The sequence below is a fragment of the Gallinula chloropus genome, assembly GCF_964237585.1.
Source record: "Gallinula chloropus genome assembly, chromosome: 19".
Lineage (NCBI taxonomy): Eukaryota > Metazoa > Chordata > Aves > Gruiformes > Rallidae > Gallinula > Gallinula chloropus.
The window spans coordinates 2,498,953-2,702,308 of NC_140104.1; the positions used below are offsets into that span (position 1 = coordinate 2,498,953).

Consider the following 203,356-nt stretch of genomic DNA (forward strand, 5'->3'; position numbering starts at 1 on the left):
GTGGAGGGAGCATCTTTCTCTATGAGGCCAGCTATAAGTTTTACAGCCACTAACCCACGTGTGGTACCTTATTTAATCACTTTGTATAGTGTGAACTACCTGACTTCATAAAAATAGTATTTATTTTTGCATCTATATTAATTTATTAGAACAAGTAAACAGTAGTCATAAATGGTGCTGTGACAGTATGTGTCATCTTAAAAGTGCTCAGCAATGTTAAATGACAAGATAAAGTTAGATTCTGCACTTTTCTTATTCCATGACTTACTACTGGATTCTGGAGAGTGGAAATCCACTTTTTCTATGGAAGATCTATGGTGATGAGCTTTTAAGAAGTGTTCTGCTCTGAGCCTGATGATCTGATGTGTTTTGCAGTGAGTTTCACTTTTACTGTTTTTACAAAAGCTTGTTTCTTCTCGTAATAAGCAGCTTCGTTAATAAACGTTGGATAGACTGTACAGTCCCCTTTATATGTAATTGCTTCTCCATCAAGAGTCAGAAATAGAGGATCACCGTTGTTCAGTGGCTGCCAGTCCTGATCCTTAGGGAAGGAAAATAGAATATATTTACTTTCAAGCTTTTGTATGTTTCATGAGATTTCTGAGTTTGATCAATAACTATATTCTCTGCAGTTTAAGGCCAAAAGTTCTAAAACAAAACTCTTTTCCTTCAGTATGTGATTTCAGGCTTGTAGAGAATTCACTGGTAAAGGTGAACTAACAGGAAACTGCATATGCTCATAAATAATTTAAGCAGGCCCTTGTTTTAGAACTAAATGAGATTTGTATTTTAAAAAATAAGCTATCATGGAAGGGCTTTGGACAACCTGGGCTAGTGGAAGGTGTCCCTGCCCATGGCAGGGGGTTGAAACTAGATGAACTTTAAGGTCCCTTCCAACGCAAGCCACTCTGTGATCCTGTGATCTTTTTCTTTCCAGTTCTAGGTTCGAAATTGATTATAGATTCAGTGATTCCCAAGTCAGTTACCAAAATACTGTATGACCTTAGTGATAGAATTTAACATAGAGACAGTCTAAAGTATTCAGTAAAGCCATTGGCAGTATAGTAATTTTAAATATTTACTATGAAAGTGTACTAAAACAGAGCAGGAGCAATACAGGAATACTTATAAAATGTTGTAAATAGAAAACATTTCAGAATTTACCTGCAGTTTAGGGTGAATAATAGCAATAACTTCATCATTCTTATTTCTGGGGTAATCTACTTTCTCCATTATTTTAAAAACCTCAATTGTACATGGTGGAAATTCCTTTCCTAGAAAGAATAAATGTAATTTAATGTCAAAGTGAGCAACTGCCTGTTAAAAAGAATAATGCATTATTTATTCTTTTAAAAGTGGCTTAAATCATGAAGTTGTACCACATGAAAGTTTACACGCTAGTGATTAGCTCATATTTCATTAAAATGTCTAGCTCCACATTTTTTGTCACCTCAAAGCTAAGTTGCAGAAAGACAGTCTGGTTGTGTACTGCAGCATATGAAGCCCAGCTCAAAATTTGGAGCAGAAATTTGACACTTCACTGTGTTTTTAAGAAAATCTAGTCTGCAGATGAAAAAAAATCTCTGAAAGGCCTGTGTTTGATAGTGCTGCACAACACAGAAGGTATCAGGGCTATTTCATCTTTACCATTCCAGCACAATAATGGAGATTCTGACACACACAGCTATGTTCTCTTCCTTCTGCTTTTGAAATCAGGGCACTCACAAAATGCCCTCTAAAAGAATTTTAAACACCTACTGTTGTCAATATGTATTTTAGATAGCACATGGGTGTAATGAAGATCTTAAATTTATTTACTTCAACTTTAGAGAACAATGCACAGAAGACATGTAAATACTCCTTTCTTAGTATTAATTTATGTACAATCTCTATGTACATACTACTGTACAATGGTGTTAGCTAGTATTTCAGATTCTCAAAGCAGCTGTAAATTTAAGATCAAGTATACTTACTGAATCTTGAGAAAGAGGGAATATCCTTAAGGAGCTATAGAGGAATCTTTCTGACTTTCTGATGCCACACTTAGGTGGTCTAGAGAACAAACACCACCCACATTTTACCTCTTTGGATGTAAAATGTTGTAGCCCAACCTGTTGAGGTGTTTTAAAATATTCTCCTGAAATAGCCCACTGCTGTGACATGGGGGCTATATTCTCTCAGTACTTTACCTTCATTAAAAAGTTGCACAAAGTCAAGGCCATGTTTGACAATCTTCCTCATTTTGTCCAGAGTATCAGCTCTAACAACACCTTGTGGCTGCGGACCCACCTCCACGCCTGTTGGCAGAGGGAGATTAGTAACATAGTCATAATGTATCACGTGGATAGATGACACAGCAAAAATAGATGTATGTTTGGTTCAAGAGGTATTTTAAAGTACAGTTACGTGATTTTTCTAAGGCAAGAAAAAATCTAGCTCACTAGCCACAATCAGTGTAAAGAGCTGTGTGTACATATTTGACTTTGTTACCAGCCTAAGAGGAAGGGTCACAATATGTATGTTCACTTATGTTATTCTTTTCCTCATCCTATCTTTCTATACAGCATTTTAGAGAACTCCTTTTTTAATATGAAAAGCAAACAAATTACGCTCTTCATTTTGGGAATCAGTACTATAACCATCAGGACAAAAGCTTACCAGTTCCATACAGAACATCATTTTCCCCTTCCTTCATCACATCATCTCTCTTCCCTTTCTTGGCTAACAACCAGCATTTCAGCCAAGGCTTATTTAGTGGACGTAAACATTGCTTTTCTGAAGCTGTTGTTTTTCCCTTATCCTCATATATTCTAAATATTTTCTGCAAACAGTGGGTTAACTGAGCTGAAGAATTTCCATCTGGCTGCTTTACTTTGTCAGCAAAGTATAAATCAGAACTCTTCAGAAAAAGAGATAATCATACACGTTCAATTTGGTAAATATATTGTCAAACAAATAGCTACTGGTGATCAGAACACTCTGTGTAATATAACAAACAGATCTGGAAACAGGCATCTATTTAAATTTACAGTGAGTTTAAAATAGTCTTTATGTTTTTCATATTTACCAACAGGATGTTTTGCTACAGATCGAGTTGTTGCATATTTCAAGCTAGGATGTTCAATCAGCAAAACGGGACAGGGCTCCGGAGCCAGAGAGTTCTGTGGAGATTGTTTAAAAATGTCTTTGTTATGCAAATATTTTAAAATGTTGTGCCACAAAAGATTACTGATGCAGAAGTGATTTACACAATGTCTTCAATATGTTGCCTTTATTTCATGGCCCTCAAAGAAGTAGGACATCTTTTGAAACTGTACAAAGCTGTATTTGTTGGAGTCCTTTCCATTAACTCATGCCAGGCATGCTCTGCTGAGCTTTGCTGTGTCCTAATGGAGCTGAACACAGTTCTAGCATTAAACTGCAAACGTGAAGGAAAAAAATCTACTTGTTGGTGTTGCAAAACTTAGAATTAAAACACCATAAAGCAGATTTTAGAGTATTTTTATTAGGCATAAGATTCTCTTATGGGGACAGAGTAGGGGCGGGGGAAGCCTTTTGTTGATGTAAGCTTATTTCAGACCTCTTTCCTTATGACTGCCTACCACTGCTCTGCATTTAGCCCTAAGCTTTCTAGATCATTATGTATTTTATAAATATTTTAACAGGATACATGTAAGAAGGAAAAAACCTCCCAAATCTTAAAATATCCCTTGTCTCTAAGGAAAAAAAAAATACAATTTCACTCTGCTGGCCTAACCGTGATTTCATCAGTCAGTGTCGAGGTCACTGGTACTTCAACCAGCTTATGTTGTAGCCAGCACTTTTGCAAACCTCACTTTGCCAAGACTTATCAGCTTCAGAAACAGCAGAATCAAACAGCTTCCAAAGATATTGCTATTCCTATAAATACTGATGAAGGGAACATCTGTTATTCTCCAGGTTGATTATTTTTTCCATGTCTTTATTTCATAAAATTAATGCTTAACTATTTATCATGTGTGACCAAATTTATCCAACTTTCTGACAGATCAATGTGAAAGCAGATTAAATTACGATCATAGATGTTATTCTAAGCATTCCTCTCTGCCCATCAGTCTTATTCATTTTAACACATGAAGATTATGAGTTCAAATATTAATTACCTGATGTTATAATCAAGTTATTAATTATGTTTGATTTAAAAACTCCATCCTATGAGTGATTAAATATTTTCAACAGTTTTCCAGAATAAAAATTAGTATATTTAAAGAAGCTACAAAATAAGATATAGTAATACAGCATTACAACTAATAATCTATTTTAATAGTTCATTTAAATTAGTTTTACCTTGATATAATGAAACATTTGAATTGTAAAGTCATCCCTGGAGTTTTCAAGAATAAGGGTACCACCCATGTTAGAAGTGGTGTTGTGAAGGTCAAAAATAAGGTCATACGCATCATCACTACCTTTTGGACCAAATATATCATTGATTTCCTGAGCCCTTCTCACTTCATATGGAATATCTTCCACCACTGTCCTGCTGTTAATATCAGTACAAAGAAATTAGTAAACTTATTCCATGGCTTTACAGTCAACAAAATATGTATAACCCTTTTTTTACTTTAATTCCATAACTGACTGGGGTTGAAATCACCTATTTAATTACCAAACTGTTAAAATTTAATTAATTTGTCCTTGAAAAAATAAAGTATGGTTATTAAACAGGCCTTACTATTATGTATCTTGTACAGAGGTGTAGTAAGAATTGTTCAGTCTGATTTTAGCTGGAGACTATTTACTTCTCATTTCTTTACATCCCAAAATTTCTTCCTATGCAGAAGACTAACTCAAAATTTATCAACAATTTAAATTCCAAGACTGGATCCACCTCCACCTGAAGACCATTTTCAAATATTGGTCCATGCCCTTTTACCTTGGGGTATCAGTCGTAAGGTCTCTTGTAAGTTATTTCTTGTCTTTTTATATACTGATCAGACTTTTGCCATCTCTTGTTTTGAGCCCTCCTGACCCTCAAAGCTCACAGAAGTTTTTGCTACCTCAACTCTATTCCTCCAGAGTTCTAATATGCATAATCTCAGGTGACTGCCTCTACTACACTTTGAAAAAATGCCCTTAGCCTAAGGCAAGGTGTGAGATCCTTTACCTGTCTAAGGGGCTTAGAGAAAACTGGTGTATGACACAGAGTTCTGTCTCATGTATTAAGTATACGAAGCTGCTCTGGGTTCGGGCTTGTTCCACATAGATGGCAAATCTGGTTCTGGTGGCAGGCTCGGCGTACTACACAAGTACCATATAGAAACACTTAATATCTTTTGTGTTAAAGTCAGGGTTTTTTTTCTCAATATAGCTAAAGTTTGGTGATATTTTAATTTTGTAAGAACTACTGATACTAAGCTGCATAAAGAAAAGTTTGTTAAACACTAACAAAACACCTCACTATCTGCATGGGTATTTAAGGAGCATAAGTTGCTGAGAAAAATTATGGGATCACCAGTGCAGACACCACTGGCAAGAGATCTGTTAGGAATGTCTATGTGATCTATTGGTAGGACACGAGATGGATTATCACTTTATGTGAGCCCTTCAAGCTCCTTTTTCCTCTTTTTATGATTCTGTGATCACATAATCCACCTTTGTATTCTTGAATTCTGTCTTTGAAATTCAAGGTGTCTTCACGTAAGACTTACTTATTGAAACAAATGGGACTTCCACCATTATTACTTCAGTAGTATCAGGATTTCACTCTACTCTTATATTGTAACATCATCTGTAATCTTGGAAAGGGATCAGGTGAAGGTATTCAAACTGTCAGTAGTGTTGTAATAGAACTAGACACCTTAATAGGATTTCCTAACTACTATTAGTTAAAAAAATAAAGACAACCTGCAGGTGTCTTAATCTGCTATTTTTTTTTCAAGTGTTCTGTGTTCAAAGTGCCTGAAAACAAACCAGCCCACTTTTTTTCTAGACATTTGCCCTAAGTAAGCAATTAAAAGAGTGGCCTTAACACTTATGTGCTAAAGAGTCTGTTTATACAATAAACAACAAAATTCTAAGATGAAAAGCCAGATGAAAAGATATGCAGAGTGAGAATAATAACGCTTATGAAACATGTAATAGATATTTCTTGTAGAAATATTCACCGTTACCATTAAAACCTTTCTGAAAGATAATTACCTCTTTAGCATACAACTCTACCCAGCATAGGAATGTTTATACCACAAAGTACTCATCTGGAAAAGATGCCTCAGCAGCAGAGAAACATGAAACCCCATCAAAAATATAAAATTAATATTTTACCATAATCATAGATTATATTCTAAAATAATGAGTCAACTTTATTGAGACTTTTTGGCTATGACTTATGCAATGGAATGCACCCTAACTTAGTTAATTTCAAGTTTTCCTCTTTTACTGTATATAACTGAAATCAAAAGCACATCCCTAATTCATATGCCATTGTTTCAGATGCACCTTTAAAGTGCTTTTATCTGCTGTCTTCCTGCAGGTATAATTGTGTTCGGATCAACTCTAAAGCCAAGTTGCACAAGACGACGTGAGAAATAATTACTCTGCAGCTCAAAACAGCAATACTTCAGTTTACACAAATACAGCTATCTAATACTAATTTAAAATGCTGTGTTTATGTGTTGGTTTGAGACTTGTTTTACTAGCAACAGTTTTAGAATGAATCTGTTAACCACTCATGCAATTTGTCCTTTTTGGGTTAAAGGTCAATAATTTCAGTTATGTGACTGCACAGTTAAAACAGTAGTGGAACTTGTGGTAACTTTTTAATCTAGAAAGGAGGCTCCTCATAAAAACCCAACACCCAAACCAAAAACAACAGAAAGTACAACTATTCTTACCCAAGATTATCGGGGTCAAAAACACGGTTCAGATCACAGTCAATGTATCTAGTACACTTCTTCACAGCTCTTGGGTTGGTGAGAAATGGTTTCACTTCCAATCCTGGTCTTTGGATCTCATCTCCATTCTCTTGCCAGTGCTTGACCAAAAATACCCCTGATAACTCATTGCCATGTGTTCCCCCGAAGATAGCCACCCGTCTTACCGGAGGTTTATCAACAACAGAAGAGGAAGTCATGCTTTTCAGCAGCTCTAAGAATTGCTGAAAGCAAAACAGAAAATAATGATGAAGTAAAACTTTTGTCTCTGGAGAGAGGAAAAAAGAAAGAAAATCTTTTTACTCTCTTAAAAAGGAAATTCCTTATGCCTGTTTAGATCCAATGTGAATGAAAGTCAATTAAGATTTCTCTAACTTTTAGACTCCCGTTGTGAGGCGGGGAGTTGCCAACCTGACACTCCTCCCTCTCGAGGAGCCCTCCCCTTCACTTACCGTACATCTCCAAGTCTGTTAATGGTACTGTTACACAGTTCAAAAGTTAACTTCTGCAGGCAATCCCCAGTATTATATTGTATATAGGTACATCCTGTACTAATGACTGTGAAAATACTTCTTTAATGTAAACTTTAATAATGTACTTAAATATCGCTGATGTTTTTTTCATTGCAAACTAGGTGGAACAAGTTATACTCATGTATGTCTGAAGCTACATAAACATTACCGTATACAAGGGCAGAATGATTTGAAGTCAGCAAAAACAGAAGAATATGAATCATATCTTGGCTCTAGATCAACACATAATGCTGAAACATCAAGTACTTTCATCTAAAAAAACAAGAACAGCTGAGTTCCTCAAAGCATGTTGTTGCTTGTATAACCTTTTTTGTTTTATATTTGAAGAACAATGATTAGAAGGAACACTAGCTGAAATTGAAGTTGAGTTTATCCACTAATGACCTACCTAGCATTCCTGGCTCTAGTTCTATCTTGGGATCTGCTAGCACAGATCTCTAACACAGCGAAACAACTGTCAGTGACAACCCTTCTAACTTCTGCAATCTCTTATAAAAAAAGGAAATATATATAGACCACAATGCCACAATTTTTGTTTCCCCCCCCCCCCCCCCCGCCCCAAAAATTTAGTTACTAACTACTTCTATTTCCAAAAGTACACAGATGGGTTTCTGAGGGGGAAGTTAAGCCACCCTAACTCCCATTGTAGGATCCAAACATCAGAATAAAAAGTCTTAACAACAGGAAGTAAGTTTTACTGCTGTAAATGACAGAAATTTTTGTAATCACACAAATATAAAATAGGTTACATTGCAAGGGAATAAAGAATGTTTATTGATCAATTCCTTTTTATAAAGATGATACTTCAGTGACAGAGAATATTTGGCTAGTGCCTGGAAGAGACTTTATAATTGAGGCTGCTGGACTGTAGGTCTATGAAAAGAAAGCTAAACATAGGATTTATTGAGGCAAGTTCTGCCAGGAATATATTTCCTACAAAAGTTGCTCTCTGTTTCAGCTTATGCACACAGGTTTGCCTTACAGCAAGTTAATACAGAGAGACTGTTTAAACACTGAACTGTATCACTCCTGTACTTAGCAGCTGTCAGATATTTAATCATAGTAAGTAATTTATTAAACAAAGCAGTAAAGTTGTATTTTACAGCACTGGACAGTCTGTACTGTCCTTTGACCCCTGTTCTCTGCAGTGGTGGTGCCAACACAGCTATTTATACGCTGTCTGGAAAAATGACTCGCTCTGTGAATCTCAGTTTGCCGAATGTAAATACAGCAGCCTGAAGAGTACGCAACAGAATGAAACGTGCAGTGCTGGTAGACATAGTTTATCTTTCCTTGCTGGTGGTACTGAAACGGTTACAATTCCTTGCAAAACACTGAACGAAATGCAGATTTATCTGTGCACTTACCTCATTTAACATGCAAGTTGGTCTCTTAAGAAGAGCTTTCCTAGGAAGATACAGCGCATTTCCAATCATGAGTTTAGGAACTAAAGCCATGGAGGTTTCTTTTATACTCTTAGAACAACCTAACTTCCAACTGGCTTTTAACTCCTGGTCTCCCAGAACATTACAAGCACCCGTGAATTTGGGGTATAAATGCAGACACTTTAAAAGCTTTCACTTTTCTGAATGAAACTTTGGGACAGATCTCTTATTCCTCTGCTTTGCCAATGCTTACACTTTGAAAAATTACATAGCATCACATTTAGATCGTGAAGAATTTGTGTTGGTTTTAAATACTACATACAAATATCTGGTAGTGCATCTGAAAGCTTAGGGTGTGTGCCAGAGCTGAAGTGCATACGCAGTAGAATGTAAGCACAGCGAAGCCCAGCTATTAAAACCACAAAGGTGCATGTCAGAAGTGGGATCTGGTTCACTAAAGCCTTCCAAGGCTGAGGAAAATGGATTACAAGAAAAGGACAGGGTCCAGTCCTGCCAAGTGCTGAGGTTTTACACAGGAACCTGTCAGAAGTTACACGGTTGAAAACAGCAGTGTATAAAACCCAGCACAACAGCAGAGTTTTATTTACAGCCATGCTTGTGTCACACGTTTATGGGCTCTCAGTTTTATTTATACCCATGTTTCTGTCACGTTTCCGCGCTCTCAGCTCCTTCCCTGCGTTGAGGGCGGGCAGGTCCCAGCTCCGAGCTCCCCCTCCCTGACGAACTCTCGCGGCCCACTGCGCATGCGCCAGGCGCTGCCGCCTCTGACAGGAGGGCGGGGGTCTGCTCCTTCCCGCCTTTTTCTCACTCACACAGGCGCGAGGGCGTGGCAGTTTGGTCCGTTATTTTTGGCGGGCTTCGCGTCAGCAATCTTCTTCAGAGCCCGGCAAGGAATCCAGGCTCATTTAGCTGGCACTGCTGCTGTGGGAAGCACTGGAGAGGCTTACCCTGGTATCTTCCCTTCCCCATCCTCAGCTGACTTCATTTTCTACAGCTTTAGCTCTGGGTTTTGGCTTGCTTAGTATTAAGAGAGGACAGAAAGCAAAACCATACTGACTAAAATCCTATGCAACACCAAAACTGGCTTCATAAACTGAAGCATCAAGTTCATAAGCTTTTATTTTACAGGTTTATCATTTGCTGATGGCCATTAGATTCATAGTGCTGCCAATACAGTTTAAACTGTGTAACAGCTGCTGTAATGTCACACATGTAATTGATGCATCTTATAGAAAAAAAGAGGAAATTGATCTGTTAGTCCATCAGTGGCAGGTATTTGAACTTAATTCTTATCCACAGCTGCATGTGGTTAACTGCCCATTCAAAATAAATGTGGAGGTAATGCCTTATATTATTTATACACATAAGAAAGTGGTATTATTCAAATGCCACTAAAAGTTATATGTGCCAGTAAATAACCGAGAGAATAGCAACTAATGCTACACAATGGTCTGTTGTATCCTCAATGTATACAGCAGTATATAGACATTTACTATAGAATTAGATTTACTATAGAATTAGATTAATCAGAAAACAAATATAGCCACCTGAGCTGCGCATATGTGTCACTGGGAATACAGAGGGTTTAGAGAAACTGCTGTAAAACCACATAAAATTTGAATGTATTTGTCACATGAATTAGTTTATTTTGTCTGCTTATCTAACTTCCGTACAGCAAATTTGGAGAAATCAGTAGTATTACCTATTAAGATACAGCAAAGAAATGAAAAGGAGTCTAGCTGATGCTTCAACTCGCAGCACAGCAGGTACTGTTCATTCTTGTGCTTTACAATTCGTACCTTATTATGCCTTTATATTTGTATATACATACACACACACAAACATACAGTATTCATATGGGATATTCAGTCCATTTTCCAAGTGGAATTGTGGGGGTATTGCAGCACAGGGCAAGATTTTGGAGTCAGGTGATTGGTCCCTAAGGGCAATGTTGCATTCATGGGATTATTTGCAGGACAGAGAGCTGGCAATATAAATTCTGTGAGGTAATGTCTGGTCTGTTCCGTGTTTATGAAATGTAATTCCTATGGGTGCTGTAAAATAAGTAATTTTATTTACATATTTAAAGTGTAGATTGTGTATCCTTTTGTTATTAGTGTAGTATTATTCAAATTTCAATTTCAGGTTGTCTGCCTGTACCTCTGTTCAATCAGAAAAAAAGAAACAGACAGCCCCTAACTTCAAATCCACTGAAAAATGAGCCAGGTGCCAGTTCTGGGACTCGTACCTATGACTTTTCTCCCACATCATTCGGTAAATAAGATTTTTTTTTTACTGGTTCTAAATCCAAACAAATCTTAACTTTATGATTGTATTTTATTAAATTAGACATTGTCTTTATCGAGGACTATGTGCATCCTTTATGGTTATTTCTGAAAAGTTCATTATGTAAAAAATGTCCTCCAGGAAATTTCTTTCTCCTCTGTACAATTGAGCTTTTTATATTTTGTGCCTAGAGGGAGTTTGACTCTTTGTGTGTTAGAGAATGAAGTAGCACTGGCATTTAAATAGAGTCTCTTGAAACTCTGACCTTTTGTTTTCAGCTGATTTCAATCAACATTCAAGTCCTGTGTTACAAGAAGAAACACTTATAAGATGTCTTTCTTGTAATTCAGAAGGGAAGTTCTGTTCTTCAAATTGTGCTTGGAAAGAAAGATGCAGAATTCTGCCCTTAGTACTTTTTTTATGTTTTACTTAGAGTGAAAAAAGTTTACTTACAATAAAGTAGAAGTCTCTTTGCTATTAAGTTGAATGCCTGTAACTTAGTCATTGTCTAGAGAAGCAGCCTAGTTGTTAGAAGTTCCCTTATAATTACAGATATCAAAGAACATATCCACATTCAATCCTTTGTCTTTTGAGAATTAGGCTGGGGAACTGCAGACATGGAAGTGACTGAACTACAGAAAGCAGCAAACAATGGGTACGTAAAAGCAGTTTATTGGTTACTTACTGGTTTTTATTTGTGCGCTCATTGTTTCACAAACTACAATCCATGCATCTGTCCTACAGTAAAGCTGCTATTATGTCACTGATACTTTAACCTTATCTTTGAAAGCCAAACAGAATATCAGATGGCTCCTTCCCTTATGAAACCACCAAGTGCATTCAAGGCTAATTTAGCAAATATTGGAAAAAATATATATGCCTGCAGGTTGGTGAGGTCTTTAATTTTTATTTTTCTTTGACCAAAATTATTCTAGTGTGAAAGCATACCTTACATTTTTCCACATTCTTGTTGTATTCAGAAAGACTCTTTTAATTCTCAAATCATCACTGTCATCCTTGATAATTCCATTGTGCTTATGTGCCAAAATACTGAAATGAAGTATCTTTCTAGTGTACCTAATGGGGCCCATTAATTAGGCCTATAATCTAGCCTTATTACCAGGCCTAAAATTCACTCTTGTATTAAAAGTTGATTGAATTTTACTGGTATTAGATGTACTTTTCTGAGTTTCCAGGTTTCCCCTTCCCTTGAAGTTCTGCCCCCTTTCAAACCAAAATTGTCATTAGACTCAAGTAAGTCTCTGTCAGTGTACATTAGGATAATTTTACATCAAACCATTTAATCAAAACTGAATATAATTGTGAACTCTGTGCTTTTGTGAACCAAGGAAAAGATTGCAGATTCAGATGGCCAGAGCTGGCAGGAAAACAATGTTTATAATCACACTTTTTCTCTCTTCCCTTCCTTCTATTCCTTTCCAAAAGCAAAAGACAATGAATGTTTCAAACAAGTGCCTTCATAGGCATAGTGGAACGGAGGTGGAAAGAATTTCTTTATACAATGAAGGGTCAGCACTAAAGTTTGTGGTAAAATTACTTCTTTGGTGATGGTAGAAGAATTCAGAAATATCACTGTCAGAACAAACTTTGGTTATTTTATTTTAGAATTAGGAAAATATGTGAATTAGAAAGGATCCCTGGCAGGACAATAATTAAGCAAGATTTTAATGTCCATTGAATTCAGCTGCATTTAAGCACAGCTGTGATAGCTGCCCTGGTTGTGGATGTATTTACGTGCATACTAAAATGTTTTGAGTCAGAATATTTAACAGATATTTTTAAAGCTAAACCAGTGATACACAGATTACTTTTACATACTTTAATTACATATCTGAGTAATCAGAGTAGATATTGTGATACTGAACTATGTCTAACATTGTACTGCAGGGAAGAAGAGAAGTCTCCCAGTACTAAAGTTTGGAACAGAAATAAGTATACTCCTCTAAGTAACACAGCAGATTCAAGATCCAATAGGGGAATTATTCGAAACTCTGAGAGCCATTCAAACAGTGTGAAAACTGTTCAGCAGCACCAAAAAACCCCTGGTAACCATCATCCATCGCAGCATATCAAAACAGAAACCAGCCAAACATACACATCTAGAGAACAATGGCCAGTGAAACCTAACAATGTTTCAAGAAATCTGCAGGATTATAGTCTGGCATATAAATTTAACCACAATACTCAGGAAAATAAAATGAAGGAAAAACAATTTGATTGTGTTCCAGAAGACAAAAGTCAGGTAAATGTATAGAAAGAGAATTAATAGGAAGGTATAGTGAAGGAAACAGTATAGAAAAAGAAAGTGAGGAAAAATAAGGGTTTCATCAGTGCTATCTGCTTTAGTAAACACTTAAGTTTCTAATAATATAGAAATTAGATTTTTAAATTTTAATAACCTGCAATCCTCAACATTATCATATAAATTGACAGGGAATTGTTCATGTAGTCAGAACAAATACTCTAATTTTAACGTGAATTTTGGATATTTAACATAATTATATAAATGTCTGTGCCTTTTAATTGTGTGAGTGTGTATCTCTAACTTGAGTTTTCATCTTCCTCTGAAAGGAAGTTTCATCATCTCAGTTAAAAATTAAAGAAAAAAAGAATTCTTTGCGAATCATATCTGCAGTCATTGAAAGTATGAGGCACTGGAGTCAGTATGCTTATAAAACTGCACTATTATTTGAAGTTTTAGGTAAGCAAGATAGATTTTGCATAACTGATAATAATGGTAGGAAAACAGACAAGAAAATGTTATTAACTGTAGGAACAATAGCTGAAATACTTCAAACCACAAAACACTGGCTATCAGAGATGACTAAAATAGGTAGAAAATTAATAGTTCGGTCATCTTCCAACATTTAAGCTCTTTCTATCCTGTTTTCTTTTCTTGTTTTTGGAATGTGTTACAATAAATGTTCTTATTTAATAGCAACCTTCTGCAGAGAGGTAGAGTTTTACAGTAATTTTTAATACAATTAATCTAGGAACAAATTCAAGTCTGGAGTACTGTTAAATATAGATGACTTTTAATGTGTTGCACTTTGCATTTTAATTGATGTTATCTGAGAAATGAACATGACAAGAGAGTGAAGTGACTAAATTTTAAATCAAGGTGAATAAGAATATACAATGTAATTTCATCTCAGAAAACTAGTATTTCGACAGGGTTGCAAATTCTAAAAGTTGATTTGCATATGAAGATCAATAAAACTTAACAGAATTGTGTTGTGCTCTGTTTAGCAGTGACAGTTATGAAAACCAAATTGTGTCACTCAGTTTAGAGAGACAACATAAACAATTGTACTTTCCAAAGAAGCTGTAAAGCCCGTAACTGGTATTGGAACTTCCAGTGCTGTCAGCACAAGCTCTCACCAAATGCTGATGCTGACTTTGCATCTCTTACAGCTTCTGTGTAGGAAATGCTGTCATGGTATCTTTGTGTATCACGCTCAGTACTGCCCTGATCTTTACATTGTGGTTTATCTTTGCTAAATGGTATAGGCACACTTGATTCTGCAGTCACACCTGGAGCATATGGGGCAAAGAATTTTCTTTTGAGAGATGGAAAGGCGAGTCTACCTTGTGTGTTTTATGAGATTGTAAGTATTCTGTGTTCATACATGACATGGACACCACCAGCTATAATGCCTTCTATGGAGCTAATAATATGTTCTGATAAAACAGAAAATTACTGTGTGAAAGGAACACTGGATGCTTATACCATATTGTTCCCAAACTGGCCTAGGGCAATGATCCAGTCACTATTTAGGCATCCACAGAATTCTGTTTCAGAAAAAAAGGTGGGACTTGTGGTTCAGCTCCTAAGTAGTTAGTAAGAGCAAAAAAGCTGACGATCCTTCTGTGTTTGATGTAGTCTTCAGAAACTAGGCATTTTGAAAGCTTTGGTATTAAGTGATATAATTTCTTTATTTTTTATTATGCTTTTGATGAAGGACCGTGATCTTCCAAGACTAATTAGAGGTCGAGTGCACAGGTGCATGGGAAACTATGATGCAAAGAGGAACATTTTTAAGTGCTTCTCTGTAAGACCAGCAACTGTTCAAGAACAGAACACCTTCCAAGAATTTGTTAAAATTGCAGATATGGATATGACAGCATATGTAAAAACAATGAAAGAAATTTAAAAGTCAGAATGGATGTCCAGCTCTGATTTTCACTGATCATTGCCCATAAAGGCTGGACATCATAAAGCACTAAAACTAATACTGAAAATTGAGAATTAAAAATATCACTATGCTGTGTTAGCCAACAAGTGTTAGTAACAATGTTTTGTTTCCACTATTAATTTTCATAGGATATATTTCCCAGTTAAATATGGAATAACAGGGTTTTGTTATATAGTAGATTAGACTTTAGAAGAAAAATTCTGACTTAAAATATTGACCTTTTGCGGTAGTGCAAGTGTCTTAGAAAAAGATCAGCAGTACTAATTCAGATTCTGCTGCTTTTCATTATCTTCAATTTTTAGAAATTCCTTCAATACCTATTTCAAAACGTTGAGTGTATACTTCTTTTGAGGAGTATTTGGTCAAAGTTTCATAGCAAATAAACATCAACAAAGTTCTCTTTGGCTCTGTATGTTGCTCTTTGGTAGAAAGTAAGATGGTAGTCTTTATTCCACTTCAGTTCCAACAAACAGGTTCCCTTTTGTTTGCTGGGTTACAAGAACACGTGTAAAATCTTTTCTAGAAATGAATGTAGTAGATACTACAGAAAGATTTCACAGGATGCAGCTGTGTATATTAGGTATTCATATGGTTCCCATTGATATGATACCCGATTCATGGGGGTTTTTAAAATAAATAATCAGTATAACACCTGTATAGAACAGCAACAGACCCTGAAGCTGTAGGGAGATTGCTCAAGGCCACAGAGGAAGTTGGAGAGAAATAATTATTTGAACCTTTGCCATAGAAACATCTTTCATGAGGGATGGACCATGTACATGTTTATGTGTCTTTGGCTTCAAACATTAACTTTCATAGATTATTCCTGCTGTTTCTATTTCCTTTCCCCTTAGTTAGTTTCCCTACTTCAATAGATTTGCACCTGATCTGTTGGGAATTGTAAAACAAAAGAGTTACCAAGAAAATAGTAAACAGTGGGATTTTTTTTTTAAATTTATTTTATTATACAGTGTTGGCAATTGGAAATTTCACATTTAAAATAATTGAAATATTGTATCCAACAAGTCAAATACGGAAAACAGTTAATATTCTAAAAAGGAGCCAGCTAGTCAATGCAGAAACACATTAATGGAAAATACAGCTTTTAGTTACACTTAAAAAATTATAGATTTTGAATAAAACTCGAACCTGGTCCAGTAAATCGTTTGACTTGTAACAGGAAAACGTTTTTACACAGTTTAACGCGCAGACAGTCTTGGTTTAAAAAAGTGATCTGTCAGTGTTAGCACATGGATTGTTAGCAACACCCCCCTACTACTGCAGCTGAGGATCTAACGTGTATGCTTTACTAACTGTTGTGCAAATCACTTGCATTATCATCTCCACCTTCTGTACTAAGCTGGTTCTGAGCACGGGTGTTGCAAGGAGAGTTGTAGAGGTCATATACATATATTTGATCTCCTTCAGATATTATAAAATATTAAAGAAAGTTCCAAATGGAAGTGTTAGCTTAACTTACAAAGGATGTAGAGCTTGATGATGTTTGCAACAGGTGAAGCTGAGTTTTAAGTAAAGGTTTTGGTACAGCAGTGTTGTGTATTTTAAGACTCCACAGTAATGGTAATTTAAAACCACAAAGGAAGCTTGAACTGTGGGACCAGACCTGCAAGCTTCTGTGCGTGTCATCAACGTCACGCAAACCTCATAGTCCTGCTGATTTCAGTTGAGTGATTGATGGTTCCAGTTCTGCACATGCGGAGGAGATGTTAATAAGTGGTGACAGGAATAGGTCATTAGTGTTATGGCTGTTAATAAAAATCTAAAATAATTTCACTCTCAGTAAGTGTTTAGATCTTTGAGAAAAGAAAAATTTTTCTACTTTGCACTAACAAATCACTTTTTCTAGTGAAACATTAAGTGAACAGTAGTAAACATTACACAAAACAGAAAAAACCTTACGTAATACAGTTTATACACATTACTCAACGTTTTTCAGTTGTTGGTTGCTTGGTTTTAACCATATTGATCCTGTCTTGTATAATGGTTCTAGGGTAAAGGCACAGGTTGGTTAGGAAAGAAAAGCCTGCATCTCTGTCTCTCTACTTTGCAATGATGATTTTCTTTTTAACGTTGTTTGTTATTCCTCACTTTTCTGACTCTTATATGAAAATTATCAATTTCAGTCATTCATTAAAAAAAGTGTAAGACATTACTGAAAAGTACATTACAGAAGTGACTGAAATTTATTCTTCTCACTCCAGAGGCGTTCCTTCAACCTATTTTGTTAAATATTTGGAAGATTTAATTCCTTAGTCGCTGTGAGCAAAAATGCATAGCACGTTCTCTCTCTTTTTCAGTGTGCTTAATTCCTCGCTGAATTCTGCATTTTCAAAGATTAGTGATGGACCTTGCTAAGTTTACGTGCAGAATTTGCTTTTAGAGTGCAGAAAAATGTCAACAGCAGACAATTCTTTTGGAAAACAATGCAACGTTCCATTGAAGATTAGAAGGGTGAGGAATGTAAACAAGACTGCAGAAGTCTTTGACATTTATTAAAATAACACAGTGATTGTTCCATCTGTTTGCATTTTCTTATACATCCTCAACATGATTCTGTCTGTCCCTTCATGTACGCTTTCCAATTTAAAAAAAAAAAAAATTAAAATTCAGGAATCAATTGGACTCGGCTAAGTGAAGAACAATAAATTTGATCACTTGGTTTCTGCCAAAATACAAAACTAACAAGTACAGCTCTGAATTAAATATAATCTATGTGATTATTTCCTTTTTAATAAATAATAGAAAGATGACAATAGAATTAGAATTCAGTTTTTATTTTAAATGAAAAACAGAATGGTGGGGTGAGGTTAGAACCCAATGTTTCTTTTGCTTAAGGCAATCAAGTGCACTTACTTCGGTGCTTGATAATAATGAATTCAGTGCTGTTGTGGAAACCAGACTTCACAAATTTCACAGACAAACTCATGAAATATGGCCATTGGCTGGTTCTGACATGGCATCAGATTCTTGTTAGTTGTGGTCAGTAACATTTCATTTCATTTTTTTTTTTTGTCTTTCCACTAACGGGCTCTTACTGGTAATGGGAATACAAGAATCTAGTTTGTTCTGCCTAAAACGGTCATCGGGCACATACATTTTTGTAAACAGGGATTTTTTTTTTTCATTTTGGCCTTAAAAAACAAACAACAAAAGCCAAAATTTACACTCATAATAGTTCAAATAATATTGTAAAAATACCACCTAGAATTATAATTTAAGAAATACCAAAAACAATTTATTAGCTTTATTTTTTCCTGTTGTTAAACTATTAAATCAGCATGAAGCCTTTGGAAGTCGCTGGATCTTTCCCTTAAAAATAAGTAATCGAAAGTTTGTGCAAGTCTTCATGAAGAGGACTCTGAATCTTGGATCAGTATTACCAAGTGTGCCGACAACTTACACTATGCAGGTAGTACTAGTACATACAGGGTGAAAAGAAACTTGCATACAATTCTTTTTGAATATCAAGCTCAATTTTAAGCTGTGGCTACTAGTAGATGCTTTGTTCACAAATCAAAATAACTGTAACAAAATATCATTATGGATTTTTAAATTATTGGGTTCATAAAAGTTTTGATATTTAATAATATATAAAAAGTGAATTGAACCTTTTAAAAGACTTACAATTTTGAGACACGAAAGAAACTGGGAGGTAGACAGATGTTTTGAGGATTAACAGATTTTTTTTTCTCTAAGGCATTATGCCACTATATGTTTAGAGCAGTATAAAGGCTGCTGATTAATCTTATTTCAATTCCAGAGTGTTCGCTGCTCATACTTACGGAAGACTAGCAATGCACTTTTGGTCTTTGTGAATCTGACCTTCTCTTCCCCAGCTCCTCTCTTCTCTCTTAGCCATACAGCTAAACCGAAGTGCTATAGCAATTTCTGCCCATTGCCTGTAGACAGGAATGTTCTGTTCTTAACCAGTAATAAAATACTATAAAATAGTAGGTATTGGAGTTGGAGATATGTGCTCTTTTGGTGCATATTTTGCAAAGAATGGTAAAAAGACAGACAACATGACCCCAACAATTGCCAGCATATACCCCCAGCCAATCTGGCAGTCTCCTGCATAGTAGATGTCTGAATTCTCACAGAATCTCTTCACAGTAGCAGAGTTGAAACCAAAAGGGTAAACCAAAAGCCCAGAAGCCATTATGAACACTAGAGAGGAGAAAAAGAAACACAATTATTATTGAACACTTAATTACTTTGAAAAAAATTCCTTCTTTTAGAAAGGCAAATATGTTATATTTAAAATCAACAGGAAAAGTCAGAGCTCAAAACTTGTGACTGTCAGATCCTCTTCCTTTTCAGTGCTCTTAGGGACAGTGGTGTCATAACGGTAGCAAGTTGGCAGTGGGCTTTTTTTCAAGAGAACTGTTGCCCATTACATAACTTCAGCAACGTTGTTATCCAAATTATGTAGCCATTTAACAAGTAAGATGATTCAGCTACAGTGGAATCCAGAGAAGAATCCCTAGGCTTGCAGATTCCGAGCCAGCTTGATTTTCTTCCCAACAGCATTTTTATTCTTGAGGCAAACAATTACTCTGTTCTGCCAAGTAAAAACTTTCCATGGAAGCATTTAACTGGAGTTTCTCAGATTCTGCTCATTACCTTCTGATAATGTAAATGTTTTTTCATTATTCACATTTGACCCCAAGATTATGCGATGAAAACCAATACAATCTGTCTTCTTTTTATTTAGCTTCTAGCATTGGAGTCTTTCAGTATTTTTTGAGTTTCTTCTGTAAACTTGAGGATTAGAAAAACTTTCAACCTAAGGTTGGGACCTAAATTATTAAGAACTGAAATTCTCATATAACCTAGTATTGACAGCCTGGGCTCTAAAAACACTCAATGAATCTAACAGGATATGCTGTAGCAATCTAAAAATTGAGTAAATAAAGGCACAGACTTAAAGCAGCAGGAAATCTCTCCCAGCGAGTCATCTTCTATCTCCTTCTAGCCAACACACTAGCAAATTAACCCAGTGCATAAAGAAATATCTCTAAAATACAAAGCTTAAGCCACCTCTTGACACTGGAAAGCCAGACTTGCCTCCTGCAAATCCACTCTATTCACTGTTGGCTTTTAATAGAACTCCACAGATTTTTACTCTCTTATAAATTCATGTTACATTTAAATATCATGGCTTACCCAATTAATATAATGAGCAGCAGAACTACTTTTCCAGCTTTGAAAATACGACTGCCAAGGTATACATCGGGACTGTGATAAAGCTGTGGGGAAGTACTCTGGGTGCAGTTTTCAGAGCCAGTTCTTGCCCACCTGGGAGCCAGGAGGGGCTGAGCTAGGCCGAGACGAGGGGTTAACACCATCCCACCTCTTGTTTGAGAGAACACAGAGAAACCATTTTTTCTTTGCTATCCTTCCTGCTAATGAATTACTGTTGTCTTTAAAATCTGTGGGCTGTTTTAAAAGGCTATATTTTATGTACCAAATGACAGCGTGAAGCAGTCACTTTCCCTAACATTGCATTCTTCCAGGATAGTGTTTTGTTCAAACTCCAGGTGGATTGTTAATGATTCAAGAATAGTGGTAATCAGGATTAATGGCTATGTTTGAGCTGATAGATAATTCAGAACCAGCAAACATCTAATGAAACATTAAGATGAAAAACAAACACTGCATGCTAGTCTTGGTATTTGTAGTTGCCTTTCAGGTAGGATACGTGCATATTACTGCAATTATAATATTGGAGAGGCTTAATCTTAAAAGTATCCACTAAGGAAGGTCAATTACTCATTAACCATTTTTAATTAAAAAAAAAAAAGAAAAAAAATCTCTAATAAGCTTGAGGGCTAGGTGAAGCAAAAAAAAAATTAACACACTGAGGATGTAAAGTCCCAGAATAATTTGAATTAAACTTTTCCTTCTAGTCTAAATAGAACTGCTGAGATAATCCCTGGTACAAAACAGTAAGACCAAGAAAATGGAAATGAACAGGAGAGAAACTGGAACAAAAGAGACTTGCCAGTCTGTTCCTCTCTAGAGTAATTCATGGATGGGTATGAAGAGATCAAGGTGGTTTTACCTGCCCTTGCTCCCACAGCCACTCTCTCTTCCTTTAAGCCTTTATGAATTTGGGGGTTTCAGTGGTTCCCAAGGAAAGGACACCGTGACCTTTCCCTCCTTCCAGGGTCAAGGCGGGTGACAGTGATGCTGCAGGAGCCAATTAAGGGAATGGTCCTCCCCAATGTAGACAGTGACTTGAGGACATCACACACTCCCTGATGCACAGCCGTCTGCGCCCACTGTGGGTGCCCAGGGTGGGAGGGAGCTCGCAAAGCTCAGTGCTGAGTTCTTAGCAGCTGTGCTTGTGCATTTTGGCTCTAACATTAAACAAACGTACAGATGCTGAAGCTAAATGCCAAGAAGTGGTATTATGCAGATCTCCCTTACCTACACACATATGACAATGCTAAAAACAGTGCAACCTGAAAATATAATTAAACTTAAGCTAAAGTAGGGACACAAGCATCTCATCTAGCAAAGGTCCTTTCCCAAAAGAAGGAACAGAGCTAAGCACATGTCCTTTGTTCAGCAGCACAGACTGAAAGTCATGTCACACTCTTCACTGCCCAGGAAAATTCCCCGATCACCATCACTGTGGGCAGAAACCTAGGGAGGGATCTGAGAGAACAACTGGAAAACCACTAAACTGAGTGACAAACTAAACCATAGACCCGTTCAGGTTGTAGCATTCAGTCATGAGCTCACACAGCTTGCAAGTGGAACAATGCGCTACCTGAGAGACCGATGTAAAGTGGATACACAGCCCAGCCCCACTTGAAACCCAGGCTGCTCGACTGCATGAAGACTCAAAATAGCCCCTTCTGCAAACTGTTGGGCTGGTTTGCAAAGGAAAGCGAGCCAGCTTTAAGAGAAACTGCAACTGCTCCGAGCAAGAAACAGGTCTAAAATTAAAATTTCACTTCGCTCATCTTTTCAAAGCCAAAATAGTCCATGCATCTCGTTCAGCAAAAGAAAACATTATGCAGAACTGGAAGCTATCATTTTATCATAAAATCCTTTCAACTTTGCTAACTTAAAATTTGCTGTTTTTCTGACACACTCTCAACCCTTTCCCCACTTCCCTTAGCTGTCCATACATATGTTTTCTTTCTGTTTGGGTCACACAGAGTTATTTTGAAGGCTGTGCTTTACAATGCCACCAGTGTGTTGATTACCAGTTGGTGCTGATGCTGCATGGTGTGATTTAATGCAAGAAGCTTTTTGCTTTCTTCCTTTATTTTTTTCTTTTTTTCTTTTTTTTTTTTGAAGGCTAGAAATGATCTGTCACAGTCCAACTAATGTGTTCATGTATCAAACGGGCTAAAAAGTTACCCATGGTTTCATATCCTCAGGCATGTCATAGAATGACCTCATTATTCTCATTTAGGTGCCCTCTTTCTTACAGAGGCTCAAAATATTGAATAGCCTGTTATTATCAGCAGAAGCCAAGCTTTCAGAGGTGGTGCTAATGACTGCTTAATAGTGCTGTCTGTCAGCAGTGCAGTTAGCTGGGGGAGCACACAAAGAAGCAGTGGGGCTCCATTTAGGTTCCTCATGTAACACTTATGCCTCTGCACGGTTTTCTAACAACAAACATCACTTTAAAAGCTGTCAGAATACAGTGGTAAGTGCATCTTACCCTTACGTGTAGTGTAATCCCACTGTCATACAAGATGATGAGGAGACTCGACAACATATTCGGGCTTGTTCTATAGCATGAAGCACATGGAGCATAGAGGGGACTGGCTGCTAAAATGGATAGTTGGAGGTCTTTTATCAACATGGCTTGGGTGATCATTTGGTTCATTTCCCATCAGCTTATTGACTCTTGTTAAAAACATGTGGCTTTTATTATTATTACCTGACACACGGTGTTTTTTATTGCTAGGTCCTCATCCCTGGACTTCTCACCAGTAAGTCACAGTCACTGCTGACTGCAAGACAATTTAAAGTCAAGACCAGGCACACTGGTTCAACTGTAAGTCACTATTTCTGCTTTATAATCTTCCACCCTCCCAAACAGCTACAGTCGCTCCCTCATCCTCTTTACTTCACCAGTGTCCTACAGCCAGACAGTAAATGGCAGTTTGTCCTCTGAAGGGTTCTCAAGCTGAGGCAGGACCTCTTCCCTCTGCTCTTGCTCCATGCACAGGCCAAAAGGTTAAAAAATATGGTTTACCTATTTATTTTTTAAAAAGTAGAGTCCTGAATTTGTCAGTTTCTAAATAAAATTAATCAACAAGAGTAGGATATTATTAGAAAGGAGGACACTTCTTTTTTAGGGCATTTTTTGGAAAAAGCTGTAAATTGTTGGTGATGATAATGAATCAGTGACACTTCTAGGCAGGGAAAATAGCATTTTCTGCTAGTTTAAAAATCTAATAATCTGTGACTCTCTGTCACTGTGATGGTTCGTTCATTTCACTAAGCTCCTGAAATACTGTTTAATTATTTAAATCTGTCACATGCCATGTTCAAGTTTATTTTAAACAAGCCAAGCCAAAGTTAATGCAGTTCTCTAGAGAGTGTGTAGAGGGCACCAACGTACAGCGCTCTTAAATACCAGGCACAAAAAATGGCTATTTCCATTTCCACATCTTTCGGCAAGACTGATGGAGTTTTCAGTGAATGAAACAAAATAATCAAATAGCTTTCTGTATTGCAAAGCAGGAAAGTGAAAATTTGGCTAAGCTGATGTGTATCCTTCCAGGTGCAATGTTGAGAGGGATTGAAATCCAGAACTGCGTAGCAAATACTGTAGAGATCCAGGAAAAAAGCTGTTTTGTTTGACTGTATTTGTTAATATCTTGAGATGATGTGTGGTAGTGGTGCTGATCACCAGCAGCAGAATATGATGTGTGCACGAATTATCTTTCTGATAATTCTTACCTGCTGTAAGAAGATTAGTTTGTCTTAGAAGTTTAATTTGCTTATTTTAGGAGTATATAATATTCCTGATACTTGTGACAGTGATGGATTAATTGCAAGATTGTGGGACATATCAGACAATCATTGGAATTAGGGCTGAATTGTAGGCCAGCAAGAGTATTATTCCAACCCTATTACAGATTATCACAGTCTTATCTCTTCTTGGAACATTTTTATTGACAGAGCTTAATCTACCAAAGCAGTTTTTACGCATCTCATCAAGAAGTTTCCTCTCACATATAATCTGTTACCTCCCTTCCTAAAGCTGGCAGTTCTTCTTATGCACAATCAGTTGACTTTGAATAAGACATTTCCTCTCAAGTTTATACTTATAGTAAAATATATTTATTAGCTCCTCTTAAGCTTTTCTTTCTGTTTGTTTGATTTTACTTGCTTCATTCTAAATAAGAAAGCAGATGCTGACCCATAGCCACAGGCACTCTAACACAAAGCCAGACATACAGCTAACATCTGAGCAGCAATGAGAAAGCCTTCCAACCAGTAATGGAGACGGACATCTGCAAAAACACCATCTCTTGTCCTCCTGCACTGGCTAGCCTACACTTGCTACTCCCCAGCACTCTTCCCAAGCAAGTATTTTTGTAGCATGCCTGAAGGGTCGCTAAAGTTGGGTTATTTAGGACATAGACAGTGCAAGTTCCCTTGTACAAAAAGGAGACACCTATGTGTTTCTTCCAACCATCGGAAACCTAAAGACAGTGTTAAATAAGAGCCAGTGTCACAAGCTGTTGCTGGTGATAGCTGTGCCTGAGTGTACAAACAGAAACAAGATGGTATTTGGGGCTATGCACCAATTAGCGTCTTATTTTTGGCTATTTCAGAAGAGGAGGAATTACCTAGAGTAATTTTGGCGAGACTTGAAATACATCTAAAATCAGCAGACGTCATCTCAAATGCCAATTAAGTATAAATAAAATGAATAGGAAAGTAACCTGTCAAAGATAAACCAGACAAAACCCCACACTTATGGAAACAAAACTTTCAAGGGGTGAAGCAGAGAGGGATCACTGTTAAATACCGTTCTGCTCTGCCAAGCTCCTGGCAGGTGCATGTCACCTACCTACAGTTCAAACTCTTGAAAGCAGCCCTAGCAATTACTCCCTCCAAGGAAAGCAAAATGGAGAGCAGGCAAAAGGGATAATAACGCCCATATACTTGGTATAAAAATGTAGCTATCTTCCTTTGTAACTGAACAAAGAGCTGGGACTCGGAATAATGACACAGCCACTTCTAACATATTACAGTATATAGCTCTCCTCCTTTGTAAAGAATATTCCATTGGCTTCGTTTCAGTCAAACATGTTGTGATTTGAAGAGCGTGTATCAGTGCTGGACTGTTGCCAAATAAGTAGATTATACCAGTTCCTTTTCTAGCTTTTCTAAATGGCGTAACTCACAAGTTAGCACTTAGCAGCTATACTATAAATGTGGTTATAATGAAAGCTATGTAGCTTGTCAAACCCCTTTGTTAGCTAACAAAGGAAATGTATTCATTTGCACAATGTCTCCAAACTCTACATTTAAATAAATGCTGAGTTTGTGACTACAGCTCCCAAGCTAAGGAACTGCATCAGATAGAGTAACTTGTATTTTTATATATGTATGCAAAACTACTGGGAAATATATATATATAAAAAGCCTGACAATGTTTTCCATTTCAGTTTATTTGGATTTAGCTGAGGTAAACAAGGAACAGGTTATTTTAAGTCAAACTAGCACAGAACCAAGAGTGCCCATGCACCTTTTTTTGCACATGCCATTTTAGTACCAGTTAAATACCCTATTCAAGTTCTGTGGGCACAACTTCCTTATTCAGTCAGGTCTTTATTGCCCAAACAGCCTGTTTCAGAAACATATAACAATTGCACAAATAGCTGAATCTACCTCACTTTTTAAGTGAAGGGAGTGTAATCTAACCACACTTTGGAAGAGAAACCCTCTGAAGCCAAGGTAGAGGTAATTGGGCTGGGTAATTGCTGAATTAGCTGCAAGTTTATTAAGGGCCACAAAGGAAATGCCATCCCAGTGACCTTTGAGGTTGCATTTCACAGCATGTTTTCTACATGAGAACAAATGATGAAACTTCACTGTTTCTGCCAACTGAGTGGTAGCTATGGTGAAGATTTATAGATGTAATCTGGTAATCTATGGGCCTAATCATGCAGTTATAGACTTGCGTGTCATTTACTCAAAAAGGCTGAAATGATCTAGCACTGTGTGGACTGTGGTGAAGGAGTGTGTTTTGTCATCTGCAAGGTTAGAAGATATACAGCCTATTTAGCAGACTGTAAAAGGGAGAGACAAGAGCGAATGTTTCTCAAAATAGCAGGCTCCTACACAAAGTTTTCCAAGACTCAGCCAAGAAACAGGGACTGTCAGATGAACTCTAATTTGGAAACCATTATGCTTCTCCTTTTTTGCATGGCTTCAATAATTACATAGGGTTTTTTCTATTTATTCTTTTTGGAAATTATGTAAGTCATGCTGTCACTTCATCTCTTTCAGAACAGCAAACACCAAAACAGGCTAATAATATAATATTGACATATTTAAGTCTTGGATTCTTTAGATGAGAGCAGCGTGTTCGGAATGTGCCCGTAATGTGCCTGTATTCCCTTATCTCTGTTAGAGTTCATTCAACAGTTAAGAAGTGCTAATAGAAAGTGCATATAACAGTTCTTCTATTTTAGGTAAACATAGTATGGTACACATTTTCTAAGCAATGCACATTGGTTAGCTGCTCAACTCCACTTCTACAAATAGAAATAGAAGTGGCAAATGCTTCGCTTCTCTTCCTAATTAACCTATCCATGCCAGAGCCAGTACATTCTCCAAGACAGGCTGGGAATGAAATTGATGAAAGAAAATATAAATTCATATTTCTTCTTGTGATCTTTTGGCTAAGAAGAAGTGTGGCTTCAACTCACCATCTGATGCATTCCCTAGCGAGGAACAGTTTCAGCCTGGTCCACGTGCAGCTGGAAGTAGCGAGGGAGCGGACACATTTCCTTGCAGCATATTGTCTCTCCCTTGAAGCCAGCTCGCCTGGGAAGGGGAGATGCTGCCCAGCCTACAGCAGGTCTTGGCTCCTGCTCTGGCTGTCAAGTCCAAGTTCTTAAATAGCTATTTAGAGCAGGGGCTGAGGTCCAAAAGACAGGCAGCGATGTGTAGATCACCTGAAATGTCATGATTTGACATGACACATTTGCTCCCCTTCTCTTCCCCACCTGCTCACCTCACAGGTCTGTTTTAAATCAATCTTTTCACCTCTCCCAAGACTCACAATTTAAGCAGAGCAGACGCTCATGAAAACAGATTTATAATGAAGCTGGTGGCCATTAAATACTAGCCTTACATCAGAGGTGACCTTACTGTAAAGCGTTGTATGGTGAATTTATTTTGACTTTGCTCATTCTATACTTCGTCTCCCCCATCCTGATGTGGCAGCCGAGTCAGTGGCAGGAGGCCTGATGCCTGAGAATAATGCCGCTGTCTCACTTCGTTACAGTTGCACTTCACATCCCAGCAGTCTTCAAGCCTCAGGGATATCGCATTCATTACCTCTTTCAGAGACATGTATTTTACATAAATGGCTGAAAGGTGATTAGAATCCCTGACAGAACAGCATTTTATCTGGAATGCAACCATGAAAAATATGTGCCTAAAACAAAAAAGGCATCCTCCATCCTTCTCCTAATTGAGTTAAGCTACAAAGACCAGCCTCAGTTTTCCCAGGGCACAGAAACTACCAGGAAGACACAAATTACATGTTTTCATATCTCCTAATAAAAACTCCTTGACAGGGGGTTGAAACCAGAGTTCTGTGTTCCTCAGATGTCCTAGTCCTGTGAATGTCATCACTCAGCAGAAGTGCACACGCTGCCACCTGATCATAAAAAACAGTTCTGTAACAACCCTCATTTCACGCTACCGATTCCAGCCCGCCATAAATCAGCCACACCACGAGTAACGTTGGAAATAATTGCCCTTTCCTGAGCTCCCCCCCTTTTTACAGCCCAGGTGCCACACAGCTGTAACCATATGGTAGACTACGTCCTACTGAAGTATAGGGTTATAGCAGCACCTCCAACAGTGAATACTACCTGAGTACCTGGAAGCTCTTTAATGTGGTAAACTGGAAAAGTGCAGCTTGTACTCATGCTGTGGTGTGGCTAATCCTTACAAATGATACAAAAGGAATCAGCTCTGGCTTAAACCAAATGTTCTGCAAATAGGAAATGGGATAACAAGGGCTAATTCACTGAAAGCTGCCAAGCTAGCCAAGTCTTACAGAGCAGCTTTGAGGTACGTGTCCTCTTACAGCACAAGGTCAAAACAGCACTAGGCTGGGTCGTGATGGTCATGCCATGCACTCAGTTAGCAGCAGACACACAAGAGGCTGAGTTAGTCCAAGGCTGCTGGAAGAGCCAAGCCAAAACACACCTAGTATCTTGTTGCTGAGCACACTGTAGCCTGCCAGTGGACCAGCTCTGCTCCTCGTCTCCCACTGCAGACACCGTTTATAGGTACCTGAGCAAGTCATCCTTGCGATGGTCCCTGGCAACTGCACCTGTTTGTCATTCTAGTGCACTTCGAAAGGCAGGTTTTGGCTCATGTCCCTTCTCCACTGCAAGAAGCTCATCACTGATTGATGTGTGCTTCAGCTCCCACCTCGTAAACATACAAATGCAACTTCAGGCCATAGTAAAACAAAAGAAGGAATTGAGTTCTGAGGCAGAGCCACTTAGGTCAGAAAAATAATTCAGAAATCCAGAGTAGTGATAGAAATGGCCGGAGTTACTAGCTAAATAAAAGTGATTTGGGATATCTGATCATTTTTATCAGGTTGGCCCAGCTGCACAATTTCCCATCTCCAATTATAAGGGTCCACACTTCCTCCTTCATTAATGCATTTGAAGGATTTAATGAGTTACTTCATCAGGTTAATAAATCCCTTCAATAACTTTATTACACTTTGATACAATTATTCAAGTGGTGCAGCTAACAAATGATCATAATTTATATTTCTTGACAGAATATCTTAGTTAATATATTTGGACCGTGAAATACAAAATCCATAAACTATGGGGAAAATTGGATGTCTTTGTCAGGGAGGGTATTTTTCTGTCTCCAGTCAAGGTAGCACTGGAAGTCCTCTGTCTGGGCATGAAACTTGAGGCAAGTGCTAAGGAGAACTGCAGGAGGCAGGTGCCTCCCAGCAATGTTCTGCTTCCCACTGAGTGCTTAGGAAGGAGGTAAGCTGCTGGAGGACATGTACCACTGCCTTTAAGCAGATGCCTTAAAATGCATCAGGAGAGGAATAACCCATATTTGTTTGTTCCAGCACTTTATCATGTTTAAATTCCAGCTTCATAAAGCCTGTTCTGTTTCGTGAGGTTAAGATCTTTGACTGTTTTTGACAAGGTACAGTGACACCATCAGAAAATAACATTATATTGTGGAAATTATTTTAAAACTAAATTGAACCGGTTGCTATGCCATTTGTTTTTCCTGTGGCATCATTGTAAATGACATCATCAACAGAATAACCTTAGGGCCAAGGGTGTTTTCAGAATCTTAACCTTTGAATGGCCAGCAGTGTTACAGCTTCCTATTACCAGAGTAAAAATATTTATGGTAGGTAGGCTGCAAGAATGGAACCATACCATTTATTTACTTATACTTGATAGCCACCTCTGGCAAGAACAAATTTCCCATTAATCACCATCTTATCTCTCTAAGAAACAGTTACTCTCAAGGACATCTGTATTATTCGCTTTGTTTTATTAATACAGAGAATAGTGCTGCTATGGATCTTTTGGCACAGAACTTTATTTATTTTCTAGACTTTGTCTTTTAAAGGGAGCTGAGATGCTTAAATAAAATCTGATTATATTTCTTAATAACAAACTACTTAAGACCCAAACCATAGCAAGGGACACTGGAAATTTCTCTGAATATATATTTTAAGTAAAGAAAAAACAATTCATTCTCTCTTTCTTCTCTTTTTTATCTGCTGAAACTCCAGTTATAAATTCTGAGTTTCTCCTGAGAGTGGAGATGACCTTGTTAACATGTGAGAGTGCCAGGAAAGCACTGCCCTCCTGTCCAGGGGGTCAGGGAGGTGAAGCCAGTTTTAAGCTCAGATCTTGCAATAGAAGATGCATATTGCTCTACCCTTTCATATAGTCTTTAGCTGGTGTTTTAAAAATTACATATTATATTGAGCTCCAGGCTGATTTGTTTTTCTAATTTTTCAAAAGCACTGCATCATATATTTTTGTCTTTAAAAAAGAAATCAATATAGGCCCAGCAGGGGACAATATCAGGCAGCCAAATTCTCTTTCGTGTGAGAAAAGCATTAGTGGAAAGACTTCCAGAAGCTGAAACGTGTGGAGGTTTCTCACAGTCAGTGTGTCTGGTTCTGTTCAGTTCCCTAAACCAAAAGATGATCACAGAGAAGCACAGGTCTCAGGTCAGCTCGGAGGGACCAGGGCTCTTCCTGCCAGCAGCCAACTAACTTCTGTGCAATCTGCTTTGAAATAATGGAGCTGCAGTTTCCCATTTCCTTTCATTTTGGCTGCGAGCACCACTCGGAGCTCAGGGTGGCAGGGCCACTCCAGCCCTGTGATTGCAGAGGAGACGCGAGCAGCATTTAATGGCTGCTTTCCCGTGCAGCCGCCTCTCAGCTCTGCCTGGGTGAGCGATAGCTGTTGGCAGCGAGGACTGGGATGCTCCTGTGTTTCAGATAGATCAAAGGAAAAGGCTCTGACACCAGCCAAGCTCCGTGCCCTCTCTCTCCATCTGTCTCAGCCCTGGACACAGTCTGCACGTTGCCAGTCCTGATCAGCGCCTGCTGAAATGCTCCCATCCACCCTGCAGGTCTGAGTGTCCTTTCCATGGAAACCAGACCCTGAAGGTTTAGGAACAGAAAGGAAGAAGAGAACCAGTCCGTGCCCTCTCTGGCACAATGGCTGAGTCTTGGCAGGGAGATGTGTCCTGTTGTCCAAAAGTAAATAATTTATCTTGCAATAGTGCAAACCTTAGGCAGTACCAGAATGAGGTGGTTACACTCGTGGAAGGGGGATCTATTCATTTTCATTTGCTGTTTAATTAGGTGTCCAGTACCATACAACAGTGAGCTGCTTGCTTGCATAGGACAAGCCACCTAATTGTCAGGTGAACACACAGTCATGCCTGCCTCCTAAACTCAAGCACTACTCACATGGCAATTACTCTGGAGTCTGTCAAATGTGATTTAACCAGTAATTTGCGTGCAAAGTGAAAGCTGTGCTTTCAAATATAGTAAAGGACACTATCCACTGTCCTGCCCCTGTGCCACTGCTGGGTCCATGCTATGCTGTCCTGTGTGAGATGTCAGGTGTGGGCAGGGTTGGCTGAACCAGGAGAGCAGAGGGAGCCCAGCAAACCCTCCTGTGCTGGTTTGGCAGGTTACAGCGACTCAGTTGAGGAGTCTGTGTCAGTGAGGTGTAAGGATGCTGTCAGGAGGATAGCTGGGTTTCTCTCAGTCCAGCAGGTGAGCAGAGCCCAGCCTCAGGTACCCCTGGTCAGCTGTGCTTGCCCAGTACCCCACTGAGAGCTGGGACTCCCCTCTTTGCCACAAGCACCAGCACCAAGATTGCCCACCCCATAGCACAGCAGCAAGAAAAGCCCCAGGCAGGCTCTGTGTCAGGGCTGGTTAGTCCATGACAGGGGCTTCCTTCATGGCTGACAAAAATAACCCCAGAGCATCTCCATCTTCCTGCATTTAAATGTTTGAGTTAATAGCATTCATGGGGCAGCACAGCAAAATGAACTTAAATACATCATTTGTCATCTCAGGATACCGAATTACGCCATTACTGAAAGAGATACAGAGAAATGTGTCTAATAAACATAGTAATAGTATATTTTGCACAATTTGCTTTGCATTTTCCATATTCTGCAACAAGCAGAGGATAGCAAGGCTCCTTAATGATCATAATATATGTGCAGAAAGAGCAGTTCCCTGAGGGCTGCTGATTAATCAGGGAAATACTCGTTTGTTCTGGCAGAAGTGATGTGCATCTAGGCAGGGCAAATGATGAACCCTAAGTGCATACAGCAGCCATCAGGGGCCAAAAGTTTCCATTCATTTAACTGATTTTCCCTCTAAGAAAAGACATTTCAGCACAGCACCAGGACACAGCGGCACTTGTTCTCCGTCCCAGTTCCTTTAGGGTTTTGTCTGACAAAGGTATAAAGAGGCCCCACATTCATTTTCCAGACTATAAATGCACAAGAGTCAGCTTCCAAACTAAGACATCCCTGCTGCTTGCTTAGATACGCTGCTGAGGGGAGGACATAAGGTCTCAGCTGCTGTATCTGATTACTGTGCGAGGGACTTGGGAACAAGTTAGAAGATTTAAAGGCTTTTTCACCAGCTGATCTAAATCCCTGCCTGGGTTTTTAGTACCCAAGAAACCCTGCATGCCCACCGACTGTGGTCCTTCCACGCTCCATCACAGTCATCTTAATTTGGTGGCTCAGCACAGTTGTTGCCACTTACAAGTTTGTAGCCCTGTGTTGGCTAGTAACGACGTGCAACCCCTGTGCTATACATGTATTTCTCTAGTGTTCCTTTTCAAATCAGCCACAGAAAGGACAAACTAAAAGCAGATGTGTCATTTTTTTCTCTGCTTATTTGGAAGCTCAGTCATGGAAATATCTTTGTCAGATAAATGAATTCCAGGTCACTGGGATAAATGGATGCAATAAAATACTTGTGTGTAAAAGAAATCCATACAAAGATGTGATCCAATGACTCTTCAAGGAAATTGCCATGTAAGAGATCCAACTTTGAGGCTTACCTCAGGGTTTTGCATAACATGATCGTTAGTGCTTTAAATTAGAGAATATGTGATGGGATCTTCCAGGTTTTTTCCATGATCTTTTTCAATTTCATGGGATCAGCAGAAAGTGAAGGGAATCAAACCTGAACTAATGCTGTGCTTTTGACTCCACCACTACCTGAACACAGCAGGGATCGTTTGCTGGAGGAAGGAGTAGCTGTCACCCCTCTTATGGGTATTCCAAAATTGCCAGAAAATGTGGATTTTTTGAGTTGTTTTCAATGTAGCATGAGAAAGAGGAAAAACAGAAGTAAATGGGAAGGCTGACACATAATCAGAAAACAGTAGTTATTTAGTTTGGCTACTGGTTTATTAATGCATTGTAGTTATGCACTCAGCAGTAAACCCTCACTTAAAAATGTTCTTCAACCCTAGCTGGGATTATTTACAGGAAATAAAAACAGTTAAAGAATTAGAATGAAACCCTACCCATACTGAGTCAACAGAAATGTTGCCATTCGCCTCATTAGGCCAGGTTTTGCCCCCCAGATATCTACAAAGAGCCACAATTCTCTTGCAGAATGACTAGCAGATTAATATTCAACACCACCAGTTTATCTTCCCCCACAGAATCCTTCATTTTTATGCAGCTGGCCTAAAAACTTTGCTCTATAATTTGTGTTTCAGTGCAAGACAGGCAATGATCTGTCCTCCTTTTCAGCCTTTTTGCCCGACATTGCCATTCCCCTTTGGCATAAGCAACTTCTTAAATTATTATTTTGCCTCCATGTCCCTTATAACTGAGGTATCTGCTTTCTCAGCAGCAACTGTAAGGCATTTCAGGCATCAGAAGATCTACAAAATTAACACTGTGCTGATACATACCATAAAGAACGTGCTCCTTCAACCCTCTCCCTCAAAAGCCCATCAGCACTGACCATATTCCAGCAATTGGCCATATGCTTTTGCAAGGAACATTTTGCACCTGCCACCATAACGCAGGAAAAAAGCCAGCCTTGCAGGAGAAAACATTAACTAATTTACACAAAGCCTTAGGTGGTCTATTAGCCCTGCTAAAAACAGGGACATGTAATTACTGGATCCACAGACAGAATTAAATTTGATTGACTACAAAGAAGGAACAAGTAGAGCAATTAACAACAAAGCTCAAGTAAATTCCTCTGATTGGGAACCCAGGGCCCAGCAGAATGATGCTGACAGCACAGTATCTATCTCTGCTGTGCCAAGAGACATGTCCACACCAAGTCTTTAACTTAATGCAAACAGTTAAACTTCTGTCAACACCATCGTTCCGCTACCTGCTAAACTGCTGTGGATTGTGTAAGACCAAATCAATAACCCTATGACCAGTGTGTACCCAGATCAGCACAGTTCTGGTCTTCTAGCATTGTTAATTCTGTCAAATCATTCTTTCTCCCATGTTTCTGGACACAGATAGCAGCCACCTGAGGTGGCTGATGCCATTTTTAGGAGGATACAGCATCGCTCACCGGAGCACCATGTGTCCAACCGGGCAGTGCAGCAGATGCTGTCCTGCAAGTGTGATGGAACAGTTGCTCCATTGGCTTAAGTTCATTAAGATAATTGTGACTGGTCAGAGTCACAAGTACACAGTTACCTTTGGGATGGCAAAACTCATCCAAAAGAAAAACATCTCCTCTTCCCAGCTCCCCAGCCATGCAGTTTAATTGCAGTAAGGCAGGAACCTGGGGTGTTTCTGTCCCAGCTTCTGTCCACGATTTGATTTAATGCCCTCTATGAGAGATTGCATCTCAGTGCTTGTAATAAGAAAATGTCATAAAGCTACCTGCTGCCTGGTCCAACATCTTTTGGCTTTGACAGTTGAAATTTACAGCTTTAATTCAGGAGTCTGGAAGCCTGGTATTCTGTACACACTTAGTGAAGGGCTGAAGGAATGATATTTTATAAAATGAGCACCTGTGTTCAGTGACCCGTGGAGGATATAACCCCTCAGACCTTGCAGAATGACTTGCAGACAAATTCATAGTCCAGATTGTCCAGTGGCAAATTACAAAGCCCATCCCATGTTCTAACTTGAATTTTTTACCTTTGTACAGCAGAGTTGAACTTTCAGCAGCTTAATTGAACGAGGGCTGGGTTCTTTCAGGCCTTTATAAAACCCTCTCAAGTTTGATACCTCAATCATCTACACAACAAGCTGCATTTCAAAATTGTGTCCTGTTCTTACATTCGTACAACTTTTTTCCTAACAGAATTATTTTGCTGAGGGATGGAGTAACTGAAACACACAAACAGTTATCAATAAATTCACCACCAGCACCTGAATTGCTTTAGCTGTTTTTTGGGCAACTTCAGAGCAAGATGAGGCTCTTCTATGTCCATGGGATGTGAGTGCTGCACAGGGTGGCTGCACCTACGCCACGTGCTTGTGTGCCATGGGCTGAGTGTGTTTGGCATCCTCTTTAAAGCCTCAACCTGCCACTGAGCCCAAAAAATGAGCTTCCTCTCTCCAGAGTGAAACCAGCAGGATTTAGTTACATTCTGATGCGTGTTGACTGTTCCTTGCACCATTTCCCCTTGTCCACATTGGCACAAGCCCTTTTTCCAGGGCTCCTGCCTGTTTCAGCAGGCTCTGGTGCCATGGCAAGGTCAGCTCATGCACTGAGAGCAGGTGAGATTTGGTGGGCAGGAAAGATGTGGTGTGCTGGTTTTATCAAGCAGTTTCTGTAGCGATTGTGATTTGATTTTCCAGGTATTTATTTGTGTTTATCAAAACAGTTTATAAAATACTGTGGAGGTGTTACTGCATTAAGCACTGCTATAGATGTATAAAGCTGGTATACATATAGATGTATAAAGATGTATAAAGCAGGGCTGGATTCCTAAAGACTAGAAGAGACTGATGAGGAGAAATATATATATAATTTTACCAATCTTGGGCAAGATCAGATCCTTTCTCTCAGTTCCACAAAGTCTCAGGCCACAATACTTAGGGAGTAGCATCAATCAAGACACCACATGCCCTGAGCTTATTGGCACAAGACTGGCTCGGACACACTAGGGAACGTGAGGCAAGCCAGAGCGGTCACAGCCCACCCCGCACACCTCAACCAGTGAGGAAGAAGCTGGGAAGGAGGTTGGACATGCCGTGATAGCAGGAGCAGGGAAGTGCCTTTCAGAACCAGTGTGATCTTCCTCACCCTGATAACCAGGTGCCCCAGGCAGTCCATGCCACAGACACAGTGAGGACAGGCACGAATTGCATCTTTGCAGGTGGGGACTGCAGCATGCTTTCTGCAGGAGTCACAAGTGTATTCAGGGTAACTGAGACCCAGAGCTAAGTGTGCCCATCTGAAAGGCACTGACAAACACACACCCCAGTTGGGAGACTCTGGACAAAACAGCTACAGGATTTCCTTTAGGAAGAGAGGAGCTGTGCATGTGGCTGCCACGCACGGGACAATGTCACCCTGCTGAGCACCAGGGGTAACGAAGGAACTGAGTAACAAAGCGTTAAGCAGAGGTGAGGGGAGGCAACACCCCAGCTGTTACCCAGCCTGCTCCCCCATCACAGGGAGAGGCCAACTTTGACCCCCCTGTTCCTTTTGCAATCCAATTTACGCCCCATGTCCTGTCACCGCTGTGTTCCCAGGGGTCACGTTTGAGGCTGTTTGCAGGCACACTAGCATTGCAAACGTCCCCAGTCTGTGCCGTATATGCAGCTGTTTAATGAGGCCTGCTGTCATTACAGCAAAATGACTCAAGGACTTTCTTAAAAAAGCCTCTTATTTATAGTATCATAGATTACCTTAATGTCTTTTTACTGGGAGGTTCTTTGAAATACTGTGCAAACATTACAAGATGGTCCTGAAATAATGTGAATTTAAACATAATCTAACAAGGAAAACATAAATATCAGATGGAAGAAAAAGTATTTGTTGAAATTTTGCTGAAATCTTCAGCAAAGGAGTATTTTTATGAAAAGCTTGCAGGGCTGAACTGGAGTTTTACAGTGGATCTTGCACATGGGTGTCAGCGCAAATGTTACCCTGGCACAAATTCCTGATGGAGAGATCCAGGTGTGAAGTGCAAAGATTAGGAAGATGTTTCTCCTACCAGCAAAACTACCTAAAAACCCAACATTACAAAGCAGCAGTGCAGCTATTCACCCATAATAGTCAGAAAGCAAGAGTTACTTTTTCCAGGCAGCCGTCTCAGTTTTCAAAGAGACCATATAAACCTGTAGATATCTAGTCCTCTTCAAAGCTTACACATCATTTAATCTTTTGCTTGTGCCATCTCACTCCGAAGTTCTGCTTTTCACTGAGTTCCATGTGTTTTCTCTCTGCTGTTAGTTTTATACCTGCTGCTGTCCCATGACTCACACGGAATTGTTTCTGACTTCCAGTGGCACAGCAAACCTCACTCCCTCACATTTCAACAACTTTTTCTTTTTTAAACAGAGACTAAACTTTTGTATTGTGTCCATATTTGACTTTATGGCATTAGTTTGTGCTTTAGTCTCTGGGGGAGGGATGGAAAATGTTACTTGTACCAAGCTCTCCGTGTGTTAGTGAAAGCTTTCTCTTGCCAGATAAAGGCTGGGCGAGCCTTCCATGAACTCTAGATATGTGTCCCTGTTTGAACAAGCAAAATATTTGAAGTACCTATCTGATGAATAAAGGAGATATCCTGGGCATGCTGTGTTAAACCTGGCATAGTCCTTGTGTTCCTACAGCAGATAATTACAGGTGGAATCTTAAACAGAAACATACTAATCAGAGCAGGATCTGCTGCCAGTGCCCTTGCCATCAAAACTCAGCAGTGAGGAAATGACAGGGCTTCCGTTTAACCTCTAAATCTCTTTTTGTCTTTGGTGTCCATATTTTAATGAAATTTTTGTCCTTTTCAGTGTAGGAGGCATTTTGATGATCTTAAATACAGACTCCAAACATTCTGTAATTACACATTTTCGTTTATCTATGTAAAATGCCAAGGAATTGCCCCCGTGGAGCTGAGCAAAGGAAAGCCCATACCACTTGTGCTGTGTCAATGCCGGTGTGCTGGTACACTCCCAGCCCCACAGCCCACAGGCCTCTTGCTGTGGCTTGCTTGGAAACTCTTGCCTCACTTCACTATTCACTCATTTACTTTTTCCCCATCCTTTGATGAGCTTCCCATATGGGATGTGGCATTTGTGAGTTGTAAGATTACTTTAATCTGAAAAGAACGTTGTGGAAAACATGTAGAAGAGGCAAGTATACTGGGGTTTGAATGTCTTCATTCTCACATCCCATGTTTAACATATTATCCCAGAAAAACACATTTTCAATAATTATTTAAATTAATTTGTGGAGGGTCTGCCTCCTGTCTTACAGACAGATCTATGCCATACTCGCCTTTGTTTGCTACATCTGTGAAACATCCATTATTTTTCCATGGTGTAAACGATCTCATTTCTGTTGCCTTCCCTGCAAAGCAGTGCCACGTTCATGCCTCCTTCGAAAATCTCAGCAAGAGAAGCTATTTGTAAGAATGACAAGAAAATGGCTCCTCATTTGTGTACACCACAGCAGTCTGACACACAGAAAGAGGCTCTGGTGAGATTCACAAATCCCAATTCTCACTGAGTTTCAAGCAGTCCAAATGAAAAAAACAAAAAAACCCACCAAAAAAATCACATTGACCAATTTGATCCTCAAGATTTTAATTCAGCATGGGTTAATTGAGAAGTCAGATTTCCTGCTATCACTTCTGGAGAGGAGAGAGATAAGCGAACACAATGACTCTTTATCAACAATATGGGGACTTCATTTAAAGAGAGAGCATTAGGTTACAGGCTAGAAGATTAGTAGCAATCAGACTGCTCTCAGAAAAGAAAATGCACTGGGTAATAAAGATAGAAGGCATGGAGTGGGGTGCATAGAAATGAGGTTTGATGCCAAATATTACAGGTCAAATCTGAGCTATCTGTCAAGTTGGCACCGATCACTGCCGAAGCGCAATTATTATTCACCTGTGATCAGGTCATTTACCACTATCAAGTCAATGGCTCCTCCCACCCATTCCATTTGTTAATGGCATTTTAATTTAAAAACATAAGTCCATCTATTATTTCCTTGAGATCACTAACCATTGTATCATAGTACATAGTATATGCAGTACATTTACTTTATCCCAATCACCCATAAAAAGATATCAGCTGTTATTCTGTTCCTTAGCCACAACCCCATAAATCTGAGTGCAGTTCTGCATTTAAAGGTGGCAGGCTTATTTTTCCTTTTTTTTCTTTGTGTGCCATGTGTTTTCCATACCAAAAAGTGCCTGTTTTGTTGCAAGTGACAGAAGGAGAATTTAAAGGGATGCTAGAGGATCGTAAAGACTCCCCTCTACCCAATCCCAAGCATGCATTTGCCTTATTGTTCTGCTGACTAAAGAATTAGAAACTATTAATATTGTCTCTGCTGGCAGGTCAGAAAAATACTTATTCTGTAGTCGAGTAGATTAATCCGAAGGGGGAAATAACCCTGCAAAGCCCTGCAAAAGCTGGCTGCCTCACCAATCCATTTTCTAAACCCAGATGTTTTCAATCTGTTAAGCGTTAATCTCACGATACTTCTTTTTATGCCGAGCGAAATGATTTCAACATGTATTGAGCTATTAGAGAATTCGTATAATTAGCACCATTATTATTCTTTATGAAGGAGCCTTTTGAACAAAGCCCTGTCTGTGAGTTTGACAGTCGTATGCTCGCGTTAATTATCAAGGCATGCCAGGACCTCTTGCCATTAGCTTTTCTGATGGGCTCTGGATACTGCCCAACTTTGGTTGCTCTTTTCAATGAAACATACAGTGAAATCAAAGGCAGTATAATCCTAGGTAAGTCATAAATTAAATGCTGGCTGCCTTCTGTGATGAGAGCCTGAATAAACTGGGATTTCACCTTCAAAGAAGATAGTTCTAGGGTTTGGTCCAGGGAAGACACGAAACACTTGTTCCCTCTGCACAGGGAATTTCTGATGCTTGGCACCCTCCCTGGAGAGGTGATCTGAGTGAAACAGTTCAACTACAAAGCAGTTACCACAACATTATACCTAATGACTAATTGAGGTTCCTGGGCAGGCCAGGAGGAGTGTACAGAGGTTGAGGTCAGAGGTACTGTTTCTCAGATGTGTTGGTAGAATAGGTTTGCAAATGGAGGTGCTGAATCTAGTCCTTTGGATTTACTCCAGCAAAACCTGAGTAACTATGGAATGTAGTTGTAACTAGCTGTTTCTCCTGAAAACTGGAGAGAATTATTTTTCCTACTTACACACACCCCTCTTATGTCTTTTCTTGGCATGACTTTGGTCTCCTCTGATAAAGAGCTGATTTGAAATATGACAGCTAGACTGTGAGTTTTAAGCCAAGACCTCTTCTGTGACAGTTGCTGATGGGCTCTGCTATCTGGGCTCACTGTGTGAAGAATAATGGCTTGTGAAAGGAAGGTTACAAATAAGGTCAGGAAGCAGCTCAGGAAGCCTTGCATTTCATGTCAAAGATCTTAAAGGTTATAGGAGGGCTGCAGGAACTTTCCTCTGGGGCTGCTGACTGACAGATCAGTGTCATGATTATGATCTGATCTTGATAAATCATGTTGATCTACCGTTTGCAAAAGGCCTTAAGAGCACCACTGGCAAGTTGTGTGTTCCTGTGAAATACTAGATCAAATCCATAGGAGAAAAAGCAGCCTATGCCTTCCTGTATGTCCTGCTAGCCCACATGCTGTACAGTAGCTGGCCCGTGCCACCTGAGAGCGGGACTTTCCCCTGGGGAGCTGCCTAACCCTAAAGTGAAGCACTGAGGGAAGACTCTTCCACTTTTGTGAATCTTCATAGACATCCCCAGTGCCCTAAGGGCCATTTAGCCCCTGACACCTTGAGCAAAGTCCTTTCATGTTACAAGCAGCCATTAGGTTTTGTCTGTGGGAACTGGCTGACAGAGAATACGTGTGGCTGTAGATGGCTGTGCATACCCACACAGGGTGAGGGGTTTATCTTGGGGCTTAAGGATGCTTCTTTTATAAGTTCAGTATGAGATGAGGGAGAGGAATCGGTTTTAAATTAAAATAAGGATTTTTCAACCTGTCCTTAATATTTATAAGGCTCTTTTTGCCTTACAAACAAATCCTCAAAAAGAAGATGGAAAGCTGCTCGTCCATATTTCTTGTGCCTGTAGTTCAGCTTCTCTTTGTTTATACTACTCTAAGCAAAATAACTGTTGTGGAAATGCAGTCATTTACAAAATCCAGCCTCCGAAGCCTTAAACAGCAGAGACATGTCCTGCTATGTTTGTTCCTTTGTTGTTGCTATGGCATTACCACACATTTTTCCATGTGGGAAAGGAAATCCCATGGAGACCAGATAATAAAGCCTTGAATTTCCAGGGCACAGTGTCCGTCTCGCCTCTTGACCCATCTGACACCCTCTTTCACCAAACCTGCATTCGCTGAATCCAAATAAACAGCCAGCCATCAAAGGCACTATCTTAAAAGGATTGCTCATGGTTAGCCTTGATGAAATATACATTGGGAAAACCTGCATTTTAATCACATTCAGGGTTCTGCCTTTGGAAAATGGTTTTGTTTAACTCCATCAGACTTGTCATTCAGGGAAGTTTCCTTCCGTAGGATGCCTGCATTTAAAAGTCAAGTTAACCAAACCCAAACAAATTTCCCAGGGGGCTGTAACAAACCAGACAAGCCTCTCACAGGCTCGGTGTCTGACCTCTGTGCTGGACCAGGTGTATCTGCCTGCTGTATGCAAGAGTCTGAGCCGCTGCGTGCTTACACATCACCGATCCACACACAACAAGGTGTCATGAAGTTTCATCACAGTATCATCACTGTATGTTGCTTGTTGGGACAACCTTGGCTTAGATTCTCCACTTGGCTTGACACTAGTTACAAAGATTAATCCTGTGGCCCAGTCCAAGTCTGCTCTGCCTAAAGCCCCTGGTCACTCTAGGTTGCTCAGAATCATTGTGCCTTGGTTTATCTTAGAAATAGCTATTTTGTGGTGCTATCTGAAATTATTCTTTGCATATATGTTAAAATTAATACATTCATAAATGTTTGTAAAATGCTCTGGGACATAATTCCTATGGGATTTTTCATTCAGGCCAATATACAAGGTGGTTGTCATACGTGGTGCCACTGATCTTCAAGTTCAAATTATTTTAATATATATCTAGTTATGATTTAAGTGTCAGCTGTTGATGTAGTTATTAGGGAAGAATGAACAGTTCATGACTGACTAACGAGCAAATGTCTCAGACTCAGAATTGTTCTAAAGCAAAAGGGCGTGGTGTGCTTTGGGCCAAACTTCTTGGCCTTCATTTGTTGTCTGTCTTCCACTGCTGTCATTTTTGCCTAACACAATTCAAAGGCACTGGCCTGAGCCATCCAGGCTTATTAACAGTGCCTTGTATCCTCCCATCTTTCAAAACCACATACCCATCTTGCATATAGGATATTGCAGCCAGAAGACATAGACAGCCAGCACACAATAATCTTCCACAGGCAACATGCAGCTTGTGGCCTCCCAAATTCTTCAGACAGCACAGGAAAACAAACAGCAGCCTTATGGACTTAATGGGCTTTAAATGGATTTGATGGATTCTGCAGCAGCAGGTTCTAATGGAACATCTAAAGGGGAAGAATTTTCTTCCCATAGAGATTCCTGGGAGAACGTGCACTGACAGTGCACAGGCTGCTATCTGCAACACTGATGCTGTGCAAGAGAACTGAAGGCTTGAAGCCTTCATCCCTTCTGAAAAGTCACTGAGTTTTCAGGGGATAGTAAGTGAGCTGTGCCACAGGCTTGTCACATACCACAGCAGTGAGTAGTGGCAAAAGGCACCAGTAAACCCCATGAAGTCCATGACCTCCTTCACCAGGACCCTCTAACTCAATTCCCCAGAGCTGGTGATGAAGAGGCACAGAAACTGGGGCTAGACGTCTGCTGCCATGCCTACAGGGAGGCTGTATTTTCAGACAGGGAGTTGTTCTGTAGCAATCAGAAAGAAGGCAAAGCTTAAAATTCCTTTTTTAAATCCAGGTATGCAGCAGCAATAATACATTCTTTCTGGTCACATATCCTTGACTTTGCATAATCTTTTAACTTCAACTATTGATAAATAAATTGGTGTACAAACCAGAGAGTAAATCACCGTTCGCTGCTGAGCTACTATTGTGCCTCTCATTTGTAAGGCAGCTTTCAAGCTTGTTTTTTAATCAGTTTGCCCTGACATTTTGTTTTCCTACTATTATTTATGAGCTGTATCTTATGAATGGATTATGTAAAATAGTTTAATTCCAGTTGTTGCAATTTCTCAGATGCCATCACACAAAAGCTTGCTCCTAGGAGAATGCTCAGGTCCAGATTTTGTTCTCAGTTGTGCTGATACAAATCAGACCACCATCCACTGTGATCAAAAAGGCTTTCCTCAGATTTACAACCATTATGAGAATTTAGGGGAAAATCCAAGCAATGTTCTTCTCAGAGCAAGCAAAGGCACATCACTACCTCCCAGCAGCACGTTTCACAGCTGAATTCAACCCACTTATCCAGGGTCCTCACCTCAGTAAGGAGACCTGGTGATCCTCCTTGCAGGGAATTACCAACTGCTTTCAGCTGTGACTTGGCTGCTTCTGTGAGACTCTCTCAGAAATGTGGATGGGTGGATGTAAAACATTTGCTCTCTAAGATTTTGGATGCACTTAGTCACTTTCAAGCAACTAAAGCCTTGGTGGCTAATTAAAGCAAGTGCATTAGTCCCCTTTTCACTCTTCTCTGTGAGAGATCGGGCTGCTACTAAAGCAAACCAGCAGCTCTTAAGCCTTTTTCTTGCACAACCTAACTCCAGATGCCAAAAGTCTCACCAATTATTACTCTCCATTTGACAGGTTCCCCTGATCTCTCAGCATCTGACTTCACACCTGAGTGTGGAACAGGGAACGTGTGAAAACAAGAGCTTTGTTGCTAAGGAGGGTTTGGTATGTATTTTTGTGATTTATTTCCCTGTACTACACCAGAGTCCATTTTGCAGGGTGAAGCAGGTGGTCTGGCCTGCAGCACTGGCAGGTACACTCACGCAAAGGAGGGAGAAAGCAGAGTTAATTACAAAGTCCTGCTGCACGTTGGTTTGCTCAGGTTGGTGCTTTGTGGTTGCCTGGACTGGGGTCACTCAGTCAAGTGCCCAGTTCACAGAGCTGTAGGGGTTGGAAGGCACCTCCAGAGCTCATCAGGTCCAACCCCCTGCCAAAGCAGCTCCCTAGGACAGGTCACACAGGTTGGCATCCAGACGGGGCTGGAATATCTGCAGAGATGGAGACTCCACACTTCCCTGGGCAGCCTGTCCCAGGGCTCTGTCACCCTTACTGTTCCTGCTCTTGCCCAGTGTTTTGTGGGAGCCCAACCTGGTGTGAGAGTGGCAGCTGGCCCGTGGGAAGCCTGGCAAGGAGGCAGCCTGCGCTGTGCCACTTGCAAGCCAAGCTTGGAAATGGGGATGGTTAATTTGTGTGACACTGTTGTGACAGCACAGAGCCATGAAGATGAGGGATGTCACAAAAGCCATTACAGGGCAGTTTTTCAGAGATGACTGCAAACACAGCCGAGGCAAAAGGCACAGTTTTGCATGTGTAAATGAAGCAATTACAGGTTGTTCCTTTGCAAAAGCTCCCTCCTTTCAGGGCGTCCTGAGCTTGCCTGGCTTTGCATTCAGGCAAGGTGAGCAGGTGGGACCTGCCCAGCCCAAACTGGTGCCTGAGGCCTCACACTGCATGGCCAACGAGTTTTGCCAGTGCTCTACCGGACCCAGCACAACTCCTCCCTGTTTGAACTAAAAGGTCCCAAAGCTCAGCCTTTCCTGGAAGCAGGGAGTATTCCTGCACAAGGCCTTCAAGAGTAATTTATCCTTATTTAGAAAGGCATGTTATTCTAATGGCATGCCATGCTAGGCATGATGCAGTTTAAATGTTCTTCCCTGGTTACAAATGTGACCTTCATTAACTCGTTTTTGTGTGCTTAGATCTACAGGAACAGCTCATTGCATTTTCAATTTAATTTAATTTGAATGATAATTTAAAAGTTGTTTGATGCAAATGCGACCATCTGCATCCTTGCAGCTGACACAGTTTTTAAAGATGAGTTTGTTGGCAGGGGTGGGGGGAGCTTGGTGGAGAATAAGAGCCCTGGGCTTTGTAGGGTGGCTTACTGTGGGCTACCCCAGGATGGAGCTGTGAGTGCCTGGGGGTGGAGTGGGGAACAGGAGTGAAGCTGCCCCAAGCAACTGCTTCTTATCAAAGTTGTATGTGACCATTTAAGTATGGAGCAGCGATCCCAAGTCATCAGACCATCCCAGCTTGTGGTACTACTTGTCTGAAGTGTGATAACTGCCCCAGGTACGTGCTAGCCAGTCCTGCTGTGGCATGAAGTGGGTGGCAGCTTGATGTGACATGAGGGGCTGAGCCAGGACCTCTGCTGCCTTGTGTGTGTGTGTGGCACTCCAGTGGCTGTGGCTTTTGGTATGGTTTAATTGTCAGTCACAATGCTATCCTCGGGCTCACGGTGATTTTGGGGTGGGGAGATGTATAAGAGCTCTCCTGTTTTGCTATGACTAAACCTAAGCTGTAGGTTTCTGGGACCCAGTGCCTGCATATTCCTCCTCTCTGCCATGCACCATGAAGCACTGGATGCTTGAGGACAGTAAATAATAATAGCAATATCAGCACTAATGTCTGCTTGTTGACAGTCAGTACTTGGCTGCCAAACTTTGAAAATCTGAGCCCCTGAAATGTTGCACTGACTCCTCTACAGCTCAGTCTGGGTTGACCGCTGACTTCTGCCAAAAGTAAAATGATAAAATGGGCTCTGTGTCCAATTCAAACCCTTGAAGTGAAGCCAGAGGAACTGCTTTGCCCCTAATGCTTCCCTGCTGGCAGCCTCAGTCAGGAAGGATGGAAAGAGAGCTCCTTGCCAAGCTCTCACTCTGCAGCTACAGTGCTTCTACCTGCACCCCAGGGAGTCATGCTTGGAGATCAATGTCCCATGTGGCTCCAACAAAACCTGCCTGAACTCTGCAGGGAGGGCCAGCAAAGGGAAAGAGTTAAAACAAATCACTTTCTGTCCTGTACCCTGAGAACCTTCTGTATTTCAAATAATGCTTTTTCTTCTGGCCACCTGTGTGCAAGAGCCATTGCCCTGGTGCTCCAGGGAATGTGGCTGAAAGCTTTTACCTGAACTTGCAAGCATCATGTCCCTTGCCATTGCGAGTCTGGATGGGGGAATGAGAAAAATGATCCTGTCTAATAAGGAGGGGTGGTGGGGTTAGTTCTGTCTGTGGCTCAGGAGACCTGGCTTTAATTCTTAGTACAACCATATGCTCTCAAGAGGCTGAAATCTCTCTTCTAGTGAAACCCAAGCATTACCACTCCTGCAAGAGCAGCCCACACACATCTCTGCTCTATTCTGGGGTACACTGTGTGCTGCTGTCTCCTCAAAAGTGAAAAAACCCCAAACCCTTGTGCTGATTCAGCACAGTGGAGTTCCAAGTATGGGAAAGCAGTACTGAGGAAAAGAGATCCCTTCTTAAAACCAGTATATATGTTATGAACTGTAGGGACTATTGTCTTAGACCTAGGAACTGGGTGAGATATTATTGGAGAAACATCACAGGAGCTTTTTTTGTTGCAGAAGCTTAACTAGGGATGTATTTATTTAACATTTTTCTTGCCCTTCCTTTAAAGCCATGTTTTCTGCTATTTCTCTTGTGGTCCCCAAATCAGGACGTGAGAGATCACAACATCTTTGACAGAGCAATTGCCTAAAACTCCCCACATAGCTCAGCTGTCTTACTGTGTCGTGTTTCAGGTGCCTCTGAGAGCTGCCTTAGTGGTCACTCAGGAATATCAAAGCTTGAAGATACTTGTGTAGCTGCACCTCAGGTACCAGGACCCACAAATGACTTTGTAAAACTTGGTCCCACTTGAGTTCACCTTACAAGCATTCTGTCAGCAATCTGATTTCTAATGGGTGGCTCTTACACAGCAAATTGTATTTTACCATATTTATGGGCATTCCTTAGCTTTTAGAACAAGCAAAAGAGGTTTCTGGTTTTCTTGTGAGATATTAGACTGGGTGAATAAGGTGAACAGAGAAGCTGTGAAGGTGGTTGGGCACAGGAGCTTTACATTACAACTGTAAGGCTGACTCCTGATCCTTCTGCTTTATGTCAGTACTGCTCCTCACTGAACCCATTAGAGAAACACTTAACAGAAAAAGGCAACTCTCCCCCTCCCCAGGAGAGCCCTCCACCTCCTGTAGAGATTTGGAAGAAAGCTCACATCTACCCATTAGAAAAAAAGTACTTTTAGCTTTTAAGTTCAAACTATGGATCCAAACAACATATGCTGCAACTGAACACAAGCTTGCTGGGAGGGGATTTGCCAAATCTGAGGCTGCTCTAGCAATAAATAATAAACCTAATTAGGTTCCTTCCCTCTGGAGCACCCAATCTTGTGATACAACAGGGCATCAGAGCTTCTCATCTTACCAGATATTCAGAACAACACTGAAGTGTTTTAAAACAACCAAGAGTGCTTTTCTTGAGCGCTGCCCGTTATAGACAGTCACGTTGTTTGTGGTTGTATTTTCCTACCACTCTACATCAGCTGCTTCTGAAAAAAATTAAAGAAATAAAAAAACAACAGCAGCTGGTCTGACAACTCCACGTTGCTATGCAAGGCAGGGAAAGCAGATCTTTTTTACGAATACTGATTGCAATGTGAGAAAACTATGGACACTCTATTTTCCTCACAGTACTTGGTTTCCTGGTATCAAACATCTCTTTGATAGAAACCTTATAGTTTGGCTTTCAAGAGGCAAAAATCACTTTAACTGGTGTGTTAGAAGGACTGCAGATTTCATCTGTCACTGAAAATCCTTCTGTGCTTCCTCTACAAACACACAAACATCAAATGGTGGAGCTCTTCCAAGGCTGTCAGCTCAGATATCCTTTTCTGGCCTGGAAGATGCTCAAAATGGGAAGTTTTCAGAAACAGAGATGAGAGGACTCGTGTTTCACCTTGCTGCAAAAGCTCCCGCTCTGTGCATTGCCCCTTGCTGGCAGTTCAGCTGCAAGGCTGGGAATTCATCTAGTTATTTTCTTCTCCCTCTGAACCTCTAAGCTTTGGCTCTTCCCTATGGATAAACCTTGAAACCAGGGAGAGGAAACGTGTGGTGCTTGTCCACCCCCAGTTCTGCCAAGCCCCGTTGGCGAGCCGTGGCTGCCGTGCAACAGTTCAGTCCTGCCAACAGCCAGCAACACGGGTGCAAGGGGGGCTGTTAGTGCCTTTGTTGTAGGAGGAGAATTTTTGCACTGCTGGGGTAGGAGCCCCCCAACAGCTTGGTAGCTGAGCCCTTGCCCCCTCGTGTCCTCATAAATTAAACACAGTGGCTGCTGCCCGCTCCTGGAGACAGCCTGTTCCAATAAATCATGTAAATAGGGTCTCAGAGATTCACTGCCCTTTATTTCACTTGAGTCCCGTAACTCAGCTGTTAATTGGATCTGAGATAAAATCTATTTTACCTCATGTTCCCTAAGCAGGATCCTGGAAAGTCCTCTCCAGGGGAACACCCCATAGCACTGCCCTCTTTGGTTTGCTCCTCTCCAGCACCGTGGAGGAGAATAGTAAGGCAGGACAGCGAAGCCTGAGAGAAATTCCCTTGCTCGTGGCTCTCCCTGGCCGCTCCTGTTTGACCATCAGCTCCTGTTTGACCATCAGCTTCGAGCTGCTCATATCCTTGGGAAGCTTCACACCATTTCTTGTGATGGCAGCAGAGCTGCTCCTGCCTCCAGTCCCAAAGCAGCGGTCTCCAAGGGGCCTGGCGAAGCGTAACCCCTTTGGAGCAATTAGGTGAGGCTGCTTTAACCAGCAGATATTTTATCCTGACAGTCAGCTTGTTTTTCAGAAAGAATTTAGAAAGTTCTGGTGCTTTTATTGGTGCAATGCACTTTTTCAGCTGGGATTTTCATCAGTCACGGGAGGTTTGGGAGGAGGGTTTTTTTTTTCCTCTTAGGAAGGAGAACCCCAGATCTTCTGTTGGCTTTTTCCTTTCCACTAATTGCAACCCAGAAGACACTTCAGGCCTTTTTTAGGATAGCTTTTTTAAGAGATTAGTAAAACCTGCACCTACAGAACTGAGGGAAAGCAAGCTTTTTTCCTGCATTTTCTCTTACAAGTGAAATCCTAAAAATTTCAGCAAGTTTTCCTGCAGGGTGTCTCATCTGGAAATTGTCACCTGGTCCTGTCCTGGGCCAAGTGAGGGGCTTTGGTTCAGGGTGTAGCCCCTTTTCCCTGTAAAGCACCTGGCCTGGATGCACAGAAAGCATCGAGAGCACCTCAATGCCTTTAGCCAGCACCGTACCGAGCCAGGGCCTTGCACAGGTCCCATCAGCTAAACTGCAGCACTTTGACTACTGTTTTTATTGTTTATAGACCTAACCTGAACCGGTATCTAGGAGCAACAGCAACATAATTAGCTTTGGCAATTAACACAGCTTAACTGAAGCTGCTGCAGGACCAAAGGCACTTTTTCAGACGGCAGAAACGGCAATTAGCGTTTCATTAAAGTAACAAGCCTAGCTAGACTTCTGAGCCTGCCAGGGTCTGCTGATCTAATTTGGGGATCCATCAATAAACCCTAAGGGCATTAAAATGAGATGCACCGACTCCTTTCACCACCACCTTGGAAAAGGGTGGCTGGAAAGTGACAGGAAGGTTTTTGTCTTGGCTTGGCTAGTCGGTGGTCATCTCAGTGGGTGTGTGAGCTGTCACTGGGCAGCACCAACTGCTCCCCCAAGAAAAAGCAGATAGGTGCAATTGGGTCTGTACACCCAAAGATGGCAATCTGGGCCTTGTGGGAGGCAGAGGTGGTTCAGGGAGGCTCTTACATCTCCAGCTTTCAGGTTCTACCTCCAACCTAGTAGTAAAGAAAAGATAAATAATTTCCTGTCTCATCTGTATGCCCAAGTGAGCATCCTTTTTGTCAGCTTCCTGAAGGAGAATGTATTTCTGTCCCTGTTTCACATCCAGTTTTTTGGCTGCTTGCTGTTTGAAAAATAATGCCTGTGGTGGGAAGCACACTTGGGGTTTCTCTTTTTCTTTTATTTTTTTTAAGTCTTGCCTGTAGCTGGAGCTTCATGATTTGTTCCCCTTAAATCTGAGGTCAGCTCTGCCTTAGCACAAGGGGCTGACACTACCCAGCTGAGTGTCAGTGCTCGGGGCCAGAGGGCTCAGGTGTAGCCAGTCCCTGCTGTACCACTCCTGGGCATCAGGCAGTGAGGGTGGCACAGCCATGTTACACGTACGTACAGCCTTAAATCACACAATCACCAGTGCCAGGTTTTAAAGCCCATTAGCTACAGTATAGTGAGTCACAGCTTGTGAAACCATCTTTTGGATGCTTTTGCAACCAAGAGATGAGTTAGTGACCTTCAAAAACTTAAAGATGCTCCAGATCCTACAGAGAAGACAGTCTCACTTGCTTAATTGATGGCTGTTTTTCCTTATCTTTCTTCCTTGAAATACCCCAAATGTGAGAAGCACTGGCTGATTTATAATTTGCAGTGATTCTCATGGTGAAAACCACAATGTCACAGTTTAGTGGGTTCTCCCTCAGTTTCCAGTGCCCCACACTTCACAGTGGTGTTCGTGCCATGTCAGCCTCCCTTTGTGACAAACAATTTGTCCTTTGGCTTATCAATACATTTAAAACTGGGCTAGGTGAAGAAATGCACTGGAAAACAGTGCTGAAGAACACACTTTGCTGGAGGAATGAGATGTATCTTATAGGTATCCCTGGGTTTGAAGGTCCAGGATAGAAATTCACAGCGCACATCCCTCCCTGCCATCATTCATGCATATTAAACTCCAGCTAACATACCAAACAGCATTTAGTGGTTTTGCTAGGAAATACCACTACAGAATCAGCAGAACATACCTTTTTTTTTTTTTGACTGTTCTTTGGCATAACACAGGGACAAAAAAATCCTGCTATTAAGCTTTCTCGTATCCTAAGGGCTGTTACCCAACAGCAGCAGCCTCTCTTCCTTGCAACCTTCTTTGCTATTTTCTCTGCTTTCCTGTAACCAGTAATTTCCAATAACCTGGAACCTTGTTAAAAACAAATGGGCACTGAGCTGTACTCATACACAAGAGATAGGTGTGATAAAGTCAGGAGCTTTGTAAATAGCACCATTTTCTTGGAAAGCATTTCTGTTGCAGCCAGGATGGAGGGTTTTGGTGTCTCTCCTGAATCAGTGCTGCTGGGAGTTGATGGAACATTCCTCCAGGAAATGCACTTTGCATTCCCAGAAGGGCTTTCTCAAAAGAGCCTATTTTTGGACATGCCAGAAAAATAGGAATATCTGTCTCATCCAGAAGACGAGAACTTATTAAGGAGAAGTTCCCCCCACTCACTGTTTACATTGATTACATGTGAGAGTTTTATTTATGGAATATTTTATTTATTACTTTTGTGGTGGGAAAAATAAGACAAAAGTCTCTCATTTGGTTTCCATGAAGCTTCTGCCACTGAGCTGCGTGGAGGGGAAGTTTGGCAATGGGATACCTGTCTGCAAGCTGGGGACAGGCTCCCTCCCAGTGAGGATGGTGTTTAACACCCACTAAAACTCTCTGACCCCGGCACTGGTCACCATCAGCTGCGTTTATCACAGCCCATTACTCAGCAGGAATGTGGAAGCCCAGTGACCTTTCCCAGAGGGACAGGCAGAAAAGCAAGGAGACAAAGGAGGGAATAAAATGTTGTACACTCTGGAAGAGAAATAATTGAATGTTATTGTCATGGAAAACACTGGGCTGACTACAGGCAGGGACAAAGGTTTCCCTTTTAGGGAGTTGGTTGTGGGACATTTAGGGACGTCTATTCGATTGGGTGGGTTCAGCTTCCCCTCCTGCCCCCTCCTTTGCTACCAGGGAACTTCAGGCAGGCTGGGGAATGGGGAACCTGGGCACTTCAGTGATGCGTTGCAGCAGTGATCAGAGGTGGGAGAGCTGGGGCCACCCTTCAGTCTCCTTCAGCCAGGCAAGGGAAGCAAAAGGCCTTACTGACACTTCTAATCCTGTGAACAAATTCAAGGCAAACTTTCAGCCTTTCTCCCCAGAGCTCCCCATCTTCTCTAGAGGGGAACTAGAGTCCTTCCCAGCTGTGACTCCAGAGTCTCTCCTTCAAACAGGTCCAGGTTTCCAACTACCTTGCTCCCCCCTTCATTTCACTTCCAGTTTTTATTTAATCTGACTTCTCCAGTCTCCTGAGACAAACTGATTAATTCTTTTCCCCTGCGCACTCCCCCGAGTCCCTTGTTCAATCTTTCCCATCTCAGTGAGATCTTAATAAATGCTGTCTGTGGCTGGAAGTGGGATTGGGTCTCAGAACTGTAATTAATTCTTTACTTCCTCCATTGCTTCAATATGCTATTTACAGCTGTCAGCCCGTGCAGGAGCAGAGATTTGCAGGCTCCAACTTTTGCCTCTGATTAATGTGTTGTATCCACCTTTCTTTCTCCATGTTCTCTTGCATTTCTTGGTTTGCTTTGTATCCAGTTTACCTTCCACATAGGAAAACACCAAACTTCCAGTTAAAATGTAATCCCAGAGACAGCAATTGCCAGGCTTTGCTCTTTGCTCACGCTCTGGTATTTGAAAGCCTCTTAGTCCAGGCTGGTTGCTTGTGACAGGACATCCAGACCCATTGCAGCAGCATGACCGTGGTCGGTCTATAATCTCCCTAATTGCTTTCTGCAGTCTCCTCTCCAGTAGCAGCTTGAGGGAGTTTAGCTCCAGCACACTGTCAGCCTAGGGAGTGCTTTGGGGGCATGGCACAGGAGGAGGAGGGTGTAGGGGAGGCGGGTGAGATGCAGCCGAAATGATGAGGAGAGCTGGAAGGTCTGAATGAGAAAAAGCTATTTAAAGGGTTTGTGGTTGTTGGCAGATCAGCAGAGGGGAGTACAGCGAGTGCTTGAAGCCTGTAAACACTGCAGAATTACGCAGGGCGATGACACAGAATATAAGAGTGGATTGAAATTAAGCTAGGGATAATTGAGCTGAGTGGGGAGCTGCTCTGTGCCTCCTCAAGCAGGGATGGAAGCCTCCAATGCAGGCCCTGCTTTATATTGAGGGAAGTGCCCCATCCTTCTGTCTGAGACCCGCTCAGGGTTGCAGCAGTGAACTGGAAAGCTGCATTCAGTACACTGCTGAGGGAGCGAATGCAAATTTCCTCCTTCTCTCTCTTTTGGGTGAGATTTATGCCACCTCCACATGCACAGCCTCCTGGCAGCAATAAATCACAGAGGGGGGAGAGAATGCTGCGAGGAAACAGTTACCCTGGAGTTTCTGTGCAGGGAGATGGGATGTGTGGGGATCAGGCAGCTGCTCCCAGGCACACATCCCCAGCATCACAAACCTGGTCCAGCGCCCACTCCCACTCCTGCCCACTGCTACCCTGGAGTCCACCCACCCAGAGCCTGGGGAAACAGAGGCAGGGTTTATTTGTTTGTTTGGGGTTTTATTTTAGTCACCCACCTCCCCTTCCCTCCTGCATGAATGTTGTCTGTGTGCCCAGGTATTGGAGGCTGGGATGGAGCTGTCAACCTTATCTTGGCAGACAGGTTTATTAGAGAGATGAGCGCTTTGTCTGCTCTCTGCCAAAGTTCTCCCCAGTGTGTGAGGTGCTGGGCACCCCCCCAGGCATGGGCTGCATCACAGACCTGCAGCTAGTGCATCAGCAGTTGCCTCACCCGCTGGGACCCATGGAAAATACATGTGGGATGGAGGGCCTGGCTCAGCAGCCAGCACGGGAGGGATGCGCTCTGCCCCAGCAGGCAGGAACTCTGCTCACCCTGTGGGTCCAGCACAGCCTTGACCTCTGTCATCTGACAGACACATCTGGGCTCAGCCCAGGGAAAGCAGAAGAGCCACAGGGAGCAGCAGGGTCACTAAGCAAAATAAGCAACCATGCCCAAAGTGTTTCTCATTTTGGGACTGTAAAGCTCCAGCACACCCCTCTCCTTCAGTACTGCTGCCAGGTGTCTTCACCTCTGCTCTGCAGAGCAGAAAGAGAGGCAGAGCAAGGCTGTGGACAGGAACTGCAGGAAAGCTCTAGGTACTTGAACTAGCCCTGCAAGGCACCAGCTCAGTGTTCTGCTCCATTTTGCAACTCCCTGGCAGAAATGCTCAGCTGATCTCATAAAACCACCTTGTCTTTCTCTGGCAGCCTCTGGCCACCTCCTAGTCTTACCTTGCAGCCCCCCTGCTCCTGGGACTCTGGCCGGGCAGCTGTCAGGACTGGAGACACAAGAGATGCTGAGTCCCCTTCGCGCTGGCAGATGACACAAGGGGACAAGTTCCCTTCAGTGTGTCGTGCTCCGCTCCCCACTGCCCCTGCAGCTTGGCAGGGCTCAGCCAGGGGAATGAGCCCTGCCTGGGGGATCTGGGTTCAACCTCTGGGAAAGGCATTTGGCTGCTGCCTGAAAGCACCTGACTGTGGTTTAATCCACTTTCAGCACAGAGCTCTGACAAGCCCCCAGCAGAACTAGGACAGCTAAAAATAGTGCACAGGGAAAGTAGTAATTTGGGTAGGACAGAACCCAAGTGATTTATCTCAAAGGTGCAAAATGTGGTCTCATCAGGTGAAGCACCAGAAGAGGAGCACAGTTATAAACCAGTCCCAGGGCTTGGGAAAAACAGCAAAATACCAGCAATGCAGGGAGGTGCCTACTGATTTCCCCACCATACGCTGACTTTACCTTTACTGTCAGTCTAAATTCTGCCAATTATTAAATTATCCAACTTGCAGCAGGAACGCAGTTAGATGTGATCCAAATGGTGTCACTACAATTATGGTAATTATCTGAAAACAAGCCAATTACTTCCCTCCTCTTCGTGCCAGTTGGTACCAAGATAGCAGCTGTTCGAGGCAAATTTGTCACCACGTTACTGTACATTTGTTAAAGGTTGGGGTTATGGATTCTTCCCTTCTTTTAAATATTAAAAATGCTATAAAGTCATGGAGTGTATAACTTATTAGGGCTTTTTTTTAAATGTCAGGAAGGGAGAAATTTCTTTTATATGCCAAGAGAAGCGGTGGGAAAGTGATTTACTACTGATTGCTGGCTGGAAATGTGTACTTTGCAATCAGCATACAACTGAGCTATAAATTAACCTGTGTCAGCTTGTTACCTCTACCCATGTAAAATGAACTCACAGCAGAAGTTTGCTGGGGATCTTTTCCATTTCTCCACCTCTGGTTTTGGCATTCGGGCTGCTTAACGCATCAGGAGGCATCTTGTGGGATTGGCCCCTCCACTGGCTTCACTTTCAGCAGCTTGTTCAGTTTGTCAAGTGCTTTGGCTCACGTAGTCGTGTGAGAAGCAGCAACACTCACTTATGGAGAGCGAATGCAAAGGATGGCTCAGCTTTGCCTGCAGCCTCCAAGCACTGCCCCAGGCAAAGCAAGCTGGGCAAACACTGGGCAGAGCCATGGGAAGCTCTTCACCCACATGAGGAGGCTCCTGAAAAGTCATGTTATCAAGGCATCTTGTACTTTTAAACCTGTTCATGTTCAGGACAGCCTTGCTCAGATTGCAAAGCCCACCACTTGTAGCTAGTGTCAGAGGTGCAAATGAAATGCCCTCGGACCAGAGATCAGCGTGACCTCTCGAGTTTTGCACAGACCTTCCTTGTAGAAACTAGAGTCTTTCATCTCATCTTTGCTACCATATCCTCCCTTGGACTGACCTTAATTTTTTTTCATGTGATTTTTTTTTTAAGTCTTTGGCTTTGATGTGCATAAAATGCTGCTTTCAATAAATGTCAAGAGCCGATTAAAGGAAATTAAACGGCAGAAAGGAGAGAGACAATCTTTTGGCTTCAACAGCATCTTCCTAACAACTGAATGAATCAGCTGTGACAAATGTGTTTCCCTCTCCGTGCTCAAGGTACATGCCAGTAGGATCTGTTTATATCCATGGGCTTAACGTCCACCCCCATGTATCTATAATTCCCTGCAGCTTGTGTACAGCTACACAGCCCAGGCACAGGGCAGAGCTCAGTTCCCAGGAGCAGGTTAGTGGCATTAGCCTGCTGCTTTGCTTGAAATAATTAGCCTTGCTCACTGATGACCTTCACAGCAAGCCCTAAATACTGACAGATTCGGGTTATATTTGAGCAACAGACAGAAGCACGTTTGAGATTGCTCCTCCTGCAGAAATCTCTGCTGCTCACTCCACCGTCAGCCCCAGGAACAGAAGCTGGGCATCACAGTGCCCAGGCACCCGCAGCAAGGGGCTTTCTCCCTCCCACAGGCCACGGGGGACAGATGCAGCCACTGGGCTCTAACACCTCCCTGGGCATCCCTGGTACCTTCCTGCTATTCTTAAATGATCCCATCTGCTTTCCATTTTCCCTTACCAGAAGGTCCCAGTTGCTGTCAGGGTGACATGCCAGGACTCTGTCCACATTTGGGGTTGTGTCCAGTTCCTACTAATGTGGCAATTTATGAAATACCACCTTGCACAGGAGAGTGCAGACAGGCCTTTCCTTACTGATTGCTGCTCAATTCTTCCTTATTATCACTTCAGATTTACTATTACCCTTATCCTTTTGCTTCACATGAGTTATTTTCACATTTGTTACCCATTAAAACTGTTCAGTTCAGATATCTCCCTGTTAAGCAGCAGCAAGACATTCAGCCACAAGGATTACATTAGATAGTGTTTAAAAAAAAGCTAAAAAAAAAACCCCTAAATCCAGGCAGTCCCCTGCCCAATCATAGCATTAGATAGGAGTGAGTGTGTAAACAGGTTTCTGCTTATCAGTCCCACTGCTATCTGCTGCACACAAACTGCTCAGCCCTGCTAAATCCAATTTCCAAGAGGTTAGAAGAGGGAACTGTTTGCGGAAACACAGCAGTACAAATCTCCAAACCCACAGCCCTCGTTATGCTGACGTCGAAGGGAGAAATGCTGCTTGACTCCTCCTGGCACCCAAAGGTGACATTTACTTTTGAGACTTTGATGAGAATCAGCCTGGCTTTGCCAGGGGATTGTTTTCTCCTATTTTCTCCTGCTTGTGTGCTGGGTTGATGTAAGCTGCTGAGCCCACGCTTACAGCCAGTGTGCCCACAGCATGGGGTGTCTGCAGTGTACCCTGGCCCTGCAGCACAGCCATCACCTTTTAACCCCCAAAACAACTTGGAAATTGGGCACAGAAACAGCAGTCCCACACTGTCAGGAGAGAGAAGAACACAGCCTGCTGCCTCTCCTGGGATGCCCTGCCCTGGGCACGGAGCGAGCAGGTGAGGCCCTGCATTGAAGGCTACTCTGTTCAAGGTTTTTCCCAAGGCTTAGAAGCAGATAGATGCTGCAGCTGAGTCCTGGAGGAGCTGAGCCCTCCAAGTGCCCTCTAGCCCTGAGGAGGAAGGAACACAGCATGAGGATGCCATGGGCTGGACCCTCTGACCCTGCTGCTGTAGGAGACAGTGGGAAGATACAGCAGCATCCAGTGGCAGAGGGCCTGAGGTGCAAAAGGCAAACGTGCCTCAGCTCTGCCTTTGTTCCCAGATTGAGCGATCAGGCAGCGAGCAGCCCACCTCCGCTCCCAACGCCTCCCGTGAAGGGGCTGCTGCCCAGAAGTTCACCGCATCAGTGAAAATGCAAACTGTAAGCTGATTAGCTATTCATAGATACTCTTTCTTGATTAGCTTACTATTAATATTTCAATGTCAGAACTGGGTGCATACTGCCTCCCTGCTCTCTTCCTTCCTGCTTAATTAATTTTGACCAACACCAACAACAGTCTCCGACAGATAGTGGAAATTAAAGTGGGCTGTTCCGTGACTTGGCCTGCTGGAAACAGCTCCTTGCAATTCTTTTTCATACATCACCCACCCGCCACAAAGAGATCACGGCAGCAGAAAATGAGTCTCCCTCCTCAGGACTTCAGAGCTCCAAAAGAACATTTGCTTATTCGAGAAATACAATCAACAAGACAATGTGGTAGGCAGAGCTCAGCGACAAGATTTGTGTCTCACCTCGTAATCAGCTGGCTGTTACCCCATTAGGAAAAAGAGAAAGGGAGAGAATTGCTAATTTACCTTTAAAAAGAAAGGGCCTTTGATTTAGGGTAGCTCATAAAAGCCAGCATCACCCAGATGTGAGGGGATGTGATAATCCCTGCAACCCCAGCAGTGGTAGGAGCAGCTCACTTCATAAAACGCAGGCTGCATGGCTGCCTGATGCACAGCACACGCATCCACGGCCGATAGCATGACAGGCTGCTAATAGCCTGTTGGGCTTTATTGACGTGCTCAAGATAGATGGGGGCAGGAGGAGCAGCAAGGCAGAAATTATACGGCGGCGGTTGTTCCAGCCCAGAGGACCGTCTGCCTCCTGGGCCCAGAGGGATGGGGAGTTCTCCTGTGTGACAGGAGGGCTGTTTGTCACTTTCCAGGTCCACGGTGCTCTGACACAACACACAGTGGGGTTGCTGTCATGGTGTGCTTACCTGGGACTGAAGCAGAAACAACATTTTTGCCTTTCTTTGCTACAACTTAGGCAGCATGCTGCTGCTGCTGCAGAACCAGCCCTCTGCTACTGGACACGGTCCACATCTCCATCCATTGCTGCAAACTATCCTGTCCCATCCTCTAACCTCTCTTTTCCCAGGGAATACACCATGAAGGTGGTCCAGGACAAGGAGAAAGGCAGGAGCAGCGTGTTGCAGCCTCGCTCAGCTCCGTTCCCTCCACACAGTAAGTAACTCAGGCTGTTAAACGCCTGGCCAGAGCTCACCATCTGCTTCCAGTCTTCTAGGAATACCGCTGTGTAATTCAATCAAAAAGGAGAGGATCCTTGTTTCACTGAATCGTAAGTCACTCTTCAAGTAATTATATTTTTATACCCCTATCAGGAGCAACAGGGGCTGTTCATTTTATGGGCTTTAGCAGCCAAAGCCGTGCTTCTGCCAAGGTTATGACTGGGAGGGGAACACAATTTAACATTTCCTCAGCCACCCAAGGTTTATCCATGTTTTTAGCTTTTTGGTTAGGGAAGTGAATAAAGCCCTGCAGGTCCAGGGCCTTTGTCCAGCAGTGCTCTTGTTGTGGAGCACAGAAAAACACTCTGGCGTGGACCAGAAGAGCTGCCCAAACCATCAGCAATGAAGCTGATTCCCTGTGGCATGAACATGCCAGACCTGTCCTTCCAGGGCACTGCACAGAGCAGCTTCTGCTGCACAGCGATTGCTGCCGAACCGGGGAGCAGAACCCTGCTTATCCCACCAGCTGGAGGAGACGTGGGGCTGCATCCCTCGTGTGCTGCCTTGGAAAGGTCAGATGAGATTAGTTCAGGGGAAAAGCCTACAGTGCCTGAGATGTAACTGGAGTCTTGGATCCCAAGAGGTAGCCTTACTGGATCTTTCTGCTGCTTTTTTGGGGTAATTTCTCCACTTTAGACACTTCCACTACCCTGCAGTTTGCGCCCTCTCCCTTACAGCACCCTCAGCACCGCTGTCCCTTCTCAGGTTAGTTCTCCACCTGCTCTTTCACTGCCCCAGATGTTCAGTCTTTTAAACAGATTTATTCCCTTGACTTTGAAAAGGGCTTCACCATGTTTCCATCTGTGTTTACACTCAGCGCGGGGTAAATTTCTCCTCCTGGCAGATCTGCTCCTTTACCAGCAAAGAAAAACGACTCAGCATGGATTCAGACGGGAAGGCAGAGCAAAACACTTCCGAACCAGCGCTCACTTGGGAGCTGTGCTACGTGCCCGCGCGAGGACGGAGACCTCTGCCAGACTGCCTGCATTGTCAGACTGTGCAGAAAGGAAGCAGCATCTGGCCTGGAGCCACCACTGAGATGTCCAACTCTCAGGGCTGGCTCCCCAGCTCACCCAGCAGCCCAGATCACACAGAACCCACCTGCCAGTTATTCAGGATACTGAAGACAAATGGTCATCTACAGCAAGGAAAGCAGGACCGGAACATCCCGCATCCCACCATCCCAGGTAGGTGGAACCCTGCCAGCCAGCCAGGGCAGGAAAGACCCGTTTTTGTCAGACCTTCTCAGCTCCTTTCTCAGGGAAACCCCATTGCTGTGCATGCCTTCTCATAAAGCAACACTGGCTGATGCATTAACGACTGCCTGGGCAATCTGCGGCACAAAGGACAGTGAGCAGCTGCAGCCCAGATTTATCACCTTGCTCAGCAATGCTGGGCCAACACATCTTGCTGTACAACAGCAGCAAGTCCCCATAATGACTTCCCAGGCAGAGCTAGAAATAACACGAGCTTCACCTAATATTGGGAAAACAGATTTTGAGGCATCTGGGGACTCACTGCTTCACCCTAAACTGATACTGACCTTCAGGTCTCAGGGCAGAGTGTTGCTGCTGGCACACAGGTGCCCATGCTGCTCTCACTGCCCTGCTCTGTGTCCTGACAGCCACATGTTCAGATGCCAATGAAATTACAGGCAGGATCCAGCCAGCTCAGCAAACATTTATGTCTGACATCAAGGCCAGAGACTTTCTTCCATGCTGCTTCTGTGCTTCTATGGTTTAGCACATCATAACAGGCCAGAAAACTTCCAGCATCGACAGAAAGGGCTGGACACTGGGGTTGAAAAAAGCTCCCTGAAGTGCACACATCATTCTCTTGAGTGAACTGCCCATGACTGCCCCAAACTCCCTGTCAGCATCAGGGAGGATGGGGAGGTGTTTAGTTTTTGTCCCGTGTTCATTACACTCAGTGCAGATGGATGAGACAATAAAGATGATGTGACCTCTACACAGTTGCTGCAGGATGCAGAAAATTCAGCTAGGAGCTCCACTCCCTGCAGCACAGGAGGATATCCAGGTGGTCCTGGAGGGGGGTTGCAAGGGTCTGTCTCCATCTTCCCAGTAACAACAGATACAAACACGAGCCAAGCCAGGTAAGGGGAAGGGGAAAGTCATGTAATTTATGAAGAGAGACATCAGCAGAAACACATGATCATATAGCAAGGGGAGCCCTCTGGTAACGCTGCTGAGCTCCACTCTGGTACCTTGAAAACATCAGGATGGGAGTAACCATCCTGTGCTGTAGAAGAAAGAACAACTGCCTGCAAACCCAATGGAGTCACGGGCGAAGGGAAGCAAATTCCCTTTGAAATGGGAGCATGGGTGTACCCATGTGAAACATGGGGCTCTGGCATGGTGCTGGGGTCCTTGGGCTGGCTGGTATTTCCTCAGGGGCAGCAGCTTTGGAGCCCCAATGGGGCACTTGTTATTTGTTGTTTCCATTTATCACGAAGTGCTGTTATTGTTTAAAATATATATATACATTTTATGGGCTGTAACTGCATCCCAGTGCAATAACTGGTCTAAACTGATGAAAGAGAAGCAATTCGGCCACATATTAATATGACAAGGATTTCCCTGGGTTTAAGGGAACAGAAAATATGTTCTGTGCAAGTGAACTAGCTCTTTCTTGCTGTATAAAACCGCTCTTCTCCAGTGATAGCAATGAAAGGATATTGCTTCTGTCACTGATGCCACTGGAAATGTATTGCCCCTCTCCAAGAAACCAATGAAAGGACATGGCTGGTTTATTCTCTAAATGAGGCTTTGGAGAAGTAATGCTGCTCCCAGCATTAGCCTTGGCAAGCTGCTACTGCCATGTCCCTGGCCTCAAGGGAGGGCAAAGCCACCAAGCCAGCAGGTTTGTGCCACATGGCAAAGTCATGCCAGGATAAAAATCATAGTGGAGATGGAGAACTGAGCAGAAGAAAGAAAACTGTCCAAATGTCAGATGGAAGTGAATCCCTGAGGGTGAAGAAGGGCTCAGGTGCTGTCCAGTGCAACCAGGATCTGGCCCCTTCTTCTTCAGCAGCTCTGAACCTTGGATGAAATGAGCTTAAACCCCAGGGGAGGTTAATCTCCACTTAACCTGTGGCTGGGAGCCTGGCTGTTAGGAAAGCTGCCAGCCCCTCTCCCTTTAACCGCTCAGCTTAATGGTCTGGCTCTGTGCTGAAGATTTTAGGGTTTAAAAGTGAAATCACCAAATGGCTCTTGAACCAAGGTGATCTGTCACTCCAATGTATCCACCAAAGGGAGCGTGGAGAAGGTATTGGTTGGGTTTTTAACAGAAGTATTTCCATCAGAGTCCGTGTTTGTGGTTCCACTTTCATACCCATCATCTGCAGATCTGACAAGCTCATTTTGCTCCCCAGACATCCACCCAGGTGACACCTCCCAGGTGGGAGGCAGATGGAAAAACAGTTAATTGCTGCTTTTAACATGGGAGTTCATAAAGTTCTTAAACATGCAGAGAGAGGTGGAATAACATCATCTGGGCTTTGGAGCTTGTGCCCAGCATCTCTGCAGTGTTCAGAGCCATCCCTCCTCCAGGACACACCAGCTCAATGCCCAGGATGGTGATGGCTTTTACTGAGTAATTTGGCAAATTGGCAAAAAAAGCAGCAAAAAGAAGATTTGCAGCAGTGTGAGTGAAAAAAATGAGAGTGGGTGTAAGTCAGGCGTAAGCAACACTGGTGCTGGAGCGAAGCACCTCGGGCTGGGCTGCGACGGAGCCTCTTCGCCAGTGCCCAGCAGCAGGCTCCTACCATCAGATATTTATTAGTTGTGTCAGGAATTAGTGAGAGTTCACTGACTGAATAATAATGTGCCAAAGGCGGTTTTTTGACTTTGCTAATGTAATTAAAGAAAGCAGGAGGAAAAGGCCTCACACGGGGGAAGGAACCAGGGCTCCCGGTGCTGTCGGTTGTGGTCTGTCTTGCAAGGATGAGATGAGAAATGTGGAAGGGAGAGGATGAAGGTGGCAGTGAGGACCTGAGCAGCATTGAGGATCGTGCAATTACTCCTAGCTGTGATGGGACTGTTGCTTTTTCCAGGGAAGAGGAAAAGAGAAGAGCTGCCCATGTGACAGGAGCTGGACCCATCCCTGAGTTCAGGTTTGATGCTGATGTTTGATCCCAGCACTGTTTGATGCTGGTTTTTCTTCCATGATGCACCTTGCATCAAGACTGAATTTCACTTTATTTTTGGCACTTCTCCCCTTGCTTAGACAAATCTTGCAGTTTTGGGAGCTTTATATGAATGGCTGAAAACAGCTTCATGGCAACATGTCTTTACTGCTGCTCTGGTGATTGAACACAGTCGGCACTGTCACTGAGCACATTTTCCAAGCCCCACAAGAAGAGAGACCACAATGGGCTCTGTGACAAAAGCCCACGTGCTATTTTTAAAACAGGGATGGGGGGAGCTTTGGGTAACTTTAAATCAGATCAATGCCTGGACAATAGGGCACTGCTCCACCCACTCACCCCCTCTTCAAGTTCCTCTTCCAAATCCCAGCACTGTGTTCTGACAAACAACCCTTGGTGTCAACAGGATGGGGCTCCCGGGCGCCGCAGCCACGAAAACGCCCATCAGGAAACTGGCTGCGTGTCGGCCCCCAGCCCGGGCAGTGTGGGGAGGGGTGGGGCCAGCTCAGACCCTCCTCTCCTTGGACAGCCCCAGACATGTTTAGTGTCGGTTGCAGCATTGGCCACCCAACCCCAAACTGTCCCCTGCCTTGGGCAGATGATGTCTGCTCCATTTATGTCTCCTCAAAGAGGTGCTGCAAGGGCCATGCTGTGACACTGCCTGCCCACCCAGAGCAGTGGGCATGTCCCCATAGTCCAGCAGCCCCTGCAACATCCTTGGACATTGCTTTCCAGCATCCCCAAGAGCTGCTGGTGCCACAAGTCCTTAGTTCTTGGGAAGGTGCTGTTTGGCAGAGCTCCTTCCCAGGGCCATTATCTCAATCATGATTTCTTGGCAAGAGGCAGGACTGGAGGGATCTGAGATCCTCGCAGCTGCTCGGGGTGCAGACTGGCTGTGTGCACTGGCAGCAGTGAAGCTCTGTCAGCTCACAGACTCCTTTGGCTACAGAGCAAGACACAGGAAGGCAAGAGGAGCAGCTCCTTCCTGAGTCATGGCAACAGCTCCACTGGTTCCCGGCCATCAGAGACCCTGTGAGGCAGCACTCCGAAACCACCTTGCCTGGAAGTGATGGCAGCAACAATCCCAGAGGGTTCAATAGCAGGTCAGCAACTACCAGGCAGCCACAACCCCTCTATTTGCAGCCCCCATGGAGATGCTAGCAAAGGTCGGAGTGCCCAGGCAGCTTGGTTGTACACCCTCTTGGTGCTATTTTTATCCAAGTTTCTAATTACACATTATCTATATGTCACCAGGCTAATCAATACTAGTCTGAGGAATCAATACGGAGGTGGATGACGGTGCGGTTTGCCATGCAGAGCCTGCACAAGCTGGGAAAAACAGGGTGCCATCGATCCCAAGGGTGGGCTGAGAGTCAGGGTGGGATGGGAGACACGATGGGGGCAGTGACCACACACTGCTTTGCTAAATAACACTGTGACAATGGCACTGGGCCAGTGTCCTGGCCAGGGACCTGTCACCTCTGTGCTGCCCCCAGCACACGGCTGCATCCCAAGGCTGGGGCTTACTGCCCGCCCATCCCGCAGCCATTCCCAGGGGAACAGCACAGCCCATTTTAATCTGGGTTGCTTTTCAGTCCTTGGGATGCAATGCATTGATCTGAAGATGAACGCCCCCCCCCCTCGTTATGTGTTCTTAGCTGATGATCAGTGTTTGAAGTAATCACAACCTTCTTCAAAAAACACACCGTCTCCTGCGTTCTGCCCTGCTGCTTGACTAACCAAAAGCTGAGGCCACCTCTGGGATGCCACCACACCGCTTCTGCCAGCAAGGAGGAGGGAACTTGGCTGCAGAATGCAGTCGAATTTTGCAGGAAGAAGCTCTTGGGACTACGGTGAATTTGGGATTGACATGCAGCTAAGTAAGGGAATTGCATAACTGGGGGTTTCTGCCTGTCTTGATGGAGTCTTATGACTGTTCTGATTCTGTCATAGCGATGCTGGGAAATTGCTCTTTGAAACTAAAAGAGCCTTGGAAAGGCACAGGCAGGCCAGGATCATTTGCCCTCAGCGCTGGGTTGGTCTTCAGCAGCGAGTTGATGGTGGTAGGATGAGACAGAGAGCAGTGTGGGGTGAAAGCAAACCTCTCCCGAAGGCTTCCCTCACGCTCCACTGGGCCTGTGTCCTCAACAAGGTGCAAAGCCCTGCAGCCTCCTCCTGCCAAACTGTTTCACAGGCACATCTTGGAGACCAGGAAAAGGATCAGCAGCCGTGGGGTGGCTGGGGGTGCATCCAGTTACTACCCACTGATGGATCGGCCACTGCTCATCTCAGAGCAAGAGCCCTTTGCCTGGAACACTCGTGGTGAAAAGCTCCCAAAACCAACACAACCCTGGGTTTTACTGAGGCTTTTAGGGTAGAAAAGGAGCTGGGGAGGGAGGCTGCTAGTCCTTGCTGCCTGCTTATGAAGACCTAGAGCTTTTCCTAAGCAGCAGATGCAGTCTGCTTTGGTGCCAGGGCGCAGTCGCCAGCAGCTTAATCCAGCAGCAGACCATAATCCTTGCCTGAGTCCCACAGGCCCCAGAAGCAGAAAGCTGCCTGGATTTGCTGTTTGATGGGTTTACTCAGCCTCAGCTCAAATCTCAGTGGCAAACCCCCCTTCCCAGAAAGGCCGTTCCCATAGGAGCACAGGTGCTCCCAGGCTGGGGAGCCAAGATGGTCCATATCCAAAACCCAGTGACCCAGCCTTCAGGGCACTCCTGTAATGCAGTGACACTGCTGGGGACTGTGCAGGCTGCAACAGCTCAGAGCAGGGGCTCCCCAGGGCACCACTGATGGGTGCTGGTGGGTAAACTGGTGCTGGAGACACTGCAATAGCCCCACGCTCCTTCCAGCAGCTTCACCACTGGCAGTCACTCAAAAACTGGTCTGAGAGCTCTACAGCAATAAACTGTAACATCCAGCTACAAACCCCAGCACAGGACCTGGAAGCCTCCAGAGATGATGGACAGGCACAGCCAGCCCTGGAGAACACCCCTGCCCTCCCCTCACAGCCCTGTATGATGGGATACATCTCTCCTTGCTATTAACTCCTATTTTTAAAATACCAGTGAGGAGGCTTTAGCTGAAAGACTGTGACAGGATTGCAGGTGAGCCCCATCAGCACTCCCTCACCCTGGGGTTAGACCCAGGGCCCCTCTCCACCACCAGTGATGGGCTGCAGCTGGGGTTGGGGCCGCCCACTGACCCACACATAAATGGGGCCAGCTTGCCTGCTCTGTGTCTTTGGAGCTGTTGCTGTGTGGGTTTGGGAGCAGTTATCATAGCAGGAGCTTGATTTTAGTGAGTTGGTCCTGTGGTGAGGTCTGTCTCTAACCCTCAGGGGCAGCTTTGACTTTGCTTGTAGGGTGTCAGAGCTGAGCAAATGGGCTTTTGTCCTTTTTCCTTTTCCTGCTGCTCATTTAGCCTTTCATTAGGGTTCATCCTCTTGTCATTTGTGTGGGTATGTTACTTGTGGATTTTTTCTGAGAGGGGGATGCCAGGCATCAGGGATGATGTGTGCAGTGCATGGTGGTGATTAGCCCAGCTCTGAACCCTGATGGCATGTCTGCATCTGCAACTCTAACTGTGTGAGGTCTCCAGCTTCTTTCTGGGGCTGGAAAAGGCACAACTTAGATCTCTTTAAAAAAACCAAACCCAGTAGGACAGTGACAAAGGAGTCACTTGAGGATAAGTGCCCCTTGCTGTGGGGCTGCTCTCAGGATTGTGTCTGGTTCAGCTTGGCCTCTGCACCTGGATTGAAGTGAGTATGACTCAGGGCATCTGTCTGACACGGCGCAGAGCCTGCGGGGACCGATTCTGGCTTGGCTGGTGCCTCTGTTTGTGTGCTTTATGGCATGTTTCATGCTGCTGGCTGGATGCACCTGGCCCTTTATTGGGAAATTCGATTGCCTGGTTCAGTGTTTTATAGTATTAAGCTTATTTACTCGTGCCTTTGGTGCTCTGTGAAATACCTTGGGTTGGTTTTGTGAGATAAGGGGAAAAAAAAGGGAGCAAAACATCCAGCCAGGCAGAAGGAACATGCTGGTGGGACCTGCTGTGCCTCAGGGAAACTTGGGGTTTGGGAGAGTTGTGGTGCACACACCCCGCCTTCCTTCTCCCCACTGCTCTCCCAGCATCTTGTGGTGGTTTTATAGGGGTTCCCCTGCCAGAGCTGCTGCACCAAATCTTGTGGCCTTGCTCAGCTTTCCTTCTCTTCCACATGGATTCATCTACCCTAAAAGCCCTGCTTTTCTCTATGAGATAATGTGATTTTTGGGGAGGAGTTCTGCCATCACCCAGCTGCTTGGCTGGGCTGCAGCTGATTTCTAATGAAGAGCTTCCTCCTGGTGGGGGGAAGAACAGGGAGGAAAATGATGGGAGGGCAGCATTTCTGAATCCAAATACATTAAGCCATTTAATTCTGTTGACTCAGGGCTGCCTGGCTCTGAATAGGAATTAATCCACAGCAAACCAAAATTAAAAAGCACCATGCAAAATGCTTAGCAAGGCATCACCAGGGTTTAAAGCAGCCCATTAGCTTGCTTCAACCTACCCAGTAAATTTTCATTTGTCAATAGTGCTTAGAGCCTACAGTTTATTTACAGCCTGTTCAATATTACCAAACCCCCTCCGAGCACCTCATTTGTATTTATCTGCCACAATCCTGTTTCCTTTCCAGGGCTCTTCCTAATCCTTTGCCTTCCACCTGGTTGTCTCTTGTCGTGGAGCCAGATGCAGTAGGGACGTGCCACCCCCTTGAGCCAAGGTAATTCGGGGTTACCCCTTTGCATCCCACTTATCTCCAGCACAGCAGAGCACCCTCCAGCTGCTCAGAGTGATCTGCACTGTCCCCAGGCTGGGGCTGAGACAGGCTGGCACGGGGCTCTTCCAGCCTCTGCCCTGCACCCAGGGCACCTGTTGGCCACAGGCTCCATCTGACACAGCAGGGTGATGGGAGTGCTCAAATCATGGCCCTCAAGGGACATGTGGGTCACCAGCCATGGGGCATGGGCAGCTGCCTGTGCCCACCCACAGCCCAGCTGAGCTGGAGCAGCCGTGGCTAACTGGCCAGGCCCCTCCATCTGTTCCCAAATCGGCTCCCATGGGATGAGCCCTGGCAAGGACAGCACGTAACAGGATTTCCCCCCAAAGCTGCTTGGATGCTGCTGGGCAGATAACGAAGCCTGAGGATTTCTCCAAGGAGAGGAGTTTATTCTTGGGCACAGGCACAAAGGGGCGGTTTAATCTCTTGTTGTGGCTTGTGTCCAGTTGGAGCTGTTTGATCCAACACTTCAGCTCCTGGAGACATGGCTCCCCACAGCAGAGACTGGTCCTGGGTTGGGTTTGTGCCTCTGTGAGGAGGGCAGCATGAGGATGGACCTTCTCCCACCTGCATTAGCACATCTCCAAGGCAGGACTATAAACCATTTCAGTGGGAATCTAAGCAAGTGCAGCATCAAGAGTGCTGCTGGGGAAGATGCAGGACAGATCAGGCAACAGGCTGTCTCAGGTATAAAGTTCAGAGGGGAATCCCTCCAGAATCTGAACCACAAAGCCCAAAACGGGACTGCAAACTTCACAGGAGGCATCTACTAGATGCTGGAAGGTGCAGCAGCACCCTGCCAGCAGGCAGCCTGCTCTCTGCCACTCATCTGCCCTACACAAGAGCCTGAGCAGGTGGCAGTGAGCAGCACTTGCAGCCCAGGAGCTCTGCCCCAGACCTGTGTATTTAGGGAGAGGGGATTTTCAACAGATTTCATAAGGATGGATGCAGGAGGCAATTGCCAAAGCGAAGGGTACCTTGTTTCTCTCCCAGCATTGGTTGGGGTTTGCAAGTTCCTCATGCTGCTGAGAGCCAGGATGCTGGGCAGCACCCTGGGGATACCCCATCCTCCCACCCCAAAGAGGAAAGCCCCCATCACTTGCCTGCTGCTGTCTGCATGTAGCCAGCCAGGGTGCAGACTCGCCTCTCGCAGGCTCCGCCGGGCAGCAGGACGGCGACGATGGCCAGCAGGGAGCTGAGGGCCAGCAGGACACAGCCACCCGCACACAGCACGGCGCTGGTCTGGAAGGACAGGCAGGGCTGTCAGCAAGGTGATTCCCCTCCCACCGACCCCCACAAGACCTCCCCACAAATACCCCCTCCTGCAGTGAGCAGCAGCACCCCATCACAGGCAGCTTCTCGCACCTTTTCCCTTCTGCTGAAATTCACTGCCAAGCCTTGAGCCCACAGTTCACCCATCACTTGGTCCCAGGGGCTGTTAGTATTCAGGTTATGGGGATAACAGCACGTGCATTACATGCATGAAGGGCCATGTCACTAATACGTGTGCTATTAGATCCCTACAACATGTGTCAGTGCCTCCACTGAGAGCTGAAATGTATCTCATGCTGGTGCCCACCCCTGCAAACCTGGCAATTAGAAGGTACTTTGCCAATGATGCTCCACAGCAGGGAACCCACTGCTGCAAAGGTTTCACTGCAGCCCTCCTGCTGACACGGCAGGCTGCTCCCACCCCTGAGCCCAGCAGCCCCACCAGCCCTTCCTCACAGTGGCTGGGACTTTGATTTTTGCCTCTTGCAACAAAGCTGGGTCACTTGGGGCTGTTCCCCAGCCCCAGCTGGAGCTGTGCAGTGATGCTTTGGGGTGCTGGAGGCTGGAGCTGTGCCTGGTGGGCAGCGTTTTCCCCCAGGCTGGCACAGTGACAGGGGAAGCCAGCTCTGCAGCCTGTCCCCTGCTGTCACCTGGCTGGGTGGAAGCAGCTTTGCTGTTTAATATTCTGGCTGTATGATGCAGACTGCCTCAGCAGCTCAGACTGGGGAAAGCACTCCTCCATGGTGAAACAGCTCGTCACCGGTGTCTGATTGCTGATGCTTCTGTCCCCACTGCAGGTGACACATCTACCCCTGCCAACGGGATGGCACTGGCAGTGAGATGGTCCCCATACCCACAAGGACACGTGCCAGCCTGGCTGGGGACAGCGAGGGGACCTGTGGTGGATGCCTTCTCCTCCAGCGCTCGTGGCTGTCCTCACACAGCACCAGGGCCCCTGGCTCCCAGCATCGCAGCAGCCACAGCAAGTCCTGTCACTTCCCAGCAAACTCCAGGAAATGCTCCTGGCTGTGGTGAGTGTCCCTGCTGTACCACTGGCCTCTCAGCTCGCTAAAGCTGCCCTGCTGTAAGGCAGGGCTGGTCCCCATGTTCCTAATGAGTCTCATTTTCCTACCATCTGCAGGAGCTGCCCTGCAGAGCTCGGGTCCCACCTCCCCCCACCCTTGTCCATCCTTCTCACCCCACTGAGATGTTCTGGTTAGAAATGAACACTTTTTTAACCCTTCCCCCTCTCTCCAAGCTTTGGGGTAACCATGGTTACTGTAGGAACAAACCCAATACATGTTTCCCTTTGCTCCCCATCACCTAAGAGGTCACAAACCAGGAGTAAATGACCTGCTGAATGCCAGTAATGCTGCAGGAACCACGGGCAGGCTGAATGGGGAACGGGTGCTGGGCTCACCCTGTGAAGGGCTAAAAGCCCTCCCCGTGCTGCCCCAGGGGTCTGGCACTGCCCCACCTCAACCTGCTGAGCTGTGTCTTAGTAGCTGGACTGGCTGTGCTGCGGTGGCAGAGCTGGTGCCACTGCTCCAGAAAGGGGCACAGGGTGCTGGGAAGGGGTCACCCCGACCCCCCTAGTGTGAGTGAGGACAAAGGGGTGAGCCCAGGTGCCACCCTGACCCCTTGGTGTGAGTGCTTTGCCTGGTGCTGCACATTGAAAACATCAGCATCTTTCTTACACCCTGTTATCCACCACACAGGAAATGCAAGTGCCATCCCAGCAATCAATGAATTCCCAACCTCCATGTAAAAGCCAGGGCAGTGCAACCAGAGAAAGGGAGAGGGACTGGCAGCATCTGTATCTATCTGCTCCTTTCCAGTGCCTGCTGAGCCCCTGAGGCCCAGAGAGACCAGTGCTGCTTCAGGACAAGAGGTTGGGACACCCCTGGCAGGTAACAGCCCCTTGTCCCTTCTGTATCCCAGGAGGGATCTGTGATATTCTGGGTGGGATGGGTGACCCCATTGCATGGACACCCTCCTGCACAGGGCCCTGCACAGAGAAACCCCCACTCCCAGGACAGCAGTGAGGAAGTACAGACTCATTTAAAAAACTAATTAATATCATTATTTTCCTGCCCAGTATCTCACCTTCCACCTGGCAACACACAAACCATCCTCCTTCACAAGGACCATTAATTATTCAGAGCAATAAATTTTTCAGCAGAAAGGGGTCTTGGGAAGCAGGTTTGCTCCTCTCATGTGAAGCACATTATTTTTAATGATCTAAGTTCATCTTAATTACAGCAGCACAAATCCCCTAAAACCTCCCAGCTCCTGCTGGAAACAACCTGTGAGTCCCTCAGGCTGCTGATCCCTGAGGAAAGGTGTGAAGATGTTTTTTGGGATAGGGTGCCAAGAGAAAAGGCACAAACAGGATGGGTACAGGTGAAGGTCACGCTGAAGGGAGAGAACAAAAAGCTGTGAACTTCTTTCTCTGGTTGTAACCTTTCCAGGGCCTTCGCTGGGAATTAAACCTGAGTGCTCCTGGAGTACTGGAATTGCACCTGCACATCAAACAGCTGCTTCTGAAGAAAAATAAGGAGCCTTAAGTTTGGAAGTCCATGGAGCAAAGGTATGGAACAGCAGCAGCTCCTGCCAACTGTGCAGTGTGTCCCTGCTTGTGCCTGTTGCATCTTGGGCGGAAAGGAGAGGATGCAGGAAACAGGATGCAAAAGCTGAAACCCAAAAATAGATGGGGGGTGGGGGGGACAAATGTTATGTGTGGAGGCTGCCCAGCTTAGGAGGGGGCAGGGAAAAAACCCATCCACCACAGCAGAGAGCACAGCTCCCAGTGCCAGACCAGCCAGGGAGCAGCAGGACGCTCGCTGCCCTGTGGGCTGCCTCTCCCCTGGCACCCGTGTCCGTGCCTGGGCAGACCCTGCCTGGGAGCTGGGAACTGTCCTGGCTCTGCCACGCTGGGAAAGGCATAAAACCATGTCAGATCTTTTGCTCCCACTCCCAGGGAGATGAATTGTTTATCCCCAAACAAATTAATAGTCCCCTGGTGGGCCTGTAAATATGCCTTTACGCAGCGTAATAAATTCTGATTAACAACAATCCCCTGCCCATTATTTAAATATTTTAGAGGTCTGACACACACCATGGCTGGGCCATTCGCTGAGCAATAAATCTGCTGAAGATGATGGTTCATTCACATGCACACACAAAACAGTCAGGATTAAAATGTCACCTGACAACCGTCCCAGGAAGAATCACTTTGTGTCTTTAATGAAAGTTTTAAAAACCAGTAAACCCATCTTCTGCAATCAGCATCTGTGATCTTCACCGATTAAAGTGAAAAGGGCAAAGGGAGGAAGAGAAATTGATGTCTGATCCAATGAGTTAGAGGTGAGAAATAGGTGCCTGGTGTTGGCTTGATGGGGATAAGCCAACACAGCTCCTGCCATCGTGTCCTGTGTGCTGGCTCACACCACAATGCCTGTTAGTCTATTAATGCAATGTATTAATTGGGACTTGACCACCCCCAAGGTGGGCTACCCAGGGCAATAGGCTGAAGGCAATGTTACAGACTCCTTGGGTACTTCAGCCCTGCTCAAATCCTCAAGCACCTCTGCAAATGGGGACAGAAAATAAATGCCCTAAATAATTAGGAAATAAAGCTGTGGGCTAGAAGAAAGAGTGAAGATCACAGCATGTCTGGCTTGAGGCAGAGAGGTCTGAGAAGCCCCACACAAGCTGGGGGAAGCTGGCTGTGAAAGCAACAGCAAGAGGGAGCAAAATTAATCCATTTTCTGGTTTCTACATGCAGTGCCTTCCCAGCAGAGCTCTGTGCCACTAAATATTCATTTCCAGAAGATGTTTTGGGGTTAAACTGCATGGTGCTGTACCTGGAGAGGCAGAAACCCAACAGGCACCAAGGGCTTTAACCTTGTGAAGAAAATAGATCGGTGCTGGATGGAGTGGGGAGCTGAGAGAGGACCCGGGAGGCCACACCAGGGGCTGATGCTGGGAAGCAGATGTTGGCAGCTGGGACTGGCTCCGTTTGCTGTGGGCTCGAGATGCTCCTGGCAGAGGGGGAGTAGTCAGTATCACCTGTTGGAGGGCAAATAGTGCTGGAAAGGATCTCTACAAATCCTCAGACTGTTGTCTCTCTGCAGGGCAGCAGCAGCGCTGGAGCAGCAGAGCTGCCTCCTCTCCCCCCTCAGCACCAAAGAGGGTCCCCCTGCACCCCACGAGTCGCTGCCACCGGCGCCGCATGGTCACCAGCTCCTTCACTCCTCCCAAACCTTCCCTTGAGTTCTGCGTGGGACCCTAAACCCTGCTGCCATCCCCCACCACAGCAGGGAGAGCACCCCCCACCCAGACAGCAGTGCCTTCTCCTTGGGCGAAGGCGCCAGAGGAGATGTCGGAACAAGCCAGGAATGCCCACCTGGGCACAAGAGAGGTGCCTGCTGCTGCTGGAGAGGCTGTGTGTGCAGGGTGGGAGGCTGGAGCCTCGCAGCTTGCTGGTATTTCCCCCACAGAAGTCGCAGAAACAAACATCCGCCATCTGGTCGGCATTAAAGCGACGGCCAGGAAGAGGATCCCACACATCCTCGCCTTCTCTCTGGCAATTACCTTCCTCTCGGCGCCATCTGAGAGCTCTCTCCTTCCTTTCTGATCTTCCCTCTCCATCCTGTTCCCGTGCAGATGCTGTTCCCTGCTCAGCAGCACTGGGAAGTGCCCGGTGTCACCTGGCGGCAGCGGGTCCAACCTGCCCACACCAGAGCCGTGGGACTGACGCTGCTGGGAGGAGTTCCCTGAGCTGGTGCAGTTTGGGCTGGGACACGGGGACACAGAGGAGGTGAGGAGGCTCCAAACCCCATTTCTTCTTTTTGGTTCACGAGGACCTGCCTGTGTGGCAGCACACATGGGGGTATCTTCTCCCCAGCCCAGATTTATCTATTCTCACACAAAATTCAGCAAAACCAACTCCAAACCAGATAGAGTTGAGCCAGTCCTGCCCTTCCAGGTAACTCTCCCACTTAGAAGCTAATCAGGGCACTCAACACAAATGCCAGGGGGGTGGTTAATGCCCAAAGGGATTCGAGGAAAGGGGGGGGGGTGAAAAGGCATTTTTTTAATTAAGCAGAAAATAGGAGACAGATAATAAGTCTGATGAATAACGTCTGCCTTTCTTCCAGTGCCATTGCATCTGGGGACGCTGGAAAGCAGTTCCTAATGGCACTGCTTTATCTAAGAGGATGATGGATAGTGGTGAAAGAGGGGGGGGAAAAAAAGGGAAAAGTAAGACATTAGCACATCAATGGTGTGCCTGTGACCTCCATCAAGGGATGTGAACCAACTTAATGAAATTTTAATTAGGCAGCAAGCAGCGAGCTGTTGCTGTCGCTGGGGCTGGGTACCAGATCAGACCTCCTTGCCTTGGGATAAGCCCTTTGCCGTTGCTGGCAGCAAAGCTGGGCTCAGCATCTTGGGCCAGGGAACGCCCCACAGGTCACAAAGCTCTTTCCCATCTGGCTTTTCCTTACAAAGCCTGCGGAGAGGAGCCCAAAGGGAGTGGGACTTGCAGCCTCGAGAGGATGGAGGGGATGTCCCACCACCAAAGCCCCTGAGCCAGACTGCTCCAGGCTGTATAAAGGGGGAAATTCCATGTTCAGCCCCAAAACGTCTCTGATGGGTGCCAGCGATGCCCTTCCCAAGGCGCAGGGGTCAGGGCTCCCTGTCTGTTGAGCAGGTTTGTAGGCTGGCAACCCAGTGAGAAGTGGTCAAAGCCACAAGCTTCCAGGTCTCAGCTAAGCCCTCGCTGCTGCCCAGCCCCTGATGCTGGGGCTGATGCCCACCTCTGTGTCTTTGTTTAGCAAAGCAGCTTCTGTCTCCTGATGAGAGAGGAGTTGATCAAAATAATCCCAAAAGGAGCCTATTTTCAATCAACTTGGCCTTCTGAACCCTGCCCATAAACTGGTCCTGTCTCTGCACCCATTTCAGCCCAGTTTAGTGGTGAGCAGTTAACTGGCCAGGGAGTCCCAGTCAGGGTGTGCTGCTCTGGCATTGTGGCAGAGCCCAGGAATTACAGGTTCCCCCAACTCTGGGTGTTTTCTGTTCTGTTTAACATAGGTCAGAGAGCTCTGGGTGGCTAACAAAGGAGAGAACGCCTGCTGCACAGTGAGACTGCACAACAAGGAAGACAGTGGGAGCATTGCTGAGCCTCTTGCCAGGGTTGTGTAAGTGCAATTAAAAATCAGACTGGTAGACAGAGTAAGCCAGACAGGATCTGCTCTCTCGGGAAGCTCTTAGGATGAGGAGCTAAAAGTTGATTTCCTGATAATCCCAAATTAAGACACTGGCCTGAGGGGTGTCCCCAGAGGTAGAGCGGGCTCTGTCCAAGAGCCAGTCTCACACACAGATCCCTGCTTGGGTCACGTCGCTAGCCAGGGACTCCCAAAGCCCTCAGCTCTCCCCAGTGCTAGAAGAGGAGTGATGGATTCTCTAGATATCTCCCCATCTCCACAAACACCTCAGGAGCTTTTTCACTGGGAACGGGGCTGCTCATAGCTCAGCCAATCCAACCCCAACAGGCAAACATCAGGTGACATCAGGAACCCCGTGCTGAACTGACATGGTGAGAGACCAGCAATGAAGGATTACAAAGCCCTTCAGTGTTTTCTAATAACAGCAGGTTTACTGTGTGTTTTCATGAGGCTGAATCTCTTCACATCCACCTATGGGCAAAAAACCCAAGAAAGACCCACCCAGGGAACTCCTAGAGCCATGGCAAGCCTTCCCCCTGTGCTGGGTGGGTCATTTGGTGCTCTGTTCCAGGAGGACATCACTGCCTTGATAAGCAAATGGTCCTGAATTCCATGGGCTGCTCAGCTGCTTTGTTATTTTAGATTACATGCTTGGCAAAGCCTGAAAATAATTGGAGACTATCTGGAAAAAAATAAAAATAGAAATTCAGAACTTGAAGCAGCCCTGGCTTCCAACGTGCAGCACTGAGACAGGAACCCAGGAGCCAAATGCTCCCACTGAAAGAATAAATGAGCTGAGGATAAGGCTCTGCTTTGCACACACACACACACACACAGAGATCTGGCACCAAAAAGAAAGAGAAGTGAGAGGTGATGAAGCAGCTCAGAGCTCAAAGCTCACCTGTTTTTCCCAGCTCTAGCAGTTGGCCTCCCAAGAGCAATCCCCTCTCCCCACGGTGCCTGTGCCCCTTGGGATGCCCATCTCCAGCCCTGGCAGCTCCAGGACCTCCCACAAGGGATCTTCCTTTCCATTTACTGTCCATGTAAGGTCCTCACTCATAAATTGGCTGTGGGCAGCATCACCACCACCATCCTCTCTCCTCACCTGCCTCCAGCCAGACCTTCTCCAGCTTGCTGCAAGGTCTCAGCCTGGCCACAACATCTCCAGGTGTCAGGGATACTCTACTACGTTCCAGCCCAGCAAATCGCCATCATGATGCTGAGCATGGTGCAAAGCCCCAGCAGCCTGGGCACTGACAGGGTTAAATTAAAGGTACCCATGATATTAGAGAGCTGCAAAGTAATTATGAAAGGAAGCAGAAAAAAGCCAGCAACTCTAAGCAGACATGAAGGCCCTCTTAAGAGAAGAAAGGCATGTTAATTAACCTCTAGACATGATTCAAAGCATCATTTGTAGCATGATTAACATAATCCCCCAAGTGCAAACACACAACTGGCATTAACGATCATTTGCAGGGCTGAACTCCCCCACCCCTTCATCAAACCCGGCACATTGGAATGGAGAAGCTCTGAAACCCAGCAACGTGCACCTTCCAGGGAACAAAAAGAACACACTTCCCCTGGGATGGACATCCTAGCCACAGGCTGCTCCTACTCCTGTGTGCTGCAGGTGGGTATCCTCCCCAGATGTGCTCTCCTCGTCCTCACAGGTGAGCCACCAGCTTCATGCTAGAAGAGCTCCTGATCCCCATGTTGGCTTTTCCCTCCCTTACCCCCCCGCTCCGTAGCCACAACTTCTCACCAGCCTCTGCCACCTCAGCAAAAAGCTGGTGCCTGTTTTCAAAAGCTCCTACACTTCTCTCCACAAAGGAGACTCTCCTGCTTGAACTTGTGCTCAGAGCACTCAGTTCCCCCCCGTCCTGAGCACCGAGGCGTGTGGGTTTGGAGAGCTGCTCATGCAAGAAAGCCAAAGCTGTTGCCTGCCTTAGCAAAGCTGTCAGGAGGATTTTATTACATCCCACCCCATCCAATAACCATCACAACAGGTATTATCATCCTCATCATGGTGGAAAGCTGGTAGGGGAGCACTTTCCCCTGAAAGAGAGGGCTCTGCTCGTTGTTCATGAATTATTGGGGTGGAATTATTACAGGAGACAAGGCTGCATCACCAAAATCCACTCGGTACCGTGGTATTAACCACCCTGACCACAGCCCCAGCTCAGGAGCTCAGCGGCTTTGCCTTGTGTTATATTCTGGATCTAAAGTCTTTGCAGAGCTATTAGATGACTGAGGCTGTGTGTAGCTCCAGCTTGTTCCAATGAGTCACTGCTGAGCTCTGTTCTTATCTTTAAAGTTTGTTATTACTTGGAAGTGTTTATCCCAAGTAGGTTTGCAGAAACATCTGAACAAAGGCCAGCTCATGGAACCCACTGCGTTTTTACAGGGTTCTCTGTAAATAGGAAGGGGTTTATGCAGCCAGTTCTTTTCTCTGCAGTTCCAGGATTTGTCTTTAATGACAGTTTTAAGGAGCGTGACAGGATTTAAGCAATCGGACGCAGACCTGCTGTCCTGGGAGAGATAACAGCACAGCTTCACAGCAGCCTCAGCCACCGACACCCATTGTGCCCGGCACAGCCATGACCTCTCAGGGATTTTGCTGTTGTATGGGGTGTTTCTACAGTGTAGTGAGCTGGAGCAAATCAAAGCTCGTGTTCTGAGCGGTGGTAGTGAAACCACGCTCAGGGTAAGCAGCTAAGAATAGGAGGAAAGGAGAGGAGGAAGAAAGGGCAGGGGCAAGTGGGCAGTGGGATGCTGAGGACGAGCTTTGTGTGGTCCCTGCACACACCCAGCAGGGACAGGCAGCTCTTTGTCACCCCCCAGACACTGCAGCAACCCCAGGTCCCAGGGGGCAAGACAGAAGCCTTGGCCTCCTCCTTCCCAAAACCTGACACGAGCATCACGCCGGGCTGGTTGGGCAGGGGAACAGTCACTGTCCGCTTGCCCAGGCTCAGTTTCTGGAGCATCGTGTCCCAGGGGCAGCAGTTCCAGCCACCTCCCAGCTCCCTCCCGCTCAGCAAACTCAGCAGGCAAGCGGTACTCAGTGCCCTGCCGGGAAGCACCAAACCTCTCCCGTTTTCCCCCACCTCCCTCCCACACACCCAGGGAGGAGCTCGCCCGGGCAGGTCGGAGGGATTTGAGGTCCCGGCAGCGGGACACAGTCAGGAGCCCAGTGGGGCAGGGTGGCCAGGTCACACCGGCAGCACTGCCGGGACCACGGCTGGGACACGCACCATGGCCACGCTCGGGCTGCCCTGACTGTCACCCCGGCACGAAGGCAGCCGGGAGGTTTCCATGCAGCACTCCAAGTGCAGCCAAGCATCCCAAAGAGGGACAGCCGGGGGCTGCGGGGAGGGTTAGCGGTAGGATGGAGGGATGAAAGGGAGGAAGGGGGTGCTTGAGAGCAACATGCAGAGGATGCTTGGGGGCAGCGTGGGGGGATGCCAAGGATGCTTAGGGTGGGACAGGGATGCTGATGCTGGGGCAGGTCAGGGGGACATGATGAGCGGACGCTGGGGAACCTGTCTCAGAACAGAGGGGTGACGGGGAACTTAGGGATATGGGAGGACAGAGAGATACCAGAGAGCTTGGGAGGGATGATGGAGGGATTGCCCAAGAGCTCAGGGCACATCGTGGGATGCCGGGAGGTGATGGGAAGACAGCAGAGAGCCAGAGGCAGGTAGGGGGGGATGCCGGGCAGGTGACGGGGGATGCCGGCGAGCCATGGGAAGGGCAGGGGTGATGCCGGCGAGGAGATGGGGGATGCCGGGGAGAGCCCGGGGTAGGCGCGGCGGGCGGGGGTGGGTGGGGGGGCGCGCGGGCGGGGAAGCGCTCACCTGCCAGGAGCCGGAGGGGATGTCTCCGAAGCCGCCGGGACCGGCGGAGCCGTGGCAGCTTCGGGGCGGCCCGGCGCAGCGCCACAGCAAGCCGAAGCCGGCGGCGGCTCGGCCGGGCGGCAGGAGCCAGGCCGGGGAGAGGAAGGCGGCGGCGCAGGCGGCCAGGAGGCCGGCGGAGAGCAGCGCCCAGAAGCAACCGACGCCGCTGCACATGGTGCGCCGGCGGGGCAGGGAGCCCGCGCCCCGCGCCGCCCCCGCGCCCGCCACCGGCACCGGCACCGACAGCATCGGCGGCGCCGCAGCGCGGCCGCGCAGCCGCCGCGGCGCGGGGCGGCCGGCGGGGCCGGGCGCGGGGCCGGCGGCGCTGCCCGCGCCCCCTGCGCGCTCCCTGCGCGCTGCCTGCGCGCTGCCTGCACGCCGTGTCCCCCCCCACCACAAACCTCCTCCCTGTTCACACACACACCCCCCCCCGCGGGGCGCGGCTGAGGCCGGGCGCGGTTGCGACACCCGCGGCGGGCGGGGGTGCTGGGTGGGGGAGTCCCCGGAGCAGAGCGGGGGGGAGAGGGAGGGTAGAGGCGGGGGTAGCGGGACCCCCTCACCTGCGCACACGTTTTGGGGGCTTTTACCCCGATTTCCCTGCGCGGCTGCGGCTCCTAAAGGGTGGGTCTACTGCTGCCCTTACCGCTCTCACCGGTACCCCCCAATCCCCCCCCCTCGGTGCCCGCAGCCGGCGATGCTGTGGCTCGGCGGCTGCAGCCTTCCCGGGCAGGGACACGCGTGGGGGGGCTGCGGGTTTGGGGGGCATTTCTCGCAGCCCGGGTTGGTGGGAGGGGAGGGGGATTCTCACAGCCCAGGGGGGCACCAGGGGGGTCCACGGCGGGAGATCTCCTACTTGGGGTCCGCTCTCTCGAGCAGTGATTTCACCCTTTAATCTCGCAGGTTTCTGTTAAACACGGAGCGGCTGCCCGGGAATTGAACCTTTATACTTTAATTATAAAACCTGCGACTCCCACCAGCAGATGAGGGTGGGTTTTTTTAAATCCCAGTTATCCTGAAACTTCATGGATCAGCCAGGTTTCATTCCAGCTCCCACCTCCCGGCAGCTTCGCAGCGTGAATTGGTATCTGATGCTCCTGCCTCGCAGATCTTACAGGGGGTGTCCTCCATCTCCACAGATGCTCGGCTGAACCCTCCGAGTGGTACTCGCATCCACCCCCCTCCCGCAAGCCAAAAAGAGCCGGATCCTTATTTAAATAATCCCCTCAAAATAGATTTCTCCTGCCCTAATGTCCTCAAGGCGTTGCAGGCACTTACCGCCGAACCAGCTAAAGGTATCGGGCAGGCTTTGGTTAAAAAAAGGGGGGGAGGAGGGGCAGAAGAGCTTTCCCTGGAGCTCGGGGTGCGCTGGGTGATGTTCCATGCAGAGGATGGCTCCGAGACTGCCAGAGCTGGAGAGTGCCGGTGAAATCCTCGCACAACCCGGGGGCTTGGCACCCTCTCCTGGTGCGAGCCGAGACTGCTGGAGGGCAGGGCTTGGGTTGCTGAGCTCCCCGAGATTCCCCGGCCAGGAAAGGGATGGGGAAATAATTCCCATTTTACTGCTGAAAGGGAGATTTTTCTAGAAACACCCGGGATAAAATGGTGCGGGTACGTCTGGGGGGCAGAGGTTGAGCTGGGTTGGACCCCATGATCTCTCGAGGTCCCTTCCAACCCCTGTAACTCTGTGATTCTGTGATTTTTCTTGTGTTTAAAAGCAGTGGGGGTGCTCAGCCTGTAACTTCCAGGAAAGTTTGGAAGGCACAAAGTCAGGCTCTGCCTTGTCTCTTCCAGCATGGCAGGAATCAACTTTTTAAAAGGGTAGAGAATGGCAGGACAAGGTGGGGTGGGTTAAAGCTGAAGGAAGGTTTAGATTAGATATTAGGGGAAGTTCTTTGCAGAGAGAGTGGTGAGGGGCTGGAACAGGCTGCCCAGAGAGGGGGTGGATGCCCCGTCCCTGGGGATGTCCAAGGCCAGGTTGGATGGGGCCCTGGGCAACCTTGTGTAGCTCCAGGCCTGGAGGTTGGTGTCCCTGCCTGTGGCAGGGGGTTGGAGCTCTGTGATCCTTGGGGTCCCTTCCAACCCAGCCCAGGCTGGGATTCCATGATTCTATGAATACGTGACTGGTCCATGGGCTGCATCACTCCTCCTGTTCTTTGAAGCATTTCAAAAACAAAAGGGAAAGAGAGAATAAATGGAGAAACGTAGAAAACGGGTTTAAGCTGAGCTATTTTTATTTACTCAGGTTTATCCATGTATTTATGACACCACCAATGGCTGAGAATTCAGGAAACACGTTGGGAACTACAGAAAGGTCACCTGAGGTGAGTCCCACCCGACGCTGGCAATGCTGCCTGGATAGACCTGAGGTAGGAGTGAGCTGGTTTGGGTTTGGTAAATCAGAGTAATGATGGAGTGGGACCAAAACTCTGCAGAGAAGGCAGCGAGGAACAGCCTGCAGCAGGGTCAGGGCTGGGGAAATGCTGCAGGAACTGCTGCGAGGGCTGTTCTGCCGTGCTCCTGCGCAGTGCTCCTTCCCCAGGACGCTGAGATCAGCAGCAGCAGGTCACCAATGCAGCTTTTCCTGATGGGAGTGGGGTGTTTGGGGGGGTCCCCCTCCCCATTTTGCTCTACTTTGAGGCTCAGGATTTTACCCACCCACTGAGAGTCAGATAGAAACCCCTCGTCCCTTACTTGTGCCCAAGTACACAGAGGAACAAACCTTCCTCCTTGGGCACGTGCCCAGTGGAAGGAGACAAGGAGGGGGTGCAATGCCTTAATAAAAACCAGTCCTTTTTAATTTTTGCCAGGTTGGGACGTGGGATGATTCCCTTTGAAACCCTCAGCACAGCTAAGGAGCCCATACCAACCCTCCTGTTCCCACCGAGCTTAATGGACTGAGGTCAGCCACATCCAAATTCACAACGAATTTCCCCTGCACATGCAGCTGCTTGTCTCCCCATTAAAAAAAATAAAGAGGAGAGAGAAAAACACCATAACTGAAGCTGCTGTGATTGCAGTTTCAGTGCATCCCACCACAACAGCCTCAGTTGTGTCTTCCCAAGTTTACAGCCTCCCCAGCATCCCACTGTGCATCGTTACAGGTATGTGCTGCCTCCTTCCCCCTCACACCCAGTGATTCTCAGACTCCTATTTGTATTGCTGATTCTGCAAGTTCATCTAAGATGGCTAATTATTTGTTTGAAATAGTGTTTTTTAAAGGTGCTCATGACAGGATTTTGACTACAGGATTTTTAAGCTCCTGGTGGGTTTCTGTACAAAGGCATCTTTGGCTCCTCATGTATTTGGGGTGTTATTATTGATTCCAGAGTAAGATCTCAGCTGTCAAACCCACAGTCATTTAGATTTTATTATCTGTATTCCCCAAAAAGGCCAGGGGTCAATAAATCAGACAGAATTCCCAACATGATGTAAAGAAACAAGCGGATGGTCCCAGGGAGGTGGGAAGTGGCAATGGCCTGTTTCATTTTGTGTTTCTCTGAATGCTGTGATTGAGCCCAGCAGTTCCCTGAGATGAATTATCCCAGTCAAAGATGCCAAGCTACCAACCAAGTCTTGTTCTGCTTTATTAATTCTGTCCAAACAGGCCCATCCCAATTAGACCTTTCCAAATATTAAAGTTTGTTTCTTTTTCAGGCTATGGAGAAGGGGGGGGGATCACCAGGCAGTGAGGCTTTCTTGTTTTGTTATTTGAATACTTTAATTTAGGGAGGTGTCCCCCAGCTTCTCTGATGTTTGCCAACCTATGTCCTGAAGTCATATTTCAGCTGATGGCTCAGATAATTAAGCTGTCACGTTCGTTAAAAACTCCAGAACCTGATGTTACTCATGCTTCCAGTTCAGGTCTCCAGGGTCCAAGGCTGAGTGACTAACTGTGGATTGGAGCTTCAGCCCCCTGGCATATTCCAAAAAAAATAGACAAAGGGAGAAAAATTCAGTCCAGGAAATATAATTCATGCCAAAGATACTTGTAGCTTGAGGTTCCATCAATTATCTAGAATCTGATGCAAAGATAATTGAATTATCCCAAAGCCTTTGACAGGTGGGATGATGTTTTGGGGAAAGGAGCTGCTGTTTGAAAATTAATTGCAGGTTTTCCTCATTAAGCATGCTGCCTACAGTTTACCCACCCTGGAATCCCCTTGCCAGCCAGCCAGGCTGCTGGCAGCCTCACCTCACTGACAGTGGGAATTGTCCCTGTGCAGCAGGCAGTGTGGTCTCAGGAGATGGCATGGCCCAGCATGAGAGGGTCGGCTCTGCTCAAGGCAGATCTGCTTTGCTAAGAGAACGTGTGAGGAAACATCCCTGCTCCTACTGCTGTGAGCAACATCAGTCAGGATCTATGGGCTTAGCAGGAGAAAAAAAGGCCAGGAAAAGGGTGCAGAATACTGACTCCCTTGGGAATTCTACTGCCCGCGAGCAAGGACCCTGTCATACCTTGCATCCTGCTTCAAGCCCAACATATGCACTGCACCATGCAGCTGGATCTGCAGGACAGACCCTTTAACCACAGGAGTTACATGGAAATAAAGGGAAATCTGTGTGAGGCATCCTGGAGGACCAGGGGGGTGTGTTTGCGCTCCCTTCCCACTGTGTGTAAGTAGGGGACTGGGTGCAGAAGATAAATTTTGTGTTCCCTCAGTGAGTCACCACATTCCATCAGGTCTGTTCACCTGCTGAGTATTTTAGCCTATTACCCAGCTCCTAGGTGTCAATTAAATAACTCAGTTCATGATGCACAAGCCCTATATGATAGTTCATTATTTTCCAACCAGCCTCTGGGCACGTGTACAAAAGTGTATCACAGAGCATCAGTAAACAAAAAGAGTATCAAAGGAGAAAATGCAGTTGCTATAGGGCACCTATCAGCTGCAGCCACCTGCCTGAGAGATGGCTTCCTCTCAGCCCTGAAGAGATCCCTGGGTGCCTTCTATGCAATTTAACCATTTATGTCTCTTCATTGCCGAGCCTTTGTGAAGAGCTCTGCACCGCTCAGATGAATGACAGTGCAGGAATCCACGGAATGATTATTAATTACATCATCTTGTCATGGCTCAGGCACCGGCAGCAGGATGGTTACATCGCCCAGGGATGATGCTGCATCGAGCTGTTGTGACACAGGGGAGAACAAGGAAGAACTGCAGCTGGCTCCTGCAGTCCCTGCACCACCTGAAGGGCACGTTTCAGGACCTTCATGGGGTCTTGTTAACTGGGCCCCAACAGGCCAAGGTCCTTGGGATAAAGCCTGGAAATGTCGTGGCACAACAGAGCTTGAAGAGGACCTGGGCTGAGAGTTACGCATTTGGAAAGCTGATTCCTGGCTGTCGGTATGGAACGTGAAAGCCCACACGGAGGTGAAGGAGGCTTCTTTCTTCCATGCTCACCATCCCGTGGCTTCACTGCCCTCAGCTGGCTCTCCAGCATTCCTGGCCATGTCCAAGGTGTCAGGTTCTGTGGCTGGCTGCACGGAGCAGGCGTAGCTGTGGGCTTTGGGGAGAGCTGCTGTCTGGCACCGTGCCTCAGCTTCCTCAGGCGTAAACCAGAGTTTATACCCCCAGTCTCTCTCAAGAGCTTGTAAAGCACTCGTATCGTGTGCCGCCCTAATGAGCCCACCCTAAGCAACACGTTAGAGCCACACGGGTGCCTTTTGTAGCCAAGAAAAGGGCAGAGATTCTGCGGCAGGATAACCAGGAGGAATTTTGTGGCAGGATTCGGGGTGCTGACCCAACTCATCCCTCTGCTTCCCAGCCCCTGAGCAGCGTCCCCACACCCCGACCAGCGCTGTGCCGCTCCCCAGGCTCTAGCGGTGACGTGGTAGTTGGCAATGGGATGACGACAGAGCCGCGTGAGGCCCTGGCACATTCCTCCTACCTCAGGAACGCACCGCCCGGGGCCAGCACGTACCCCTCGTGTGGGGAGATGGCCTTTTGCCTGCGGGGACCGGAACAGGGCTGGGGCGGGGCCTGCGGCTTGCGGCAGGGGTGAGAGGCCCTGTCACCTCTCCTCTGCCCCAACTCCGGAGCCGAAGGGGCCATGTTGGGCCCATGTCCTGGGAGTCTTCGGGGAGCTCCGCACGGCTCCCCAGCCCTGTCTGGCCCCGCCATGCCGCCGCCTCCGGCCCGGGCAGGGTGTCACCCTTCGCTCCTCGCCGGAGCGTCCCCAAAACTCCTCCTCGAGCGTCTCCTGCCCTCACTCAAGATGGCACATCGCGCCTCACTGCGCCCGGCGCTCCCAGCCCTGACTAAAGATGGCTGCTCCCCCTTCCCACCCCGAGGGTGGGTTTCTCTGTCAGCTTCTTGCCCTCGCCTAGGATGGCCGCCCCGGCCCGCCGATTGGCTGGTCTGCCTGACGCCAGGGCGGCCATGTTGAGTGAGGCGGGGGCCGAGGCCACATCCCGTCATGCTTGGCGGGCCGCCGCCTGCCCGGAAGAGGGAGCGGGGCGGTTGTTGACAACATGGCGGCCGCTGGCGCCTCCGCGGGAGGAAGAGGCGGAGGGAGAGGCGGCGGCGGGCGGAGGAAGGAGTCTCATTCATAGGGAGTCCGTCTCGCTGCCCTCGCCCCCTCCCTCCCCTTCTTCCCCCCCCCCCTCCCCGTCCCCAGCGGCCGCCTCGCCCCCTCCCCGGCACCATGTCCTTCTTCAGGCGGAAAGGTAGGGGGGCGGCGGGCGGGAGGCCCGGGGCTGAGGGGCGGCTGCCGGCCTCGTCCCCCGCACGGCTACTGGGCCCCGGCCCTGCCCCTCCGGGGACGGCGCCCGGGCCCCGAGAGGAAGCTCGGCCCCTGAGGAGCGGGCTCCCCGCGAACGACGGTCAGTCACGGCACCTCCCGGGGACGGGGCCCTTTCTCCCCTCGGGGCTGGGGAGGAGGTTGGTTGGGGGGGCTGGGGGGGTCGGCGCGGTGCTGCGGGATCTCGCGGTGTTGGCTGCGATCGGGGTTCTCCCGGTGACCTCGGGCAGCCGCGGGCGGTAACGAGCGCCGAGCTGCAGCCTCCGTCCTTCCCGGGGCGGCTCCGGGAGCGGCTCTGGCCGCACGGGGCTTTCGTCCCCTCGGACGGCAGCAGCCCGGGGTGCCGCTGGGAATCGGGTCTCTGGCGGGGTTAGGAGCGCTGCTATCTAACGTCTCGCCCCTCAGGCGATGTCTGGAGCCTCTCTGACTGTTTGCAGTGGTGTTTTCTCCCCACAGTGCTGGCATTCCTGCAGAGGCGATAGGCTGATGCGTTACAGCAGTCGCTAGAGAGAGTCAGTGACGATTTATTCTGTAGCACGTTTGCAGCACAAGCTAGGACTTCAAATGTAGGATTCCTGGAATACTTGTAATGTTCCTGCAGCACGAATGGGTGGAGTTTAAAGGTGCCTTGAGATTGAAACACTCCGAAGGCACTTGCTTGTGCTGCAGCTGGTGATGAAATGCGGCGTGATGCCCTTTCAATCTGCACCGTGTGTGGTTTGGGTGGTTTTTGTTGAAATTGGCCCTTTTTCGGAAGGGCCTCTTGGGAAAGCAGTGCTCTTGCCTGGTGGTGCTGTAGTTCAAGCCACAGGACCATTGCTCTTCCAGCAGTGGCTGATACAATGCTCTTCTGAAGTGTTTCTTTGTTACTAAAACCCAAGCTGTACATCTTGGGAGGCAAGACTGTACCTTAGGAGGGAAGAACATGTTATCTGAGATGACTTTTTTCCTCTCAACTGACACATCCTTGGTCAGCCAATGTCACAGCATCAAAAACATTCTTTGAGGAGGCCAACACATTAGTTCTGAAAGAAACAAGTTTAAACTTCTGTTTATGTTGGTAGCTCTGAGGACTTTTGATGTCCACTGAGGGTTTTGCAAGTGCTGTAATCCTCTTTAGGGTGTTTACATGCTGATCTTGAGCTGCTGAATAAAACTTTCATACCCCTTATAAACTGCTCAAAAATAGCTTCTGCTCCTTCGTTGGTGAAGAGAACTGTGGAGCTGATGTTCCATCCTGCTGTGTGGCTGTAGGAACAGTGTAAGCCTTGGCAAAAACTTTGGGACAAAGTAAAGAACTGTCTTAATTAAGTATCTGTTTGTGTTAGTTTTGATTAAAGGCTCTTTGGTTGGAGAAGCACAGTCAGGACTAAATGCCCAAGAGAGGCACTGTTAAAGAGAGCAGTAAGCTTTCATCTGGGTTGTAAAAAAGGCAATGTTTTGTATAATCTCTGTTTTAGATCCTGGCTGGCAGAGATCTTCAACTGCAGCTGGGAGAAAAAGCAACAAATTAAGGCTTTATGATAAAACTGTAGACTAGGCAGTCCAACCCCCCCTGAAAGCATTGGTGTCTTGGTGTTAAAGTACTGTGGCTGGGTGAAAATACAAGCTATTTTTTTAAAGGGAAGGTGTGAAGAGAGATGTCAGGAATAACAGTGAGATAATCTTTTCAGTACACACCTTAAAGGTCTAGAAAACTGGGGGTGGGTGGGAGGTTAATGAACTGAACTGTGTCATTCTGACCAGGGTTTGAGGGCAGGTTGTGGAGTTGTTCCAGCTGGGAACAGCTCGACTAGGTGCTCGTTCACTGGGGCTGTCTTAGCAGCAACACCCCCTGACCTCTGAAGCTGCACAGTGCTTTCTGTTCATGTGTACATGCACAAACAGTTGGGGTTTGTTCACCCTCCTGAATTTCCACGTGAATTCAAATTCTCAGCTCCATGCCTTACCCCCTTGTGAATGGGACCTGCTGCTGGAAGTTCTCACCAGCTCCTAGTCCTCCCTCATCACACAGGGCACTTCTCACCAAGTTGACATCCTTTTTGTGAGGAAAGTGAAAGTAAATTCCTCCAGAGAAACCTCACTCTCTCAAATTTGATCTCGTCAGGTATAGGAGCTCTTTGTGTCCTCTGCTGGTACTTAATTTTGTTCTGCTTGAAGCTGATGGGACAAAAGCAGCCTGTGTGTAACGAGGTTGGGAACATGAACCAGGAGTTAGTATTACCAGCAGTAAGTAGGTAATTAGAGAGGAACTGTGTAGTTAGTAGGAAAGAACAGGGGTATTTAAACTGAAAATAGGCTTATGCAGGATTCTTCCCTTGAAACTCAGGAATCATTGCCAGTAGTTAGGAAGGAATTGCCAGTAGCTTGATGAATCAAATGTTGGAATAATATTTGGGTAGGTAAAGAGGTGGTAATACAGTATAGAGGTTACTTCACCCTTGTTGTACCTCAGTGTTACCTCCAACGTGCAGATCCCTCCCCGTGATTTTTCTCCCGCATATCAGCACGCCCCCAGTTACGTAAAAGCTGGTTGTGCTCACTGCTCACAGCTGCATCTGGCTGTGAGAGTCCAGTTTGAAAAGAATCCAGCTCTTTTAACAGAGGCTTAAACCTCTCTGCCAGAGAGAGAATGTGCTAGCTGCTAGCCTAAACCTGAAATGCTGAGTTGCTCATTCACAGACCTGCAGCGTTTCTACTCCCAGCGCAGGCTGGCAGCACAGCAGTGCTGCAGCCACCACCGTCCAGGGCAATTATGTAACCAGGGATTGAAGTTTCCCTTTAAAATATTTAAAATACTTTGCTTAGAAGAGGAAGGTATTGTTCAGGGGTCTCTCTACCTGCTCGTGTTTTGGATGTGGATGTTCGGTCGTGCTGAGGAACGGTTTGTGGGCAGGTTTGGAAGGACTCCCCAGGCGGTGTTCAAAGATGACCTATTTGTAGTAATATTCCCAGCCTGGAGCAGCCAGTGAAGGTTTCACTGGTGGATCATGTTCTTCAATACCACCACTTCATTTGTGTCTCATGCCATCCTGTTTATGTACTCCTTTGGCTGCTTTGTTTTTGTTCCAAACGAGTCTCCTCATTCACTTCCTTTAGGAGCTTCCTCTTAGAAAACATTAATAATTAATGATTGCTTTTCCATCACAACTTTTTTCAACTGTTATCTTCCCATCAGTTGTTTTCCATAGGCTGGTCAGTAGTTCAGCAGTGTTATTTGTGAGAGAATTAACTGTTTGCAGTGTGTTTCCAGAGCGTTTCTGTGGTACCTGTCGTGCCTGAGGAGTCGTGTGCTGCCTCTGCCTGTAAAACAAGGGAGATGCTGGGTGTAGACAGGTGACTTCTGGTTCCCAGAGAGCACCCTACACTTAAAACACACCAATCCCATTCTTTTAATGCTATTTATTAGAGTAACCTTGAGTGTTGCCTTGCTTTAATCATACAGACAGCAAGCATTCTTCTCAGTGTTATTTTAACACCACTGTAATTCATTAAACTTCTTTCCCAGGTGATGAAGGTTTGCATTGAAAATAAAACACCCCAAATCTTTTCAAGCCCCTGTCAGTTTCTAGATGTGCAGATTTAAATATGAGTGATTAATTTTAGTGTACATCTGCCTTTGTTTGCTGAAGTTGGGAGTTACATGTCCATTAGTCGCCCAAAATAGCGTTAATATTTTCCTGTGTATTTTACAGTGAAAGGCAAAGAACAAGAAAAGACCACAGATGTGAAAGCAATTAAAAGTAAGATCATTATTTATTTTGCCTATAAATTCACATACTAGACGTAATTTGCCAGTTTAATTCTAACCAGTAGAATAATTCCCTTACAACTGGGTGCAGATGTGACCTACACATTAAAACCAGAACGAACCCAAAACTCAATTCTGAGTATTTATAGTAACTAATCTTTCCTGAATCCATAAGTACAGAAGGTTATTAAATTATGTCAGACATGAGTTTTTAATTCACAGTGACCATGCAATTCCCTCACTTTGCAGTAGTGGCTATTCATTATCTACAACAGATTGCTTCTCGATTTCTTGGCTTACATGTAGTGTACTTTGCAAGTTTGAAAATGCATCTTAAATAGGTCTTAATTTGCAAAAGAGATTCCCAGTGTCTGATTTAACTTTGATGTGGATTGTGGGGCTGGAGATCTGAGTCTTGGTCAGAATGAATAGCTCTTCTGATGCTGCTCCATGTGATAGAGAAATCTTGCAGCTAAATCTGTCGGGAGAGGCAAAAAATTTTGATGGGAAGGAATTTTATAAACTGTGGGAAAACAAGATTATTTATCCTGTCAGTTTTTGTTGCAGTACTAAAAGGAGATGGGGTAATTTGTGTAAATCTGTTCTGTTAGTCTTGTATCTTCAGATTTCTGTTTCTGTTCTTATTAATGTGCTATCTGGATATCAAGAGGAAGGCTTTTTTTTTCCTCCTTGGTGGTCTGTCTTTCAAGGCAAATATGAGAAATAGACCTTTTAATGGCACACCCTGTGATTTCAGTGCAACTATGCTCTCCAGCAACCAGCTGAAAGAGTTTAGCAGTAAAAGGCTCCAGTCTGGTGACCCTGTAAATAAAAATAACTTTGAAAATTCATTAGGTTACACATTGAGAGCTGCTGCAGGCAGACAGCATCTCTCCTGTTTGGTGAGCTGCTACTCCACGATTGGGATGATGTTATGGTAGTGGTGTGGTGCTACCTGGAGGTTTTGGAGCAGGTGTTTGAGCTTTAGATGAAGCTGAACAACTTTGCCTCAAGTGTAATTTTATATTAACACTTGAATGTAAGTCACAAAAGCCTAAACTGTTAGGAGAAGTGAGGCTCTGCCTCTATATCCACAGCCTCCAGCAGATTTTCCTCAGCTGCTGTCAGCAGCCACGTGACTGGCTGCCACCCATTGGCCTGGAAAAATGTGTTTTCTCCATTATTGCTGGCATTAAATACCAAAGGGTTTGGAAGAAGCCACAAACAGTGACTTGGTACCAAAGTACAACCAGAGAAACGCTTTGCAATAGCTTAAAAATTTTCATTCTCCTGTGCTGTTGCTCCTTAGGTGCCTGTTACCATGATGTGCGAGTTAGGAAGTTGTCAGCTTCTGTCATCATGGGTTATAAAGTTCTGGGTAAAAATAAAGTTCTGCAGCATGAAAATCACCCAAACTGAGTCGCTCAACACCTTGATGAAACCCGTTCCTAGGGAGCAGTGTGCTGGGGTAGCGTGTCATCTGACTCGCTTTATTTTTAAGTCAGAGGTGTAAGATGTCCTTGTATGACATCCTAATCAAATGCCATTTCCTGAGAGCTTTTGAAACTGCTCTGAGGGTGTTTTGGGTTTTTGGGTTTTGGGTTTTTTTTTTTCAGCTTTGTCATCAATTAACAATTAGTTGATGTTTTTTCACTGGTGGGGTTTTGTGTGAGGAAGTTCTTTGTTCTCCTTGGGATCGGCTGGCCAGCTGTGCTCTGAAACAGCTAGAGGAGGTTATGGCTTAACCTGGGTTAGAGGAGGTTATGGCTTAAGCAGAGGTGTTTCCTTACTGCTTTTTTCCCCTCTTAAAGCCAAATAGAGGCAAGGAAAATAATACTGAAATATATCCTTGTAAAACAGCTTCATGGTTCAGGATTTTGTAACACCTAACTGGATTGACATGGACATGGCAGCTGCAGTAAATGGCTGGCAAGAACCGAGCTGCTACGATAGTGGTTATCAAGGAAGCAGGAAGACTTGGGAGTTAAATTTCACGTGTAAACTCAGACTTGGCCTCTTCTGATTAGCCACTGAGTAAGGGAAGTAAAGGTGGGTTGGTACTGCTGATCTGTTGGAAGTGAGTTTATTCTTCCTATAGTAAAACTTGTTTGTTTCTGTGGTCTTTTATCAGACTCTTGGTCAAAGATGACACACAGTGGTGCAACAAGGCTTGTAATGAGATTGGCCCTCACAAACTCTCTGGTGTATCTTACAGTGTTTAGCATTGGATACCACGTAGGAGAAGTCTTGGGATCTTTGTGTTCTAATCATTCCTGTCTTGATTTCAGCTCCAGTACCAGTACATTCCCCTCAGAGAAGCACTAGAAATCATGCCTTGCTGGAGGCTGCAGGACCAAGCCATGTGGCAATTAATGCCATCTCTGCCAACATGGACTCTTTCTCTAGCAGTCGGACAGCTGCCCTTAAGAAGCAGCCAAGTCACATGGAAGCTGCTCACTTTGGAGACTTGGGTAAGGCTTCATCAGCTCTATGATAATGCCAAGGCTTCTTTTTGTTCTGTGTATATTACTGGTATGCTCCCCATCCTTTGGTTTTCAGGCAAGTAGACTATGTAATTAACCCCCCTGATGGCTGTTGCAGTAGCATCTGTGTTACCCTAGAAGGATTTTGAATGGGGACAGTATGTTTGTTAAAAGAGGCTCCTTTACTTTGAGTCCCTCCAGTGTGTTGGAATTGTCTCTTCACCAGTTGCATGGCAGGACATTTCTGTATCAAATACCCATGGATGCAGTACAATATGGAGTCATCACCTTTCTATTTTACTTTAGGCAGATCGTGTCTGAATTATCAGGCCCAAGAGACCAAATCAAGCCTTTCCAAGACCCTTGAACAAGTTCTGCAGGATAATGTAGCCCTCCCTTATTTTATCCAGTTTATGGAACTGCGTAGAATGGAACACTTGGTGAAGTTTTGGTTAGAGGCTGAAAGCTTCCACTCCACAACGTGGTCCCGTATAAGAGCACATAGCCTGAACACAGTTAAGCAGAGCTCATTGGCAGAGCCTGTGTCACCCTCCAAGCAGCAGGAAATCGCATCGTCCTCTCAGACTGGATTGCTTGAGGAGAGACTGGAGGACTCTAGCACAGTCCATCTGCTCAGGACCAAGCCAGTGGCTTCAGACAAGAGTGACAGAACTACCAACAGCCAGAACCATGTGCTCTCTGGTCAGGAGAGCGATAATCCCAGTGTTCTTTGCCTAAGAAAATCTGAGACAGGGACCCATTCTGTTTCAGCTGATCAGCAAGAATCTTCCAAGCTTACAGTATCAAATAGAAACAGCCCTTCCTCTGCACTAAGAGACTTGTCAGGAAAACTCATGAAAAGTAAGTGCTGCATGTTCCTTTTCTTTAAAAAGATGGGGAGATGGGGAGTGTGCTGGCTGCTGCTTTGTATGCTGAGCTGCCTCAGTTTTCACATGTTCCCAGCAAGTATGATGGGATGTTGTGAGGGAGAAAATGATTCTGTGTATCCTTTAACTTGCTGCATCAGCGAATGGGCAGCGTGAGCTAAGTATTGCTTGACTGGTTGTGTAAAAGTAAATATGCTGCTGAAGAGACTTCAGAATCCTTATGTACTCCAATCAGCTCAGGTTACTTCTGTTCTTACATGTGTAACCTTAAGAAACGAAGATGAACATTGCAATGTCCTGTTCTTCCCTCACCCGTCCCATCCCAACTTAAAAGAATTGCAGAAAATTTGGATGATGGGGCTCAGAATTGATAATTAACTTTCCACAGAAGGTAAATATCCTGTATCATGTAAAATAACATAAGTAGTGGTTACTAGAGACTTGTAGAGTTTTGTGTGTGGAACGCACTGGTTTTGTTCTTGGATTTATTTGATAGAGTTCCTCCCCTTGTAACTGATTTGTTCTCATTCGGATTCCACCTCTTCAGAGGCTGCTGGAAGTAAGGATGGAATTAAAATATTACTTTTGGGAATAAGCTATGTGCACAGTAACCTGTTTCTCTGTTTTGCATCTATTCAGTCCTCCCTTGTTTGTGCAAGTCTACAGACAAAAAGGAAACACTCCTTTCTTCATATTGGTTCCTTTTGTTTGCCCAACTGCTTCCTTGTATTGCATCCCTTTCTCTTGCTGTTTCTCTTTCTCATACAGTTATGTATTGTGGAGGTACATGATAAATAACCTCAGCCCTAAAGTAGCTTAAAGGCAATGATACTCTAGTCATGAAAAGAACCTCTGCTTTCTGGGGTCTAAAATGGATTTGAAAACGTTAGGTCTTTTTGAGAAATCTGAAAAGCCTGGAAGACTCTTTCTGTCTTCCAGAGCAGTGTCCCAGCTCCCAAAAGATAGGTGTGATCTGATACATCTTGTTCTGAGGCATCCCTTTTTAAGACTTTTTTCCTTTAAGTTCCTTTATTAGTAGTAATGCATTATATAAATGCATTATTTATGATGCATTAGCTTCTCTGTGATGGGAGCTAGAAACTGGAAACTTTGCTGTAGTTGTTACTGCAAAGGCTTTATTCCTGGGGAGAAGGTGTGCAGCTGAGGAAGTGGGTGCTGCCTTGTGTGCTGGTAGGGAATTCAGAGCCACGGTGCTTTATTCCATCTCACAACTCAGTCCATGCTGGGCTTACTGCGACCTGGCTAGAGACAGCACGGTCACTGTAGCTTGGTAGTAGCAAAGTATTGGGTAGTGGACTGAAAATTTCATGGGAAGGGAACTTGTTACTGAGCTATAAACTTGCAGACGTTTGTTATTCACTCTTTTTGGTTTAGACCTATGGCAAGGAATTCCAGGTTTGATTCTGTATCTCTTCCTCGTAGGTATAGAACGGGATGCAGTTAGTACTTTTACCAAATATATTTCTCCAGATGCTGCTAAACCAATCCCAATTACAGAAGCAATGAGAAATGACATAGTCGGTAAGAAAGCATGCTGCCTCCTCATTTCAGAGCTTCCTTCTTCCCCATAAAAATGCCTTTAATGCCACACACTCTTCTTTCTTTTCTTTTTTATGAATTTTGAAGCCAGTTGTAAAAAGACAGTAGATGATGTACAAGTATCAGTGGATCTGGCATTTCAGTAGTGCTGTGCAATATCCCCAGAAGAACTTCCAGAGACTTTGCTTAAATTAGTGAAAGAATTCCTGGTGGTTGTGGAGGGGATCCAGACTTGAGTCTCAATCAGATATTTTAGCTGTAATACCATTCAGCTCCCTGTGGTACTCTAAAAGCTTTTTCTGCACAGTCAGAACCAGCTGATTCTAGCAGAGATGGACAGCAATTTTTCATTAACTAGCCATCACCCACTGTCTTTCAGCTCAGTTGGCCAAGTGCACATTAAAATTAACCTGATCTTTCTTTGCAGCAAAGATTTGTGGGGAAGATGGACAAGTGGATCCTAATTGTTTCGTTACAGCACAGTCAATAGTGTTTAATGCAATGGAACAAGAGTAAGTCGATTGCACAGTTTGGCTGCTTGTGTCTATTGTCCTTTTGTGGAAGATGGTTCTGTTCACAATGTTTATGTATGTATAACCATAGAATCACCCCTTTGTGCAGTCTTCTCTACTGGAAACTGCTCCATCTTCCTCCAAACCCATTCTTGTGGTCACTTGAAGTTGTACTGAATGCTGTCACTGCATTCTTTAGATCTGCCTTGTGTCATTTGTAAACCTGCACCGTTTCTTGGCTTGATTTTAGCCAACTGAAAGTGCAAGACTTTGGGGGGGGGGAATAGTTGGCTTTTTCATCTGGTGTCTTGAATGCTGTTGATCCTCAGTAACTCCTTGTTACTCTGTGTGCAGGCACTTTAGTGAATTTTTGCGAAGTCATCACTTCTGTAAATACCAGATTGAGGTGCTGACCAGCGGGACTGTTTATCTGGCTGACATTCTTTTCTGTGAATCAGCCCTGTTCTATTTCTCTGAGGTGAGTGTTAGGTTTTGGGTCTGGCTTACTGTGTTATTCCTTTCTATCAAATGGGGAAAAAAAAAACCCTATTCATCCCATGATGAGAATAATAAAGACACCTCAAATATAGCCCAAAAGATGGGGTCTTCTGGGAGAAAACGCATTATGTGGTTTCCTGCCCACATATAGAACTATTTCAGGTGTTCAGAGCTGTAGAGTGAGTATTTGTGTGTATCTTCTTCAGTTGAGCAAGTGCTTCTATGTGTCTCTTTGCTTTGTAGAGGCTTTGATGTTGTCACCTTAGTGACGTAGTGACTCTGAAAGCCTTCATTCCCAGAGATGACAGCTAATTCCTGAGCTTTAAGTAGAGAGAGTACCCAATTGAAATGTGGTGGGTTGAATGTATGGTTTCACAGTTGCAGGGCCCTCTGCCTATAGAGAATCATCTGTTACTAATAAAATACTTGTGCTGGTAGCCTGACAAGCCAATGTCATTTGAAACAGCAAAGCTGGGAGGTTGAGACAATATGCTGAGTTCAGCACCAGCTAAGCACAGCATGAAAATAGCATTTCCTCTGTCTTTAGTATGGTACAGACAAGGAGTTTTTTGTGAACTAAAAGTGAAAGCCAGTACAGAAATGTTACAGGTTCTCTTTTTTTAAACAAAAATCCATCTGTAGCACACTGTCTGAAAAGTCAGAATATTTATATGACAATTCTACATTATTAATATATGGACTATGCTTCTTGATTTAAATGAGAAGGAGCAGGTTTGTCTGTGCTTATTAAATGTTACTTGCTAAAACTTCTTCTATTTCTCCTTTTTTTTTCCTCTCTTTTCTTAATTTCCCTTCCAGTACATGGAAAAGGAAGATGCAGTTAACGTGTTGCAGTTCTGGTTGGCAGCAGATAACTTCCAGTCTCAACTTGCTGCCAAAAAAGGCCAGTACGATGGGCAAGAAGCACAGAATGATGCCATGATTTTATATGACAAGTGAGGGAGTTCGAGTTCTTTGTTTCTGAAGCCCTAATCTTGTGCTAGTAGCCTTGTATTACACTGTACTAAAGGAACTTTATATTTTCAAGCTATAACTGTGCAGTCTTGTGCTGTTATGCTGAAATGCATTTTATTTATATTCTTGTAAGGACTCTGTTCTTAAACACAATTCAGAGTTCAGGGCTTGATTGCTTGAGTTAATGCTTGGTCATGAAATATCAGAGCCAATTGGTTTCCATTTGAAAATGTGAAGGATTTAAACCTAACACCAGATGTATCACTGTAGAAAAACCTTCAGGTTCAGAATACTGTTACCCATTTTAAGTAGGCTGTAGGATCTCACACACAGCAAAAACCAAATAGTACTTGTTCTAAGTAATTCAAAAGGCTTCCCTTTTTTTTTAAGGAAGTGACCATATCCCTTTTAATGTCAGACTTCCCTCTTGGTGATGTAACTCTTTTCCTTTATATATCTTCCTGATTGGAAGATGGACATCAAAACTGCTTCCAGAAAAAGTTCGTTCTCAAGCGTGACGCTCATTGCTACAAGCTTGATGAGTTACTACCCTAGTAGGAAATAATAATTGGAGAGGAAGCAAAACATTTCACTATGACTTTGATCAGTCATTGCCCCTGCTGTGTCCCCAAACTCAGTTTCCAGTGATGTGATCAGTATGAGCAAATGCAGCTTCAGAGTTCTGGGCGTTTCCTGCCTCATCCCTGCTACAGAGCTGCGTGTGCAAGATCCTGCTCATCAGTAGTCACACAGTGCTCTGTCTTTTATCTGTGCCTTCAGGGCAAGGCTTCATCAGAAATATTTCTGTCAGTTGAGGAATTTTTTTTCCCCTGTACTGGGAGAGGGTGGGTTTTATACACGTTTGTGAAGCCACCACCACCTAGTGGCTGCAGCCTGATTTATGGTCTGATAGAAAGTGTGGGCACAAACCACCTGCAAATCCTTCTGTGTGGTCTTCTTCCCCCACCCCATGCTGCAGGTACTTCTCCCTTCAAGCCACACATCCGCTTGGGTTTGATGACTCCGTCAGGTTGGAGATTGAATCCAACATCTGCAGGGAAGGTGGTCCTCTCCCAAACTGTTTCACTACTCCCCTACGGCAGGCGTGGACTACCATGGAGACGGTGAGATTCCTCCTTCAGAACGGCTGTGACTGTCAGTGGTGATGATGTGGAGATCCTGCAGCGTGTCAAGTGTCTCCTTCAGCATCACTGATTTGTGGTGTTCTTTTACTGACTTCCTGTTTATCTGGATAAGAGAGCAGCTTCAGTAAAACTTGCTAGACTATTTCCCCCTGCCTGATTTGCAAAGATACCACCCACTGGCTTCTGTTAATTCCCTGTCAAATGTTTGTCTTGGGTGATGATTACATCTTAATGGAAGTAACAGAATTTCCTCCCATGTGAATTGCTACCAGCAGCTTATAATGTATGTTTAGAAAATTTCCCTTCCTCCTAGTAGCAGTTGCTTGTGAGACTGACACCAGTGGTGTGGCTAACAGTGTAACTCTGGGATACCCGGATACCGGAGGTGAATGGTTTGGCTCCAGAGCTGCTGATGTTTTCTGAACAACATAGGAACAGAAGTGTAAGCCTGTGGGGTTCTCAGGCCTTTCTAAAGGAGAAAGCAGAATCTGAACTTCAGTTCCAGTTATGGAGGGATTTGGTTAACACGTAGTTATTTTTGTTCACTTTACAGCAGGATTAAAATTTAAAGCAAAGCAATTGCTAATCCAGAGCAATTCCATGTGTGGACACTACGTGTGTACCATTGACACAAGGACTGAGATGTGTGTGTGTCCCCTGTGTAGCTACACCCTTTATTAAAGAGCACTTCTCTGTCTCTCAGGTTTTTCTGCCTGGTTTCTTGTCCAGCAACCTGTACTACAAATACTTGAATGATCTCATCCATTCGGTACGAGGAGACGACTTTCCAGGAGGAAATCTTGCACTGAGTATCCAGGGCCCCGGCAGCTCTCCTGATAGTGATTCCGTAGGGGGCCCAGATGGCTCTGCCTCCCAGGTATGGGCTTTGGGGTTTGACTCTGTTACAGGAAGTGCTGCTTTTCTGTGTCAGTATCAGTTCCTATGTTGTACAGAGCACCTTGTCCTTTGAAGTCTTCCCTCCACACTAACACTAAAGCCTGTGTTGTGTTAGGACGTGGTTAGTTTACCTGCTGCTGAGGTCAAACATACAGTATTGGCACAGAAGGGTATCTGTTTGTTGTATCCAAAGTCTTCTACTGCTTTTAGTTTTTAGCATCAAGGTTATGCTTTTATTAAGCTGTTAATATTCACTGAAGTGTCCACAATGTTTGAGAAATGCTTTTTGTTAGAAATACCTCTTTTAAAATCAATACTATAGGCATAACTTTAGGCAAAAAAATTACACTTGTGAGTGTGCTGTAGAATTTAAATATAAACATGCAAGTTTTATGTGCTCAGTTCCATTAAAGTGCCAGATCTTCTGTCCTGAAGAGTCCACTCAGTTGTAGGGTTTAAGGCATCGATCTACTCACCTGCAGAGCAATGGAAGTTGACCAGGTTTTGTTCACTAGTGTATTTCCACAGACTCTTCCCTGCTATGGTCATCAGGCTATAGCTGGTCATGCAGGGCTGATAGAAAAGGGCCAGACTCCTGACCTTTCCAAAAGAGAGCTCTGACACTTCACTGTGTTACCACCAAGATGTTCTGAGCTGGGGAGTGACACTTGCATTTTGTTTCCACATGTATAGCTTGAGTAAAGCTGGGCATAAAAGTCCACTTCCAGCCAGGGTGTTCTAATCACTCATTAAGCATCATTAGACCTGTGTGGCTGCTGCTGTGCTGCGCTGTGTAGAAATGGGAGTGTGACAGGGCTCCTTTGGCTCTGTTACCCTGCCAGAGTCCCTGAGAAATGGCCATTGTGTGCTGCTTTGCACAGCACCCTGGCTGTGGATCAGCATCTCTCTCTCTATTGCCTGTGAGAGCTGTGTTGCTGTGTGGGCCTCGCCTCAGAAACAGGCAGCGCAGCCCGTTCCGCCCCAGCACCATCCCAATAACATCAGAGATCTGTTTTTAACAGAGTTGCCTGTTCCAAAAATTCTAGTTTTGCTGAATTCAGATAGGAAAGAAGAGGATAAGCAGATTCTAGCTTATCTATAACCAGGTCAGCTTGCAAACTGCAAGCCTGGCTGAGAGCAGAAAAGCTAATCAAGAGCTACTTCTGCTGAGTTGCTTCTATCAAATGCTGCAGTGCTGCTGTGGGGTTTAAATCCAGTATCTATACAGACATTATTGAAGTACTGTGTTTCAAGTGACTTGGAAGCTGTACTACCTGCTCATAACACTTTTTTAAACCTCCTAATTTGCAGGGAGGAAATATTCCCTCCTAGTTGTAAAGTGGAGAATAAAATCTGTGTTCTTGAAATACCCTGCTGCTTGATAGTCTGAGCAGGAGAAGCTGCTGGTAATTGGCTTCCTTGGACAATTTAGGAAATGAAGTGCTGCCTTTTGTGGTATGTGTTCCTACTTATCTGAATAGGAGACTCTCTGGATCTCTGCATATTTTTGCATAAGGAACAGCACTTAAACAGAGCAGCAGGAAAGGGGTTTGCAAGGCAGCTGCCATAAATGTTGCAGTTCTGGGTTAAGGCACTAATAGATCACCGTGCATTTGTGCTTTCCCTGCTGGTGCTCTAATGCTTACTTGGCTTTTTCATAGTCTTAGATAAATACTCCAGGTCAAAGAAATAAATATTTGTTCTTGGTGTGTGTGGGAGGCAGAGTGGGTTTGGGAATCACTTAGCAAGAAAGATGAGTGAGGTACTTCAGTGCTCTGTACTCACAGATCCCTGCAGTCGGTGGTGCTTAGGCAGCGGTCCTTACACACACCTATGCTGAGCTCTACACTGTGTCTTTGCCTCTAATCATACAACTTTATCATCCTCTGGTTTTAAACAATGTCATACCCAGTCAGGAATTCATTGCTGTGTAGATGTTCTCTAATTCTTTCATGCTTGCACAGGGATTTTATGGAGGTTTCAGTGTAAAAGCAGTAAAATTGCAGTTCTGTTCAGAAGCTGTTTGCTGTCTGCGTTGGGCACTAATACTTAGAATTTTGCTTTGTAGTCCAATGTCAAAAAGGCCACTGTTAAAATCCTGAAAAATTTTGATGAAGCAATAATTGTAGATGCTGCAAGTCTGGATCCAGAATCTCTGTATCAACGAACGTATGCAGGGTAAGGTCCACTCAGTGTGTTTCATTCTTCTCTGGCTGTGTGTTTCACTGTTTCCTCTTTGCTGTGTCTCCCTGCATTGAGGATACACAAGATGTTGCAATCCCAGTACATGTCTTGATACTCAAAAGCAAATTTATTTCAGTAGTGAGGTTTAACACCAATGTCCTACTGAATGTTTTCCTGATCAGAATGGCAGCCAGAAAAATACTTCCAGTTGTTTCTTCCTCTTTTTTCCTAGTTGTTATTCCTCTTAGACTTCAGAATGCAGCAAAGTCATTCCTGTGTGGGGTTAGGACAGAATAAGCCTGAATGCTTTTGATACTGTAATGTGCAACTTTGACTTGTCCCTTGGTTCTCCTCTCTTCAGGAGGATGACGTTTGGACGAGTCAGTGACTTGGGACAGTTCATCAGAGAATCTGAACCAGAGCCTGATGTCAAAAAATCAAAAGGTTTGCTTTCCTCTTTCTCTCCACTTCTCTGAGCATCTGTAGAACTGCTATTTTCCTTACTGCAGTCAAGATAAGCAAGATTCCTGACTCTTTCCAGATCTGTCTTAAGCCAAATAGAGGTGCACAGGGGATTGTCCAGTACTGAGGCAAACCCCATCTCTGGCCGCTCCCCAGCCAAATTCTAGCCTGGCCCAGCTGGGAGTATGAGGTGTCAGTGGAACCTGGCAGGGATGGAAGCCACTAGCAGCTGAGCTCGTGACCAAATCTTCAAAGATTTGGTCTTGAGATGAAAAAGAACTTGAGCTCTCTGCTTGCTTCCTACCCAGTTTGGGACCTGCTGTTAATGCTGCTTGGGCTCAGTCTCTAATGAACCACAGCACCTTGTAATCCCTTGTCTTTCCTGCCACACTTCTGTGTTCTCCAGTGCCAGCAGTGCAAATCCTTCAGAAGGGTGGAAGGAATTGGCTGTTACAGAAAGTGTGTGCCACAGAGTTGGCTAATAAACCTTCCTTGCTGTTCTTTATCTTAACTAGGGTCCATGTTTTCACAAGCGATGAAGAAATGGGTTCAAGGAAACACAGATGAGGTGTGTTCTCTCTCTTATGTTGACCTTGTGACTGACTTTACAGTGTAGATTAGGGAAATGAATTACTGACATTCTTAACCCTGGCTGTATCTTTCTGATGCACCGACAAGAGCTGTCAGCCTGAGTGCTGAATGTAGTTTAATTACATGTTTGATTTGTGCCAGTGCTTGCTGGTGTAACCAGCACAGTGGTTAACTGTGTGCTTGCAGTCAGGGCTGTTCTCATTATGGGTTACAAGATACATCCACAAACAGGGGTGGAGGTGGTGCTGTTCTGTGGGTTTTATTGTGGAGTGACCTCTGTACATGGATCACATTTTCACAGAGGGGTTTGGACAAATCCCCAGCAGATAAGTCTAAAAACTTCTCTAACTCCCTTGGCAATTGCATCAAGCCATAAATACTCAGGATAATTGAGGTTAACACTGTGCTTCAAAACCAGGTGTGTTTCCATCCCACAAGTCCCTGAGTTGGGAGGTTTAACTGTGTCTCTGAGCTTGAGCACGGGAATTACGCCGGGAGGACTCTGTTTTTATTTCAGGAACTCCAAACCATGTGTATTTTGGGATGTTTTTTCTGTGACAGGCTCAAGAAGAGATGGCTTGGAGGATAGCAAAGATGATAGTCAACGATGTCATGCAGCAGGCGCAGTGTGAGCAGCCTTTGGAGAAAGTTACCAAGGTGAGGGGTGGAAAGGCCTGTCTGCCTGACTTGAGCCAGACTCTGTGGGGGGAAGCAGAGCTCCCACCTGCCTTCCTATTGCACCTGCACCCACGCTGGTAAATGCTCAAACCAGCAGAGTGTGGTACAAAAACAAAGGTTGGAAGTGTTTCAGCCTGCGTATGATGCAGGGATGTCTTAGCACTTGCACAGGAGAACCACTGCCAGTATCTGCCAAGGTTCTCTGTTTCTTTTGAGTCCTTGCAACCTGCTGTGTTAGTTAAGAGTGAGTTGTGTTGCAGGATCAATAGGCTAACTCCTTAGTTGAGTTCACACTTGCTGTTTCACGTTAGTGAGTGCTGGTGTATTTGCCTGCAGTGTCAATAAAACTCAAGATGCTGGGAAGTTGTCTTGTTGGGTGCACTGATTCACACTGTGCTGTGTCTGTGCCCCTTAATAAAGACACAGTGGCTGTGCTGATGGACTGGTGCTTAAGTGTTGTATTGTTTAGGGCCTTTGTTGTACAAGTCCACTTGTTCTGTTTTTAAAAAAAACAAAACAAAATACCCAAAACAAACCAACCCCAAAACAGATCTTGCAGAAGTCAACAGAGTTTTCTGAAGTTAGGATCTGGTACTTCTGGCTTTCAGGCATCTGGTTTTATTAAATTGTCTCCTTTCTAAATTACTGAAGGTGAAGGTGCCTGGTGACTAGGCTAAAGCAGGTGGATCAATAGTTCCATTGTGACTTTGTGTTTTCTAGAGCAGATACATTTAAATTATTTGTCTAATGATTTCACATAATTTGCTTGGCTGCAAATGATACAATTCCAGTCTGACCAGATGAAAAGGTCAGTCAGCACAGGATTTAGAAATACCAAGTGGCTGCAGATGCTCTGGGCTCAGTCAAGCCCAAGTGTGGCTACAGGAATTGGAAAGCTGAGTGTGGTGAGGCTTGTTCTGTTGGGGGGGGTTCTCTCTGCACCTCACAAGCATACCTGGCTCTGCTGGTGGGTTTGGTCTTTCTGTTGAGCGATTCCCTTGTATGTTTTGGGGTAAAACAAACTCTGATCCTATTTTTTTCCCCTTTTCCAGCTATGAATTTAGAAATGCCAGAACAGGAAATCTGGCTTTCCACTTCCAGAACGAGTGAACTTTCCCTTTTGGTGGATTCTTTAACACAGCCAATAAAAACAAAGCACTGTTACTCCAACCGCCGAAATCTCCCTTCCCCACGAGGAAGCATTCAAAAGAAGCAACCCTGTACCTCCACTGTAGAGCCTGAGGAAACTCTTCTTCCTGCTGGATGTGGCACTCACAACACTGATGGTTTGTACAGAGATGAAGTTTACGAATGTGTCGCTGACAAACTGAGATCAACTTCACAACTTGACCCTGTCTCAGAAAGACCTGGAAGCAAAACGTCTGGAAGGGGACACAAGCCACAACAGAGGGGAAGGTTTTGCTGTAGTTTCTAGTTCTACTAGTTGTAATTTTTAAGCACGTTGCTTGGAAAGGCTGTGGGGGAGTGTTCCCCACCCTGGCCCTTGAGGAAGTGAGCCTGAGATGGTGAATTCATTGGCAGTGAATGACCTAAAAAGTTCTAAGTTTTATTTTCCCTTACTTGAAATAAGATGCGTATTCAACTGTAAGATAAATGTGTTTTACTTCATAACGACATTAACTCTGAAGGCAGCATAGAATGAGCAGGAGCAAAGCCTGGACAGCATAACTCTTCCTTGTGGAGCTCTGACACCTGCACACACCCCCCCTGCTTCCCACACAGGGCAGACTCAAAAGCCAGACCTGTGCTGCCCTCAGCTCCTGAGCCACGACTCTGAATGCAGCCCAGCTTTTGAGGAGATTGTACCCTGTGGAACGCTCCAATTTCTTTCCCCTCCATCCCACAAGCAAGGAAAACAAGTAATTGCTGCCACATGTTGCTGCCATCCTCCACAGCTTGTTGTCCTCCAACCACCATAGTATCTAATTCCAGATGTTTGGTTTACAAATAATTTTTAATGACCTCTGGCCTTCTCCCTGACATTGTCAACACTTTCAACTCTCAAAACCCTTTAGTTTAAGTAAAAAAGCCAGTGTTACACAGCACCTCTGGTTTTTTGTTTCCCAGTGAATTGATTTTGCAGGGTATCAGGAAGTACTCAGTGCACACCGTTACCTTATCGCTGCAGTTTTCATGTATGACCCTTCTGGGGTTTTTTGGTTTATTTTTATGATTGCTCTTTTTTTTTTTCCTCAAACTTGTGCAAAAAACCAAAAATCACTTTGCAGAGAACTCAAATCATCTCCAATCTTCAGAATATCTCGATTGACTAGCAAGTGTTATGTTGCAATATTGGATTGTATAGAGACACACCACATTGTCTACAAAAGAGAGCAAAAAAGGCTGTGTATAGGTTTTTGGTACTATGTACCACCTCTTATTTCTCTCATGCCCAAGTATTCATGTACTTTAAACATACTATATTTAATTGTGTTTTGATTTAAAATATATAAATATTAAAATTTGTGTCAATTTTCTGTTTTCATGGGATTTGACTCCTGGGGTTTGATTCTGTTTTCAATCTGAGGTGTAGGGATTTGTGAAACAACCCTGAACCAGGTTCTGCTTGGTACATTTGCATGCATTTCAGAATCCTTCAATGGATGGTGTCAGTGGCAGTGGGGTGAAATAAGAACAATTTATGTTCATGTACAGGTTTGGGCAAGGAGGGGAGTGGAAGGGGCAGGAGATGGTTATGAAGAGTGTATTGAACAACAGCATTGAATCCTCTGCTGTGCAGGACAGCCAACCCCTCTGCATGCAGGGCTGGTGCCACATCCAAACCAGCCAGCTGAGCGTGTTTAGGGATTACGGGGCATGAAGGGTGCTCAGGGCTGTTTACTTTGGCTCCTGAGCTGCCCTGGGGTGGCTGTGGCTCGGCAGCATTGCCTGTAGTGCTGCAGTGCCTGGAGACTGAGGGGAAAAAGGGTCTGTCAAAAGAAAAGAAATCCCTGCCTGGGCTCCATCTCATTTGTGGGGCCTCTCCCGGTCCTGTGAGGGCACTATGGGGTGGCCAGGGTGCTGCAGGCTGGTCCAGTGGCAGCTCCAGGCAGCTTCTCTCTGCTTTGCTTGAATGGTGGCCAACAGGTAAAGCAAGGTTTGACTGTTGGTTTAACCCACCTGCCAGTTCCTCTCAAGATGGTTCTTGAATGTGATGGAGTGTTGATCTCAGGTTGTAGATGGATGTCTGATGCCCACTGGTTTGTGCTGGACAGGATGGGTGATGTTGAATTTCTTGCAGGTTACAGGTTTGTGCAGCAGCTCTTCTGGTGCAGGATCATCCTCTCTGTCCTGCCCAGCCTGATGGGCCTGTGTTCTGAGAGTGCCCCAGACCTTCACAGAATCACAGAACATTCAGCGTTGGAAGGGACCTTGAAAGATCATCTAGTCCAACCCCCCCTGCCAGAGCAGGATCACCCAGACTAAATCACAGAGGAACGTGCCCAGGTGGTTTCAAATATCTCCAGGGAAGGAGACTCCACAACCTCCCTGAGCAGCCTGTCCCAGGGCTCTGTCACCCTCCCAGGGAAAAGGTTCCTCTTTCCATTCACATGGAACTTCCTCTGCTCCAGCTTGGACCCAGTGCCCCTTGTCCTGTCGCTGCCATCCCTGAGCAGAGCCTGGCTCTGGCCTGACTCTGGCCCTTTGCATATTTATAAACATTAATAAGATCACTCCTCAGACTCTTGTTCTCCAGAAGACAAGCCCAGCTCCCTCGCCTGAAGAAGGGGTTCCATCCCTTCATCACCTCAGCAGCCCTGTGCTGGGCTCTTTCAAGGAGCTCCCTGTCCTTGAGCTGAGGGGACACGATATTCCAGGTGCGGTCTCACTAGGGCAGAGCAGAGGGGCAGGAGAGCACCCTGCTTCTAACACACCCCAGGATGCTATCGTCCTCCTTGGCCCTGAGGGCACAGTGCTCATGGTTCTCCAGGTCCCGCCCAGGCCCCTCTCCCCTCCGCTGTGCTGGTGCCCGGGGTGTCTCTTCCCCACACGCCAGACCCTGCGCCGAGGGCTCTGCCCGCGCTGCGCCCGGCGAGGCTCCGGGGGGAGGGTTCATTTCTTGTCACAAGGCGAGATTTGGGATATTTTTTCCCGCTTTCGCTGGTTTCAGACCCGCGGCCAAAGGCCTCTGTGTGCCGCCCGCCGCACGGGCCTGGGGCGGAGCGCGCCCCCCGGGGCCTCGAACCGGCGGCTGGCGGAGCGGCGCTGCTCCCCCGCCACCCGCCAGGGGGCAGCAGCGCGGCGCCTCCCGCCGGAGCCGCCGCTTCCGGCCCACGTGGGGCGCGCGGGAACGTGGCCGCGGTGAGCGGGGCTGGGGCAGCGCGGGGGTATCGGGGGGGGTGGGGGGGCAGCGGGGGGACGCTGGGGCGCTCCGGGTCTCCTGACCCCCCAGGCGGCGGCGCGGGGCTCCGATCGCGTGTTCCGCCCTCCCCGCGGTGCCTGCGCCCGGCTGCCCTGCAGCGAGCGGCTCCTCCCGCCCCACGCGGGTGTCCCGGCCCGGCGGCGCCGCCGCGGGGTCCCGCACCGGGGGTCTCTGGGTCCCGCCTCCCTCCCCGCACCGGGGGTCTTTGGGCCGCTCCCGGCGCGTTGCCCGCCCTGAGCCCGCTGTCCCGCAGGACATGTCGCCGGACGAGGACGTGCAGCGGCTCCTGATCCAGTTCCGGGACGAGGCGGGGGAGTCCCTGGGGTCCCCCTTCGATGTCCCGGTCACCATCACCCCGGACAAGCTGCAGCTGGTCTGCAACGCGCTCCTACAGAAGGTGAGACACCCCCTCCCCCCCATCCCTCCCCCAGCGCTTCCCCGGCGGCCCCAGAGCCCGGCCCGGGGCAGCCCCCGCCATGGCTCCTGCCCTTTCTCCCCCAGGATGAGCCGGTGCCTCTGGCATTCTTTGTCCACGATGCCGAGATCGTGGTGTCGCTGGAGAAGACCCTGGCAGGGCAGAGCGTGGAGACGGAGAAGGTCCTGGACATCATCTACCAGCCGCAGGCGGTGTTCAGGGTGCGGGCGGTGACCCGCTGCACCAGCTCCCTGGAGGGACACACCGAGGCCGTCATCTCCGTGGCCTTCAGCCCCACGGGAAAGTACGGGGGGTCTGGCAGTGGGTGGGGGGCTCAGGGCCGAGCAGCAGCAGTTGTCCCTTCCCAGGGCGCCGGGCTGAGCTGGGCTCTTCCTCCTCTCCCAGGTACCTGGCGAGCGGCTCTGGAGACACCACCGTCCGTTTCTGGGACCTCAGCACAGAGACACCCCGGTTCACAGCCAAAGGTGGGTGCAGGGGTGTCCTGGGAGGGCAGAACCTGACCTCCCTCCCTCAGGGACCCCCAGCCTGCTCCAGGGAACAGACAGAGCAAATCCCAGGTGCTGCCTGAGCCATGTAGACAGAGAACATCCCTCAGGGAGGCAGTAGCTCTTTATCACTAAGGAAGGCAAGGAGGAGTCTGGCCAGGAGACACATGGAGGGTTCCCCCCACCTCTGGTCCTGCCTGGGGGCGGGTGCATGCTGAGACCCTGGGGACAGCCAGCCACAGCCCCCTGCTCACACCCACCTCTGATCTCTCTGCCAGGTCACCGGCACTGGGTGCTCAGCATCGCCTGGTCACCCGACGGCAAGAAGCTGGCCTCAGGCTGCAAGAACAGCCAGGTACACATGGGCTCCTTCTCAGAGCAGGGCCAGGTGCCCCAGCAGCCATGCTGGGGGGCTGTGGGGTCATAGAGACCCTCTGCAGCCGGGTTCTGAACTGAAGTGAAACCTGGTGAAGGGGCTGTGGGGAATAGGGGGCAAAGACCTGTCTTCTCTGGCAGCTGGGGCATCGGGGTGGTTCCAGGTGTTCTGGGCAGGGTTCCTGTTGCTCAGAGGAGCTTTGTGTGGGGGTGCATCGCAGCAGGTGCAGGTTCTGTCTCTGAGCTGTGCTGGGTGGTGCTGTGGCTCTGTCCTCTTCGCAGAGGAAGATGCTTTTCCCTCCGTGCAGGAAGAAGTCCAGGCCTTGGACGTGGTCCCTGGCAGACAGCTGCATCAGGAGGGAGGTGCCTAGAGCAAGAAAGGGTATCACCCTGCCAAGCCAGGGTTGCTGTTTGCATGACCCAGACACGCAGCCGCAGCCTGTTTCACGCTGCTCCCACTCAGACACAGCCAGATTCCTTCCTACAGGAATGTGAAGGGGGCCCAGCCCTGGCTGTGGGGCAAAATGGGTGAGCTTAAGGTGCACGTAGGAATTCCCTGGGGAAGTGAGAGCACTCCTGGGCAATTAAACCTGAGTCAGTAACTTGCTGAGCTGCAGAGTGGCAGTTGTGCTGACTTTCAAACAGTTTGGGAGCAAGGAGAGTGGCTGTGGAGGTGCAGAGTGCTGCTGTCCCATCTTAGGTTTCTGAGCAGCCACTTGGCTGAGTTGATACCAGCCCCAAGGAAAAACAGGCCAGAGTAGCTCTGCCTTGGATCGTGGTGTTAATCTGCTCCAGGGAGCTGCCTGTCCTCTGCTTCCCCTGTTTCTCCCAGGTTTTTTAGTAGAGATGACTAATGCCTTGGCTCTTTGGACGAACATTTATGTAGAGAGAGAAAAAACAAGAGAAAACCAGCATGTGTCCCACCCACAGAATCCGTAATAAGTAGCATTTAGCGGGCTCTGGCTTTCATCACGCTCTGCAAACATTCACTAACTCTGGCACAAGGTGTCAAAGGCTCAGGCTGGCTTTTTTGTGGCTTTTTTGGGGGCCCTGGATTGGGTTTGGATCGATGGGGTATTTTTGTAGCAGCTGTGTTTTAGGCAGAGAGGAGGGCAAGGAGGTCTCATGCTTTGAATGCCAGCTGATTGCTGTGGGGATCTGGAAAGGCATCCGGCCCTCTGCCCCCCTCCTTTTCTGCTCCCTGCTCCCTGCCAATGTAAATGTGACCCCAAGGACACCGAGGCTTTCTAAATGAAGCCCAAACTTCCCTGGGATTCACATGATGTGTGTGGCCTGACGCGACCTTCTCGCTTCCCTCTCTCGGGCAGATATTTCTCTGGGATCCAGCCACTGGCGGTCAGATCGGCCGGGTGCTCGCTGGTCACTCCAAATGGATCACGTGGCTGTGCTGGGAACCACTCCACATGTAAGTGAAGGGCCAGCAGAGCCCTTCCCCTTTATTGTATGGAAAAGAGCCTGCTCCTGCTTGCCTCTCTCTTGTTAGGCTGCACAAAGGGGCCTCAAGGTGGGCCAGGACAAATCCAGCTCAAATCCCAGCTGCTGCTCACAGCCCCCCTGAGGGTGCTGGGGAGGTCACGGCCAGGTTTTTCCTCTCCATGAGGGAGATACACGCCTATGGAAAGCACTTAATGTTTTTGTGGTGCTGGACAAACATCTGATGTGCCCCTCCCCAGCATGAGCAGGAAAGCCTGCCGGCGTGGTGCCTGAGCTCAGGCTCTGCAGAGCGCTCCTCCTGCTCTCCTGCATCCCCCTTGCCTCTGTTGTCTGGTTTATTTATCATGAGGGCTGATTAACTGCAATCCCCTTATCCCTTCGATCAGCTAAAGCTCTGGCTGGGAAAGCTGGGTGGAGGGAGAGAGATGATATAAATGAATAAAAAGAAACAGGGCCCTTTCAGAGCAGAGCCCTGCAAATTGAATTTGCCAGTAGGAAACTCCAGCAATTCGCAAACAATTAACTGGATTAGCAAAAACTGATTGTGAAGGAGGATGAGGAAATGGGGAGGAGGGAGACGACCCTGTCAGGGCTCCATTGCTCTGTCTCCAGCCAGAGCTGCCCGCTCAATTCCTGCGCAACAGGAGGGGCCACGTTCTCCCTCGCTGCTGGTGCCAGGGGCTGCTTGCTTTGTTATTAAAAGCACATTGAGCAGTAAGGACGATGTGCAAAGGACAGAGACTGGCTCTCCCTGGCCTTGCTGGGCTGTGGCCAGCTGCTTCCAGATGTGTTGTATGTGTCCCCATGAGCCACACAGCTGGATATTGCTGCTTTCAGCCCTGCCAGCACAGCAGCTCTCTGTCTGCAGGCTGGCACCTTTCCTGCTCCAGGTGAAGCAGGGCAGAGGCAGGGGAGTCTTCCCAATGCCTTCCCAACGCCTTCCTGCTGCTGCTGGGCTGTGCTGCCCACACAAGGCAGAGCATCCCCTGGCTGGTGCCTGAGGACGCTGGCAGTTTGCGGTCCCCTCATTAGCCAGTGGGTTAAAGGTGCTTAAACAAGGTCGTTGCCAAGAGCTCAGGTGCCAGGTTTACCCTGGATTGATGCCTCCAGCCCAGGAGTCGGTCTGGAGGGAAGCATCTGTCTGCTTCTCCCCAGCCTTGTGGGATGATGTTCTCTGGAGGTCAGTGCTCTCCTCCTGCCCCAGCGCTCTCTGATCTTAAGCCAAAAGGGAAGTTGTCTTTTATCGACTTCCAGGCCCTGGAATCCTCTGGGGTTGATGGGGGAGGAGCTGTGCACACTGTGCAAACTGATCTCATCTTCTTTTTTGCCCAGAAACCCAGAGTGCCGCTACCTGGCGAGTGCCTCCAAGGATGGCAGCATCCGCATCTGGGACACGCTGATGGGCAGGTGTGACAAAATCCTCACCAGCCACACGCAGTCGGTGACGTGTGTGAAGTGGGGGGGTGATGGCTTGCTCTACTCCTCCTCCCAGGACAGGACCATCAAAGTCTGGAGGAGCCAGGATGTGAGTGTGGCAGGCAGCCCCGGGGCTGCTGGCGAAGGGGGCTGGACACGCTGTGCTGTAGCTTTGTGTGCTCCTCCTGGCACAGACTTTGCCCTGGAAAATGCAGGTGCTGGGTGGGTTCTGCATCATCCTCTTGGTGGGCGCTGTGTCCTCTTGGCCCATCAGAACCTTAGCACTGTTTGGAAGGGGGAGATGTGCAACGTTTTCATCCCCAAAAGTTTAGAATGGGCTAAAAGCTGGAAACATCCGTGGAGCAACTTGTCCTGGTGGGCTCCTTGGAAGATCCTGCGGGAAACTGGTCCCTGAAGCTCAGCAGTGTTGTTTCTTCCCTGCCAGGCCTGGCTGTGGGCCTGCCTGCTGCTTGGGCAAGAGGGTTTGGGAAGTTTAGGGTTACTCCCTGCAGCATGATGTGTCTGTGCAGTCTGGCTCTGTGCTGCCCATCCCTCTCTAAGCAGGTGGTTTTGTTCCCAGGGGGTCCTGTGCCGCACCTTACAGGGCCACGCTCACTGGGTGAACACCATGGCCCTCAGCACCGACTACGTCCTCCGCACGGGTGCCTTCGAACCCGCCGAAGCCACCATCAACCCGCAGGACATGAACGGCTCCTGTAAGTGCAGCACCCACGTTGTAGGCTGGGGGAGGAGGTGGGAAGGATAGTCAGGAGACCTGATGTCTCCTCTTAATGCTGCCACAAGCCAAAGCAATCCTGAGAGCTGTGAGCAGGTCCTGTGCCGGTCAGACACGCAGCTGTGATCTTCCTTGCCAATGCACAGGGTCGAGCAGTCTGGGACATGGGCAGGCCACTCTGTTTTCAAGGGCTTTTGGTCCCAGTATCACCCTTGGCAAAGAGAAGTGGGTGAGAAGTCACCAGTCTGTCTGCTTGGCCCCCAGAGCCAGGAATGGAAGCAGCATCACAGGCTTGTAACGTTTCATTTCACTTAAAGACTTCAAATCTTCCTTCCCCTTTGCCTTTCCCTCTTGCAGTGGTGCAGCTGAAGGAGAGGGCACAGCAGAGGTATGACCAAGTCCGGGTAAGTCCCTTTTGTCCCCACTGTTGTTTCTGTTACTGCTGGAAGCCATAAACATGCACAGATGGCTGTTGGACACCTGTGTTGGTGTGTTTCTGAGCTCTCCACACCTGGCTCGTACAAGATGTGGGTTCTTTCATATCTTTTGCAGGGCCGGGAACCAGAAAGACTCGTCTCAGGATCAGATGACTTCACACTGTTTCTTTGGAGACCAGCAGAAGACAAGAAGCCACTGGAGAGAATGACAGGCCACCAGGCATTGATTAACCAAGTCCTCTTCTCACCAGACACCCGGATAATAGCCAGTGCTTCCTTTGACAAGTCCATAAAGCTCTGGGATGGCAGGACAGGAAAGTGAGTCAGGTTGTTCTGTTACAGAGGTGGTGATCGTATGGGGTCCATACATAGCACAGAGGTTATGCAGAGATGGGCCCCAACATCAATTGCAGCAGCTCCATGGTGTGTTCAGCAGCTCCATAGCCTGAACTCATACAAAGTACTTCTGGCTGTGTCTGTCTGTGCCCTTGGAAAGCCCTTTGTCCCGTCCTCTTGTGTTACAGGGTGTGTGCTTGGCTGGGTGCACGTCACCCAAGCACAGCAGTGCCTGGCACCCATGTAGCACAGGCTGTCTGCTGCAGGGTGGGTTCTGTGGGGCAGGCACAGCCACGGTGGGATGGGATGTTCCACCCGGCTGCCCTCCTGAAGACGTGTGTGCCACACGCTGTAGAGTGACCCAGTTTAAACAGTTCCTGTGCCAGAGAACAGCTTGTTCTGGACAGTGCAAATTCACCTAGTTACAAATGGTGCTGTTGGTGTTTGGATGGTCCTGTAGTCCCACTTTTAACCTTCTGTGGAGTGCTGGTGAGCTGGCTGAGGCAGCAGTCCTTCCCTTGTTTTTGCCTTTGTACTGATGAGTTTGGGTTTCATGTCAGTAATTTCAACGGTGCCTCTAAATCCAGGCTGCTCAGCCAGAGAGGACACGTCCGGTGAGGCTGTAGTGTTGCCTGTTGGGTAAGGGTTTCTTGGCAGAGGAACTGAGATGAAGAGCTGTCCTTTAGAAGGCTCTGAGCCCATCTGGACGGGCTTTTAGACAGCCTGAACCACCTATGGACTCTGCATAGCAGTTAACTGCCTTGTGTGTGCTGGCTTGGGGTCTGTTGAGCGTCCTGCATCCACGCTTAACTTGCTCACAACTGGAAAAGAAGCATCAAGGCTGGGCAGGGGCAGGTTTGGAACAAACCCAGTTGTCTCCTGCTCTAACAGCATCATTGTGCTTCCTCCACACCAGGTACCTGACCTCGCTGAGGGGACACGTCTCAGCTGTGTATCAGATCGCCTGGTCAGCCGACAGCCGCTTGCTGGTGAGCGGGAGCAGTGACAGCACGCTGAAGGTCTGGGATGCCAAGACGAAGAAACTGGCCATCGATCTTCCTGGCCATGCAGACGAGGTGAGGTATCTGGTCAAGCTGAGGTGTTGGAGAGAGGCAGGAATGGCTCCTCCTCCCTGGACCAGAGAAATAACTGGGGCTTTCTCTAATGCTAGGTGTATGCAACGGATTGGAGCCCAGACGGACAGAGGGTGGCCAGTGGAGGGAAGGATAAGTGTTTGCGGATGTAAGTAACCTGTTGCCTGTCCGTTTAGGTTGTCACAGCCACTGCCTGTGTCCGTCCTTGCAGAAGCCTGCAGGGTTAGGGCATGATCTCTCCTTGCAGAGATCATAGCACTGGGCCAAATTCCAGCCCGGAAACCTGACATCCCTCAGGGCAGGAACTGCTGCTCTCCCCTGGGGGATGACTAGAAAGCAGAGTCCCTCCAACTGAGCAGTCAGTGGTGAAATTTGACTCATGTTTTGGCGCCCGGAGAGGGGAAGGAACAGTGGCACCAGCTGGTCAGACCCTTCCTTTCTCACCTTCCTCCGTCTCCCAGTTACGCAGACAGACAGATTCCCATGGGATGTTTGCCATTTGGCCGTGGCTGGTCCCCAGGCCCTGGCTGTGCTGCTCTCAGATGGACCTGCTGGGCCGGTGCAGACCCCAGGGACGCAGCAGCTCTTTCCCTTTGCAGATGGCGTCAGTAGGAGCGGTGACACGAAGCTGCTGGTCCCGGCCTGAGCTGGCCTGTCCCTGGCACAATCTGCCTTGGAAGATCTACAAGGTGATGGACGATGGAGGCTGACCCAAGGATGACTCCCTGTTCCTGTTGGCTGCTCTCCCTCCTGGACTCTTTCCTTATATTTATTTAAGGAAATTTTAATTCTAGTTCTTATTAAGAGCTGTGCTTTGCAGGATGATTTCCTCTGAACATTACAGGAGGAGTATCCCATCTGCCTCCACCTCAGCTGGCTTTTTATTGAAATTTCAGCCTCACTGTAGCCTGCGACCTTGGAAGGAACAAGCAAAGGGTGGGGACAGCTCATGCCCTCTCTTGCTGCGTGAAGAATCCTGCAGAGAAGAGGGTTTTAGTTGGAACAGACAGGGGTGACCAGAGAGGGAGAGAGGAAGGAGAAAAATCCAGCACACCACTACATTGCAGAGCTGTGCTCAGCTCCATGCCTGGGACAAAGATCTGCTGAGAATAAGGTCTAGGGGCTTCTTGTTATTCCAGTAAAGTTTTGCCTTTCCACTCAGCCCACTTCCCCATGGGCTGTTCCAAGGGTAATCCTCTGCATCCACAGCAGATAACTCATTCTCTCATCAGTTCAGGGTGCAACAGACACGGCCTTCAAACAACTGCTAGAGCTGCACTGAGTTTTCAGGTCTCAGTGGCTTTTGGAAATGGGGACATGAGGCACTTGTGGCAGGGAGCGCCCGTTTCCCATCCACTGCCGGCTCTGGGGAAGGAAGGAAAGGGTGGGGAAGGGGAAGAGCAGAGCAGACGTTTTGGGTGGTGTTTGTCCCTTGCCCTGGATACGTGCTGACAGCAGGGCTGGGATTGTCACAGTAAATGGCAAAACTTCCATTACACAGACTTGGCTCCTTCTGGAATTTCTCAAGTGCATTTACGTGCCCAGTGGGTGAGAGGGATTCACGCCGTCGGGTGCAGGTTTGGCTTATGAGCCCTTTTATAAGTCAAATCAGGTTTCCAACAGTCATGAGGCAAATAGACCTGGATTTAGTGTTTATTTCCAGGATCCTTACGTAACAGTGAAAAGTCAAGATGTGATTATTAAGGAGTAGAAATTGCATTGTCAGGTTTAGTTGCAGCAAGTTAGCATGAAGGCCAAAAACATTCTCCAGCTCTCATACTACAAATCAGATTACTACAAATCAGAACAGGAGTTTGGGTCTCTCATGCTTCCTAGAAGATGGATTTTAAGACTTTATCCCTCCTGGTAGGAGTGCTTTGGAGAATTAAGGGGCTAGTGCAGTAATGGCCACCTGTCTGCACGTGTTCAGGTGAGCAAAAGGCTGGAACCAAGGTTTCAATCATTAATACGACTGAGAACTCAAATGAGTATGTCTTCCTGTCAGCCAAGTCAGCAGGCTTTATCTTCATGGGATCTTTGGGGAAGAACTCCACATCCTGTACCTGCTCTTCCATGAACGTGCTTCCTCCAGCGGGTTCTGGCTGATGGTGAAGGCCATGCTGTGTCCATCCCTTTCATAACTAACTATGGGGAATGTTGTGGGGCAGAGTGATTTAAAACTCTAGCTGATAATTCTGCCTCCCCAGACTGCTGTGCCCTTGGGAAGGAGAAGAGCACATGTACAGCTCACAGATCTCTCCTAACAGCCAAGAAGTCTGCTCATTCTCCAAGGTTTTGGGGCTGCCTGTGCTATAGGGAACAGTTCACTCTTGGGAGCTCAGCTGCGTGTCCCTGGGTTTGACTTGCTGAAAGCAGCAGCTTCTGCAGCTCCTGGTAATGCATGTGTTTTTTCCTAAGGGAAGAAGCATGATTCTCTGCTTCCTCTCCCAAAGTGCTGCACAGGGTCACTCTGCCCTGTTAATCCAGGGTGCCTTTTTGTGTTCCAAGTGGGGATGTGTCGGAGCTGGGGGAAGTGATCCTGCCTGTGGGGACGGGCTTGGCCACGTGTGTGTACATGTGCCTAAAGACCGCTTCCTTGCCCACTGATTTCCAAAGCAAAGCAATCCCTGTGCCCTCTGGCCATGCTCCTGGGCCAACTCCTGCCACTCCTTCAGACTTTGTTTCTGTGATACCAGGCACCAAACTGGAGCCTGATTACACCCCACCTTCCCACTGCTGGAGCAGCAAGGTTTTATAAAGCAAAGTGAGACCTCTTGAAGAAAGTGTAAGGTGCAAGTTTACACTTGCACCTAAGTTTACACCAAAATCAGCTACTTCAGCCTTAATCTTTCTTTGACACGATCCTGGGTAGATTTTGCCCCTCACATGATGAGTTAGCATATAGTCCAAATTGTATTTTCCAATCTAAGCATCTGCTACTATTTTTATCATTCAGACAGTACCAGCCTTCATGCATACTAAGTGCTGGCCCCCTTCCAGCCCTATTCCCAAGCAATCCCCTAGCAGTCCTCCCAGGTTTATTTGAATGCAGCACTTCCCAGGGCCTTGTTCTGCAGTGGCCTGGCTGCTCATCGCTGGGAAGAGCTGCTGCCCTTGGCTTTGGAGGTGGCTCCTTTTTGGCAGGAGGCAAAGCGAGTGTGTGGCCTCCCTCACTCTGCTGGTGCTGGTGATGTAAGCTTTAATTAGCTGATTTTTTTTAGCGTTGCAGATGCAGATTTGGGTCAGTGGTGTTATGGATGGGGAAGACATGGCTTTTTGTTAGTGGATGAATCGAATAGGTTGACTGGAGTTCTCTGATGGCTTTTCTGGGAACTGTATTGTTAAAACTGCACAAAACCCCTACTGAAACAGCTGAGGTTTTTCAGTGCTGTGGGATGGGAATCTCAGTGTCTGCTGCTGTGTTTCAATCCAGTTTCACCCGAGTTACTCGTTACAGATGCCACACAGGTATGCCTACCACAAGGACATGGTTTTTCACTGCCAATATAAGAATAACTTTAAGCATATCTAAAAACTTGTTTGTCCCGCAGAGCCCTCTGACACTTTCTCCTTTAAAAAACTTTTAGAGCTCAGCAGATGCCACCATTAATTTTGTTACGAATCCCCAAAGGAAGGGCAGTGGTGATAAGGACTGGGAAGTGTGCCAGTGAGAGAGGTTTACCTGTCTCATAAATTCCTGGCTGTGATGGAGGGAGGGAAGGAGAGAAGAAAATGCTAAGGACACCCAGATCACAGCATCTCAGAATGGTCTGAGTTGGAAGGGACCCCAAGGATCACAGAGTTCTAACCCCCTGCCACAGGCCTGGAGCTACACAAGTTTCCTCTAATATCTAATCTAACCCTTCCCTCCTTTAGCTTTAGTCCATTCCCCCTTGTCCTGCCATTATCCACCCTTTTAAAAAGTTGATTCCCCTCCTGTTATAGGCTCCTTTCAGGGACTGGAAGGCTGCAAGGAGGTACCCCTGCAGCCTTCTCTTCTCTAGGCAGAACAAGCCCAGCTCCCTCAGCCTCTCATAGGGGAGATTGAAGTAGAATGTTTAGGATAATGCCAAGATGAGTGAGATGGTGCCAGACTCCTGCCTTTGGGGGTATATTTAGTTAAGTGGGGCCTGAACATCTTTCTTCAGGGCTGTGTGTTCAGCTTCCCCACGCAGGAGGGCTGGCCATGTGGCGCATGCGTTGTGCTCCCTGGGCCTTGGGTCCTTGGAGCCATACGTTCATCTTCTGCTTGACTCAGCTGAGCTCTTGATTATTTTCCCAGATCGTTAATTTAACTTCCACATGCATGTTTATAGCCTGGGGGAAGATAGAAGGAAAATCCTTTGATGAACAGGAGGAAAATCAGCATCTGCGTTGTTCTGCGTGAACGTTAGGAAAAAGCAGTTGTGTTTCTGCTTTGCTTTGGGTCAGCCTGGGCACCGTTCAGGCAATGTTTCCACCTCAGGAAGGGCTGTGTTTTGGTGGTATGGAAGAAAAGGGCTTACTGTGAAGCCCGTGAGCACTTTGAGGATGAAAGGCGTTGTGGGAACTCGGAACAGTGATGTCTCTGTTCTGGGGAGCTGCTGCCAGATCAAAGTGTACTTCCCTTGTGTACTCAAGCAACCTAGAAGGTGTTAATTCCTTCCCAGATGTGTTGCTTTTGTGATTGTGAGTCCTGGCTCGCATCTGAGCCACTAACTTGGCTGAACCAATGTGGTGCAGCTGGGAGAGCGAGCCACAAATCCCTTTCCAGTGCTCAGGCACCGAGTTCTCCACACACCCTGTAAATCGGTGGTCCTTGCTGGTGGTCTGTCAGTGGGCTGCAGCTCTTGCACATTGCTGAGTAAGCCTCAGCACCCAGTACTTGGAAGGATAACTGGTCGGTTAGGCACGGTACCAGTGCCCGCTGCCCAGCCGTGCCTTTGGAGCGTGCTGAGTATTTTATTGTCCCGCCGCGTGGCTCATCGGAGCAGAGCAGCACATCCCTCCAAGTGCTGCAGGGCTGCCACCGCCTGCCAGCACTAAATGGCAAATTTCTCTGTTCCTGGGGCGAGAGGAGCAGCAGGAGCCCCGCAGGGTTATCATGCATCGCTCCCCCAACCTCTAGTAACGAGGCTCCGTTTGGGAAAGGCAAGTGAATTGGGAAAGGCAGCAGTCTGATCTGTCTCTGACCTCTTTCAGCAAAAGCCAAGATGCTGTTTGTTAAATAGGTTTATTGTAGGCTGATGGTGCTGGAAATGTTGACACCTAGAAACTCCGAGAGACTAATCAAGGACCCAGCTCAAACCAGTGACCTGCATGCAAATCCCACAGCCCTTCCTCCAGTGGTTTCTCAGACCTCAGCCCTTCAGATCCTGTTTTAATCCCAGTGCGACGATGGCAGCGTGTTTAGTTATTCTGGTCAAACCTCCCCGCCACTCCTGCCTGTTTTGTCCTTGCTGTGCTGAAACAAACCTGCTGGAGGGCTCCAGCCCTGTTACAGGAACAAAAGGACATCAGGCCGGCTGCTACTGAAGCAAAATGTGCCTGCATTTGAAGTGTCACACAGAATAGGTGGCTTAGAAATTCCCAAAGTGGCTTTTTCTGTTCAAAAGGCATCTTATCTGGCTCATTTTGGGTTGGTTTTTATAGCTCCCTGTAAATGCAGCTAGTGACATTGGCTTCAGTGTGAGGATACATGCGACACTGAGAGGAGTAACACGGCGTGTGAGAATCAGTTAATGGCAATAAACAGCCAATTCTCAGGGAAATTATTTCTGAATTAGAATATTTAACACATTGAGACTTGTGGGCTTTTTCCTGGATTTAAAGGGGCCCTGTGAATGCGTACTAGAAAGTGTCTGTGTTACTACCAACACCTTAATTTATGATTAACTTGGAATATTTTTACATCTCATTTATTCTTTCCACGGGGGTGTTCTGAGCCACTGAAATGACTTGGTCAACCTTCCTTTCTCTTGGTTTGTTTGTTAGGTTAGTGCTGTGAATGGATTTTGGATGGGGCCTCAGAGCTTCAGAACATAAAGGGAGGATTCAGTCCTAAGGGGTTTTAAAACATTTTGGTTCTCTTTGACACAAAATAGATGTCGTAGGTTTCTTCTGCTGCTTCTATATCATGTCTAGAGCTTACAGTGTCCTTTATAAAGCTGTCAGTATTCCTTTCAGTATCTCTTGCTGAATATTTTATCCAGGGGCATTAGCTGGAGTTCTCCAAAGACATGGAGGTTTTGCTAAGGCACACAGCTCCACTAGCGCTTGGTTTTGAGTGCAAGAAAACAAAGGGAGGTTAGTGAAGACTAGGGAAAGGACCAGCTGCCTGACCCTGCTCCGTCTCTGTCTTGCTGTGGCAGCGCTGAAAGCAGACACTACAGCACATGAGAGGTGTAGCACAGCAGGGTCAGAGCTGTGATCCCGATGCTGTCTGTACTGCCGGTGTGCCAAGGGGGTCTGGGGCAGGCGAGGAGGTCTGAAACAGCTTCTGGATGCAGAGGTGGTGTGATGGAGAACACGGGCAGAGAGGAAAGGGCGGGGAGCAGGGAGGAACGGAAAGCAAAGGAAAGGAGGGTAATTATGGAGATCTGGAGGTGAAGGTCAAAGCCTTCATGTGACTGGTGTGTGGTGGTGGCTGGGTTATTTTATTATTTATTGTTTGTACGTGTTGCTGTAAACAGCCCCAGGTTGATTTGAAAGCGCTGGGGGGGCAGGGGCTGTAAAATAAAGAGTTTGCTCTTCTGAAGAGGGTGAGCAACCTGAATCTTTGGCTGACAGCACTCTGCGTGCCTGTTCCTCCATTGCTTCTCCATTCATTTCTGTCCCTTGAGGTCTGATGTAACCTTACTAATGGAGCAGGGATGGTGCTGAGGGCGGGCGGCCCAGGAGGTGCTGGCTGAGTGGCATCGTGGCCCTGGCAGCCAGGCCGGTGATCCAACACCTGCCTTCCCGCCTCACGGCCCTGCACAACTGTCCCCGTGCTCGCCCTGCCTTGCTCCGTGCTGAGGGTGGCTGGTTTGTGGGGTGCCTCCAGCCCGCCCTCCTCTCTGGGGGGGGCTCCCTCAGCTTCAGCCTCGCTGGCAGGGGGGCCTGAGGCGGCCGAGGTGAAACACAGCCGGCGCTGAAAGCCAGAGGCGGGCGTGGGGGGGCTGGACCCGCTGCCGTGAGGACAGGGGGTGGCTCTGGGGGGTCCCCGGAAGGGCTGAGGGGACCGACCCCAGGAGCCACGGTAGTCGGATAAGGGCGCTGGAAGGGGCCCGGGGCCAGCCCGGGCTGAGGGGCGACGGCGCGGCCCCGAGGAGGAACGGCGGGGCCTGAGGCAGGGCGCGCTCCTGAGGCGATGGCTGCGGAGAGACCCCGCCTAGCGCTCCCGCCGGGTTAAACGGGGTGAGGCACTCTTTGGCCGCTGGCGGAAGCAGCCGAGCGCTGGGGCCTGCGCGATGCGGCCTATAAAATGCGTGGGGTGGCGCGGAGGTCTGGGTAGTCGGAGACGGGGCTGGGAGGGTGCGGATTGCTGGGGCGGCGCTGGTGGAGCGGCGGGAGCCCCAGGAGGCGGTGGCGGCCTGAGAGAGACCCTCGCATACACCCTCGCTCCTTACTCCTCTCTCGCGGGAGGGGCGGCGGCGACAGCGGCAGCCACCCCCGGAGCCTTGGGCCGCGCCTCCCCCCGCCCTGCTGGATGCTCTGGGGCTCGGTCCCTGAGGGGGGCCGCGGCGCCGGCAGCCCCCGCTGTGGCGGGGCCATGGGGGCGGGCAGCGGCAGGGCGCGGAGCCCCTTTCCGCGCTGAGAAAGGGCCCCTGGTCCCGGCGCCGATGCCGCGCTGTCCCCTCGCACCCGGCCCCTGAGGATCCTTCCCTTCCCCTCCTTCCCCGCTTTGCCCTCCCCATGCCAGACGGAGCCCCTCGCCTCGGAGACGCCCTGCAGCAGCCCCGCCGGCCCGGGGGTCTGCGGCTGCCCCCGCGGTATGCGAGGAGCTGTCCCCGCCGCCGGGGGCAGCCAGGAGAGGGGCAGGTTCCCACCCCGCCGCCGGCTGCCGTGAGGCGGCTGTAGCTGCCTCGGCTGGAGGAAGAGCCCCTTTGTTTTTCCTCCCTCCCTCCTTCCTTCCTGGGGCTTCATGCCCCCCTGAGGGATGATGGAGGTGGTGGGGGACTTTGAGTACAGCAAGAAGGACCTGATAGGACACGGAGCCTTTGCTGTGGTCTTCAAAGGTCGCCACCGCAAGGTAAACAGCGATGGGCTTCGCCCGCAGCCGGAGCGGGGCTGGTTACACAACCCCTGAGAGCCGCCCGGCCTGGGCCGCTGGGGCCGGGGTCTCTCCGCGGGGCCACAGCCGTCAGAAGCCCGTGCTGGTGGGTGACAGCTGCGGGGTGGTGGGGGGGTGGGTGGGTTTGTCCTTTGGGGAGTTTCGTCGCCATTTGGGGCTTTGGGGAGAAAGAAAGGAAGGAAGGAAGGAAGGTGGGGGTGGGCTGGGGTACCGGGACAGGGGCGGTCGGGCCCGGGTCTGGGCCCGCTCCCGGGGCAGCCACGGCACCCGGCCTGCTGCTGCTACTGCAGCGGCCCCAGAGCGAGCAGCCGGCTCCCGGCCTCCATAAACCCTCTGCTGGGTTTTGTTTTGTTGGGGTGGTTTGGGGTTTTTTTTTCCTCTTCCTCTGAAAAGCCATCGACCTATCTCTATCCCCACCTCTCTGCTGCTCAGGCAGCTCCCTAACATAACGGCGAGCGGAGAGTTGCAGCTGTAAGGGAGGCTGAGCCCTTTGTTTGTCAGGAGGGTCATGTTTATCTCGCTGTTTAACGAGGGATCTAATGGAAAATTGTCTCCTTGGGGATTGGCTGAAGATTTCTTAAAATTCAGAGGTGTCTGGTTTCCTGGCGTGGTTTGCTAATCACCCCGGATATTCATAGTTAGGTTATGGTTTCTTGCTGCTGTGAGAGTTTATTCTGGTGGTGGTGGTGACAAAAGTGCTCGGCTTTACAGAAAACAACTCTTGTGATTTATCATCCTGGGGCATTAGGGCAGTGCTTGTAACTTGGAGATGCACAGTGCAGTGATTTGGGGGATTTTAAAAAAAGGGGGAAAGGAAAACAGAAGCTTTAAAGGCCAATAGAGATGCTTCCACCTTACGAATAAATAGGCAATTTATTTTTAGGTAATATATAAATAGAAAACACATAAGCTTACTTAAAAAACAGATGTTTTCTTGGGCAATATTCAGCTGTACACCATGAGAATGGGAAGTCCTTGAAGGAGAGTAAAAGTAACTTGATCATTGAGAGATGACTAAAAGGCACCACTACCAGAAATTAAATGGGATATGATTGCTGCTTTTTTTCCTTTTTTTTTTATGCTTTTGAAGCCATGAAAATGCAGTGTAGCTGCAGCTGGATTTTAATAGCTGTCTGAGCTATTGTGGGATGAAATAGTTCTCCATGGTGTCATGTGATGTAGTAATCACTGGTGGGTAGAGTAGGGGTAATCTTGCAACTCTTTCTCCGGTGCTTTACAAGCTAGTTTTTACTGGGTAGAGTTAAAAACACCGAGCTGACAATACCTTCTTGTTTGTTTGTTTCCAGAAAACTGATTGGGAAGTAGCCATAAAGAGCATTAACAAAAAGAACTTGTCAAAGTCACAAATCCTACTTGGAAAAGAAATAAAAATCTTAAAGGTATGTTGATTTGCAGTGATTTTTCAAAGCTGCTTTGCTTGAAAGGGAAAAGAGACTTTTGACTTAGTTCATTTTGGGTTATGGGTAGTATTGCAGTAATTGCTGTTCTGCCTTTTGTTTCTTTGTTAGTTCCAAGAGAAATTCAGAACTGAAAAGACCAAGGAAAGAAAAAGGAAAAAGTGGTTTTTTTCAGGTCTAGAAATTATGTCAGAACAGGTTATGGGCATGCTTTTGTAGTTAAAAGTGGGAAATTGTAGACTCAGTCTCTCTGCTTTGCTTATTGTACATATAGAAGAAAACTTTGGCCTTCAGGATGGCTAATGTGGCATACAACAAAAGTCATAGCTGAGAGTAAAACATCAGTCGTTGATCTTTCTTCTTCATCATCTCTGCTCAAAAATGCCTTGAAAGCTAAAATCACCATGCTGAACCTGATTCCTGAAGCAGTCTTCCCACTTCTGACTTGTGTTAATTGACTTAAAACGTGTATTGTGACTCTAATGAAGGAAATAAAACAGAGCACCATTTAGTGTTTCAATGCAATTTCAAGGAAATGTCACCTTGGATGGTCTCTTAGCATTCTCCACTCTCTGTACTTCACCACATCTCATTTTACATAGCTTTGCAGTAATAATCAGTGCTGCTTTCTCTCTGTGTTTCCAAATTTCTTGAGATACATCACTTTTATATACTAATATATACATATTATATTCTAGTGTATTTATTAGGTAGCAGAAATTATAGTGTTGGCTGTATTAGCATGCTGCAAATGCTTAGCAAAGCCAGAAGCTTTCCTGAGCAAGTTAGAAATAACTGTATGAGCTGTCCTCTTGAGTTTTGTTTGGTGGTGTTCACTTTGATTTCTGGTCTATTGTAAAATGGTAAGACTGGCTTGAAAATAGTGTGGTGGGTTATTCTGCGAAGCCAGAAATTGTGTGAGACTGAAATTAAATTTAGTCAGTTTTCAGGACTCATTAAAGAATCTTGTGCTGTAGTAATTCCTGTAACAAGACATAGAAAATAAATTCTGGAACCATATGTTTTTATGAGCTCTGAAGATACTGCCTGATTTCCTATTTCTGTAAATATTGTCTAAATTGCTGGAACTTCCTCCAAATTCCATCAGATGGTCTAAAAAAGATGTTACCTTTCTCTTTAATAATCATCTGGCATAATACACTGAAAATAATAATAATAACAGGATCCTTCCATAATATAAATATTTTCTCTTACAGGAACTTCAGCATGAGAACATTGTAGCTCTCTATGATGTCCAGGTAATATATATTCCAGTGCCTTTTTCTTCATTAAATTCTATTTATGAAAATAGAATGCACATGTATAGATACATCTCAAAGAGAACATTTTGAATGTCTGTGTAATCAACTTGGTATTTATAAAAAGAAATCCAGTTCCCTAGCAGTGGCAGGGGAGTTCTCTGATCTTTAGCACACTTCAGGCTTACTTTGCATCATTTTAATAAGAGGGGTGCAGGGTTGGGGGAGAAAGCTGGGGAGAATGTGGCTTGGTTTACTTCAGGCAGCAGGGGCAAGTGGCAGCCAGAGAACCTCTGCAGAGGATGTTTGTGTAGTCTGGTCCTGTCTCCAGAGAAAAAGCATCAGCTGGCTGGGCTGGGAGCTGTGTGAGAGGCAGTAACTACTTTCCTGAATTAGCCCTGTTTCCTTGGCCCTATAATTTAATTGGGAAGTGGGTGTTCCTGGATAAGGACTGAATACACCTGAAGGAAAGTGTGCTAGTAGGAGTTGATCTGAATGGATAAAGCAAGTGACATAAAGGAGTCGACATAACTTAAAACGCTCTGTTGTGGAAAAGAAGCAGCATCTTTGAGATCTCTGTAAGGAAGATCCATACTGTAAAGCCCTGTGTCAGGGTGAGGAAGAACTGAAGGAAGTAAGCGGATTTATTCCTGTCAGATATCACAGATACTGTTGTTACCCATGTTCAAAAGGATGGGCTAAAGTATAAAAGTCAAGCAGATGTTTGAATCTTTTTCAAGTAGGAGAAATAAGTATTAAATGGCTTCACATCGTCTGCCTTTCTGTACCTTACAGCACTTTGCCTGATAAAGAGTTAGTTTTCTAGCCTATCTAGGGTAGTGTATTCTATATAGTACAAAGTACATTTTTGTATCTGGAGGCCTGCAGGTGTTGAGTAAGGCTAAATACAACCTGATGTAGGTTATGCAGCCATTTGTTCTTCTTCAATAAGAACTATACCTTTATCTCCTGGGCTCAATTCTAATGTTAAATACAGAGATACATTCATGAAGAAATGAAGAGGTACCTTTGGGGCATCACAGAGTTAAAGCAATGCAAAGCAGACACTTGGACATTCTTCAGTCTTTTCTCTCTTTGTGCATTTGCATCCTAAGAGGTTTTCAGCTTAGATGTGTGTTTCTGTGGCTGTAGAAATCTGTGTTCACACACACTAGGCAGGGGCAGGTTTTCCTGCACATAGCACTGTAGGAGAGGTACTGACTTCTGTGAACTTCTGGTACAAAGCAGTGATGTTCATGTAGACTTGAGCATTACAACTTCCCATTTGGGTGTGTAAACTCTTCTTCCTGGGGCTGGACTTCCCACCTCTACATTCTGAATGATGCTAGCTGCTCCAAGAGGGAAAGTATAGTCTCTTCTGCCTCTTGAATGGACCAGGTTTTCCTGGGTATTGCTAAGTGGAAATAATCTCTCAGCGACCTAAATTTAGTATATCCAGACATCTTAAAAGAAACTGGAATTGTTGACTGCGGGTGTTGGTGTATGAGTAAGCAGCTGAACTCAGATTTATCATTTACAGTTGTTTATATGTGAAGATTACTTACTGAGCTTTGCAGCTCAACCTGAGGGTGGTTGACTATAGATAGGTATTTTGATGATCTAACATTGTGTGTCTTCTAAGCCTAGGGGGAGGCTCTTGCTTCTTTTGATTTATGCACAGAACATCCACAATGGAAGAGAGGACAAAGCCAGACACTTGTCTATGGTTTCTTTACCTAAAGGTTATTTAAAAACACAAATTTTATGCTTTTCTTCTCTGTCACATGAAACAGTGCCCTTAGAGTGATAGGGCTCCTTGATTGATAGGTCCTGTATTCCCCATAGGAGAAAGGGATGCTGCTGCTTGTCACTGACTACTGCATTTAAATAAAATGAACAGTTAAAGCACAGAGAAGGGGAAAACCTCTGTCTCATACCTTGGATACATTTCAAATGCATTCATGGCAAACACAAAGCTTGGCAGTATGACGCCACTTCTATAGAAGAAAACGCTGTGCAAAATAAGGTCTAAAGAATGTGACACTTGCACAAATAAGCTTTTCCCTTTCTGCACAGGGCTATGTTTGTGATATATTATACATCATTAACTTGTATCATTACATTAATTTATAACCCAGCAAGAACGAACACTATGCAAGGCACTCGCATGTCTAGGAGGCTGCTACACCTACTAATTTTCTTCAGCATTTCATGTTCTAGCATGTACTGCCCTTTTTGTTTGCCATACTGTTGTGAACACAGTGGTATAGTACAGCAGATAAGACTTCAGATTACAAGCAAATTTGAAATTACAGAAGCTCATTCTTTTTTGTTTCTTGGTGCTGCAGCCAGTGGAGTCTGTGTCACGGTAGGAAGTTCTCAGTGTGACTGGGAGTCTGTTTTATTTTCATAGTTCTGTTGGTCTGAAGTTTTTTTTTAACCTTAGACAGTGTGAAATAAGAAAATGCTCCTGTTTCAGATGCACTGTTTGGCAGACCATTTCGCTGAATAATCCAAGAACTGTTTGTACCGAGTTTTCAGATAGAAAAGGTGGTGTGTAATCTTCAGTGGCAAAACAAAGTGGGAAAAAAAGGTGTAAATTGTCATGAAGAATAAATATTTACATCTCATAATGTTAAATGGAATTATTTGTGCTTAATGGCAGTACTTTGAGTTTAAAGTTGTATCCCTGCATAGCAATTAGGAATAGATCTTTTAAGTTTGAGGGTGAAAGGGCAGTTGATATTTTACATATTGCAGAAGGGTCCGTGTGGAGTTGTTTCCACAGGAGGTAGTCAGGTTCCTTCTCTTTCATCTGCATTCATTTACGGTTGTGTTCTGATCTGTGTCACACAACTGGGTGTAGTAAAGACACATACACCATTAAGGTTTTAATTAGATCCAAGGAGAACTAGTGAGCCGCTCTGCTGATAGCGTGTGAACATCTTAAAGCTGTTGCTGTTGCTTCAGCTCCTCCAGAACCCCATTCTGATGTGTTACTTGGTACCTACGGGGTCCCTTGAGTTAAATTACTAGAAATGCCCATTCATCTGCAGACACACCCAAACCAATTGGTGTGCTGTTAACGTCCTGTGAGCACTGGGCTGCATAAAAATCTTTTGTTCTGGTGCCAGCACGATAATTGCCCTCGATTTCCATAAGGTCGTTACATGCAACACTGGCGGGTTTGAGCTGCAGTTAAGCATTTTATGTAAGCAGAGCCTCCCGTCGTTGTTTGTGCCATCTCAGAAGGCCAGGGATCTGCACACACCAGGGTGTGGAGACCGGTGGTTTGAAGACTGAAGACATTTGTGCCTCTTCATCTGTGAGAGGCAGATGTTTTGCAGGAGTAGGGCTGTGACAATGTGTGCGGCTCACATCTAAATGCAACGTTAATTTTTCTTGAAGCAAAATGCTTAGAACCCCCTGAGAATATAATAGATGAAGAGCAAGATATAACCTGCTGAGATAATATTATCTTCTTGAGGAAGAGTTTGGTATTCTTTCTTTGAGGAATAAAACCACTCTTGAATCTCTGAAACAGCATAAGGATGCAGCTTTCTTTTCCCATGGTGCACTATGGGATGTTACCCTGCAAAAGAAGATCAGTGTCTTGGATACCATTAATTGGGGAAATTAAACCCACAGATTCTCAAAAGCAAAAGGAGTCTAAAATAACCTCTAACTCGCCAGCATAAAGTACATTGAGGTCTTTGGATAAAGCATTACACTGAAGTATGAAGGTATCAGTAAGTTATTTGGAATGTGCTATATTTAGGACATGAATTTACAGTTTTGTGCAGTTCATGATCCCAAGTGTGTGCTGAGTAGAACTAATCTCTTCACAGTGCCAGACAGTGCCTGTTTTAGCAAATAATTTAATTCAAAACCTCTTCAGAATGTCAGCCCTCAGAATGAAAGTCTGCAGTGTATCTTGGAGATAGGGTTTTAGAAGAATGAATTAATGTCTTCACTCTGTGGAGCCTGAAGTTTGCTATTAGAACAGTAGTTTAGGGAGAACTAATTTGTAGTGGGTTATTGGAGAAACAGTATCTGATCAGAAATTGTTTCTTGCCTTAGCTTGTTGGTACACCACACACAAAAGAACTGCAGCTGTTTCTCCTGCCCTTGAAAGCAGTGAAAGGTAGTGGAGGTGAACCCAGTGGTCCTGGTGCCTACACCTCAGCCTTTACTTACACACAGTGCCTGGGAGTTCTTAATAGCCATGCTTAGGAAAGGGCCATGTTTATCTGTACCTGTTGTTTTAGCAGTGGGAATTAAATATTGCTGCTTGGTTTACCCAAGGACTCCAGTTGGTCTGGTAGTATTATTGCATGTGTTTCTTGAGGCATTTGCTTCGAGCATTCTGGTGTGTGCTGTTGATCTCAGTGTCTCTCAGCTTTGCCTCCATACTCACATCACAGCTGTCTCTGAACCATTGTCTTTTGAATGAGGAGGTCTCAATAATCTTTTCTTCCCGCCCCCCCCCCCCCCCCCCAGCTCCTTAATTAAGGATTTTGTGTTTGCCTGTGTCCATCCTCACTGTGTGTAGATGAAAACATGCTGTTCAGACAAGTTTTCAGATAAAACAAAAAGTCCTGCCTTGTACAAATTGTAATGGTTTTGAAATACTACCTGGCAGCTGCTGCTGAGAGGAAGGTTGGTTACGACAATGTTGGACTGCAAGGGATGATGCCAGTGTAGGTGCTGAAGGTTAGGAACAACCAGATAGAATTTGTTTTGGCCCACAGAACCAAAGAGCTGGAGTTACTACATACTCTCTACCTCACCTGCTGCGCTGAGATGCTATAATTTGTATTTCACAACTGTTGCAGAACATCTTCAAGTATGTGAGTGTGTGTATTTTGTGGTGTGCTGTGGACAGTTTGCAGCTGCATTGTGCAGCAGGCCTGTCTTTTGCACTGCCTCCCATCCATATTAGTTAAGTACAGCATTGGACATAACAGAAAATGAGTGATACGGCTATTGTGGGACATTTCTCCATGGCTGATTGCTCTTTTATGTGAATAATTGGCAGCATGCACACTATTTGAATCCTACAGGCACATGTCAACTGTCATTTAGTCCGAGACTTAATGTTTAGTCAGAACTAACAAACTATTCAGTGCTTTAGACATGTTAGAAGCTGCTGCTGTCGTGCACTTGCAAAGCCAAACAAGAGTATCTGTAATACACTGAGAAAATGCCTTAAAGATCTGGGCTGGTCCTTTTTCACCAAGTCATTAGAACTTCTGCCAAGTGTATTTAATGCTTTTAAAAAAAATTGACGTATTCCTGGCCTGAAAAATAACACAAAAAATGTAAATAAATGAACATAAATGTAGCACAAATTAACATATCAGAAAATTAACGAGATAGTGGTGCACAAGCTGTCAGGATAGAGCTCTTGCTCATGGGACTCCCATTGTACACTGCAGCTGAAGAGAATCTATGGACTTGTAGCAAACACATAGTAACTATGGATCTGCAGCAGTTTCTGCTTTGGCAGCTCGCTGAGAGCTCCTTCAGACTTTCAGCTTGGTCTAAAGGACTTCCTAACTCCAAAGAAATCTAGGGTATGTTTCTGCCAATACGTTAGGGTTCTAGCAACAGCTGTCATGAAGTAACCATGGATGTTTTGACTTCTTTTTCAATTAATGTCTTTTAAATAGAAGTACTTTGCTGAGCCTGTAATTTGGGTTGGAACTTCACATCCCCTGAGAAAACTGGTGGAACTCTGGGATTAAAATGCAAGTTTTGGCAGATGTGTTGCTTCTTAGTCTCTGTTAGCTTTCAGAACTGTAAAATGTTTTCCTGTTAACCTTTGTTTTAACTCACAAGTAAACCTGAGATTCAGAAGAAGGAGCAAAAGCAGGTTGGTTTTGTTGTGGGTTTTTTTTTATTCCAGAAAAACTTTAAGCAACCAAGCAAGGCTTGCTGGGAAAAAGTGTTCCCTAATTGTTGCAACACAACATAGGTTTGTTTTGCTTGCTTATTTTCCTAGGTAGACCTGTAGGTCAGAACAACTCCAGCTGCTGTAATTTTATGATTTGTATGTCAGTGTAAATCTTGGAAAGCTTTGTTATCTCTTTGAGGAAGCAGTTTCAAATAGCTTGCTAGGTCAGCTTTATTCCTGCATGTTAGATCTGAAACATGCTGCTTTACTCATGTTTTCCTTTTGGAGCGCTTTGCTCTGCTTAGCAAGTCAACAGGAATCTCAGGGCTAGAGAGTGATGATAGGGGTAGCTTTATATTTATTTTTTTTCCCAGCAAAATAATTCAGAAGGGAAGAATGTGTCTACAGAAAGGACTTGTGTTTTCTGAGTGTATTCCCAAACTGGAGCTCACATTCCCAGTCGGGCTGGCCAAGAACTGTAACGCAAAATTCGAGGAACTGTGAAGGGCTGAGCTACTCCAGCTGTTCTGAACTAAAGCTTGCATTGGTGGGATGTTGAAAAGTGGCTGTAAGTTGAAGCTGGAATGAGATGTGGCTGCAGTGCTTGGTACTGTGCAAAATATTGTTACTGGAATACGAATTAGATAGGGCTTTTGACCAGTCTGGGAAAATCTCCTTGTGAAACCTCTAATCTGCTCTGCTGATTTAATAAAAAAGGATTATCCAAGCTACAATAAGGAAACATGCTCTAGTTCTTGTTATGACTTTAAGCCAGTGACTTGTTTGATTATTTTTTTTAATCAAGAATATGAGTCAGGAAAAGGTGAGTGATGCTATTTGAGGATAACTACTGTTGTCTTTAGGAATGACTTCCTTTAATCAGGGGAGGGCGAGTGCAGCGGGACAAACCATCAGCTCCATGTTTCTGAAGAGAGCAGTTTAATTAGAAAGGATTTTGTTTCCCAGGGAATCCAGAAAACACATTCTCCTAGTTCTGTGATGAACAAATGTCTGTCATGAGCTGAGCGTTACACCCTGCCATAAGCTGCTGGTGTTGTACAGAGTGTGTTGGGTGGCGGAGGCACTGACGCTGTGGAGCATCTATTCCTGATCCATGGGATTGCGTGGAAATCCGCTGGCTGAGCTTCGTTCTTGTCATTGGAGAACAGTTTCCATGCTGCTTAGCTGTGTTACTCTTTCCCACATCACAGTCATCCTTTGAGTGAAGGGATCCTCAGGCAGCAGAGCTTTTTGATAAATAAAACTGTGTGGTTGGCATTGTCAGGGTTCCTGAAAGAAACTGCATTTCTGTCTAGAACAAGAGGCAAGGGGAGCTGGGCTTGTTCAGCCTAGAGAAGAGAAGGCTGCAGGGGGACCTCATCCTCATTGCAGCCTTCCAGTCCCTGAAGGGAACATACAAACAGGAGGGGAATCAACTTTTTAGAAGGGTAGATAATGGCAGGACAACGCAAAATGGATTAAAAAATGGAAGGAAGGTTTAGATTAGATATTAGGGGGAAGTTTTTTACAGAGAGAGTGGTGAGGGGCTGGAACAGGGTGGGTGCCCCATCCCTGGGGTTGTTCAAGGCCAGGTTGGATGTGGCCCTGGGCAGCCTTGTGTAGCTCCAGGCCTGGAGGTTGGTGTTCCTGCCTGTGGCAGGAGGGTTGGAACTTGTATGATCCTTGGGGTCCCTTCCAACCCAGACCAGTCTGTGATTCCCAAGTGATGTGACTAATGTTCCTAGAAACTTGCTTTTTTTGAAGCTAATTTCTACATGTAAACAAATCTGTGATGTGCTTGATGTTCTGAGCTGGAGCACAGACAAGAGTGTTTAAACTGTTTCCAGAAAGCAAAGCAGCCTGATGCAGTCTTGAATTAACCTCAAAATACCCAGTTCATCTTTGAACTGAACTCACTACAGTCATCTGTAGTGGGCATGTGTGATGGCTTGGTAAAAGTAGGCTTTGATGGGTTGTGCTCTGTGCTGTGTGTGGTATTCCTGTGCTGGTTTCCCTAGCCTGGGCCCATGAGCCCATTTTAACTTTGTCTTTTTAAAGCTTCCTGACTCGTTAGCAAACCCTTGAAAATGGTGCTTTTGTGGTAGTTCTTGCCAGTGTGGTCAAATCAGGGATGCGCTGAAGTTTCAGTAGGAGCACTGAGAAGGGTGGCTGAGTTCCCAGCTTCTGTTCTGCCATGCAGTGACCCTTTGACTTCTCTGGGTGCTAGTCAGCAGTCTGCACTTCCACTTCTGACTGAGGCATATGCCTGGCCTTGCCTGGTGTGCCATCTTGCTCTTTTCCTTCAAGAGTCTTAAAAATGCATTTTCCCACAAGCTGTCAACCTTTAAGTTCATTTTCAAAGTAAAAAGGAAGTAACATACTGCATAACTAAAAGCAGCATCCTCTTTGGTGTCTATACTTGCCTTATGTTTGCTTCTGGTTCTCTTTGTCTTCTTTCAGTCTTCATCAGCTCAGAGGGGAAAAATGCTTTATTTTTTTTTACTTTATAAAAGATCTCTGAGTGTCTTCACCTTTGTAGGCACAGCAAAATTATTTTAGGCAGGACACTTTGTGGAAAACAATGTTGGCTATTGGCATGGATGGGTAAGCTCTTTCTTCCCTCACTCCATAAATGCTTCTAAGAGAGGTGAATGTTCTTGTTGCCATCAGGTTTCAGCACAGATGTTTTTACTGCATTTTGAGGTCTTTTGCAGTAGAAGTTAGTCAGTCTTTGAGTCTTGCCCAGTTACAAGAGAGGGAATTCAGGCTGCAAACAGGTCAGAGGAGGTCAGAGCTTTGGAAAATCTCCATAGGACTGCTAGTCCGAATCACACCTTTGCCATAAGGCATTTAACTCCACAGCAGGGACATGCCTCATCCAGTGACTTGCCAAGGGAGATATTTTACAGAAGTATGTGTGTTTCCTGAATTAATTATCCTATAAAATAGTATTTAAGAATCAGTTTGTTCAACAGTGTGATTTCTGTGATACCTGACTGGCCTGTGGCTTTTCAGATGGCAGAACCAAAGCTTGTTTTACCCAGAATGAGGGAAAGGAACTCTGGAATTCCTCCTCCAGAAAACTGGTGTTCACAGCCAAATTGCCTCTCACTCAGTTTTATATTCTACCAAGTATATTTGCAACTAAATATTACTGTCCTGTGAGTGACTCGTTTCAGTGACTTGTGGTAGCAAAGGTATGTTTATTTGTGGGGGCTTTTAATGTAGAGGTGGTGTTGCCAGAGCAGTCCAAGGCAGCTGGAAGCAAAGGGAGTGACAGACAGTGGAAACTGATGTTAGATACTGTGCAGAGCTCTTTCAAAGCATAGCTTCAGTTGTCAGGATATTACCTGGTGAATTATTTGTTTCATACATTAATACTTTTGGAAATGTGAAATATGTAATGATGGGGAATGTGTGACTTCAACATAAGGTCTGTCAGTTGATGGAAAAATCCTGTCTTGTGCTTGGTTACTGCAGGTACTGAGGGGTTTGTCTTGTCAAATTCTTAAACAGTCTTTTTTTCTCTTAGGAAATGCCCAATTCTGTCTTTCTGGTAATGGAGGTATGTATTAACATCTATGTTTATTTCTGTCTGATCTTAAAGATAATTTTTTGGACAAAACTCCTTGATTTGTTAAAGCTAATTCTGAAAACTAGATTATTAATTTTGCCTGTGCTACTAATTTTATCAGAGGTATTTGTTCCAAGTTATTCAGTTTCATTTTATGGTACTCTTTAAGTACTGACAAAATGTTACACCTCAAATTATTACAAATAATTGACAAAACAATTTTGAGGCAAACAGCTGCAAAGGATCTTCTGACTCTAGTGAACATACTGCAAAGTAAAAATTATATAGGAAGTATTTCAGTGCTTGTGTTTTGAATAAACCCCTTTCTTTTTAACAGTACTGCAATGGTGGGGATTTGGCAGATTACTTACAAGGTAACTCATTGCTCTGTTACCCTATTAAGAACATTACATGTTTATATGCTGTATTCCTTTAATCTCAGTCTTTTCTCTGCATTTTTTTGCTTGTGGCTTAAGTATTTTCCTGTTTATGGAATGTCCAAATGCACAGTGCTTGTTCACCCTAGTCTGATTTTTTAGAGTGGCCTCTTGATATGAGCAATTGATTTCACTGAGGATCCCTTGAGTGTTGTGTTCTGGCTCCAGTCAGGGCCAGCAGCAGAGTGCTGGGTGTTTGCACGCCACCCTGGGAACCTGAGAACTAAATTTTGAAGCTGCAGAAAGACCAGAAGGTTTTGCATTTGTTTAAAATAATTCCCCACTGTTTTTAAATGTCACTCATCATTAAAAATAAACCCCACAAACCAGCAATGAAGGTGACCAAAATAATACACAGAAAATGCTTTTTGCTGCAGCTTTCAAAACTTGAATGTAATTTTCCCTTATTTGGGAGAGAAAAGATTGAAGCAACCACAAGTTCCACACCCAGAAATGTTTCTAGTTCTAATTTCATGTTTTGGGGGCTGTTCCCAGTGTTTTGATTCCACCTGCTTTCTTTTCCAAGATGTGAACTTAAAAATGCTGAATTACTTATATAACAATGCTTTCTATAAAGAGGCAGTTCTGGCTTCAACATTGCTTTGCCCAAAGTGAAGGCTGAAGTTACAGAATCATGACAAATGGGATCTTATTAGGAACAAAATTTTGAGCAGAGATGTTAATCTTCATCTTTTTCTTGATGAAAATATTCTTCTCCTTGTCTTTGTACTTTCAGTACATGGAAGGAATCTTTTTGTGAGCAGCTATTGTTATGGTAACTGTATATTAAAAGCCTAATTCACTTCCCATTAAATCCTTGGAAAGACTCATACAGTGTAATCCAGGTCCTTCCTTCAGTACTTCAGGCTGCAGAAAGAGCTAATACCTTCTGAAGCGACTTTTAAAAGTACATCAACAATTTTCCCTTCCAGATTTTATCATGGATTAATTTTTTTGGAGCAGAGTGCATCCCCATGATGATTTCTTTAAATAAATAATAGGCTTTACAGCTCCAGGTAGTAACGTGATTTTAGATACATCCAGGGTTCTAAACTGTGGAGTTGTTCTATGTTCTTGGCTGCTTTGCCTTTTTTAGTGAGTTTAGGATTTAATGATGATTGAGAAGTTGTACAATCATTATGCTATTGTATTGAACAAACTACTGTAAAAACAGGTAATTCAGAGTACTGTAGTGAGTAAAACTCTGGCGATGGATACTGAGGGTATATACATGTGGAGAGAAATACTTGGAGATTGGATTGTTCTGGATGGAATTCACTATGATTTGATTGTTTGCATTGTTTTCACAGTTGATCATTGTGAAGTTTACTGCTTTATGCCCAAAGATAATGATAGTTATTTTCTCATCTGCTAATGTGCATGTTACTTTCAGCTAAAGGAACCCTTAGTGAAGATACCATCCGAGTGTTTCTCCAGCAGATTGCAGCAGCGATGCGTATTCTGCACAGCAAAGGCATCATTCACAGGGATCTTAAACCACAGAATATTTTGTTGTCTTATGCCAGTCGTAGGAAATCAAGTGTGAGTGGCATTCGCATCAAAATAGGTAAATACGCTTTTCTCTGATCTAAGGGTAGATCATCACTGTTGGGTTGTTTGCCTGCTCAGAAGTGTCTTTGTAGTTAAAGCACAGAGGGTGCACTGGATATGGTGTATACTAAATAAGACATAGATCTGTAACTTTTGCAACTTGGAGTAGCCTCTAGTCCATTTCAAAACTGGGCACATGAGTCTCCAGTCACAGTTTTGCTGGGCTTTTTGTGGTAGACCCTCCTAAAGGGTTATTTGAGAAGTTCAGAAATGTAGGTTATGACCTATTTTTGTCAGAAGGAGGTCTGGCATTGTAACTGGAGTGAGATGTCAACTATTCAGGATGGTAACAAACTCCTTTTCAGAGGATAATTCAGGAGTTTTAATCTGTTGTTGTCTGTTATGTTTCCATTTTAAAACAAATACCTATGTTTTTGCTCAGCCGAAATCTGAAATCTGTTTCAACTCTTTCCATCCTCTAAAACAGCAGAGAGGAGACAAAACTTCTCTTGCTGTCCTTTCTTGATAGTTTCATGTGCTTTTGCCTGTGTGGAAAATTCAGGAATCTGAAACTTGACGACTTAAACTTCTACCTGATGTGATTTCACTGAGGCAGATTGTATATTCATCACTCTTAATGAACCATTTATATTTAGCCACTGACTTTAATCCTTTCCTGCTGACGCCAGACAGCATGCTCTGCAGCTGGGAGATGACTGAGCAGCAGTTTATGCAAATGATGCCACTGCTGTTTCTTGGCTTCTATTTGGAAAATAATACATTTTTCTTTCAGTGTCACATAGATTTTACAGCTCCATGTAGTTGACTGTATATTCTACCTATCTTTTCCTTTCTTAACTGGTGATTGTAGCAGATTTTATCAAGAGACAGAGTTTCTAAACTTGGAAAATTACCTTTCTTTTCACTGATGAATGTGTTTCTTTCCATAGCTGACTTTGGGTTTGCTCGTTATCTGCATAGCAACATGATGGCTGCAACTCTGTGTGGTTCCCCTATGTATATGGTAAGTGACCGTGTATTTCAGATTATGTTGCTTATCTCAAACATTTTCCTACCAGAACAAAGTAGTTTATTGCTGGCAGATTGACAGATGCCTAATGTGCCTTCAGAACTACCAGGGGCAGCATGCAGTTCACTTTCCTGTAGTGGTACTGGCTCCTTTGTCTCTTGTGATTTGGAGATCATGATTGTTAAAATAAGAGAGACATTGAACGTTTCTTAGCACTGCAGGGAGGAAAAATCTTTGAGAATTAAGAGGCAGTACCTCTTAGCATTAATTTTTCGCAAAGTACTTTCATTTCTACTTACATCCTTCCCCCTGAAATAGGGCATTATCTGCTTCCCAGTTTCTAAGGAAATAAAAAGTGAGCAAACATAGGGTAGAAGAGCTTTACACTAGTAGTTAAAAACTATTTGATTTTTTCATTCTAGTTACTTAATGGATTGCCTCACATGTGGGGTTTGTTTCATTTTTTTTTTTTTTTTTAAAGAAATTGGAGTTAATTGCTGTTAAATTTTACCAAGTATTGTGGCAGTCACTTGAGCACTGAACTGTCTGGCGTTGGTGCTACTACTGCTGTGCTGTATGGTCATGGGAGATGGTTTTGTTTTTCCCTGTCTGGTTTTGTATACATAAAATGGTGAGAATGATATTCCTTGTGAAATGTTTGGTTATTTATCCAGAAAGAGGACTGCATAAACAATGTAAATAACACCTCTTGTTCTCATACATGCCAATTGCTGGATGCTTTCGTTAGAACATCAGCCTTTCTCATTTTTTTGTGGTTTTGAAACAGAGCTCTCATTTTAGATAGAACTGTCATCTTTCAAGTCATGTGATGCAGATTAGGATGTTAATTTTGTCTTAAAATGAAGTGGTGTCTGTTAACACTTCTCTGACAGAAGAACTGTAGAATTCTACTTGCTGTGACCTTGTTTTTTTGTTACCCCTTCTGAGATTTTGCTGTTCTTTCCAGGCCCCTGAAGTGATTATGTCTCAACATTATGATGCTAAAGCAGACCTGTGGAGCATTGGAACTGTGATTTATCAGTGTCTTGTTGGAAAACCACCTTTTCAGGTAACACCTTATTTCTTTTTCCTTCTTTTGAATCTCATGGAAATTCCATGGGCTGATGTGTGAGAGTAGTGTCCATGCTTCCAAGGTGATATAGCTTGAGGATAACAAGGGAGAAGTTGCTCATGTTTAGTCTATGAGATCGGTGTGTCCAATCCAGAGGAGATACACAAGGATACTCTGTACTGAAGTCACTGCTGTGCTTGGGATTTTCTCATTTAATGCCCATATGCTAAAGCCTCCTTTTTGGGTATGCATGCATAGGTACAAAAGCTATTTTCTCCATGAAACTGAGCTTTAATTAATGTACATTTTTATTTGACAGGCCAATAGTCCTCAAGATTTGAGAATGTTTTATGAAAAGAACAGGAATTTGATTCCTAGGTATGTCACCATGGCCTTTCCTGTCACTTATATTGGTTGATTGAGCGCTTTTTCATCTTTGGGAATGCCTGGGATTCATAAAAATACTTGGTGTTGCTATCTTGACAAGGACCTAGTATGATACCAGTGACTCACATTGCAAACTGCCTTCGTTGTACCCTGCTGAAAATGTCCTGTACCAAGGCTGTTATGTGTGTGTAGTGGAGACTTAGGGGCATGGCAAAGCACTGACTTCCCAAAATTGAATGTGTTGCACATTAGTTGATGCTTGCATGAAACTTAATGCACGTTTCACTTCCTCTTGTGTGCAGCATTCCTAGGGAAACATCAGCTTATCTGGCTGACCTGCTTCTGGGTTTGCTTCAGAGAAACCAAAAAGACAGGATGGACTTTGGTATGTAACCTCCTTTTGCTCTCTTGAATTGCCTTATTATATTCATGTGGCCAGAATAACTGTCTTGACCTTAAGACTACAGACAATTACATGAAAGAGAAGTATTTTTTATTTCTCTGCTGTCATAAAGGAGGCAGAGTAGCCAAAATAAATCATTAGGTAACTGCTGTCAGTCTGAATTAAGTGATGTGCATAAATTATGACTTTGCTGTGGAGCAGTGAAATATAAATTTATTTCATTCTTTAAATTGTGGCCTTTTTTCATCTCAGTGGTAGTTGATGTACCTTAGATTTGATGTCATGGTCATACCTCTGTTACTGCTGTTCTGGCTTCAGATGTGGGAGCAGGTATTTGATCTCCATGTAGGGATCTCTGCAGGAATGTAACAAGTACTGGAAGAATCCACTTTGGAAGCAAAGTTGCTTTAAACATTTCCTCCCTGATACGTTCATTTACAAACAGCAAATCCCATAACTGTATTAATGGGGCTACAAATTGGGTGCATTTGATTTGACCTTGAAGAATCCTTATATCTCTCTATATCTGAGGGCAGTGAGACACGTGACATTATATCCCAATTGTTGATATTTGCAAAGATGAATTCCCAGTATTCTGCCTGGGTATTGCTAGCCATGGAGACTGCTTGATTTTAGTGAAACGTTTTCACTGGGGTTTTCTTAAGTCACAGAGTTATAGGAACAACAGTTGTATCATTGTATTTTAAGTCCTAAACTTTTAAATATTTTAACCTGTGCAGTGACTGAAGTCTGCATACTCCTAGTTTACTGCAGTGTCTCTTTAGGGCTGTGTTTTGAATTTCTTGGCAAATTAAGCCCAGTACAGACTGGATGGATACCCCCTTAACAAAAGTGAACTTCCTTGGCTCCGGTTTTCTGCTGTGTTTGGCTTTTTCTCTTTAGATGGAGATCTTTGGGTGCAGAACATTGTTCTGATTTCTTAAGATTTCAAAGCCTCAAGTTGGTACTATTGAGGCATTCAGAATGGCTACAACTGTTGCCTCTTCAAAATTAGTCAGGAGTAGAGTTCAGATTTGTGCTGTGTAGGGGCTGGATTGTCTGTTGCTTCAGCCTCAGAAACCCTTTTTGTTGCTGGGTTTTTGGTTACATCCTATTACAAAAGTAATAATGCCTTTTTTTGGTCTTTTTAAATGCAAACTTAAGCAGCATTGAGCATTCTTCTTTAAGAGAAGACCCCTGAAAAGTTAAATCTTTAATAGCTCTTCTTAGCTGCATCTTGTATGTCATGTTATTCATACTGGTTGTTTAAATTTTATAGTACTACTTGTTATTGCAGTTTTGTCATAGCCACCAGGAAATGTTCATCTGAAACTTCTAGTTAATTTAAACTAACTTAGCTTAATGCAGTGATCTTTGCTAAAATAATAATAGTGAAAATGTGCTTTATGCTGAGGTCTGGTTTAGCAGCAAGATAGGTGACCCATTAAGTTTAATTTATGAATGTCAAGAAATAGCCTAAGCCTTCAAGTCTTTTCAGGCTCTTTGTAGATAAGACCTGGCTCTTTCCTTGCCATAAGCTGAATCATGTGATACAGAGATCCTTGGATGAGTTGCACCCAAAAGTCAGACATGCTCAGTTTTTGTATCTGCTTATGAAACTTCACCACTGCTCTTCAGTTACGCAGGCAGGTTTTGTTTTGACGCAGTACTGAAATACACAAATTGACTCATTCATCACATGGCTCCTTGTGTATCTCTGATAAGAAGACTATGTTTGTTAGGCTGCAGAGAGAGGAGGATTCAAAAGGCATAATAGTCCTTTACTTGAAGCTCAAGACACTCCCAGCTACATGTTATTTTTCCTTTCCAGTTCCTGCTGTGGTGTGCTCCAAGAAATACCAATTATTTATATTTTTTTAGTAATTTGGAATTTAAAGCATCTGTCAGTACTGGCACAATTAAGATGTTGCTGTTCTGAGAACCAGGCAGGAGTGTTTGTGTGTAGATGTACCTGACGTAACTCAATTTAAGTGCTGTACATAAAAACATAAGTACAAGTCAGATCCAGACAAAAAAATCATCATAACTGGATAAAGTGTCCCAAATGACAGTGACAGTATTCAGAGGTCAATATATAAACCTGTATGTGTGGAAGAATGAATAAATCAAATGTGGGCTTTGAGTAATTGATTCCACTTTACTCTCTGGGTGTGCTGATCCCTACAGTTCCTTCAAACATGGGAAAATTCACTGTAGCATTTGTGGTAGTGGGAGAATGTTGTTTGTGCTTAGAAAGAAAAATAGAAAGCAGAATGGTAGTGATGAAAGTCATGTTTTCCTTGGCTGAGCCACTTAAAGGGCCTCAAAGGGGCTGCTCTGGAATGTGCTTAGCAAAGGGAGTTAAAGGGAGAGTGTATAACTGAGCCCAGTTGCCTGTTGTTAAAGTAAAAATAGCTTTGGAAATCTTGTTGATCTTCCAGCAGTATAAAAGTAGAACAGCAGGTGTTGTACAAAAGCTCAGGAACACCTGATCCTCGTGTTAAAGTTAATCATTACATTGTTCTGACGTTACAGCTACCCTCCCTTCCTTATCTGTTCGTGGAAGAAAGTCTTGTTGAAGGAACAGGAGATACTGCAGGCCTCAGATTCTTTCTTTCTTTCTTTCTTGTTATTTGCTTAGGTCTGATGAAAAGCAAATGATGTTTTTCTTCAGCAGTTAGAACATGAAAGTTCACAAAACTCAGCAGCTTGCTTAGAAGCATAGAATCATAGAGTGTCTTGAGTTGGAAGGGACCTATAAGGACCATTGAGTCCAACTCCTGGCCCCACACAGAACCAGACAAGTCAGAGCATGGGACTGAGTGCATCATTCAGATGCTTCTTGCCCTCAGCCCAGCTCCGTGCTGTGACCCCTTCCCTGCTGAGCCTGTGCCAGTGCCCAACTGCCCTCTCAGTAAAGAGCCTCTTCCCAGCATCCAGCCTAAACCTCCCCAGTCGCAGCTTCACACTCTTCCCTTGGGTTCTATCCCTGGTTACCAAAGAGAGGAGATTGGCACCTGCCCCTTCTCTCCCCCTCCTCAGGAAGCCACAGACCATGAGGAGGTCTCCCCTCAGCCTCCTCTTCTCCAGGCTGAACAAACTTCAGCCTCTCCTCTTAAGACTTCCCCTCCAGCCAGTTACACTAAGTCAGTTAACTGCATCTCAGCATATTCACTTGCAACAAAAGCAAAATGTTCCATTCTTTACAATAACAAGCTAACTGGGGAAATTGGTAAAGAAATTGTGTCTAATTCTGCCTGAAACTCAGAAATGGTTGCACAGTTTGTGTTCTGCTGTTGGCAGTTGGGAAGCAGGATGGCTGCTGCTCCGTTGTCATTTTTGGCCCCTAAGGAGTAGCATTAATGGCTTCAAAAATAAGCATCATTCTTTGGGAAAGGTGGGATGTGAGAGGTGATCATCATTTTGAAGAGAAATGAAAACTGAGCCAGTACCATACTGATCCCAGAGTGTGTAATTTCATGATGAGTATAGGAAGGCGACTTGTGTACAGGAGCCTTAAGTGCAGCCATAAAATGTCCTCCAGTAATTCAGTCTGATTTGCCTTGCTGGCAGGTGTTTGAAGCTAGTCAATTGATTTTGCTTCCTTTCCAAATGCTATAGCAACATATAACATAGAAGGCTTTAATCTTTTATAAGCTCTTCGCCCTCTGCCTCTGAAGTATTGATTCTGGGAAGGCAACCATTTATCACCATCTGCAAAATAGTCTGTAAATTCTTTGTCATTTGTACATTTACTCACCATGGCTGTTGTTTCTTGTTCTATAGAAGCATTTTTCAACCACCCTTTCCTGGATCAGATTTCAACGGTCAAAAAATGTAAGTAGTTTTTGGTTTTCCACTTATTTGTGTAAATGATGAATGTTGGGGGCTGAAATGGAGAAAGATCTGCCAAATACCACACTAAGTGTCCCTGAGTCGGACCTGTTGTGCTCTATTGTGAGGCTGAGTGTTGAATCCTTTTTTGTATTAAGCTAGACTGAAATGTGATATTTATCTACTAGTTTCTTTGCCATTTCAACTGAACTTAAATACCCTTGTGTGTTTAAGGATGTCCTGTGCTTATAAGTTGTATAAGGGTTTATGAATGAGAGGCAGGGAGGAAATCAGTTTGTTTAGAAATCAGCTTTTCAAAATCTTAGTCCCATTTTCTTCCCCTTGGTGTTCCTCTTCCAGCCTGCCCGGTACCAGTGCCCACGTACGCAGGCTCGGTCTCTGGCAGTTCCTGTGGTAGTTCTCCTTCGTGCCGTTTTGCTTCTCCTCCAGTAAGTTCCCTGTTTGACAAAACAATCTCTACAAGATATTTTCAGTAATGTTTAGCCAAGAGTTAGTGAATTTTACATCTTTCAATTCTTGAACAGTGCTCTTGCCCTTTTAAGAGCATAGAGCAAGGAATTACCTTTCCCTTCTACTAGAAGGATGGCATTAACATTCTGGATCTCTCTTGTTCCTTGTGTTCTACTTTGTGGGTTCTTTGTTGTTATTTTTTGTTAAAGAAAAACACATATGCCTATCAAACACCTGGGTAGCAAATCTTTAGATATGCTGATATGGTTTGCAATGTAATGAATGTTACAGATCAGGTTTTAATTGGCCTTTTTGGCTAATTGGCCTATGCTGATGAGAACTGGTGACTTTGACTTTATGTGGTGTTTGGAAGAGGTGCATCTCTACTATCAGGAATGATTAAATACAGTGCAATTGTTGAAAGCCACAGCCTATTTAATATAGAACAGTTAAAATTGACACCACAGGATTACCCAGTATTTTAAGTTTCCAAACTCAGATACATGTTATATATCTAAATACTTAAAAAACCAAAAAAGCAGCCCAAGGTCTATCTGGTTTTTGTCAAAGCCAGTGATGATTCTTCCTCCAGAAGCTTTGTAGCTTAAAGAGTAATTCTGCATTCTGAGTCACTGAATTTACAGTAGTTTATTTTACTCCTCCCCCCACCCCTTCAGTCTCTGCCAGACATGCAGCATATTCAAGAAGAAAATTTGTCTTCCCCTCCATTGGGTCCTCCAAACTATCTTCAAGTCTCTAAAGACTCTGCAAGTACCAGTAGCAAGAACTCCTCTTGTGACACAGATGACTTTGTTCTTGTCCCACACAACATCTCTTCAGACCACTCATGTAAGGCTCTTCCTTATTTTTGCATTTTAAAACCATTTCCACTTCTAACATACCTTTATGTCCTGTTACTCTTTGACTGTCCCTTCTCTAAGGACGGTCTCAATTCCCATTGGAACTTAATTCTTTAGTTTGATTACTCTTTGAAGGCAGATGGTTTGCTATACCTGCACGTCCATAAGGGACACTGTCACATTCAATTGAGTAGCCACGTATGCCAAAGATACTGAAGTGATTTGAAATCATGGAGAGCATTGAGATGTGGTGGTAAAAGAAAAGACACTCAGATGTTAACTACTGCTCATAAGAAGCCGAAGGATGCTCTTGGAGAAGGCTGACACATTTTTATCTCTAGACTAACAACATTTGTAGTCCATGCTGTAGAGATTTAGACAATAGACATGAAACATAAGGCAACAGACTGGGCCTGCACAGAAGTAAAACTTAAATCCCCCATTTACAGCGTTGTCCAAACCTGAATTGCCACTAGGAAGCTGGTCAGGTGATTCCTATGTGATGCCACCAACCCATGTTGAATGTTAGATTAGATGTGTGTCCTGATCTCTGAAGGGCTTTTGTCACTGTTTATTAAAAATTTCCTCGTGCTGGCACCTCCTAGTCTTAAACAATGGGGGGTTATTTTAAAAATTATTCTAACTAGTATAAAAAACACCTAGAAAAAACAACAACAATCTTGTTGAACTGCTTCCCCTAGTTACATTTTTGGTGGTGCTCACGTGTGAGGTATTTTCATACAAAAACTGGTTTGTGGAAAACTTTGAGATGTTCACAGAACTTTGTCAGAAGTTGTTATTCCTACAACTAATACTGAAGATGACTTTTTTGTGAAGTGTCTGCCTCATGACGTGGGATGTTCAATGTGTTCTTCTGCTTACTGTAGATGATATGCCATTGGGAGCAGCTGGCAGGCGGGCTTCAAGCGAGTTCTTGATGTGTGGAGGGTAGGTGTGCTGAGCTTTATCCAAAAGAAGCCTCATGTTCTAAAATTGGTACTGCAGCTGTAGAAGGGGTTGCTGGGTTCTTGGCGGTGGTGGGTTTACGCGGCTGTGTGGACTTTCTTAAGGATTAATATGCCAAGTTGAATTTAATAAGAATATGTAAGTAGCTTGAATTCAGCAAGTTTTGCTGCAAAGTCAATAGCTTCTCTGATGTGAGGACCTGTCTCTTGACTGTTCCTGTTTTCACAGGCAATCTCCATTAACTATTTCTGGAAGCTCAGGAACTGTACAGAAACCATCCTCAGCCTCTTCTCGAAGTACTGCTTCTGGTACAACTAACAGGTGTGTGGTGGAGGCTTAGTATCTCCTCTGCTTTAAAAAAGGTTCTCTGCTATTATGGGTTGGTTGGAGGGGGTTTTTTGGGGGGAGAGAGTTTTTGAGGGGTTTTGTTGTTTTGTTTTTTTTCCTTGGGGGGATATTCTTGGTGTTGATTTGTTGGGTGCTTTCTTTGCTTTAATTGTGGATAGGTACTGAAAACTGCATTGAAATAGAAGCTAGACCTGTTTTTTTCCAGGCTCTCTACACTTAATGCATTCTAATGGCTGTTGATTTTGTAGCTAACTTCTGCCTCTGATGCATCTCCAAAAGATTTTTCTTAAGCATTCTTTTATATGTTTAAATTATGAACTGGTTGAAACCAGAAACTGCAGAGGTATAGCTGATTTTTCCCTCTTGGTGTTAGGAAGCACAGCTCAGTAAGTATTTAGTAAGTCAAGATTTTGAATGCAGCATACATTTTAAGAAGTACTTGTGAGAGAAGAGGAACTTAGAGCCTAGATTGCTATGGATATGTGTCTCGTGGCTGGATTGTCTTGAGTCTGGTAACTGGGTGTGGCTTCTGTGCAAGTGATTATTACTGTGAATTTCATGTTTGTGCCTCACAAGATACCAAAGAACCCACATGAAAGAGCTAAACATGTGTTGCAGCTTTTCTGTCAGTGGGACTGTTAAAAAGTCCTCTCTCTTCCACGTGGTTGTAGACTAAGTTTCTGTTACTTTGAAATAGAACTGATGCTCATCAGTGGTGCCTGAATTTTTTTCCTGTATTATATTGGGAAAGGTAAAGCTTAATGGTGCTGTTCAGCCACTCATGTAGTATCGAAACAGAAGGGTTATGTTTGTCATTTGACAAATGAATTTCATAATGTTTTCAGCACAAATAAAGGATGAGTGGTTAAATGGGGAATAAAGCTATTATGTTGGGTCTATTTTTGGCTTATGCTAATGCTACATGGCTGAGAGTCAGCATTATTGTTTAGAAATGCTTGTCACAAGAAAAGTTTCCTACTTTTTGCTGACCTCTGTGCAGTTTGTGGAACTTGCTGATACAGACTATCAATACAGCTTTAGTCTTACCTTTTAAGTTTAAGGGCCAATAATGGGGGTGGTTTGTAACGATCCGTTTGCTCTGGATTGCTCATGTACAACCTATTATAAATTTGTTGTAATCTCCTGTTTTAAATTGTCAGGTGTCACTGTGTCAGGTGTCACAGTTTTTACAGTTAGAGGTTTTATGAAAAGAGGACAGTTATGTTATCTGCACCTTAGTCATTTAAAAGCTAAGTGGTGGTGTGATTAGAAACAGGTGCCTACTGTTTCAGTGTTGGTACTATAATAGTTTCATTATAGGCTGACTAAATTTGGTAACTAACTGGCTGCATGAAACCCTCTCTGAAGGAAGCAGAATGTGTTTGATATTCTAGAAGATGTTCCTCTTGTTTTTTTGTCTTGGTTTGTTGGTTTTACTTCCTGAGAAATGTTCTTTTATAGCATGTGATTTGTTTTTTTCTACGGAGGGTTATGCTCTGTGAAACAGTGATTTATTTTTCCTGATTGCTAATCAGGCTGAATGAATTGTACTGATAGTTATGCTGCTTTATGTCAAGTAGAAGAAGCTGTAATGCTTCTCAGGCTCCAGGCAGAATGGGCAGAATAGGTAGAGGTGGTTTGCTCTCCTGTGGTTAATTGCTAATTTTATTCTCTAGATGTCACAGAAACAAGATTTGCATGGAACTCTGTGCACATCTGTATTGCATTTTCTCTAGCCAGTAACAAACCACATCAGAATTGAGGATGCTTGACCAGCCTTTAGCTTTGGTGTGAGCTGGGGAGCTGATGGAAGGCTGAGTACTGTACCACACCTCTCCCCCACTCTAACACTGCATTGCTGCCTCTGTTAGCTCACACCTCACAGAGCTTGCTTGGCTCTACCTGCAAGGCTGTGTGAGAGTGAGGGAAGGCTTTTTCCACGCAGAGTACTTACTAGTTGCAGTGCCTTCATGGCCTCTTCATCAGCACTGCCACAGTTTAAAAAACATCTGCTTCCCCTCTCCTGGTGGTTGGGCTTAGGGAGCCTCCCTGAGCTTCCTCAGCATGTTGGGTGAGTCGTGGCAGGCTGCCCGCTACCTTTGTGTGGTTTCCACTTGAGAGACCTTCTCCTCAGGTGGAAGCTTTCAGACCTTCTACCAGCTGTGTGCTCAGAGTTGACAAATGTCTCAATAGTACCTAGAAACTGTGTGGCAATAAAAGGACCAACTTCTTTGCTGTGGAAGCTCTGTGCATATTAGGAAGTCGTATTTCATTCTCAGAGGTAGCAAAGAGAATAGGACAAACACAGTCAGAAACCCAGATTTCTGTTCAGCTGTAGCCACGCAGCAAGCGCTGTAAGCTCTTGTTTTCTAGAGCTGGTGGCAGGACTCTCCTCATACTTCCTCTAAGAATTCCTAATCTTTCTCTGAAGAGGTGGTTAATAAGCGACCAGATACGAAACTGATTTATCTTCCAAACAGCCTATTCATTTGAAAATCTTCTAGTTGATTTCTCTCTTCCTTTAAATGTGTTGGTAACTGATGACGTTGCAGTGGCTTGATTCCCTTATCAGATAGTACACTGAGGTAAGTCAGGTCACTGGCACTGGAGTGGAACTCGGGTAAACGCTAATCTGCAGGCGAGCCTGTGGTTTAATGTTCAGGTGTGTGGGCTTGGTCATTCTGTCGGGGCTCAGTTACATAACATGTTTTCCTTTTGCAAGTTCACGGTGTCTCTTGGGATATCTCTGACTGTGGCTTTTGTACACATTCCAGCCCTGCTGCTGAACTTCCTGTTCTGAGCGCAGTGGGTTTTCCTAGAACGCTATTTTGAAGTGTGGTAAACAGAGCGGGCTGATTGGCAGGAAGTCGGAGGGATCTGTAGATGGCTGTGATGCGTGACGAAGCGCTTCAGCTAGTACTGCACTCTCAGCTCTATCTGATTCCAGCCAGTGTAAGAAGGGTGGTTAGTAACAAACAGCTCCCCATTTTTCCTCCGTGCAGTGTTAGAGCTAGATTAGGACAAGCTGAAGTCATATTGCATGGAGAGAGTGCAGAAGCAGCTTCTTTGCCTGTTGCCTAGATTTTCTTGAAACTTCAACAATGGTACAGTTCAGAGAGAGACCTGTCTATCTGTGTTCATCTCCTGTCTCCATACCTTTCAACTTCAGGCATTGTCAGCCTTCGGTATCCCCCCGCAGCGAAACAGCACCAATCCCAGTTCCCACCCAGCTACGGAATTACCAGCGCATAGAGCAGAACCTCTCCTCTACTGCCAGCCCTGTGTCAAACCCCCACGGATCACCAAGGTGAGTTTGTGGTGGTGCTTTGGGGTTGTTTTCTGTTTTTTAAACTCCCTTTTTCTTGGTCCTAGTTTGTGTTTGTACCCTGACAGATGTTCATGCTTTCTTGCTAATGTAATTGTTTTCCTGCACTAAAACATACTTAGAGACATTTTAATGATAACAAGTAATACTCCTTCACAGTCTCAAGATTATTGGATGGGCACTTGAAATGGTTTATGATAACAAAATGAGCTTGTTCTTTCACTGAAATGCAACCCAAGAAGGTGAAAAGATGAAGCCTTGCTTTTTTTATGCCTCTTTGTGTCTTGTATGGCATTACATCATAAACTAGAAAGTCAGTAGTAAGTTATGTTTTGTTTTCACACATGAGATGGGCACATTGTTCTGTAGAATATCAAGGAAAAAATTTTTGGCATGCTAGTTAACCAGCTTGTCTTATTACAAAGCTGTAGTATGCCAGACAGTCTCTGCCTTGTGGGCTATGGGATCGGGATGGTGAAGGTCAAAGAATCAGAAACAGACTACTTAAAACTCTGGAGATTTTTACAGAAACAAAACTCATGGTTCTGTGCAGTTTTTTCGGGATCTCTGATCTTATAATAGGTGCTACACTTGGGGAAGTGCCTTGCCCTTCAATAAGCTCTCTTCAGTTTTCTGACCTGTGTATCAGACCCAGTATGAACTTTGTCACAATCTTCTTTTATGTAAAAATGGCTATTTGCTGCAATACATTTCACTTGATTGTAAGATTCAAAATTTAATGCTCAAGTTGTTTGAAGATTAGGAATCCATGTACTAAGGGATATCTGCTTTAATTTTCTCCAGTTAACAGGCTGTTATGGTTTTGACAGTTAAAAAGTCAGTGTGAACAAAGGGAATTAAATCTTGCTTGTTTACAGTATGGGAAGTTTAGCTACTAGCTTAAAAAGCTTTAACGTCCTAGCTTTCTCTTAAATGTCAGTATTTTCTTTAACTGATCTCTTTTGGGGATTCAGAAGCTTATCTTATGGAACCACAGTCACTATAGTGTGTGTAACCATTCTTTTCACCTTGTCAGAGCTGGGGTTGTGAGACGCTCAAATACGAGCCCAATGGGCTTCATGAAGATGGGCTCCTGTTCTCCAGTACCAGCTGACACTACACAGGGTGTTGGGCGCAGGTTATCTACAGGATCTTCTAGACCATATTCTCCTTCACCACTAGGTAAGCCCATAAATCTTTAGCAATTAGGAAAGGTTTATCTGGAACAGTATTTCAGAGCACTAATTCGTGCTTGACATTATCTTAAACCAAAATCTCCCCAGCTAGGTCAGCAGAAATCCTTTCTGTTAAATGGCTCCCAGGGGTAAACCCAACAAGGTTTTGTTTTGGTTTACCTGCATTTGTAGGCAAAGCATAAAGTCTAAATTCACATTCTGATTTTGTTTGCATAGTTGGAACCATACCTGAGCAGCTTGGACACTGTTGTTGTGGACAGCTTCAAGGACATGAATCAAGGAGTAGAAACTTCTCAGGTGAGTGAATTTAGACAGTGCAGCCTACTATTGTGATAGGGCTTCTACAGAGCTCTCTGAAAGGGGAGAAGAGCTAGTGCTACATTGGTATGGGTTAATAGGAAGCACCAGTTAGTGGGTGCACTGAGTTTCTGTAGAAACTTAGCCCAGTTTTGGCTGTATCAAGACACCTTTCTCCATAACTAGTTTCCTACCCAACAAGAGAATGACTAAAGTTTCTTTTTCCCAAGATGAAAAAGCAGCTCTGATAATGCCTGTCTTTAAACAGGGATGAAAGTGAGTGGATTATAATGGATGTAGTAACGTGCTTCGTGCGGTCTGGGTTTGATAGACCAGCTCTGCCATGCCAGCCCTCTGAAAAAGGGAGGAAGAACTGCCAGTGTACAGTGTGCAGCATGTTTTCAGCATTCCCTTAGGAAATTGACTGGGATCTGATGTTAGTGTTGCTAAGCATTCAGTTAGCTTTGCAAGTCATAAATTATTATGGCATACCAGCAGGGGGGAAAAAAAAAAAGACCAGGAAGAAATAGGACTCAAAAGATGTTCTGAGACTGTTAAAGATGGAATCACACTGGAATGCCAGAGGGTTTGGGCATAAGAGTACACAATTCAGCAACACATTCTTTTGCTCTACACACGTTTTGGGTGAAATTTCTTCTTTATCTAAAATAATACTTACACTCCTTATTTTAACTTTGAGAGGTGGTGTTCAAATTGCATTGTGCCCCCCACTTTAACAGTTCCCAGAAGCATCTGGATATGATAGGGGCTTCATTTCTTGGAGCAGCCATATTTCAAATAGCTGTGTATGGTTTTATCCATATGAAGTAAGTTCTGTGAGATATCTCAAAAATTGCCTTTGTTTTTGTGCCATTGTCAGTTGCAAAAGACAAGGAATGAGCAAATTTGTCAGATTTTAAATAACCCCTTAAAAAAAAAAAGGGGTGTGTGTGAAGAGAATACAGAGCAGTGTGCATGCTTTTCTTGCTGCATCTTTTCTTTGGGTAGGATTTTTAAAGGGCTGTTGGTTTAGTGCCTTTTGCCAGTGTCATACTGACTTGTGCCATACCATAGCACTGTTCTTATGGCTGTAAGGGGGTTTTTAATGTTTCATTTTTAATCAGTTTTCTGCATTCTCTTTCAACTTGACTTTATTTCATAATTTCATACTAATGTGGTAGTATTGCTATTTGTAAAATACCACAAATTGCAAGAAGTCTGTTCTCAGCATTGAAATTGGGCATGGAAAGCTGTCTTTTGCTTCTGGGTGAAGTGAGGTGATCTGTATTGAGATTTTTCTAAGGACTGAAGATGTCTGTTGTAATGTGGCTTCTGAACTAATTGAGCTGCTCTTGCTGCCCCTGGCAGCAGAGCACAAACTTCTAATTCTGAAGCCTTCCCTGTGGTGGCAGTGACACCAGCACAGTAACCAGTGGGATTTCAGAGTAGTTTCTTAAGCGACAGGTGAGGACTTTCAGTGCTGTAAGACAGATGAGCAGAGGGATTTCAAACCAGCAAATTCTTGGCTGGGAAGTTAATGAGCAATAGACTTGATCCCTGTGCTGGAGCTGCAGGCAGAAAGGCTATTCTGAACCATGCTGTTTAATGGAGTGGAATGAAATGAAAATGAAGTAACTTGTACTCATAAATCTAACCAGTGAAAGCATAGGCTTAAGGCACTTGAAAGGTGTGTCTTAACAGCTCGGCACTTTACTGAGCAGACTGGAGTTTGGGATGGTTTTTTGAACATAGTTAAAGAAATGGAGCCTATCTCAGAAGATTGTCTTGGCCAGATAGAAAAACTAGTTAATATGGTTCATTTTCAGGTTTGCTTTTTTTTCTTTTTCTTTTTAAAAACAGTGAGTGGAGTTGTCACTTCAGTATCAGTTCTTTGAGGTTTCAAAGATAGGCATTTTATCTGGGAAGCTGTGGCCATAAAGCCAAAGACTTACATACTGTTTGTAACTTTGCCCAGTTCCTCCTCATGAGACACAAAAACATCACAAGGAGGAGACCATTGCATCAAATTTCAGGTTCCTTATTTTGAAGGAGGAAGGGCACCTTTGAGTAGGTGAGATGTGCACAAGAGCTGTTTCCCCACACACAAGCTTCTGAAAAAGATTTGGTCTGACAGATTAAAAAGTAAATGCCCAAAGTAATGATCCTAAACTGATTCATCAGAATAATTTGGTTCTTTTTAGTACCTAGTTTTCTTGTAGGAACCATGAGATGAGCTGCCTTTTGTGTCTGCAGACGAAGGCATTACGTGCAAAACCAGCCATTAACATGGAGCGTTGTGTTCACACACTTGTTGGCAAGAATGTAATTCCAGTACTTGAGAACCTCTTTTCAACCCAGAGTCTTGGTGGCTGCACTTGATGTTTCAGTATTGGTTATGCCATTCCTGCTGAACCCAACTGCTTTATTTGTCTTGATGCAGGTTGCCAGAGGTACTGCAACTGCCAGTACAGCTGTCACCCTGAAATCTTGCCTATTTGGCAGCTTAAACGTCTCATCAGTGTACATTAGTGCAAATAGCCCACAGGCTAAATCCATTCTCCTTACCATCTAGTGAGTCGATGATCAAACATACCTCATGATTTTTGTAGTCTCATTTCCATTCAGTTCAATGTTGATCTCTGGCATTTTGTGCTTCATTGGTATGTAGAATCTTAGGTCATTGTTTTTCATCCCCACAGGTTCTCCGATTCCACCATCTCAGTCTCCACAGTCACTTCTGATGGGAGCAAGGTTGCAGAGCGCTCCAACTCTCACAGATATTTACCAAAACAAGCAGAAGCTCAGAAAGCAGCATTCAGACCCAGTGTGCCCATCCTATGCTGGGTATGGATACAGTCATTCTCCACAACCAAGTAGGCCAGGTAGCCTGGGAACGTCACCTACCAAGCATACGGGATCCTCACCTAGGAGTTCAGACTGGCTGTTCAAAACTCCATTGCCAACGATCATTGGCTCTCCTACTAAGGTTTGTTGAGTTTGCCACTGTCAGTACAATGTAAAGCAGTAACACACTGCCTGAACTATCCCCAAGAATCTTTTGGGGTTCTAACTTTTGCCTTTTGTGTGTTCTTGGTCTTGATTCTTCAAGGCAACAGCTCCTTTCAAAATCCATAAAACTCAAGCATCCTCAAACTTGCTGGCCCTGGCTAATCGCCAGGGCTCAGTAGATACCCCGTTGCAGCCTAAAGACATCGCTGACCCACGGGATTTCACGCACTTCCACCCAACCCAGGGAGGTGAAAAACAGGCAGAACAGCACAGTAAAACAATATTCGGCAGGTAAGCATCGTGGTACTCATGATCTGTAAAGTTGGGGAGGTAACTTGGCAAGAGAATGTACATTACAAGCAGCAACTTTGGAGGGGAAGACCATGCAAGAAGTGAGCTGCAAGGAGATGCTGAGGTTTGGTGTATACAACAGAAACATTTTGTACTGTGTATAAATATAGCCTAGACTTCCTGGAGCGCTTTGTGTCGCTGTCTAGTTCCCTTTTGTTTTGATTATCTGAAACAGGGAATTTCATTGCCTCTGTGAAGGCTGTTGAGGGTTTTTTTGCTTGAAAAATCTGTATGACAAAATTTGTAGTACAGTTTTTTTTTAAGAGAAGGGATGTATTTTTATGGTTAGCTGTGTTTCAGTAAGTCCATAGTGAACAGCAAGATTTCAAGATTCTCTGTACATTTATTGGAGAATTCTCTGTAATAAATACCAAGAATCTGAAAGTCATCTTTAGTTGCAAGTTAGATAGGAAGATCTTACTGAAGAACTTTGTTGTTAAATCATACATTTTTCTCTCCAGGTCTGTTAGTACTGGGAAGCTGTCAGATCAACAGGTAAAGACTACCCTTGGTGGCCAGTTATATCAAGGCAGTACTGACAGCCTCAATACAGAGCGACCGATGGATACAGGTAAGGAACAGATTAATACATCCAAGCTGTCTTTATGTTCTGGGTTTTTTTTAATGGAGTGTCAACTAGATACAGTTCTGCTTCCAACTTCAGTAATTGGCTCTGACAATTTATAGCCTCAGTACAGAAGGCTTTTTTTAATCTTTATGGGGATATGTTCCATTTCTTTAGCATATCTTTAAAAATAACCGAGACAGGAAAATATCTATTTCTGTGCTAAACACAGAAATATCTCAACTGCCTATACTGACTAGAGGGGTTTGGTGTTGATTTTTTATTTGCTTTGATTTTTAATACAACATTTGTGGCTGTTTCATTCCTTATTCCACCTTGTTTTCAAATGAAAGATGGTTTATGTAGTTCTGGGTCACTTGTTTTTTATTTTTCTCCTCCCTCCTGCACCTTGTCCTTTGCCACAAGTGGCCACCAGAAGTTCTCACCTCATTTTTGAGCAGATGGAAGGAATTCTGCAGACAAGGCTTGTTTTTAGACTCCAGACCTGCCATGGTCTGCCTCTTTAGATTTTTTTCTGTTGTATCTTTTGCTGCAGGACTGGTGTGGTTCTCAAGCTCTCAGAGAGTACCTCTGTTGCTCTTTTCTGGGCAAAAGTAGAGCAGAGAAAGATTGAAAGCAAAGAGCTATGTGTAAACTGCATCCTTATTCTCTTTGTGTATTGCCTAGGCTGTCCACTCAGCTTGTTTTATTTGCTGCCAGAACTCCTACCTACTCCAAGTTTGGATATCAAAGCACGTTGTGTTGCAGAGCTCCAATTTGCTGCATATAATTACATACTGGTATGAGTGTGCATAGTAGGGACTATTACTGAAATTTTCTCTTTCAGCTCCAGCAGGAGCCTATGGAATTACTGTGGCACCTCCTATGGGAAGCGGGGCAAGTTCTCGGGCTGTCATGTTTACTGTCGGGTCCCCTCCAAGCAGTGCCACCCCTCCTACCTGCACCCATATGGTCCTGAGAACAAGAACCACCTCAGGTAAATTACACTTTCCTGACAACTGTGGACCCAAATGCAATATTTAGATTTTTTTTTTCCCACTTCTTGGGCCAGTAACATGCTTACTGCCTTGTGCAGTACGTTCTCTAGGCCATACAGTAAAAGTGCTCTCTAAAGTAGAGATTAATGTATCTGCCTTCTCTGCCCTAAAGAGAGGGCTGGAGGCACGGATTTACAGTGCAGTGGTGTGTTACCTCCTGTGTACACAACTTTACTCCACCACAGGGAGTGTAACAGATCTCTGTGACAAAGGTGGAGAAGGAAAGTTAGATTTCTGATTTCTGCATTCTCACCGCTGCTGTGCAGCGTACCAGAAACAACACACAAGGGGTGTTGAGCTGACTGTGTTTTGATGTGGCAGCTATCAAAGATCTCAAGGTAAAGGCCTTCATCTGCTCAGGATGAGCAGAGTGCTTTTGTGAACTACAGCACAACCTTTGGTCTGTACTGTTGGACTCTCTGCCTTGGAATCCTTGTCAGCCGTTTTCCAGAATCTGCCATATAAATCATCTCTGCTCATTTAAGGTGTAGCCTTTGCATTCTCTACAAGAGCGATGCAAGGAACAATGAGGAGAGCCTCCCAAGAGTGAATCTGTGATGACTACTGATTTATCATTTGCTATCATCTGCAGCCCCAGTGCTGTGAGATGGAACAACCTATTAGACTGAATGTGTCTGTTATTTTTCTTGTAGTTGGATCAAACAGTTCTGGAGGGTCTCTCTGCTCTACTAGTGGCCGTGTATATATGGGCTCTCCTCCTGGTATTTATATGGGTTCTTCTCCTCCGGGAGCCGAGGCAGCTCCGAGTCTGAAGTACATGCCTTATGGTACTTCGCCTCCCAGCTTAGAGGGCTTTATCACTTTTGAAGCTCCCGAATTGCCTGAGGAAACTTTAATGGAGGTATAGAAAAAATAATTTAATGTTTTCTAATGTATAATGCTGCTAAAACAGAGACATGGTAAAAACAGGACTGCTCAGTGCACTTCGTAGTTTCCTCTTCACTATCTCACATATTCCTTTTTAAGATCTCGAAAATATTCCTGTATCAACTGTGGCCAGTTTCCCTGGTAGATATTCCTGGCATTTCATGTATTTGAATAGGTAACCAAAGGAACATGACTGCTTTTGTTCACCAGAGCCTTCCAGAGAGGCCTCTGTTTGAACGCCAAGTCTCTGGACGTGGGTGCTGACAGTAGCAATATTCCTCTGGGCATTGTTTTAACTGCTTCTTTGCAGTCAGTGGATGACATTAAATCCTACTTGTGGGAAGTGTCCTATATTTTTTTAAAATGTGTGGAGGAGTGACACTTTAAAAACACAAATTGGGATGGTCTTTCACCAGACTGCTATCCTTGGACTGTAAATGTCTCAAGACAGATTGCTGTTCTGTTTTCTCATTCACATCCCGCTGGAAGGTGTTTGGATCCCTATTGAAGCTATATGTTGTAACATGGAAGCTTGACAGGACGCTGTATTCTTCCCACAGATAGAGTTTAAAATGTATTTAGACCTGCATTACTAATGAAAACATTTTAAATGTGGCTAACATATGTTTGATTAGTTTTGACGGGTAAGAGGGGTTTTTTTGAGCACAGACTATGCATGTTATCTGTTTCAGTCACCCAGAACCAGTAAGTGTTAGCTCAAATTGAAGTTGTTTACTTTAAATTGTAAACTTTGGCAACAGCCACCTTTTAAGACAATACAAACCCAAACCTAGGTGAAAATTAGAGTGAAGCAGATAAGTATGATCAGTGCTCTTGTAGCTATGGAGTCTGTCCTATAATAAAAGCCAAATGTTCCTCCTGGCTTCTCATACAAGTGCCAAGCATACTTTTGGGCTGCTGATAATATAATAAGTACTAATATGTCCCACTTGCAATTCCTTTAGTTGCTCATGTTTCAACAAACATAGAGCTCCATGTCCCAGTTCCTTTTGGCGTTGTTGAAAGACTCTAAGTGTAAGCTACAGTATCTTGTAATCGTTATGGAAAACAAGTTCATAACTGTGGATGTGTTTGGACCCATTTGGTTCTGTAGTCCCTAGTGCTGGATCTACTGCAGTGTGATTTCTGCAGAGAACTGACATACCAAGAAATCCTCAAGTGATTAGCAAGAGCCTTTAAGTGTACTTGTTTGCCTTATGCCTTACAATGGTTAAATTGTTGTCGTCTTTCCCTCTGACAGAGAGAACATACAGATACGCTGCGTCATCTAAACATGATGCTGACATTTACAGAGTGTGTTCTGGATCTGACAGCGGTACGAGGAGGAAACCCAGACCTGTGTGCTTCTGCAGTATCGCTGTACCAAATCCAGGAGAGCATAGTTGTTGATCAGATCAGCCAGCTAAGCAAAGAATGGGGGTAAGCACACGGTCAAAGAGCATCAGGAGAATTAGTGAATATCCAACACATCCAAAACTTATTCAGGCTTTGTCTCTTTTGTTGGGAGTGACTGTTTTGCCAGATAGAATGTTTTATAGGAATAAGTTTCTAACAGTGTAAGACAGATCATAAAGAGCAAAAGATAGAGACACGTTTGCTAGCAGATAAATGAAAGGACAGTGTTTTCTGGCCTGCTAGGAAGTTGGAAAAAGTGGTGAAGAGCTTGAGGCTTGAGGTACAGCAGTGCCTTTTGAAGCTTGGAAAGTTGTGTAGCAGCTTTGATCAGATCTGAGCCCTCATTTGTTCCTGTTGACCAGACTGAACACTGAGATGGAGAAGTTGGGAAGGGGGAATGATTGTCCAAATTTGATCTTTCTCCAGTGGAAACAATAAGCCCTAATAGAAAATCAAAAACAAGGAGAAATATGAGAAATTTGGAGTGGTGGGAAAGGGCAGTTCCACTTCCTGCCTTCTTCCTGAAGAAAAAAACAAACAAAAACCCCCAAAGTGTTTGCTTTTCACAACTGAGAATTCCAGGGACATAGGAAATGACACTGCAAGAAAAGTACACCCGAGTCGCTTGTGGTAAGACATTGACCTTGGGCAGTTAATCCCCACCAAAAAGTGTTCCTTTTAAAACATCTCCATGAGAGCAGTTTGTATTTGCTCATTTAGTACCTGCAGCAGCAGATGTACTCTCAACCCGTGACACAGTGTTTGTGAAGGGAAGGGAGGGGTGGAGTTAAACATCTGTCTTCAGCTGCTGCTGGGCCCTGTGTAGGGTTAGGATTAAAAAATGGGTGTTTGTCCATGGCTTGAACATGTACAAGAAAGGTGTTTTGATGCTCTTTTTTTTCTCCTCCCTTCCTCCTCTTTCTAGACAAGTAGAGCAGCTGGTGTTGTATATGAAAGCTGCTCAGTTACTGGCATCTTCTCTGCATCTTGCCAAAGCACAGGTCAAATCGGGGAAACTGAACCCATCCACTGCTGTTAAGCAAGGTAGGTGCAATGGAATCTCTTTGCTTTGATTGGCAATTTTCTGTGCTGATAGATCAGTCAAGAAGCTTAAGTTGCAACGTTTGTTTGGGTTTTTTTCCTGTGTAAGAGAACTGTGGATATGTACAATTCCACAGTCTGGATAGTAAACAAAGATACAGCAAGAAACTGTTAAGAAATGGGCAGTTATTAACTTCATAATGGAAATTATTTGATACATACTTAATTCACAGAAGTGGCAGAGCAAATCAGCAGTAAAAGTGCAAGTTTTAAACAGATTGACTTTGCCCATGCTGGGAAGAGCTGAACTTGGGCTATGCTGTTGTTTGATTGTGGGGTTTTGTTGGTTGGTTGGGTGTTTCATTGGGTTTTCTTAATTTCTTCTTCCCTCTTTTCCAGTTGTGAAAAGCCTCAACGAGAGGTACAAATTCTGTATTGGCATGTGCAAGAAGCTGACAGAAAAGTTGAACCGATTCTTTTCAGACAAGCAGAGGTTCATTGATGAAATCAACAGTGTAACTGCAGAGAAGCTCATCTACAGCTGTGCTGTAGAAATGGTAAGTCACCCCTTTTACATAAATGATGGGACATGAAGATGAATCTCTTCCTTCTCTCTTTCTTTTCTTTCCAGAAGTCTGTTTGTGGTAATTTTTGTTAGTCTTCCCTTCTCTTTCCTGCCCTGCCTTAACTGTGGCTAAGGTTCCTGGCAGATACCATTCCTCAGGGACATTCCCTCTCCATCAGCACATGTGGTACACAAATAGTAGGAAATTAACTCCTCAGCCACACAGCCCTGTGTGCTGAAGCCTCATCCAGTACAGCTTCCTAAGCATAGAAGGAACAGGAGCAGCTTCAGCAATCTGTCGGGTCAATTTGAGGAATGTCAGCTTGTCTATAGGAAGGAAAACCAATGAGGAGGCTTTTCATGTAATTGATAACTTTTGTATCTGTGATGCAGCAGACAGGGTAACCATGCAGGAATCTGAACTGCTTTTTTGGTGAGAGGGAAGTCTTTTTTTTTTTAGCATAGATGTCACACGCATGATACTGGCAAATACTGCTCTTAACCCTGCTGATGGTGTAGTCATGCACAATTAATTTGTCATCTTTACAAGAGATGTAAGTACAAGAACAAGCATATTTATTCATGTGCTGTTGTAACACAATAGGTAAAAAGGACTTTTATATGTGCAGAAGATCATTGCTAATACAACACAGGTGCTATATTGCCTCAGACTTTATTATAAAAACAGATCAGCTACACTAAGGCTCAAAAATAGTTTCTTAATTACACTTTAACATCATTGGCTTTGAATTTTTCATTTCATTACTTACATAAACTGCACCAGGCAACTGAATCTCCTGAATGATTCCAGGTTCAGTCGGCAGCTCTGGATGAGATGTTCCAGCAAACGGAAGATATTACATATCGATACCACAAAGCAGCCTTGCTGCTGGAAGGCCTGACTAAAATCCTGCAGGACCCTGCAGATATAGAAAACGTACACAAGTGTAAGTTCATGTTGAGGAATGAAAAGACTGATAAATACACGGAATTAATGCATTATAAACCAACACTGAGGTCACGGCTCATTTTCCCTCTCTCTGTTTCCAGATAAATCTAGCATCGAGCGAAGGCTTTCTGCACTTTGCTATAGCACAGTGGCTGTGTATGAGCAGTAGGAATATCCTGAGGACCAGATGGTGTGAACATAAGGGACCACATCAGTGATACTGCACTTTTTTCACTACAGCTTAATTGTTGTCCTTGTTCTGCCCCATGTGGAAGATGATTCTTACATTTCTGTGGTGACTACCAAAGAAACAGCAGCATATTCAAAGAGGAAAAATTCCAAAAGTACACTTGCCTTACCGATCCAGCAGCTCCTTTTTCTTCCTAGCAACAGAATTTAAAAGAATCTCTCTTCTCATTTCAAACTGATCCTTGTACATGTGCTTTGACTCGAATGGTCAGGGGTTGGTTGGGGTTTTTTTTTTCCTCCCTCATGAATTTTATAAAGAGTGGATCCTTCTGCATCAGGTACAAAAAGACATTTCCATCAGAAGATTTCCCTCAAAAGTTTGTGACGTTTTTAAGTTGTCAGTAAAATGTGATGGAGTGAATTTGGGAAACCCTACTCAACGTACGAGTGCTGTTGGATGCTTTTGGGGCTAAGCTGGCTTTTACTGGAGCTCAACACGGCTCAGCTTGTCATGTGAAGGGATGGTGAGAAAGTGCTCTTTTTCACACAGGGGAAAAGATGGTGATGGAAGAAACCGTGCTCCATCTGTGCAAAATCCCAGTGGGGGTTTCAGCTGATGTGGATACAATTTGATCTTCTTCCAAAATATTTTGTTTTGCACTAATTTACTAAAGCAACTGTATATTCATTTTTTGAAGAACTATATTAAAAAGAATATTAGAGAAAGAAGGCACAATGGACTTGGCTGAATTTCATTCAGTGTACATAAAATTCTTATCAGAATTTCAAATGTAGCTTCTAGAAGACTTTCAAACAGACTGTACAAACTTGTATCCATGTGAACCTTTCCATTTTATACCTATTTGTCTAATACTTGAGTAACTACTGCTCTGGACTCAGTAATAGCGATGTTGAGTTGCTGGTTGTTTGCTTTTTATATAGATTTGGTTGCATCTTTTGTTGTGCATGCAATATGTGCATTAATGCCTGCAGTCTCTAGGGGTGTAACGACAGTTCTCTGTAGTTTGTTTCTTGGGCAGTATTAGAATAAATACTGTAAACTGAAAGGTTCTGCAAGGAACCATGCAAAACCAGAAAATAACGGTGGCGTTTGAGATATGCTGGTAAGTTGGTGTAGAATATCTACATATAGTGTGTGAAAAGTCAGGATTATTTTGTGTGCATTTTGGGGGAGAGGTGGGAAGCTTCATTTAGCCTCATAGGCATTATCATTTCAAGCATCCCATGAGCTCATCAGGATAGCGATTTGCAAAGTGTTTAGGCAGATCAGCTTCTCTGGAAATGGTTCCTACACTTTATTTTTGGGACTTTTTTTTTTTTTTGTTACTCAACTGCTTGAATACTTGAATAAACCATTCTCCAGGACAAAAATCATTTTAATCCTCTTAAACACAGTGGTCTGAACTATTTGACAAAGCTGTACAGGGCTTACACATCAAAATATTGTTTCAGTGTTCCGATAACCATGTTTCCTTTACTTTGACAGAGTAATGTACTTTTTACCTTATTTATCTGTATGAAATTCCAACAGTTAATTTGAAAGTGTTTGTTTATATAATGTTTGTATTTTTAGGTCTTTAATACGGTGTTTCTACCTCTCCTTTGTAATTGCATGCATTATTCTGGAAACTAGGTAATAACTCACTGAACTGTTGCGTAATAGCCTTTTTATTATGGCCTGTATAAATGTATATTAAGGTAAAATAAATACTGACACTAGAAGTGTTTCTATGGTAAAGCAGAGTTTCTGCGTCTCTGTAACCAAAGGCCAATGGTGTCAACTTGAAAAACAAAACTCAACAAACCCCAGACTGGCTGTTTTAAACCAGTTGCTGAGTGTTCCCTGGGTGGGTCAAGGGATGCTCACCTCAGCAGTTGGATGTGGCACTGGCCTGGGCTGGAGCAACGTGCTTGAGTTCTTTATCTCCAGATAGCTCTGGCACAAAGTGTCTCAGAGTTGGCTTCCCCTTGCTTTAGGAAAGCAATTTGCCCCACCTTATTTAAAAAAAATAAAAGCACAACTTGGATTTGACAACCAATATGGTAAATAGGTTGACAGGTAACAGCTACCTGTTCTTTCAGCAAGGTGCTTCTGGCAAAGAGGAGCTGTCTACGCTGCCAAACCAGCAGGTACAGAGCTGACTGCCAACAACCAGCAGTAAGTTAGAACTTCTACCCAAGCCTTACAAAACCCAGCCTTTGTCGGCCCTGTAGCTCGTACCCTCTCCCTGGCTGAGGTATGCTGTGGTACCTGGTGTGTGCCTGTCCTATTTTAGTTGTACTATCCAAATTCCCCTGTTTGTTTAAAACAAAAAGCCTTATGGTTGTGACTGGCACATACCAGTGAAAGAGGAGTAGGAAGGAGCGAGCAGGGCATGCTAATGATATGTCTGAACACGCAGCTAGGAACAAAGCAAAAGCCTTAATGCACAAGTCTAGGAGATAGGCTGCTTTTCCCAGGAACTCACTATTTTGTGTTGGTTTTCTTCTTTTCTCCTCAGGATTTGAGTTCATTCTCCTTCCACTCTTGCCAGCAAGACTACAGCTGCACAAACAGGCGGAGAAGAAAAGGGCTATTCTTGTTTGATGCTTTCAGGAGGAGGAGACCAATGTTCATGGCCTGTCTTTCTGCATAAACTTGCTCTGCAGAGATCCTGAGGCTGTCCTCTGTCTTCAGCTCTGCACTGAACAGCAGGTGCTTGTTTCTACCAAATACTTCTTTTTTTCAGCCTTCTGAATGATAGAATTTGAAAGGAGGTATTTGATGTGCTGCTTTTCTAGTCTGGGCCCTCTAGCACCTACTCAAGAGCACCACCTTCTTGTATTTATTCTGCTCTCTCCATAGTGTATAATGTTGACTGAGGAATTCAAAACATTCTTGGACTCCAACATTTGTTGCTTTTTATAAGCCAGAAGTTGAACTCTTGACCCTTCCCCCAATGCAGATGAAATTTAGCTAATTTAACTGGCAACTAAGATATACTGCAAATGATTCTGAGGCATTTTTTGAGTTGAGAGGTGCAAGTTGTTCTGGGGCTTATGTTACTCATAGTTCTTGCTACTTTCCTGTAGGACAGTGCCAAGGTTCTGCCATCCTCACACCTGGGTTCAGAGGCAGTAGTGGTGGTTGTGATCCACTGGTGTCACACCACTGCGCAGTGCATGGCCTGCCTGCACTGAAAGGGGAACCTTGCTTTGTCATCTAGAGCAAGTAAAGCAGAATACTGCTGCTCTCAAACCTTGCTGAGGCTTTGAAATTCAGACAGCTTGGCTTGTGACCTGACTCATGACCTGCTTCCTCTCTTTTATTTTTTCCCTTGTGGCATTTTATTTGTTTGTGGTTTGTTTGTTTGGGTTTTGTTTTTTTTTTTTTAAATTTGGATCCTTTGACTTTTTTGTCTGTTCTCATCTCTGCTTGTCACTATTTTTTGACTCTCCAGGATTCCTTATGAGTCTTTAAATAAATCTCCTGTTATCCTGAACTTCCTGGTCCAACCTGAGCCATAGCCCTGACTGTGGCTTTTTAGCAAATGCCCACAAAGCTCCTTCTCTCTGTAGATCTGTGAAGCATGGCTCAGTAACCCCTCTCTGGAGGTCTTTAAGTCAGCTGGAGCCCAGTCTAACTAAGTCTTGGCACTGCTTCTTCGGACAAACACCTTTTCAATAGGCTTTTGTGTGTGGCAGGCTCCCCCTCCTCTTTGGCTGAAAGCACCCGAAATGCCAGCGGTGCTGTTGAGTCTTGTTGCAGTCTTTGTGCCAATCATTTTCATTGTTTCTTTGTGTGGCTTTCAAATTTTCCATGGCCCCAGCTATGTCTACAATGCAGCCCACAGACCACGGCTCTGTACTACACAGTATCTTGTTCTTGCAAATGTGAGATCAGCCACAGCTTTCAAAACAAGTGATGCCATAAATGAACTGAGCTGCGTTTGTTCCTGTAGGTTCTTTAAAAACCTCTCCCTGTTGTTAATCTTCTGTACCCGCTTTTATGATTGAGTGCTGTTTGGGCTTCCCTATCTGCCCATCTTCCTGTGCCTCTGGCTGATTGTGTGACTTTTAAAAGATGTGTGGAGCTCTAGGTGTTTGACCAGACATTGAGGATCCTCAGCCTGGCTGAAAACCTGGAGCTCTGTGAGTGTGGTGTGTGAGCTACAGAGATATTTATTGATTAGCTGTGTTATTTGGTGGACTCTTGAAACCAAATACTGCACAGCTTATCTTCTAAACCAAAGTCCTCCTTACCTAGGCTCTGTTGGATGCTTTTGGGAGCAGGGCAAGGAGCACCACCATGGCATGCTCCACGGGGCAGGGCAGGAGCCTGGCTCAGCACAGCATTTTGCTAGAACTGATTCCAAGAGGGAATGAGAGCAAGGAGCTGTGAGGGATGGGGAGAGGGAGCCTGCTCAATAAAACATCTCCTGCTGCTGGAAGTATAGCCCAGCGGATTAGAGCACCTCTAGCACTGCTTACCTCCTAATTCCTCTGGAGTTCAGTTACTTTCCCATAAATAGTTCCCTCCTTTTATTGTTTCTTAGTGACTGAATAAAAATAGAAGCTCCAGTCAGCTCCCAGGCGTGGGGAGCATGCTGCAGACCATGTGTCTCACTGGGTGCTGGCTGGGGTATTCTTCCATCTCACTGGAGAATCCCACACTTCCCTGAAATCCACGTGTCTCGCCCGCCGCTCCGGGGAAACACAACTGGTATTTTGCAATGCTTAAAACACCCTCAGCCTTGTTTCCTGGCCATAACTGGCTAAAAGATGTCCCTGACAAGGACCAAAAGGGACAGTCATCCAAGAGCAGTACACTGCTGCTCTCTCATTTCTGTGAATACCAAGGGGCCCTGAGACCAGGTTTCTGCGAAAGCGTGCCACAGTGCCAGCCTGCTGGCAACTGGGATGAACTGGGAGCTGGGATGTTTGCCTCTTGAGCGTGACACCCAAGCACAAGAAGCACTGCTGTGGCTGAAGGGCGAGAATTTTACAGGCTCAGGAGAAGGGCTGCTCTGGAAAACAGGTAAATAACCATCTCTGCTCTTGCAGGCATCCCTTGGTGGGCACGCTGCCTGCAGAGGATGCATTGCAGCAGCTTCCCCAAGCTGAGAGCTCAAAGACTTTTACTTGATTGCCATAGCATTAATTCCTTATCTCATTTTCCTTGGACCTCCAGACAGCGTGGTGCCTGGACAGAGCTCCAACGGGCCATGCCTGCAAGGATGCTAACAGGATCAAGGACAGTGTGTTTGCGTCAGGTAATGTTTCTGTGAGGAATGTTTCTACCTCTCCTACCTATATTATCTTGAATGCAAACCCAGCTGCTTCTCATGTATCTCAGTGCAAGGGCTCTGTTGAGCCCAGCCTGTTTTAATTCCACGTGATGCTTCCTGCATGGAAGTATTGGCAGTTGTCCTTGTCATTCTTTTCCAAGGCAGACTGTTTACAGCTGAGATTTGTGCAATAGCTTGTGAAACATTCACGTGCTGGCAGAGCTGCAGCCTGTGAGCAAAGCTGACTTGATTTCATGGAAGCCAGGCTGTGTTTCAGGGGTTTGGGGGTGGTGGCTCAGACAGACTGCCAAGCTAGGGCCCACCCCCCAGCCTGGGACAGCTATGCTGAGCTGGAAAATGTCATGAAGCTTTTGGGGGGGGGGGGGGGGGAATGTGTGCCCCATGCTAGTCCCTTCTCCTGGCTGCCAGCCCTGCGAGACAGAGAGGTGGGTGGTGGGCTGGGATTCTGCTGGCTGAGGAGCATTAGTAACACACGTGTGGCCTCTGTGAGTGTGTCAGAAGCAGCAGCGTGTCTGGGTGTAATTTCCAAATAATCCCCTCGTAGGACTTAGAACAAGTTGGGGCAGAACTCTTTTTAACTGGAACAAGCTGGGCTTTGTCTCAGCTCCTTTCCCTGCCTTTTGTTTTGTTTTCTTTTTGGCTTGTTTCCCACAGGAATGCTGTACCAAGGCTAACTGGGCTATCCCAGCCAGGCTATTCCTGTTGACTTCTTTACCCTGCTATAACCCCCCTGCCTGTGTTTTCAGCGCTTGCTGGCCGGTTCTCCTTGTCCCCCTTGTCTCTCACTCCCACCTGAGCAGGAGGTTGCTGGAAGGGGCAGCAGGATGCCCTCCCTTGGGCTCTGCAGTGCTGCCCACAGATGGGGCACAGGGGAAAAAAACCGAGGGGTAAAGCTGCCCGATGGCATTTATCCCCCTTAGATAAGGAACCCCGATGGGGGACTTTGCCCCCCTCATTCTCACGCAGTACGTTTCTCTGCCCCACAGTCTGCCAGCGTTTCACAACCCGCCTTGGCCCAGCCAGTGCCAGAGCCGGTCCCACCCCCAGCCGGCCGGAGCTCCCTGGGGAGGTCACCGGGCCTTTGCGAGCAGCCGGCGCTCCTGCAACGCAGCCCGCTGAAGCGGAGGAGGGAAGGAGCGTCCCTGACGGTGCGAATCGAGGTACGGGCGGTGCGGACGCTGCTTGTTCCCGGGACCCTGCCCCGCTCCCGCGGCCGGGGCTGCCGGTTCGCGTTCCTCGCCCCGCTCGGGCCCCTCGCTCTCTCCTCCCTCACGCTCCTGCCAAGCCCTCTGCTCCCTTGCCCGCTCCAAGCTGGCGCCCGCAGCTGAAGGGTGCTGCCCTGGCTCCGGCCGCCGCTCTACGCGGTCCAGCCGCCCGGCAAAGCCCCTTCCGATCGCCGCCGCTGGGCTTTCCCACCGCGCTCTGCCCCTCCGGGGCCGCCCGTTAACCTCCGGGGGCCGGTACCGTAGGGGCTCGGGGGGAGGGGGCTATACCAGCCTGGGCTACGCGCCGGGCCCCGCCCCGGGGCCGCCGGCCTCACATGAACGGAAAACGGAAGCGGCTGAGGCGAGTTGGGACGCCGGGGGCGCGGTGGGCGGGCGGGGAGGCGTCGCCTCGGCCCGCTCAGCGGGGCGCGGCCCGCGGGGCTCGGCGGCGCCGCCCGGGCAGTGCTCGGGGCCGGGCTGAGGGGCAGGGCGCTGCCCGGGGGCCCTGCGTGACAGCGCGCTATTGCGGGGACCTGCGCTCCCCCCGCTCCCCGCGCTCTGTGCCGCGGAGCATCGGTGAGGAGCTCGGAAAGCCGCGGCAGGACGGGGAGCCACTGCGGGAGCCCGGTGCTTGCGGGAGGGCTCGGTTTCCGTCGGCGGAGGGAGGCCCTGGGGTGAGCTGGGCTTTGCTGTTCTCTGCCCGCTGCAGCCATGGAGAGGATGCGGCAGGTTGTGGAGCGGGCGAGAGCCGCCTTCAACTCGGGCCGGTGCCGCTCGCTGGAGTTCCGGATGCAGCAGCTGAAAGCCCTGGAGCGGATGGTGCAGGAGAAGGAGAAGGAGATCCTGGCAGCCATCAAGGCGGATCTGCACAAGGTCTGGGCCGGTGAGGGAGGGGGGGTCAGCCTGGAAGGGCAGTGGTTGCCCTTGTTGCCCTTATTGTCCTTGGTGTTTTTTGCCCATGTCCCCTGCAGTCCTGGCTGTTGCAATGGCCTGCCCAGCTCTGTACCCACTATTGCTGAGGAGGAACTAGTCTGGGGCAGGACTGGAAGGCCCTGGCTGTCTGGTTTTGGCTTCAGCCACACACGGAACCCCACATGCCAGGCTGTCTGTCTTCTGTCAGGGCCCTGCCAGTGCTCTGTCACCATTACCAGTAACAGCCCCAAGTAGACACCAAGCAGGCACAGTGGGTGTGGAATGTGGGTGCCTGTGCCATCCCCTCACCAAGCTCCTTCTCCTTGCAGTGTGGACACAATGCATATAGCCACGAGATCCTGGGTGTGCTGGGGGAGGTGGCCCTGGCCATAGAGAAGCTGCCGTCCTGGGCAGCCCACCAACCCGTGAAGAAGAACCTGCTGACGATGCGGGATGAGGCCTACATCTGCCCCGAGCCGCTGGGAGTGGTGCTGATCATCGGGGCCTGGAACTACCCCTTCGTGCTGGTCATGCAGCCTCTGATCGGGGCCATCGCAGCAGGTGGGGACCCGCCACAGCCCCTGTCCTCGGTGGGGCTGTGGGAGGGAGAGGAGCACGAGGGCTGACTGGCCATGCTGCGTCTGTATTGTAGGCAACGCCGTGGTGGTGAAGCCATCGGAGATCAGCGCGAATACGGCTCAGCTGGTGGCTGATCTCCTGCCCCAGTACCTGGACCGGGTGAGTGCAGCCCTGTGTCCCTCCCTGGGTTTCTGTGTGCCTCAGGGATGTGCTGGGTGGGGGTGACGTGACACGCTGTCCCCACAGGAGCTGTACCCGGTGGTCACTGGAGGAGTTCCCGAGACAACAGAGCTGCTGACCCAGAGATTCGATCACATCCTGTACACGGGCAACTCCACGGTGGGCAAAATCGTGATGGCGGCGGCGGCCAAGCACCTGACGCCCGTCACCCTGGAGCTGGGCGGGAAGAGCCCGTGCTACATCGACAAGGACTGTGACCTGGCCGTCGCCTGCAGGTCAGGCTGCGGAAGGCCTTGGCAGGGCTCATCCTTGGGGCAGGTGGACATCTCTGGGCCGTTTGTGGGTGTCGCTCAGGGACGATCAGCCGGGCCGTGAGCCCTGGAAGGGATTGACCCATCTCCCTTTCCCCCGCAGGCGGATCACGTGGGGGAAGTACATGAACTGTGGGCAAACCTGCATCGCCCCGGACTACATCCTCTGCGACCCGTCCATCCAGGACAAGGTGGTGGAGAATATTAAGGCAACGCTGCAGGTGAGCACGGAATTCCCCATGCCAGGGAGTTGGCCCCATTACAGCCGAGGCCTCCATGCTCTGGCTGTAGCGATGGTCTGCTGAGCACTGGTTGTGCTGTGCCCTTTGGCAGGAATTCTATGGGGCAGATGTGAAGGCGTCTCCGGATTATGAAAGGATCATCAACAAGCGTCACTTCAAGAGGATCCTGGGCCTGCTGGAAGGGCAGAAGATTGCTCACGGGGGAGAGACGGATGAGGCCTCCTGCTTCATAGGTGCTGGTGGCAGCTGTTGTGGAGGGGAGGTGGTTGTGGGTGCCTTTTGGGGGTCCTGTGCCTCTGTGGCCTGCTCGGTGCGTGTTGAGCACAGGCAGTGCCTGGGATGAGGTGCTGCAAAGGACCATGTCTTCTGTCCCACTCATACCATTTCCTGCTCTCCTGTTTGCTCAGCACCCACTATCCTCACCGACGTCTCTCCAGAGTCAAAGGTGATGGAGGAGGAAATCTTTGGACCGGTGCTTCCCATTGTGACCGTGAGGAGCGTGGATGAAGCCATTGAGTTCATCAACCGCCGGGAGAAGCCCCTCGCCCTGTACGTCTTCTCCAACAACAAGAAGGTGGGTCTGGGCTGTGCTCTCCTGCAGGGCATTGCTGTGCAGTTCGATCCTGCACGTGGCTGGTCCCAGTCACAGCTCCACACAGGGCCTGTGTCATTTTCTCCTTGCATGAGAATATCAGCGTTTGGCTCATGGGGGCCACAAGTGTCTTTAGAGCTGCTGGAGGCCCCAGTCTCCTTCTCAAATACTTTAGTTTTTCATGCTTTTATGAAGGAGAAACATAAGAAGCTGAATTTCCTCTTTGATGCCAGGTAGTTTTCATGATTCGTTTCATTACTTTATATTAATTGTTAGGGAGGTGGGCTTCCAGGTTTCCATCCTTGCCATCCTTCCTTTGAACTCTCCCACTTTCCTTGTGTCCACACTTTGTGGAAGGGGCTCATTTGAGTCCTCAGCCAGAGAAAGCAAACACGATGGCCCTTCATTTCCCTCCCTGTCCTGCTCAGTTACACAGTCTGGTCTCTTTTCAGCCTTTGTCATGTTTTGTTGCTTGTTTTTCTTTTGTCAGTTAATCAAAAGAGTCATCTCAGAAACCTCCAGTGGGGGTGTGACTGGAAACGATGTCATCATGCATTTCTTCCTCTCAACCTTACCCTTCGGTGGTGTCGGTAAGTTACTGGAGCTCCTTAATCATTGTGTACTCACTGGCCTGGAAGTGAAAAATGGAGGTGTAGCCCATAGGAAGCCTGTCTCCCACAGCAGTGCTCAGATCTCAGAGCCTTGTATGGCTCTTTGAGAGGAAGCTAAATCCAGGGAAGAGCTGGAGACAGCTCCAGGGCATAGGGAACAGCACAGGGACACAGCGGAGTACTGGGGAGTGTGTAGTGAAAACCAGGTGGGGAAGAAGGCACATGGAGTGTGGATAGACATCTTGGAGGCTGAGAAGGCAACACAGGGGAAGGATCTATTGTCCTCTCTGTGCTCCCACAGAGGAGCAGTTGTGCTTATGAACTGTGCAGTGCAGCTGGCAAGAAATGTCCCTGTGCTGCTGGTGGCCTCAGGTGGCCAAAGGTTTGGCAGGCTGCGCCCAGGGTGTGACCTGCCTGGGTTTTGTCCCTCAGGTAACAGCGGGATGGGCGCCTACCACGGCAAGCACAGCTTCGAGACCTTCTCCCACCGCCGCGCCTGCTTGATCAAGGACCTGAAGATGGAGGGTACGAACCGGCTCCGGTACCCACCTGCCAGCCAGAAGAAGGTGGATTGGGCCAAGTTCTTCCTCCTGAAGAAGTTTAACAAGGGCTGGATTGGACTGGTGGTCTTGGCCCTGCTGGGGGTTGTGGCAGCGGTGATGATGAAGGTGAGTGTTGGGGTCTCTGCTGTCTACGGAAGCGCATGTTCAATTCATCTGATCTTCTGTGAGCTCACTCTGCACTTGCAGTCCTTTCTTAGAGCCTGGCCTGGGTTTTCTGTCCTGGCACTTGCAAAATCTGGCCCACCTGGAGTTCCCAAGATCTGTTTCTCACTCCTGCAAGTGGTAGCTAGACCAGAAATGCCCTCAGAAATCTCCTAGGCTGCTGTACTATGTGCTGCTCTGCCTTGGTAGGTGACACCCATGAGAACTTCCCTCCAGAGGTAGAGTTTGGCACGTTTGGGCAGGTTAGGAGTGGTTTCAGTATCAGGGCTTTCTTCAGCAGCATTGGGAGCTGCTCTGCAGGCTAGTCCAGCTGGCTGTGGCTTTGTGCCATGGCGCCCTGGGCAAGGGTGGTTGTGTCCCAAAGTCTACAACGAGCTCCTCTTCCTCACCTAGCTGCAGCTCCCATCTGACTTTAGCTCAGTTACTTCCATTTCCTCCCGTTTCCTACCGGGTAGTGCAGAAGGGTGGGATGTCCTCTCGTCTCTGTGGGAGGCAGAAGCCTGCTGGTGCTGGCTGAAGGACTGGAGATGCCTCCTGAGGAGGAGGGGTAAGGTGTAAAATTCCAAGTGCGATCGCCGTTGGTTCGCTGCGGCTGGCGGGCCAGGTGCTGTGTGTGCCTGTGCTGGCTGCTCCTCACCAGGCTCAGCTGCATCTTGGGTGTTTAGTAAGCTCAAGGGAGCAGCCACTGAGGGACAAGAGGTGGTGGGGTGGATCAGGCTCTGCCCTTCAGCCCATTCTGTGGCATTCCAGGTGTGAGGAGACATGCAGGGAGCCCAACAAGCAGCAGGAAATAACCTGCCTGTGTGTGTGAGTCTGGGAGGAGATGTAAGAGCGGAGAACTGGCTCAGGCCTGGAAGCACCAGCCAGGGAGGCAGCCCCTGTCTAGGTGAATGCCTTCTCAGCAACGGGGGGAAACTCACGGCGTCTTGAAATCATTTGGGTTTTCTCAGAATCACCAGTCTGTGCTGAAGAGAAAAGCCCTCTTGATTGTGCTGGCTGTTGAGCGGCTGGGCTGGCTCAGTGTGTGGTAAGGAGCAGCAGGTTTCAGAGCGCTGCCGTGGCTGTCACGGTGAGGTAGGAGCCTTTTTCTTCTCCTGTGTGTGTAGACCTGGTTTGAGATTGGGTAAAATCACGTCAGAGTAGTGAATGTGGGGATCATGGAATGTCCCCCACCTTCCCCAGAGCGGGATGCTTTCCCTGGCAGCGCTCGGAGCTCGGGCAGCATGTGAGATCCCCAGTGCCTGCATGCTGAGGGGGTAGGAGCAGGCGAGCTGCAGCCCTGGGGAACACACCCTGAGGAAAGGGGCTTTTCCTTCAGGCTGTTCTGGAAAGGGAGGTGGGTTTGCTTGAGCAGATCCTTCACAGGATGTTGGTGTTGTGCTTTGTTTTCACAGGTGCTTTGGTTCTGAAGAGAGGAGAAGGCGCTTCGTGCCAGCCCTGCTCTGAGTGCTCCCTGTGTCTGTTTCCACAAGCTGAGAAGTCATTTTTCCTTTTAAACTGGGTTATTTCCATGAGCTGTCGAGCACACAGAGTAGCCTTAGGGAGGCACTAACCAAGAGAAGGTTTGGACCCACTAAAAAGCCCTGCTGACACAGAGGGACCAGCTCCCAAAAGGAGGACTGCAGAGCAAGAAACACTAGTCCCTACCCCCACCCCACACCATACAGAGTGCTGCTTCCAGGGACGTGCACACTGTGTCCAGCACCAAACCTCTTGCCTTTCTCCGGTGACAAACAGGAGCTTAAATTTCAGCTGTCATTGGGTTGACAATGTTTTCCCTGAGGTTTTTGGGATGGTCTGTCTTCTGTTGTACTCCAGACAGCCACTCTTTTGGTGATGAGCCTGGGACAGGCTGTGCTGGCTGATGTGTTTTACCAGTAGTGATGGTTCTGAGTAAACCTAACGAGGTTTCCTGTGCTGTTTAATTGAAGTGAAATATTCATGGATCTCTGTGAACTAGAATCATCTGCAACTGGCCAGGGGATGCAGGCTGACATCCTTGGGGCTCTGGGTTTTATTGTGTACCCATAACAATTATTTAGCAGTTAAAACTGACAAAGCTGATACCCGTGCTGCCTGTGTTTGCTGATGAGAGCATCTTGTGCTCACCTAAAAGACCTTCCAGGCCTGTTTAGAGAAGCTGCAATCCCAAAGTGCTGTGTTGTGGGTTAGCCCAGGTGGGCATCTGAGCCCCATGCAGCTGCTCACTCCCCCAGGGTGGAGAAGGGGAAGAAGAAAAGTGAGAAGATGTGTATGATGAGGTAAAGGTAACAGGGAAAGTGAAGCCAGGCACGCAGGGAGGCAAATTCAGGAATCCATTCATTACTTCCCCTCGGCAGGCAGCCAGTCAGCCACCCCCAGGAAAGCAGGGCTCTGTCACTCGGAGTGGTGACGTGGGAAGATGAGATGCCACAACTCCCAGTGTCCCCCCGCCTTCCTCTTTCCTCCCTCCCTTCCTCTTCCTCCCCACTTCTTGCTTTTATAGCTGAGCATGATGTTATCTGCTCTGGAGCATCCCTTTGGTCTGCTGGGGTCAGCTCTGCCAGCCAGGTCCCTTCCCTGCTTCTCTCTGACCCCAGCAGAGGTGCTGGTGGGGCTGGGTGAGAACCAGGGAGACCCTGATGCTGTGCAAAGGCTGTTTGGCATCACCTGAACCACGGCTGCCTTACCAGCACCGTTCTGGTCACAAATTCAAACCCACAGCACCATCCTACTATGAAGAAATGTAGCAACTCTGAAAATAAACTCCATCCCAGCCAAAACCAGTACAAACCAGTTTCTGGTCAGAATCCTCCAAGGGAAAACAATTGCTGAGAGAGTGAGTACTCCTTTGTGTTTGAGCTTCTGGGTCTGCTATAATCTTGCACTGGGAGATAATAGGGGTCTTGTTCTAGCTTGGGGAGAGGATGCTGGAGAAATTTAAGGTGAAAGGACCTTAGAAAGATTAATGTTTAATTATGTTTAAGGAAAAAATAAAAATTATTATTAAATGCAATTAATCTAGGGTAGAAAATTCTATTCACTGTGTGTGCAATAAGTGGGATTTCTTCATGTCTGGTGAGAATCCATGTACTAATACTAAGCCTTTTTAATGATACATTTTGCAAGCACTAAATAAGCACTGATAATTTAAATAATAAACTGAGCCTGGTAAGTCCCTGCAGCCTCCTGTGGAATCCTGTCCCTCCTCTGCTGCTCCTGGCTCTGGCCAGGGCTTTTCCAAGCATCACACATGTGTCATGAGGCTCCTCTGCCCCGGCACAGGAGTGCAGGTTCCCAGCACGGAGACCTCCCAGCTCATGGGGAAGGATCCCCAGAGCTCCGACTGGGGAGTGGGGTGTGGGGTGAAGTGGTGCTGGGAGCTGCGGAGGAGCCGGACTGTTTGTTCCCCTGTCCCATGGAAATCCATCCCCTGACTGCCTCCCACCTGCAGCCGCTGCCAGCCTGGGCTCTGTTCAGATCCGGACGATGACACGGGCTGCGCTCGGTGGCTCTCACAGCTGCGGCAGCATGTGACCGCGCTCCCCCGGCCTCGTGCGCCCAGCAGCCCCACAGCCACGTGGCCTCACAGCCCCACGCAGGCGGCTGAGTCACTGCCCTGGCCAAACACCACCACCCAGAGCTTGTGTACTCACTGTGTGAGGATATAGCTGAGCAAAGGGCACCTCGTATCTGGGGAGCCTGGAGATCAATTGCTCGGACTCTGGCGGGGTGCAGATCGGAGCCCTTTATCAATACATATGTGAGCCTTATCCTTCTGCACAGTGTTCACGCGCTATCGGGAGCTCACTGGTAGGTGGCTGCCTTAAACTTTAAGCTGAGAAGTTCTTTCTTCAGTTCATGTGCCTCTCTGAAGATCAACTCTCCCAGCATCAGCGTCCTGGAATTTCTCTCAGCATCAGCATCCTTGAAGAAGTTGTTACTTCTTTCCCCTGAGAATAACTCCAGCCAGTTTTTTCCCTCCAGGTAATACTTTTAATATCAATACTGTTGATTCCCAAAAGCAAGAGCCCTGGGTCCAGGCCAGCTGTCCTCTTGTGGGAGGAGAAATTGCTCCGAGCTGTGTCAGGGGAAGGGCTTGCGCTGCTTGCACTCGCTGCGTCAGGCTGGTAAGGACAGAAGCTGCTCTGAAGGTAACTTTCATTTTTCCTTCCTTTTTTAATGAGTCATCTCCTTCCTTGGTCAGGATTGGGGCTGTGTCACATGGCTGTGGCGACAGCAGGCAGGGAAGGGCAGAATTTAACAATCACAGGGGAACCCCGGCATCTCCTTTGGTTAAACGGGCTGCAGGCAGACCTTGTCCTTGACTACAAAGGGAAATGCTGCTCCTAGGAATGAGGATGAAACCCCTGCAATGTTTTGTCATGTTCCTGGGATGCCCTCTTGGTTATGGGGAAGATGGACACAGGCTGGGTCTAGCTGGCTACCCACCAGGCCATGGTCATCTCTGTGTTTTGAATCCTGGGGAACATCCTTGTGGGTAGAGGGTGGTGTGGCTGGTGGGGTTAAGGGTACCCCTGAGCTAGGAGAAAGAACCCACAGAACAGGATCTGGATTGCCATGAGAGGTGGTGTTGGCGGGCGCTATGCAGGTAGGATGGGGCACAGGAGGGCTGGAGTCCTGAGCCTTGAGAGCAGGAGGCCATCCGTGTAGAACATCTCCCAGCCTTGTTTTGGGTGGGACATCCCGGGGTGCTTGCCCCACGTATAGTGTTCCCAGGCCTGAGAAGCCCTTGGTGGCCCCACAGTGCAGTGACCTGGGTTTTGCTGCCCTCTGCCCACAGCGGCCATGGAGAGGATGCGGCAGGTTGTGGAGCGGGCGAGAGCCGCCTTCAACTCGGGCCGGTGCCGCTCGCTGGAGTTCCGGATGCAGCAGCTGAAGGCCCTGGAGCGCATGGTGCTGGAGAAGGAGAAGGAGATCCTGGCAGCCATCAAGGCGGATCTGCACAAGGTCTGGGCTGGCAAAGTCTGTGCGTGGATAATGGTCAGCCCTGGGGAAAGCAGCAACCTCAAGGGCCTGTTTGCTGGGCCAGATGATGTCTGCCATAGACTCGAATGGTCTGGCTCTGCCTCCTTGGCCTGCCGCAGTTGGTATGGGAGGTGGGGGCCTGCGCCATCCCCTCACCAAGCTCCTTGTCATTACAGAGTGGCCCTAATGCATACGGACATGAGATCCTGGGTGTGCTGGGGGAGGTGGCACTGGCCATAGAGAAGCTGCCGTCCTGGGCAGCACCTCGGCCCGTGAAGAAGAACCTGCTGACGATGCGGGATGAGGCCTACATCTGCCCCGAGCCGCTGGGAGTGGTGCTGATCATCGGGGCCTGGAACTACCCCTTCGTGCTGGTCATGCAGCCTCTGATCGGGGCCATCGCAGCAGGTGGGGACCCGCCACAGCCCCTGTCCTCGGTGGGGCTGTGGGAGGGAGAGGAGCACGAGGGCTGACTGGCCATGCTGCGTCTGTATTGTAGGCAACGCCGTGGTGGTGAAGCCATCGGAGATCAGCGCGAATACGGCTCAGCTGGTGGCTGATCTCCTGCCCCAGTACCTGGACCGGGTGAGTGCAGCCCTGTGTCCCTCCCTGGGTTTCTGTGTGCCTCAGGGATGTGCTGGGTGGGGGTGACGTGACACGCTGTCCCCACAGGAGCTGTACCCGGTGGTCACTGGAGGAGTTCCCGAGACAACAGAGCTGCTGACCCAGAGATTCGATCACATCCTGTACACGGGCAACTCCACGGTGGGCAAAATCGTGATGGCGGCGGCGGCCAAGCACCTGACGCCCGTCACCCTGGAGCTGGGCGGGAAGAGCCCGTGCTACATCGACAAGGACTGTGACCTGGCCGTCGCCTGCAGGTCAGGCTGCGGAAGGCCTTGGCAGGGCTCATCCTTGGGGCAGGTGGACATCTCTGGGCCGTTTGTGGGTGTCGCTCAGGGACGATCAGCCGGGCCGTGAGCCCTGGAAGGGATTGACCCATCTCCCTTTCCCCCGCAGGCGGATCACGTGGGGGAAGTACATGAACTGTGGGCAAACCTGCATCGCCCCGGACTACATCCTCTGCGACCCGTCCATCCAGGACATGGTGGTGGAATATATCAAGGCAACGCTGCAGGTGAGCACGGAATTCCCCATGCCAGGCAGCTGGTCCCGTTACAGCCGAGGCCTCCGTGCTCTGGCTGTAGCGATGGTCTGCTGAGCACTGGTTGTGCTGTGCCCTTTGGCAGGAATTCTATGGGGCAGATGTGAAGGCGTCTCCAGATTACGAAAGGATCGTCAACAAGCGTCACTTCAAGAGGATCCTGGGCCTGCTGGAAGGGCAGAAGATTGCTCACGGGGGAGAGACGGATGAGGCCTCCTGCTTCATAGGTGCTGGTGGCAGCTGTTGTGGAGGGGAGGTGGTTGTGGGTGCCTTTTGGGGGCCCTGTGGCTCGCTCGGTGCGTGTTGAGCACAGGCAGTGCCTGGGATGAGGTGCTGCAAAGGACCACGTCTTCTGTCCCACTCACACCGTTTCCTGCTCTCCTTTTTGCTCAGCACCCACTATCCTCACCGACGTCTCTCCAGAGTCAAAGGTGATGGAGGAGGAAATCTTTGGACCGGTGCTTCCCATTGTGACCGTGAAGAGCGTGGATGAAGCCATTGAGTTCATCAACCGCCGGGAGAAGCCCCTCGCCCTGTACGTCTTCTCCAACAACAAGAAGGTGGGTCTGGGCTGTGCTGTCCCATGGGGACATCTCTGTGCAGTTCAACCCTGCACGTGGCTGGTCCCAGTCACAGCTCCACACAGGGTCTGTGTCATTTTCTCCTTGCATGAGAATATCAGCATTTGGCTCATGGGGGCCACAAGTATCTTTAGAGCTGTTGGAGGCTCCCAGGCTCCTGCTGAAGGACTCTGGCTTTCCCCAGGTCCCTGTGCACCTTGGCTGGCCAGCCCACGCTCATGGGTGCTGGTTCCTTGCAGGTTTCCTGCCCTCAATCCTGAGTCTGTAACGTCAGCTCAGGAATTTAGGTCAGGGCTTCTCTGACACAACAGCCCTGGGTGTTTCGAGTGGGAGTGCTGAGGAACACCCCAGGCTCCAGCTGATGCACTGCCACCTCCAAGTTGTCCTGCTGGGACTGAGCCTTTTCATTCTGGGGCTCTTCCTGCTGGGCGGGTCTTGTGCTTCATTACTGTGAACTCTGCCTCTCAGGGAACAAGGCTCAGCCTGTTCCACCCCCAGCTCCAAAAGAGAATGGAAGCATCACCTTGCTACCCACTTGCTCTGATAAATGCCGTGGTGTTGGTGGCCAGTCTTGATTTCCCCTAATCTGTGCCATCTCTTTGGGTAGCTGATCAAACATGTGATATCAGAGACCTCCAGTGGTGGCATGACAGCCAACGACGTCTTGATGCACTCTGTGATTCCTGATCTGCCCTTCGGCGGCGTGGGTAAGTCCCTGCTCCATCCTGTATGCCCAGTTTCCATCTCCCAGCAGCAGTTTCCAACCTGGGTCCTGTCTTACCTGCATGGTAATTGAAAACCTCTCAGGTGCATGTTCCCATTAGTGTTGTTTCACCAGTGGGCTCCTCAATAAGGAGGTTGGAGTGGTGTTGGTGCCAGTGGGAGAGTAAAACCTTCAGGCACGTCTGTCCACAGCTCTGGTTCTGCTGTGTGGGGAATGGGCTGAAGTTGCCCATGGCCAAGGGGGTGGTTGAGATTCCATGGCCATTGACAGGCTCGTGGTGTTGTGGCAGGGATAACCTGGCAGTGGGTAGAGCACTGAGGTCTTGGGTGCTTCTGATGGCAGGTTGCTGAACACCCTCCTTATGTCCCTCTGCTTGACAAAATAGAGGCTGTTCCTCCTGTCCCTCACCCCAGTGTAAATGTGGGAGAAGCAGGATCTGCCCTGGGAAGGAGAGGGCTGGTGCCATTGACATTTCAAGGGTGGGTGCACACAACCAGCTTGAACACCAGTTCAAGGCAGTGAGCAAGTCCTCACTTATTTCTGGGTGGTGATTCCAGCTGCCCTTTGCTTCTCTGCCCTTGGGGACAGAGCAGCTGCTCCCAGTGTGAGAAGCACCACAGCCAATCTTTCCTGTGTCCTGGCTGCTGCCAAGCAGGAATCTAAGAAGTGCTGTTGTCACCGTGTGTCCATGGTGTGACCTGCCTGGGTCGTGTCCCTCAGGTAACAGCGGGATGGGCGCCTACCATGGCAAGCACAGCTTCGAGACCTTCTCCCACCGCCGCGCCTGCTTGATCAAGGACCTGAAGCTGGAGGTTGTGCACAACCTCCGGTACCCACCTGCCAGCCAGAAGAAGGTGGATTGGGCCAAGTTCTTCCTCCTGAAGCTGTTTAACAAGAGCCGGATTGGACTGGTGGTCTTGGCCCTGCTGGGGGTGGTGGCAGCGGTGGTGATGAAGGTGAGCGTTGGGTCTCTGCTGTCGGCGTGAGCGGTGTCAGCCCTGCCCGGCCTCAGCCTCCATCACCACTGTGCTCCCTTGTTTCTGTGCCTCTCCGGATGGTGCCCCCCAGACCAGAGGGAGGTGATGGGCAGCTGGCAGTGCACCAGGCCTGGACCCCACCACTCCGTCCCCGCAGTCAGTGCTGAGCTTTCTTCTTTTCTTCTGCAATTTCATCTCTTCCAAGGCAGCCAGTGCACTGGAGAAGCAAATGAGAAATACCTAATGGATGGGAGCCCCAGGGTGAAGGCTCCAGCTCCTGCTGAAACATGGGAATCCAGACCTACACCAGCAATGAGCAGCATTGGATGGAAGGACGCAGACAGGAGCCCAGCTAAAGGCTCTTGGGAGTGGAGGAATCGTTTGCCACAGGGTAGCAAAACAAAGCCAATAGTTACTGAGCCCGTTATCCACGTACCACCGTGGGTGATCCCCATAGAAAGCTGTTTCACACCAGCAGTAAGACTAAAATAGTGTAGAAATTACTGGTGGAGCCAGTCCAGGCTGGTTGTCCCCAGCAGCCTGCCCAGAACAGAGGGAAAGAACATCCTTGAAAGGCCTCAATGGATGAGATCTTCTTGCAAGGAAAAGCACTTTTAGCCAATCAGTGAGTGTAAAGGCTGCCTGAGGTGCCAGCAAAGGGGTTTTGAGCTGTAGCTGCTCTACCCCAGGGACTCAGGGAGCACTAGGGACCATCACACTGCTGGTGCCCAGCATTTGGAGTCTTATGTGGACAGGGCAGTGCTGCAACTGCACTTAGTGAGAGCAGCCAGCCAGCTCATCCATAACTGAATTTCCCTTTTTTTATTGATTTACTGGGAGTCTTCTATCTCCAAGCTTGTAACTGGAAGCTGACCTTGCGCCTTGCTGAATAAATCCTTTGTTCAACTGCAGAGGCCACCTGGAGCAGGATGAGCCCCCCGTGCTTGCTGCAGCCCCCAGCGTCGGATGTTCCCCTGCTCCAGCCCAAGCCCTGCCCTCAGCCTGCACCCAAAGGAGCCAGCCTGAGCCCAGTGTGGGTTATTCTTTATTTGGGGTTTGTCACAGCAGCAGTGGGAGCCAGGCTGTGCTCGGCTCCGGTTGGCAGGCGACAGCCAGCAGCGTGGGCTGGACAGGGGTACCTGTACCCTTGGCATGCGTCAGGCAGCCCAGAGCAGCGTTTTGGGTGTTGGAGAGGACACAGGACCCAATTCTGAGCCATGGCTGAGCAGATGCTGATGGGGCCCTTTGGCTCTGACGGGACAGGCGTGTGCTGGGCTCTGTGCTTTGTATGTCCATCCATCCTGGGGGGGGGCTTTGCCCCCAAATCAGCGTCCCCACAGTCCCTGGTGGGAGTCAGTGTTTGCTGGTTATCAGCTTTACAACAACACCCAGTCCGAGTACCGCGACGGCTGCGGCTGCCGCCAGCCCGCGCCGGATGATCAGTTCCTTGGTGGCCACAGTGGTGGCTGGAGGGGACGTGGCAGGTCTGGCTTCCTGGGGCTCCAGCTGGTGTGTTGGGTCCTCCAGCCTGGTGATGGCCGTGAGCACGACGCCCTTCTGCACGTCCACTCCCGCTGCAAGGAGAACAGTGCAGTGTCACTGAGGGCTTTTTGGGGTGGGTTGAAGCTCTTATTGGGAGAGGTTTGTTCGAGGTCTGAAAGCACATTACAAGCAGCCCAGAGTGTGGAGGACTCCAGCCCTCGGTGGAGCTCTGATGGGACATGGTGTCTGCAAGGTGAGAGCTGCCCGGGGTGCCCCATCCCTCCTGGTTGTCCCTCCATCACCCTCCTGAGCCCACCCTTGTAACTGTTTTCCTAGTAACTGGGAAAACAATATTGCCAGCACTACGCTGCACCCCCATTGCCTCGGCCTGTTCCTGCCTCGTGTTAATCCTTGGGGACCCCAAGGATTAATTCCTGAGGATTAATTCTTGGACCCAAACCCACCACTACACACAGTGCCCAGCTCCTGGTCGTACCTACACATCCCCGCACTGCTGTGGCAGGGGGGTATGCGTGGGGTGGTGGGGCCGGCCCCACACCAGAGGGAAGCACCTTGCAGGAGGGTTCAGGGCCTGGGTTTGGCTCCTCTGGCAGTGGCTGGGTCACTCCTGCGCGGTGCTGAGCCTGGGAGGGGGAATACAGCAGGTTTAGCTGGCAGCTTGTGGTGCTGGAAATCCCCATCAAGCAAATGTGTCCCCTCTTGTGGGGTTCATCAGGATGGAAATGGGATCACAGCTGAAAGATCCCCGAAATGCCCAGGGAATGCTGGCTGGGGGCAGTCCTGGAGCTGCAGGAGCACAGGGTGATGCTCAGGACTGTGGGGTTGAGGTGCCTTGGTCACCCTGTCTGCTTTGTGCTTCATGTCCCCAGCCGAGGGTGGCACGAGGCGCAGAGGGAAGGCTTGAGGCTGTTATGGGAGGGAGCTGAACAGAGGGATGTGGCCGTGCTCATGGGAGCGCTGGGTTTTGCTGGGGGCACTGGGGGACAGCCCTGGGCAGCGCTGGCCCATGGGATTGAGCCCTTGATGCTGTCTCATCCCGCTGGCAGGGCGCGATGCCACAGGTCGGGGGTTACCTCCTCAGCTGCCTTCCTCCAGTCCAGGCGGAAGATGAAGGCGATGAAGCAGGTGCAGAGGATGGCGACACAGACCAGCATGCTGAGCCACAGCCCTGCCGAGGACGTGGCAGTGTCAGCCAGGGGCTGTGGCCAGTGCAAACCCAACCGCGATGGCAGCTTTGGACAGTGAGTGACGAGAGGGGGTGTCACATGGGGACATGGGGACGGGGTGGCTGTGGGCACCTGCTGCAGAGCTGCCCAGCAGTGGTTGCTTTTCCCAGTACCATTAAGGGCTCGCAGCAGTTGCAGGGGCCATCCCAGCTCCCCCCCAGTGCCCAGTCCCCAGCAGCCCTGTGGAGCCAGGCGGGAGGGTCATGGCAAAGCCATCAGTGGGGTGAGGGAGCCACTTCCACCCTTGGGGGGGGGGGGGCTGTGCACGCCTGGGGTCGGTACCTATGACGCCGATCCTGGCCACGAAGAGCAGCACGGCTCCCAGGGGCAGGCCCACTCCATAGTAGCACACAGCGTTGAGGATGGCACCGAATTTCTGCTTGCCTATGCCTCTGAGCACCCCACCACAGGCACCCTGCCAGGGAGAGAGGGTAAAGGGGCTGGGGCCAGACTGGGACCAGGAGCGGGGCCAGACTGGGACCAGGAGCAGGACCAGGGGCGCTGCGTTGGCTGCCCCAGGGGCTCTGCCTGTGCCCGGAGGCTGGTGAGCCAGCCTGGTGATGGGCTGGCTCCCCACTTCCACATGGTTCCTTTGGCATCCCTGAGTGGCCCTGCGGGTCAGCATCTCTTCATGCACTCTGTTTTCACAGGGGTGACCACAGGAGCTCTGCAGATCCCCAGTGTGTGTGCTGATGCCCACCTACAGCCTGAGGGTCCCTCAACCGACTGCCTCATGATGCTGCCAACTCAGCACCACGGTCCCTTACTGAAAGCACAGGAGCACCCCCAAGGACTTACACACATGGCTTCAAACAAGTGGAAGACAACGTAGACAGGCATGGCCCAGGCCACCAAGTCAACGATCTCCCTGGGGACAGAGAAGAGCCAAGGATCGCTTTCGGGAACTGACCTCTGTGCAGCGGGGCCAGGGGACACTCACTTGTCACGGGTGAAGATGTATCCCAGCAAGTCCTTTGTGGCAGCTAAAACAGCCCCCACAGCTATACAAAACCCCCCTGAAAAACAGAGCAAAGCACTGAGCTTGGCACAGCCGTGCCAGGGAGCTCAGGAGGGAGATTGCTGGGATAGAAGGGAGGACACAGATGTGTGCCACGGGACTGCAAACGCTCCCTGCTCCTGCTGTGCCTGGAGCAGCCCTGGTGAAGGCTCCCCGGGCGCGGGCGGCCTGACCTGTGCAGAGCAGGCTGGTGGAGGAGGATCTCTTGGCCATCTCGACGTTGCCAGCGCCCAGCGCGTTCCCCACCTGCACGCTGGCGGCAGTACCAAGCCCCAGGGGGATCTGTAACCACAGGGATGAGGCTCACGTGTGCAACCAGGTAAGGGGCCCATCACGGTGATAGGGGAACAGCCACCCAGCAGAGAGGGGGGACCGGGCTCAGGATTTAACTTAAAGCATCTCCATGGGAGGGATAGGTAAGAGGGAGGAGAGGTGTAAGCATGGGGGGGAAAGACTGAAATTTGCTGGAGCTGATTTTAGCTGGGTGTCCATCCTGGGACTGTCCCTAAGGAGCCCTGGTCCAGAACCATAACCTCAGCCCTTACCATGTAAGCAACAACGGACACCTCGTAGATGATGGACTGGGCAGAGAGCTCTATGACACTCAGCAGGCCTGGGGGAGAGAAAGGGTCAGCGCTGGGGGCAGGTGCCCAGCAGAGAGCCACTCTCTGGCCCCTGTGATGGCTGCAGACATCACTCTGGGTCACACATCCTGCCCACCTCATTCCAGCTCCCCCCCTCTCTGCTGACCTATCAAGAAGCTCCCAATTTCATAGGTCCACCACTCGATGCACATCATCAGCATGCTGGGGATAGCCAGGGAGGTGAAGCTGTCCCACTCCAGCAGGCACTCGCTGGACCAGCCTGCAGAGAGGAAAAAATGTCACCTGATGGCTGACCAAACTGTCCACATCTTACACCCTCAAGAGCACCGGAGGCAGCTGGAGGTGTTAGTCTGGTTTGCAGGGCCACCACCGGGATGATGATGCTCAGCACCACAGGACATCCCTCAGCAGAGTGCGTACATCTGAGCTTTGCTGCCACCATCCTGTGGGCCACAGAGCCACGCAACCCTCAGCTCACACCCTTCCCCCCCCGCCTCCTAGAGCAGAGCATCTAAGGACAACCTTGTGCTTACGTCTGTGCTCATCCAGCTTTGGGTCTGAACCCTACGAAGCCTCAGCAGAAAGTTTCATTTCTCCAGAATTAATGTTTACTGCCCAGCACGGGGCTCTGCCAACGCTCCCGCGTGACGTGCTGCCACCGAAGCAGCACCACCTTACTGGGGTGTACTGGGCTGAGGTTAATATTTCACTGTCAGGGCTTAACAGGATTCATTTGGTAGAAGAGGTGGAAAATTCATGAATTCTTGTGTAAAGCAAGACCCAAAGGAAGCTGAGGAGATGCCCTTACCTGCCCAGGTCTTCACGTGGAGCTTCTTGCCTATAATATACAGGAACAGGAAGATGGTTTGTGAATACTGAGCGACGGTGTTGGCCCAGGCAGAGCCCCTGCAAAGGAGATGAGAAAGGTCATTGGCATCCTGGTCATGGCTGCCTGGTCTCAGGGTGCCTGAGCGGAACGTCCTGCCGTGTCCCCGTGAGCACCGGATGCTCGGCCACGCCTGGTGGTGCCAATGTCCCTGAGAAGTCCCGTTCCATTGCCAGGGGTTGGGTTTCCCCTCCGTGGGAGGCAGGTGCCGCTTACGCAATGCCCATGTGCAGCACGTAGAGGAAGATGCAGTTTGCAATCACGTTGACGACGTTGCCAACGATCCCGCTCAGCACCAGGGGCCACATGATCATCTGCAAAGAGGAGGAGATGGGGGTAGGCTTCAGCAGGAAGGTGCAAAGGACCTGCCAGCCCCACGCTCAGCAGCTTTCCCAGCCGAAAACCAAACGTATGATGATGTTGCCTGCTTGGGAAGTGAGTGCAGTGGAGGTAAAGCCCTGACTTGGGGAAGTGTGGAGGGAGGTCCATCAGGCAGGTGGATACACCTAGCTGTGGGATGGGATGATCTCTAGGGTCTGGCCAGCTCCAGGGCATGTGAGCAGTGGTGGAACAGCAATGATAACCCCCCACAAAGCATGTTTGTCAAGGAAGACCCTGCACTGGGGGGAACCTACCTGGTTCTGCAGGTATCTCATCTCTAGGTTATACAGAAAAACCGCCTGAAAAGGAAATCGGAGGGTGAGAGGAGGCCAGCGCCGTGTGGGAAACAGCAGGAGGATGGTTGGGCCCTGTACGTGGCCAGCATCCAGGGTGCCCACAGACCCACCGGCAGTGCAGGGACAAATGCCATCACGTAGCGCTGGGTTAACCTGGGGGGCAGCAGAGGCACAGTTAGCAAGGGTTCATGGCCATCGCCACCCCCCTTCGCAGCCCCACCGTGCCGTGGAAGGATGAGGCAGCCTTGTCCGGGCCATGGGACCACCCCACCTGGAGACATCAGGGTCCTGGTGGATGAGGAGCAGGAACTGCTCGATGTTGATGAGGATGGCGCAGCAGGGGAAGCAGCAGAGCAGGAGGATGAGGATGGCACGCTGCAGGATCACCCCCACACGCAGCAGGTTCTTGCTGCCGTAGGTCTGCAAGGCGAGAGGCCGGCAGTGAGCTTGTGGTGCTGGCAGCACACCAGTGCTGGGGGAACAGGGATCCCATGGAGCATGGAGCAGCCCCAACCACCCTGCAGACCCCCCCAGGAAGGACTCAGTATTTCAGAGGGAGCACAGAGCTCCCTGCTATGGGATTGCTGCCCGGGGATGAGCTTCCCCAGCTCCATGTGCAGCGGAGGCTCCGTGCAGTGCCTGCGCAGCACCGATGCTGGAACCCCCCGTGCCTCCAGGACAAGTGCCAGCATCTCTTACCCACCTGTGATATCAAGGTGTCACATGCTGAAGACAACCCATAACCTACAGAGATGGCAGTAACATTTATAACCTGGAAACAGGAGTAAAAAAACCCAAAGAGTGAATAGGAGCATTTAAGACTTTTAGGTAGGGAGAGGGGCTAAAAGGAAAAGCAAGAGTCTGGAATCTCCTCTGTCCATGTCTGCCTCCATTCCTGTATCCCAGCCCAGCATCAGCAGGTGGGAGCTGGTTCCCGGTGCCGCGGCAGCCCCTGGGAATGCTTACAGCAATGGCCAGCGTGACAGAGGCCAGCTCCACCTTGCCCAGGTGGCCGCAGAATATGGAGCTGACAAGGTGTATCAGGAAGATCAGCAGCTGGATCAGGATCTAAACACCGGGAAGAGGAGAGATGGAGGTGAGCAGGGGTGGCCATGCGGGCGGGAGCCCTCTCCCCACTCTGTGTCCTTACCAGCGGCCCCGCCAGCACCAGCAGCTCCTTTGCGTCCTCCCAGAAGTTGTCCGGGACCAGGTGCCGAAACCAGCAGCGTTTCTTCTCGCCGCTGCCTGGAGTCAGAGCGCGCTGGCCAGCGGCCATCGCCTCGCTGAGGCCGTTCTCCTCGGGGAGGTTCGCCTGCTTCATGCTCTGCCAGGGGAGTGAAACAACCCGCTTCCTCCGCGCTCTGTTTAAACCACGCTGCTGGGGTGAGCAATGTGTAACCACGGTGGGGTGAACTTCAGCCGGGGCCAGGCGAGCCGACTGCGCGCTCCCTCTGCCAGCAGTTGGGATGGTGATGGGAAGCAGAGGTGCTGGGGAGCCCGGTGAGGGTGCTGGGGAGCCCAGTGAGGGTGCTGTGCACCACAGCGGGCAGCTCAGAGGAGCCCAGACATGCTGTAAAGGGTGTTTGCTGCCTGCCCTGAGCTAGCATAGGGGCTGAGCCTTCCCAAATCACTCCCACGCGCCTTCGTACCTCTCTCCTGCTTCGCTGCGGCTCGGCCAGCCGGTGGGCTGGAGGGTTGTCCTCCTCTTCCAGCGGCGGTGGAGGGTTCATGGCTCTGTGTGCAACCTCCTGCGAGCTACTGCTGGCAGTGGAGGGACTGCTGCTGTCTCAGCCCCTCTCATCGCAGCGTGGTGGTGGCCAAGACAAGCTGGCCCCATTGGCTCCAGCTGTCAGCCTCGCACAGCGTGGCCGCATTGGGTTTCACTGACACCTCTCCACCAGGCCAAATATAGCATCCTGCCTTGGCCCGGCACAGCAGAGCTGTTGTGCTGGTGTGGACTCTCTCCTGTGTAGAGGAGGTGGGCTCTGGTGGGATGGGGTAGCTCCTGGGGCACAGAGCAAGGCAGGCTTCCTCCTCTCCCCAGGCTCCGTCCCTCCACCCCAAAGCTACCTGGACCCTGAGCAGGGCACAGTCTGCCACATCCTCCCACAGCTGGGCAGAGGCTGCTGTGGTCAGGGTGGAGAGCTGTTTCAAGCTCCTTTATCTCCTGTCTTTCCCTTCCCAGCCCACAGGTGACCAGCACCCCATGCCAGGAGTATTGTGGGGTGGCAGAGATGGGCAGTGCACCAGCTCTATGTGGCATTGACCTCCAGCACCTGAGCCTGTGTCACCACAGTGCCCTGACTGCTGCACAGACACAGGTAAGAGCCCGCGCTGGGTCTGGGGCAGTTTCGGGATGATGCCATGGGGTTGTGCATTACATCACCCTCCTCCCCGTGGCTTGGCAAGGGGTATGGGAGCAGTTGAGGTGCCCAGACCCTGCTTGTAGCCGAGGGGAGCAGCCTGTTCTGTAAACCTAGCTGGAATAAGCCCCTGGCTGCAACTAGACCCATGGCCAGCCCCAAACTGCAAGGCCAGTGTGCTGAGGCTGTGCCCTGTGTAAGCTGCCCATGGTGCACAAACCTGACCCCTGGCTCCCCTCTGAGAGCTGAGTGTGCCAATGGCCGGGGTCACACTCATGCCACATTAACAGCCTGATGTTTACTCAGAAAGCTTTATTGTATCAAAATCCCACCTTACAAAAGTGCAAAGAGGAGTTACTTTAGGCCCTGTGCCTGCCATGCAGCAGGGAGAGCAGGGCCAGCGGCCAGCACCCAACGCCCCAGCAGCACTCAGGAGTCAACCATCTTCCAGCAAAACCCACCTTGCTCTGTGCTGTGGCAGCAGAAGCAAGTGGGCTCTGCCTGGCCGTGACGCTGGAACAGGCTGGTGCTGAGGGCAGCAAGAGCCCCTGCTGCTAGCAAGCTAGTCAGACAGATGCCCCGGGGAGCAGGAAGCAGGGCAGCAGCACAAGATCCCTGTCTCCTTCCCAGGCCAGCCTCAGAATACACTCCTGCCTGCTCCAAGGGACATCCCAGTGTGGGGCAGGAGAGGGACCACTTCTCAAGCACTTCTTTCCCAGGTGTCACATCCTCACCCCCTGTAAGAACTCTGCGCGTGGGATAGAACATTGGGAGTTAACCAGAAACCGAGCGAAGGGACTCTACAAGTAACTGTGGGGGGAATTCCTTCCCCTGCAGCATCCTCCTGGGACATTACCACGTGCCCTCCCGCTCTGTGCACAGGGCCCCAGTCTCGCTGGTTCTAGCCATTGCCAGTCAGGAGCCGGACCAGTATGCCCACCAGCAGGACAGCGATGGCAGCACCAACAGCCAGTGCCCGGCGGACAATCAGTGCCTTCCATGCCACGGAGGGAGGAGCAGGGATGGCAGCAGGTTCCATCTCTGTGATGAGCTGGTGGTCAGGTTGCCTCTCGCCTCCCACGATGCTCTCAGGAAGGACCACAGTGTCCATGGTGTCTGTGTCAACGGAGACGTAATCTGTGCAGCAGAGAGGTGAGTGTGGCAGGGGAGCTGAGCTGCCCAGCCAGGGCATCCTGCTGCGGCGCTGCACAAGCACTAGTGACAGTCCTGAGGGTCCCTTCCCAAGGCTCAGGGACTCTGGTCCTGCTGGCAGCAGACACAGGTTGGCAGTCCAGGCAGGAGCAGCCAGGATGGTCACAAGTAATGGGGTACAGGAGAATCGCTGCTGCCTGGGACCAGCACCAGACCCCTTCTAGCTGTCTGGGCCTGATGGAGCTGCCATGACTGCCAAGAAAAGGATGGGCTGGGTGGAGATTCTGGGCTCCCTCCCTGTTGTACATACCTAGAGCAGATGTTTTGTTAGCAGCTGTGCCATTGGAGCTCACATCTTCCAGTTGTTTTTTCAGTCCAGCTCGGACCTGAGCCTGAAAACACAGGAGAGTTGCTCTTCTCAGAGTAAGGGTGTCCTGTCTGGCCAAGGCAACCTGAACCTCCGCCCTCCCAAAACAATCGGGCTCAGCACCGAATTGTTCCCGCACTGTAGGGAGTAACAGATCCCATTTCACTTCTCCCTCCTCCCAGAGGGCTGTGGCATTGTACTGGGGTAGGAACTCAGTGGAATACCTCTTCAGTTACTACAGTGGGCACAAGACTCACCTCTTCAGCAGCTTTCTTCCAATCCATGCGCATGACAAAAGCTGAGAAGGACAGGGCTTGCAGAGAGATGCAGAGGACCATGCCCACCCAGAGGCCTGCAGAGATGGAGAGGGTGAGAAAAGCCCTTTCACTGGCCACTGCCAAAATGCCCGAGAACCCAGTCTTGATGGGAGAGCTGCCCAAGAGGGACAGTGAGAGGAAACAGCTCCTTGGGGGGGGTCCTATGCTGGGAGTGAGCCTGGATTTATTGGGACACTGATGGAGGCTACTCATAGCCCACCTCAGCTGAACGGTGTGCGACCCAGCCCCACGGACACAAAGGAAGATCCAAGCACAAGTCCCAGGGCTGAGCTTCCCAGCGCAGGGTCCAGCCCAGGGGCAGCAGCGCCGGCAGCTCACGCAACACCAGCACCCCCATGCCAAACAGAGGACACACGTACCTAACACCCCCATGTTGGCTGCAAACATCAGGGAGATGCCGATGGGCAGGCCGATGGCGTAGTAGCCGATGGCGTTGGCGATAGCACCCATCTTCTGCTTCCCTGTGCCCCGCAGCACGCCGCCGCAGGTCGCCTAAGGAAAGCAGGCAGAGGGATCGCTGCGTGGGACTGTGTGCTACAGGGGGGGGTACAACCCCAGCCCTGGGGAACCCACTGTGCTGTCCCACGGCACCGAGAGGCAGCGAAGCCCCATCACGGAGCGCACGGTGCCGGGTTCCTCTCGCTCCGGGTGCGGAGCAGCACAGAGCGGGCGCTGACCCGCACGGCAGCAGCAGCACGACAGGAGGAAACAGGCTGGGATGGCTGTGCTGGATGTTGTATGAGCACTGCCACGATGCTGTGAGTACCTGACTGCTCTGCACACCCTGCTGCTCGCTTGTGCTGCTCTGACAAGCTAGTAAGAAGCTGAAGCCTTAAAGAGGGAGATCGGGGTTGTTCTGCAGTGATGCCCGTGGGCAAGTACAAGCACAGGGGACACCGAGGTGCTGCAGGTAACACAAGCAGCTGCTTTGGCAGTTTATCAGTTTGCTTCTCTGTGTCATTGTAACAGGTCAGGAGCAAGCTAGAGGCAGCTTTGCACTCCCCATCGCACCCCAGCCTGCAGAGAGGGATTGCTTCATGTGCTGGAATACTCACTGCTGCTGCATCAAACAGGTGGAATGGAGCAAAGATGATCATCACTTTGGACACCAAGACAACGATCTCCCTGTTGGGAAGATGGACGTACTGATCAGGGAAAGCAGCAGGCTCTGGGCCCAAAGGACTCTGGTTCAGACACGTCTGCCTCACTCAGCTGCAGAGCCTGATCCCAGCCCATGACACCTCAGGGGAGATGTGCAGCTTGGGTACCACCATGGTAGTGTCCCAGTGTCAGCAGCATCCACGCTGCCCAGTGACACTGGGCAGTGGGGAGGGACTTTTGAGGAACATGGTTGCCAGGTGGAGGTTTATGAACTCTGTCAGCAGCTCCTGCGACATGAATCCCACCCTCCAGGAAGGTAAGAATACATAGAAGAAAGCTGTTAACCCACTTGTCACTGGTGAAGATGTATCCCACCACATCCTTCAGGGTTCCCAGTAATGTTGCAACCACCACAGCAAAAATTTCTGGAAGAAAAAGAAACAGTCAAGTGCCCTGCCCAAAGGATAGCAAGTCCTACTCTGTTATTCTGCTCTGCAAGACCTGGGCTGACCTGTGCACAGCAGTGCAGTGATGCAGGAGGTCTTGGCTTGCATCACATCTCCCGACCCCAAGGCATTGCCCACTCTGACACTCGCGGCCACGCTGAAGCCCAGAGGCACCTGAGTAGCAGAAGACAAGGAGGAGGTGAGAGGCAATAGTGCCCGTGGCAACTTTCTTCTTTGCTGGTGGGGAATTTGGGGAACATTGGTGTTGCTGCTGTAAAGGGACCTGCAGCACACCCCTGGATGTGCAGCTACACCACAGGCCTGAGAGTCATCACACGCCCGATACCGACTCCTCCTTCCCTCCCCAGCCAACGTTTGGGGCATCCTCCCAGGCTGATAGTGGATTAACACACCCTGCCCTTACCATGTACGCTGCAGAGGAGAGCTCGTAGATGATGGACTGTGCACCCAGCTCCACCACACTGAGCAGCCCTGGAAAAGATTCATCACGTCCCGTGTTAGGTCAGAGGCAGTGACTACAGGGTCCCCATCAAACAGATCTGCACCCTGCTGAACCAACCCTGCAGGCGATGGCAGGACATGCTCTGGGGACACGCTGAAGCAGCAGCCACCAGAGCAGGCTGGAGGATGACCTCCTGAAGCAGAGGGTTTGGACTCACCTGCCAAGAAACTCCCGATTTCGAAGGTCCACCATTCAATACACATCATGAGCATGCCAGGCACGGCCAGCCGGATGAAGGAGCCCCAGTCCAGGAGGCAGTCCCTGGTCCAACCTGCCATGAGAAGGTGAAGCAGAATGAAGGTGTGTTCCTGCTCTTCTCCACCAAAGGGGAGCCATATGATCTTCTGGACACTGAGGACAACCACCACAAGCCGCAGGTCCCAGGACATCAGCCTTGTCTGGCTGCACCATGGTGCATTCCTGAGCCAGGGTGATCAACAAGAAAGTACCTGGGGCTACAGTAAGGCCTTGGGGTTGTGATACAGCATCTACCTGCTGCGAGGGGACGGTAATCCCAGTCAGCCCCACACCATGGGGGCTGGGAACAGTGCCAAATACCAGTATTTTGAAGGATTAAGCCATGAACAGTACCTCCCCAGGTCTCCACGTGGATCTTCTTCCACCACACATAAAGGAAGAGGAGAATGGCCTGGGTGTACTGAGAGACAGTGTTAGCCCAGGCAGAGCCCCTGGGGAAAGAGACAGGCAGATTTCAAACAATGTTCTCCTCCACCACCTCCTCTGCAACAGCAGGAGAGACCCGGTGCCACCCATACAAGCCTTGCTGCAGATACAGGGTAGAGCTCCCCAGCCTCACCTTTCCAGGGTGGTTGGCTGGGGGAGCAGAGGGAAGCAGAACCAGGCACCCAAGACACCCCTGAGCAAGCCCCTGCACCCGGAGAGAGGCTGTCACCACCTCTGCTCACACTTACACCATGCCCAGCTCCAGTGCATAGAGGAAGAAGGCGTTCATGGCCACATTGAGGATGTTGGCTGCGATCCCTGTCAACACCTGAGGCAAAATGATCGCCTGGAAGCCAAGGAAAGACTTTGGAGTTTCCTCCCCCAGCACTGTCCAAGCCCCCACTCCAGCAGACACAAGGGAGACCCTTCATCAGCGCCCCAGGAGGAAACCAAGGAGGCAGCTCCTGACTTAGGTAAAGCTCCACTGGGTGTTAGACATGCAGGAGGCAGCATGCAGGGCTCAGGAGCTGGGAGGTAGCAGTGGGGAAATGGGTGAGAGGAGGGCGGTTCCCATGAGCTCTCCCTGCCCCGCAGGGATGCCCGAGGGCTCTGCATCCTCCCCTCTCCCTGGGACAGGATGAACTTTGGTTCCCCAACTTTATCCCTGTTCCCAGGCATACCTGTAGCCCACAGCCCAGAGCCTGGTTGGTGATACGGTACCTGGCTGAGTAAGTATCTTGTCTGCAGCTGGTACAGAAATGCCGCCTGTAAAAGTCAGGATTCGTTGCATCAGCCCCACTGCACTGTGGTTGACAGCCAGATACCATAACTCTCACAGGTAAATCCTTCCCTCAAGTCATCTCACCATCTTCCCAGGGTGCCCCAGCCAGGCACGCTGCCTGACACCCTGCTCCTGTGCTCCAGCTGAAGCACGACTTCTGCCAGCGCTGGCTGTGCTCAAGCCAAGAGTAACTAAAGGCACCTCCCATTCCCACTGGGAAGAGAGACCATTCTCCAAATAACAGCTCCCCTGTGCTTCCTCACCAGCACAAGACAGCCTGGAAACCTTGGAAGAAGGCATTAACCTACAGCCACCCATTCCCAGGCTCTCAGAGGAGTCTCTTCAGAGCCAGTGTCCAGCAGCTATGTGCCTGTGGAGCAGCCGGCTGCAGCTTTATCTCAGAGCGAAGTGCCAGCCCTGGAGCCCCAGGTTCCAATGTCCATCCCCAGCTACTTGTGCAGGAAAAGCCTTTGCACAGCAAGATGAAAGAGTGCATGTTTGCTGGAGCAGCAGCTGCTGGCCAGTGCACACCTGTCAAAGGCCCAAGATAAGGGGCACGTTGTAAAATCCTAAACGATGCTGCCTCATGACCCATGCAGCAAAGAGCCTCCCTCCTTTCCCCAAACATCACTGAGGGACATGGAGCTTCTAACAGCTTCAGCAGCAACTTACAGGAAGCGCTGGAATAAAGATCATCACGTAGACCTGAGTTAACCTGGAAAGAGAGTTGGTTCCCCAGTTAATGATCCAGCAAAGCAGGAGCCAAGCCAAGCAGCGTTGCACACGAGCTCTGCAGAGCCTTGATTTCAACGCTCTGTGGCAAGCCACCCTGATCCAGAAGGGCTCCATCCCCCTCCCCTGACCTGGAGACCTCGGGGTCCTGTCTGATGAGCAGGAGGATCCGCTCGGTGTTGACGAAGAGCGCCCAGCAAGGGAAGCAGCAGAGCAGCAGGATGAGGATCCCCCGCTGCAGAATGGTGCCCACCTGCTTCAGGTTCTTGCCACCGTATGTCTGAGTCAGGAGAGAGGACCAAGGTGAGCCTTACAGGGAACCAAAGCAGCTGGGAAGATGCTCAAAGGCAGCAGGCTGATTAAATGCATTTCCCACACATTAATGCCTGGCTGGCTGGGTATGAGCTGCTCCCGGGTGGAAAGCAGGTCCCAGGTATGACCCTGGGCTCTTTGGGAGAGCTGCAGGGAGGAGCAGGCTCCAGCCTGCACACCTGTAGCCCCATGCTGGCTGGAAGCTGCCCTCCTCCCACCCTTTGTGCCCAAATCCCACTGCACAGGGGTGAGACACCACCAACTGAACCCTGCCAGACACAAGAAGGGAGCTGCTACCCACCTGGGACATCAGCGTGTCGCATGCTGAAGCTAATCCAGAGCCGATGGAGATGCCTGTCACATTGATAACCTGGAGGAGAGATGGGGGACTTTGGTTGCCAGGGAGGGTGACAGGAAACCTGGCCCAAATCACTGTGTTCCTCCCAGCTGGGGGCAGACAGTCCTGCCACGGGTTTTTGGGAACTTTCCAGCCCTTCTCTGTTTCTCAGAATAACAATTTCCTGTTACCCAAACAGCCTCTTCCCTCCTCTGGTGTGGAAAAGGATCCTTTAGCAAGGGGTGACTATCTGGAAGATCACAGGGTCCTTGCATATTAATTCCTACAGGTTTGGGGGGTTGGGGTTGTTTTGTGGTTCACAATGGGTATGTTTTAAATCAGAGTAATACATACAGACACAGCCAGGGTCACAGCATCCAGCTCAGCTTTCCCCAGGTGGCCACAGAAGATGGAGCTGACCACGCTGATAAGGAGCCCCAGCAGTTGGGCAACGAACTAGGATGGGAGGAAGAAAAGAGATGAGATGAAGGCTCATTAGGACTTGAGGAACACCACCCCTCCCCCAGGAGTTGGACTATGAACGGTCTGCCTTCCCGGTGTCACTGCAGCGCCTCGCCTTGAGGCTCTGCTGCCCCAGGAACCCATCCCTGCTCTGCTCACCAGCACTGCTGGGGCAGAGGAGCCTGCTCCAGGACTCACACGGGCTCTCAGTGGGTTTGCCTTTCAAAGCAGGCCTGTACCTGTGGCAGCACGCAGCCAATCTGCCAGGCAACCTTGTTTACGTGGGGCTTAATGGCTTCACTGGAAATCCTCTTTTCCAGGGTGAAAGATGCACAGAGAGGGAAAACAGAGAAGCCCCGCTGCTTTTCCACACTTCTGTGCATCTGTGGAAAAGTCTCCTCCCAAACCACAACGTCCTCTCCTCCTGGAGAGGCACCAAGCCCAGCCTGCTTGTTCCTGGCCAGGGGCTACGGCCAGGCTTAACAATGCAGGGATTGCACTCCAGGCCTCATTTCCCCTTGGCAAGAGGATGGTGCCTCTACAGGCATCCGAGGCCTGGAGTCACGGCTCAGCTAGGACCAGATGCTAAGGAGTGGTTCTACCCACCAAAGGGTGGGCATGGCTGGGCACCATGACCAGGGTCTCATGTTCCTTTCCACCCAGATCCCAGTGCTTTGGGAGAACAAGCTGCTGCGGGGCCAGAGGAAGAACAGCACAAAACCTTCTCCTCTCCAGACCTCCCATCGCTGCCTGAAGACACACGCAGCCCTTCTGCCAGGCCTGGGCATGGTCAAGCTGCTGCTGTGAGTAATTCCCACAGGAGGTGTGTGTGTGTGGGGGGGGGGTCTGTACCTCCACAACTCTTTGGCGTGAAAGGAGCATTAAGGGATGACAGGTTTGGGGTTATCTGTCCCCAAAGCGGTGTGCCACAAGTGCCACAGCTGTGGGGCCAGAGCGAAGGGCTGAAACTACAGGAACTGAAACCTGGCTGTACTTCCTCTGCTGCCTGGTCGCAGCAGGTCACTTGCTTTGATGTCAGGGAGGGCGCCTCCAAAAAGTTCATCAGTCTGTACTTATTTAATGACTGAGATGCAAATCACAGAACTTCACGTGTTAACGGATTTAGCCCAGGGCGGTGGGGGGGACACTTCCCTTGGCACAAGTGGCACTGCTAAGGGCTGCCGCCTGCTTTCCCGCAGCCGTTTGGGAGTTTATCCCCCACCCCGTGCCCATCACTCCCCTCTCAAAGCCAGGTCCTGCTGGACAGCAACTCCTGGGGCAAAGAAGAAGCGCTGGGATGACAATTAAGGAGTGAACGGCAGCGTTTTCATCCTGGCTGTGCGTTCAGGTTAGTAGGGAAGGGCTGCGGGAGGGAAGGACAGGGCTGGCCCCTGCCCGGGCCGGCGGGGAAGAGCCGAAACCCCGGCCGCGGAGCCGTGAGGGGGATGAAGCGGTGGTGGCGCGGCCGGGCCGGGCTCAGCCCGCCCCGCACGCCCTCCCGGTGCCGGCTGGGGCTCCAGGGTTCCTCGGTCTCTCCCGTGGTCCTCTCTCGTCCGAGTCCCGCGGCTCACAGCCCCGCTTCGGCGGGAGGTGGCCTGGGCTCCCACCCCCACACCCCCCCCTCGCCCTATCCCTGTCCTTCCCCCCTCCTTCCTTCCCCATTCCCGGTTCTCACCACCGGCCCCGCCAGCCGGGCCAGCTCGTAGGTCTCCCGCCGGGCACCCACGGGCAGGAGGCTCCGGACGCCCCGACAGCACCGCGCTGCCGCGTCTGCCGCCGCCATAGCCCGCGCCTGCCGCCGCCGCCTCCCGCACGGCTTATGGGCACGGCCGGGGCCGCCTCCCCGCCCCCGGGGCTGCCGGCTGTGGGCGGTGCAGGCCGGGACTGCGCGGGAGGGCGAGGACAGCGTCCCCTCTATGCACCGGTTTAGGGCTGGGGACCCTCCGTCGCCCGAGGAGCGGGACCATGCGCTCAGGCCATGGGGCTGGAGGGGAGGAACCCCTGCCGTGGGGAGGCGGGAGCTGGGGACTGCACACGCCCCCTCACACCCCCCCTCACACACACCCCCGCACACACATGTTGGTCAGGGCTGGAGCCCACCGTGAAGCTTTGGGGGTGGGGGCACCCCCTGCTTGTGCTGGCTGGGGACTTGAGGTCCTGCTGTGAGGGGGGCAGGGACCCTCCCTGCTTTGTTAACTGACACCTAGAGCCCTCCTACTAGATGGTATGGGGTGGGGACCCCCCCGAGGATCCCACATGGGATGTTGACTGGGAACCAGGGGAGCACAGAGGGACAGAGACCCCCACTCTAGGCACTGTGCACTGGGAATCTTCTAGTGGGGTGAAGGCTTGGGACCCCCCACCACGTGCTGGCTGTGGGCCCTGCACTGGCAGCATGTCCCAAGGCCACACACGGGAGGACACAAGTTTCCTGAGCCAACATTTGTCTATCAAAGGCAGGGACATCTCAGCACACCCTCCAGGATGATAACGCGGGAACAGCTGGTTCTGGGCAGCTTCCCCGCCTCCTCCATCCAGCCACCACCAAGACAACCTGGGAATCGCTTTTCCAGACCAGAGACTCCCACCCAGCCTGGAGCCCAGCTGCAGTGGGGATGTTTGAAGGGGAGTTGCCAGATCCGAGGTGTGCGCTGGGGTACCCGTGGCTGTGTTTGCCCAGGACACGGCGCTCTGGTTTGGGTGGGAGCTGAGTTGTTGCTGGAGTGAAATCCTACCTAAGTGCAGGAGCTGGTAACCAGGTAGCTGTAACCAAATCTATTCCTAATGCACGGAAAATTACAGTGGAAAGTGGGGCTTGGTTTTACAGCTGTTTAAATGGTGCCTCAGTGCACACTACAGTTGCTGTGTCACCACTCAGAAATGTAAAGTCTCGTTAATGTTTCACTTACCCTCTTTCTCCCTCGGGTATAATGTGACATCATGACAAACTGTGTGGTGCAAGTGGTGAGTCACAGGCACGTATTTTATGTGCCATGATGACATCAGGGTACATCCGGACAGAAGAGTGCTTGCTGCTGCTGCTGCAGTCTGGTCTGGAGGTCCTCCTGATTCCTGTGGTAATCAAGGAGGGGAAAGAGCAACTTGCAAAATTTACCTGGAGACGTTTCTTCAAGAAACGAGTGTTTCAGTTTAACCAGAGGACTTTATTCTCAGATCACCGAGTCCTCCTCACAAGTGAGGGAAGAACGATGTAAAGTTCAATGTAAACTTTTGGAGCCTCTTTCAACTTTGCACCAGTTTCTTGGTCCTTTGGTGGTGTTCACATCACCGTGACCTGCCCTGGCTGCCCAGGGTCTGGTGAGCTTTGCAGCAGGCCCAGGCTAAGCTCAGTAACCATTTTGCTTCTCTCCAGCACAGGAAAGGAGAGGAGCAAACTGACCTGCAGAACAGCAGTGTCCTGGGCCAATGTTTTTGGACACAGACACTTCAAGTCTGATTCTTGTGCAGATGTTTCAGGGACTCGAGGCCTTTCTCACCCTGGTGTAGAGGCAGGAGGGGAAATGATGAGGCTCAGATGGTGCTGGTTGTGGTCCTCAACGAGCAGCAGTGCAAGTGTGAGTCCCTTTGAAGTTTCCTTGTGACCCTGCTGAGATCAATACCCAGGGCTGGCAAAGAGGAGGGAGAGAATCAGAAACCTGGGGGCAAGGACTTCGGAAGGAATAGGGGGAGCTTTGAAACGGCTTAGTGTGGAAGTGTTACCCCCCAGCCCCAGGGAGCCTGGCACTGGGCTGGGCAGCCTCCAGAGAGCCAAACCCCCACAGATGGGCTGTGATTGACACCCCCCCTTCTCGTGTTCGCTGCTGCTGTTTGAAACCAACTGTGTTTGCCTTCAGAAGAGCCGTTTTGCCTTCCTGAGGTCACATCCATATCCCAGTCTTGCTGGGAAGCAGCAGAACACACACCCCAGAACTGATCTGATGAGTGTGGGTGCGCTGAGGTCTCCCCCACCATGTGTCCTCCGCACGATGGATGGGACCTTGCCAGCTGCCCAGCACGATTTGGCAGCGCTCATCTGCCAGAGCCCCCAGACAGATGGGGAGGGTCAAAGGTACCACGAGCCTCACACCAAGCTGCCCTCAGCAATCTGGATGTGAGCAGTATTGCAACACCAGTTAGAAGAATTTGAAGGGTCAAATTCCTCTGGAGCATAACATCGTTGAACTCGGTTGTCTTAGACCTCCAGCATATTTGGAGCAGCGTTTTGGAAGGCTGATACCTTAACACAGACCTGTTTAAAGGAGTTAATGTGTGACTGGCTACAAACCATCTGGAGCAGACAGATGGCCTGCCCTGTTGGAGCTGGTTTCAGCAGCTGGGACCCTGAGTGGTTCCCAGCGATGCTGATGTGAGTCCAGGAGAAGGAAACTGAAGGGAGAAGGATTGCAGTTACTTGCATCATCTGTAGAGCAGAATTACACTTCTTTTTTCCCCCCTGCAGATTTCCAGCAGGATGACTATCCAGGGCTTTCTCTAGATACATAAGTCCATATTCTGAAACACAGCCAACATCCCGTTACTAAAATAAACCTCACAAATGTACCGTGTCTGGAACCACTGCGATTAAGAGCTACCAAATAAGAATAACATCAGAACACAATGGATTTATGTCAAAGGCTCAACTGTTTGAAGAGTGTCCATTTCTTTTGAAGAGACCTTGCTGCTGGCTGATGTCCAGATACGGTGGAAAATCCACTCCCCTCCGTGCAATCTGGAGTTCTGGATACAGCTAAATTAAAAACTAAAGAGCCTTTTGCCATCACATTGGGTTTTATTTAAGCACCATACCATAGGATCAGATTATCAGAACTGTCAGTGGATGCAGCACACAGATTTGGGGCTTGTCAAGGGGGAGAGCAAGCCAGAATAGCCCTCCTCAGCTCTGCTTGCGTGATGATCTGACTGCAGAGGAAGTGGCTGTATTTTGGATAGTGGGTGCATTAGCAAAACATGCTGATGATTTGAAACTATAGTGCTCCTTACTGCAGGGTAGCCCCTGTACTGGGCACACTGGGACAGGTTTTGTCTTTAATCCCATGTAAATGTTCTCAAATCCATCCTGTGGATAGATATGGCTTCCTCACACCCTGGCAAATCAGTGTTCCACCTCTACCTGCATCTCTAAGGTGTAATAAATGTTCAATAATGCTGAAAAACGTCATATGTAATAATGTTTTGGATGCTGCTCGCCGGTGATGCAGCTGCTGCACTGAAGTGGGTACAGACCTGCAGTTACGTGACTACTGCTGCCTCTCCCCAGCCTGGGAGTGAGCAGCTCTCAGCGGTCTCTAATCCCCCTGGGTGTTCTTACTGCCTGTAACCACTGTTTTTTTTGGCAGAGAGTCACATAAACAGGACCATTCACATCATTATTTGTCCCAGCTTGCTAGTGCCGGCATGCCTCTGTAAGAAAGGTTCTAGAGAAGCTCAAAACGGTGTTTACAGTGGATGGAATCTCTCCAAAAAGCAGTTGTTTTTTTTTTTTTAAAGAGATGAGAAATCTAGCAACTTGCTGGTACCCACAACCCTCACACAGCCCCCGTGTCCCTGCGGTGCTGCTGTGTGCTGGGGGCCATCCTGGGGCTCCTTCTCCATCCTGGAACGCTGCCTTCCCCAAGACCGAGCTTAACCAGACCGCTGGGGATTTTCTGCTGCTGGAAAGCAGGATTTTTCTTCAATACCCTCTTCTAAACTGTGACTTTAGGGTACGCTGAAACAGCTGAAAACACCCTGAGTGCACCTTCTTTTTGCTGCCCTGGGTGTCATCTGCTCCAGCCCAGCATCCTTTGGGCTTCCCCGGCTGAAACCCCCTCCGTGCGCAGCTGGGCTGGGGGCTCTCCGTCGGTCCGGCTCTGGGATCCCCTGCAGCAGGGGACCGAGGGACCGAGGATGTTCCCCCCCCCCCGCCCCCCCCCCCCAACAACTCCCGGAGCGGCTCCGGGCCCGCCGTGCGCGGCCGCCCCGGGAGGTGGCGCTGGAGCCCCGTCGGTCCCGGCTCCCCGCTCCGGTCCCGGCTCCCCCTCGGGTCCCGGCTCCTCTCGGGGGTCCTCGCTCCCCCCTCGGGTCCCCTCTCCCCCCGCAGCCCGGGCGCCCCCAGCCCGCCCGCCGCAGAGCGCTGCTGGCAGAGGGAGGGGGAGGCCGGGTGGGAAGGGGCCCCCGGGGTGGGAAGGACCCCCCTTTCCCCCCGTACCCCCTGGCTCGGCACTTTCCCCCCACCGCGCTCATTGCTCTTATTTTCTTCTTGGACTGGACCCTAATAAACGCTGATTGTGGGGGAAAGAACTCCAGGCAAGGCCAAATATTTGGGAAATATTAGGGAAATATTTGGGAAACACTCAGGCAAAATATTTGGCAAATACTTGGGCAAAATATTTACTAAATAGATCAGTGAGAGTCAGGGAATATCCTATTCAAAGGGCGTAAAAAGCGGTACCTGGCCAAAAAAAGGAATAGGAGCTCGGGAGATGCAGGTGGTGCCCTCCCTGTATAGGTAATAACGGGCTTTATGAAAAGCCCCGTGCTGTTGTTTTGGCTTTTTAATTCCACTCTCTCAAATTGGTTCCCAACCCCCAAATCCACGACTGTGCTGCGGAGCCTGCGCGGGGTTTACCCTCGGGTTACTCACACCTCGCGTCGTTCGGTGAGAACAGCCGCTTCCTCGCTTTATTTCTTCGTCCTTTAAGAGAGAGGGGGATGCTTTTTACTTGTTCTGTGTTTCAGAGCACCTGACTTCTGCTTTGCTCTCACTAAAAATGGAGCCGGGTAAATTAATTGCAGCCGTAATCATTATTTTTACAAGGGAATAGGGGTTTAGTAGAGGACAGGAACGGTTGGGCTCAGTGATCTTTTCCAACCATGTGGCTCTGTGATTCTGTGAATATTTATATTGCCACAAGGGTTGGTCGAGTTCAGGGCAGCAGACTTTAAAAAAAAACCCATCTTCCCTGCCCTGCAGAGCCCAAAATACTTAATTAAGAGAGATAAGGCAGGACAAATAAAAAGACGACAAAGCTCCTCTTGCTTTGAACCACCTCTAGGGAGCAGGACTTGGCAAAGGAAAAGAGAAGGCTGTAAAGCTGTAATAATAATAATAATAATAATGATAATTAATTGTATTTATAAAGCATCCCCTACCGGCTCTGGATGCTATACCGTGATTTGAAATACAATTTGAAAGCAACAACAATTAGGAAGCCAAACGAGAGGCCAGATCAGGAAGTGTTGTAAAAATAAAGGTGTTTTTTGCAGTAGCTGCTGAGGTTTGAGATCTGCTGGTCGGGGGCTCTTTGGAGAAGCGGAACAGAGAAGGTGTCCGGCCAGGGCACACGCTTTGTTCCCCGCCCGTTTTCCCAGAGCTCCGGACCAAAAGCCTCAAACTTTCCTTCCCCGGGCTCGGAGGCAACAGAGTTTGGATTGTAAAGAGTAAATACGGTTCTAAAGGGCGGTTTTTGTGGCACCGGCTTTATTTCCCCCCTGCAGCGCAGCCGGTGCCGCTCCAGGCAGCCCAGTTCCCTCCCGTTTACGCTTCTGGAGGGGCTGTGGGGTTTTTCCGCTGGTTGTTGATGAGGGTAAACGCGTGTTTACATCACGGACAGGCGGGCCGGAGCCGCACCGGGCTGACTGCCGAGGCGGGGCTGTTCCGGAGCCGAACCGGGCCAGGGCCGGGCCGTGCCGGGCCAGGGATGCGCCAGCTGTGCCGGGGCCAGGACAGGTAAGGCGGGTCGGGCCGGGCCGGGCTTTGCCGGGTGCCAGAGCCGAGCCGGGGCGCACAGGACCGGGTGCTGAGCTGAGCCCGGGACGGGACAGCTCTGACGGGACAAGAGCAGGCGAGCCGGGCTGGGCCGGAGCCGAACCGGGCTGGGTGCCAAGGCCGTGCCTTTCCGGAGCCGAACCGTGCCAGGGGCGGGCCAGCTCTGATGGGGCCATGACAGCGGAACCGAGCCTGGCCGGAGCCGAACCGTGCCAGGGGCGGGCCAGCTTTGCCCGGGCTGGAACCGGGCTGAGCCGGGACGAGCCGTACTGAGCCGGGCGGTACTGTGCCGAGCTGAGGGGGCCGTACCGTGCTGAGCCGGGCCGGGCGGTACCGAGCCGGTCCAAGGG

At 47.4% G+C, this 203,356-nt stretch overlaps 10 protein-coding genes across 13 annotated transcripts; 6 read left to right on the top strand and 4 right to left on the bottom strand.

Annotated features, from left to right (window-relative positions):
* Window positions 1–319: 319 nt before the first annotated feature.
* ASPA (aspartoacylase) lies at window positions 320–8,870 on the bottom strand (the record flags this gene model as incomplete). Its single annotated transcript, XM_084272898.1, is given in 8 exon segments — window positions 320–541; window positions 1,165–1,274; window positions 2,190–2,297; window positions 3,068–3,161; window positions 4,327–4,522; window positions 6,873–7,135; window positions 8,812–8,858; window positions 8,861–8,870. Coding segments are annotated over 8 exon segments (1,041 nt in total). The 3' UTR covers window positions 320–328.
* A 1,703-nt stretch (window positions 8,871–10,573) lies between these two features.
* Window positions 10,574–15,311, top strand: SPATA22 (spermatogenesis associated 22; the record flags this gene model as incomplete). The annotated part of the gene is made up of 8 exons (XM_084273060.1): window positions 10,574–10,616; window positions 10,996–11,124; window positions 11,737–11,791; window positions 11,927–12,022; window positions 13,045–13,399; window positions 13,729–13,858; window positions 14,668–14,765; window positions 15,120–15,311. 8 exons carry the CDS (start codon window positions 10,574–10,576, stop codon window positions 15,309–15,311), a joined length of 1,098 nt encoding a protein of 365 aa, XP_084129186.1.
* Window positions 15,312–19,314: 4,003 nt separating this feature from the next.
* LHFPL7 (LHFPL tetraspan subfamily member 7) lies at window positions 19,315–79,766 on the bottom strand (the record flags this gene model as incomplete). The annotated part of the gene is made up of 3 exons (XM_084273096.1): window positions 19,315–19,541; window positions 69,226–69,364; window positions 79,479–79,766. 3 exons carry the CDS (start codon window positions 79,764–79,766, stop codon window positions 19,315–19,317), a joined length of 654 nt encoding a protein of 217 aa, XP_084129222.1.
* A 6,168-nt stretch (window positions 79,767–85,934) lies between these two features.
* On the top strand, window positions 85,935–107,502 carry AKAP10 (A-kinase anchoring protein 10; the record flags this gene model as incomplete). The annotated part of the gene is given in 18 exon segments (XM_084273063.1): window positions 85,935–85,971; window positions 85,974–86,074; window positions 86,076–86,184; window positions 89,954–90,001; window positions 92,298–92,480; window positions 92,799–93,353; window positions 94,823–94,921; window positions 95,367–95,451; window positions 95,806–95,929; window positions 96,769–96,905; window positions 97,904–98,048; window positions 98,773–98,946; window positions 101,035–101,144; window positions 101,512–101,594; window positions 102,128–102,180; window positions 102,765–102,860; window positions 107,014–107,178; window positions 107,296–107,502. Coding segments are annotated over 18 exon segments (2,511 nt in total).
* NLE1 (notchless homolog 1) lies at window positions 107,188–114,882 on the top strand. Its single transcript, XM_084273263.1, has 13 exons — window positions 107,188–107,204; window positions 107,519–107,662; window positions 107,767–107,984; window positions 108,086–108,165; window positions 108,465–108,541; window positions 109,890–109,987; window positions 111,349–111,541; window positions 112,013–112,148; window positions 112,526–112,572; window positions 112,721–112,923; window positions 113,858–114,017; window positions 114,113–114,183; window positions 114,635–114,882. The coding sequence occupies exons 2-13, from the start codon at window positions 107,522–107,524 to the stop codon at window positions 114,645–114,647; spliced, it is 1,437 nt and encodes a 478-aa protein (XP_084129389.1). The 5' UTR covers window positions 107,188–107,204; window positions 107,519–107,521; the 3' UTR covers window positions 114,648–114,882.
* A 6,640-nt stretch (window positions 114,883–121,522) lies between these two features.
* Window positions 121,523–162,395, top strand: ULK2 (unc-51 like autophagy activating kinase 2). Its single transcript, XM_084272912.1, has 27 exons — window positions 121,523–122,247; window positions 123,597–123,689; window positions 124,925–124,966; window positions 134,395–134,427; window positions 134,774–134,810; window positions 136,267–136,440; window positions 137,375–137,448; window positions 138,422–138,523; window positions 138,846–138,904; window positions 139,216–139,298; window positions 143,103–143,153; window positions 143,511–143,599; window positions 144,299–144,470; window positions 145,369–145,429; window positions 148,965–149,102; window positions 150,157–150,302; window positions 150,533–150,613; window positions 153,313–153,599; window positions 153,723–153,913; window positions 154,435–154,544; window positions 155,386–155,535; window positions 156,250–156,458; window positions 157,746–157,924; window positions 158,826–158,944; window positions 159,341–159,498; window positions 160,318–160,453; window positions 160,557–162,395. The coding sequence occupies exons 1-27, from the start codon at window positions 122,155–122,157 to the stop codon at window positions 160,622–160,624; spliced, it is 3,135 nt and encodes a 1,044-aa protein (XP_084129038.1). The 5' UTR covers window positions 121,523–122,154; the 3' UTR covers window positions 160,625–162,395.
* A 4,714-nt stretch (window positions 162,396–167,109) lies between these two features.
* On the top strand, window positions 167,110–174,467 carry LOC311198864 (aldehyde dehydrogenase family 3 member A2-like). Of its 3 annotated transcripts, none has more exons than XM_084272884.1 (12): window positions 167,110–167,113; window positions 167,868–168,031; window positions 168,400–168,631; window positions 168,723–168,808; window positions 168,896–169,104; window positions 169,244–169,361; window positions 169,474–169,615; window positions 169,790–169,956; window positions 170,465–170,564; window positions 171,018–171,253; window positions 172,261–172,384; window positions 172,705–174,467. In XM_084272884.1, the coding sequence occupies exons 2-11, from the start codon at window positions 167,870–167,872 to the stop codon at window positions 172,339–172,341; spliced, it is 1,533 nt and encodes a 510-aa protein (XP_084129010.1). In that variant the 5' UTR covers window positions 167,110–167,113; window positions 167,868–167,869; the 3' UTR covers window positions 172,342–172,384; window positions 172,705–174,467. The 3 variants fall into 3 exon arrangements, with proteins under 3 accessions (XP_084129010.1, XP_084129009.1, XP_084129011.1); XM_084272883.1 differs by having other exon boundaries at window positions 172,261–172,337; XM_084272885.1 differs by lacking the exon at window positions 172,261–172,384.
* A 1,625-nt stretch (window positions 174,468–176,092) lies between these two features.
* LOC311199193 (aldehyde dehydrogenase family 3 member A2-like) lies at window positions 176,093–180,649 on the top strand (the record flags this gene model as incomplete). 2 transcript variants are annotated; one of them, XM_084273259.1, is made up of 10 exons in its annotated part: window positions 176,099–176,260; window positions 176,455–176,686; window positions 176,778–176,863; window positions 176,951–177,159; window positions 177,299–177,416; window positions 177,529–177,670; window positions 177,837–178,003; window positions 178,632–178,731; window positions 179,469–179,704; window positions 179,935–180,649. In XM_084273259.1, 10 exons carry the CDS (start codon window positions 176,099–176,101, stop codon window positions 179,956–179,958), a joined length of 1,476 nt encoding a protein of 491 aa, XP_084129385.1. In that variant the 3' UTR covers window positions 179,959–180,649. The 2 variants fall into 2 exon arrangements, with proteins under 2 accessions (XP_084129386.1, XP_084129385.1); XM_084273260.1 differs by having other exon boundaries at window positions 176,093–176,260; window positions 179,469–180,649.
* A 115-nt stretch (window positions 180,650–180,764) lies between these two features.
* Window positions 180,765–187,370, bottom strand: LOC311199019 (multidrug and toxin extrusion protein 1-like; the record flags this gene model as incomplete). The annotated part of the gene is made up of 18 exons (XM_084273064.1): window positions 180,765–181,299; window positions 181,704–181,851; window positions 182,302–182,396; window positions 182,737–182,869; window positions 183,253–183,322; window positions 183,395–183,470; window positions 183,646–183,754; window positions 184,018–184,085; window positions 184,223–184,336; window positions 184,886–184,983; window positions 185,180–185,277; window positions 185,599–185,643; window positions 185,751–185,793; window positions 185,912–186,060; window positions 186,344–186,412; window positions 186,607–186,708; window positions 186,791–186,964; window positions 187,290–187,370. The coding sequence occupies 18 exons, from the start codon at window positions 187,368–187,370 to the stop codon at window positions 181,079–181,081; spliced, it is 1,893 nt and encodes a 630-aa protein (XP_084129190.1). The 3' UTR covers window positions 180,765–181,078.
* Window positions 187,371–188,414: 1,044 nt separating this feature from the next.
* LOC311199020 (multidrug and toxin extrusion protein 2-like) lies at window positions 188,415–197,021 on the bottom strand (the record flags this gene model as incomplete). The annotated part of the gene is made up of 17 exons (XM_084273065.1): window positions 188,415–189,140; window positions 189,466–189,547; window positions 189,780–189,874; window positions 190,220–190,352; window positions 190,916–190,985; window positions 191,311–191,386; window positions 191,473–191,581; window positions 191,832–191,899; window positions 192,088–192,201; window positions 192,522–192,619; window positions 192,863–192,960; window positions 193,335–193,379; window positions 194,068–194,110; window positions 194,259–194,407; window positions 194,741–194,809; window positions 195,131–195,232; window positions 196,914–197,021. 17 exons carry the CDS (start codon window positions 197,019–197,021, stop codon window positions 188,905–188,907), a joined length of 1,695 nt encoding a protein of 564 aa, XP_084129191.1. The 3' UTR covers window positions 188,415–188,904.
* Between the last annotated feature and the right edge of the window lie 6,335 nt (window positions 197,022–203,356).

Coding starts and splice junctions, on each gene's coding strand:
- NLE1 (XM_084273263.1), top strand. CDS start 107,522: ATGTCGCCGGACGAGGACGTGCAGCGGCTCCTGATCCAGTTCCGGGAC. Junction 109,988..111,348: donor TGCTGGGAACCACTCCACAT/GTAAGTGAAGGG, acceptor TTTTTTGCCCAG/AAACCCAGAGTGCCGCTACC. Junction 112,149..112,525: donor GCAGGACATGAACGGCTCCT/GTAAGTGCAGCA, acceptor TCCCTCTTGCAG/TGGTGCAGCTGAAGGAGAGG.
- ULK2 (XM_084272912.1), top strand. CDS start 122,155: ATGATGGAGGTGGTGGGGGACTTTGAGTACAGCAAGAAGGACCTGATA. Junction 137,449..138,421: donor GTGGTTCCCCTATGTATATG/GTAAGTGACCGT, acceptor TGTTCTTTCCAG/GCCCCTGAAGTGATTATGTC. Junction 150,303..150,532: donor ATATTCTCCTTCACCACTAG/GTAAGCCCATAA, acceptor TTGTTTGCATAG/TTGGAACCATACCTGAGCAG.
- LOC311198864 (XM_084272883.1), top strand. CDS start 167,870: ATGGAGAGGATGCGGCAGGTTGTGGAGCGGGCGAGAGCCGCCTTCAAC. Junction 169,957..170,464: donor TCTTCTCCAACAACAAGAAG/GTGGGTCTGGGC, acceptor TTCTTTTGTCAG/TTAATCAAAAGAGTCATCTC. Junction 170,565..171,017: donor CTTACCCTTCGGTGGTGTCG/GTAAGTTACTGG, acceptor TTTGTCCCTCAG/GTAACAGCGGGATGGGCGCC.